The sequence below is a fragment of the Vidua macroura genome, chromosome 4 (assembly GCF_024509145.1).
Source record: "Vidua macroura isolate BioBank_ID:100142 chromosome 4, ASM2450914v1, whole genome shotgun sequence".
In the NCBI taxonomy this organism is placed as follows: domain Eukaryota; kingdom Metazoa; phylum Chordata; class Aves; order Passeriformes; family Viduidae; genus Vidua; species Vidua macroura.
The window spans coordinates 4,112,588-4,324,410 of record NC_071574.1 but is presented as its reverse complement, the minus strand read 5'-3'; the positions used below and the strand labels follow the sequence as shown (position 1 = coordinate 4,324,410).

Below are 211,823 nucleotides of genomic sequence, written 5' to 3'. Positions count from 1 at the left end.
GTCTGTTAGAGGTGGCAGATCCAACCTTTTCTGATTATTCTGTGCTGGGAGTAAAAATAGGGAGTGGGGAGGTGCTTCCAGGGGAGGAGACAAGATGGAGACAAGGTTGGGGGGGAAGAAGGGAAATGTGTAGCTGGACATAGAAGCTGGAGAAAACAGGAAAACTGGAGAAGGATAAAGAGCAATTAGAGCAATTCCCTATCACCTACCACTACAGCAGTGTGAGAATTGTGTTGTCAGAAGCCTTTAGGAACTTGCACGTAGATCTGTTGAACATGTATGGCCTGTCTATACATGGGGGAGGAGGGGAGGCGAGGAGAAGCGACATGAAGAGAAGAGGAAGAGGAAGAGGAAGAGGAAGAGGAAGAGGAAGAGGAAGAGGAAGAGGAAGAGGAAGAGGAAGAGGAAGAGGAAGAGGAAGAGGAAGCGGAGAGAAGAGGAGAGAAGAGAAGAGAAGAGAAAGAGAAGAGAAGAGAAAGAAGAGAAGAGAAGAGAAGAGAAGAGAAGAGAAGAGAAGAGAAGAGAAGAGAAGAGAAGAGAAGAGAAGAGAAGAGAAGAGAAGAGAAGAGAAGAGAAGAGAAGAGAAGAGAAGAGAAGAAGAGAAGAGAAGAAGTAACACATCAAAGCACTACAACAGGTAAGCTTGGAATCATTTCAGAGGCAAAGAAGGACCTATTTTAATCAGTAGATGGCCTTTGGACCTCCTCTAGTCTGTATTTCAAGTCTGTTACGTAGTTTGGACCTTTGTCTTGATTTTGGTTCTGGCAGCAGTGTTTCTTGCTGCCTCTGTGTCTAGGTTTGAAAGCAGCCTGGCACCACAACCACAGTAGCAAACTGCACCCTTCCCCCTCCTCCTCCCAGCCACATCTTTTGTCTCTTAAGTATCGTTATCATCTCTCAGGTAACAAATGGGTGAAAATTCCCTGAGACAAAGAAAAAAGAAAAGGATAAAGCCTAACCTCCAACACTGTGACTGGCTGAAGGCATCACTGGCAGGTTGGTAGGTGGATTTTCCATATTTCACCCCATGGAAAGAAAATTAGTGGAAGCATTTCTGATGATTTCTGTGGTTGTTAAATCTGGCCCTGATGTACTTTCTCCCTGAAGGTAGGTGATGGAGAGCCACCCTTTCTGCAGCTGTGTCAGCTCCAGCCTGTTCACCAACATGATCTGTCCTTTTCGCCTCAACAAACATTGTTGGACTCAGGTCTTGGAACTTTGTACGTGTTTCATCTTATGGTTTTCAATACCATTTCAGCCTTTGCTACCTGCAGGCACTAGGTTGTGTCTTTTTATCATGAGCTAACTTAATAAAATCAACAGGATAGCTTTGGTTGGAAGGAACCTTAAAATTTATCTCGTTCCAGCCCCACTGCCATGTGCCCATACATGTCCACCTTTTTAATATGAAGGGTTATTATGAATCTAATCCACGTCTCAATTATCTTGTGGTCTGGTTATCAACCTCGCTACACTATGGAGAGACAATAAACATGTTCATTATATAGATTTGACTGAACACCACTATAAATGTGCAGCATTTTTGGCCAAATCATGTCTTCAAAGGCATGACAAGGTAAATTTCTTCCTGCTGGCTCTCTCATGAGTATATTCAGCATTTCCTAAATAATTTGAATTATTAGGAGCTGCCAAAACAGGCATGGCCTTCCATCTCTGTTCTTCTACATAGTTTAAATCGGTCACTGGTGTACTTTGAGATCACAGTGGTAAGCGATGACTTTTCCCTTCTTCTGGCAGAAAACTGGTTTTAAAGTCAGTTTACTTTTCACTGCGACTTTATGATTCCCAGAGCTGTGGTCATTCCCTGGGAATCCAGCAATGTTTGTCTAGTCTTTCTCACACCCCAGCCATCTGTGTCTCGGTGGGAAACAATGCAGTGCATCCAGTTGTAACATGAGCATCTGTGTCTTCTTTTTTGTCTGTGCTGGCTCTCCTCTTTGCAAGTGTCGTGTTTTGGGCACAGCTTGTCTTCAGGAGGTTTCCTGTAAAGACTGGGACATGCCCAAGGAGGGCCTCACTTCCACAAGAATGTGTTGAGCTGTAAGCACATTCCAAAATATAAAACCCAAAAGTCCTTTGTAGACACTTAGGGCCAAGTGAAGCTTTAAACATTTTTCTGAAGCAGTGTTTCCATATATGCTTATACAGCAGTGGGATTGGATATACTTGGAAAATGGGGATCTTGCAGCAGCATATTGCATGGAAGTGTTTTTTTACATTTGCACAAAACAGAAGGCACAGCTGGGGGACATGAAGAGCAGTGCAGGAAGATAAAGAAGCATTGGCAAAACTGAAGGACAATGGGTAAGATGGGCTGATGCTTGCAGTGCCAGTTGCAACTAAATTACTTAGTAAATTACTGGGTTTTGGTTTATGGCATTTGTTTGTGGGGTTGCAATAGTATACATGGAAAGAGAACATTTAATTGCAAGTGTAGATGTAACACGACATTCTGTCTTACTAACTTTCCCAAGAGTGTAGGGAAAGGAGCAAGTGTAAACAGCTCAGGAAAAAAAACATGCATTTTACATTGCAATGGGCTGTTAGGAAAGAGCTCTGATGTTTTATTCACGTGTAGCTTATCATCTTTTTGGGGTTCAGGCATGTTATTTATTTATTTTTAAAAAAGCACATTCAAAGCAATTTATGGACTTTCTCCATTATGCTGAAGTCCAGGTGTTCATCCAGAAAGCTGTTGACAATCCCAGCTGCACCAGCTGCACCCAGGATTATAAAAAAAATCAGAATTATCACACTTAAATAAAACCCTGTTAACCTCAAAGTAAAATGCAAAGTTATGAGCTGTTACGAGCTGCCCATGTTATGTTATAGTGAAACTGCTGGTCCAAAACAGTTGAAGTCTGTGGAATCAGAAAGGACCCTGGCTGGAACACTGCCATGGGGGATTTTAGTAATAAACCATTCCCCTGGATGACTTTTGCAAGAGGTAAGAGATTCCTAATACTCTCTGGAAGGGAAAATGTTCCCCAGTGTTTCTGAATTTTCATGTGGAAGTTAAGAACTGGCTCCAGGATGAGGCTACCTCATCCCGTGACATGAAGACTTGTTGGTGAAGCCACAGAAAATCTTGGGCACCTAATTGCAACTCCAGGTGTAGGAGTGTGAGAAAGAAGCCTTAAGGAACTGAGGGAGAGATATGCATATCTCTTACATCCACATCTATTGGGTAGGTACCGTCTGCTGAGCTGGGAGATCTGCTACTGGTGATCACTATGGCTTGGAGATGGATTTCTTGACCAGAAATGAAGAGCCTGAGGATCTCACCTAAGATTTAGGTGCCTAAAGACCTGATCTAAGTAGCCCTTCTAGGCGTGCCATGTCTAGAGGAAAATGGTGAAGTATTTTCTCAGTTTCAGGAGAGCATGAAAAGAGTCTTTAGCTTAACCCTTCTTTGAGGATGCATACCAGGTTTGTCTTTATAGCTAGCAGGTCTTCGAGCAAAACTATTTCCCAGGGCTGCCAGGCTGGCTTTTAACATCCTCTGTTTGATTTAAAATCAGTTTCACCAAAGTGTGACTTTGTCTAATAATGAAGCCAGCTACTCTTCTACAATTTCCTTGAGAGGCTGAATCTATTTTAAGAGTACTGAAGTAAAGCATGGCAAAGATTTCTTGAACAAAGGACTTTTCATTTGTTGATTAAAGAAAAGTCCATTATGCTCTGCTTGTTTGTTTATTTACGTGTTTCTGTTCCCCAAACTTCCTTAGGAGTTGCAAGTCTTCTAGCTGGTGTTCACTGCACTATTTGAATTATTGCGTCTCTTACTTGGAGATATGAAACTATCTCCACATATTTGCTCTGGAAAAAAGCTTCCCCCTTCTCCCCAGCAGCAGCTCTTCCAAAGAACGTAAAGGGTTGGTGGAGCTGTAGTGAAGGAGAATGGGAACATCAGTACACAAGCCATGGAAAATAGCCCTGTAGGACAGTCTTCCTGCTGCTGCAGGATTAGTCTCTACAAAATAGTCTGATTGTTTTGTGTCTTCCTCTAGAAGACATTGCAAGTCTTTTAATTTTATGACAAGCATGTATTGTACTGTTTTCTTCTTATGACTGATGTTAGATGGTGGAAGAGAGCCTTAGATCAGGACACAGAAGACAGTGCAGTGCCTTCAGTGAAATGGAACAAACCATGTGTTTCAGTGTTTATAGTGGGGGGCATGTTTGTCGAAGCAGAATTCGTATCAGGAGATGCTGTGCACTCAACATCCATTAATGTATGCTTATCTGGAGCCCTGTTCTCTTACCTGCTTGGTGAAGCTTCATCAGCCTACAAGGCCAGATTTGTTTGCTTCCTTTAGTGCAACTTGTGTGGCTAGAGAAAAGGTCTTACTGTGGCAAACAGAGTGAAAATGCAGCTAGCAGACAGGCAGGCATGGTGCAAGCCTTGCATGAGCAGCTTCCCATCCTAAAGCAATCCTGATATGCAAAGTTGTGCTTCTGTTTCCAGATCTCTATGAATGTCATTGTAAATTACAGCCACCACAAAGTGTGTGCCCGCAAGGTGAGCATCCAAACTCTTCTCTCTCCTGGCCTGCAGCACATGCACAGCCTAACCTAGGCTCCTCCTGTAACACCCAGCCCTCTTCCCTGAGGCTTTCCCAACCCATTGCTGACACTTTACACATGTTGCATTCAATTATAATCACTTTTCACTGCCAGTCCTTGGCTCTCAGCCCAGCTTCAGACCACAGCCTGGAGATGGCAACCTGCATCCAGTTGGCAACTTCTTACCTTCCTTCCACAGACTGGACATAACCATGGAAGTACTTGTAGTGGGCAAACATGTACAACATACCCCAAAAGGAAGGTAATTCTAAGAAACAAAATATTAATATGGTGGGGGAAGCAGTCAGAAAACTAAAAAATTATGATTGCAGACAGTTAACCACTCTAGTTATGTTTTCTAGTTATATTGCTTTGGAAATTTTTATAGCTACCCATAACTTGGGAAGTTATCTTGGGAAAGAATCATTCAAAAGAGATACATGTATTCTTACACAGTCACTGCAAGAGGCTCTTCATATAAGTTTACAGATAGGGGTGGATGTAGGACTGCCCAAAAATATCCAAAAGCTGCTGTTCTTTCAAAGGGACATCTCAGGAACTGACAGGAATCCTAATCCTCCCCAGTTTCATGATTATCCCAGAAACAGGATAGTGGGTTGGAGCACTGTGGCTTGACCTGGCTCTGTCATTTTGTATTATTACGGCAGTTTGTGCTACAGGGGGAGTGTTTGTTTTGGGAAGAGAATCCTATTTATGTTGTTAATAACCTGCTTTGCATTTATATAGCAGCTTTTATCCAAGGACATGGAAGGAAGCTGTAGTGAAGTTAGCTTTCTGACCTCCCTGAGGGAAGAGTATAAAGTCACCTCCACTTGATTGATAGCAGGGTATGGAGGTCAGCTGTATTTTCCAGGACTAAGCACTGCTTGTTAATTTTGTGGTTTTAAACTCTGTGTGTGTATTACAGAGGACAGCTTTCACTGTGTGCTGGATTAACTCCTGTAAACATACCTATGGGACGCAGCTGAAACATTACTTCAAGGGAAGGTTATCATAATTCTTCATTTCTTACATGTGACAGCACCTGTGTTGCTGGCTAGCAACTGTGATCTTCCCTGATTCAAGTGTCTGTCTATGAGCACGTGCATTATTTCATATCCAATTTGTTGACTTAAGTGGTGCTTAATAAGTGGTGCTTCTTTGGATTTACAGTGGAGATGGGACTGTAAGAAAGCTCCAAACAAAAAAAATTAATTACTGGTTTGGAGCAGAGAGAAAATGGAGAAGTTGTTTAGGAAGGAGAGGAGTGATGGACATGGGCTGGTTATCCTTTCTGCAGCCCACAGACTTCATGCTTCTAAAACATTAGCTGGGAAAGGGTTAATAATAACTGTCACAAGTTCTGCTCTGTGAGAGCTCCTTGGTTTGGAGAGAGAAGGGAAAGCTGTTGGGGCTCTATGAAATGCCATGGGGATTTCAGTGTCACTGAACATTCTTCTAGGAAAGGCTGTGTTAATTACAAGCAGGGGAAAAGATGTCTACAGTCAATAACTTCCTGATAATCCCAACATTTTTGAAAGTTATGTAAAACTTGTCAGTCCAAGACAAAAGCAGAAAGTATTTACCTTGATTGAAAAACATCCTGCAGTCTGCCACTAAGGTTAATGCTGTCATATCCAGTGGGAGTACAGTCAAGCCAGCATTAGGTACTCTTAAAATTTCTCATTTTTGAAATCTCTGATACAAGCTAAATCTAGAGATTTAAAATATTTTCCTGGCATTTAAACTTAGGCAAAGGTCTGGATCCCAGCTGCATGGAACTAAATAGGACAAATAATCCTCAATCAAGTGGCTGTGCAGCAGAGACAGGCAGGAATTCCAGTTCATTGATGTGATGTTAATCACTTATCTCCACACTTGTTGGTATGCAAGTTTTGTGTGTCAGCATTACTGGGACTGCCAGAGGAATTTGGATTACTCTGCTGAGGGCAGCTGCCTTTATGAAGCCACAGATAGCACATTGTAGATTTTCTTATGGCAAGGACCATAACACCTTTATTTGTGGACATCAGTTTTCCCACCAATATATTGTTCGTGTATCTTTTCTCAGTGGTTCTGAATTAATTTCTTTTTGAGGAATTAGGCAAATTTCTGTGTCTAATGAATCATGCTGTCTAACAAGTTGTCTAATGCATAGTATGTCTCATTATTGTTATCCACTGCAACTACAGTCGCAGCAGATGAGATTGTTTGAAATAAATATAACTAATTTTGCACGGGGTCATTAGTTAATCACTGAAGCCCTCTAAAAACTGAAGCTCTTTAGGAAAATAGTCTTCTTAGATAGGATATTCCACCATTATCCACTGCAGACACAGGTTTTCTTTGTCATCTTCATCTGTGGTGTTATCCACAGCCCAAGAACTGACAGCACAGCTTGCTAGATCCAGAACACCTGAATTCCCTAGGTTACAATCTGTTGGATCTCAGACCCCACTTAAGTTTGGGTAATCTGATTGCCTGGTTAATCAGAATTTGAGCAGCAACTTTGAAATGAGCTGAACTTACCCCATTATTATTAAAATAATAGTTGATCCATTTGAAAAGCCATCTGGTTGTTTTGGTTGGTTGGTTACTTGGTTGGTTTTTTAGTAAAAGATGCAAAGAAAAGTTGACTTTTTAAGAGAAAATTTTTGCTTCTCTTCTGGACTGAATTGTTATTCTCTGCCACCATCTTAATGATCTCTTGATTTAGTGTGCATTAAATGTTCTGTCAAATTCTGGAGCTCCAGTGACAGCCAGGGGCATGACCTTGTGCTTCATTCTTAATTTCCCCACCAGCCAAGCAAAATGACCTGCAAGCCAAAATAAGGGCTCACACATGACACAGTTCCTTTGGTTCAGTTGTATCTCTAACACATAATTTTTAATTTATTTTTTTTTAATGGAGGTCATTTTTCTTCAGCTTTTTCCAAAGAAAGACCAATATTAGACAAACTAGTTTCTCCTTACAGAAGTTTAGATTTTATCTTCAAGACTGACGTTCGAGTTGGACTCGATGATTGATCCTTGTGGATCCCTTCCAACTCAGCATTTTCTGTGGTTCATGGGGAAGGGGAAAAATTGTTATTTCATAAATATGTTCCTTATCCTTGTGCCTCATCTGGATCCTAGAACCACACAGCCTTGGGGTACAGCCTAGCCACACTGCAGTGCCCCAGTGGTGTCTCAGTAATCAAACTGCACTGGTGGAGGTCACTGCCCCACTGCTCTGCCTGACATATGGTCATTTCTGTTTAGTGACATTAAGAGCTGTGAGGCTTGGCAGTATTGGGCAGCATCGGAAACAAAAATCTGGTAGCTGCCTTATTTAAGTTGTTTAATGATAACTTATAGTGCTTGATTTTTCCATCTGTCTTGGACTCTTAAAATTCAGTCTCTTGGAAAGAGCAGGGAGAGTTGCAGCTGAGGAGGCTGTAGTATGTTCCTTGCTCTCCATCTGATCTGCTGGAGACCTCTGAGAGCTATTAGATGGAAGGCCAATGCTGTTTTTCCTCTGCTGTCTGGAGCTGATAGTACTTTCCTGTCTTGTAAAAAGTACTTTTTAGAACAGAGGTAGTGCCATGAAAAGAAGAGATTATTTACTGTACAGTGACTAAATATCAAATCACCTACCAAAAACTCCCAAACCAATCACACACTCTCTCTACACTTCTGACCAGCATTATAAGAACACATCTCACATGTAGGTGAATACCTCATTTTACTGATGGCCTCATTGCAGAAGTCTCCCTCTGAATGCTGAAGAGAGGCTATCACAGGGACAAAAGGAAATACATAGCAATTTGCTGTATGCAGCAGAGCTATTGGGAAACGCCCTGTTTGCCTTTTAAGTTCTCTGGGTACCTGGAGTTAATATTATTATTACCTGGAATTAATATTACTATTTTCCTGGCCATGTCATAGCCACCCTGTGTGAGAAGGTCACTGCCTACCTTGTATCCAATCTACCTGGATCCAGAAAGCAGGCACCCACCTGAGCCCACTAAAAACACTTGTATAAGGGGGGAGCCTAGGAAATACCTTCTGTATTCCCTTGTGGAATCAGTGGCACTAAAATACAGCTGGAAATAATAGTGGTGCTGCCCTGTGCATCTCTGATATCGTAGCCTTGTGGCTTGTGACTTTGTTTCCCTTGACCCCAGTGTTGCGGTTTGATACTGGCCAAATGTCAGGCACCCACGAGAGTCATTTGCTCACCCTCTTCTGCTATATTTGGGCAAAGGAGAGGGGGAAAAATAAATTAACAAAGGGTTCATGAGTTGAGATAAGGATTGGGAGAAAGACACACTAAGGGCAAAACAGGATCAAATTTAAAGGTATAAAGTAAATTTATTATTAACAGAGTCAGAGGAGGATAATGAGAAGTAAAATAAGCCTTAAACCAGCTTTTTCCTCACAGCCCCTCCTTCCTTCCCACCAACAGCACAGGGAGATAGGCATGGGAGATTTGGTCAGTTCATCACTCAAGATCTTCTATTTGCTCAGGGAGAGGAGTTTTTTCTCCCCTGTGCTGGGGGATCCCTCCCACAGGCAAACAGTCTTCCCAAAACTGTCTTCAGGATACAGTCTTTTAAGGACAGGCTGCTCTAGTTTGGAAGCAAGGGCTCTCTCTCTGTCTCTGGAAGCAGGGCCCTCTCTCCATTCGGGTCTCCCACTGGATCCCAACTTTCTCTGGCACCCACCCGCTCTGGCCTGAGCACTTTTCCCATGGGCTGCGAGTGGATCTCTGCATCCCCCATGGACTGCATGCACTACAGGGGGACAGTTTGTTCCACCATAGTCCTCACTACTCACAGAGGAATCTCAACTCCAACTCTTGGAGCACCTCCTCCTTGTCTTTTCCACTGACCTTGGTGCCACCACGTTGTTTTCCCTCTCGAGTCCTCACTTCCTTCTCTTCTCTGACTCGAAGAAAAACTGCTGCTTGTAGGTGCCACTGCCAACAAGTTCCACCAATTCAAAGATTCCTGCAGGATCCCAAAGCACTGAGAGGATGATCTCATCCAGGTTCCATGCCATGGAGTTGCTCCTCACGTTTCCGCTGCCGGCCAGGCAGCCCTGCCGCCGTGGTTGGGCAGTGGCGGCCATGGCAGCGCCAGCGCTCTTTTGGGCAGGGGCGGCCAAGCAGGCAAGGCTTGGATGGCCCCAGCAACGGCGCTTTGCCACCCCTGGAAAAAAACTGCACTTGTGATGTTTTGATTTTCTTCCCAAATATGTCCCCACATGGTGTTGTCAACCTCTCTGACTGGGCCAGCAGCAAGGCCATCTTCTGAGCCATTGGCTCTGTTGGCCATGGTGGAAGCTTCCAGCAGCTTCTCACAGAAGCCACTCCTGTGGCCCTCCCCTGCTACCAAAAACGGGCTGTGCCAAATCAACACACTCAAAAAAGCATTTTTCCCATCTGTCTTCTCCTAAGTAATCACAAGCCATGCTCAAGTGACCTCTTAACCTTTCTCTCCATAGAACAGTCAGGGCAGCTCAGCTATCCCTCTGTAAGGCCCATCTACAGGACCCTTTGTATCCAGAAAGACGTCCTGCTCTCCCACAGGTTTGGGACTGGTCAAAGTGGTAGGTGAGCTGTAATGTTTTGTGCAATGGCACTTTTAGCCAGCAATGTGATCCTCATTTTCTGACAGCACAGAGCCATTAAAGTCACACATACAGTCTGGGACCAGGTTTTTCTACTGAGGAACTAAGGCAAGCCAAGGCAGCTTACTGCATCCAAAGCAGGTTTTTTTTTGTTTGTTTTTTTTTTTTAAGACTTGAATGGATAGTGGACAAAACAAACCAATTGAGGGAAATAAGAAGATTAAGACACTGTAGGGCCAAATCATCTTAGTTTGTTCAGTACAGTTAACCAAAGCAAATCACCAAGGCCATGGTATAAGCCTGCCCTCAGCTGTAATGCCATTTGCCCTTGCTACTGCTCGGGCAGCAAGGCTCTGGTTTGAGGGACATGAGTGACTCTGGTTATCCACATGGTCATCCACAGGTGAGCCTGGGGAGCAGAACAAGACAGATGCCAACCAGGTAAGTGAAAACTCTTCAGGAGAGGAATGATCACCGTGGGTTTTGTTACTTGCCTTTTAGTTCCCCTCAGTGAATGGGAAGTAGCAGTGTAACTCCAAATTTACATTTGATGCTGATGGTTTAACAAGAAAGCAGTGCAGCAGGAGTAAGTTAAGGTTTACATAGCTTTTTCTTCCCCCTGTATCAAGTTGTCCAGTTCTAACAGGCTAAATTAAACATGACTGAGGTAGTTACAAAGCATGCTTGATTTGCCTCTGTAAGCTTTTTTTTTTTTTTGGTATTCATCTTCAGGTAGCATTGTTGGTTACTGAGCCAATACCTTTACTCTGAAAACATGGGACAAAGGAGGCTTTCAAAGAACTTTACTCTCAAACATTTTGTATGTTTAAAAAGCCTGTAGAGAAGCTGCTGCCTGTATCACAGTATATGATAGTGCATATTAGTTTGCATGGCCTGGCCTAACAACTTGTAAAAAAACCAATCAATTCAACCAAAGCAATTACTTTTTAATAATGTCTTCCTAGGTCCTGGAATTACTAAAAAATAATTTTAAGGTAGCTAGTTCAGAAACATCCTTCAGATTAGATGAGTAGTGGGACTCCTGTGTCCCTGCTCTTTTCTGTATCAATGACTGGGATTCATTCTGCTCTTTCATTGGAGCATTCTCTTGTTTCCCATCAGTCTATAAAACACTAACCTCTCAAGCAAATCTCAACTGTTTAAAACTAGATTCATGACTGGAAACCAGTTCCTGCATTGTTTCAGTTCATTCTTTCTAGCCTGGAGCATTTCTTGCACAACTTAATCTTCAGCTGACCTGATTCCTTGAATAACTCCTGGTTCTGAGACACTTCACCTTGTACTTCTGATGGCTGCTAAGTGAAATCTGACTTCCATCACTGCTCCAGGGAGGTGGTATTGCCCATTAGCACCTTTCTAAGACAGGACTGGAGGCTCAGAAGAATAAACAGAAGAGCAAACAGAGCACTGAGTGCTCTGCCTGTTGCATTTAGTTCCCAGGAAAAGGTCACAGGTTGGGCTGCTCCCTTTACGTGAACTGGTTATAACACATGCTTGCAGTTCTGGTTTCACAACATTCATCCAAACTCCCATGAACTAATCTGTGTTGGGTTACCCGTGCTGGAAAGCCATGGTAGTTTAAATCAGGTCAGCCGGTCAGATTCTTGCAGAAGCTTCTCTTTGGGCTTGAGTCAGATTGCCAGTGTAAATGCAACTCCAGGTTATATGATCTTTTCTGTGATTTTAACTAAGATTAACTAATACAGGTTATCCATCATAAGGAAGAACATATTTTTCACCTCCTTTCACAATGTCAGTGTCTGTAGAACCCCTTGAGTTTTCAAGATACTTTTCCAAATAATGTCTGCGTTTTTGGTTGGCTGTTTTTAATCCTTCACACTTTCAGGTTAAAAATCAAGGCAGGCAAGCTGAACTTTCTCAGAAGTTGATGATAAGCATTACCACCAAATAGAAACATTAAGATCACTTATATATTGTGATTGTTATATATATTGGGTATATTGGAGCTGATCTGATAACAGAAAAAGAGGATATAAATTTTCAGTGTTTTTTATTTGCCTTCTTTTGTGTTGTTTTGGGGTTTTTTTAACTGGAAGGGTCACATTCTCAAACTTTTTCTTTCTGCTGGGTACAAATGTTGTTTCAGTAGCTGAGGCTTTGAGAACAAATAAGCAAATAATCAAGCCACGTCAATGGGTTGCTAGATAAGGTGGCAGTGCTATTTCGGAAAAAAAAGCAAAGTAATTATTATTTGCTCTAAATTTCATGCTAGTATAGCACAAATGCCTTCAAAATGTGTCTTGTTCCCTGGTGTAAACACAACTATATGAATCAACTTCTTTCAAAGAAAATAATGTCAAGCATTAAAAATTACACTGCAGTTTTAGACTGATGCACAGCAAAAAGAGTTTCTCAGACTTTCCCCTTCTAATCATAGAACAGAACCATTAAGGGAGGAAAAGACCTCCGAGACCCTTGAGTACAACCCTTAACCCAGCACTGCCATGGTCACCACTAAGCCATATGCCCAAGAGCCACATCCACATGCCTTTTGAACACTTCCTGGGATGGTGATCCACCACTTCCCTGGGCAGCCTCTTCCTTGATTCTTAGAGGCATATCAGCAGAGCATAAAATAAATCCATTTACCTCTTAAAGAAATGTAATGATGAGAACATAAGATGTAATATCTGGTAATTTTGTTGCCTGATGTAAAGATTTGCTTTCTTATTTCATGAGGATGTGTCTTTGTTACTGGAAACATTTTTTTACAGCACTTTCAGTCCAGTACTGGTGTATTTGATTTCACAGATTTACTCTCATTCTTGAGGTTTTCAGTTGTGTAGGCGCCTAAATAAGATTCAAATCAAGACACAACATGGCTTTGGGGTAATTTTACAGCTAGTTAGAAGCTCTGATAATAGTATGGTTCCAAGAAGTCAACAAACAAAAGAGAATTGAAAACAAATTAGTTTATCCGAGAGGAAAAAGTAAACTATGCTCTGGTGAGAAAAATTTTAGGACTTCTCAGAAATTAAAGTTGCAGAGCAACCCATTTATCATAAAATAATTGCCATACTTCAGAACCAGTGGGAACCTCCCCAGACCCCAGCCATGCAGCCCACAGCTCTTTCTTACATTGCTGGAAAGGCGGAAAGAAGAGAGACAGCTGCCAGCTGCGAGCAAAATGGAATCACCAGCCATGTTCCCAGCAGTTTCTGTGTGCCAACAGGATGTGTGCACGGGAGAGAGCGCTTCACTGAGCAATAAGGTAAAACAACAGGTGGGAGACTTAGAGTGCTTTTCAGCATTGCAACAAAGGCCTGCCCCGGAAATAAAACAAACTAGCTTTTCAAAATAAGAGTGCAAAATTACGGCCGGGTTTTGTTCCTGAAAAAAGTTCAGCCCTGCCTACTTCTTGCCTGTTTGAAAGCGTGGAAAGAACAAAACCAGCCTTTCTTGCCCCTGTGGATTCAGCTGTTCCTTTATCTTTAGATTTCAGTTGCAGCCTCTTTGGCAGCAAAGCCTTTTTGTTCTGTATTTGTAAAGGGTCTGTGTCCATCACCAGCAGTGCCCCTCAGAAGCAGCTGGTGTGGGACACGCGAGGGAGGAGCAGAGCTTTGTGCTGTCCCTACTCTCGATCTACAGGTTTTGCTGAACATGCATGACGTAGGCTCTGACGGGCAGCGCAACAGCCACAAGCAGTCAGCCTGCAGAAAGGAACTGTCCAGGCTGGTTCAAAGGGTAAAACAACTGACAAAGAGAGAAAGGAATACCTCCCCTCATCGTACTGCCTGGAACGCACTTCCTATAGCTTATAGCCCGGTTTTGAGACTAGGCATAAGATTCTCTCAAGGGACATTTGTTTTTTCATCACCTAACTCACAGAAAGTTTAATGTCATTAGCCTTTACGATCCCATAAGGCTGCTGGAACAAAACCAGTATAATGTTTATTTTGACTTCCTACAGCTGATGTTAAAGTGAGATATTTCATTGCCTTTTATCAAACTTGCTAATTTTAAGGGCTAACGTAAAAAAGGCTTTAAAGAGGTTATTTTACCTTGCCAAATTTTACTTTCTTTGGTGTTAATATTGTTCTTTCTAAAGATTGGAAGAGTAGATATACTGTAATAACAGAAGTTGGATGTTTGTGCTTAGTAACTCTTTAATTGCTGATTTAAGCCTTTTAATTGCAGTTCTTGGTGTAGTATGGATCGACTTCTGACCACACAGTTTCTTTGGTTTTTAGGAGCTGGTACAGAAGTGTTCAAAGTATTGTCACCTTACTGACAGATAAATGTGAAGGAAAACTCTCACAGAGCTGGTCATTTGAAAAATTAAAACCACAAGGGGTAAACATTTTAAGGCCAGATGACACTGAAGTTGTATTTTTTTTTCTGACTTTATTCAGAAGATGCGAATTTCCAGATGGTGATGGACATGCAAAATCCAGCAAAGACTGACAAAAAAAGGAGGCAGGAACAGAGGTTCTGAGCAGTGAAATGTCATGTAATACAGAGACACTGGTGGTGTCTGACCAGACATAAGTCTGCTGTGTTTGGAAAGAGTGGTATTTTATTGCCTCTTGGTGACCGTGCCAAGGAGGCTGGCTCCTCTCTCAGGAGAAGCTGCTGTCGACCAGAACTGCTGTCATGAAAGAGCAGATGGCTGGGGTAGTGAGACCAAAAGCATTTTAAGCATGAAACCAGACTGATCAAATAAGCACTTTTAATGGAATTACACTGCCAGAGCTGCTCAGTTTTTGACTCTGGAAGAGCTGAAAAGAGCTTTGCCAAGGGTAATGCTCAGCCTGTGCAGGGGTGCAACTTCTTTGAAGATCAGTCATAAGTGGCAGGGCAGCATCTTTTATTCTTGAACACCTCCTAGAAGACAGGCTCTGAAGAACAAAGAAGCTCCTCTGGGTGGAAGGGAAAACATACCTGAACTCTCATATATTTCACTGGAAATGTTTATAGGATAAATCAATGCATTGCAATGTATGAGGCTGGCTCGTGTATCAAAATCAGTTTAGCTACAGCAGTGACAGTAGTGGGCCCTGCAGTTTATTAATTTACTTTGCTTTTCAACAATACATTGCAAAGAACAGGGGTCTGTGTGGCACTGGATCATACTCAGCTTTAAATTTATCAGAACTATAAGACAAGTGAAAGAGGAAGAAAATGTGCTTATTCCTTCCATTGTTCCCTCTTTCTGCCTCCTAATTACCATTTGTAATCCATGTCTGGTGTCTTTTCATATGTACTTTGTGTGGCATTTCAGAGGAAGAACAAATAGTCCATTTTATCCAGTTCAGTTTAAGGTCTGGCTGTCCAGAGTCCCTGCTTTGTGGCAGTGTTACCACAGCTGATCCTCGTTTGTCATCCCCGTCCTCTGGGGATGAGCTCATGCATGATGGCAGCAGCAGAGCAGATTCAGAAGGATTAAATACAGTAGTAGACATTGGATTCTTCCCTGAACTGCACCTTCTGCAGCCTTATGTCACCCCCATCAATATTGTATATAAGTCAGGAAAGAATTGGTTCATGATGCTCAGTCCAGTACTCTTATGCTCCTATCAGGCAGGTTGCAGAGCATGCAGGGCCTAGATGTCAGCTCCCTTGAGAAAAATAACCCAAGCAGCTGATGTTGTGAGTGCCATATTTACATGGACATGTTTTAAAAAGAATAAAACCTCTCCAGAGTCCTTCTACTACGCTCCTCCATCTCTCTCTCCAGCCAGAAAAGCCCCACTCACGTCCAACCCTTCCACACTGGACCAGGGTTTGATCCAAGGGCTACTGAAGCAGCCACATTCCCAGGTTGACCACTTCATCCTGGACTGGCTTCTGTCTATCCCATCTATCCTCAGCTCTTTTCTTTAACCCCCCTTGGCACAACTGCCATTTCTTCCCTTGGTCTCTGCAGCCTCACCTGGGCAGCTGGAAGCTCTGCCCTCTTCCCCTTTCCTGCTCCCTCACCCCACAACATGTCCACTTTCTCCTGATGGATGCCAGCTCAGCTTTCAGAGCAGTTGTACCGGGGAAGCTTTGTCTGCTCCTGAGCAGGGGAGGGGGTGCCCTGGATGGGGTCTCGTGTTGCTTGGCAACCTATTTCTCTCTCCTCCAACAGTGATTTTTCCCTTGCAGTGTCTGCTGATGCAGGCACAACAAATGACAGCAATATTACTGAAGCAGTTGTTCCTGTCGCTGTTTACTTGTTATTTATGGTTATTGTCATGAAAGGATTTGTAAACATTTCTTCACTTCCTTCCTGGGTCAAAACAGATATCATTTTATGCTTTTGTAGCATGCCTGCATAATTAATGGACGGTCACTGCATTTCAGTGTATGTGACATACAATTTTATTGGTGCTTTTTTAAAAAGTGGTTCCTAGTTCTGAATGCTTCTATTTTTCAGCCCCAAATTGAGACATGCAAGGTTTTACGTTCAGAAGTGAAAAAGTCCAGTGTAAGCGAGTCTGCCTTGACTACCTCAAATTGTGGTTCTTGTGCTTAGGTGCACATATACCTAAAAAAATCTGCTCTGAATCACTTTCTGTCACCTTCAGGATGACTTTAGGTCTAACACTGAGATTTCAGAACAAAAACGCTTCCATGAACGCAGACAAAGCTGCCAAGGTTTTTCCTGTTTGCCATTTCCTCCTGCACACTCACCACTTCCAGCTTAGTCTTTCTGGTTTGCATTTGTGGGTGCATCAAAAAAGACACACAGCTTCACTTACCCATTTTCTCCAAACGAGCACAGGAAGAAAGTCAGACCACATGTGTTCTGTGATCTTACAGTGAAAATGCTGCTGAGGCCTTTCTTTACTTAACAAACTGTAGTCAGGGCAGATCTGGAGAGCTTCCTGCATGCTGCTGGCTAATTACATGCTGCCAGGTCTTCTGCTGGGCCTTGATTCAGCTCTAGATAGGATTTATTCCATTTGTTAGCTCCAAGCGACTCCCGAGCTTGTGACAAGATCTGGCAGGCAAGGGAAAACTTCGTTTTCTATTGTCGGGGTGCTTTGCAGTGCCGAAGTCAGATGTGCATCTGCCATTGCCCTCTGCTGGGGTATGCCAGAACTACTGGTGTGGCCTTCTGCCACGGGAACTCTCGGAATTTCCTGAGGAGAAGCCTCTCCTTTATTCTACGAAATGACTGCTTTGGGAGCTCAGGATGCCTGGCTGGCAATTTGTGGTTTTGTTCAGCAAGTGACTGTCACACAGAGTCAGTTGGTTACTATACTACTTAGACACTTAGTTTATTTAGTTTATTTATTAGACATTTAGTTATTGTCTGTATATTTATGAACAGTTGGAATTGGATGCAGAGATGCTTTCTGACCACAGCTCTGCAGAATATTGCCTGCACGACATCCACCCACTTATCTTCATACTGAGTAGAGACCTCTGCAAATCTCAGCCTAAAAGCAGTTAGATGGTGATCCTGAATCCATTTCAAGATCTAGACTTCTCACAACCAGCTTTATTGAGGACAGCCTTTTTGGAATTAAGACCTCTGAAAGGCCTTGAAATTAAGTCCTTTACAGAAATGAAGGCTCAGTTCTGAGGCACTACATACCTGCAAGGAAGGGGCATCTTGCATTTCTGTGAGATTGCACCAGTAGAGAAGGAAGAGGAGACTGTGGACCTGCTGTTCCTCAGAGAAAGAAAACAAGCTCCAAATCAGGCACACTTAGCCTAGGCAGGTTGGTTGTTTAGGAGGAAGTTCTCTGAAATCAAACCAGAACAGAAGTGATCTGCAGTAATGACCCACTGTCAGCCATTTCTTTCCTGAATCTTCACCAACAGGAGAAAAGTACATTCTTTATGGGTTTTTTGTTTCTTTTACCCTGCACCCTTTTCTAAGACTGCTCCAGAGCCAGACAGAGATCTGAGAGAGTTTCCAAGTTCCACGTACTCAGCAATGGCTGTGGACATGCTGGATGCTGGTTGTGCTCCATAGCTTGCAAATCAGGAGTTTTGTGAAACTCTGAAAAGAGATTTGAAGAGTGTTTTCAAATCCTTGAATGAGCATAGCCTGGCCAGGGGTAGTTTTCAGTCTTATTCATCTTGAAAATCCTTTTGTGTTTTCTGATGGAAACAGAATTGGAGCAGTATCAGTTCAACACATAACCTGATAAGTTTCATGTGGATGCTCGCAAGAATTAAACCAGGTAACAAGGGAGTGAAATTTCCCTGTCCTCACCTCGGTCCCTGTCTGAAACAGCTAACATATTGTGCTGACTGACTTGCCTTTCTCAACTCAGAGAGAGATGATATTGCAGAGTACAGAAAACTGCTGATAAATTACCAGATTTTAGAGTAAAAGCCATTCCATTTGCAGAAAGGCCTTATTACTCTTTGAACAAGCTAAGTGTTTCTTGATATAGTTAATGTAGCCAGCTCTGAAACAGAGAATATAGAAATAGGTGGCATTGATTTGCTTTTTGTTCCCTTTCTCAGCATAAGAACTACTTTCATCTTCTTCAGAGACAGAGTTATAAGTGTCTTCCACTGAGATCTGGGGCCTCTGAGATGAGGGTGTAGCGCTTCTCCCTGCTGTACATAGCAATCATATTTCCTTCCATTCCATTCTCTCACTCCTCTAACAGAAAAAAAAAAAAAAAAAAAACCCTCATCTTGTAAAATCCATTAGTTATTTTCCTGAGGAGTAAGAGGATGGATGTGGGAAAACTGCACATTATGTGTTGCATCAATATGAAATATAATGTCCCATTTCTGTGTATGCCTAACCAGTCTTCACAGTCCTGGATCTCAGTGGCCTGGTTCTTCTTCATGCAATCAATGGCATGTGTAAGGTGCTCCTGTCCTTGCTCTCCTTTTCTTATTGGTGCTTTCACATTGGAGTCCTTGCCCGTGACACTTCAGACATGACAACACTTTATTTGTCAAGGTGCCTTATAGAAAGGATCAAGCAAGAAAGGATCGAAAGTCTGCCAATGGCAAATTTACTTGCTGCTTTCAAAATATGTGACAGACCCCATAAAGATTCGTAACCCATTTTTCCCCTAAAGAAGGACCAAGGCTCACCTTTTGGTCGATTTTCTCTGATAGGTACTGTTCCTTTAGGAAGCTTTGCTCAGGTAATCTAAAAGAAAAATGACTGGAGAAAATAAATAGAGCAATAAATAAATGAATTGCTGGGGGAATGCCTACCTGACAAAATCTGGAGATGCAGGTAGGGAAGTAGCATTTCCTGTTAACTATCTTAACTTCCAAGTGCATCAACATATAAATTGTGCTTAGTTGCCCTGATGGATAGAGCTATGGGTGCATTACAATCCATGGGCATGACTGAATAAGCAGTGTTATAAAACACTCGTAACCTGAAAATAACCACAGCATGACTGTGGACAGAGACTATCAGAATGTACTTCAAGTTGTACAGTTTCAGCATTATTCATGATTCAGGGATGTTCAAAAGGAAACAAAAGCATTTTAGATCATTTTGGAAATCTGTCCATTTTTAATTTCTTATGGTCATTATGGTGATGTTACTTCTTAATTAAAATTTAATTTTTTTGGCATTTGCTAGTGGTCGCGGTTAGGTTTCTTCAAGGAATTTTCTTCCCATTTGTTGTCATGGAAACGGCAAATGGATGTCGATTAAGAGACAATACCTTGGCATACCCTTCAGATTGTCTTGGGGAGGGGGGCGGGGAAGCAGTGTGGTTTTGGCAGTTTCTTAGCTGGAGGTGGTCCAGTCTTCGCCCGGCTTGGAGAGGCGATGGTTGCGGTGTTTGGTGCTGGACTCCTCCTGCCCAGGGGCTCAGCGCTGCTGTGAAGTCTCCTCTGAGCGCGTATTGGTGTGAAAAACGCCCATCACTTGGTTTCTAAAATTTTTTAAAGTTTAATAATAATAAAATGGTTATAAAAATAGTAATGCAATTAGAGTAATAAAAAATTAGAGTAGGACAATTACAAGACAATAAAAAGCAAAGAATTACGGACGTCCGGATGCTGTTGGGCCAAAACCATGCCTTGTGAACAAAGGAATAACCCTTAAAAGCAATAGCCTGTTGCATATTCATACATCCCATACATGATGCAAAAATTCCTTGCAAATTAAGAACTTTTCTGGTTTTTGTCAACTTCTTCCCCTTAATCCTGGTGGTTCCATAAAGAAAGAGAGAAGGTGGAAGAATGTTTGTCTTTTCCGATAAGGAGGCTGTAACTCTTTATGTGCCCTGTCGCTGTTATCTCTGTGCGAAGAGTTTCTTGATTAGCCTATCCCTTTTCTTGAGCTAGTTAAAAAGTATCTTACATAGCAGAGTTTCTATTTTCACATTGTGTTATAGCCTAGAAATATATTTTAACACACTACTTAAGAAAATTAATACAGCATAACTTTCTTTTAACATAACTTTTTTTTTTAACATAACTTTATATTTAATATTGTTTTATAGTTTTAAATATAGTTTTAAGATATCTTTTACTAGCTCAAGAAAAGGGATAAGCTAATCAAGAAACTCTTTGCACAGGAATAACAGCCACAGGGCACATAAAGAGTTACGGCCTCTTTATCAGAAAAGACAAACATTCTTCCACCTTCTCTCCGTCTTTACGGAACCACCAAGATTAAGGGGAAGGAGTTGACAAAAACTAGAAAAGTTCTTAATTTGCAAGGAATTTTTGCATCATGTATGAGATATATGAATATGCAACAGGCTATTGCTTTTAAGGGTTATTCCTTTGTTCACAAGGGATGGTTTTGGCAGCTCAGTGCCCAAAAACATCGGGACGTCCGTGATTCTTTGCTTTTTATTGTCTTGTAATTGTCCTACTCTAATTTTTTATTACTCTACTTGTATTACTATTTTTATAACAATTTTATTTAATTTAAATATAATAAATTTAACAATTTTATTATTATTAAACTTTTAAAAATTTTAAAAACAAGTGATCAGCTTTTTTCACAGTGTGTATATATGTGCTAGTAAAGAACTGTTATTCCTTTCCCCATATCTTTGCCTGAAAGCCCTGTGATTTCAAGGTTATAATAATTTGGAGGGAGGGGGGTCATCTTTTCCATTACAGGAAGATTACTGCTTTCCTTGGCAGACACGTGTCTTTTAAAACCAGGACAGCTAGCTCAGCATTATTTGAAGATTTTACTTCAGATTTTACTTGTCACTTTAAATCCCACATTTCCCTGAATGAGAGCAGGGAGGGCCCAATTCTTAAATGGGCAAAACAGGATAATATTACAAACATTTGTCTATTTTGAAATTAAACCAATAATTCTACATGGAGAAAAATATTTTAATGTACTTTAAAATGCAAAAATTTAGTTTAAAAATAAATTTAAAATTGGGCTTTCTTGAAATAGTTTTACTGCTAAAAGCACAGTAGTGAAAGTATTAACATCAGTGCTAAAAAAACAGGCATGCTGATAAACATATTTCTTTCTTAAATCTATGCTTTTTGTATTTTTGACTTTGTTCTATTAATTATATAAAAATATCAAGGATGTAGTATTTATGAAAAATTGTGTCTTTCCAGGTTATAAACTTTGAATAAGATAGTTTGTATAGAAAAGATAATGGGATAAATTTTGGTTTATCAACCAAAGTATTGTGGTATCAACACGAGTAATAAATTCATGTCAGATCCACTTTCTTTTAAACTTCATGGACAACTGCTCTGTAAAGGTTTAATGCAGTTTCTTTTCTTTCCCATGATCCAAAACAATGTCAATGTGACAATGTTCAATACTCTTTTTTTTTTTTGAGACCACCTGCCTTCTTTTAAACAGAAATGAACAAGTTAGCATTTTTGGACTGCAGACATGCTGTTGAATATGTGGTGTACTGGAAAAATCCATACATTGATTCTTGTATTTTGTATAGTTGGCAAGGCATTGAATTTAAGACAGCAAATAAATTAATACACCCCATTGCTTTCCCTCTTTCTCTTGCCTGTGGTTGCACATTTCAAGAATGAAGCGAGCAAAAATTGGAATTAAAAAAAATACATGTCTAAAGGAAAAACAAGGTAGTCAACTATAATCCAAATTCAACCATTACCTGAGACAACATGGAATAGTATTATTAGGGTGTTGAGCTGACCCTCCTACACAGCAGTATCTACTCTCTAATTGAAACCAACAATCCCTTCAGGGATCTGACATGGGGCATAAATTTGCCACAGTTGTAGTTTATAAATTAGCATCATTATTACACAGTGATAAGAGAAGAGGGTCACTTGGCCTGCCCCCTCCTATTTGAAAGTGTTTATAATGCACAGACAGGCTCCTTGTTTGATGCTAATGGACAGCATCTCTTTCTGCTAACTGAAATATCCATTGTGGCACCGAAGTAAGTACTTCCCATTGCTCTTTCCAGGCTCAGGTTTTATTTCCTTGCTAATCTGAAGAACTACTCTTGAGTCAAGTGGGGCAGTCTAAGCAAATCCTCTCCTGCTGTAAACCTCTGAGCCTATATTTAACATAGAAATGAATTGAATGGATCAGACAAGGAGCTAGAAGGAACCTGCTGGAGCCTAGGAGAGCCTCATGGAGGCTCCATGTATGCTGTAGGTGTGTTACAAGACTGCTTGTAACATGGAATGGTAGTTCAAATCTGCTCCCCCGCTCCTTGTTTCCAGGAGGAAGGTCACCAGACACTTTGTTTGCCTCTCTTGCACGCTGTCTTCCAAATAACCCACTTGGGGCCCAGGAGGCTGACTGCCAAGTGTTGACACTGCTGCATGGCCATCTCTGAAGCACCATTTGTTCCTGATTTGTGCTCAAACTCGTCCTCAGATGCATAGCTGAAGGGGGAAAAGTGAGGAAATGCTCCTCAGCCCCCAGCTCTGCATGGGGCCAGTCCAGAGCCCCATTCCCTGTGTGCTTCTGCCAGAGTTGCTCCTTTTGTACCATCAAAAGGGAGGTCTCGGGTTCACTGGCATCATTAATATTTACTGGTTTAACTGAAGGGACAGGACTCATGCTTTCTAAAAATCAGCTTGTCCTCCAATGCCCTCTGGTGACAGGAACTAATTAGATGCTACTGCTTTTGCTGAATCCAATTGCAAAACACTTAGGTAATTTTATTCCTATTAAATATTTCAGGCAAATACTGAGATTTAGCACAAACCAAAACCACTAGTTTGAATAAAACCTTCCCCCTGTAATTGCTTTGGCACTTCCTAGGATTTGAAAAATTAGCACCCTCCAGACACACCATAACTTAGGGAATCTCCAAAGCTTATTAGGCTGAGCCCTTAAATACTTTAGTCCTGATCCTTACTGCACAGAAGCACACTTGTGTGTGTGTGTGTGTATATATGTATGGTTGCCTGGCTGCAGAAATGCCTTGTGACCTTCCACAGCTAATCTCCTAGGATGGAAAAGCAGTGACCCCAAAAGTGCTTTAGGAAAGCAGCTGAAATGGGCACAACAACTTGCATGTGCTGGTGTGCAACTTCTGTCCTCTGCCTGTGAGGGCTCGTGTGAGTGAAGGCAAAAAGCAGCCAGGAAGCAAGAGGGAGGCCAGGGGGCAAGGCAGGTCACATTAATTTGGTATTTGAAAGTCTGTCTGCCTCATAAATGTGTGGACACTTTGCAAAAGACTTAATAGGAATGGCAACATGTGACAGATTATCCACTAGCTCTTTTTTTTTTTCCCGTAGCCTGACTTTACTGTTGCACCACTGTGATATTAGGGAAGCAGGTAATAACACTGCAATGCACAGTAACTGGTTGGTGAAAAAATATTGAAAATAAGCAGGTCAGATTTTCATTTTATGAGCCTAGTGACCTTTTGAGTTTATCTTTTTCAATCGTTTCTTCTACTATTTGCAATCTCTGTGCTTCAAAAACAAGCCCCATAGGAATAGCACATGCTTTAAAAACAAAATGCTCCAAGACTGCTGCCATTGAGAGCCTACAGCTTAGTTACTAACCTATGATAAAGACAGTTTGTAATTAAAACTACCAGCAGAGCCTTGATTACTGAGGGGGATGTAGGTTCTAGTATAATTTAATAAGGTCCTTGGGCATGCAGATCTGCAGCCCTGCAGCATGCAGATCTCCAGCAGCACAGAACAGCTGTGCTGTACCTCTACAGCCTCTCGGTGCGTGTAGCCAGAAGCAAGTGCGATTCATGCCTTCTTTTCCCCAGCAGCAAACCATGTGAATGCCACGTGGGATTGCAAAAGCACACCCAGGATTGTGCTCCAGCCTCCACCCTGTGGGACACTGGCAGTGAGTGTGTGAACGTGTGGGAGCTGACTTTCTGCACCCTAATAAGGACATCAGGAGCTCCACAAGTGACACCAACCTTCCTTGCTCATGTTAGCAGAAGGTTCTGCCGAAGACAGGCGCATCAAAGAACGTTTTCCTTACCTGTATCACAGCATGCTCAGAGGAAAGAATGGCCAGAGGAAGCTGTCCTATAGGGTGTGCATAGACTTACCCCTCCTGCATGGTCAGGGTTTGCCATATCCCATATTTGTGCAGTGGCCTTTCTAACAGAACTCTTACCTCCACACCCCAGAACAGCTCCTTCCATGCCAACAGAGCCCTCTTCCTGTTCCAGGGGTTATCAAGCCAGTTGCCTTGCATTTTGTAAATTAAATAGCTTTTTCCTAGTAGCCATGTGTCGGAGTCCAGGACATCCCTCTGGCTGCCCTGGCTGTCTCGAGAGCCTGGCAGGGGGCTCTGGGACCCTGGCACAAAGTCAAAAACACCTGTGGCTTCGATTTTAGCCCATGGAAAAAACTGACAACTTTGTATGAGGAATTACAAGCCACAAGGGTTTGAGTAGTGTGATAGGTCAATTGACACAGGGTGGAAAAGTAGAATTTTGCGGTTCTTAGAATGTGATTAAGGGGTACAAGATGGAGGGATTTGGGCGTGTCCTGACCTTCTCCTTCTCCTTGTCCTCCAAGTCTTGCTGTGATGGTGACACTTTTCTATTGGTTTAAGGTAGAGACACACTGTCCAGCATAGGTGATGGGTATTGGCACGTTATTGTATACATAGCACACGTAGTTTTTAGTGTAAAATGTAAACACCACCCGAGGCGACACACAGAATGCCATGGCCTCCTTGCTAGACAGAGCTCAGCAGGTCAGAGAAAGGATGTTATAGATAAGGAAAAATAAACAACCTTGAGAAGCCGACCCTACACATTCCAACTCCTTCTTTGGCTGCACAGGCTGGGAAACGAGGACTTTTACAATCTTGGGGTCATCCCGACATGCAGAGACACCACAGACCCTGAGAGCCATGCATCTGTGTAACACTGGAACTTCAGAAAAAAGGACAAGAGCTAGGCATTTTACGAGCTTTTTGGAGGAAGGAGATCCATCTTAAAATTGAGCTGGGCATAAGTAAGGAGCATGATATAAACCTGCGCAGATTACCTCACCCATGAGCAACGGAAGTCAATATTTTGGAAAAGATGGGTCCCTGTTTATTACAAGCAATTATGAGCAATGGTCATAATCTTTTTAGGATATACATGGAGAATTACTCAGATCATTTGATGAGTTATACTGCTAGTTTTGCCTGATGCACTGGCCCAGCAGAATTACTAGGGCTGGCCCTAAGCTTTCAGAACGGGAGGGTATTAGGGCAGCATTTGGGTGAGCTCATGGTAGCAAGCAACTAATGGGTTGAGGCAGTCCGAGGTAAAATTGGCAGCATGTGAAAGCTCAGCAGAGGTTTGGAGCTCCCTCAGTGGGCATCTGCCTACACCATCTTTCTGTGCTCTTTTGGTAGGTCTGCAGAAAAAAAAAAGCTGTGAGCTTCTAATATTCTAGCAATACTTCAAATTACATGGCTGAGGAGCTCAATGCTTTACAGATATTAATTTATCTTCAGAGTAGGTATGTGAATGGGATCCCACATCTTCACATCTACAGCACATGTCAGGTATGGAGAGAGAGAGAGAATAATAGTTTTCCAGTCAGTGAGAAGCATGTCAAGCTCAAGACTTTGTTCAGGCTTGCAGGAGTGTTAAGCTCAGGCTTAACAGAAATACTAGAAGTGATTTACTTCTGCACAAGTAGACATCAATGGCAGTTAAGTAGACCTGAATCAGGGCAAAATGTTATGGAAAGCATTGCCTGAAATGCCTTGTAGCTGGCTCTCTAGGGGATCTGTCACACATCCTAGAATATATCCTTCATCAAAGGAGCATTTTGTCTGCCCTCAGGTCCAGTGGTACCACCAACCTGGCATTTCAGAGGAAGAAAGGATTTGCCATCTACATTTTTAATTGAGAGTTAACCCAAATTTTGAGTTATTTTGAGCACTGTCTCTGTGCAGGTGGATGTGTGGATGTCCTTGTTAACAAGATAGAGGTACTCTAAGCAGAGGGCTTATTTTAATGTCTTTTCTTTGCATGCCTCTCTGTGCAAACTTCTCACAATGCAGCCCTTCTGTCAGCACTAGATATGCACATATAAAACATTTAGTGCTAAGTTGGCAGCAGCATCTGGAAGCATCACTATTAGGAACAAAGAAGCGAGTGCTCTCAGCAGGTAGCACTCACAGCTGCTTCACAGCAGTGGCTTTAGTTTTCTGCTGTTGCAGGGCATAGCTGACCTTACATTAACTGTGGGTTTGCACAGTGTCAGGACAGCCCCGACAATGTCAAAACAAGGCGGGAATACTGAAGGAAAAAACTGGCAGGGAAAAGTCTACCCAAGATGGATTGGTGTGAAGTAGTTTGCTCAAAGATCTTGGCTACCTCAAAGTGGGAGCAATGGGAGGACAAAAGCAGTTCCCACTTCCATATGATGCCAAATAAATTGTGTGCTGTTGAGGCCTGTTTTCAACAGCAGCATGGAGAGTTTAAGCAGTGATAATTCTACGTGACTGGTGTGCTGGTGACTAAAACAAACAAATCTAGCTCTTCACATGGGCTCTGCGAACACAGCTGCAGCCAAGCAGTGTGAGGATTCACAGCTGCAATTAGAACCCCCATATGGCAGTGCCTGTGTATACATCAGACTTTCTTGTGCATTTTAACATGGGTTTCTAGACCAAAGATTAAAAGGAAACTTACAGGTTCTTAGTTTCTTCTTGCAGCACCATTTTAAATGCTAGCCATGACTCTACAAATATCTGGAATAAATTACTTTCTTTCTGTTGAGATCTGAACAGCCTGTACATCAATGAATTGAAAGGATTCAATTCATTGAATTGATTAAGAGAGTTTTGCACTATACTGAACCTTGTCCTTCTTTCTCTTTTGTTAGCAAGCCAGACTACCTTCTGTAAAGACTGGTCCTTTTGAAGATCAGTGAAAAGGGAGGAAAATATGTAGAGATAAATAGCTTAAGACTGCACATTTGGATGCTGTGAAACTTAAAATGAAGTAGTGACACAACTGAGTATACAACTTTTATCTATCATCAGCTGTCCTTGAAAGGATAGGGTTATGAAAATTTGATTTTCTGTAGGAATAGATGTTTGGGATGTTTCATGCACACACTTATGGCATATTACTTATATCAATAGAAGATGCAACTACTAAACATCCCCATTTGCTTCTCAACAGAGACAGATTCTTAAAAATCCCTGTGGTAGAGATAAGAGCTTAAAAGAGTAGTATTCAGATGCTTGTACTCATGTACAGATTAACTATGCCAGTTGTTCATCCCGTGTGACATCAGGTTGCCATTCTGTCCCTTGCAGCAGTATCTGCTGACAGATGTGATTCCTTCCATCTCACGCCACTCCACAGCCATGCACATACACAGCCATTGTTTCCATGCCATGGTCTTGCTGTGCCACTGCAAACTTGTCAGCTGGGTCTCCAGAGGGCAAGCACTGTCTGGTGAAAGTGTTAACACAATCTAATCAGACAAGATTTCGTCCCCCACATCAGGTCTTGACTGAGTTTGCCTTTATACATTACACATACATCCTCAGGAAGGAGGAATCTTATTTCTCTCTCCTCTCTCTTTTTCTCCACTGCCCTCACAAACAACTGTGCATTGCCTTGTTTATTTTTACAACTGGTCCATGCAGTGACAGGCCAAGGATGAGAAAAATTCCGTGCACCTGTAGCCTCATGGGCTCTGCATCGTGACACATCTTCTGAGAAACAGCAGGACATTCAGTGCAAGGAGAGAGTTTGTTGGGGCTGTAAGGCAATCACATGTGCTGGCACCTTCAGAGGAGCATCAGTCTCCCCATTCTCATTGGCTGGTCCCAGAAGCACAAATCATTCCTAGAAATGATAATTGGTACCAGTTACTGAATCATGTTTTACTGGAAAGCTACAATTAACTCTGCACATCCCTCAGAGAGACCAGATTGCAAAACTGCAAGCAGACAGGAACTCATCTTGTTGTTAACAGGTGTCAAAGTTTCTAATTTGAATTTAGTCACGCTTTTTACGGTAGGTAAGTCCAGCATTATTTGTGTGGATTAGCTTGGCTTCCTCTCAGGCTGACAAAGATGCTTACACAATTGAAATCAAAACCTCTGAGTAGCACAGGGGGGTCATAGATGAATGAGGTGATAAAAAAATCACACAGCTGTGTGCAGCACACACATGCTAACAAAGGTTTTACAGGAAAACTTCTCATTTATCACAGCTTCTGAAATGTGATCCTTCTAGCAGATAGATCTAGCAGACTTTTAGCTTTAAAAGTCTTCAGTCAGTGCTGAAAATTAATCTTCACTTTCAGATGGGCAAATAAGTATTGGCAAGGGCGTTGTAGAAACAAACAAAAAGCAAGGTCCAAGAGTCTCTTTGGCCTTTTTCCTTTACCAGGGGATTCTTCTAAACTCTTCAGGGATTCTTCCCTGAAGACCTGGGATTAAAGTGTAGCACACTGCATCTGGAGCTGTGCTGCAGCCCTGTAAGCAACTCAGGCCTTGGCTGAGCAACAGGCAGGTGCTGTGCAGAAAAAGGGCCATCCACAAAGCTGGAAGCTGGGAAGAAAGATAAGGTATATGCCTTATTAGTCTTCTTTTAGCCCTCTGCTTTTAAAATGGCTGCAGTAGAAAGAAGGTTTTAAAATTTTTGTGTGATTTTTCCTACCAGGAAGAAGGCCCCAGAGAGGGAAATGAAGTAAGAGTTCTGACTGTCAAGTACTTTTCCATAACCATGTGTCAAAAGCTTGTCTGCCATATGAGCTCTAAGCCACGGCTGTGGGATGTGCATGATCTTTTCTTAAGTGCCAGACACTGACTTGGGTTGGTATAATATTTCCATACATTTATCTCTCTGCTATTTTTTTTCAAATAAGAAATCTCAAGGGACCCTTAAGGTAATAGAGGCCAAACTCACTCACTGATACGCTACCCAATGTCTTTGCAGACACCTGACACTAAACTCAGTGACGTGCACAGTAACACAATAATCTTTCCTAATCCTTAATCTCTCCAGCCACAAGTGGGATTGGCAGTGACCTGAAGGACTCCAGCCAGCTTTCACTGCACTAATGCCCAGAGGCTTGCAAAGGCAAAGACTGCAAGACTGTTCAGGCTTGCAAATGGCACATCATTGGAAGATGAATGCAATGTTATTTTGAGAGAGAAAATACCAAATATCAAACTCCTACTCAGAGAAATTACATGAGAAACCACTGTGTGGAGCCAGCCACTAATTATTTGGCAGATGAGAAAACTGGATTCAAACTAGTTGTTACTTGAATTTCAGGTGCCCTTGCTACCCCACTGGCTTTTGCTTTACCTCTCTCAGAAGTCTAGATGTGATACAATTTGCTGTAAATCAGATGCATAGAACCACCAGCGAACTTAGCAAAGTGATGCTGTGAAGACAAAAAGACACAGACATTCCCTGTAATGGAGAGAGAAGTCTCCACCAGAGTTGCTACACTTCCATCTACCTTATTTCTTATTTTACTCCCATCTAAAGTCTTGTGTCCTGTGAAAAGAGTACTACAAGCTTCCCAGACTAAGCAAGAGAACAGAGTGTAGCTCAAATGTCACTACTGACAACATGCTGTGGGTTGTGGAGTTCATCCAGCAGAGGCAGAGCCTCTTTAGCCATTAGATTAGGATTGAATTTGATTTAGAAAACAGAATAGTTTCTAGGTAATGTGTATATTCAAAAGGCTGGGAAATATGATAAACTTCTTCAATCTCAGGCATGGCAGGCAATTTCAAAAAAAAGAAATGCACACACCAAGCAAACCTTATGTGTTACACAAGACTTTCTCCACTGATTAGCCATGAGAATTTATGGACTAAAAGTTCAAACTATGCTTTGCACTGGAAACCTTTCTCACAGTTTACTCCTGTCTTGGTTTGAAAAGACAGGTGTCTGCTAAGGAAGGCAGAAGCCTCTCTTGAAATGCAAAATGTAAAACCCCTCCCTCTAAATTATTATAATTTTGAAAATTAAGGGGCTCTCAGGCAAAGATATAGGAGTAGGAATAACAGTTCTTTATTAGGAAAAAATAAAAATACAGTTATAAAAAACAACACTGACAGAGTCAGAATACAACCTGACACCCTGTGGGTCAGGGTGTTGGTGGCAGTCCAATTGAAATGGTGGCTGCAGTCCTCCTGCAGTGACAGACGTGGTTCTGTTGAAACACTGAGCCTGCTGACAGGGCGCAGTTTTCCTCTGAAGGTCCAGTGGTGGTGTAGATGGACCTGGTCTTCCTCTGGGAATCCCAGCCATTGCAATAAACATACACTTTCTAACTTTAAACTGTTAGAGAGTTTTTGTCCGTCTCAGTTGGATATCGATATTAGATCGATATTAATATTTTAGTAAATCAGTAGGAACCCTTTCCTTTATCAATAAATATTTGCTGCTTTTGCACTTTATTTTCGTCCAAGAAATCTATCAAAAACAATCCTCCCTGACTGCACTTTTACAACAGGACAGGACAGCATTCCATGATATTATGATGAAAGAACTTGAGAATATATATGTACTTCTTCCCATGGCATTCCTTCTCTGGAATTCTCCATCTAAGCCTATTGACAGGCAAGCAGCCACATAAATCCTTCAAGTTTCTGAGCTCTGGCTGCTCATAGAATTCTGACCTACAAAAAGCATTCACTGCACCTGGCAAAGTACCTCAGGTAGCCAGTAAGGCATGGAGGAGACAGGAGTTGTAAATCATCTGCAGAGAGGCTCAGTCTTCATGAATAAACAGCCCAACCTCCATTAACCTAGCTATGAAGAAGTGTCTTGAAAATTGGGCCTTCAAGCTGAAGCTTTGTCAGTCTTTCAAGTGAAACATTCCCAAGGAAATAGTTCAGTGTTCATTCCAGATAAACAGCTTGGACACATTTGTCTCTTTCAGTCTTGCATTTCCTAGGGTTTGATAACATAGTTTTAATAGTTTAGCCCGTTTCTGGGGTTTTGTGGCATTATTTGGGATAGTTCTGGTCCTCCCACAGCAGAAAAACAGGAAACTTCTGTCCAGCTATCCAGTAAAACCTACTATCCCAAGGTGTTCATACCCAGACAGCCCTGAGGGCCTGACCATCTGCAGCAGCCCTGAATTTGGGAGCCTCCTATCAAAACAGGAGATAAATGGCTGCCTCTACATGTGCTAATATTGCAACTTTAATAATAGCACATCCATGATGCTAGAGACCCTCAGCAGAGACCCAAGCTGTTACAGCCCTGGCCAGAAATATCAATGACTCTGACAATGGAGCAGTATAACCAACTTCAGCAATAAGAATAAAGTCACACTGTTTTAAATGTAAATTGGATTAGTAAATTATATTGCTGCTTTTTTAAAGAGATGAAAAAGTTTTCATGTGTTAGAGGAGCCATTTTTGTGTTACAAATGTCTGAAGGAACAGGTCAGGAATCACCAAAGAACAATCCACTCTGCCTTGATTTAAGCCATCAAGCACTGTCCTTCCAGAAACAGATTATTTTGTAAACAGACTGCAGGTTAAATAAGCAACAGTGTGTGTACAAAGAGTTATTCCTTATTTTAGCATTTCAAGTAGTTTTAGGAAGCAGTCATTCCCTTTTCTGTCTCAATAAAGCTTGTCCTACTTAGAGATGCCAAAAGCCATTTGCTATGAGGTGGCAGGACCTGAGCTCTGGCAGAATGGGCAGCTGAGCCTGGCACACTGGGAAACTGGGAGAGAGCTGGCCAGGCTCAGTGCTGAGGAGAGGGAAAAGGATCAGAAGAGTAAAGAGGGGGAAAACCGTAAGGAAGGGACAGGAAGGCAGATGATGACACATATTGTTTTGTTGATTTAAAACCAGCAACAATCTTCCAAAACCTCAGAGATACCAAATCTCTGGATCCTCTGTTTTTTTCCTAGTTTGATGTTAAACTTTCCCCCATTTCTTAATATCCAACATGAAATGATAAAACAGTGTGTTTACCATCACTTTCATTTAGGGTTGCTCTGCTGTTCTTAGAGCTGCATTTGAAGTTAATGCAAATTACACTTTGAACATGTGAGATGCTGTGTAATGCTAAGAACACTTGACAACTACCCAGCACTTGATATTTACTGGACACTTTAATAGTTTCAGCCCAAGCCTGTTCTCCTGCTGCAGCAGGGTAAGATGCCTAGTGCCATCACTGCTGCAAAAATATGTTATTTAATGTGGGAGGAAGCTGGATGCCATGGAGAGGGAAGCACAGAAGCTCTCACCACTGTCACCCTTGCATGCAGTGGAGGGTAGCAAATAAAATAAGCAAGGCCTGAGGCTTTGTGTGGAATGGTCAGGGCAGAAGGCAGCACTGTAATCATAGAGCAGGGCAGGGACCCTCTGAAAGAAGAGTATGTGGTCATGCAGATAATGGCAGGAGAAGAACTTGTGCACAGAGCTGGGCACATTGCACGCGGAGGGGGATTTCCTGTATTTGGAGAACTTGTAACTTCAGCATTTTTACTATCCAATTCTGGCCAAAAGGTCTCCTTTTAGTCTGAATGCTGCTGCCTCATATCCCCCATGAGTACTCACGACACTACTGTGTTTAAAGGTCCTGTTGGTCTGCACTTTGTGTAAGTCACAGCATGCCCTCTTCCTTGCTTTCTATTGTATTCCCTGAACTCTTGTTATCTTCCAGTAAAAGTGATACCTACTTCAGCTCCAGCCCCTCAGCCTCATCTCTTTTCTGACTACTAGTAATGTTCATAGCTTAAGCACATCACCCTCGATAACTCCAACACTGTGTATGTGCTGATTATGAATTAGTCTCTTTAGGGACTCTCAGAAACAAAACAGGTATTTTGCATAAATATTGTGCTCAATATTTACTCTTTCCTTTTTGGAGGGTTGAGATCAGAATTGTTTCAAGCAGGTGGGCTTTAAACCACAAATTTTCTCTCCTAAACAAAATCTGACTGTTCTTTAATGAAATTTACCACCTATGATACAGAGGCAAGCCCTTCTGTTCTGCTCAAACTTTCTGTAAAAATCAAATCCTCCCCAAAGCTCTCGAGATTAATAAGTCCTCATGTCAATTAGGTCAAATACTAACCTCATTAATCTAGTTCAAAGATTTCCAGACTCTCTTTCTGCAGACATATCGAATTATTTTGTTTTGTTAAGTTGTAGCTGTCCCGTTTTTCCTGGTGGGATGCAGTCCCTGCCTTCAGCAGCACTGCCTGGCAGCATGTGGCTGACTCAGCGTGGACTTACTGAGACCTTCAGGTGGGAAGGGACCACGGGAGGTCCCTGCTACAGCCTGCTGCTTACAGAAAGGGCAGCTCTGAGGTCAGGTCAGGCTGCCTGGGGCTTTAATGGGTAGGTCTTTAAATGCCCCGAAGGATGGAGACTGCAGAACCTCTCTGGACAATCTGCTGCACTGCTTGGCTGTTCTCACAGCGAGCAAATTTCTCTGTATGTCATGTCTTAGGTCATGTTTTCAGCCATGCCCATTGTCTTTTGTCCTTCTTGTGGAGCACTGTGACAAGCCTGTTTTCATGGTAGCACTGCTGTAAGTGCTGGTGGGCTGCTGCAGGGTCCCCCTGAAGCTGTTTCTTCTCTAGGCTGAAGAAGCCTCATTCCATCAGTCTCTCCTCACAGAGCCCTGGCTGTCTAGGTCACCTCCAGTAGGATGGAGACACTTCCTGTGCTCCCAAGACAGCTGTCTGCAAGACCTAGAAACACTCTGCCTTTCCTTTAAGGTGATGCCTGCATATTGTCTAACTGTGGTGCAAAGGAAGGTCCCTGCAGTAGACTGAGACATGGCAGTGACAAAGCACCATCCTTACATCCCCTGGAACTCCAAAACTGCACCCTCTGCTTGGGGCTGTCACCCTGTCTGCAACACTGAGATCCAAGAGTGTGATTCTTTGTGTTTTCTGAATTAAATCCTTCAGCACCATGAGGGGGAAGTCCTGTTTGTCCAACAGGATTTCCCTCCACAACCTAGTTGATCTAGGAAAGCCAGCAGACATAACCCTTTTGGATTTCAGCAAAGCTTTTGATACAGTCTGTCACAGGATACTTCTGGACAAAATGTCCAGCACACAGCTGGATCACCGTGTTATGTGATGGGTGAGCAACTGGCTCACAGGTCGGGCACAAAGGGTTACAGGGAACAGGGTGACATCAGGCTGGGGGTGACAGCAGGCTGGGGGTGACATCAGGCTGGGGGTGACAGCAGGCTGGGGGTGACATCAGGCTGGGGGTGACATCAGGCTGGTGTCCAGTCGCTAGTGGGCTTCTGCCAGGCTCTGCCCTCGGCCCTTGCTCTTCAACTTCTTCATTAATGCAGAACTCAAAGGAGTGCTAAGTAAGTTTGCTGATGATAGTAAACTGGGAGGAGTTGTCAACTCCCTTGAGGGCAGAGAAGCCCTGCAGAGACCTCAACAAATTAGAGCTGTGTGAAAAACGCCGATCGCTTGGTTTTTAAAATTTTTAAAGTTCAATAATAATAAAATGGTTACAAAAATAGTAATACAATTAGAGTAATAAAAATTTAGAGTTAGGACAATTACAAGACAATAAAAAGCAAAGAATTACAGACGTCTGGATGCTCTTGGGCCCTTAAGCCCGATAAGCATCCCTTGTGAACAAAGGAATAACCTTAAAAGCAATAGCCTGTTGCATATTCATACATCCCATACATGATGCATAAATTCCTTGCAAATTAAGAGCTTTTCTGGTTTTTGTCAACTTCTTCCCCTTAATCCTGGTGGTTCCGTAAAGACGGAGAGAAGGTGGAAGAATGTTTGTCTTTTCCGATAAGGAGGCCATAACTCTTTATGGGCCCCATCACTGCCATCTCTGTGCAAGGAATTTCTTGATTATCTCATCTCTTTCTTGAGCTAGTTAAAAAGTATCTTACGTAGTATAGTTTCTATTTTAACATTGTGTTATAACCAAAAAATACATTTAACACACTACTTGAGAGAATTAATACAGCATAACTTTCCAACATTACACGTATAATATTCATTGTAACATTTGTGAAAAGCCAATCATAAAATATGCATTTTTCACAGCTGGGTAATCACCACTTGTAGGAAGTTCAACAAGTGCCAGTGGCAGATTCTGCACGTGGGATGGGGCAGCCCTGGATGTACTGGGGGACAGAGTGGGCAATGAGAGGCTGGAGAGCAGCGCTGTGCAAAGGGCCCTGGGGGTCCTGCTCCATGCAAAGTTGGATGTGAGTCAGCAGTGCCCTGGCAGCCAGGAGGGCAGCTGTGTCCTGGGGGGCATCAGGCACAGCATGGCAGCTGGGCAAGGGAGGGCATTGTCCTGCTCTGCTCTGCTCTGCACAGGGGCCGCCTCAGCTCCAGCGCTGGGGGCAGTTTGGGGTGCCACGATAGAAAAAAGACACGGAGCCATTAGCGAGTGTGCAAAGGAGGGCCACGAGGATGGTGCAGGGCCTTGAGGGGAAGTTGTATGAGGAGTGGCTGAGGTCACTTGGTCTGTTCAGCCCGGAGGAGACTGAGGGGAGACCTCACTGTGGTTATAACTTCATCAGGAGGGGAAACAGCGGCCACCGGGGCCGCGCTCGGGCACGCCCTCAGGGCGGGCCGAGGCCCCTCCGCCGGGAGTGTGCCGGAGGCGGGGCGTGGGGCGCCCGCCCCCGGTACCGCGGCTGCGCCTTGCCCGCGCCCGCCGCCGCCATGGACAGCGACGAGGAGACGTTGGAGGAGATCGTGGAAGGTGCGTGTCCCACGGCTCGGGGAGCGGGGCCCGGCCGGCGCCGGGCGCTGCTGCAGGAGCTATGGGGGCGCGGGGCGGGGGCGGCGGAGGCGGCGGCGGCCGGAGCTGGGCGCCCGGGGTCGGGCGCGGCGCATGACATCAGTGGGCTTATGCAACGGGCGGGCCGGGGCCACGCACGTGGCGGAGTTCGGCCGGGGGGAGCCGGGGCCGCGCTGGCGCCGTTACCGGGCGGGCGCTTCGGGTGCCTTCCGCCGCCGAGCGCTCCGGCCGCAGCGGGAGGCTCCGCGCCCCCGGACGCGGGGATGGCGGCTGCTCGGCTCTTATTGTCAGAAATAAAGTGGCGGCCGTGTGTTTCTGCCGCTGCTGTGCCCCCGTGCGGGCGGTGGCCTGCAGCCCTGGCTCCCTGGGCGCTGCGGCCGGTGCCCGGTCCTTCCCCCGGCGGCTGAGGGACGTGGGGATGCCCATCCTTGGGGAGCGCCCAGGGAGCCGGGGCTGCAGTCACATACGTGCAAATGGAGAAGGGAAAAGAAAGAGCGACTCCAAGAAGACACTGTTGCCATATCCATGGGCAGCAGGGCTGGAGCCGTCCGTATGGGAGTGGGGTGGGCCGCTTTATAGCTGATATACACCCTTTGTGTGCAGTTCGCCTCTCATGTGTGGATAGCTAACCCTCGAAGAGTTCTACACCCAGAGGGCACACGTCCTCTGGAAGTGAATTACTGATGGAAACCTTAACAGGCAGGGATGCAGCTCCCCAGCACGCTGTCATGTCTGGGAGCAGGGAGACAAAGCGTGGCATCTCCCTCGGGGGGAAAGCACCGGCTGCCCAAAGATTCCTGGCAGAGGGACCGTGGTCCTGCCGGGAATGGCAATCCAGGGTGTTCAGCCGCTGGGACAGGGAGCAAGGAGCTGCCGAAGGTGCCGGTGATGCCCATGCTCGCCGTGGGCCTCCTGTGGCAGAAGGATTAGGCCGCAAAGCGAGTTGCTCCAGGGGAGGTGTCTGTCTTGCACGGCAGCTTGGTGTGACAGCAGATGCGAGCTGAGCAGCTGCTGCTCGGAGCTGGATTTACTGTCGAGGTGCGTGGTGTGGGAGCCAGAGAAGCTTTGTTGCGTGGAACATGGGTCTGAGGGAAGCGAGGCTCTGCTATGGATGAGGTGTGCCCTGTTTTCCACTGCCTTTTCCTGCTAACTCCTCAAATCTGTGGGTTGCAGTTGTCTGGGGCAAGGAATCATAGTTTTCATCCTTATATCACAGATGAAGTGTTCTGCTGTATTCTGGATTTGTTTGGCATCTCCGTGGGCTAAGGAAACACATTTTTAAAGCATCCTTTTCTTCAGCAGTGTATGTGTTTTTTTTTGAGTGAGACAGAAGCAGGATGCTTTTTGGGGGGTGAACAGGATTTTGCACTTATCCAAAGGAAGTTAGAAATACAGAAATCAACACTTCTACTTTTGTAGGGGAGAGGGAGTTTGGTTTATTGTTGTGATCCCCCAAACATCCACCTGGCATCTTTGTGGCCAGAATCTTTTACTGATGATGCACGTTATATGTCATCTGTTAAGTAATAGTGATAATGACAGTAAAGGGCTTTTATCTTTGATTTGTATACATCAGTGGTTTCAGTAAGTGACTCCATAGTGAACTAGCCCCTGTGAGCATAATTCCTGTTCTTGAAAAGTTCATTGTCTGAGCTTAAGAGGAAGTTTTAGGAGACCCTTCATGAAACAACAGAAGAGAGGTTATACAAAAATTTAAAAATATGTTTGGACGTTTTGGGTTTCTTTTTTGCAAATGGAGGAGAGTGGTGAGAAAGGAAAGTGGAACGCACTGCTCCCCATGAAATAATGAGGATATTTTCTGGTGACTTAATTTGAAACAGAATTAGAGCCAAAGGCCTCAGCCCATACAGAAAAAAAAGTTGTATTTATGTTATGAAACTTGAAATTGAGTTTTTTTCCCATGTTGTTGACTAAGAGAGACTGTGTTTCTTGTTTTGTTGCAGTGGTGGGGGCATGGTTTTATTTTTTTTTTAATAAGGGGAAGCTTCTAGCACATTAGAATAATTGGATTCTTTGTATTGTGGCTGAGATTAAGACCCTGTATAGAGGCCACTGGATCAAAGCTGACCATTTTAAATCTCCGAGGTATTCTGTATCCTACTGTGCAAAAGGCCTGACATGTGTTCTCTGTACAGGCATGGCAGCTTTTGTGCTGGGCTTTGCATTCCAGCAAAATCTTGACAAAGCTGAATAGTCACAGAGAACAAAGTTGCAAGAGTTTGTTGTTGTTGCATTGGGTATTTTTTTAAAATAGTATAATGTACCAGTATTATCAGGTTTTTTTTATTTTTTTTAATCCAAGTATTTTATAAAATTTTGCCCCTGTAGTGATGGGGAAACTGGTATTCTGTTGTTCAGGGTTTGTTAACTTACACCAGTGTACCCTTCTATATTGATAAAACTTAATTTAAAAGGCTTTTAATTAAAACTATATGTGTTAACATAGTTTTTGGTATAAAAGAGGTGTCCACATCAGAAATGTTACTGACCTTTTAGTTTAATTGGTTATTAGTATTTAATCATTAATAATAATTGGTTAAATTTAGCTTAAAATTGTCCTTTCTACAAAAAGGGGTGTCCTGACAGAATGGGAGGGGTTCTTCTCTTTGGAAAGAACAGTTTCTGTTTAAAGAGTTCCTCTTCAAAGTAATTAAAAGCCTTTTGTGATAGAGCTTTTTTCCTTCCACCTTTTGCTCTCTCTTTTTACTCTCTTATTTCTCTCACTGTGAACTGATAAGCAGCGCCTGATTGGTTTTACTGGCTTCTTAAACTTTTAACTGTTTTCAGTCTAGTTTGGACTAGGGACTTGAAGAGAGAGCACAGTCACGTGCAGGTGCGAGAGAAACTTGGTGGAGCATGCAAGGGAAAGGTGAGGGAGGGAATCCTGGCTCTTGGATGAGTTCAGATTCCTCGCTGCTACTTTTTTCCTGTACACTTTTTTAGGTGCATTTCCATACTCAGTGAAGTCTGCACAGCTTGTTCCCTCTCTGGGCACTGGGCTCAAGGTCTGCTAATACTGAAGTGCCTCTTTTTGCCTGCATTAGCCTGGGCTGTAGATCAGTCCCCTTCACACTGAAGTTTGTTTCTGCCTTTCCATATGTGTGATGAACCTTTCCAGTTTAGGGGAAATTTGGTCAGGGAAGAGCTTGACCCAAAGCCTGCAGAAGTGGATGCATACACTGTCATCTCTAATAGGCTGTGTATGCAGCACCAGGAGACTGGAGGAATCAGAGGTAATGTTTTAGTTAGAAGCATGGAAGAACATAAATATAGGCTAGCTGTTATTTATTTTACATTTTTCATGCAAAATTTATACCTGGTAAAATGACATTGTGGGAGCTGCCGCACCCGTTCAGGTGTGTCCCTGTGCTGAGAGCAGCCCTGCAGCCAGAGCTCACACAGCTAAACCAGGCAATAATCATAGTTTGAAACACTTCTCTGTCATTTTGTTTTGGCTTTGAAGAGGCAGTTAGAGATGCAATAGGAGCCTTATTATGCTTAAACTTGGTAGAGTTGCTCAATAAAACACAAACCATGCAGGTGAGGATCCCAGTGTGTTGTCTCTGCTTTCCCTCTGTGCAACAGCTGTAGTAGGGAAAACTGATATGGCTGGGGCTAGGAACAGGATATAAAGTGAACACATCTGAAAGGCACTGGAGAACAGCATTTAAAATATTAAATACCACGTTGACTGACGTATTGCAGGGGCACAGCATTATGGATATTGCATACTTTTATTTCTTTAAATTCCTGTGAATACAGGTGTACAGTGGCACACCCGCATTATCATAAGGCATGTGTTTATGAAAAGAAAAAAAATTGAACATTTTCTTATCCTGTTCTCACCAATAAATATATGTTTTAAAGAATTTTTATAATTTTAAAGATGTCTATTCATACAAGTTAGAATAATCTAAACCTTGTTTCTTTCAGAAACCAGTTTTGCTTATTACTCTCTTCTCTCTCCTGTCTCTCATCCCTTTTCTTTTATCCTTATCTTTTATTTTTATTTAAAGCTATGTGTTTTACAAGTACAGACTTCAGTTGTACAGAATGTCTGATCACTGTTCCTAACAGCAATGATCTGAATTACTGTTTTGTACTAGGGAGCTACTGCATTTCAAGTAGCTACATAATGAGAGCAGATATAAAATCTTGCATAATAATTAATGTGTTCTGTTGCTCTTTGTTTGGATTTCATTTCAGGGCATCTAGATGACGATGGGCTGCCTCATGGATTCTGTACAGTAACCTATTCATCGACAGACAGATTTGAAGGAAATTTTGTGCATGGAGAAAAGAATGGCCGCGGCAAATTCTTCTTTTTTGATGGAAGGTATACTCTGACTCTTTGATTTTTTTCTTCTGTACTCTTCCTTCTGCTTGTAGTCATGCAAAACTAATCTACATTGATTGTACACTGCTGAGTTTCTGGATAAGATTTCTCATTAAAAATTGTTGCTGAAAAGTTTGCTGCTGCTGTAGCCATTCTTGTGGTGGCTTTGTGTGTAATGAGGTGCCTGTAGTTGTTTCCTGGAGGGACAATGCAGTGGTGTGAGCTCTTTTAGCACTGTATAGTTATGAGCTTATTAGAAATCACAAGAAATAAGAGGTGGTCAAAACTACTGAAAACCATGCTGACAATGACTTGGACAACAAAGTTCATTACTTCAGGTGGACTTCTTTGCCTTATAGAGCTACACAGAAAGTGCAACTGGACCCAGAGCTCCCTGTGCCAGCCCTCACACACAGACACAGGACCTTGACAGAGAGGCTTGCCTTCTGCTTTGTCAAACTGTTTATCAGTTAAAGGACTGAGTTATATACAGGTTTGGTAGCAGCTCTAGTTCATCCTCTGCAAGTTGCTTGTGGCCTGATTTACTTTCAGAAAACCCCCTATCATTTCCATTCTTTTCACTGGGAATTGTGACAGTGAAATAGGGCTAGTCTGTGCCTATGCATGTGTTTTCTTCTCTGATCCTCATTACGAGCACCTTGCAAGTCTTCTCCCCACCACCACTGCAGCATTCCTGTCTGCAGTTGCTCAGAATTTCCTCCAAGGGAGCAGCAAATGTATAAAATGACACGATTCTTCATGGTTTTGCAGCTGTTGGTGACACTCTGAATAGCGGCTGTTAAACTGACAGTCATGCCGGGTCTACTCTCTTCCTGCTCAGCAAAATTCTGAGCAGGAGCAGAGGTATTGTGCTGTGAGTCAGCTCCTTGTCTGTACTTGCCTTTGCACTTGCTTCATACTGGGGATTGTGGGTTTTTTTTTTTCATGAGAAAGATAATATATTTATTCAGTTATGTAGAAAGGGATTAGGCCTCCAAGCTTGGATGAAGAAAAACCCTCACTGTTGTTGGTAATGGCCATATTAAATCTTCTCTGAGTAACTGAAAATGAGGACTGCCCAGCAGCTGAGTTCTCTAAAATAGTTTTAGTTTAAGTTATTAGACAGCATCTCTGTGGACACATGTATTTAATGTTTCTGTGCTGGTGGATGATCTCAGCAGAGTAGTTGCTGATTGTACAGTCAGAGGAACTGACCCACTCTTGTTTGTAGGCCTGCTCTTCCATGTAGTCCAGGGTACAGGCAGCATTTAGTGGGAAGAGTCAGGTTGCTGCTGAGCCTTCTTTGTACTGCTTGAGTGTTGCCAAGTCTTTTCTTTTTTCTTTTTTTTTTTTCTCTCTCAATTTTCATAACCCTTAAAAAACTGGAATAGCTGGCCACTGATGACTTTAGGAAATAGCAGAATGAAAATATGCAAAAATAGTCTGCAATGTGGTACTGGAAAATGGGATATTTTCATTAACTGTTATATATTTTAAGTTAGCTAAAGCAGCCTTAACTGAGCAGTAGCTAATTACCAAATTAGCAGTAGCTAATCATTTATCTAGCTACACCCAGCTAGCAAGACTAAGTTGCTTTCTGAAATGGATGGTTCAGGAATCATGACATGTCGTAAGAATGACCTGGCATAAAACAGGACATGCTGTTTCCATTAAGTGTGCCATGGACAAGGCTGAGTGCTCATGAAGATGAGCAATAAATATCAAAAATGTCTTAAAACAGCCCTCCCTTTGCAGGATCCTGTGCAGTAAAGCTGACTTCAGGACTCGTGGGTGTGTTTCCCTGGCAGGCTGCTGAGTAAAGGCTGACAGCTGTACTGCTGTTCCTCTGTTGTTGGGGAGCAGCTGAGTCCTGTCAAATACAGGACTGGCTGCAGTGTCAGCATTCTCATTTTTTTGAGTATTGGGGAATAGGACTGGCTGCCTGGCTGCCTTGTTTGGTAAAGGAAACTCTTCCCTTTACTGGAATAACTGTCCCTTCCTGTTGATTAGTTAAGGGAATGGAAATCTGGAATGAAATATCAGTTGTTTTTTTTTTCCTTCCCCTTCAAGAAAATGCAACAAATCACAGCATATTCTTTAAGAGAGAGAAGTTTGCCCTCTGGCATACTCCCTGCTTTGGACTGTGGACTTGAACTTTCCTTGGTGCCAGTGGTTCTCGAGTGTACTTTGCAGAACTCTTTGCACTATAAAGGCAGGCATGAGAGCCATGCTTGGCACGGAGCTGGAGCTGCCCTTCTGCCCTAATTGGAAACTCCTGTAAACTGACATCTCCCAGAACACAGTAGAAAACTATTATTTTTAGGGAAAATTTTTCCATGTTTCCATATAGAGGGAGTGAGAGATAAATGGATCAGTCTCTATAGATATTAACTTAATCCCTGGAAGGATATTGGAGTAAGTATTTTCCCCCCCCAGTTCATATCAATGGTTTAATTGTTAGATAAGAAGTATCTTCCATCCCTTCCATTATCCATAGTGGATAATGGGAAGATGGTACATCTGATATATCTTGACTGTGATAGGATTTAAGTTGTTGGAAGTATGATCACCTGAGAGGCAAACCAGAGAAAATACAGGTTAGTTCAGGGTTTGTATTAAAAAGGTTTTGCCTATAGAAGACACAGAAGCTATTTATTCATCTTTGTGCTGGTCAAGTCTTAGTTGCAATTGTTGTGTCTGGCTGCAGACACCATACTTTGAGAACTTAAAGTGAAGTGAGGGGCAGGGTGGAAATAGCTCAGAAACTCTGAACAGCATAAAAGTTTCTGAATCTGACCTTTTAGGTGAGCTTGAAGGACACAGACTTCTTCCTTAAGGTATCTTCCTTTTGATTTCCTTAGATGAGATGGATCTTTTGCTCACTGTTTGGAGCTTAATACAAAGAGAGAAAAGATAAAAGTTTGAGTTAAAGTAGAAGAAAATATATTCTTTCCAGGACTGAAGCACTGTTGTAATTTAGCAGTGTTTTAACTTCAACTAGTGCAATTAAAGGTAACGAGACAGGATTTTTGACTACATAAACTGGGGGTGGCTGCTTCTTTTAAGGAGTAATCCTACATGTGCATACTATGTGTGTTTTCACTACAATGGAATTAAAATCTAGTGATCTGTGATAAGTTAGAGGGGAAAGTGGCATCATTTATAGTTAAATAAGGGCACTGATTTCTGGTGGTTCCCTGTGCTGTAGTGCCATAGCTATCTGTGCAGTTCTGTAGTAACTGGATCGAGAAATCCATTTCACTGAAAAGTAAAATTATTTTCCTGCCCCTTCTTGTTTTGCATCTGGTGTGCACTGAGGCTTTTACTGTAATATATTTTCCCATGGAAACCTCATCTAGCTTGCCAAAGTTACATAAAAACAGAGTATGAAGCTTTAGAAGCGAGAAAGTGAATTCTGAGAAAAACATTCCTTTCACAACTCTTGCAAATCTGTGTGGTAAAACACGTAGAGTCGTGCTCACAGACAATGTTTCAGCTTATACCTTAGATGTCTGCATCTGAAAAAGAATTATGCAGTGAAAATATGTGTATGCTGACAGCTGGCTGTTAGCTAAGTGTGCTAAAGGAAAAGCTAAACAGGTTGTGTTCCCTTGTGCTAATCCTAGCATGAGAAGGAAATATCTGCATAGATCCTCTTTTATGGTGATAGTAAAGGGTTTGCAAGACAAAACCGAAATGAAATGTTTCTTTGTTTAAATCCAAGTGCAGCACTAATTCTGTTCGACAGGCTGTGTTCAATTTTAAGACAAATACATGAAAAATGGCTGCTTTTAGTGGGGCCTGTACGAATAGCAGCTAAGTGTATTGCTGGGGAGCTGACACTGAACTGTGGCAGGTTGCAGTTCATTCCCTGTCACAGTTCACATGTACAGCAGCTCAATTTCATCTCTCCAGAGACATGTCAGTGAAGGTCCACACCTAGCAGGTAGAAAATCCTAATGTGAGAGTAGCCTGCTTGAGCAAGAATTCCTTCTTTGACTGGGAGTGTCCATTCGCTGACTATTCCAGCCTACAGAAAATTCCAGGCATGTGATTGAGATGAGTGATTCTGTGTCTGTGCAGCACACTCTGATTGAAAGGGTGCTGTAAGTTGTTTTCTGCCTTTGGAGCTCCACAGAAAGAAATTTCTGGTTTTCACCTTGGTGCTCCAATGCATTGAGGTTTTGGGTTCACCTCTGAGAGGTGAACATTTTCCACTGCTGTTTTCTTTCTCTTTTCATCAGCACCCTGGAGGGGTACTACGTTGATGACGCCCTGCAAGGCCAGGGAATCTACACCTATGAGGATGGAGTGGTCCTTCATGGCACCTACGTGGATGGAGAGCTGAACGGCCCAGCCCAGGAGTACGACAGTGACGGGCGGCTGATATTCAAAGGGCAGTATAAAGACAACATCCGACATGGAATCTGTTGGATTTATTACCCGGTAAACCTGACCACCTGCTCTCCTTATTGTAGAATTATGTACCTTTCTTTTCTCCCCAGCTGAAAGAAATACCCACCGTGACCCAGCTCTCCAAAAATCAGCACACACAGAGCTGGGTAAAAGATCTGGACCTTCTGATTTTGGGTAATCCATCACAAAGTTAAAGGATTTTGGTGTTGAATGTTTGCCCAGTAGGTGAGATTCAGTCAGGTTGCAAGTTGCCCGTCACCATTTTCATCTTCCAGGAAACCCAGCCCCTTGGAAGTGCATTTATATATGATTTGTGTGTAACATAGAAATAGGATGTCTAATAACTTATGCATTATCTCTTTGGGAAGGCTGGATTTTGCCACTTTGTAATGCTGGCTGCAGGTGAGGAGCATGGGAGCCACGCCAGTTATTGCAACCCGCTGCTCTTATGAAAGTAGGAGGAGAGACTTTGTCTCCGTTTCTGCAGGATATTGTTGGGGTCCATGGTGGTGGTGGACGCAGCCTTCCCCGAGAGTGTCTTGTGCCAAGGGGTAGGAGCCAGGAGAGCACCAGCACAGACAGACAGACAGACAGACACACACACTCAGCAGTGAAGACACACGAGGGTCCAGGCGTGGAGTTCCAACGTGCTTCGTTTCAGGCCACGCTGAAGGGGTCCAGGGGCCAAAGACAAAGGAGGGCCCAGGGTATAAATCCAGGGAAAGAGGGGGTGGAGGAGAGCATCAGGGATCCAATGGTCTGAGGGCTCAGGGGCAGTACAAAGCACAGGAACCAGTAGGGAATTGCCAGGGTGGATGGGCAGGGTTACACACCAGTGGGATTACAGAGAGTGGAGAACTCACTAGAACATGAACATATAAGGGTAAAAGGAGTGGGGAAGGCCAGCAGGCCAAAGGGGAGGACAGAACTGGGACAAATGAACATAGTGCTGCAGAGCACCATGGGGGAAACTTCTTTCCTCACCCTGAGCTGTGAGGAATGCCTGAAGCCTAAGGTGCATCTCTCCAGGGGATCACTGTTGTTCTCCCCGCTGTGGGCTCACAGGCATCCACAGGATATTGTGTGAAGTCTGGCTTTGCCTAACACATCAGATGTAACTAGTGTGAGAGCTATTGCCTCTGACTGGAATTGTGGACAAGTGATTTGCTAGTTAAACAAGACACTATTTTATATTTTTGAATTTTGATGTTCTTTTGTAACCATGCTAGTTAAGGCAGTGACTGTTGTAGAGTTTTTAGGGAGTTTTTGATGCAGATTTTTTAAAAATATAATTCCTATTAAACCTTACATGGTAGAGTTGAATCTTTCAATCTTGTCTTGTGCCAAGGAGGTAATGTCTTCATGTAATTAAGCTGCTGGTCAAAACCCAGTCTAATTCTGTACATATGGCACAAGCTTTAGTTGCAGATTGATTTCTAAATGCTTACCAAGACTGTCTGTTCATTTTATTTACTGGTTTTCACTATTGCCATTAAGCATCAGCAAATGCTTGGTGTATGCTGCCAAAAGTTTTTCAGTCCTAGTGTATAAAATACACACAGCTGACCATTTGCTTCATGTATCTCCTGCTTCATCTTCCAGATGACAAAGTGTTGCTGTACCTTTTGGAAATGTTGATAATTAGAGGTTGTTTATCATTACTGTCTTGCCAGACTAAGGGATACAAGGTGCTCCAAAAAAATCCTTTGCCATGGAACCAGTTTTCTCATGACTCTGTGCAGGATGCTATGTGCACAGTTTTTTTTCCCAGACTTAAGGTTCATTGTTCTCTGTTGCAGCATGCTTGAAACTCTTTCATCCTTGGAGTTGAACAAAATTGTGTCTCTTTGAAATAGAGCCTGTGCTCAGTGGTCTTGATATAAATCAGTTTGTTTCCACAACACACCTGCTGGTCTTGCTCCGGGGTGTTATTTGGAGATGCTTCCTTGTCTTTTTTGAAATAAATACCTGAGGTGGTGTCTAGATTTGAAAGACAGGTGTCTGCTAAGGAAGGCAGGAACCTCCCTTGGAATGGGAAGAAATATGACCCCCTCAGTATCTTTGCCCTTCCAAAGAAAACCCCCATGCCAGGTGAAGAAAGTAACCAGCTACACCCTTCCCCCTCCTCTTCCTCGCAGACACATCTTTTGTTCTCTAAGTATCCATAGTTATTGTTTTGTAGCAACAGATGGGACAAAATAATATGAGAGAAAGAAACAAAAGGAAAAATCTTAACCCACAAGAAGTGGTTAGACCTGTGGTAATATATGCATCTCATTTCTGCAGTTCTGGAAATAGATCTAACCTGAGCTGCAGGCAAATCACAGATGGCAAAGCCCAGGGCTGAAATGTGTAGACTTTGGAGAGGAAAAGTGTTGCTGTTGATGCTTTCCACAAACAGATGTTCTCACTGATTGCCACCTGACATTGGGGGGCACTCTGGGAATCATTTTTCCTTCATTGGCTCAAGACTTTAGAGGTACCATGAATTAGCAAGGTAGCGTTAAATCTTTTTTTCCTCCAGCACAGTATCATAGTAATCAAACTTGGACATCTGTGTGGCTTTGGTCCTTGTTTTGCACACTGCACACATACAGCTTCCACCAAGTGAAATTGAATGTTTGTGTCACATGGAAGGAAAGACCTTGGGTTTTGCCTGTTTGGAACAACGTAGAAAATCAGTATTATCCTAACTGGAATGACTTCATCAAGCTTCTTCATGTGTCTTTTTCTCCCTCATTTTCATAATTTCACATCTGAACTTACTGATGCATTTTTAAAAATTTGGGGAAAACCCTTTTCATTTACTGGATGTTGTCTAGAAAATAGAATAGATCTTCCCAACATTAGAATGAGTATAAAAGCAGACTTTTACTTGAAAGCTGTCAGGTACTCAGTATGGTGAAAACCACACATGGTACATTAAATTCACCATTTTCTAGGGTTTGTTGATTAGTGTAATTATCATGTATTGTCCAGTTAAAAGGTTAGTTGATTAGGTAATAATTCCTCAGGTTCTGTCCCATTGGAAGCAGTCTCCAGGCTTCTTATGTCCCACTTTTGTTTGGTTAAGTCCAGATTCTGGTTGGAAAACAGAATGTTGTTGTAGTTGGTACTCTTCTTGTGGTAAGACTAAAGAATATTTTAGGAATGTGTTTAGAAGGTTAGCATATTGTTCCTAAATGTAGGGGAACAGGATAGGAAAAGTAATAGAAGCTACAGCCACACATTTGCAATCTACAAAACTACAAATACATGAAAAATATAAAAAGCTAAAAATCTTAGGCATCAAGGATAGTAAAATATAATTAAATGTTTTGCCTTTTCTTTCTTGCCTGTGCTCTCAGGATGGAGGCAGCCTTGTGGGAGAAGTGAATGAAGATGGGGAGATGACTGGAGAGAAAATAGCCTATGTGTATCCTGATGGAAAGACTGCATATTCTGGAAGGTTCATAGATGGAGAAATGATAGAAGCAAAATTGGCAACTCTGACAGCTGTTGAGGATGGGAAACCTCAATTTGAAGTAGTTCCAGGCAGTAAGTTCAGCTAACACAAACTTGTATTCCTGCTACCAGCCCTTTGCTGCAGGCAGCTTGGTTCCTGTGATGTTCCTCACTGGAGGCTGGCTGTGATGACGCAGGCTGTTAGTGAGGGGCCCTTTCTCCAAGTCACAGCGTTGGGCAGAGAGGAAGATGGTCTTTGTCATGGAAACAGATGGGAAGTGCCCCCTGTGTGGTCCTGTCCAAGTGCATTTCACAGCCCTTCTCTCACTCCTGTGCTCATGGGCACAGTTCTGCTTGTCACACATCCTGCTACCCTCTGTACCAGATGGAAAACCTGCTCCATTCCCCCTGATAATGGTGGTACATCTACCTCCTCAGCTCTGGTATTTCTTGCAGTGAAATAACTGCAAGAGGAGAGCGAGGCCCTGATTTGGTTGTAGCTCTGTCAGCTGGGTTTGTGCAAGTCAGTGTTTGCAGTGTGAATGTTCTGGCACCTGCATTGCTGGGCTGAGATTGGAATTAGTGAACCAGATTCAGTCATTGTGTAATGGTCTGATTCACCAGCACCCTACCGCGTGTCTGGTCCTGCTGACAGAAAGTGGCTGTGAAGTGCACGGGCATAGGGTGGGGCCTTCTCCACCTAGTGGCTTGAACCTATAGTTCTGGAGTGGGTTTGTTGTTCTGAGGTGTCTGTGATGTTTTGGAGGAGTGTGGGTTAAGCTGCAGTAACAAGCAAGGACTGCTAATGCATTTATTGCTCTGCCAGCAAAAATTGTCTCACTTGATATGAAATAGGCATGTAAAGCTCAGTGAAAAGGTATTGACAAGCAAATGCATGACAGTTCTATTTTCTCTCAGTTGTGATAGCAAGTCAAAATTTAACATAAAACTTACTTTGTTGGAGGGTATGGTTGTGCTATGTAAATAGGATGAAATTCCACTCAGGGGGAAGCTGCCTTTGTCCAGAACAGATCCTGGATACCAGTGGCAAAGGCCTTAAATCAAACTTTGTAGTATTCTGTTCTGTGGGGCTTTTTCCCCATCTTATTTCTACCTTCTTCTTAATCTATGTCCAAGATAGTCCTCTGACATCTGGGAGAAGGATGTAAGAATATAATTAGAGCTGTACCACTAAGTTGCTTATTAATGACAAAAAATGAAGGACTATAGCAAGAGTGCTTTCTGATTGCTAAATGTTATCTTCTGGCTGAAGTCTCTTCAGGATCTGGACTAGAAAATATTTCATATTTGAAGTAATCAAGTTTTTTGGGGATTTTTTAAATGATCTGTTGAATATATCCTTTTAAGTTTTGTTTTGCTTTTAAATTGTATTTAGAGACATTAGGAGGGTCAGTTTTGAAAGAGTATCCAGTCCTCCTCTACAAGCTGGTAATTTGAAGAACATATGTATCATCTTTTTGTGTTAGCACTATTACTCTAGATTTTGAGGGGGAAAAATAATCAAGAAGCAGTGTTTCACTTAAGGCTTTTTACAGTGCAGTTCTGTTTAATACCTTTCTTTGGAAGTGTAACATTTTTTGCAGCCATTAGAATTTAATTTTTGAATGTCTTGATTAAGTTAAGGATTGCATACTCTCAGTACTGCCAATTAGTTTATTTCCTTCATTGATGTCTGATTTTTTTTAGGCCCAGTATACAGTTTTGACAAATCTACTTCATCCTGCATTTCTACAAATGCCCTTCTTCCTGATCCATATGAATCAGAGAGGTAATTTTTTTTTCTTCTCCCCATATTTTTTTACTGTTACCTATTTAGAGCCTATTTTTACAAAAATTTTCTCATCTAAAACTTAAAGGATATGTAAAGGTTTGTAAAATGGAAGCCCTGTGTGGCTTCCTACCTCAACTGTAGGCACTTTCTGATAGTCTGAAATATCTAAAGAAGTGATTAGTAAAATGCTTGCTTTAATTTGCATTGAGTGCATGAAGATGTGGGGCATCACCTTGAGAACTCTTGCTTCTCAGTGCATGTACATACCAGCAACCCCAGCTTGGTGGGGACTTCTGGGGTTCTGATATGTTTTTTGAGGATGTTCCTGAATTGAAGCCATCATTATGGACTAACAGTAGATTGACACTTAAAAAAAAAAAATAAAAGTTTTCCAAGTCAGCCCAAACTTACTACCAAATCTCAGTTTTGACAAAATAGAGAGAACATATGGAAGAGAGGAAGGAAAGGAGTTCCATAAAGAGGTTTTGAATAATAATAATAATAATTTTGTTTTGCTGCTGTTGTTGTTATTAGCTTTATTGTTATACTGAAGTATTGGGCTTTATCCCAGTAGTGTTGTACTTCTTGAAAATTAAAACTGCAGCCAGTCACTGATTCCATGCCCTGTTCCTCTTGTAGGGTGTATGTGGATGTCTCTCTCATTTCCAGTGCTGGAGAAGGATTGTTTTCAAAAATAGCAGCAGAAGCCAGTACGGTGATGTCCTTCTATAACGGAGTGCGAATTACACACCAGGAGGTAAAGAAAAGAAAAAAGTCAGTCTGAATTTTCATTGCTCCTCCTGAACTTTTCTTTTCATAGTAGGATCTAACACCCACTACCTCCCCACCCTTGATTTAACATGATGGAGTTTAATTGAAAGACAGTGCATGCTCACCTATGTATAGATTTTAAAAGTGTGGGTTGTTCTTTTCAATGGCGTACACCCATGAAAAGCTTTATTTGCATATATTTTGAACGTTGGCTTTCAAACTGCTGACAAAGTTGACCCCTCCTACACACAGACATTGGATTTTTGCCTTGCAAACTAGGTAGACAGCAGAGACTGGGCCCTCAATGGAAATACAATATCCCTGGACGATGAAACGGTCATAGACGTGCCAGAGCCCTACAACCACGCTGCCAAGTACTGTGCCTCATTGGGGCACAAGGCCAACCATTCCTTCACTCCTAACTGCACCTATGAGCCGTAAGTACAGCCCTTTGTTTTAGGGTAGAAGCTGCAGCCTGGCTCTCTGGGCTCACACGAGGTCCCTGGGCAGCTGCAAGAGGACCAGTGGTGGGCTGGGAGTAAAGAGTTGAAGCACTGAAGGAGCTGAGTTGGAAATGGGCTAGCATTATGGGTGCTTGATGTCTATTGGGACTTACCATGGAGTACCTTGAAGTTTGCAACTTGTTGGTTTTGTCATGATCTTTGAGTTGCTTCTTGATTGTAAAATGCATCATCACAGTTCTCTAAATCCTAGCTTGGCTAGAACTGCAGTGTATTTGCTGAGCTACCAATGCTTTGATAAATCAATATTTTTGCTCATATTCTCAAATATTTATGAGGTTGACTCAAGTCTGCTAATTCAATATCAGATTATGCAGCATTGCTCTGAAGTGAGTAAATTCTGGAACTGTAAAAGGGGCTGGCAGAGTATGCGACTTGACAGCTGAGCCTAGCAAAGATGTTTTTTTTCCTAGGTTTGTTCATCCTCGTTTTGGGCCCATCAAGTGTATCCGTACCATCAGGGCTGTGGAGAAGGATGAGGAATTGACAGTGGCTTATGGGTATGATCACAACCCTGTGGGGCAGAATGGGCCTGAAGCACCAGAGTGGTACCAGCTGGAACTGAAAGCTTTCCAGGCTGCCCAGCAAAAGTGACGTGGGAGCGCCTTCTCCGTTCAGCAAACTGAAACAGAAACTTGGATCTATGCACTACCTTTATACTGAAAACTGGACAACCAGGGATTGTTCATGCTGTTGCATCATAACCTTGCATTCTGTGTTAAGAGATAAGTTCCTTGGATACTAACTAGGTTTGACTGTGTTACTTATAGCAGATTTAAAAATTAGCTAGCATTGCACCAGTCTTATCTGAAAAAAATTATTTAATATTCTATACAAGATGTGGTATTCTTTGGTAGCTTCTGCTTTTGCACCATATGCAAAGATGCCAAAAGACTAGAAAGAAACTAAAAATGGGTGTATTGTTCACTTTTAGTCGGCAGACTTAGTGTTGCTCTCTACCTGCCTAGGCATTATTGTGCAACTGCATTTTGCATATATGCCACTTGTGATGATAACAGTAATATTTTGATATTCTCTAATAGTAGCATAATTTTGCCTTTTTAAACCTTTGATCTGAATCTTGCAATAGAGCAGTTTATTTACTAGCATATAGGAGGCTGGGTTTTAACTCCCCTTTCCTCTTGTCTGAACATTGTTCTTTCTACAAATCCTCTTTTGCAGGAGAAAATCCTTTCTAACTAGTGGAAAGGCTTGTGTGTGTATGTGAGAGTGCTGTGTGTTGGTCTCTGTGGCTCTCTAAATAGTATAGCAACATGTCTAAACCTAATATTTATCTAGCCTGTACGGCTGGCTTATTTTATTTAATTTATTATTATAACATGCAAATGAAGCTGTTCTTTGCATGAAGATTTTGTGAAAAGGAGAAAACAGACTTGCTGTTGAAAGACTTCCAGAAGTACATGTTCTGGAAGGCAAGCACATTACTTGCATCCGTGTTCATGAGTTGGTTTGTGTATTTCACCTGTTCAAGTGTGAAATGCAGTTCTCAAGGCAAAAGATGCTTGGATCTCCCGTGGATTCTCTGAAAGGAGGTGCACATATTTGGGGGCAGGCTGTAGTCCTTGGTGAAGGAGAGCTGTATCTTTTCACTTGATGCTCACTTGATGGAACAACATAGCCTTATAGCCATCTTTTAGTAGTTCTGGTTTATGACAGAGTGAATTAATATAATATGAGGTATCAAAATAAGACTTTTTTTTTAAAGAAAAGATATTAAAAGATTGTTTTTGAAAGACAAACAATGAATGTAAAAACATCACTCGATGCTCATATTTATAAACAGCAGTCAGTCCATAGCTTTGTTGCAGCCAGCAGTGGGGGCTTGTGAATATTCATCTGCAGGGCTATGTTCTGGGGTTTTTCAGGGTTAGGGAAAATGTGTTGTTTTTTAGATACTGTACTAGGCTTGCCTAATGCTGTGTAAGAGAGAAATCATGTATTGTCTTGGTCTGGATACTGGAGCCTTTCTGAGATTCTGATGTTCTCTTTTGGGTTTAGCAGCTTAGGAAAAACTCAAATGCATTTGCAACGCTTTCTTTAAATGTTTATAGTTTTTAAAAGTTTGTATATATGTAACATAAATGATTTGGGAATCAGACCTACCTTTCTGTTGCAACACATTTCGGTTGCTTGCTTGAACTGTTGGAGGCATCTGGCTGTCTGGGGAGCTGGGCAGGGAGAATGTGTTGGGTACCTGCAGGTAGAAGGGTGAGGCTGCTGTTCTGTGCAGTCTGAGAATCCTTTCTTTGGTATCTGTGGAAAAGTCAGGAATTACTCATCACAACCTGGGCTCTGTTTAGTCCCTGTGGCTGCTCACAAACATTTTCCATCACCTCATCGTTTCAGTTTGCACAGAAGCTGCTCTGTGCACGTGCTGAGGCAGGGGACAGGCAGGCTCAGGGTATTGTGACACTCTTTCAGCAGTGATCTGCACATGAGCTGTGACACCTCCCATCTCCTGGTGCTGGACACTCAGGTCGCAGCTCCGCGCCTCGTCCACGGCAGAGGTGACAGGTCAGGGACTCACCTGAGTGTGCAGAGACACAACCAACCTCACAGGTGATGGAGAGTTGGCAAAGGTCAGTCAGCTGCTCAGCTTCACTAAATGATTCTCAAAAAGAAATGGGCATGACTTCATCTGTCCCTACCTGCCCATGAGTCATTGCTTTAGGTCATCAGCCACTTGCAGGAAAGCCTCTGGTAGGGAGCTCTTACGTGTGTCTTGGGAATTATTGTTCCAGGATCATGAAGTTTGCAAAGTTGAGGCTTGAGTTTGGGTGCAGGAAAGAGCAGAGGGAAGATGTGACTGAGCCCTTCTGGGAATGGATGGTAACTCCTTCCACAATCTCGATAACCTGCTTTGGACTGCTGGCCTCTCTGTGCTCACTGGGCAATTGTGTTTAAAATGTTCTGATCTCTACAGCTCCTTTGCCTTCATTCCTGATCAGTCTCTGATTCCTCTGCTAATCTCCCCTGTGGAGTTGCTTATGTTCTAATAGATTTATCAGTCTTCATATTGCCTGATTTTGAGATAAATAGAATATAGGTGCTCTTTGTGCATCAGGCTTGAAGAATTGTATCCTAAAATAGGGAAATTCTAGGGGAAAAAAGGCACTGAGGTGTCCTTTGTCTTCTCAAAAAATTTGGTGAGAGTCAAGCAGATTCTTTTCTACATGTGTGTAGCCTGGTAGGTAGCATGCCACAGCTGTGGCTATTGTCTCTGTTATCTCTGCTATCCTTCTCAGCTCTATAAAATCTGTTGGTCCTGCTAGAGCTCCCTTCTTCAGCGACCAACCTGCTATAAAAAGTTGTGATTACAGAGCTGCTTTGGCTTGATTCAGGACCAAGCCTTTTAACTCTTCTTTGTTTTCTCTCTCTTCCTGGTCTGTTAGAGTGGAGATGGCTTTTGCCACTGGGTGGTGAAAGAGCTCAGTGTGTCCTTCAGAGGTGTGAGTTGGCATCCCCTGGTTCAAACACAGGTTAGTTACAGAAATCCAAATAATGCCTTAACTTGGTCAGTGTGTTGCAGCTCAGTTTCTGGGGCTCACTGGAGAGCAAGACCAGCTTCACAAAGCTCCTCATTGGTAGTGTGATGACATCCATAGACACAAGACCCACACCCAGCCATGGTTTTCATTTGGGGAAGAGGAAGCATCACCTTGCACAGCAATCTTCTTGGGTCTGTAGGATGCAGCTGACTACTGGTGAATATGCAATAAGTAAAGAAGCTCCACTTCTTAGAATCTGGCCAAAGACCTTTCCTGTTGGTACAGAAGCTGGGAGGAGAGCTGATGCCTGTCAGCTAGACCTGAGTGAGCAGCTGGCTCTTGGGATACCCATTGTGACTAAAGAATAGCCTAGGAAAACCTGGAATTGCTGCATTTTTCAGGTACAGATCAGTTCCCAAAATCTGCCTTTGGTCTGCAGTCCTGCACATGGCTTCTCTGTGATGGGAGGGTTACTTGAGCTCCTTTATGAGAAGCCTGAATCACCCTGTATTAGAGGCTGCTGATTGTCTCTTTAAAAAAAAAAAAAATAGAATCTGAAGAGGATCTTCCTGTGATGGCAGCACAGGGTTTTGTTACCAAGAATACAGAAGCTTTGTTTTCTGGAAGTGGCTACTCTTGGAGATGAGAGCCAGAAAAGTTGCAGCTGAGAGCTGCCTGCTGCTGGGGTCACTCCGCTGGATAAGAAGGAAAAGGGCTTAGGCCATGGAGGGGGTGTCTGAAGTTGAGTCTTGTGCTATAATTTTACTTTTGGGGATCCTGATTTTCTTTTAACAAACCTGAAAAGGCTTTTTATTCCCTTTTTTTAAAAATAGTAATTATAAAATACTTACCCTACATAAATACCTGTAAATCTTGACTGCTGAAAAAGTCAAATTAAATACATGGAAATGGCTTTTCAGCTGTGAGAGTTTTTGGACTTTTTCTACAGTTGCCATGATACCTCCTAGGATGGCCCATGCTTTTAATCAGGTGAAGCTCCTGGGGAGGTTTTGGGAGGTCATGGAGTGAGGCTGCATGTTTTGGGAGTGACTGGGCAGGCTTCTCCTTGGCACAGCTTTTCCAGATGTGGAAGTGTTGCACACAGGTGGCAGTGGGTTTTTTCCAGGGGGTCTTGTAGCACGTTGCTAGAAGCTGAAAGCAACATGCTACAAGAAGCAAGAGCTCTGTCAGGGATTTCTCACCCTCTGTCAGGCACTGGAGGAGCAGAGTAGCCAACATCCCATCTGGTAAGAGAAACTCATAAATTACAGAAATTGACACTTTTTTGTTTCCTTCCCAGCTGTCTGCTCTTCTCCTCCAGTCAAAGCAGTGCTCCCCACTTGGGTTGTGCCAGGGGTGCAGCGGTGTTGCTTCTGTCCCAGAGACCTGTGATTTGTGTCCTTTCACTCAATTTGATGGTCTTTAGGAAAACGCTGCTGTTGTGATGAGGTGACATTACCCAGAGCCGAGTATCTGCTGCTTTGTTCTCCTTGTGGCCCAGCAGAATTGCTGGAGCTGTGGGTGCCTGAGGGCTTCACCTCCAGGCACTTAAAAAAACCAAATTGCTTTGGAAACAATGGTACTGAAGTATCTTCTTACATGCTGGGGTGCTGCCTGTTCCTCACTTCCACTGCACTGCTGTGTGCCAAGGGCATCCAAGCAAAGAAAACGGGTTTGGGAGCAGCTTCATCTGCGAGTGGAAATGGGCTTCACCTGCAGTGAACTTGTTCCTTATGCTTCATGTAATGGAAACAGGAGAACTGTATTTTTGGACAAATAATTTCTAAGCAGTCTTATAAGGGATTTTTTTTTTTCTTTAAGGAAAAAAAAAAGGTGCAAGATTAAGTGCATGTTTACTTGTCCCAGATCAAAGGTTTTGAACACTAAGGTCACTCTGTCTTGAGTGGACCCTCCTCTGTCTTCGGGCAGTAGGACTCCCTGCCCTTTTTCTCTTTACCATTTTACTGTAACTCTTTTATTTCCCCTAGGAGAAATACCTGTACAAAAATTGTAAGCAATTAAATGTTCAAGCCATAAAATCATGAGTGTGGGAAGACCCGCTTCACAAGTTTTAACATTTGTATGTAAAATGATGTTTGTATGAAATATTTTCATGGTAGAAAGAATATTTAAACAAAAAAGTTCCAGTAGGATCTAAACCAGATTTAAAGGGATGTCTTTTTGTAAGATGCAAGTGTAATTGAATACCAGTAAGTAGATAATTTATTTTTTTTTTAGGGGAGATGCAACAAATGATCCTTACAATTACAAATGGTAGTTTCTGCTATTTGGGGAAGTATTTATGCAGCATTACATGCAGCCACCATAAATAATTGCAGTAGCAAGGCTAGTCACATTTTCAAGAGGTACCTCTCAGCTTGTCTCTTCATGATATCGTACAAAGGACCCATCCCTCCTTCCTGTAGCTTCCCTTCTAGAAAACTTTTCCTACTGCAGCTGTAACAAGTTTAACTCTGAGCTAAGAACCAGACTAAAATTGTGTATTACTTAACAGTTTCTGCTGGGCCTTCTGCTATTTTAATACTCTTCAGCCCATAATTACTGGGTGTCTCTGTTCTGAAGAACTAAGTGCTAAAGAATAATCTTTGGGGTAAGCTTACACACGTGTTAACAGTTAACCCCAGAGTATTCAACTTGTGTACAGTACTTGATAGGTGTTTTATGACATTTGTACTCGAACTATGAGCCTTACTGAACATCTGTAAGTTTATTCATGACTTTTAAAAAACGGATAACTCTAAGAAAGATGTTTACATGAATGATGTTTGCCCTTCCTTTCATGTTATGAATGGGGTTTTTATAGTGTGTTTGGGCGTATGTGCAAGGAAGCAAGAGAAGTGTTTCTGGGGAAAAACAGACTTGACAAACATTTGTAATAAGTGAATTTTAAAGATTGCTTTAATTGCGCTATGAAGGCAATGCAAAAATAAAATATTCAACAGAAAACTAGTGTCTCTCCTTGTTATTTGTGTGTCACAGTTTTGGGCATCCTCTGGCCTCTCCCCCTCCCTTGTGTCCTTTGTGATCACAGTTTTTGCTGATGCACGGGAGCAGGATTTCACACAGTTAACACACATCTAGGCCAAGTTATGTAAATAGTGAATGAACATCTGGCACCACTTGTTTTTTTCTGTCACCTCTGCTGCTTTACTTTTTCAATTCACATAACATGGGCTTCAGTTGTATTGTGGTATGGAAGAACATCCCTCCCAAAGTGTCATTGAAGTGTTGTTTTAAAGTGTGGTGTATTTTCCTCTGAGGCAGTGGGAAGGTGCAGCAGGGTGCCTTCCAGCCAGGTAACCTATTCCTCTGTCTCCCAATTCCATATACACATCCTGCTGGGTGAGTGCTGAGGAAGGGGGCAGTGCTTTCAGTGCCTGCCCTCCTCTGTGATCACAACTGGTTGAGGTAACTGAGCCTCTCCTGCCTGTGCTGGGTGTAGGTGTGCAAAGACTGTGCCCTCCCTTCTCTGCAAGGATGCAGAAATGACTTTGCCACTTGAACCTTCACAGTCATAATGGGCTGGGAGGACGATGGGTGTATGTTTGCAAGATGACACTGGGATTGTGGATGGTGCCATGTGCTGGCTTCACCCAGCCTGGCTGTGTTCCAGTTCTGCCCTGCTGTAATAACCCAGTACACTGTGGAGGTGCAGTAGGTTTATGTAAAGAAATTATACCTGACCTGTGAGCTGATTTCTTAAAAATGTTTCAGGGATAGGCAGGTTTTAGTGCTGTGCTTTTTAGGATTTGGCTGGAGGTGCTTGGGGGATTGTTAGAATCATGGAATTGTTGAATCGTCAAGGTTGGAAGAGACATTCAAGGTCATTCAAGGCCATCCATCTCCCACAAGGCCTATCACCCCTAAACCGCATCACCCAGATGCCTCTTGAACACCTCCAGGGATCATGACTCCACTGCCTCCCTGGAAAACCTATTCCAACACCTTACTGCCCTAACAGTGAAAATTTTTTCTAATATCTAATCTGAATTTTCCCTATCTCAGTTTAAGGCCATTTCCTCTGGTCCTGTCTCTGCAGACACAACAGGAGAGACTGACCCCACCTTATTACAGCCTCCCTTGAGGGAGTTGTAGAGCGTGATGAGGTTCTCCCTGAGCCTCCTCTTGATGCTGAACAACCCTAGCTCCCTCAAACATGAGATGTGTTTTATACACCTTTCATGAGCCTTGTTGCCCTTCTCTGGACACAATCCAGCACCTCAAAATCCTTTTTAAAGTGGGCGGCGCCCAGCTGAGCACAGCACTTGAGGTGTGGCCTCACCTGTGCCAGGTAAAGGGGATGGTCACTTCCCTAGGCCTTGGACACTTTCAGCAAGACCTCTGAGCAACCTGTGCCACTTCCCCCAGCTCACAGTACTGCAAATGTATGTCGTGTGAAGCAGCACTTACAGCGGCAGGAGGGAAAAAAAAAAAAAAAAAAGAAAAAGAGGGAAAAAAAGGCTCAGTTGCTGTGGAGAAGGGATGGGCGGAACGCCCCGTCCCGGCAGCCCGAGGGTGCCCGGGGCGGGGCGGCCGCTCCCGGCTGCGGGCGAGGCGGGAGGGGGCGGGCGGAGGAGCCGCGTCCCTGCGCGGGTCCCGGCACGGCACGGCACGGCACAGGATCTCCCGGGCTCGCCGGCTTCTTTTGACACAGGCTCGGAACTCCTTTCCCGGACGCGGAGCGGGAGCTCTCCCGACGCTGCCCGAGCCGCTGCAGGTGAGGGCGCAGCGGGCGCGGCGCTTCCCGGCCGGCGGGATCGCAACGGAACAAGGGGACACGGGAGACACCTGGAGCTGGAGCCGCTCCTGGAGAGGGCGTGCCATGACCGGCAGCAACCACGGCGAGTATCGGGGCTCGGTGCTGGCTGCCCCAAGGGAGCAGCAGGAGAGAACCTGGGCACCCCCTGCGCCTCTGCGGGCGGCAGAAACCCCGAAGGGAAGAAGGTCAGCGGTGGGGTCTGAGGTGACGATCGCTCCAGAAACGTCGGGAATGGTGTCCCAGACGCCTGGCACGCAGCAGCAGCCCCGGGGATTTCCCAAAAGGATTTCCCAAAAGGCCGCTTGATTTGGGACACTGAGGAGTGAGCTCTGTGCTCCTGGTGCCGGTCCTGCGCACCAGCCGATGATCCTGTCCTTCTCTCTCTCCTGCCTAGGAAGAGCCATTCTCCGTCCCTGGAAGGCCGTGGTGCAGCTCGCCAGAATCCGTGTTCAGGGGTTTATGTGGGAATCAGAGCAGAATGGATCGGTATCGATATTTCATCTTTAACCAGAGGAACATGGTCGTTCTGGGGATGTTCCAGATTGCCTTCAGCACCGTCTGTGTCACCAGTGGGTTCATAGATGGCATTTTCAGAACAGAGTCTCAGCTGGGCAAAACCAGAGCTCCAATTTGGGCTGGCATGGTAAACTTCTACTATATTTTCTATGCTTTGTTTTGCAGTGTTGTTTTTTTTTTTTTCCCACTGCTACATACTAGTACTCATATTGGGGGTGGGAGGGAAGGCAAGATTTCTTGCCAGCTTTTCCCTTGTTTCATGCTTTGAACTCAGTTAATAAAAGTTTCTTTATAATGATATAGGCAGAAGAGTGCAAGCAGACTTTCCTCTGAAGGAACTAAATTAAATACATTTCTGCTGGATGATATAGAAAGTGGGACATAGTGACAATTGACAGGGTTTTTTTTTGCAGAACAGTGGCCACAGAGAGGCCACCAAAGATTAGGAGGGGAACACCTCATCCTGTGTTCAGGCAGATGAACATCTGGGTGCTGATCTCTGTCCCACAGCACAGTGCCCCTAATTTTGGTACTGCAGTGAGGAGTGGGCAAGAGGTATCCCTGCTCCCTGGCATTCAGCACCCTGATTTACCCTGCTGAGCCATGCTGCAAGGAAATTACACTGAAGAGCTCTCTCCAGTGCAGAGGCTGCCTATCTCCTTTCATTGGTATCTTTCTTTCCTTCACAAGATGCATATGGACTTGGCAAAGCAATGTGCATTTTTAGCACATTAAATCAGATTTATTGAATCAGTTTCATTATTTTGCCTGACCCATAAAGCTCTGGTCAGCAGTAGCAAGGCTGTGTGGGTAGCAAGTGGGCGAGATGCATGTCACCCATGTTCTGCATCCAGGAGATGCTACAGAGGAAACCAGAAAAATGAGCAATTTCTGATGCTGCAGTTACTCTGATCCAAGCCTTGAAAACACTTTTTATTACTTTTCATTACTCTGTAGCAGTTTGTCTCCCAAGCTACCATCTCCTTTTGTGCTCTGCAGGTGATGGGTGTCCCAGGCGTCCTGGCTTTGTTCTCCTCGCAGAGGAAGAATCCAGTTCTTGTAAGCAAGAGGGGCAGATGGGTGTTTGTGTGTATGGGGCAAGGGCAAAATGTTGGGGCAATCAAAAACAGTTTGAGTAAGGAATGAGCTGACTGGTCCTCCTGCAGAATTAAGAGCTTATTTCTTTGAGTTTTCTTCACAAAAGCTGCTGTCTTTATCACCAAGAGGAGGAAGCAGTGTTACCTTGCTTTCTGCTGCAGCAGACAGGCACTGGGCCTAATAAAAAGCAACACTCTGTACAAACACTTCATTTCAATGCTTTTCTTTTGGTGGTCCTTCATGTCGTTAAGCGCTGTGTACACTAAAATATGAAAGGAGTTAAGAGGTTTGCATTTCCTGGGTAGGTTTCTCCAGCCATGTAAACTCCAAGGGAGGATATTGTATGCAAATTAGAGGTCTTTAAGTAGCACCTCTGATTAATATTCAGGACTCAGCTGTAACTCAGGAACTCAGTATTATGAAAACCTCTACTTCTCTTTGGCTTCTAAGTGACTGTTGCTGCTGGGGATGCTGCAGTGTTATGGTAGGTCAAAGGCTACCTGTAATGCTTGTATTTGCCCAAGGACAGCTTTTATTCCTGCTCCCCTTCTTTTTCTCACTAAAATTCTCTGTCTGTCTAGGTGAATGTACTGATAGTTGCTTCCATAGTCTCTTGTGTTGCCATCTTCATTGTAATAGTTTATAGCTCCTTGACACTGAGCTATGGTGAAGAGGAGGAGCTGAGTTCTGCCCCAGTCCATGTTATCCATACTGTAAGTATTGATGTCATGATTATCACTGGGGAACATGCCACCCTTAATCTGCAAGCAGTGCCAGATGTGGTTTACAAACAGAACCAGACTTCTAGGACAGGTGACACTAGGTCAGGTTGGCTGCTTTTGCTTCTTAGTGCAAAGGGGTGGTGTGGGCTGAGCCATGAAAAAACACTGGTGCTGCTCAGGGAAAAGTGCTGAGAGTATCCCTGGCCTGGTTTGAGAAAGTGGTTGCAAGGCTCAGATCTTTCCAACAAGCACCTCAGGTTACAGCAGTTACAGGGTCACCTGGTTAAACCTGCTGTTAGTTTAGGTGTATCCTCCACAGTAAAGCTGTAGAGAAGGAATGAAGCCCTTTTTGTACCTCCAGTCTACAAGTAATTGCTTGCTGTGGGAGTAAAGGCATTTCAGAGAGATTAAGCTGGTCATTGGTTTATTGCAGGACAAGTCAAAATGTCAGGCTGCTATAAGGTGCAGTGCAGCAAAACAATGTTTCTCATATTCAGTGTGGAGAAGAGCAGCCATTCCTTAGGGTTTTTATTCATTGTCAAAGCTATTTCCAAACCCAAAGCCATTACGTAGCATCTCACATTTAATCAGCAGCCTTATTTCACTGCTTGCTCTGTTTGAGGTTCATACTTGGTTTGTTTTTCAGAACACAGAAAAATCTTAAATAACACTGACTACGAATCAATCTCCTACCATGCAATCACAGCATTCTTGCAGTCGTTAGATTATTTTTTGTTGGAGAGTGTCACTTTTTGAATATGCCTTTACCATCTCATTTTATTTTGGCAGAGGTTCATACTCAGTAAAGTTGTCAAGGGTGCTAACATAGCCATGCTGGCTGTGTCCATCTGCAGTGCCTGTTCCGTGCTGGCCATGGCTTACCTGGGATGCCGGAGCCTTCCCTGCTGCTCCTGCTATGACAGTGTGACTGGGATGGTGAGTGGGGCACAACAAGTTTATTTCTACTGAATGTTCCTGGGAGGGGAAGAAACCAGGGAAAAAAGGTGTGTTTTTCTCCTATAAACCTAGTCTCAGCCCCTACCTCAGTCATGCAGGGTGAATTCTAAGAAATTAAGTGGGATATTAGAAGGGTTTTATATTTCTTATATTTTTTCCTTTAAAGGAAAAAATCTCCCTCTTATTTACAGTGTCATGTAAGAGCCAATATAAGTTATCTCTATTTTCCAAACCATTTGTGCTGAAGCTACTGTGGCTTAAATTTCCATAAATTCCTGCTCTCCTCAAAAACTGTTCCTCTCATCTTTAAGCCACCAGTTGCTTCTGGTGCAGCATTACAAAGACTTACTGGTACTTACTTACATGCTGGAACTTCAGTTTCAGCAGTAAAAGCATCTCCAGTGCTATGTGTGAAGTGTTGGGGTGCTGACATATGTAATTTACTCCTCGTTCATAAGGACTTTCCTCAAGTGATGGGGCCCACGGCATCTCTGCTAAATGAGCTGGGTAAAAAAATAAATACCAACTGCTTCTCTACTAGAGCAGTTCTGATGCTGTGTTATTAAACATGTGCATCCAGCCATTTGGTTTGGTAAGGAATTAAAGGGTACAGGCCACAAGGCAGCTGTTCTGACTAAAAACAGATTAGGTAACATGAAGCTGCTTTAAATTTTCAAACTAAAAGGTGTTAGGAGGCGTGGACTGCACAGACTTCTCAAATAAGTTCAGGTGTATCTTCTTGAACAAATTTCCAGGTGAGGTACTTGATGGTGCTGGTTTTTTTTCATAGGAATGGTTGCAGCCTAGTGAGGACCAAAATCAGGCTGTGGAAATGATTTGTGCTGTACAAAGTGAGTAACTCTTTTGCCTCCACATGTCTGGATGATCACCAGGGATGAGGAAGGAACATTCTGAAGAAGGTTTAAAATCCTGATAACCAAAATCCTGATAATCAAAAGGAACTCGGGATTTTGTGCAAATGTCTATACCACGTTTAATGGTTTTTGCTTTCTTTTCTCCCACAGGCCCTGGGGGGAGAATTTTTAATTTCACAGATCGGTTTCCAGCCCAGGATGTAGATGCAGAAGAAGACACATCCAAACCTCCACCATATATCAGAATGACTTGAAAAAGTGGCCGACCATTGTGTTCAAATGTGGCAAGAGAGATGCAATAAGTTCTTAATCTTTAAAGACGGTTATGCACTTTTCCTTGGCCCTTTGAAAAACACATGCAGAGCAAACTAGCGAATGCCCAGCACTGAGCAGAGATCACAGTGCAGAGGGAAAGATCTGCAGGTGATTTTGAACTTTTTTGTATGGTGAAAATACCTCATTGCTTCTGGAAAGTGAGAGTGTTTTTTCCTCCGGCTTTTGTACTTAAATCATGTCTTGTTTCACTAGAATTCATCATGTAGTTTGTGCAGCAGTACTAGCCTTAGGCATTTCAATTTTAAATACAATTCCTTTTTCTTCAACTGCTATCTCGATTTCTCCCTCTTCCTGCATGAATTATTAGGATGATAATGAAGGATGCCCTTCATCCTTGAGCTTCAGAGTGTTTTCCTTTTCTTCTTGGTAGGAATGGGGGCAAGTAAAGTTTTTGATGTGAAACCTTAATAATGGCATTCAGGTGCCTCAGGTCAAAATGTGTTAGTGCAATTAGTTTTAGCACTGAAGTTTAACTATAGAGTGTGGCAGGAACTGGAGCTGCAGTAGCTCCTTTTATGAAGTAACTTGAATACTCTAAATTCAGTTCAAGTTTTCCTATTTCGACTTTGTAGATTGAAAATTTAAAATAAATCCTTATTTTAGGGCCTATTTTGCTAAAATTTATTACAGATCTAGACAAAGATGTTTTGTTGTATTTTCTCTAGGGGACCTCTTGGTCCTCTACACCAAGGAATTACAGCTTCCAGTCAGGTTCTGTCATCTCCTGAAGTACATAGAATTCCCATATGTACTTTGTGTTTCACTTTTAGGTGGATGTCAAGTGTTTATCTTGCCTGCAGGCCTTGAGCAGGGAGTGGTAGATGACTTAACCCACGATACAGATTAACACAGCATTTGAACAGGGCCTGGAAAATGAGTTCCCATCTTGAGCAAGTGGGTAGTAGGATAAGTCATACCCACCATGAGGCATGGAAGTCCAGCAATTATCTCCTATCAAACTTCTCTAATTGCAGCACGTAAGGTGCCTTTTGTGGTCTCAAGAGAAGAGTTGTTCTTGATTTATTTTTTTCTCTAAAGACTGAAGTTCTTTTCATAATGCTGGCAAAGGGACTCCAATACCTAAATTGCTTTAAACTAAAGAGGGTGGGTTTAGATTAGATATTGGGAAGAAATTCTTTGCTGTAAGGGTGGTGACACACTGGCACAGACTGCCCAGAGAAGCTCAAGGCCATGCTGGATGGGACTCTGAGCAGCCTGGTCTAGTGGAACAGGTGATCTTTAAGGTCACTTCCAAACAATTCTATGATTCTATGAAGATGTTACAGCTTTTTTTTTTTTGTAATCTGGAACAGAGAAATACTCTTAGCCACATATTGAGGAAGTCTGGCACCCCTCTGTGTGTAAGGTGCTTGCCAAGTGTATTTTTGCTGACTTTAACCATTAAAATTATTAATGTCTGGGAATATCTGAGATCAAGAGAGCAGCCCTAACCACCAGGCTCCCTCCACAGCCCTTCTCAGGTCACATGTTGCTTCCTCCACTGCCCAGCTTCAGCCAGGGAAGCTGTCCCCATCTTTGGGTGCTTGGGCCTGCAGGTCCTACTCTGGCAACTTAATTATATGCCACAGTAGCCAAATTCTTCCTGACTTTGGCTCTAAATACCTTCATTACCTTGCCTGCAGAGCCACAGAAGGGTTGAGTTGGAAGGGATGTCTGGGGATCAGCTACTCCAATCCCCTCTATGCCAACCAAAACACAGCTGGTGTCTTGTTCATTTGGAGGTGTTAATGTTTGAATTGCTTTAATATATTAATTCAAACGTCGTGGTTCATAATGGGATGCTGTGCTTTTTCCTCTGAAATAGTGCCTGTCAACAGGCATCAAAGCACCGAGTGTGACTGCTCTCCCTGTCCTCAGATGCTTCTGGCACAGCTCCACACCATCTGCAATGAAATGCTGGGGAGTTTCTTCTTGTTTAACACAAACTGCTGTTCTTGTACATTAAAAGAACAGACAGACACCCTCAGAGGGTATTGGGCTCACTAATAGCTGACAGCAGCGTGGCTCTGGTCAGTCTAAAGCCGACTTTGCATTGCTACAGTGCACTGCTCAGCCTCTGCATCATTTCTGGGAGTTGTGGTCCCATTCAGAAGTGCTGTTCCATAACCAGTCATGATGTACTGAGCATAATTCAACAGCATTTGACTGCTGGTTGAACAGGGCAATTTGCTTTTACTGTGAGCGTGCAGAGCAACACGCCACCAGTCCTTTTCCAAATGCTGTGCTGTTTCCATCGGCTCAGCTCCATAATTCCTGGGATGAGGGTGGCAGTGCCACCATGGCTGCTGCAGGTCAGGTCCTCCTGGCACAGCTCTGGGACGCAATCCAAGTACCCAGCCTGGCTTTGAAAGCCTTTGAGGTGGCATTTATTGGCAGGCGTGGCAGGTTCTCATTTGGCTGTGAAACAGCCTTAGCAGCACATACTGAATTCTTAGAGTGCAAAAGAGGAGTATGCTCTATGCTGCTTCTGAATAAAAACGTATGCAACTGATTTATCAGCAGCTATAAGATGGCTTATTTCTTACACAGTCCTTCCAGTGGTGGAACTATTGCAGATCGCTCACAGACACGTGATTTCAACAGTTCTTTCTACAAAAGTGGGGGTTTTCCAGAAAAATGACAGCTGCAGAATGGAAATTGGTGGAAACTGATTATCAGTTTAATGTTTCTCCTCTTTAACTCTTCTCCTCTTTGGTTAGTGTTGCAGTAAATATATTCCTAACTGCAGTTTCCAGTGCTGTATTTAGCAGCCCATTCCACATGTGAGGTACAGTACCTTCCCAGAGCCTGCCTGCATCTCCAGGGATATTCCACAGCTTGTGTCACCCCCAGCTTTCACTGGTGGGTGTCAGGTGGAGTTATGGACCGCCGTTATGCACCCAAGCACTTTGTGCTCGCCTTGTGCCAGCATTGCTTGTATTAGGTCAAAGACAAGGCATTCACATAAAAAAAAAACTTCTTTACCTCAAGCAGGCTGAGGCAAACATTACCCTATTCCCTGACGCACAGAGCAAGGCACACAACATCCACGGGTGGATAAAGGCAAAGCCTGCCAGCCTCTCCGTTAGCAGTGGCCACAGTTAATCACCCAGTGTAATCAGAAGGTTAATCAGGGAAGCTGATTCTGGAAGTTAATGTTCAACTAAGGGCAAAGAATTTTTTGAAGTCATTTCCCCAACAGAAGGGGCAGGAGGTGCAGAGGAGGAGGGAAAGAGAAGGGATCTTCATCATGGTGAGGATCAGGGAACCCTTTCAGACACTTCTTTGACAACAAGCCTGTCTGGGATTTAAAATAAATTATATATTTTTTTATTTATTTGTATCTTTTATTTTATTTTATTTTTCATAGATATATATTTGGTGCAGTTCCTCCCCTGTGCTGCTGAGCTGCTGGTGCTCAGGGTCAGAGCAGCCTTTGCTGGGAACAAATGTGTTTCCCCTTTGCTGGCAAAAGGCAGTGAGAAAACAGGGGATACAAAGTCACAGTTGTGTGTCTGCATAGCCCACCCTGTTTTTGCATGAAGCAGTTGGAAATTGAAGTAAATCTTCACCGTAGGTAGATGAACTGGCCTAAAATATTTTGAGTGGGGAACATTGAGTGGGTCTTGCTCATTAAACATGCAAGGGAAAGGCAGACTACAGGAGAGAGCCTTAAAAGAGCTGGGAAAGGACAGGAGTGGTACTGATTAATCAAAATACAGATATGTTCTGAAAACAGGAAGTGGAATTTGCCTGCAGCTGAGAGGAGGAATATTCTTTTTTTTTTTTTTTTAATATACTCAGTAGAAACCCCACCTAATATAAGACACCCAATATGCATTTTTTTGGAGTCAGACTGTGTGATTTCTTGTTCCCTAGGATCACAGAACCACAGACTTCTTTATGTTGGAAAGGACCTTTAATACATTGAGTCCAACCACTGATCCTTATCAGTCCCTTCCAAACTGAGATATGATTCCATGATTCTCCAGCACCAACAGTGTGTAAGTATGGGGAAAAGTTGTTGAATTTACCTCTAACTTGAGGAGGGAAGCCCATTAAAGCAAACAGCATTTCCCAGCCTTCCCTAGGTGCTTCTCCATAAAAACAGGAACTGCTTTGTCCTGCACCTCTTCAGGTCTGTCTAACCCAAGCACATTATCAAACTGCACAGTTTCACTTGCACTTTCTGAGCTGCTGCAGTAATGTCTCTTCCTTCCTTCCTTCCTTCCTTCCTTGGTAGTTACAGCTTCAAAGTTGCAGAAATGTGTGTTCTCCTTCATTGACTTGACATTTATGTCATCTTAATTTAAAATTACTTTGTTTCATGGTTCGTGTTTCATCCTCTGCCTTCTGTCCACTACATGTTTTTAACTACACTCATCACTTTCTTCTTTAGTCAGTATTAGTTGTTATTATATGCTGTGTTTATGGCGGAACAGTGCATGCAGATATTGCTCAGCCCTTGCCCCCTGCCCAATAACCATAAGACTGACTCAGGGTGACAGATGGTGTTTTCAGCTTCCAAATTCTTTGCTCTAAGCATACCTTATATAGCAGTTGCCTCTGTGTTTCTAATTTTGTGTGATGCAGGCAGCCTCCCAACCCCAACTGACCCACGTTTTTGCTTCATTCAACAGTTCTTCACCCATAAAGCCTGAGAGCTGGAGCCTTAAAGCAGATGCTAGAGCTGGAATCCCACCAGTGTCAGGTATCACACATCAAAAAGAGCTGGAACTCCACACAGCACTCCCCCAAATGTTGCATTATGATGCAAAAGTATGCATGCCTATGGTGATGTGAATATACATGTTTTCTGGCCATCATTTTAGATATATAGATAGAATAGATCTTATATATCTTTATTTAGCCTCTGCTATCATCATGCATATAAATTAAATGTACCTACTTAATGACAGATGAAAGCATTGAAATCAACTCTTTCAGGTCAGGTGCAATTTGACAAAAGCACTGTGAGCCTTGAAGCAAAAAGACAAGGGCTGCCAGCATTTGTGCTTTTTTAACAGCAGCATCACAGTGACTCAGATATTAGCTCAGAATTGAAGCTAGCACTCCAGGGTAGTCGTGAGGATCCACAGGAACTTGAAAACCCTCTCTGATTAGCACATGCTTTCCTTAATCTACAGCTGAATCTTTGGTTGCTGAAGGCAGAAGCTCTTCACTGTCTCTATTTTGAGTGTGTTAAAAATACCTTGAAGTGAATAGAAAAGCTGTTTCATGTATTTTAGGGTCAGTTTAGTCTTCTCCTCTTTGTCTGCCCTTCCTTAACTGAAGAAAAGTCTGAAGGACAGAGGACTATGAAGGGCAAGGAGCACCTCAAAGCCCCCTGAGCATTTAAAGTGTTTTCCTGTACAGGAGTGGGTGTGAAGGATGTGGGGATGACCAGGCTTTGGAGAGGATAAATGGTTGGCAAATGCAGCTTCTGCTTTATGACTCCTGATTTAGAGGCCCAGTGTGATGTTTTCAGCAGTAAATCACTAGGTATTTTCAGAAAGAGGGAGTTTAGCATATTGCCTCACACCAGTCTTTTTTCTGCCTGTGACCTTTCCAAAGGGGCAGTGCAAACAGTAAACAATAATAACAGAAAAGGAAGTACTGAGCTAAGATCAGGGTCTTATGACTCTTAGTTTTCACATGCTAAGAGTTTCACCCAGCCTGGCCTTGAACACTTCTGGGGATGGGGGATCCACAGGTGCTCTGGGCAACCTGTGCCAGTGCCTCACCAGCCTCAGAGGGAAGAATGTCTTCTTAATAAGAGCAGCATATTTGTTAAATGCAGGCCAGGGAGAGGATTATGCTCTATTTTGGCGTTTTTGGTTTTGGTTTGTTTTTTTTTTTTTTTAATGATCACTGCTATTGCTGGGAAAATTTGTTTTCCATTAATTTCAAATTATTAGCTAAGGATTCAGTAATTCGTGACTCACATGAAGCAGTGATGATTCAGCGAGGCAGAAAACAATATATGTCAATAACATCCCCCCAGGGACTGTGCACCTCAGGGAATGTCCCTAGGTGACCAGTAGCTCTCACTTGCCTTCCTTTGAGCTCTGGAAATAGCTTCCAGACCTACAAGGAGCTGCCTTCAGCACGTGCTTCTATTTGGCAGGTGGGAGGCTGTGCAGAGCCCAGCGAATCCCAGAACACCCCTGGAAAACAGCAGCCATTCTTCCTCTCTCAATGCCTCCTCACAGCCCTCACTGATGATGCCATTCAGCTGGATAAATGAGGCCTCCTTTGGGCACCCTGCATCAACAGAGGAAGGAGAAAAAATCCCACATCCTCAGAGACATCCTCAGAACAGTGGTATTTTTTTGCGAGTCCTAGAATAATGACAACTTCTAATGTTATTTATTACTTTAGATTTAAGATTACGTGTTGGTGTTGTGTTGATTTCCACAGAAAAGTCAGACTGCCATTTAAAAGTAATATTACTATTACTTTTAAATAACATATGGCTCTACATTTATCTGGGAATTGCAATGTTAAGCAACATCAGTCAATGATCTCAAAAGTAGGACTCTGGGGAAAAAAAAAAGAGTATTAGAATTATTCTGGTGAAGTGAAAATACTCACAGAGAGGACAAGAAATATGACTTTCAACAAATTTATAAAAGTTAGAGGTTTTATTTCTGAATAAAATGAGACTAGAAGAAGAGTGATGGAGAAGACTCCTTTAGGGTCTTGATTTACATCCAAGGGTCAGTAATCACTATTTTTGTAACTGTTGTTTCACTTCCCATTCTGCTGGAACCCGAAATAAATACTGAACATGCCTCTGAATCATCAGGTGGGTGCTGCAGATGCCTCAAAATCACCCAGAGTCGTTGCAAGAGAGCACTGAAAGTAGTCCATGTATTGTGACAGTCTGTTTTGTAAAAATTGTCACCCACACAGACAGAAACTAGAAACTCCTTTAACTCCCTCGCAGCATTTTTTTAACCATATGGAATTATATTACCATTTCTATTATAATTATTGAAAACAAGTGGTAACAGTTAGTGGCAAAGCCAGTTTATTAGTTTTTTTGTGCCTTGCCTGCCCCCAGCACATACGAAAGAACACAACTTTACAGTCTGCTGAAGTGAAAACACATGTACAAAGTATTCAGTACTCTGACATCCATCCTGTGGGCAGAACATCACCACTGAAAGCCAGGGAGCAACACTGAATCCTGCATTACTGACCACACTGCCTCCATGGCAGAACCATTAAAACATGCTTTGTGCTGAACATGGAATTACACACTTGAACACCATTTGCACACAATTTTCATGACATGAGGGCCCTTATTTACAAGTTGTGATAACTCAAATAAAACTTAGCAGATGTGCAGGTGTTTCAGATCAAATTTAACAGTAACACTTGCAGCTACATGAATTTCTTACCCCAACCCCCAACCCAACTGACTTTAAAATTCTTAGTTCTAGGGTATTTTTATTAAAAACAAACAAACAAATAAAACAAACAAACAAAACCCCAAACCAACCAACCAAAACAAAACAAAACAAAAAAAACCCATGAAAACTTGCTGACATATTTAGTATACAAATAATTAAGAAGGATCCTTCTCACAAAAAGGATTAAGGACATGAGTGAAAAACAATCTGTCCAGCAGGACTGTAAACCATATTTACTTACCATAGTATAAACATCAATTTAAGATCAATAATTTTCTTAAAAGAAATCATTAAGGACACTAGTGTTAAAAAGATGATTGTTTCTGAAACAACTGTAAATTCTAGTCATGTAAGGTTCAGAGTGAATACAAAAGCTTCCTTTTACAAATGTTTCCTAAGCAAAATTACTGTCACAATTGAAGCAGCTTTATACAGGAAAAAGTACTACCTTTTGTTTAGATTCTTTTTAAACATCTTAATCATATTAGACCAAATTAAATGCTCCTTCAAAATCTAGAAAAAAGCCAATGCATTTTTTTTTCTGTATAAGCTGCAATGAAATTACACCTTAAGAATTGTAATAGTTTACATAACAACAGGAATCTTGTTTCAGTAATTTGTTTCTAAAGCAATCATTAGGGTGGCAGCTTCTGAACTAGCCCTTCCATTGAGTTTCCAGTAAGCAACACGTGCTACACATTGCCAATAAAGCAAAAAAAAAAAATCTTCCTTTATACTTCAAAAACTCAGTCACAAAACACTGTTTGACATGGCACGTGAATGAAGTCATAGATTGCATTCTATGCTTACATTTCACTTTATGCAGCTATGTGCAACTTAGCACCATTTTTGTTAAGAAACTGATCTTCAGATAGAACTGAAAAGAAGCAGTTGCAACTATGAGAACACAGAAAAAGGTGGTCCAAGAGGAAGAATTTCCCTCATCTTACCCCTACTAGCTCACATTAGTAATGCCAAGGATGCCCTACATACAGTCACAACATTATACATGCAGGCTTTCCCTCGAAAATCTGTAACAGATGATGTAGATGGTAGATTTACTCCATATTTCAAGACCCAATTTAGTTTGTGTTTGGAAATATTTTAAGAATGTACCATATTCCTAAGCATTCCCATTCCTGAAATATGTTATCAAGTTGGCTTTTCATGACATCTGAGAAGCACTCATGATCTCTTAAAGCCCTGCAAACCCTGTCTTTGAAAATCAGTATGCTTTTGCCAAATTCACCCAATCTTTTACTTACTCAACTCAAATACACCACATTTCAGAAATATGCCATTTAATTTTAGTAAGATCAGAGAACGCATGGATAGAGCCCCAACTTTACCCCAAATCCTGCGCTACAGTACTTTCCACAATATGGGTTAACATAGTTTGGTATCACATGCTAATTATGAAAAATTAACAAAGTTTTTAAGTATCAAGTAATTGTCTAGAGGTAGGGAGAAGTTAGTCAATTCCATTACCACTGCCATGAAGAAACAGACCAAGTTCATAGTGGAATGACAGGCCAAAACCTAGCAATTTGCACCGACACTGGCAGCCCAAACTTCGACAGACCTGTTTTTTTTTTTTTTTGCTTTTACAATAAAAAGGTACCTGCTTTCTAATTTCCTACTCTTCACCTAATATTCCTTCATATGCCAAAAATCTCCCCGCTTGCTGACCCAAAACCCAAGTTCCCTGGCTGTCACAAAAGGCTCTTTCTCCTACATTATTCCAACACAAGTAGCAACCAAAAGTATTAGTGAACTGGCGCACGAGTTATAATCTTACCACAAGTGATGAGAACAACCTCAGGCAGCAAGAGCTCAACTAGGATTGCTTTGTCAAAACTTGACAAAGTGAGTATGTTCCCATATATTTATAGTGAAATTTTAGTAATTCAGAAAGTACAATTACAAAGTGCAAGAGCATAAGATGGGCACATCTACACCAGGAAAAATTAAAATAAAAAACACATTAAAGTGCCAAAGAGATTTGCTATAGTTGCTACCAAAACCTGTAACTTTGCCAAAGATCAAAATTTTGAAGCACTTGCAAACAAGACTAGGTGTCACAAGCCAGTGACAATGTGACCTAACACCAGCAGGATGTGATAGGTTTTGGTTCAGGCTTTATATGTATTTCATCATGATCTGGGGGTTGACTAAGCATTAATGGCTTGTGACTTTTAAGCTTGTGAGCCAGTGTCATGAATATGGCCTCCACATGGTCATTGTCATTGGGGTTCTTGGCAGAGGTTTCAAACAATGGCATGCTGTGAGTGTCAGCAAACTTCTGGGCCAGGTCCGTGGGCACCTGAATAGCACTTCTCAGGTCACATTTATTTCCAACCAGAATCCGTGGTATGTCATTGGCAAGAAGGTGCTGTTTGCATTCCTCTATCCAGGATGGCAGGCTGTGGAAACTGGCAATGTTTGTCATATCATACACAAACACCACAGCATGGACATTCCTGTAGTAGTGCTGCACCATGCTCTTCCTGAAGCGCTCCTGGCCTGCAGTATCCCATAGCTGTATCTGAAAACAGAAAGAGAAGGAGAGGAAAAAATGTTTTATTACTCATCCTGGAAAATAACACAAATTACCCATAGTGAGAAGAGTTACATGATCACAGAAATCTACTCTTCTGAGTTAATCATACTGACAAGTTGGTGCTGAAGAAAACCGTTGCATTCACACAATTTCAGAAGCTTTGACTTTCAAAGCTTCTCACAAGTGAGGCCAGGAGGAATGATGACACTTGAGGGAAAATACAAATTTCTGAAAGTTTATTGGAGTATTTTTAAAGATTTTTATAAAAATGAATCCTGAAGTCTTAGCAATGGCACTTTCATTGGAAAATTAAATATGCGTTACTTCCCAATACAACTCTCAGCTGACACGATTTTTGTTATTGCCAAAAATAATCTCATCTTCCCCAAAATTTTGTTGTTATCATGATGTTAACTGGCATGTAAAAGTAGGAAGAAATCAAACCATGCTTGATTTCAACATCACCAACAAAAACAGGACAAAGAAATCTTTCTCTGCAGTGTGTTGGAATCAAACCCTCCTGTGATGAACATGTAACTTGTTTATTTAGTGCTTTAACTGGGACCATACTATGGTTTGTAGTATCAAGGCATGCATAAAAGGAAAAAATTAAAAAAAAAAAAAGAAAAAAAAGAGGAAAAGTATAAACCTCCTGTTAACACGTGGTTATTTCCAGGTACACACCATTCTGTCCAAACCAGACTGAACACAGGTGCTATAAGCATAGTCAGAATAGAAAGACATTCAGCAGAACTAAAATTCTTTCTAATTTCTGGGGTCCAGACTGAAACAAAATAAACAGGCTTTGTAGCACCAGCAGATGTAAGCAACAGCTAAGAGAAATCTTAAATACATTGATCATTCTGTGTAATGGAAGCCTGGAATCCTCAGACATGTAGAGAGTGCTCCAGAATTGTGGACGGTAATGTTTACCCAAACTTGCTCTTCAGGAGATAAGAACAGCAATGCACAGCAGTCAGAACCCCTTCACCTACAACACTGCATTACCTGTACACTGTCAGAAATAAACTGGGGTGTGGCTCTATCACACACACCTTAGTGATAGTGGAACATCTGAAAGACATTTGATTTCTTGGGAAAAGCTGAGTCCTAACTTCCTGTCTGCCTTGTACAGCTGATCGCTGATGGCTGAGGCAGTTTGATTAGTACTTCAGCTTTTGAGCAGAAAGGTTTTTGTCCCTGGGAATGAAAGGAGTTTTCCTTGAGACTCAGAACTCAAGGAATACTAAATGTTCTGCAGACAATGACGATAAATTTGAAATTTAATCTGTTCTCATGAAAGTCACAGCCACTATGTAATTGTTGAAATTGTTCTCCCTTTACCATAGCTCTGCATTCCTTTGATCCAAATGTTTCAGTAAAACTTCTTTAGAAATTGCAAGTATCTTGAAAATTGTCTTGTTTACCACTTTAACCAGTGACTTTTTATATTAGAAAAAAGGAAGGCCAAGTGCAAGGGAAATCTGCTAAGAGCAAGAAGATGCATCAGTGACAGAGAGGACTACAGTATCACATAAAGTTGTTTTGAAAGCTACAACAGTGGAAATACGGTGAAACTGAATAGAAGCAGATGCAAAGTCTTGATAGCAGTGACTGACAATAAGGACTTTTTCTTTAAGTAAAGGGTTCATCAGGTTGGAAATTATTAAAATGGATGACAATCCAGATCCACGAGTCAATCACAGGATGTTATGAATCAGTCATGCGACAGACGGAAGAAAAAAGAGTAAAAGTTGTTTCAGATGGTGTGACTTTTTCTGCAACATTATGTTCAGCCCTGGTCATCCATCCCCAAAAAAAAAAAACTCAGACTAGAGCAGGTGGGAATGGCAGCTACTGGTTGCAACAGGGGAACTGAGAACATCGTGAGAACATCAGAGCAGCTTGGCTTTTGTAGCCTAGTCCAGTTCTCTGCAGCTTTTGATCCAGACACTTAGAAAGACCTGTGTCTGTGTGCTGCTTCTGAAAGGGTCACTAACATTGTTAGGAAAGGCAAGGCAAGTTTCCCTGGCTCTGATCCCATGAAATGGTACTCAGTTGCAATCTGTCCCATTTTAGAGTAAACCCCCTCTTTTTGCCAATGGTATTACACTCTATGCACAACTGACAGCATCTCCGTGAATCTACACAATCAGGCTAAACAGGCACCTGTGTTTGGGTAAGATTCAGTCACACACCCAGGTGAGACAAACTTCCAGTTCTGTGCACTTATAAAACATCATAAAGTCAGGAGACTCATAGAAAATGTTCATGAATTTGAGAAATTAGAGGAAAAAGAAGTGCAGGCTGAAGCAATCCTATGTATAGACAATATCATGTTAAGGAATCATACAGATAAATCTTGGAAAATGCTGTATCAAATTAATGTAAAGAGGGAGTTCATTTTCACAGGCAGCTGTGAGCTTACAATTCTCTCCCCATCTTATTCACAGAGCAGAAATTGGTCATGCTTCAATCAAGCAGAGATCTGCAAGTGTACTGCCAGCCTTGGGTAAAGATGGGGAAATTAAATTAAAGGTTTACATAACTTGCAAGTGAAGCTTAAACTACAGCTCTTCCAAAATTTCATTTACATGCAGCATTCAAGCCTGAAGGGCATTATCAACTGAGTCATTTGCACTGAGAGGTAAATCCCTTTCCCAATGTTGAAAACCACACACTTCAGAAGTTTCTTTTTTCCCTTGTTCAAGGTGAACTTGAGGAAATGGATCCATTTCTGCCTCTCACCCCAAGTATTTTCTCTTCTGAAAAACAACACTGAAAATGTTCACATTAATGGGTTTGCACTGATGAAGTAACATTAAGATTACTATTTCATTGTTAGTCCAGTAACACCCATCTTCAGAGGACCACAGTTTTTATAATAACCCTTTAAAATATGCAGTTTGAATGTTTGGTTTAACAGCATAACTCAGCTAATAAAACTGTACAGAATCACTTGGTCACATTCCCTAGGAAAGACAAATGGCATAAAAAAAAATATTAAATACAACTGACTCAGCTATCACACCCCACCTTCTGATTCTGTCTTGTGGTCCAGAAAGGCTCTTTTCTAAACAAGGACTCACTTTGTATGTGTGGTTTATAACACACTGGTAAACACATGATTGGCCTCGATGCTATGTCTCCTTTAAAAAGGGAGAAAATTTGGAATAGTTCAAAGGTACAGAACACGCTGTTCGGACTTTCTTATTTGAATTTCATTTGTGCTTAGCTCTTTTAATGTAGGTCAGTGAAGACTGACATCATTGTTTTCTTCAATTTTCAATGCTTAGATCAATTGAGGAAGAGGAGAATTTAGAAAGCAGCAAACCCATTTGTTGAAAGATTTAATTTACTCGTCACATTTAGGCACCAGTGTTTGATATGAAGCTGTCAGCCTGCTGTACAAGGAATACACTTGTTCCTATGCCTTGGGAAGGCTACACAATGACTGTGTGGGAGAGAGTCAGCAAGAAGAACTGTGCTTGTGTTCCTGCCAATGACACAGCACTTTTCCAGCTGTGAAGGAAACAGTTACTGCTGTAGGAGCACAAGAAAGAACCATCCAGCTGGCTGGGGGAAGGGAGAAGGGAGAAGACACCACTTTATAACCTACTTTGATGCAAGAGGAAAAATTCCCTTCAGGGCACAGCAAGCACTACAATAATTTAGTTCATCAGAGCTTCTCTCTCCTGGTTCAACTGGTGGTGCTGGAGCTGACTGCTACATGTGAGAAAGGTGAAGAGGAGTGAGAGAAGTTGCCAAAACCACCCAAAATCAGTTCAAACTTGACAACACTCCCACGAAGAACTAGGGTCCTGGCCATAAGGATAGAATGTATTCCTTTAATGCTGAAACAGAACTTGCACAAAACAATGTGTCTCAGAAGAGCCTCCTTCACTTCTCCACCTTCCTCAACCAGCACTGGTTTATTTTACAGATAACATTCTCAAAAATGCAGCAAAACAATCTACAGAAACGTTATCTATGAGAATGGCACAATAACCTATGTGAAGCATCTCAGAGCTGTGGATTGTGCTACGTTCTTCACTTCTCTCCAACAAAGGCCAGGCATCATTCAGACGTGATGAAAATGCCAGTGAGTAAGATGGTGGTGACAAGACAAAATCCCTCAGGAGGTCTTTCCTCTGTCCGGACAAAGGAGTACAGAATTTCAGCTGTCAGAGAAATTCTAGTCAATGGTTTTACTAAAAAAAAAAAAAAAAAACACCACAAAAAAACCAACAAAAACTCCTATTCACCTTTCTTTTTCAGTTGAAAAATGATATGAGATAAAAAAATCCCACAAGAGTAGGAAAGCAAATTGGCTCTCCTATTCTTATATATCTTCCATTATTTCTTTAATCAGTAAATAAGCAAGGAAAAACTACAGCTTTCAGCTACATAACTGTAAGCTGTAGTTTTAATGCCTGATGATAGTAAATGCCCAAGTACAAGCTCAAGACTACTGCTAACTTCCTTTTTCTGCACAACTGAGCTTTCCCCATAGAAACAAACTAATACAAAAGCAGACGGGGATTCCGCTTAAAAGAGCTGGTAAACAAACTGCACCTGTAAGCTGTTACAGAGCATTCTGCAAATAATGGCCACAATCATCACACAGCAAACTCAACAGAATCCTGAAAATTAGAAGCTGAAACGCACTGCTCAATCCTGAACACTATTCAATTTCCTAATATGATCATAACAGTGGCACCTACATAGTTCTGTGGTGCTGAAGGTTAAAACAACTGTGGCGATCAACGAACGAAGATGCAGAATTTCTCAGAGGCAAAGCGCTGCTGCTAACAGGGACGAGTCAGACTAAACTACTGCTGAGACATCTCTATACAAGTAAAGTAAAGTGCCAATCAGCATCTGACAAAAGCCGCAGCCAGGTTTGGCCTACAGCAGGAATCGGGTTCACCACCACAGAAACCTGCGCCGCGCCCACCCTTCCCACAGGAGCAAGGCCGAGCGGCGGAACAGCGCCGGGGCAGACACAGCCGCGGCTGCCGGCGACGCGACCCCGCCGAACCGAGCTCCCGGGGCACGGCGGTGACGGAGGCCTGCAACACCCTGCCAGGCCCGGGGCGCGCCGCTCTCCCGGCCGCTGGAGGACGACGCCGGGCGCTGCCGCTCCGCCCGCCGCCCCCTCAGCCCGGGCCGGGCCCCGGGGTACCTTGATGCGCTCGCCGTCGATGGTGACGGCCCTCTCGCGGAAGTCCACGCCGATGGTGGCCTCGGTGCGCTGCGGGAAGCGGCCGGCGCAGAAGCGGTAGGTGAGGCACGTCTTGCCCACGTTGGAGTCGCCGATGACGATGATTTTGAAGATGCGCGAGCGGGCGGGGGGCAGCGCGCCGGGCAGCGCCCCGGAGCCCGTCAGGCTCAGCTCCAGCGAGGACTCCACGTCCCCCGCCGCCATCGCGGGCCCCGCGGCGGAGCCGCCGCCCGCCCCCGGCGCGGGCCGGTCTCGCGAGAGAGCCGCTGCTGCCGGCGGCAGGGGGCGCTGAGGGAGCGGGAGCCGGAGCCGGGAAGGGGGAGCGGGAGCCGGGAGCGGGGAGTGGGAGCTGGGAGCCGGGAGGGGAGAGCGGGAGCCGGAGGCGGGAGGGGAGAGCGGGAGCCGGGAGCGGGGAGCGGGAGCCGGAGCAAGGAGGGGAGAGCGGGAGCCGGGAGCGGGAGGGGGGAGTGGGAGCCGGGAGCCGGGGGGGGGGGGGGGGGAGCGGGAAGGGGAAGCCGGAGCCGGGAGAGGAGAGCGGGAGCCGGGAGCGGGGAGGGGGGAACGGGAGCCGGGAGCCGGAGCCGGGAGGGGAGAGCGGGAGCGGGGAGCGGGGAGTGGGAGCTGGGAGCCGGGAACGGGAGCCGGGAGCGGGAGGGGGGAGCGGGAGCCGGAGCCGTAGCCCGGAGCGGGGAGCGGCTCGGGAATCTCTGAGCAGCGGGCAGGGCCGACCCCGCCGCCGTCCGGGCGGCCCGGATGCCGCGAGGTGTGGAGTGTGAAAGGCGCCTTTTTTTTTTTTTTTTTTTCCGAATTTTTAAAAGTTTAATAGTAATGAAATGGTGATAAAAATAGTGATACGGTTAGAGGAATGAAAATTTAGGGTTAGGACAATTACAAGTGTACAATAAAAAGCGAAGAATTACGGACGCCCGGATGCTCTCGGGCACTTAAGCCACGACAAGCATGCCTTGTGAATAAAGGAATAACCCTTAAAAGTGTACACTGTTGCATATTCATACATACTTCATGCTTATGCATACATTCTATTCAAAACAAGAAACTCTCTCTGGTATATGTCAACTGCTTCTTTTAGTCCCCACGGCGTCTTCGAGTCTGAGCAAGGCCTGAAGAAATTAGCTTCTTCTGATAAGAAAACCATAAATTCCCTTTCTCTGGAAGATTTAGGTGTTCTGTGACTGTTATCTCGAAGCGAGTATCTCATTCCTTTTAAAAAACCCCACATACATAGTTTCTATTTTAACTACTAAAGCTTCATTTTAACTACAAAACTACATTTACCATACTATTAAAATGTTATTACAGCACAACTAATCAATATACCATAATACATACAGTATTCAATTTAATATTTGCGAAAAGCCAATCATAAAATATGCATTTTTCACATGGAGTATGTAAGATTTTCTTACAAATGGTTGCTTCATTTTTGTCTGCCTTCCAGCCTAATCAGTGGGAAGGGAGACTGGGTCTGTGAAACAGAGAGCTGCCAGGAAGATCTAAGTGATGGCCAGGTGCTCCAAAAACAAAATATTTGTTGGTACAAATGCCTTGTTGTGGTTTGGGACTGGACAGGCTTCAATGTTCTCAGACCCGGGGGAGGTTAACAAAGCTTGGGAAGAAGGATGTACCACTGAGGACAAAGTGGATGTCCCATAGTGCACACCAAAAACGCAGAATTTAGGGGCCACAAGGACATGTGGCAGAACTCCCAGGATAAGGAAGAAAGAAACAGAGACAACTCAGTAACTGTGCTGAAGTCGGCTGCCAGTGGGTAACAGGAATTCCGGCAGGGGCAGATCCCGACCGGCTCACAGAGCACCGGCACAAAAACCCACTGGCCACAAAGGAGAGAGACTGAGCAGGGGTTCATTAGAGAGGTGAGAGAACCATTGACCACTAGAAGACAGAAGAACACTGATTAGTATGAGAATCGTGTGACTTGGAGCCAATGAACACCAATCCCTTTGCTAAAATGTATAAATAGTAAAAGTTCTGAGAGTTGGGGTACTTATCTGTTGAATATCACGGGAGCACCAGGTTTGTGCAATCTGAAACAGATCATGTCTCTCTTGAGTAGTTACTGGCTTGTTGGACATGAGGTAACAAATCCGGTTTTTGCAGATGACATGGTGTCAGAGACTGAAGTAGTTCATGCCTCAAACATTGATATAAAGTTTTGCTCATTATAACAAAAACCGTGTAAAGAAGCTACAACCAAAGAAGCCTCCCTGGAGATACCTCACTGGGACTTTGGACTGATAGTCAAACTGCTGAGATTAGATAAAGGGAAAACCCATTCTTCAATCACCTGAAACAAATGAGCCAACAAGGAAAAGAATGTGAGCCAAACGCAGCTGCCATGCTAAGAATCATCCCTGGCTTGCTTCGGGGTGGGGGAGGCCCACAGACCCCTTTGCTGGGAGCAGGTTTGCCCAGATTTGACCCCAACTGATATAGGGGGAGGAGGTTTGGGTGTGTTGGAACCTCTGCTCAGGGGCAGGGAACCCATCCCCCCTTCCACAAACTGGCTGTGGAGCCCCCAGTGGGACATTCCCGTGAGAGGCAGCTGAGGGGGTGCCTTAATCCATGAAAGGCCCCCCCAAAGTGCCCCCCGAGTCATTCCTGAAACCTGGCACCACAGCGCTGCAGGTGATGCAAAAAACCCAGAATCTATTGTAAGGGACAATGACAAACTCCCCCCCCCCAGGCAGGTGCCTGGATTTCCCTACCTGGCCTGAGCAGATATTAACCCATCAGATTCCATGTTTTTTGGGAGGACCTTCACCACCAAGAAGACCAGCTGGAGAGGATCAAGGGAGCATTGTTGGGATCCACAGAGTGGTGACATTTTCCTTATTGTGCCCCTGACCACTTGGGGTTTCTGCCTGCACAAATAATAAATGATCCTGAGATCCTAAAGATCAGCTGTCACATAGTTATAGGAGTGTTTTGAGCAACCCATTATTACTCGTATAAAAACAAGAGACTAGACTAAATTTAAAAATTAAAATATCCAGAGTTCAGAGCAACTTCAGTTACAGTGCCCATCTTAGTTTTTGGCACTCCCTTTCCATCTCTCTTGGACCAATCCCTAAGACTGTAAAGATGCTCCTCCACCCTGTCATCCTCTTCTGAGACAGGGTGATTCCATTTATGATTTCAAATAATTCATTGTGTCAAAGAAGAGGAGTAATTTTATCGAAGGGAGATTAGAGGGTGGGGGGAGGAGGTTGTACCACCCTCGGGTTCCTACTGTCCCTTGCACAGAACTGTTCCTTCTTGCACCCAGAATGCAAAATGTGTTTTGGCTAAGGAGAGGAAGCAGAAGCAAGCCCATCTCTATAAGCCCAATGATCGAAGAATTAGAGAAATGCTAATTGTAGTGGGGGGGTACTCTGATTTGGGCTCTGCCTAAAAAAGGTGAGTTTAAACAGCTGTTCACAGGCCAACAGCTTTGTTCTGGGTTATACCAGGGGGGCCAAAGTGAATCAGAATTAGATCCGAGCTCTTCAACAGCTCTTAGCTTCTTTTATTTCAACAGTCAGGATTTAAATGGCAGAATCAACACCCCACCTAGTGGCTGAGGGCATTCCTAGTCTTTAGTACTCAGCTATTTTTAAATGAGCACCCGAAAATCTTGCCTGTGAATTTGCCTCACGATACTGCCAACAGCCACCATAGTTCCTGTTTTGTTAGCCCTGAGACAGACAGAACCTCCTTCACGGGAAATACAGCTGGCCCCTGAAAAAATAGACTTAGAGTAAATAACCTCATTTAAACCTGAGAGTTTAAATTTTGTCTCAGATGTGGACGCTTTTATGTGAGCTATTTCAGTGTGACACTGGAAATTTCATCACTGCTGCTATACTTGAAGGAATAAAGATGTTGATTAGATCCTTACATTTCATCCAGCACAGACTATTTCTGGATATTCCTTTTCCTTTCTAATATATTTGGAAACCAGCAAAGAGAATTGAATTTATTTATTGTCACAGAATAAATTTAAAATGCTTCTTGCTATAAAAGCTTTTGAAAAAGCTTTTGGTTTTCTTCTTTTGCAAGGACAAGTACTTTTAATGCACTCCTCAGATGTGCTCAGTGAATGAACACATAAGAGCCTAAATTCACAGCTATTTTTATTTAGCAGATGTAGAATTTTCCAAGAAAGGGGATTCTGAAAATAGTTGCAAGTCTCTGGACTTGCTTAGCATTTCAAGAATAGTTATTTCTGCTGTCTCCTGAAGGAATATGTTAGTCCCATGAAAATGCAGAGTGTTCAATATCTTAAAATTGCATCTACTAGGTTCTAAGTCAAGGAACAAATTAGGGGGGAAAAGTGTAAGTCTAAGGCTGTCTCATTTACTTGTTTTTTTCTGATCAAAAAGCTTCCAGGTGATTTAATGACAAGTAGTTTAAAAATGCTTTTAGAGTCTCTTTAAAGCTTTTTTTTTTAAGTTTTCCAGAGATACTGTACCTCTGACTTCTTGTGGGGCTTTGGTGTGACGCTTCACATCCTCCATTTTTGCAGGAAACAGTCCTGTGCTTTTGCAAGGAAAAGTTCTACTATTGCAAGACTTGACTCTGCAAGTTTTAAGGAGAGTTTGAAACCTCTCCCCACACGTTCCTTTATGACAAAATACAGATGGCAGAAATGTTGGAGCAGCTTTTTAAGAGATGGGAATCTATCTTTGCACTGAAATGAAGTTTTGACACAGCTGCTTTACTGCCAGTTACCAGAATGTGCCTTTCATATTCACTTCCACGCCCTTATTCTTGTCAAAACAATAAACCAAAAAGGTTTTCTGAAAATTAAAAGCAACAAAACCTTTCCCATTTCTGGTCTGTGCTTGGATGTCTTCCTCATTGCATGCCTGGAACGAGCTGATGTGACAACTCAGTAATTTCTGCACCAAGAGCTCGGCGCAGCAACCAGGGCTCCTCACACACCCCAGCCCTGTAGCAGCACTGCCTGCATGTCCTGGTGCTGGCCATGCCCTCTGCCCTGGTGGGATGGCTCATCCAAGGGGAATCAGAAAGAGCAGGGAGCACCCTGACAGCAGAGCTGCAGACTGCCAGTGAGCAGCAAAGTGTGTGATCAACCAAAAACTGTTTCCTTGCTTTCTCTATAGCTGTACGTGCTGTGTTAAGGGTTGTCTGCATGACCCAAAGGGTCATCAAATGCCACAAGGCTTCTATATTTACCTGTGTGCACCAATGCCCCAGTAAATCATCCCCAGGCAGCAAACAAACCCAGCTGTATTGTGATTTGCCTTCATGTTGAGACCTTGACTCACAAGACCTTAAAGTAAGGATATATTATGCATTTTATTATCTGGTAACAGGTTTTTCTTCCAACAGTTTAATCTCAGGGTGTGGTTTTGTTACTCATTTCTGCAAGAATAAGCTTTCCATCTTTTCCCAGGCTCACTCTTGTAATGCAGGGCATAGTCCTACTGTGATTTCAACTAAGGCATTGAATAAAAATACATACTGTCACAGTTTCACCCCAGGCAGCCACCAAGTCCCAGAGAGCTGCTCCCAGAGATCCAAAAGGATCAGGGAGAGAATCAGAGCAGTAAAAACCTGAAAACCCGTGGGTTGAGATAAAGACAGTTTAATAGGGAAAGGAAAAGCCACACACACAAGCAAAGCAAAAGAAGGAATGAATTCCCTGCTTTCCCATGGGCAGGCAGCTGTTCAGCTATCTCTGGAGAGCTGAGCAGGTAACTTGGCATGATTTGACATTGGCCCAACACCAGGCACCCGTGAGAGTCGCTCACTCACTCTGCCACAGCCGGGCAGAGGACAGAGAAAAAAGCTAACAAAGGGCTCATGAGTTGAGATAAGTCCTGGGAGAGACACTTCAAGGGCAAAACAGGCTCAAATTAAGGTTGCAAAGTGAATTTCTTACTAACAGAATCAGAGGAGAATAAGGAGAAGTAAAACAAGCCCTTAAAACACCATTTGCCTCCAGCCCCTCCCTGTTTCCCACCGACAGCTCAGGGAGACAGGGCAGTCTCTTGGTCAGTTCATCACTGAGATTTTCCTCCACTGCTCTGGGAGAGGAGTCTTTCCCCTGTGAGACTGTGGGGGAGACAGTTCTCCACAAACTTCTCCAGCATGGCTCCAAATCTCACAAGCAGCAGTCCTCCCAAAACTGCTGCAATGCGAGTCCCTGCCACAGGCACACAGTCCTCCTAAAAATCCTCTCTCCACCAGGTCTCCCAGTGGACCAGAGCCTCCTCCAGGCTCTCCCACTGGTGAGGGCACCTCCCCCATGGGCTGCTGGTGGATCTCTGCATTCCCCATGGATCCCCAGGGGCTGTGGGTGGATCTCTGCATTCCCCATGGATCCCCAGGGGCTGCTGGTGGATCTCTGCATTCCCCATGGATCCCCATGGGCTGTGGGTGGATCTCTGCATTCCCCATGGATCCCCAGGGGCTGTGGGTGGATCTCTGCATTCCCCATGGATGCCCAGGGGCTGTGGGTGGATCTCTGCATTCCCCATGGATCCCCAGGGGCTGCAGGGGCACAGCTGCTTCGCCATGGTCTCACCACAACCTGCAGAGGAATCTCAACTCCAGCACCTGGAGCACCTCCTTCCCTTCCTTCTACTGACCTTGGTGTCTCCATGTTGTTTTCCTTCACATGTTCTCACCTCCTCCTCCTCTTCCCTGACTAGGAGAAAAACCTCATGACTTTGTTTTGATTTTCTTCTTAAATATGTCATCACAGTGGAGTTGCCAACCTCTCTCCTTGGCCCAGTTTTGGCCAGCAGCAGGTCCATCTTCAGAGCCATCAGAGATTGGCTCTGCTGGACATAGTGGGAAGCTTCCAGGAGCTTTCCACAGGAGCCACCTCTGTGGCCCCCCCTGCTACCAAAAACCAGGCTGTGCAAAACCAATACATTTGGGAAGACTCCAAATGTGCCCCCCTTTCCCTCTTCTCCTCACTTTATAGTGAGCATGATGTCACATGGTCTGGAATATCCCTTTGGTCACTTGGGCTCACCTGTCCGGGCTGTGTCTCCTCCCACTCTCCCAAACTCTCCCAGCTTCCTCACCAGTGTGGCAGCAGGAAAAGCAGAAAAGGCCTTGGCTCTGTGTAAGCCCTGCTCAGCAATAACGAAAACATCTCTGTGTTATCAACCCTGTGTTCAGCACAAATCCAAAATATCCCCATAGCAGTACTGGTACACTGCACCCAGGACACTCAGTCTTCAAGGTGTCAGCCACAAATATCTGCTTTTTGAGAGGGTCACAGGTGAGGGAATATTCAAAAGCAAATACTAGGATGTATTCGTGCTATTGAAAGTACTATGATCTCATTAGGAAGAACAATTTATATGTATGTAGAAAAAGAAAAAAAAAAAATCCCCAAAACTGATGGGGCCCATGCATTTGATAATATACATAGGTATGAGACAAAAGCTTATTTTCCTGACGGTTTGCTAAGATGTCCTTTCAGATATCAGATTTATACACTTTTTTTTACTGTATTCAGAGTATAAGCCTTATAAATAAGGATAAATACTGCTTGTTTATTACTTATTCCAGTGGCCTCAGTCTTTTCTTAACATTTGGCAACAGCCAGTGCCTGCAGCCTGGCACTGAGCTCAATTTGCCTCCTCAGCTTCAGCTTAGCTGCAGCACAAGGCTTTTCCTCCATTTAGGTAAATTTAGGTCACCATACGTTTTTCACATAGCTTGTATGCAATTTTTGTACCTGTCAATAATTTAGAAAAGGCAGGATGGTTTCAGTGCCAGCAGGGTCCTGCAGTATTAAACAGAACATAAAGGACATGGTGGATAAGGTGCTCATCAGGTGACAAAACAAGAATTCAGAAGAACAAACAAGTTCACTCTTCAATAAAGCAAAGATTGGATTTTTTTTCCCCCAGCTCAAAGAGTTACATTTCACTAAGACATTTGACTGATACTGCAAGTGAAGTGAGATGCAGAATTGTGAATGTTTGATGAGTCCAGTGAGGAAAAGAAATACTTGAAATGCACGATGTAAACAGTCAGAAGCCAAAATTTTCCTAAAATTTTATAAAAATTCTTGTGGATTATAAAGACAACTGTAAGAAAAAATAGCAAATAATTAATAAAAGCAGCTTAATAGACTATAAGGAATGTCTGATTTACAGCTTCATATTTTTGCAATAAAATCTTACCAAATACATGCAGGGGAACAAAACTGTTCCTACCTTCAGGGACATCTCTGTGGTCCTCTTAGAATGGGGCCTTGGCTCTTGGTTTTGGGAAGTTCAGGAGAAAATACCAGACACTGAAAGAGCCCCCACAAACCCACCACTTGCATTTACCATGGAAATGCCAGTCTTGTTGCACGAGCCACATCACTGCTCCCCATTTACTTCCCTCTAAGAAAAGGCATTTACACATCCCTTGGGTTTGCTCCATGAAAGCAAATTTGGAATAAAGGGCACTTTGCATGCACTTCTGCATTTTGAGGGACAAGAGGGGCCACAGAGAGCTGTTTTCTTTCTGCTACTGCAAACGGGGCCTTCAGAACAGATTGCAGAAGCATAATGACAAGGTAGGAAGATCTTTTATACCTGATGGAGGGGAGGGGTACTGATGGAAAGCCAAAACTGAGGTATTTATGCAGATAAAATAATGCCTAAGCTGCCAGGCTACCTTAGCTCCTCATAGATCTGGGGTTCAAATCATGAGGAGCTGTTCCCAGGAATGGAAGGGGGCAGTTTCAAATGATGGAAAGTTCAAGGCAGGCAGTTTCCCAGCGCAAATGCCCTTTCCCTCCCAAAGAAGAACAATGAAGTTATGAGAACGTGGACAAGGAAGGGATGCTATTTTTCAGGGGTGGTGGTTTTCAGTAGGGCACAATCTGTGCAAAGGAGCCCTTCTTGCAACAAGCTGCCCTTCCCCATCCAAAGGGGTGAATATGAGGATATTGCTGCCATCCCTTCAGGGATCCACAGCCAAGTGCTGCAGCCCTGGCGCTCCCTGCAGACAGGGTTAATCAGAGCTGTTATTCATTACACACAGTAATTAATGAACAGTTTTTTTCTAGGTAATCTGAAATGCCAGGTGCACAACACACTGTAGGTTCCTATATTGCAGTATCACCAGTCTGCTTAGCTACTTTTACTACAATTTGTCAGCATCATCACATTATTTTGCAAGCTAATTGATTAAAATCGCAAGATACTCTGGGACACTGAATCAGGAAAACTTTGGGATCAGGAGGGCTTATGGGTGGGGAAGAGAAGCCTTATTTTATCTAATCCCCAAAAATTGTATCTGAGGAAAACAGCAAATGCTTCTTCATTCAGCTTGCCTCTGGACACCCATTTATCCAAATCCCATATTGGCTCTTAGTAGCCTGAGAGATCGAAGGATGATTTTTTTTTGGTGTACATAGAGTTAGTTTCTGGGCTAGGATAGACAGGTCCTTGCCAAGGTGGTTCTTTTCCAGCCTGACTCCAAAGGGAATCACAGCCTTTTTCTACAGACCTGTTTTTCCTTTTTTGAGAGCTGCACCCCCATCAACAGCCGATCAGTCTGGAAGAAGACAAGGGGAATTAAGGGAACTGGCCAAGGGATCCCTTATTACAAAGCTGTAATCCAAGGAGGACACTGAACCCTACAAGGAAACAGTAGCACTCATTTACAAACAGAACTCAGCATTTTTATTCTTTGATTGACTTCCTGCTAGTTTTGATATTTGCTACCACCAGAGAAGAGCGTAAAAACACAGTACAACATTGTCAACCAGTTAGGAAGGCTGGAAGGGAAAGCAAATCCCAGTACAATTGCAAGTAACTTGGTGGAGTTTATAATAAAGATTTTTTTTTTGAACGGATCAGCAATGAAGCAATAAATATGCTGCTGCACTGAACCAACAACAGGATTTAATCACTAACTTTGTAGTTTATTGCATTACAGTTTAAAACTAAATGTTATCCATCATCATACATTCACCAACCAGGTAAATGACACTTTTTCATAAGTTTTATGCTAAATGGCTAAAATTCTGCAGTAGCCAAACTAGACTAGGACTAGTAGAGGTAGATATTGAATGGGCAGTGCCAGGCAGAAATATTTTGTGAAAGTACTTCTTTGTCTTTCATTATGAACAGTTAGCAGGTTTAACACTTTTAATTAAAACAAACATCTTAGGGAAGCTATTCTAAGATGCTTTAGATTTTGTAGCAACTCTTCTCTTGCAATATTACAAACTCTTTGATATTGTGTCTCATAAAGTGGACAATTTTTGTCCTTCCAGTTTTCTGCCACAATTTGCATGAAGAGTAACATACAAAGCTAGTCTTTGTGAACATACTACTGGTTTTGCTTGTACCACTCCAGAATACACATTTACAGCTTCCTTGGCATGGGAAGACTGCTTTTATAGTATTTACAGCTCCAGTCATCTTCCTAGCAATAAAAAAGCCATTTTATATTTAATCTAAAATGGAATTTCTATTATGCCACCTCCTTATACCTCACTTCAGTCTTCTTTTGGCGAGCTGCTCTATCGGTCGCTCCTTGCCATTCCCACTGCTGGCTGTATGCTCCTGGAAAGTGTCTCTGCCCAACACAGCCATTAAAATTAGTGTTTGTAGACTGCAGCTTTAATTTCCAGGAAATATAATCATGACGGCACGGCCAGAGGTTTTGTAGAAGCCTCACTTCATCCCAGGACAGCTGATAACTGGAAGGCTCCTGGAAGCAAGAGCCTTTCCCCCAAGCTCCGCAACCACTTTCCTCCAACTGGAACTTGACCTTTCATTAATGAGTTTATAGATGGCTCAAATCAATTACTCATACAACCATCTAATTACACTACATTTGCACCATTTTCCTTCACAGGACCCCAAAGCACTGTGTTACCACATGAGCGTAACTCTGACTTCCACATAGTTCAAGCTATTTTACATTACACTTCGGGAAAAATGGCATTTGTAAAGCAAAATTCCTTAGGGGAAAAGATTTCAAAGCTAGCTAGATACTCTGTACAGAACACTTAGAAAAACAGTTAAAGCAATCACAAAAAGGGAAAAAATACAATTTTATCTGGGTCTATTGAGCTGGATTATGGTATCAAGTGGTTTTGTTGGCATTAGTAATACGTGTCCAAAACAGAACTGTGGCAACAACATGTGAATGCTGCAGGAATGATGGCACCAGTGCTCCAACCCCCAAAGGCATCAACATTAGACAGGGACTTTAATTCTTCTTATTTATGTTGCTCACATGATACTGAAATTGTATTTGCACCTCTGGCTCCTCAGGCCTGATCTCCCCCTGCCCTCATGGGTGTTTTCTTTCAGGGAAAACACAATTCAATCTGTGAGTTTCTACACCAACTTCCAGAGTCCACTGTTATGGCTGCAGCACCTCCAGACCTTGCAAATCCAAATGCTAAAGGAAGATTTAACAGGCTGATCATAAACACCTCACCTAGCCCTAGAGAGCTCTCTAGGAAACTTGGAATTTGCTCCCCATGCTAGGGGAAAACCTGGGTGACAAACTTCCCTCTCTGTTCAGGCTGACACAGCATCAGGACAAGCCTTCCCCCATGAACATGCAAATATTAAGAACGCTACCAAAAAAAAAAAAAAAAAAAAAAAAAAAAAAAAAAAAAAAAAAGTCTAATATAGCTTTTAAGGCATTTAATATGCAAAGAAATTAATTACTGAATAGGTAAGTTTGAGGCTATTCTACCTGCTTGTTCACACATGTGCCTGCATGCTTTGGTCTCTACATGGAGGAAGCAAATACCTCACCCACCATCACAGGGAAAACCGCAACTTCCAGTTCCCTACAATTTAAACCCATGAATAACTCTGGCATTGCTTCATGCAACGTGCACTATCTTCTCTTATCCAGGCAAAATTTATTGTCTGAACTTCTTTTGTCCCTAGGAAAGATACCCGTATCATGTGTCATCACCAGTGGCTCCACTGATGGTGACATTCTCCTTCTCCAGTGAAAATCATGAAGAATCAAACTCAATTGTGGCATGCCAATGCTCTAGGTCACTGACCACAGCTGCATTCCCTGCTCGCCTGCTCTGGCAGCCGAGCACCGGTGATTACAATTTTGGATCTCAGCACACAAAGGAAAGCTTCCAGTGCAGCACAGCACTCTGTGCTACCCAAGAAGACTCACTGCACTGGATTTCAACTTCATTTCCAGCTCTTAAAAGCTCTTCCTCAGAAGTCAGCCTTGCATCTAACAGGACAGATGTGAAGATGATGGAATAACAGTTTCTTTGCCAATTATAGAACCTCCATTTTCAGGCAAACTCTTGGCTTAGTTTCCTGTCCTGGGCTTGCAGTCTCTGGAAGGGGATGAGTAACCTCTTTAATCCAGAAGCACCATCTCTGAAGCAGTGTGTATGTCTTTCAGCAAGGTTATGAAGTGTCTTTAGGGAAATCAAAATAGATGCGTAGATGAAGACTTCTGGAAGGCCCACTGAAGCATCCTCTTCCCCATTTGCACAATTAAAGATAATGAGTAACTTCCAGCTTTTAGTTCATCCATTTCAATGCAAAAACAGGCAGCGAAAAAGTAAAGGAAATAATCCCATTTACAGGCAACAACCAAAACCCCCAGTATCTAGAAAAAAGAGAATTTGCTTGATGCAATTCACAATCTGTTACGAGCACTTATCTGCCTCCAGCTTAAGCATCAGCAGCCAAGAAATGGGCAGCAGTACTCAAGAGGCAAGGACAAAAGCCTGCAGCTTGTGTAGGCAAGACTGAACCATCTCCAGGAGTTGCAGAAGACATACAGTCCAAGTATCTCAGGCTGCAGAAACAACTGAGATCAAGACAGCAATACTAGAGTCAGTTAAAGGCTCTGTAGGTATTTTAGTCCCTAAAAGCCCAGCAGGTTAGATATACAAATACAGCAACCCACACTTCTGAGGGGAACTATACTGCAAACATACACCAGGACAGGCTAACCACGAAAAGAAAGTGGAGCTGAAGACACAACAAAGAAAAGCCTGTTGTTCTGACAGATAGAAAACTACAAACCCCCATAAGTCTTCTGGGATCTCTTGACTGTACATGTCAATCACTGAATTCCATTATGTGGAAGAGGAAGGCTGTGTATCCACAAAACAGATACTCTGTAACTGAACTCCTGCAGCAAAGAAGGCACTCACTTTGTAAGCTGTAGTTTATTTCTGCTCTGTTTTATATGATGAGCCTACAAAAGAAAACATTTGAGTACTTATCTATATTATTAACACAGTAGACTTAAGAGACTGAAGCTTGACGTGGAAACAAAATTCATCCTAACACTGGTGGAACTTAAAAGCTGAGTAGCAAAGCATTGTGTTATAGGACGTCCCAGACATTCAGTATTTACATAGAATGCATTTGCACTTTATGCTCAATGACCACCCATCATCAGCAGTGACATTGTTAGCATGACTGGACAGCACAGTAAGCCAGCCCTGAGCTGCACTCCAGCAAACCCATTCACTGTCAAAGTACAACACAGATTGGTTTGAGTATTCACACAGTTGTTTTTCAAAACGTTTTATTGCATTATATTTGGTACCTTATGTTTGACAAAGGAAATTACATCTGTAACTGCAGGAATAAGAAGCTGGTCTGTTATTGAAAAAAAAATCTTGGGCCCCTTAAAAGTTACAAAGTCTTGGGCTTGCCTGAAACAACTGAGCAAGAAATATATTCTTATAAATGTAGGGCTTCAAGTATTACAAACCTGTGACACTGTGGAAAAGTTCCAGAGGTATCTAAACTGCAGCACTTTTTTTTTTTTTTTTCTGCATAACGTGAACAAGGCCTGCTGAGGTTTTAATCTATTAGTCTCTTGATCAGTCAAAATGGTAGTCAGGAGTTTTCCTCTTTGCAACTTCAAGCCATAGTATGTTCTCATTCTGTTTTCACTCTATGTGAAAAATGCATGCCATCTTTCTAATTGGTGCCACATCACAGTGCATAATTTTATTTGGTTCTTGCATTACAGTTTTAAAAAGTTTGGCCAACCTATGCCAATAGGTTTATCTCAAGAACAGCAATGCTGACTCTCCCCTCCCCACCCCAAGTTTAATTCCAAGAGAGACCATTTTAACTGGTTCCTTCAGGTAAAAACTGTGGTGCAAGAACACCAAACTGATCGTGTACAGTGAATTTCAGAGACACAACAAGCTTATTGAACACACTATGTTTCTTAATTCTGGTTGATATCCGTATGTCCAAGCACCCCAACGTAACGAGTACGTTGCAGGCTTCTCTCTGTATTCTGATTCACATTGCATACTTCCTATGGACACAATCATCCCCCGTATCAAAATCAGTCAGATGCTAAAGCCCCATCAACTCTTTGTGCTCAGTGAAAGAATCCAGTGCTAAAACAGCAGTTTTGCTGTCTGAGATAACAGTAATCTCACAAGACAAATTTAAATTTAATATTTCTGCCACACACCTGCTCTGAGGGCTATACACCTCCAGGTCTCATATAAATTAGTTTAAAAACATGGGTGGGTAGGTGAGGAAAAGGATTGTTTATTTTTTCCTTTTTTTCAATTTTAGCAGCTTTTAATTTTTACGAAACCAAACAACCTATAACCAGTAATATGTTAGATATTTTATATATATACTTTGTCAGCAGGATAAAAAAAAAAAGTAAAACTATTTGAAGGCAACGGGGTTTTTTTCCTTCTGTTCTTTGTGTAAGTTAGAACAATTCAGCAGGTGCGTGACAAAAATATTATACACCAGATATGGTCCAACGTCATTTTTTTGCAATAAAGTTGTTCATATTTCATTGGCCAGTTCTTCAGGTTCTGCAGAACTATCTCCATTAACTGTGATCTTCATATCCTCTTCATATCCAGGGGGCATGAAAGCCAAAGCATAAGGGAAAAGCTTATGACAATTTGCTCTGTAAGTTTCAGATGCTTCTTTACAGTCTCCAAGGCTACCGTCACATAAAGCTTCTAATACCTCCATACAAGTCTAATTAAAGAGAAAAATAAAGAAGTGTTATGGTTTCTTAAACGTTCAGCTGAACACTCACAACACAGGTTTCAAACAGCAGTTCTGCTGCCTGAGATAAGAATGATCTTACAAGACAAATTTAAAATAGTATTTCTGACACAGACCTGTCCAAGGCTCACACACCTTTCAACATCAAATGACATTTTAACTAAACACAGCATGAAATACCAGTGTAGTCTGATTTGAAAGAATGCAGTCTAAAAAGGGATCTAAAACACAGCTAGAAATCTTACCTGTAAAATGAACAGTTACTCGTTTCTTATTTTCCTAAAAAAAACCCATTCTTGCTAATTGGCAACCAAGAACCCCACCATTCTTGGGACACACTGACCATTCCAGCAACACATAACATACCTTTCAATCAAATCAAATTACTGATATTACCACATTTTTCAGATACATGCAGTTTCTTGTCCATTTTTGGTCATGATTTAGAAGAGAAAAAGGAGATTTCCTGCGTAATTTTTTTCAGCCTGCATTCCAACCATGAGCAACTAACCTGCTGAGCTCCACTTTTAACACCTGCCCGTGGCTGTGTGCAGGCATTAGCACAGCCAGGCAGGCTTTTCCTGCTCCTCTGACATTCAGTACAGTTTTTATTTCTTCTGTGTACTGGGATTAACTGCTCTGTCCTCCTGCTGCAGGGTTATGGAGCTCTCCTCAACAACCCCTTTTCCTCACATTTGCTCTCTGTAACACTGGCAACCACCAAAGGTCAAATACGTCTGGTTTTATGGCTGCAGCGCGCTCCGAGACAGCTGGTCTTTATTACAATGAAATATAATAACTTTGATCTCCTTGCATACAAAAATGCCTTTCAACAAACACCTTTTAGATCCTCCATTTTTAGGGCACTTTCAATTTGTCATCTAGAAGTTCAGTAGAAGTCCAACTCTTCCTTCATGTTGGCACCAAACATGCTTAAACTCGGCATTTTCAGCTGTACCACAATGCACTGTACAGGATGTTTATGCACTGCTGAGTTGTTAAAAGCTTCTTCTAGTCTTACCAAGTTTGCACCTCCAAACCAACCAAGCATTTTTGGTTACACTTAATCTTCCCCCAGTCCAATTCCCAGAATCCCACTCACAGGCACCAGCAAATAGAAGGCAAATTAATTTTTGTTTTCTAAATCTATTGATAATTTAGATTAAACTCTTTGGAGACCACTCAAACAGTAAGAAAACCCAAATTCAAAAGCCAACACTCAAACAAGACAAGTTTATGAAAAATGCTAAATATGTACTTCGACTATAAAAGACATGAGTTTGTGTTCCATACTGCAACAGCTAGAATAGAGAAAAGATTTGAATCTTTAGCATCCTAAATAAGTCGACAAATCAAGGCAAATTGTCCTTTATTGTCCCTTTTTCCCCCCCTCTGTCTGGTCCAAAAATTCTGCTATGAGCTTAAAATTCTTTACAATTAAAGTTCTATTGAAGCCACTACATTTCCTAAGAGATGTTTCTTGGTAAGCTCCATTTTTTTTGTCCACAAAAGAATAATTTTAAAGTAAATATTTACCAAATTTAGTTGCAGTAGATCTAAAAAATTGAGTGCACAGACTACTGTAAATTGAGAGTCAGAACTGACAAGTCCTCCCAGATGAAGGTGGGGGAATGGGGAAAGGGGCATGGAGGCAGTGTCACAGGGAGATTATTCCATGACCACCAGAATAAAGCAAAGACTCAAAATTTGGTGAGCTTTTCGCCTAACTACATGCTAAGGCAGAACTGTGCATATGCAGCTTTTCTCAAACCTATGGTAATTCCCACAGCTTGCAGGAAGTTGACCATGGAAGGCCTCCCCAGAGTTTGTGCCACTCCTTTTCTTGTGAACAGTTGCCCGTGTGGCAGCCAAAGCTCAGACAAACTACTACCTTTTCTTTTGCCTTGTGAATTCTCTCAAGTTTAATAAGTTCTCCCATTACCTGTAGCAATAATATGGCTTCCACTGCTGCTATTTTCCTATTGTCACAAAACTAAATTAATTTAAATGTGCAAAAAGGATATTAAATATTTCAGTTCAGATGAACCTGACACCCTTTTCTTTCACAACTCAACCTCTGTACGGTAAGGCACAGCAATTATTTCAGCTTCCTCTTGCCTCCAAAATTTGCTTAAAGCTTCCACAGATAAAACAGAAGTTGTCTACAATTTATGAATACATTACCTGAAGATTTCTGTTAATAAGGGATTCATCCAGGGTCATTGCCAGTTCCACTGCCCTTTTCTGACTGGAAGGATCTAAATAGTACATCATTTTGGCAGCTACAGGAGGAAAAGTAACACTTGTTACCCAGTGGATGAGCAAAACCATCTTATATACAAACATAAAATAGAGGTAATATGAGGAAGAGGGGGGACTGAACTCTCCAGCAGTAGTTCAAAATGGAACCAACTTGGAGCATAAAGCTTGACACCTAAGCAGGTAGAAGGGAAGCTCCAAACAAAGCATTAAAACAAACATCCTGCACACATTAGAAACAATAGGGTAGAGGTTTGCATTTCAGCAGCACAAAGAGAAAATGAAAGAAAACCACAGACAACCTGGCAATCATGTTGTCAAAAAAACACAAATAGAGAAGAAAAGCACTCCAGAGGAAAGGAATGATTGTTTTATCACTGGGGCTGATACTGAGATACCACTGCCAGAGAAGCACAGAAAATGCAGAAGTAGGGCAGAACAAGGAAAAAGGCAAAATACCTGATAACCTATGTGGCAGTGAGTCATAGTTCCTTTTAAGGAAAGCTTCATTGAAGTTCTTTGGATTAGTTGCTCCAAAAAGCCGATTCATTTCTTGGTTTAACACTGTTCTAACAGCATCAGGCAGATCCTTACTTTCAGATACTGTTGGAAAAAAGAAGCTGAGGTGAACACAGGTAATCACAATAAAATATGATTTATGTATTTATTTTAGCATTTTTCATGTTTACATTACCAAAGTATCTCAAAAGAAGATGCATGAAATTTGAAAAGGTAAATACTGATTGTGGTTAGAAGAAGCTTAACTGTGGCACTTAACTGATACTCAGAAAAAGTCAGAGCTTTTTTACATTAATATACTCCCCCCCTTACTAATTAAAACCTATTGGGCTCAAAAGGTTAATGTCATAAAAGTCTGTTCTTAAATGTGTCTACTCTGTAGCCCCCATCAGAAAAGGTGACCTTTGGGGCAGGGGAAGGGAGAGATTTCTTCCAACTCTTACCAATATGGACAGAATTCTAAGCCCTCTCCTTGCACGCTGACACAGGCTGTCAGCAGAAAAGCCACATTCCTCACTCAGCAGTTTCCATTTCTTCATTGCCCCTCTCTTTCAGCCTTCACATACTGGTCACAGTCTTAAAAACTCTTAGCAATACTGGAAAGACTCCTAAATCCAGATGCAGTCATAATAACCAGACTTAATTTTAGCATGAATCAGTTGTTTAAAAAGCTTTCTAATACATGCTTTACATATTTTGAATTAATTGTGCTAAAAACCAATGACTGCAGGTTTGGCATGACCTGGCAGTGCCCACAGATGGAGTCCTACCAAACAGATACATACCACTGCTGAAGAGATGAATCATACACTCGTGAAGCCAAGGATGACTAGAATCAATAGCAAAGGCTCTCTTCACAGACTGAAGCATCAGAAGGAACTTCTCTGGAAAAAAAAAAAAACAAGTGTTGACAAGTGTTCCAAAGCCTGTGGTAGGAAATCACTGCATTGTGTTACAGGAGTATTTAGTGTTTGAAATTAGAATGATCAGAAGAATTTACAGCCGAGTGTGCCGCAAAAGCTAATTTTAATAACATGCATCTATTTAACCAGTGAATTAAGTGGATAATCACCAAATGTTCACACTTTGGTTTTCACAGACTGCTCATTGCTGGCGTGTTGGTCCAGTGAAAAGTTCTGTGTCATGGCAGGGATGGGCTCCTCACATCTCATCAATAATTGCTGCATAAGTTCCAATACACACTTTTATGAATCACAAATTGTTGCTTTCATTAAGTGTTCTCACCTACCTTTTCGAAAATAAATCTCAAAGGCAAAAAGATGAGTCTCTATTTTGTTCTTCACTAAATTCTTCAGGGGTGTTAAAAATTTAATGGCTTCTTCCAAAGGTGCTTCAACCTACAGATTCAAGGAAGTGACACACAACTAAGTCAAAGTTCAAACCTAGTAACTACAACAAAAACCAGCTGAGTCACATCAGAGAGTTTCTCTCCTAAGGCAGTGCATAAGATGCTTAGAACCTCTTCTGTTACAAATTTTGCAACTTTCACTCAATGTCTAAACACAGACTATAAAGTCCAAAATATTTGCTTTCTGATGGCTACAAATTACGTTTGGCCATAGAGACACAAATCTTTTCCTTCTATCATACACCAGCAGTGAACACAACTGGAGCTGAACCTGCACTGAAAAGGGCAGTGTGGCTGCTCACACCAACCTACATACATGGGCCTGAGGTGATGGTAAATGACTGATAAAACACCCATGACATTCTGCTCATGTGAACTTCAGACAGGTTCCTAAAAGCTGCCAGGTCATGGTTAAAGTCCCAGCCAAAATACCAACAGCAAGCTGGAAGTAATTAGATATTGAAAAAGGTCTCCTGATCTCAGCTAGTGTAATCCAGTAAATGGATAGCTTTCACACAAATTAATTCTTGCAAGGGTTCTTTACAGAAAAGTATCTTGCACATAGAGGTTTGGGATTACTCAAACAAGAACTGTGAGTTGTCCTTAATTTTTTTTTTTTTTAATTAACAGAAACTACTCTCTAAGAAGCAAATACAAATTTTGTTGTGTGCCAATTCAGCAATTGTTGAAGTGATACATTTTGTTGCATGTAACTTGAGTTGAAGATCGCAATGGACACCTTCCTGCTAAATATAACTACAGCACCTGTCATAAAAACCACTCGCATCACTTCTATGTGCTGCTGATTTTGCATACACATTGTGCACATAACTATTTGGAACCAATAAAACTTCATTTCAAAGCCATGCCTGTAGTGCCAAAGATACATATCCAAACAAGTCCAGGGGCAGCTGTTTCAGGAAAACGATTTGCAAGTGACCAGCTATGTGAAAAATGGTCTTTTGGCACCAACTGCATTTGGAAGTGTCTATATCATGATTGTGATATTGAATTTGGAATTATATTATATTGACATCTGTATATTACAGACATAACTAGATTTGCCAAAGAAATGCATTAAATAGCTGCAATTATTCCTTATAATCTTGGGGACTGGCTAGATTTTTCATGGCTATCCCATGACATCCCTCTACTCCAGAACTCAATTTCAATACATGCTGTTGCATTTCCATCTTGACTAGCATTGCAATTAGTTCTGCTTCTTGCAACCACTGAACAACGGAAATACCAGCAATATTCTTAATAACTAGTCAAGTTTAAGTCATGTTTCCTGACTACGGAGTGAAGTTCACTGACTCAACTTTCAAATATCCCCTCAAAAGCAAATAAAACTCACTTCAGTGTGAACAGTATGAATATAGATTTAGAATACTGGATCTATAAAGACTTGCAATCTATACTACTATTGCTATAAATTAGTTTTTCCAGTCTCTATAATTTTCTTATCTTTCCCTCCCATTTTTTGAGTGTTTTCCTGCTCCTTACAGGTATAACTTCTCCTAAAAGAAGAGTCTTCTGAGTCACCTCCCTTTTATATCTCGCTATACTTCTTAATCCAGATCTCTAAATCCATCTCAATCTAGTCTACTATTTACTACTACAGCTTCTTTATTCCTTCCCCCCCTCCATTCAAAACATATGCAAACAAATCTTGTTAAAGCATTCTGTGATTCAGTGTCTCCTCTTTCACAGACTGACTGTGCGAACAAAAGAGTATCGGGGGCATAAAAGAGTGAACTAGCCCTAGAAAAGAATTCTTTTTAAAATGCTGCCTGTGAAGAAATGCCATGCCAAAAAAAAATAATAAGTTATTTAAATGGTTTTTAAGTTTTATGTGTGCTCACTACAAATTTTCTAGAAATTTCTAAGACTTTATTATTACATTGGTAAGCACCTTTGCCAGTTTCTCAGGGATAAGTTCCTCTTTCGGTCCTCCAATTTCTTCATCATCATCATCTTTCTTCTTTTTCTGATTCCTCTGTTGCTTCTCCTTCTCAGCATTTTTCTTCTCCTCCTCCAGTTGTGCTTTCTTCTGGGCTCTTCTCTGCTTATTTCGTAGCTTCTTTAGCTCCTTGTCAGACATATTTGCTGTACACACACACAGGACAAAACCACACAACGCTGATGTCTCGTATTAACAGCATCAAGCAGTTGTCAGACAACATCACCTTTTTTAAACCATATCTACTAATGAGCAGTGCTGCCATTACCTTTGTAAAAGCTTATTTACTATGGATAGATTGTTTTATAGGCTATGCTGATGCTTCATAATTCACAAATTCCTTAGTGGAATCGAGGGACAGAAATTAAAATAGTATACTGAGATGAAAAATACTAAAACTTGACAAATTCCTCTTAAAGGATCCTCTCATGAAGGATCCTCTATTTGTACCATTTGAGATGCCCCAAGCCATAACTGCTTATGCTGCTCTCGAATCAGAAATTAGAGGGGAAAAAAATTACATGATTTAAACATCATTTTTACATCAGAAGCAAGAGATGATAAAATTTAAGTTGCTACCTAGTGAAATTTCTACCCACTGATAAAATGCTTAAAAAGCTACTACCAAGCACATCTGCATAACTCTCCTATTCCATGGACAAACCACAAGGAGAATTCATGTTTCTGCAGTCATTCCATACCACAAACATTTGTACTTAAGAAACAGAACTCTCACTACAAACCCATCATTGTTCTGTAATAACCACAATAAGAGCATACATTAGTTTAATTTCCAGCAGAACATCTACTTTACCTTGCAGTCCAAGCTGCAATTTGCCAACTTTGAGTTGTGTAGAAATCTGGTTTTGACTACCACAGTTGACAACCATAACGAATGCCAGACCTTCCTAAAATACCCACTAATTAGTGAAAGTGCATGATGAATAAATCCTGAGGGTTGAATACCTGTGTCAGCCTCATGTTCCTTATTTTCATCTGTTAGGGGATTATCATGAAGTTTCAAATAGATCTCTATGGCAATCCGTGCTGCTTTGAAGTAGAAGGGATGTTGTCGAAGCACATCTTCTAGTTTTAACAAATCCACATAAGACCTAAGGGTGATCTTCCTCATACAGTAAGTATGGAAGTCAAACTGGTCATCCGTGATTTCTACAAAATGCTATCACAATGTAACATACCATTAGTTAGTACGTATTAACAATGAGATAATAACCTGGACTTTCAAAAAAATAATTTAGCAAAAGCCTACTGTTTGACCAATACAACCTAACTATTACAAACATCAACAAAACCCTCCAAAAATAAAATCGTGGTGAAAAGAACAGAAGGCATCTTAGCCCAGAACTAAAACATATCAATTTCAGTCTCTTAGAAGTAACTACCTCTAAGAATTTCCAGTTTAACAGACAACGGTTTTACAGCCACTGCATTCAAACATCATTTGAGGATGATTCAATCTTCTATGAACTGCTCTGTTTTTTTTTTTCATTCAAAACTATAATATTGATTCCACTATAATATTGATATTTTGAAATACTATGGCAATGAATCCCACACTTAAATGAGACATGATGTGAGAAAGTATTTTGTTCAAGCTCTGCTTTCCACACCATCTAATGTCCCTTTGTTTTTATTTGAGAAGCAGTGAAAAGTCATTAAGTCATGAAGTCTTTAACTTCTCCAAGTACTTATGATCTCACATAACTTTATCCTAAACTCAGCTTTGTTTGTCAAAGCTCAGGATAGCAGAGTAAGCACACCAAGCTAATTGCAGTCTCTTCCTTTGGAAGTTACCTCACAGCAGGTGTTTTACCAGCACATTTTTAAGAAGGTGTGATACTCAAATGTAAACAGTGTGACAGATTTACATAAAAGAAGAAAAGCAGTACTTCTTGACTTTTAATTCCTCACGTGTCCTTTTGACTGCTGCTCCACATCTGCACAGTTTTTGCAGCATTATATGTAATGGTTTCAGGATTCCTGAGCAGCAATAATTATTGTAAGACCTTTTACTACTTATGCATAGGCAGAGAATTTGTCACTGACTACGCTGCTGAACACTACATTTCATGGGCTGCTTAATTCAGTACTGAGACAGAGCAGGTGTTGGCCTTGCTGTTTTCAGTCTGTTTCTGTGATCATGTATTGATGAAATAATGAAGACTCTATAGAGATGCCTTAGTAATCTCCATCATAAACTACTTTTCTTGCAAAAGCTGTTTATTTGCTCCTACTCTGTTTTTCCAGCCACAAATCAGCTATTAAATCCATGAGATCAACTTCCCTACTTTTTCTGAGACAGTTTAGATCCTTTATGTTGTAAAGCATGAGATAAAAAGTGCTTCTGAAAACCAGAACACATTTTATCAACTAGACTGCCCTCTTCACATAATTGGCCCCTCTAAAAGATTTGGAAGGCATTACTCCTGATGATGGTTTCTGAATTCAACATATTTGCTGATCTTATTGTTGAACTTTACGACACCTTCAATTAATCCAATAAATAAATTAAACATAGTGACTTAAATCCTTAGAATTTTTTTTTTGGTGGCTTAAGTTATCACTTTATTTGCTGACCTCTTCTGTTACCCAAGACAATTTACAAGACTAATAGCTTTTTACACAAAAAAAAAAAATCTACACTAATTTATTTAAAGGATTTATGCAAATAAAATGCAGTCTTGGCAAATCACAAACTGGTGTGGATCACAAGGGACCTTAAAGGTCATCTGTTTCCAACCCTCTGCCATAGGCAGGGACACCTTTCACTAGACCAGGTTACTTTGATAATTTTACATTGCCTTTTTCAAATCAGAGAATATTCCAGAGCTGAGTCCTCCTTGCAGAAGAGCAGCAATGCTGAAATCCCCTAGCACCTCTCTATCTGCAAAGAGGCACAGCTTCCTACTAAGTTCTGCTCTTTCAGCACTTCTTTTACACCCTCAGCTGTCTAGTCTTTTTTCTAGACTTTAATGTGCTTTAAAAAAAGCTTCTTTCTAAAGTTGTGCATCCAAATTCTGTTGTTTACCTCACTATGGATATCTACATTTAATGTGCAAGTATCCCCCCTTTTTAATAAAATTTCTACTTTAAGAAGTCTTTATTTTTGCAATAGCTTCATTTAAATTGTAGGTTTTTTTTTTTTTAAGGAGAAGATAGTTAATATTTTTGGTAATATTTTAAACATGTATTGTGTACCTCCAAAATAGTGCCTTAATAGTAACTGAGATCTGTCCTTTACTTTAAGGATGGGCTTGTCAGCTCATCCACTTATTTTTGGATTTGAAGTGCACATACTCTTCACTTGTATCTAAATACCCATTTCTTATGTACATTGCCAGAATTAAAATTATTTTTGACAGTTTTCTCCTCTCGTCTGGATCTTTAAGTAACTTTATAAGATCTTTTCATAATACACAGTTTACAAAGGAACTTTTAGGAGGAAATGCAACTTGCCAGCAACCAACATGAAATCCCTCCTGAAGCTACATTAAATGCATCCTTACTGCTCAGAAAAGTAACATATTAGCACAGTAAACTTCAACCAGTGTTTTCCAATCTAAGTCATTGAGCTGAATACGTACTCTCTCAATTTCATGGCATTTCTTAAGTGCTTCTCCAAATTTGTTCATTGCCTTGTAGGCTTGTGCACATTCTGTCTGAAACCACATGCACTGCATTTCATTAAGGTTCTCTACTGCCGAGGTTCCTTCCTAAAAGCAAAAACAGCATTATACAAAAAATAAATCTCACTGGATTCATTGGCTGCTATTCCTTTTATCTTGTCCTAATTAAAAGCACAAATAAAGAAAATGAATGTTAAATCTCAGAACTGAAGTCCTGAAAGTTGTTAAAAGTTAAAATTGCTTAGCTTTGTTGATTAATATAAAAATACAAATACAAACATCTTTGTTACACGTATTGGAAGAGTCAGAAAGACACAATGAAGAGCCAGGCAGTGACCATTTCACTGTGACAGTTACTCATCTTCAGATTAGGAGAGACCTTCATTCAGTGTTTTTAATACTGTGTGCACAAAAGTAACACATGGCAGCATGGAAAAATGGCAGAAAAGTTCTAGCCCACAACAAGACCCTGACACCTGCAGGAAATCCTGCAGGATTTTCTTTTTCTCCTCAACCAAAATTGCCATCTGCATCTTTCAGAGAACTGCTGATTGAGTTAAGCATCCTCACAGTAGTAGATGATTATTTCTCATGCAATCAGTACTAGAGAGTAAGGTAAGGGAAAAGGGACACTTAACTTTGACATCTTCTGGTTCAAAAAAGGGGATTACAGTTGTCTTTCAAATCTGATATTTATATATATTCGCACAGATCCACAGAACTTAGCAATGAAAGAGAAAGGCAGTGTTGAAAACAGCCTGATTTAGGCAACTGAAAATGAGGAAAAAGTGCCAGTTCTGCCAGCATTTTCATTATGCTTAATCTAGGACTTCTCTAATTATTGTTTTTTAAGGAAGAAGCCTGTATTTGAGCACTAGATATAAGATCAAATGGAGATAAGTGAGATTCTAAAGAGCAACATCATCAAATTGTTTCAATATTTCTCCATTTCAGTTTTGGGTAACTGGTATGCTTCCTTTTTAACATCATCTTCAAGCTACTTAAGGCATTGAGGGAGGTCAAATTAACCTAAATTCATAGTGGGTTTGCATCAAAACTCAAACATAAAGCTACTGAGCATATATAAAAGAGAACTTCCCCTCCCCTCATGTCGGCCTGCACATAGCCTTCATTTCACAAGATCCTTCAGGTTTCCTTTATGAACAGAACTCTCCCTTCTCTCCATTCTACCTTACATTCCAGGTTTCTCCTGCTCTTTAAGAGAGGAGAAAATGGGACAAACAAACAGGAAAGGCTTTACTTTTGCAGGTAGATCCCAACAGCTTGTTGTCTGTCTCCCATAGACAACACACAAATGACACTGCCAGTATTGCAAAACTTTGGAATTTGACAAATAGTCTGGAGAGACTTCACTGTGCTGCTTTGACTTGCAGTTATGAAAGAATAATATCAAAGTAGGACATTTTAAAAAGTAACTAACCTGTGTGACCATCAAACCTATCAAAATGGGGCTGCTGCAGGGACAAAAAGTGCTGCATGAAATTATGCAATTTCCATAACACAACATTTTTCTTCCAGATAACTGGTCATGTGTAAGAACACGGAAAAATAAAAGAGGTGTAACATGCAGCTTTCCTTCATCACTGATAAACAAGGACTTGGGGATGAAACGTTCATACAAGGAAGACACCTCACAAAGGCTCTCAGCTGTTAGCCACATAAAAAAAATTATTTTCCAAGAGACATCTGAATTCTCTAACTTGCTACCATTAGAAAAAAGAGTCGTGGACAACTTTAAGAGATCTTTCAAGTATCATACAGAATCAACATTAAACCCAAAGATTACTGTGCAAAAAATATTTTCTCAGAAGTTTTCTCTAAAACAGGCATGCTGTATTTTTCCTACCTAGCAAAAATAACCAAATCCAAGCTTTGTAGAGTTTTCACTTATTCCTATGAAATCATGCTTATCCAAGTTTAATTCAAACCCTGCTATGGACTACTATAACTGAAGCAAGCAACTATAGTTGCTCTGAAACAGAATTTAAATATGATAGAGAAGCTGACTGCAAAGTTAAAAACAAAAAGTTATTCCATAAGAGATTAGGCCCACATTATTCCAAAGACTTCTAATTAAGTGCAACAAACCCGTGTAAACTTAGAACACATTTCTTCTGCTTCTTTAATGGAGTTTGCTTTCAACATATATTTTGCACACTTGGAGTTGATAAATCTGTCTGCTGTGTCCAAAGCCTGAGCTTCATCCATCCACCTTGCAGCTTCTTTAATATTTCCAGCATGCTATAAAGATAAAAATTTAAGTCAGATTGAGTAATTATAAAACATGCATGTTTTATCTATCCCACTGCTTGAAATAAGTAGGGGTTTTTTTAGACTTTTTAAAAATAAATAGTCTACTTCAAAAGCAATAGATCTTGAAAGAAAAAAAAAAAAAAGCAGTTAAATAACTTTCCTCATTATGGAATTACTGGTCTTTTAGCACTGAATGTTGTTCCTGAAAATGCTTGAAGAACCAGTTTGGATAATCTCATTCTGATACATTATCCCTAGAGCACCCTGAGAAATTGTCTTAAGCAGCTAAAAAAATACGGGATAAGAACAGATGAAAGACACAATCTGATTTATCAGTGTGGTATTTAAAGTGAGAATTCACATTTTGTTGTACATTTCTCCCTTACTGAGTTAGAAACCTACATAGTGGCTTTTTCATATGCAGCAGAAAACCCCATCTCAAGTATCTAAAAAATACCCTTACCTAGAAACTCACTGGAATTCCTAACAAATGAATAACCTCTGGTCACTAAGAATAAAGCCAAACTTACCTTATAGATTTTTGCCTTCACAAGGAAGAGTTCTATCAAAGTGGGAGTACTTTCTATAGCAGCATTTATATATTCTAGAGCCAGGGATGGCAGTCCAATTTTATCATAATGCTGAGCCAAATAATACTGGACCCAGAGTAAAGTGGTTGGAGGTTCTTCTTTACCGTCATCTGGCAGGAGTAAAATGGAGAGAGGTTGTTTGTTCAGTTTATTACTAAAACAGCACACCAGAAGTAGAATGCTCTAAACACAACCACTGAAGTTAATTCTGCCTCTCTATCAGACCTAGGAGAGCTTTCAAACAACTGGCTCCAGGTACAGAAATGAGCTTTTTTAAATCTATCCAAGACTTAGACATCTACTGCTCCCTTCTCCTTCTGTGGTTTTCAGGAAAAGGGTTATCAAATTTGGGTCAAAGGGAGGTGCACTCTGTTCCAAGTATTTGCTTAGGGCAGTCAGATATGCAAAACCTCCAAGAACATAAGACACAGTCCCCACCAAGAGCTCCAAAACGACACCTCTCCTTGAACATTGTACTATCAGTATATTGCCTTTTGTTTGGCATTTCTGTAGTTATAGATTTGACACCGATTTCAAGCTTCAGTTTCCTCAACAGTGGTAAACTTGAGTCTTGAAAATAGCATACTTGAACTCAAAACTGTGAAGAGATGACTAAATTCATGGATCCAGGAAAAAAATGTAGAACAAGTGACTATATTTTGAATACAGACTTTATATTTGAGCGCTATGATTCAGTTCTGTGTTAGGGGAAAACCAGAAAAAACCCACATCACCTCTGTTTCTTCACTCCCTATTTCCCCACCTCTGAATGGACACACAGTGCTTACAACCAGGCACTACTTCCATGAAGCCCAGCAGTCTCAACACTCACCATTTGGGTTAAATAACCTGCAGCTTCTTAGAGAGGTTTCATAACCTATCACGAGCTCTTCTATGATTGCCACCTACACATGCAAGACGAGACACAGAAAAAATAATCTGTGGGCCAGATAATATTTTATTTCAACTTGAGCTACGTGGTGTTACCCAAACTAGTTATTTTGGTAAGAAAACTCTGCAATATCCTGAATTACATTACATTTGAGAATGTACCCAATCTCACTCTAATTTTAACAAACTATAACCAGGCCTCCCTTGGTGAACACTAATACAGCTTAGAATTACTAAATATTAAGTTTTCTACATTTACCAACTTGACACATGTATGCCCAACGTATGTACTTCTTTTTTCTCTCCACTATTATCAGGTCATCTAAAGCAGTGCTGATGGAGAGAACATTGAAAAAAAATGCTTTCCTTCACCTCTTCAATACACCACAGTTATGAGGTAGAACACGTAAAAACTGGTTAGAGCACTTACCTTCTCCTTGTCTTTATATAATGACCTCAAAGTATTGAAGACTGGTGGGCAACCTTTGCTGAAATTCATCCTTAAGAACTTGTCCAGACATTCCTTAAACTTTTCACCTTGAGAGGAAAAAGACCTGTTGATTTTGTTTTACCAGACATTACTCATCAATTGCAGATTGTTTATACTGTTAAATCAGAATCTAAGAAACACAAGTGTTGATCACTACCTGCTCAGCAAAAAATTCACTTACCAGACAAAAAGTTTAATGGTAATCTTCTTGGAACTAGTCCCCTTGGGTATTTAGTCCAGGCCTCTTCATAGATCTTTAGTCTCTCCATCATATTAGCTGGAAGAGAATTTTAGAGTTTACTTTCCCCTTCCATTCTGGCACGAAGGAAGGGGGGGGCCAGGGGAAGTGATTTATACCTGACTAAAAAAAGAATCAGCATATATAGGAACTATAATGTAATATATATAATGGCTCTATCCTTCCTAAACAACAGAATTTTCCTCCTTATTCTTATTAAAACTAATGAATTGAATGACTCCAAGGTATACAGTGTCTGTTAATTCCTCTTCCAGCACTAGAATACTAACTGCTAATCTCTCATCTTAAAAAGAGCTCCTGCCTTATTGCTGTCTAAAATCTTCAAAGAGGACCATTCAGTTGTATTAGCTACAACATAAGATAAAGATAAGAGAGGCAGTAAAGGAAAAATTCAAAATGAAAACTGTCATCTAAGAAATAATTCTGTTCTTTCAATCACGTGCAAAGACTATTGCATTTTTACGATTCTATGATTTTAGATAAGAAAAGGTAACAACAATGCAAGAAATATTTCCTGTCTTTCTTAAGAAACCCCAACATTATGACGGTATGTAGACACTATGACTAAAAAGCAAAATTTAAATGGGGACTTTCAAAATAATAATTTTAGTATTTAAACCAATGCAAGCTTTTCATACACATCTTGATTTCAAATATGCAGAAAAAGCTTATTTACTACAAGGTATCAAATCATTACCCGGCTTAAGTGCCTTTTCTAAGCCTTTGTAGTAAGCCCAGTTTTCAGGATTTCTTTCTTGCAGTCCCTTGTAGACTTCAACTGCTTCTTCAAGTCTGCCAAGCTGAAGCAGGAGTTCTCCTGTGTGAAAAACAAGATGTTTTAAATCAAGCTAACAAGACACTAAAGCAGTGTAAAATTTATCACTCTACAGTAAAAGACTGGAAAATCCTTAACTCCACGCAGATTCTAATTTCATAGAAAAAATAAGCACTACATACAGCATTACAAACTAGTTGACAGATATGCTTTTACTTTGACAATAGCTGAAATTACAGTAAGATTTTACAACTCAGCCCGTAATTCCTGAAACTTACTTGAAAATTTAATGCAAAATGCAAGTGGTTTGTTATTTTTTTCTCACTTACTGAAGTGACTGGTTACTTTAAGTGCAGTTTTTACTGCAGAAGACACATGGTATTTGATGTATACAGCATCCTGAAAACCAAACAAATTGCAGAGCTGCAAGTAAGAGAATGGTTCTTCAATTTGGTATTTCATGAAACTAACTTCAGTGTTTTTAATCAAGCCATTGATTAGATGAATGAACTGTCAAGATTATGCAAACAAGTTTCCTTTTCATGATACTTCAATACAAATTAAAATTGATAATGTAAAGATTAGGTCTAACAATTGTATAACCATCTTTGTTAATGCTGGAACTGCAACAAGAGTAAATTTCCCGTTTCACAATGGAAAACTATTTTACAAAGCTTTGCTATTGGCTAATGTTAGGCAACACACCAGAGGTGAACAATGTAACTGTAGGCTAAGGCAAGATTTTTTTACCCAGTTTAAGAGGAAAATGCAAATTTACCTTTCTTGTTCCCTATGTCACACAATTAACATGCAATTTTGTCAAGAGATGCTGCTTTCCACAGTTAGAGTAACTTGAGGACTACACACACAATCTAGTGCCCAGGAAAACATCAATAATTTACTCACTGAGAATAACAGAATTGGGAAAATAAACCTTAAATTCTTTCTCTGAGGTGAAAGTTAATTTTTTTTCCTATCTACCAGCAGCAAATGCCAATGCAAGTTTCAGTGGTTTTCAGTTGTACTTCAGCCACAGGGGCTTTTGCATGTGTGCTTAAAATTTGCACACACTCATTTATTACGATGCTTGTCCAGAGAACACACAGCAGCCAAGCCAGTCCAAACAACACAATGGGAGCTGTGCCCAAAAAAATTAATCACTTGTACCCTGTTGAAAGTATGCAGACTGCAAAAAGTATTTCCATCCTTTTGTCTGGTAACTTCCTAGGGGGTTTTGTGGTTAGTCTCAGGTTTATTTCTAATGAAGCCCTATTTGAAAAACCTATTTCACCCCAAACTTTGGACCTTCAAACACTATGTATGTCACATAGCACATCAACACAGAACATAAAGTATGTCAAAAAATCCTTCAGATAAAAAACTAAAGTCACAAAAAAAACCACTCCCACCCACAGAAGTCCCACTACTGTGTTTCAAAAATTATCTGTGATACTGTAGTCTCTATATCCATCTCCTTTTATATGCAAAGCAAGTAAGATATTCAGCTACCGTGGAGAGTCATCTGCAATCAATCTCCTTGAGGAAGCACCACACCTCCCATAATACTGTCACTGCTCAATTCCTAGGTTCCTTTTGCAAGACAGTGAGATTACTATTAGCATAAATAGGGAACTAGCTACAACATCTACATGAACAAACTAGAGTAAAAGGATTTCTTCTCTTTACTTTAAGCAATTATCTAAACATATTCCAGTGTGGGCCAAGAACAAGCAGTACCTCCAATAGATTGGCAGTTTCACAGAAAGACTGTACAAGCATCAAGCAGAAGAAGAACAAAGCATGCTTTAAGAAAGTGCACCTGTTAATAGAGCTGTTACAATGAACTTGTATCACTCTGCAATTCCATCTGTGGAATATAAGCTACACTATTGTACTGATCTGTTATAGTATTGTACACCAGGTTTATAATCATACAACAGAAGCTACGCTAGCCTCACTAAAGAGCCTATTTCTATATACTGCAAGGGTGACTGAGTACATTTAAAAGCCTTCTGCTGTATCAAAGATGATTCTTCCTTTTCAGCACGTGGTATCCTTGTCAGGGCCACTCTATCTCTAACAGCACAGGTCTGGGTACACAACTCAGACAGAACTTCAGGACATCCATTTAGGATCTCCTGTCTGAAACACCTGTTAGCTTAAAAGTTTCAGAACAGCATGTTTGTACCTCACTGATGTCTTATCAACCTGGGACAAGAGCATGACAGGGACTCAATAAGCTGTGAGACAAGCAGTCCTTTACAATAGCAAAATTAAATAAATTAAGCTAAAACCAAATCTGAGTTCCAAAAGATGGGAAAAGCTGACAGTATAGACATCCCATTGTATGCTATGTGTTTAAATGTATCTTCAGAAAGTCAGTGATTACCTTTCGTTTCTTCAACAGCCAGTTTATCACAGATCTGTTTTTCATAGGTACAAAGATGCTCCAAAGCTTCTTTATAAAGCCCTGCTTCCCGGAGGACCTGATTTTGATAAAGCAGCAGTTCACTGTACTCATAGTCCACTTTGTCAGGTGATGTCTACATAGGAAAGCCACACAAAGGACATAGATCAGAATTAGATCATGGAATTAGATTCTAATTCTAAAATTTGGGATCAAAATCATTCGACTAAAGAAACTGCATGAAGTTTTCTCATCAGGAAAGGAATATTTTATTTTTGGCTTAAGCAGCACTCCATATACCAATTTCACGTTCTCCTCTTACCTGCTGTGTCTTCCTAAATTCCTCTAAAATTTTTGCTGCCATTTCGTAGTCTTCCAGCAAGTGGTAAGCAATGGCATAACCAATCCATGATGCTCGCTGCGCAGGTCGGAGCTGAAGCAACTGGTATCTTGTTTCCTGCAAAAAAGTAGCTGCTAATTTTCCTGACTTTACTCTGATACTCTGTAGAATCCATTAGGCAATCAATATTCTGTCTTCAGTATTCTAGTATTTAGGAAGTCACTGTGAAATAGTTTTCTATATGCATTTTATTAACCAGAGAAAGAATAAACTTTGAATTGCAAGGGTGTTCACTGAATAAAAAAAAAATAAGCCTTCGCAAAATAACATGTCCAACCAAATCCTGATGAGTCAGATTCATTTTGTTAATGTATGACACACATGCTTTTCCTGTCTAACCACTTATGAACACAACGTAATTAAGGGTACTTGGTTTGAAATGCAGGAACATTTACCAGTGTTTCAAATTAACCTTGAAAGTACATGTGTATTTTAATAATTGGAAGTGTTCTTAGGCAATACAGGTCACGCAAACACATCCCTATTCTTTGGCAAGAGGATAATTACAGCTGGAAAAGACAACAGATTTGCTTGGTATCATGCAATTTTAATCTGAGGAAAAGCTGGAGCTTGTTTTGTTATAGACTGCTGAAAGGCATTTTCACCCTAACTTTAAGGAAAAAAGTTACTTCCTATTGAAAATGCCTCAACTGTCAAAAGTAGGGATTAACAAAGAACTAAAACCAGTTGCAGCTGTTTTAATAGAATGATGATCACTCAAAATACTTTGAAGTAGGAGAGGCTGGAATTTAAAGCAAAGGGAAAAAAACCAACCAAAACACAATCTTATTCCCAGATTTGAGACCAAATTCACATTCTTCAGAAACCAGCATATGATTAGCCATGAACTACTGACTTCTAAGCATTCAGTAACCATGTGTTACCTGTATGTTCAGAGATCACAAAATTTGTATTCACATTTATCCAGAGGCCAAGAAAATAGAAATTTGCAAACACATTTTGCAAATGTGCGTTTTGGTACCTACATGAAACTTAGTGTTTCAGTTACCTTGTCTCGGCAAGAGGGGAACCAAATTTCTAAATGAAAAAAGTCTAATATGAAAAAATCGGTGATTAAGAATTGTCCTGACTCAGGAATAAGTTCTCTGAGGACCTGTGCTAGCTGATGGCTCCACACAACTCTGAGCACAGAACTTGCTCGTGGGTATACTAATGATACCCTAATTTGAAAAGGAAGTATTACATGAAGAGACCAACTCGTGCCTTTTAAATAACACAACTTCAGAGGTGCAAGGGAAACCTAAAAAGATGAAAACCTGACCAAAAAATGGAGCTGCCACTCACTAATGCCCAAGTTGGCAAGGGACCAAAATATGGTGCTTCATGCAACACACTGCTTGTTTTGTTATTACCTACTGCTAAGAGAAAACGGGGGGCCACTGATGTAAAGGTGGAGGGATATATAGTACAAAGTTACTAAAAAATACAAACTCCTTTGCCTGAATGAAAGTCACATTCTGAACACATTGCCTCTTACCTACAGGAATCCTTTCAAGAAAAGAACAAGACTGGAGATTATCTACAGTTGGGTTATATAGCATCAAAAAAAAAACCACCAATAAGGCAAGCAATTCTGCACTGAGCTGAAAATGCATAATTTAATTTGCCATTAAATCTCTGTATTTTATAGAAATTGCTCAGTAGCATATCTGCTTTTACTTTCATGAAGTGAAAGAGTTGCATATAGTTTTAACCTTCTGGACCTAACTATTTTTTTTTTGAAATGTCATTAATCAATCTGCCACCTTTGCTGCAATTCCTTAAGTGATAATTAAATGCAGCATGAATACTCACCCTGTAACCTTCAAGATCCCTCATTTGAATCTGTAGCAGAGAAAGGTCTCTCAAGATTTGAAGATTGTCTTTGTCCCATTTCAGTGCATTTCTATAGCATTTGATAGCTTCATCATACTTCTTGTCTGACCTCTGAAGAAGGCCATAGACATGCCAACCTGGAAAACTCTATTAAGGCTTCCACTGAATTTGAGCAGGGACAAATGAGCTCCAACATGGCAGTGATAGAACAGCTGGCAACAAGCTTTCAAGCTGTTTTATAAATGGACAGGAACACTACAATTCTTTTTGTAGAAACTTTGCCAGTTATATGTATGCAATCATATAATAAGCTGCAAATGTTACTTTTCACATACTGGGGGAGGAAATAAAGTAACAGGATCTCTGAAAACTCTATTAGGCTTATTTGAACTCTAAGTGTATAACCAGTCTTTTTACAATGTAATGGCAACTACTCATGCTTCCAAAGTAAATCACATGCTTAAATGCCCACCATGAGTTTACAGGTGCAAACTAATGATAAAAAATACACAAATGCATGCCAGAATAACATGTAAGCCCAACTGTGACTGTAAGGAGTGCAAAGCATCTGCCCTTTGGATAGCTTAGACAAAATACTTACTGGAAATGGAAAATTCTGAACTTCCAGTTTGAAGTTTAAACTGGCTTTTATTGCTATTCTATAAATCCAAGTATATGCAGAAATCAACCTTTTCAGATCATCAGCAAAAGCCCTGTTTCAAAAAGGATACAGACATGACTCTTCAAGTCATTCCTTAGGCCTCTGCGCACAAGTTCATAAGCTTCCTCTTTCTTCCCTAGACAGTTCAATGTTAGTCCTTTCATTGCCAAGGTTTCTAAGAAAGAAAAAAAAAATTAAATATGCTATTTAATTTTTTATTCATTTCATGGGTTATTCGTTTTCATGGGTTTTGAGCTTCATATAGCAACCCTAAACATAATATAAATGCAAATTTAGATTCAGTTCTCACTATCAAGATTTCATTCTTTTCTCACGTGGAAAACTCTGCTGTCAGATTATTAGCTTAAATATATCATACACAGCAATAAACCTTTTATATTACTTCCATCAAAATATGAAGCAATGTTTTATTTTTAACCTGTCTGCTCTACCAGCTTTTGGAGGTATTTTTTAACTACTCAAGTATTTATTCACAATTCTGATGTTTCTACACATCCACCCATACCAAAGTAGTTGCAAAAAAGCCACAAAGCATTTCTGAATAGTGCTAAGAGACTTTCATTAAGTATTAAGAGCTGACTAAAAATACAGCTAAGGAATAAACACCTTTTTCTTCTTTTAAAATATGAATATTCCTTCAGAAAAGTAGCGGCCCACAGAGCTGACAGAATACCGAACAATATTCAGCCTCTTCCTTTTGTTTTTCACTTTTATCTGAGTGAATATCAATTTCCTAGGAAAAGTGATTTAATTAATGCATACTTGTACTAGGAACTTGCACCATTAATCTTAGACTTGACTGATAAAGAATGGGAAGCTCTGACTACTGGTAAGATCAGTCTTTAAAAGGACAAATCTTACCAACAGTAAATGCTTAATACACATATTTCTGGATGCTTTTATTGCTTTAGGGGCAAAAAGTTAACAGTGAAGGGGTATAAAACATGAAAATAATTCCTCTACTGTTAAGTACAGTGAAAAAGACAGCACGTGCCATTTGAAAACTTACCTCCATGTTCTGCAAACTTGGGATTGGAAAGGATCTGTTTACAGAACTTCAGCCCATTTCTATACTGCTTATGTTCATAACACCTCTGTAGAAAAAAAAAAAGTTTTATTCAAAAAATTTAGAGAGGAAGTATTTATGCATGCCTGAAATGACACATCAGTACAGCTACAGATTTTAAAAAATGTACTAATATTTTAATGAATCCTGTTTATTGAGCTTCCTGTGTTTAAAAATTCTTTCCATTGACAGAGAAAAAAAAAAAGCATGTTTTTATGAACACCATGAGCTTAAATGTATAAGTGAAGACATATTATCATACAGCAGATTCTCAAGTATGATACAACAAGAAGCTGAAGTGCCTGAAGAGATTCAACTCTCCCTTAACACAAAAGCAAACCTTATGTTGTAACACTGGTTAGCACTGAACCCACTTTGGCCAATTATCCTGAATAGAAACCCACGAGACAACCTCCAACAACCATCCAAGCTGGAAAGACACATAAATCATTGGAACTTGGCTTAAAGTACCTCTGAAAGCAACCTCTTATGATGAGTTTCATTACAACATGTATCTCATACATCCAAACTTTCAAAACTAGTACACAGTAACATTATATCTTGCCATCCTGGAAATTTAAACACTCCTCTGCTGTTTTCTTAGTCCAACTCTTTTGTCTGAGCCTCATTCATAATGTGAGGTGACCACAATGCACAACAGCACACAGCATGAGTTTTAAAAACCAATTTTAGTATTTTATTTATGTAAATATACTTCTTGTGCTCATATTTAAATATAAGCCAAAAGAAATAACATTATAAACACCAATTCATACATTTTAGGTCACTTTGGCAAATGCTTGGAACCTCGTACGTTTCATTTTTTTTTGTAATGAAATAAACATTTATGAGCCCAGGAGCACACACTGACTGAGCACCAACCCAAATCCTATTAATCCTGTTACTAATTACAAAGCCATTCATAACAGGACCTCACTGACTCTGGTTGATTCATTCTGGTGGCAGGATGGCAGACAGGGGTGTAAAAACTGGGTACAGCTCAGAGTTTTCAAGTCCTTCTAAATAAGTTGTTGCTCAGGACTCCATCTTTCCTCACACTGTTCCAAAGTAATTATCCAAGAGCATTCATAAGCACATATGAACACCATGTGTCCTCAAACCACTCACAACAAAAATATTTAGGAAAGGCAGACCCCAGGTCTTCCCTTCAAGCAGAAGGTTCTAAAAATAAAACTTTTAAAAGTTACATGAATGTTAGGGGAAATGCTTAAAAAAGAAAATGGCATATTTACAACTTCTGTGTTTTATGCTGCTCTTCATAATGAAAGATGCTGTTTAGTGTCTGGTTTTCTCTTGGAAATGCCAACAATAAATTTCAAAGGTGTAAAAAAATGGCAAAACACTAAGTGCATGTATTATTTTCTAGTATTAAAGTCATAAAGCTGAAATAATATGACTGAAGACCAAGATGCATCACAAACCACCTATCTTGCTCCCCCTACACGGTCACCACCCTTAGGAGAAAGGGAATTGCTCTCATGGAAAAGGAGGGAGAAGGAAGATGCCCAGAGAGAGCAAGCAAGATGTACTCAAAGTGGAACAGATCAACAAAATTAATTAGAATGGTTTTAACTTGAACAGACCTTCAAAGGCCATCTAGTTCCACCCACCCACTCCCATGGGCAGAAACACCTTTCACTATACCATGTTGTTCACAGCCCCATCCAACCCTGACTTTGAACACTTCCAAAAGACAACTCCCTCTGTTCACCAAGGACAGGAAAAGTCAGCACTGCAAAAGAACGTTTTAAGGGTTAGGTAAGAGGAAATCTGTACAGGCAACTTTTTTTTTTTTTTTCCCCCTATTAAGCTTGACTGGTATTACTTACACCTTCCAGCCATTGTCATTATCAGCTTTCAAGTAGCTGGCTGAGTCATTATAATCAGCACTAGTCAGAGCTGACAGACTTTTTTTTTTTTTTCCTTTTTCTTAAATTGAAACCATCAGTCATAAATGTTACCAGCCAGGTCTCCTCCCTGAAAAGTAGAGCCGCCACTTGCCCCCACCCAGGTAGTTGTGAAAGCAGCAGAACCTGTCACAGAAGTGGTGCAGCCACAGGAACTGAAGAACGTGTCTGCAGTGTAACTAAAGCACTGTCACAAGCAGATGGGGCACTCTGGGGCTTTGAGTACAGCTTGCTCAGATGCTGGCTATGAATGTGACATCTTGTCACTAAATGGTTCCATCTGATGTACTCTAACAACCAGGCTCTCACCTTGAAGTTTAGGCAAAGTCATATGGGATATATGCTAGAGACAGGAAGTATTTGCACACAACATTTTCTAGAGTGATACAGAGCTTATAATGCAAGGTAGTTTGGAACAGAGCAAACTCACTGAGAATTTTAACAAATTCTTCCTTTAGGCTTCATGGAGGAAAAGATATACAAGTTTATGTCCACTTACATCTCATAACAAAGAAAGGTTCTCATAACCCAGAAGCTACTTGGGTAAGGCCAACAAATTATCAGCAAACAATCTGGATATACTTTTATCTCCAGAATACAGCTCTGTATGTTCCCCAGTGAAGCACCAAAGGTCTTCTTTGACAGGTTAGTTCTAGATCAAGACAAGTTGGAATGATTTCCTGTATACAATTTCACCACGTTTTCTAGTTAATACTTTCAAGTTTATTTCATTCTGTTAATGCAAACATTTCAAATTGTGTTATTTTATGAGTTTCCTTATTCTGTATATGTGTTATATGAACACACTGTATCTTCTGATATTGTAAAGAAGGGAACAAATGAAATTGAGGTCACATTTAGTTCTTCAGAAAAGAAGAGACTGTTTCCTCACAGTGGGCCCAACAGCACCACTGAGATTCCCCTGCCTGAAGCTGTGCACATACTTAACTCATCCTCCAGAGAGATTATGGACTAACAAGCTTAAATTAAGGTGTGAATGAGACAGAAGAAAGCCAGGATAGAAGCATATTGCAACCATGGCTGGTACAAACCTCAGTGAACCTATAGTTTCAAGGAACAGACAATTCAAACAAAAATCTTTTAACAAAAAGGAGACAGAAAATATATACACAGTCTAGGAAAGAAGATCCTTAAGCAAGTATGTAGTTTCTAAGTAAGAGAAGAAAAAAGAATGAGCAATTTAAATTTAAAAAAAATCACAGAAGCAGGAATGGTGACATGTCAAGTATTCTTGAGACATAAAGATACAGGCTTTCCAGAAACAGGAATTTTATTCATCTGGGTAGCTTGTTTCCTCCCAGATGAATAGCTTGCAGCAGTCATTCTCAGAGCTCCAACCCTTGCTTTAGGACAGATGTTCTGCAGAAGTAACATATTTCTCTGTTCCAGAGATGGCTAGAAGAGCACAGTTGCCTGCACCAAGCTAAATTCCTGCACATATAAACTTCAAAGCTAGCAGGGGGAGTGTGCTTGTGATGCTTGACAGACAAGTGCTGCAGCTACAACTTGTGACATCATCAATGAGAAAACATAAAAGCTAAACTTGAAAAGAGTAAGGTTAAGAAGGCTAATGCTTCAGAAGAACAGAATCTGACTCTACATCAGTATTGAATTTATTACACATTTCCTGCCCTTCAAAGTTTTTAGTTTAATATGTTACCAGATCTTTTAAGATGCCTAACAAGCTTTTCTATACATGCTGTGGCCAGAACAACAACCTATTCTAAACACACCAAGATTCTTTTTATACCCCTTAACTAATTTTCCATCTTTATAGCAAGGAAATAACACTTGCTTTAATACAATTGTACAAAGCATAAGTAAGATGAGGCAGGCAAAGTATGACTCCTTCAAAATCATGCAAGACTACAGGAGGTAAGTGACAATTTGCATTTGCATGGCTTCCCCCACCACCAAGTATTTATTCAATGGATCAGAACGCACAGCAATTACTAGACAGACTGACATAGAAATTTTAAGAAAGAGATGGCCCATATTCTCTATAATTCAGTCTGAGGTGGAAGGAGGGCTTGTATTTGATGTTCTCTAAATTGTATTAAGGCATCTGTGCAGACTCAATCTCTGGCCAGCAGATGCCTTACACATGCACATGGCTAACTGTGTCAAACGTTAATAAATTCCTCCACATTTCTTCTTCGGTGGATGCCATGAAGAAAGGTGAAAAGACTCCCACTATTTGCAGCTTACCTACACCTAATCACAGCTCATGGCTACATGGAGTTTGTTTCCCCTTGCCCCAGCTTTCCATTTTTAAATCTTCTCCCATCTACTCTCTAAACCTTGCTGCCAAACCTACAGGTAGTGAACATTGACATGGATTCTTGAACATGGTAACCACAAGGTTGTTATACAAGGGCCATGCTACTGAATACAGTAGCACTAAGAGCTGCTTACAATAGCAGAAATTACTTTCATCCAAATTTAATTCAGCACTGTTTTCTTTATATACAGTATAAGCAAATACATTGTGACAAGAGCATTTTAGAGATTTTGTATTTTTGAAATTTACACAGCTAGGCTAATTGTTTACTACTAGGTTAGGTTAACACAATCTGGCTTTTAGGGGTGGCAGAGGCAACTTCTGAAAAAAAAAAAAGGTCCTCAAAACTTCTACTTTGTCCAGCAGAGCCAATTCCTAAAGGCTCTGACAACTGACATACTGGCTGGCCCAATTAGAGAAGTTAGCAACGCTGCTGTTATGACATATTTAAGAAGAAAAAAAGATATGCTACTCCTCTTCTTCTCCTCCTTGGAGGGGTGGTAGAGGGGGCCAGTGGGCTCCTTTCTAGTGTGGTCACCAGGGCTCATCTCAGCGCCAAGACCAAGCAGCCCCGCGGCTGAGGCGCTAGCCGAGATTAGCGCAGCCAGGGCGGCTGCTGCTGTTTCAGCATGCCTTGCAATGAACTTTATTTGCTCAGCTGCTTTTAGCCAGAAGGGCAGAAGTGGTGGCAGCAGCTCTTCCTTTCCAGCACCCCGCATGAGGAGAGGCGCTGAGTGGAGCTGGCGGCCGGCGTGGCTCACATGGTGCCAATGGGGACCATGTGATCAGCAGTGAGAGGCATGGCGAGCGATTTCCCCAATGCAGAGCCCGGACGAGATCAACCTTTCAGCGCTGCAGAACTCTATAAAAACCTTTCAATTGATAGAACCTAAGAACAAACAAACCTACAGACACCAATTCTCTCCCGAGTCAGAGAAAAGGAAAAGGTGAAGACACGCAAGGACAATACGGTGACACTAAGGTCAGTGCAAAAGAGGGAGGGGGAGGAAGAGGTGCTCTGGACATTGGAGCTGAAATTCTTCTGCAAGCCATGATGAGGACTGTAACAGAACAAATTGTTCCCCTATAATTCAATAATTGCACGGAGTGATGCAGAATTCACTGGCAGCCTGTGCAAAAAAGGTGCTTGCACTGGAGCATGTGGATGCTGAAAAGCTGTGATCTGCTGAGAGGCTTGAACAGAGAGAAAGAACCCTTGCTTCTAGAGATAAAGACCCTCACTTTTATACCAGAACAGCTCATCCTTAAAAGAGTGTACCCCATGAACCAAATGGCCCATGGAAAAAGAGTTGTGGGAAGACTGCTTTGCCACTGGGAGGGACTCACATTGCAGCAGGTTTGGGTGGGACTGCTACTTGTGAAAATTAGAACCACATTGGAAGAGTTCACAGGGAACTGTCTCCTGTGGAAAAGGCCCCATGGCATAACAAAAGAGACTACTCTCCCTAAGCAAACTGAAGAAAGATTGTTTAGAAGTGACAAACTGACTAAAACCCCCATGTTTTGTCTCCCTGCACTGTCAGTAGGAAAGAAAGAAGGGCTAGAGGAGGGAAAAGGTGTTCTAAAGTTTTTAGTTCTCATTATACTTTTTAAAGTCTGTTAATAGCTTTTTTAATGTCTACATTTTTAAGTTTTATTATTGTTTTGCCCTTAAAATGCTTCTTCCCACTCCTTACCTCAACTCATGAACTCCATTTTAATTGTTTTTTCTCCTCCTCTGCTCAACTTTAACAGAGGAGAATGAGTGAATGATTTTTTTGTGGTTGCACTGGCATTTGGCCAGCATCAAACCCACAACAGCTATCTGTAAGCAGGCAGTGTATTTTACCTCACAAATAATTCTTCCCTCTCAAACTAAACATTTTAATGGCCAAATACATGTGTTTCCAACAAAAACTAAAGGATATTAGTCAAGTGCAGCATTCTAACACACAGGTATGTCCCTCAGGATCAAATATACAGCACACAGCAGACTGGACTCTGCCATTTATACGTGAAATATTTTGCACATATTCACACCCAGGAGTGCAAATCCTCTTTTATCACAAAGCAGTCTTCACATCCTGCAAACATTTAAAAACTAAGGTAAATAATTTAATAGCCATCCAGATTTAAATGTGCTATTTACAAGACATTTTATATTAACTACACTGCAGACTGAAGGGTGTTATATGTTCAGTAACATCAACAGTTAAGATCAGCTCAACCTCAGCATAACACCAGGTGTTACCATGAGCCTGATTAGAAGCTTCACAGTGAATCTACACTGCCACCAAGTACCACTCAGCCTACACAAAGAATCACCTCAATCACAACATAAAGCAGAAAACTCCCTTTCAAGCAGGGACACTTGAGAATCAATACATAGGTACAACCTAGCTGATTTCAAGAGTGTTTTAAAACTAATTTGCAGCGGTAAAACAAAACAAAAACAAAAACACTCACAGGAGTCTATCCAGCCTGGATTTTGCAGCTGATTAAACAGGTGAGAAGCAGACCCAGAAGTGTTTCATGAGCAAGATGAAGACAGTCACAGAAGACCAACATAAAGGAGAAACCACCTTTGTCATTTCACCTGGAAGCATGCAAGACTAGAGGTTTTTCCTCAAGAGTAATTATCAAAGACAAGACAGTACCATCTACTCCCCAGGCTCACAAGTGGGAGCACTGGGGCATTATTAACTGCTTTCTTTTTATTCTTATTTGAATCAGCACAAGAAAGAGCAGTGTGAGAATCAAATCGATATAGCAGAACCAGGTGGGTGGGATGGGATCACATTACCAATTGCTATGCCCTTTAAAATTGAACAGAAACCAAAAATAGTGTGCAATTTCCATTAAAGAGATAGAATTTTAGAAAAAACAGTATGAAGAAATTTTAACTGTTTTCTCTTCTAAGACTCTGGGTTTTACCAGGTCACACTTTTTACTCCAACCTAACACCCTACATCTGCAATTTAACTGAAGTAAAATGAGTGTAAACTACCTAATGCCCCAATACTTAAAAACAATCAACCCAAACCAACCAAAAAAGCCACACCAAAACCCCCACAGGAAATCACTTCTCACCCAGAAATAATGCTGTAAAAGTAAACATCCTAATTTAGTCAATGCTGTAACAGACCAGCTGAAGAATATGATTTTCTTCACCAAATGAGTGCCAAAATTGGGATTAAGCCCCAAAAGACATCAGAGCTGCAAACTGAATATCTCTGTAGTTGTCTGTACTCAGCCCCTCTCCTTCAGCAAGTGACACAGCCAGTGTTCTTGTCAGAGGAAATATATTGCAGACTATTCCCCATCACATACAAGAGTTACCAGGACAGCTGATCTACACATGGGCACAGGTGAATGTTTTACTTGCAAGTCCCCAGGAGGAAGCACAATGAAGAAGGGGCTGCTCAAACCAAACAACTCGCCAATTTGACACTGCTGTCCTCTTCCCTAGGGTTTTGAGGCTCGAGCCGAACCATGGTGGAGGAGAAGTTGGACTAGATGACCTTCAAAGGTCCCTTCCAACCCAAATTATTCTGTGATTCTACAACAAACCCTTTCAACTACAGCAGTGTGCTCTCAGGGGACACCCCCCCCCCCCCCCCGTTTCTCCCAGTGGCAGTCACAGATGTACACTTGGGGCATCATCCCATGGCAACACTGGGAAGCACGATGCTGTGAGATCTCTGGCAGCAGGAAGCATTGGAATCCCTGGCCTTTGCATTACCTGAGGTGTGCACTTAGAGCGCAGAATATGCACATCTGCCACTCTGATTCTATCTATTTCTTCCAGCATGGTTCAGAGGCAGCACTTAAGAGATAGTAACCCCAGGTGCTCGGCAGCTCAAGGCTGTTTTCCAGCACAATTCCTCTCTCTACAGGTAGACGAGATCAGGTCAAGTCACTAAGGTGCACTAATTCAGGCTAAATGTAGTAAAGAAGATGCTGAAAGCTGGAAGCAGTAGGAGCTACTACTCCCCATGAATTTGTGGGTTCTTTGAGCACTAACCATATCAAACAGCTCAGCAGCTCCAGGCAAAAGATATTCCACACTGATTCAATTTCATGACAAACACAAGATGTATAAACCCAAGGACTGAAGAAACCAAATCTTGCAGCTATGTTAATGCAGAAAAGCTCTGGAATAAACTGGCATCATTTTCTGCTGTCAAACTGAAACAAACTATCCTCTTTCACTGCTCTGAAGTGTTAATTAATTGAACTGTTCAGTGTAACAAACAGCTTCAGCAATTGCTTGGTTCAAGGGATTAATAAATCCTCCTCTGCACAGCATGCTTTACCTTTTGGAACTCACTAATATCTTCCTAACTAGCAGTGTTTGGTAGCATACAACCAGAGGAATAGAAAAAATTGAAATTCAAATTAGTTAGGAAGAATGTAAGAAATATGTGTACCTTTTCATTTAATACTAAGGCAGAAAAATAATCTATGCTATGTCTGTGCTTTTGAATTGGTCTCATTCTTATACTTCAGAAAATTCAGCTGGAAACAGGGGCTGACAAATAGTTAACTACAGCTCTTCTAGAGGACTAGAAATCCTCACTTACTGAAGACAGACTTGCTGAAAAAACCCATTATTCAACATCAGTTCTGTTGGCCTGTACTTGCTTATGTTAATCTCTTCTTGGAGAGAATTACCATGAATTTGGCCCTGTCAACTAAAATATGCTGACTTCTGTTCATGACCCTGGAACCCCTACATTCAGGCTTCACCCCTGAACCCATCAAGAAACTGACTGTGCCTCACAAGAGATCCAGTATGCACAGGATATGTTTGGTTTTTAATGATCATCTGAAACAACAAAGTGTATCAATTCAAATTCCGAGATCTGGCATAAAAAGGTCTAAAGGAGCCTTGGTTGATCTGGACTCAGACCTGACCTGATCCATATATCTCACAAAATCCAAGATACATGGTGAGGCTTCTGGCATTTTCTACCTATGTATTACACCTAGAGTACTCCTCACCCTTAGCACTGAGGTATGCAAGATGAGGTCTGGTAAGACTGAGCATTGAGAAATAGTTAAATGGGTCTATTAAGATAAGAAAGGTTGTTCTTCAACATTACAAGGTTTGCTAACTTAATTCTGTGGTATCACATAAGCAAACAGAAATCCCTGTAACAAGTCTCACTGACCTCACTTTTAAGGGTGGCAATGAATAATAGTTAATTTTATCTAAATTCCCCATCAGCAAAATCAGAAAATGCATTATTCCTTACACCCACTCCCACTGCATTGACACAGTGCTGTTGCAGACGAGATTTAAACCTGAGACATCCAGATAAAGTCCAATTGACAAAATCTCATTAAGAAAACCTTTCAAAAACAGAAATAAACACAGCTTCATCAAAATCTAACCAAAATAAAGGGTAGTAGCATGTAAATAAATAACTCTCTTGCCCCAGTTAAAACCAATTTGGTTTCAATTAAGAGTATCTATAGCCATAACAATGTAAGACTGGTTATAATCTTACTACTGAGGATGTTTCTGTTAATGAGTCTTATTTTCACCAGTGAAACAGGTAAAATCATGCTGCTCCTCAGAAGTTTACAGCAGTGAATCATGTTTCTACAATTTCTGACAGCTCCAGTGACAAAAAATGCCCTAATTTCATGAACGGGATTTACTAACATATATTGCTCAAGTGAATTCTCAATGTCTCAAACAGTAATTAATTTCTTAAGCAGCTCTGAGAAACAGTTCTGAAAAATAAGATCAGCAATTCTGCTTAAAGCAGCAAGTCTATCTTGTACTTCCATTCCATTGTTTCTGCCAAGGTATCATTTCTCTTCCTACTACTACTGACCAAGCAGGGTACTCCTCTTGGCAAAGAAAAACAAAGTAATTGGCATCTCAACAGACAAGCTATTGGAAGAGCTGTGTTAGCAATTCTGTATTTCAACTGAAAGACAGTACATGGGAAAATTCCAGTGGTGTGCATACTTGACTACTGTATAGCCATGCAAATGCAACAATGATTGCAAACAAACTAATTTACCTGTCTACTGATAAAAGTGAAATTCTGGAAATCAAGTCTTTAATCTTGAATTAAGATGACTTAAGAGGAGATTTCCAAGTCTCGTTACCTCAGCAATCTTAAAGTCAGCACTTGAATTTCTATGGACAGAACAATATTTTTAAAGGATTCATGCTGATGAAAGTATTAGTAAAGGAGAAACACTGGTCTGTCTAGTTTCAATGTGCAAGGACAGGGAGCAGATTCTGGAATGAAGAAACAGGAAGATTGCCCAGCATGAGGGACCTGGCATATTTACAGCAGAGGCAGGGAAGAGAGGTTGTTCAATAGGCTTTTTATCACCAGGAAGTTCCTGCATCACTTAGTAGAGGACCTGTCAAATCCAGCATGGAAAGGAAGACCACCAGCTCAAAGACAATGCCCTCAAGTGAAAGTTGCAGTGAAAGGTTAATGTCCCCCTCCGGCAGCAGACACCCTGCTTACTGCAATGCCCCGCTGGAGCACACAGCCGGCCATGCCCAATCAAGCCTGCACAGCACCTAAGGAAACTGATAGAGATGAAAGATGAATAGCTTCCATGTGTCAGAATGGCCATGGCTAATCCCCAGTCCTGAACAGGGAAACTCTGATCTTCCTACAATGCAATATCCACCAGCTCAGACCAGCAGGGCATCTTCTTCCTTAGTACACTACTTCTACAGCACAAAACAGAGTTGTGAGCCAGTGGGACTGCTTAAACAAGGACTGAACACACACAGCTGCACTGCTTGTTTCCAACATAAAATACAACAACGTTTCACTTCTGAAATACTTGGACTTTTTTCCTCTTTGCTCATTAAAGGCTAAGCTCACTACACATTGGTGAAAAATACGCGCACCACTCTAGTCTGCCAGAACTCAGAGAACTTCATCCTGATGTTTCAAGAGACTGAAAAAACTCTTCCACAAAATATATGGCACCCCTAACAGCTCTGTATTTAATTTTTCTTCAATACCTTTTCAATAAATATATTTAACTTCTACATCCAAAAAAAAAAAACTTAATTGAGTATTATCTTTGGGATCTGTGAAATAAAAGTGAACATCATCGATGAACTGTACCTGACCAGATACAGCAGATTAATAATGTGGCAAAATTCCAGGAATGGTTAAGGAATGTTCATCAGTTATATTTAATTAAAAACCAGTCAATCTTACTTCCTACAACAACTAGTTCTGTAGCTGATACTAAGGGGGATGGGGGGAGAAATAAATGGAGTACACTACTTTTTCCATTACTCCATAGTGCACCCAGCCTTCTGTGTACCAAAATCCCAACTTAACCACTACTGTGCTCTGTTTACTATTCTACCCTTTCCCCTGCCTCCACCTGAATTCTTCTCCAGTAATTTCTGGACTGCCTAGAAATTATGTGTGTTTAAAAGAATCATAAGGACTCAATTATTTTAGCTGTTCAAATGTTGAGATCCGCTTTTGCTCTAAATTCCTCAGAATCTCTGAGCAGTAGAACATCTACTTGTAGACCTAATAGCAAATAGTTAAAACTATAAAAACTATATGAGCTACACACTTTTTTTTTTTTAATGGAAGTGCAAGTTTAAGGGAGAACAGTCATTGCTAATCCTGTGGGTGTTTTTTTTTATTCGAGCTAATTATGCAGATCTCTTTCCTGCTGTAGTACAGGAACTCTGAATTGTAAAATGTCTTTCAAATGGAAAAATGTTTCTATTAGAAACTCTACATGCCTGTAAAGTGATAAAAGAGGTTAGTCTAGTTACAGTGTGTTGAACACGCAAAGACAAAGTGTACACACTTCTGAACTCAGAATTTGTCAGGTAAGTGGAAATGCTGGCTTGTGAGCAAACCTATACACATGAGAAAGGTACTGACCATGCAAGATGCTTACTACTGAACAAACAAAAAACCAAACTCTAAAAGCCAATTATTGCCCTTTGCTATGCAAAGCTAGGCAGGTTGGTAATATTTGTGTTACAGGTATAGATCTTAAAAAAAATAGAAATGCAGCCTCATGAATTGAAAACGCACACAAAACAGATTGAAAAAACCCCAACTTTATGCTTCACTTGCAAAAACACAAGGCAGTTATCCACTTAGCTCCTGTGTTTATTATCTCCATGAAATTCAGAATGGGAATGGGTTTATACTTGTGTTAACAGCCTGTGTACCAGTCATTATGTGTCTGTAAGGTATTGCATCCTTTCAGCAACACTTGGGCCACTTCCCAAAGCATCTCTTGAAAAAACCTCATCCAGGCATGCTGAACAGGACACACGGCCAGGCCGGGCCAGGAGGCAGCATGGGTTTACCCAGGACCATCTCATTCCTGGCAGGGGGCTCAGAGCTGCACAGACAGACCCCTCAACTCCTCCTACTGCTGTTCAGCTTCCCACAGAACACTACAAGAGGTGGCAGAGGAAGAAGTGCTACGGTCTTCAGAAAAGACGTGCAGAATGAGGAGAGGCTGCAGGATGAGAGAGGCGTGAAGAGAAGAGTGAAGGCGCAGAAGGGAAGTAATTTTTCTTGTGGCCTGCACTTAGGACTTCCTAAAAGATGCCTCACTAATTCAAGTCAAACACACAACCAAAACTCCACAAAGCAGGGTCATTATCTGTAACAGGGCATACAAGCAGTTCATTAGCATAACTTTCAGTGTGATGAAAACCAGCTTTGAGCCTTTTCTATTCACCACGTGTTATAAAGATACCACATCACAAGGAAGACTACACATCTGTCTCACAGGCTCATCCCTGTGAGACACAGGAAAAGATCACAACGACACAACAGCTTTTAGCCTATCCAGATACCTCAAACACCACGATTTTTATTAAAGATCTTCAGTTTAAAAAAAAGCGTACAGAAATCTGCTTGGACTGGGGCACACCTTTTCTAGTCTGAATCAAGTTATGAACGCAAGGGTGCTGAGCCAGCACTTTCTCCAAAGATACTCTTTTTCCTTATTTGTTCCAGCCCTCCACACAAATACTCAGACGCATCCAAGCAAAGGGAAAAAAAAAAACCCAAAAAAAACCCAGAAATAAAAAACCAACCAAACCCGCTCAGATTTCAACACGGACAAGCTCCTTGATTCAGTGTGCCCTGTAATCACACAAACCATCCTCAATGCAAAGTAGGATGGATCACCGAGCAGCAAGGCTAGATCTTTCCCAGCCCATAACACATGAAAAACTACATACTCAGTACAAGGTCATACCAACTCGGAAGCATGACTGAATCTTTCAAAGCAGAAATCAGATTTATAGTTCATCATATTTACTTTTTAACCCTAACCGAAACTGCATGTCTCATGGCCACATGCCTGTGCATAGGGCTTTCTAGTTCTACATGCTCCATTTTCATAAAATATTTTGGAAACAGAAGTGACAGAAGACTGTACGCATCCCTCACACTTAAGTGGCAGAAGTTTACAGAACCTTAAGAGTGCTGCTGCTCCAAAAGGACAACAGTACTCATCTTACTTCTGATCTTTGGAATGACTCAAAATAGCAGTGTAAATCTCTTTGAAAGACAACATGAGATTTTTAGACAACATCGACTTCTTCTGAGAGAAAATAGCTTGATCTAGATACAGAATCTTCTAAATAAATCCACTGAAGTTGCTCACTAACAAACTTAAGACGCTTCCAATTCAACCCAAGTCCTTAGAAACACAATGTTCCTGCAACACCGCATGAAAGCTGAAACAAGTTCCTTAAGATGTAGCTGAATTGGGCCCACTTTGCTGGTATTTGGACTGTAGACCATCTTAACCTCATTCTGAAAACCAGGCTTCTTGCCTAAATTACACTGAACGTTCTCTCTCATCCATACGCCAGCCGCCACCCAGCAAAATCGATTGACAAATTTCCACGGGAGCTGGCTGCAAATTAAACTTCGGGAAGACTTCAAAACCTTCATCCTTCTCCACTTCCTCCTTCGAAAGCCATCTTCTCACCGACCAACAAACACGGTTATCGCCTACAGCAAAACAATGAGTTATAAAAGAAAAAAAAAAAAAAAAAAAAGAAGCGAACCCGGGGTGGGTGGTTCGGCAGGACAGCGGCTGCAACGGCGAGCGATGAATGAAGCGGCCACGGGGCTACTTCCCGGAGCCCGGGGTGCCTCACCGCGGCCAGCGACGGGACCTGGCGGGCGAGCGGGCCCCAGCGCTGCCCCGGCCGGGCGGGACGCGGTGCGGCTGACGGGCGGCGCCGGGGCCGGCCTGCCCCGGCCGTAAGGAGCCGCGGCCGGGGGGCGGTGGCGCCGGGACTCCGCTCCCCGCCGGCTCGGGCTACGAGCTGGGGCCTCCTCAACCCGCTCCCCGCAGCCGAGCCCGGGCCTCCCGCTCCGCCACTCACCAGGATGCGCTTGAAGAGCGCGTTTTCCTTGGGCGGCAGGCTCACAGACGGCATCCTCCCCGCCGCCGGCTCCGGCGCCGCCGAGGGGTTCCGAGGAGGAGACTGAGTGGGCGGGCGGGCGGGCTACGTCCCGTCCCCGCCGCTCGGCCGCCGCGAGCCTCCCCGCTGGAATCTAGCCGCTCCCGCCGCCTGCCGCCCGCGGGCCCGGCCCTTCCCGGTCCTTCCCGGCCCCTCCGGCCGCCGCGCGCGCCGGGCTCCCCGCGCCAGCCCCGGGCGCGCTCACGTGGTCCCGAGCGGCCGCCGAGCCGCCGCCAAAATGGCAGCGCGGCGCTTCCCCAGCCGGGTCACGGCGGCCCCGCGCATGCGCCGCGGCCCCGCGCCGGCCCCGCCCCGCCGGTGGTGTGGGCTCCGCCGCGGAGCCGGCGCCGGCCGGGGGGTGGTTCCGCGGCGGCGGCGCCACTGCCCGGTGCCGGCGGCGGGCGGGGAAGAGCCGGGAGCCATGGGTTTGCGCAGGGTCCGCCGGGTCTGGCGCGGCGGAGCTCGCCGGGTACGGGTCGTCGGGCACGGGCGGGGCGGGGCGGTCCCACCCCCGCGGGCGGAGCCGGGTCCGGTGGACAAGATGGCGGCGGGCCTGAGGGCGGTGAGGCGCTGGCGGCTGGTGGCGGCAGCGCCCAGCCTTGGTGAGCGGCGGTGGCGGGGCGAGACACCCTTCGGGGCAGGCTGGTGGGCTTTGCCCCGGCCCGGCCCGGCCCGGCCCACGGACCTAGGGCCGCGGGAGCTCTGCTGCCTGGTCAGGCGGCGGCGTCCCCGCCAGGCAGTCCGCCTCCGGGTTTGGAGGAGGCTTCGGTGGTGGCTTCTCTCCTTTTATCTGTTTTTAATCGGAGCCCATCAGTTATTTTTTTTACTCTTTTATTTATCTGTTTTATGTTGGCATTGCTTCCGGGCCGGGGGGAGGGCTCACCGTGTCTCGCCGCGACGGTGGTGCCGGCCCTTAGCAGGAAGGCTGTGGCCTTGATCAGCGGGGGATCGGAGGTGGGGAAGGCCTGGGGCTGGGAGCTTTAGGCAGGGGACAGCGAGAGGCATCCTTATAGAGCAGAAGATGCGGGGAGGAATAGTTATTGTGGCTGGGGAAAGGGCAAAAAGCACTGCTTTTGAGTTGTTGGCAGCCCCCTCCCTCCCCTCGTCCCCTCTCTCGCGGATCAGGGAGCGAATGCTGCGGGGATCCTACGAATGGATCGGCTGTAACAATGTTATGGAGACCATCACTGCATTCATTTGGGGTTTGCGTTGTGGTCTGGTTGTTTTCCCTGATTGCATGAATGTCAGTAAGTACTTGGTCGTCTAACCCCGAGGAATGTTAATATATTTGTAATCCTGTGCCTTTTTAGCTTTTACTCGTTCTGCATTTGTTGTGAGACAACCGAATAATGCCCAACCAAACTGGCTGGGAGTTGGCTTGGCGTTTGGCACCAGTGCTGCCGTGTGGGGTCTTGTAAGTGTTTTCATTTGGTTTTGTTGAACTTAACTATTCCTTAAAAATCATAATAGTGATATGAATGCAGTGACTGCAACCTACTGAGTTTATTGGGGTAATGGATGGTCATAGCAGGTGTCAAATTTGAAGCATGATTATGTTCATTGCTTATGTTTTCCCAGCTGTATGCTGTGCTCTTATTTTAAGAAACGAACAACTTCTTAATCTTCTCTCTGTTGCAAACGCAAACATCCACAACAGAATTAATTCTTCAAGCCCGTTGGATTAATGCTTTGGCATTATTTTCCCCATGGTCTTTCCAAAAAAGAAAGAAGATCTAGGGATGTGCATCAGCCTACCAATGCATTCTCTTCTTACTTTTCAGCCACTTAAAGTGGTTTTAGCTGATTTCAGTAGATTAAGACCCCTTTTTCCTGAGCAAAGTGCAGATGTAAGATATTCTCTGTTTCAGAGAACTCATAGACTTCATGGTGTTAAAGCAAGCAGGGTGTACTAGCTCTCGGGAAGAATCGTGTAAGATCAACAGCACTCCCCATGGTGACAGTGTTTTCAGAGTGGGATGGATCCCCTTTGGGGTTTTCCCCTTTTTTGGGAGTTGTGAATTAATTGGCAGTGGGAGCCCCTTCCCCCATCTGGTCAGGAGAGAATGTTTGTCCTACGAGGCGTTGTTTTCACACCTTTTTCACCTGGTCCCAGTTACATACAGGTTTGCATTCTGATAACAGGTATTTATTTTATATTCTGCAGAACTCTTTTTGTTGTGTGGATCCAGCTGTGAACTGTATATCTGTGTATAATATATTGCTCTTTTGTAGCTTGTCAAGCAGCATAATGAAGATGTAATGGAATATGAAAGAAGAAAACAAGCGAGAGGACATAAGTGTACAGAATGCTCATAGTAAGTATGCACATACAAATGCTTTTGACTTAGCTGAACACAAATTCTGAAGATCTTTGACATCTTCTAGGAATCAAGATACTGAACTGACTTACAGTTTTCTTTTTTTTTTCCTCAGTACTTTGCATTTTGGCTTTTGCTATTCTTTTAAATCATTCCCAGCTTTAAAATGATAAGGTGGCTGATCTGTATTTTCAGATATTCACTTGTGTGTGTATTCCCTCTTAGCTTTCTATCTTTAACATGCAAACTCTTAGAAAATAACACATCTCTTACAGTGTCTACCATAAGTAAAGGTTGTAAATTGAATACCTTATAAATGGCAAGGAAACAAGAGTGACTAATGATAGCTTATCTTTTCATCTTGTTTTTATTTTAACATGTATACGTTGGGGTATGTTTTTTCTCAGTTTCACATCTATATTACACAAAAAGTGATGTAAAGTCAATGCCTGTAAATGTGCACTACAGGGCAAAGTGTATGTGGCCGTTGACCCTTCTCAGTATAAAAAACATAATTTGTGTTTCTGCCAGCTAAGAATTCTTTGGGGTTTGTGGCCTCAGAGCAATTAATATACCACATGAAAAAATACTTACACTATAGAAAAACTTGTGCTGTAGTTATTTTTCCCCATAAACATTCCTCTTCAGATAAAAATGCAGGATGTTATGAGATCACATCTATCACATCTATTTTTCTTATTGCTAAGAATTTTTTCTTTTCTTTCTTAGGCTGACGACATGATCACAAAGAGATGTGCAGTGCAGGGCCAAGTTATGTGATTGTTGTCCTACAAATAAATGAGCGCAGAAGACGTGAAAAGTTATCTGATTTCTTGTATGTTCATACATTTCATGTGCATGATTAAAAATAAATTATAAACTCTAGAAGAAACCTGAAACTACTTTGTTTGCCATTAATCTTTCATTCTGCTGGTCTTGAAGTTGTTTTATGTTTTCATTTCTGTTTTGGTCTTATTTTCAAATCTGTCTTTGCTATTCTGGAAGGTATATTACAAAATTAAATATCAGTTCAGATGAAGTTCAGTAAATACTCCAGAGTAGTCTTGCTCTGCCATCACTTTCACTGCTAAATTTATAAAATAAGCAAATATAAGAATAGGATCTGTATAAATGCTAAAATATGCATTTTCCTGTGAGCATTCTGGGAGCTGGCCATGCCTGAAAGGTGCCCAGAGGGGATGGACTGCACAGCCCATGTCAGTCTGGGGTGTGAGCACTGCCTTCTGAACACTTCTGCCCTCTCTTTGTGCATCAAGGTCAGTCAAGGACAAAGGCTGGAAAAACGGCTTCATGGCATTAGATGATCATTGAGGGCACAAAGAAGCTCAGTATAGAGAAAGGAGGAGAAACAGGGCTACTGCCTAACAGTGTCGGTAGGACAAGGATAGCTGCACGGGTTTGACCCGGAGACGCCCATGACTGACAGTCGACATGATCCCAGAGCAGCCACTCACTTCGAGTGTTCCACTGCCAACACCGAATGCCTTTGGCACGGTGCTAAAGCCGAGTGCCCTTCGCCGTTAATTTAGTTGATTTCTCAATTTTTTTTTTTTTTTCCTCTTGGAGAAATTCCTTTTTAAGGAAAACAGTAGTTCCTCCCTGTCTTCCCTCTCCAATGCCATCCCTGTTACCCCGGCTCTTGTTGCCGTCAGTACCGAACGCCAGTAGGCGTTCACTTGCCACGGGGCAGGTCGGTGTCGGCAGCGCCCGGCCCTGCGCTCCAGAAAGCCGCTTTTCCTCCCGCTGCAGCGGGGGCTCTGCTCGCTCCCCGCCGTCCCCGGGGCACCCCCGGCCGGGAGCGGCGTGCAGGTGTGCGGGGCGGGGCTGCGGCCCGGCCCGCCCCCGCGGCACCCGAGGCGGGACCGGTGTCTGCCGCCGCATCCCCGCCGCGACGGGCGGCCGAGAGTCGGCTTCGTTCCGCTCCGCGCCGCCGCCCGCTGCTCCGGCACCATGTCCCTCTGCAGGGCCGCCTCGCAGGCGCTGGCCTCCCGCCTGAGCAGGGCTCCTGCCGCCGCCAGCCGCCTCAAGCAGCGTGGTACGCGGGGCCGCCGCGGAGCCGGGCCGGGGAGCGGTCCCCGGGATGGCGTGGCGGGGCGCGGGCCGGGCCGGACAGGGTGGCGGCGGCGGAGGGGATGCGCGGAGCTCGGGGCGGGGGCGATGTGGGGCCGGGACAGGTGCGGCGGGGGCGGGCGGCAGCCGGACACGGCTGCTCGGTCATCCAAGCTGCTTCAGACATCCGCCGCGACCCGCTGGGCAGCCGAGCCGGCCCGGGACCCCCTACCCCCGCCCCATGGCAAAACGGTGGCCGCTGCTGCCTTCCCTTCCGTGTAAAATAGCGGGGTACATACCCCCCGGTAGAGCAGCCGGAGCGGCCGTGCCGCTGTCGGTCCCGGTAGGGAACGGGAACAACCCCTGATGCGCCACAACCACGGCTTTTGGCGCATCAGGGGTTGTGTAACCACTGGCAAAAAAAAAAGTCTGCCAGCCGTGCTGGGCGATGGCAGCTTGCTGATCGCTATCCTGGTATAGCTAGCAGGCCCGGGGGAGAGGGTTAAGGACACGCCGCTGCTGAACGAAAATGTAAATGTATGCAAATCCATCAGGATGCCCGGCTATTGGAGAGGAGTCTGAGAATTGTGTCATGAGACAGATGATGCTAAACATAACCTAGGACACAATGTTTTGACATCGCGATTATTTTTGCAGCTGTCAATTGCAATGCTCAGAGCCATTTTATTTTTCATGAGCGCTTTTTCAACGAGACATTTCTCATCTGGGATCAAGTCACAAAATTCCACAGAAAGCTTTGTTGACCAGGAGAATTATGTGTGTTTTTCATGGGTCTCTTTTTGAGGTGTGCAGATGAATCCAAGACTGTAGTAAGAATCAATTTATAACAAATGAATGGGTAGCGCTGCTGTTAGAGTTAATATGTATCCAGTCAGGTAAAAAATTGTGTAATCCTACCTCTCGCCAATTCGTGAGATGAACGGTATGTATCAAAGTGTCAGCAGTCTGAGAATTGAAAGAACATGAATTCAAATGAAAAAGCTTTTTTTAAATTTCCCTGTTATTGCCCTGAAGAGAGAATTCATTACTTCTACTGATCAGAAAGAATAAGGACAGATAATTATTTTACCTACCCTAGTCAGGAACTTTTTCCTTTTTTCCTTTTTTTTTTTTTTTTTAACGTTCATTAGTCTATACAGACTGTGTCCAGTACTTGGAAGCTGATGGCAGACAATGTAGTTCACAGAAAAACACCTCTTAGGAAGAGCTTGGCCATGGAGCACCACACCTTGTGTTACTCAGTCTTAGGATACATCAATATGCATCGACATCTGTTTGATAACCTTTTTGAATCATCCTTTCCCACACAAAGTTCAGATGCCATAATTCTTCTTTTGTGATCGTATTTTAGCAGCACTTTACATCAACTTACCTAATGGTTTTTGTAGCGCCTCCTCGCCAGATGTCATCTGGGAGTGTTCCTGGCTCTTCCAGAGACAGCATGATGATCTATCTCCTTGCTGGTGTTGCTGCTTTTGGTGGTTTATTTTATGTAAGTGTTTGGGGACGTAGCTGTTTGTGCTTTCTGAGCCAGCGTGGTGTAAGGTGTGTTCTGGGTTAAAGAGTATGGTCAAAACGCAAACCATCAATGAATGTAGGTATTGTAGCGTATAGCTAAGTGCAGCCTAACTTAGAAATCAGCTTAATTTAGCGAAGGTGAAAGCCTATTGCTTGCCTGTTTTACTGTTACTTTGATAAGTAGTCACTCTTAGTGGAAAGCATATTTAAAACTATGCGAAATGAATGTGTCCAAAGACTGAGTAAGGCACCTGTCTCTAACCCCTTGCCTTGTCTTGTCAACCAGAAACATTAGCAATGTTTCAAAGTGGGCAAGGCAGATGTGAAATAAGCAATCTGAAGCTGCAAGGGGAAGATACGAACCTTGTTAATTTGAGCAAAAAAAAAGAAGATATCAGCATTAGTTACTTCAAGAAAGCATGTTGAAGTTTTGTAAGCATCTGCTTTTGTTAAGCTTTACAGTAACCATTCTCTTCCCTGCTTCTAAATGTATCTGATTCTGTGCTTCACATCCCTAAATCCTCCATTCTATAGCTTATTTCTAGCCCTCTCCCCCAAGATCTGAGATAGTGCCTAGCACACCCCAGAGAGGTACATATTTCCCTGTCCCACAAAGTAATCCTCTTAAATGGTAAGTAGTTATTTGTTCAAAATATCAAACATGTATGATTGCATTTCTGGATGAGTAACGTATTCTCTTCCTGTCACATTTTTACCGCATTAGAAAAATAGAAATCTTAACATAATTATCTTTTAAAAAAACTGTTTTCAATTCCTGAAACACTGCAGCAGTGCAAAAGCTGCATTTGTTTTCTAACAATGGAGAAATATGAAATACATAAATATATTAGTATAGCAGATTGTTAATTTTTTTTAACCTTGCTTAGGATAAATGGGGAAATATGAAATACATAAATATATTAGTATAGCAGATCATTTCTTTTTTTTAACCTTGCTTAGGATAAATGGAGAAATATGAAATACATAAATATATTAGTATAGCAGATTGTTAATTTTTTTTAACCTTGCTTTTATATGCATTTTAAGATGGGCAGTAGCACTTGCTTAAAATCCCTTCTCTCCCTCTCCCCTTTTTGTTTGGTACATTTGTAGGGATGTAGCTGTAAATTCAGGTATAATTCCCTTTCAGGCCTACAGAGTAGTCAGTTCATCCCGCAGCAAGTTTGTTGAACATTCAGATATTCTTCGTGAGAGAGCCGAGGGGCAGAAAAGCAATCCTTGGTCAAAGAAGGGTGAGTTGAGCTCCTTTCTCTTGTTCCCTGGGTACATGAGGATTTGGAACAGATTTCTGGATTTTCTAATCAGGCTTTGGCACTGTCCACGTCCTTGTCTGAACTGTGTGAGTGGGAGTGAAGACAGAGGTGGTTGTGCAGTATTGTTCTGTTACAAAGCTGCTGCTGCACAAATTTTGGTAGTGGCCTTAATGTTCAGGCAGTGAATCTGGTCTTTGATCCACCTGCGGAGTCTCTTTGGATGGAAAGAGTTGATGTGTGAATTGTATAATGGGTATTTGATTTACTGGAAGCTTAATGAAACTTGACTGAATACATAATGCTGTCAAAATCAATTCTGTTCTTTTGTTTTCAGTGGGGAGGAGAAGATAACATCTTTTCTCAGTCAACAGGTTGGCTTCAGGCCACATGCCATTGGAAATATAGTTCAATAGGGGAAAAAACCTAATTTAAAAAAAAACAAAACCTATTGTAACTTGGATCAATTTTTTTTCCTACAACTTTGATTTTGTCTTTTCTAATTTGGGGTTAAGTGAAAGGCAGGCATTACCTAAATGTATAGCAAATCCTTACTTAGCTCTTCATGCTCGAATAATTAGACCGTGTTAGTTCAAATACTTGTAATGGAATGTTGTCCCTGTCTACATCAATTAGTGTTATAGCATTAATGTCAAAGGTAGAACTTTGGCAAGCATGGCCTTGCTAGGAAAAGCAATTAGGAAAATTTCTTAAGGATCTTTATATATCTTTATTTGGTTGTTATTTAAAAAAATAAATACAGTATTGAAGCCAGAGCACTTGAAGCTCTTCCTTTTTTTAAAAAAGTTGACTTCTAGGGAACTGATTTAATATATTTACATACACACAAAGAATAGATTTGAATAAAGTATCTCACGTTTAAATTTTGTTTTCAGTGTGAGAGCATGGTTTAAATTGTCTGCTTCTATAATTATTTATTTAGAAGTTGTTAGCCTTGACCTTCTACAACACATGCTTTAGTTTCAGAACATTAAAATTACAGATCTTAAGATTTAAAGTAGTAAAATACCTTAATTTCCAAAACAGAAAGCAGCTGAACACAGTATAGTTTTAAAACTCAATTGTTTAAATAAATGCTGAGAATTCAGCCACAATTTGCAATCCTTCTTTGTCCCTAAAATAGAAAATGTAACGAGGACCAAAGTAGATCTCTCCTAGAGACCTGGTGTCCTGCTATTCAGGGCAGAAGTAAGGATTACCCTTATTACATTCTGACTGCCGTAGCTGGGAGAACAGGGAAGCATTAAGCAAACCTTCCAACATATTCCCAGTGATGTCAGCGTAGTCCCTCTTTTCTCCTGAGGTGCACTTCTGCAAGGCACTGAGCTTTGGCCCTGGCCTATCCACATGTTGGAGTGAAATACCCACAGTCCTGAGTGCTCAGCAACTGACCTTGGGTACTCTCCAGACATGCCATCATCTGCTGCTTAATAAGTCACATAAATGTCACAACCAGTGGCAGATGATTGCTGCCTCCCTTTTTATTGGTAGTAAGAAGTCCAAAATGTTTCTAAGGCCATTCAGTGAATACAGTTGAAACTTGTTTCCTGTATTATTTTCAATATTTGACTTCTGAATAAATGTTCAACCCAGAGTTTTTAGTTGGACTTCTGAGTACCTATTTCCAACTCACAGTACAAAACCACCGTTGAATCAGCTCCTTTTTAAAATCCTTCTTCATTCCCAGCTGTGTACACCCAAAAGAACAGGACATTAAGAACGAGCATCAGTTCTGTTCTTACTTTTCCTACAGAATTCTCTGTGTGCATTTTCAAAAGAGTTAACACCCCTCTTCCTCCCCTTTTTTCTCCCATTGTCTGACTCCCTTCAGTCATATCTTTGTGTTTATCTTGTCACAGAGTGTTAGAATAGTATTGCTTTTCCCTGAAGTGTCATTGCAGTTCCATTCCCAGTGCATTCTTTAGAGTCAGTCCTTATACTTTTTCACAGTAAGCATTGCTGATAAAAGCAGTTAAAAATTCTGTTCTCAAAGTATTCTGGTATTTTTTTAGGGGCATATTAAATCAAGCTTAAAATAAACTCTAAAACAGAGCTGGTAACCATATGAAGTGGTGGATAGAAAAGCAGTATGCCAAGCAGCATGTTCATGGCATATTTGCTGCCTATAGTAAAAGAACTTCCTAGGTGGAAGAACTTAATGCTGGAGAGCAGCTGATCAGAGATCCTTTTGATAGGATTTTTGTGATTTCTCATGTGGGGGGAAAATTCTCCCCTTATGCCTGAACACAAAATGTCTATTACAGAGAACTGTATGTAACAAACAAGTCTGTCAAAACAAGAGAACAAATCATTCTAGGGTTCTTTGTTTATTAGAGGGTTGAAATTATATTTAATGCTATTTTAATTAATGATAACAGACATTTAGAAAGAGATCTGATAGCAAATTTTCTGTGGTTCTTTTTAACTGAAAGCTACTCTAAAAATAAGGGGAGGGATTTAAAATGCCCCTGGAAGGTGCCTGACTCAAAGTAGCAGTAGAAAATCTGGGACATCATTTGAGATGTAAAATGATGTTCGGCTTGCAGGATGCTCTCCTTGCTTATTTAGTGAATACTGAGTTTTGTCTTCCATTTGTTGTTCTTGTCCTTTAAGATTGTTCCTGATTTCTTTCTTTTTTTGGCTAAGACTTTTCTTTTTAACTCGTTGCAAGCTGATTCAATCTTTCTAATCTATACTCTGCTTTTACACTTTCCAGACTTTCTAATCTATGCTCTGCTTTTACACTTTCCAGACACAAGGGAAATCTCTTTCCAAACCTGAGGAAGTTAAATACAAACAAAGGACAATCGTTTACCATTGAGTACATTGCAGCCTACCTTGGGATGACTTTGTACCTTCTATTGTAAAGCTCCATTTGTGTGAGACTTTAAAAGAACTACCTATGTTTGCAAGGCCAAACCATATTAAGCTTATTACTGAATCTGCTTTGTAGAAGGCAGTTCTGAGATGGAGAAGCTGGCTGTTCTGAATTAATGCACTCTATATTTGACTGTCCAATAAAGTGCACTGAATGCTGATCTTGGCTGTTAGCCTGTTCTTTGTGTAATGAATTAAGGGGTTTTTTTTAAAAACAGTGTTTTCTTAAAGGGACATGATCAGGTTGCATAATGCAAAGTTTTGGTTTTTACTGAGCAATGAATGCACTTGTCTTGAAACCTGAACACAAAATTATAGGCTTTCGCTGGCATAAGAAGACCAAGAAATGAAACTGATCTCTTTAGTTTTTAAACAGATACAAGAGAATCAAACAAACGCTGACTATGTCTCTTTAAGCACTTTCTAAAAAATTCTCACGTAGTTTACACTGTGCTACAAACTTACGTCCAGTTCTAATTTTTTTTGTCATGGTGAGTTGGTTCTAGTGGTGAACTTGTGATGAACAGTTGGTGTGTAACTTTTCCTTTGTGAACTTGATGTTAGTGCATGTTTGCATGGTGGTTGAGCATCTTTGTTGCTTTGTGCTGTTAGTTTTTCATGATTTGTTGCAGCTGAATTTGAAGTGATGCATGGCTGGGAAACACTGTTTTTCAGGTTCTAAGGAGTTGGACCCAGAGTGGTGTAAACAAGTCTTTAAAAGAGACTTGTGAGTTGTAAAAAGAAAATAGTCAGTCCTAAGTGGTCATATATCTTAAGAAAGTGAGCTCTGACCACTTGAAATTAGGAAGTTATTTTCTTATTTGTATAAGACCAAATGTCTTCTTCCCACGTGGTAATTCCACAGAGTCATGCTCCCTCTGGCACCTGTTTGTGTACCATCACCGGCCCTTTCAGCAGAGGGGTTTGAAGCAACACTTGACAATGTCCTTTGTAATCCTTCCCTGCACCCCCAACACTTGCTTTAAGCCACAGTTTCTTTTCTTATCACACTGAAACATGTTATAAACCTCAGTAATTAAGAATATGGTTTCCTCATCTTATAAACATAGTTTTTTGATGCCACATCAGACAATATGAGGGATTAATTATTGATCTTTTTGTTAATTCTGATCCCAAATCCTAGCTTCCCACTTCAAATTTAAATGAGGATGATGATAAAAAGTAGTTGGTGAATTTTTTGCTGCATGCATGCATTTTACTCTCTTTATTGTATTGAATAAATCCTTAGAAGGTGATGGAGAAGAGGTGGATGAGGTCACTGAAGCGGAGAAGGCCACGGAAGAAGCTGATGCAGCAGCTGCTGCTGAACCTGCGGCACAGGATGAGAGTGCTGGACCCAGAGCACAGGATGAGACTTCTGGGGTATCCCCAGAAGCTGGAGGGGAGAATGACTCACTGGCTCCAGAGGTATCCCATGCTATGGAGGAAGCACAGCAAGAAGCTGCTGCTAATTTGGAACTTGCTGCTAATTCAGAAGCTGCTGCAGTTCAAGGTTAACTTATGAATGTAGTTTTTGAGTGTGTGTGTGTGTGTGTTGTGGGTTCTAAAGCTCTGCCTCTTACAGAACATTAAGAACGAGCATCGGTTTACCTAATGGAGTTTGTCCTGCAGTGAAAACTAATTCAGGCATTAACGCTGACGTATCATGAGCCTAATTAAGTTTATTAAATCAGTGTCTCTGAAAGTGTCCCACCTCTGGCACCAGAGTTACTGTCTAAAACAAGTAGAGTCAAATGTTTGTTTTACTACCCCATCCTATTTCTTAATATCTTAAGCTGAGCTTATAATGTGATCAGTTAAACAGTTGTTTTAGTGATCTAGTTCTCAAGGGTTTGTTAAGGAATCTAAACACTTTAGTTCACTAGCCATTCCAAAGATATTCACACTGAATAATTATATTTGTTCTATCAATGTAACTTAAACGGGATCTTGCACAGCAAAGAAAATGCTGTCATGGTCTCAGTTCTAAGGAGATATTAGATTACATTTTCACAACACAATAAAACATCGAATTGTTGTTAAACACTGAAATTGGTAAGTGGCAAAACATTCAGTATTTTGAGCTGTCAGGGTGTTTGAAATATTTTGGTTTATTGTCCTTTAAAAACAATTGCAATAATACAAATGCAAAACTATCCATAAAATGCACAAGATACAGGATTATAATTTAATTTGGCGGATTTTAAAGTATTTTTTAAAAATTTTCTTGTTACCGCTGGTCTTGAGAGGATATTTCTAAAACACAGATCAAACTGAGATTAAAAGTATTTTGACTGCTAATCTAAGGGTGTTTATCATAGTACCATCAAAGGCATTAGCAGATTCGGAATGATTTTCACTTTTTTCCTTGGGGACTCCAGTGAGGAATGGATGCATCTTAATTGCCTTTTTAACAAATAAACTTGAGAAATAGTGCAGCACTTCTAATTGCTGAGTTTTATGAAAGGTCTAGATATGAATGTGATTTTGATTCAAATGTGAATAGTTCCTGTGCTTGTCTCTGAAACAATCTATTACAAATACCATTTTAAAACAATACTTAGTCTGATCTACTGTAATACAGTTTATAGAAAGTTGAATAACTGGTAATTGTTGGATAAGGTAGGATCTTCTGTATGGTAAATATTTCTGCCATTTTATTGAAGAGGCTCTTCCCTGAGAAAGGGAAGCTAGGATCTCCCCTGAGAAACATGGTGCATAAATTGATTAGATATTAGGAATAAAGTCTTGTGAGGGTGGTGAGGCACAGGAACAGTTTCCCAGAGCAGCTGTGGATGCCCCATTCTTGGAGGTGTTCAAGGCCAGGTTGCATGGGGCTCTGAAGAACTTGGTTTAGTGGAAGGTATCCCTGCCCTTGGCAGATGGTTCAAACGAGATGGTCTTTGAGGTCCCTTCCAACCCAAATCACTCTGTGATGATTCTGTGATTAAGTGTGAGGATCTCATTCTGGACATGCTGACGTCATGTACTTAGTGATCACTATTTGATAAGAAGAAATATGGCTTGTAATTGTTAGTTCCTGCTGGTGTTTTCTGGAAGTGGAGCAGCTCTTTGGAAATTACTGATTTCTAAGATCTAGTATCTCTGGCAGCATAGTTACTGAGGAAACAGCACTGGAACCAGACTTCTGTTATGCTGAAAGTTGTGAGGAAGCCTGGGGGTCATCCCAGGTGCCCCCTACCAATCCTTGTTGCAGTGGTTATTCTTGGCTGGGTGGTAAAGCTAGCAGAAACAAACCTTTGGGATGTAAAATCGTTGAGAAACTGAAGCAAAGGAGTGTTCTCCTTGCCTGATCTCTTGGGTGTTCCTGGGATGTTACAACTTGCTCCTGAGAATAGCTGTCCTGTGCCACTGGTCCCCAGTGCAGATTGCTGTGAACAGCTGCTGCTGACAGGTGTGACCAGGGTGGTGAACCCTGGGGACCTCCCCATGGTTCACATGAGGTTACACCCAGCGTAACCCAAGTCCTGGCCTGGGAGGCTGGACAGGCTTCTGCCCCAGGTCACCTTAGCACTCCCTGCTCCCTTGTCCTGGTGCTGCCTGCAGAAGAAGAGCAGGGCCCCCTGAGCAGTTCTTCCCAGGAGTTCACATGAGGTTCACGTGAGGTTACACCCAGCGTAACCCAAGTCCTGTCCTGGGAGGCTGGACAGGCTTCTGCCCCAGGTCACCTTAGCACTCCCTGCTCCCTTGTCCTGGTGCTGCCTGCAGAAGAAGACCAGGGCCCCCTGAGCAGTTCTTCCCAGGAGTTCCTGACCGTGGCAAGGAAGGCCACCAGCAGCACATGGTGTGACACACAGGCCTGAACCAGCATCCCTTTCCTCTAAGTTACATAAGAGCTAGTTTCCATTGCCATCATGCTCACAAAAAGATGGGGGTTTGTTTCAAAAGTTCTCTGCTTTCTCTGTACCACTTCGTTCGTTGTCTACCTGCAGCTATTGTGTTTAAAAAAAATTCTAATTAAAATCCTTCTGGATATAACTTTCGGTTTTGGATTTAATCATCTTTATCATTCATGTTATCTCCATTTAGAAGAAAAAAATAGCATAGCTCCACTTTTATTGAGGTAGAGAAGGATTTTTCTTTCAGAACTTTGGGGGAAAGTATGTATTTAAGTAACTTTAACTAGTTTTGTTGGCAACTTGGTGTTACTTCTGCAGATGAAGGTGTAAGTATTTTTATTGTTACCAGTGAACCTCTGCTTTTTAAAGTGCCATTGTTTCTTTTAATCGATTAAGCTTTCTCTAATGTTTGGCAGTGCAAGCTCTGAAGGAATGCTTGTCTCCAGCTCTTGTATACAGATAATGTAAATGTATCATTGTACATGGATGTGCAAAAAACCCCCCACCCAAACCAAAACAGATACCAAACAAAGAAACAAAAAAAAACAACCCAGCCTTGGAGGTGGATGCCTAATACTAAATCAGGTTAATTTCCATTTCAGACAGTTAACAATTGTACCTGCCTGGAATGTTCTCCTTGCCTCAAGTTAAGCAATTTACAATCCATAATTCCAATCTAGAATTCTGTAAAATACTGTTACCAAATAAGTGCTGAACTACGTTACTCTGTTCCCAAGGTTTTAACTTCCTCTAAATTCTAATTTTCTCTACCTTTTTATTGCTTGAGCTGTCACTCTTGGTTACTGCCTGATGCTGGTTAAATTCCTGTTCTCCTTCTAGTGTACTCTGTGTCTGGGACCATAAATTAAGTTTTTCTTCAGACAAACCAAATGCTGTAAAATTCACCGATCGGCAAACTGCTATTTGGATTAGGCAAGGTTCTTGCATCTGTGACTTCTGGTGTTTGGGTTGCCACCATAAACTCTTCTCTAACTCTGGTATTGAGACTTGAGGTTTTGGCATTACCTACTGAAATAACAGAAGCAATTAGCCCCAAACTGTGCTTTTCCAGACTTCTTCTTGACTTCTCTAGCACAGGTTTTTTTTTTCTAATCTTTAAAGTATTGAAGGGCATGGTCTCTTCTCTGTTGTGTTATTTCCAAGGCCATTTGACTGAGTGACTGGTTTTGGGGAGGATTAGTGTGTGAATGTGCCAGTGTTTTCCATGCTAAGCTTCAAACACACTGCAATGGCAGCTGTCTGCAGCCTAGAGAAACAAATGGAGGCTGCTCTGGACAGGAGCTGCTGCTTTTGGGACAGGACTTTTGCTGACCCCATCACACAGTGATGCCAAGCAGACAAAAGCACCGGATACAATCAGTGCAGAGTGGCTTGGCTTGCTACGTTACCAAATTCTGGGTGTGCTGACACTGTTAGGACTTAGGAAATTACTGAAGAGCCCTCAGAGTGATTTGCAGTTGCTCATACGTATTCAGAGGCTTTCAGAACGACGTTGCTCAGTAGAACAGACACATCATTGTAGGCATCTGTGTGTGTGAGATGGAGGAATGAGGACTTTTTACTGATTATGATAGACTGATCTAGCTAAATTAGCCCCTAAGAAGTTGAATTATGTAAATATTATCCTATGGGGGAAGTATCTGTATCTGGAACTTCTGCTGGGTATTTCTGTTTCACATTTATCACTTTCTTTTATCTGTCTCTTGGACTGCTGCACTTATCTTATATCTCTCTGATCGCCATACACTGGCCACTATTCTCTTCTTCTTCCTCCTGTTTTTCCTTCATAAATCTGAGTTTTAGATGAGTCATCATAGCATAACTTGAAAATCTCTGTTGGAAGAATGTGGCCAATGTTTAGAAAAAAAATTCCGTAAAAGTTGTGAGCGTGTGAAGACCCCAGCTGGCACATGGAGAGTCTGTTCAGTTTTAATCAGCTTAGCCAAAAAGAATTTTACAGCATGCACTGGGCTGGGAAGGAAGATTTTGGTAAAATGGAAAAAAAGCCTAGAGGTTCCCAGCTGAGTGCAAACAAATAAGTGGGGGGGAACTGCCTAAAATAACCGTCTTCCTATTTGTCTGCTCTAGAACAAGAGGGCAAGTAGCTGCTCAAAAATTGTAGGAGGACATACAGTGAATAAAAATGCCTAAATGAATGTCACTATTAATGAGAAAATGGATGTACTGCTTTTGCTAGTATTAATAGCTCATTGTCAAGACTTAAAAAAACCCTTAAAATAACTGTATGGATTTAAATTGGAAAACAGCAACTCACTTTGTACAACAAAGTCTGTTAGCATTTAATTTACTCTACATAGTATTACCTGTGTTTGAAATTTTCCTGTAAATACAACAACCACAGGAATACTGTTCATCTTCTACTTTAGAGAAAAGATGGCAACAGGCACCCCTTTTTTTCCTGTGGTGGCAGTTCCAACCAGAAGGGGAATGATGGGGATTTTGAAGTTAATTTTTGGGCAATGTTTCCTATAGCAGAGAAAAACATCCTTTTCGAACAACAACTTTGCTCCTTTAAAAACTGTGTAAGTGGATAAAACTTTGTGCATTACTTTGTGTGAGGAATGTTAAACAAAATGTCTTAATTAGAAGGTTTTTTTTAGAGCTCCTGAAGGATTATTAGGGTGTTTTTCATACACACAGTTTATATTAACTTGTGCTAGTTTTCCTTGTGATCCATTCCAATCAGTATCTAAGGATAGTTCCATGTTTACAACAAACAAACAAACAATGTGAGTTGCTTCTCATTGCTACAATTCCATGCTACAGAATATAAAACAATATTCTTGAAATTTTATGAGGTATTAAAATAGGATTTTATAAGGTATTATAATAGGATAGAAATTTTATTAATAGGATTAATGTGACATGCACTGTTATGCTTTTATTGTGACCATTATAGGCATCTCTGAATCTTTTTTTAATCATCAATTGCAGAATAAACTATCTTCAAGGGAATCTTCTGGTCATTAGTATGAACTAATGAGGCTTTTCTTGGGAACTAGTGACCTACATCAGGCACAAACAACCTGTGATGTGCTTGGCTGATTGAACATGTTTCTCTTTCTGTATGGAGTGATGAAAATTTTTATTCTTAATAATGGGCTTCGTAATGCCATGGTTTAGGCTCTCAGCTGGACCTCACGGATTTTTATCTGGATTGCAAAAAGGAAAATATGTCATATTTGTGTAGCGGCAGGTTTATTAGAAATCCCAGCTTTCCTTTGTTCATCAGTTTCCCAAAGACCTTGGGCTCTGAGCCCTTGATTTGTGTTCATCCTATGGAATAGCTGGAATGCCAGAGGGACTAAACTCCTGATGCCTATGGGCTTGAGTGAGGGAGGGCTGAGGTTGAGGCCACCTTCATGTTGTGTCCGAGTAACAGCATGATCAGGCCCGGGTGGTTCCACAAAGAATTCATCAGTTGCCAGCCACTCGTTCCTATCCTGTGCATTCAAGGATAGGAACGATCAGACTGAAAAATAATCAGTGCTTTTCTAAGTAATTGTTCTTTCCTTGACTCTGTTTGGAACTAAAAAGTTTATTTTTTCCTGTGTGGAGCTCAAGTGCTGATTTCACAGTATTGTAGAGAGGCATTAGGTCAACCAGCCGGTACCTTTTTTTTCCCTTTTGAAGCCCAATGTTTAGGTGTAAAGTGTTTTTCCTTTCCAGTCAGTAGGTTGAGTAACTTGCTGCAGCTGGTTGGAATCCTAAATGTTCACTGAATAAAATGCCAGAGAGGAGAGAGAGAACATTTCAGATGGTCCTGAGTGACATTCCTGGTGATGGGATGTTCTTGGTGGACATCTGCAAGCCCGCCAGGCTGAGCTCCCGGGATCTTCCTGGCCAATGGCACCTGAAGCACTTGGTCATGTTACAGGGACAGCTGCACAGCTTTGCCTATTTTGTCCCAAACTGCCTCAGTGATTATTATTTCCCCCTGTTCCTACTGGTGTGGTTTGAGCCCCCATGAAGGTGTGAAACCCAAGCCAGCCATGCTTGGGGTGACAGGTGGCTTCTGGTGACAGCATGTGTCTTGGCTTGAAAGGACAGGTGTCTGCCAAGAAAGGAAGGAGCTCTCCTTGAAATGGAAAATGTAAACCCCCCTCCCTCCAAATTGTCATAAATTTGAAATTAAGGAACTCTCAGGCAAAGATATGGGAATTGGAATAACAGTTCCTTACTAGGAAAATTAAAATACAAATGCAAGAAAACCACTGACAGAGTCAGAATATGACCTGACACCCTGTGGGTCAGGGTGTTGGTGGCAGTCCAATTGAAATGGTGGCTGCAGCCCTCCTGAAGTGATAGATGTGGTTCTGTTGGAGCAGGGATCCTGTAAAAAGGTGGAGTTTTCCTCTGAAAGTCCAGTGGTGTTGTAGATGGGCCTGGTCTTCCTCTGGGAATCCAGTGGAAAAGAAAGCTGCTCCTCTGGGAATCCAGTGGGGAAAGGCTGCCTGTGGTGTTCCAAATCTCCGATTATATCCAGTTGGGAATGCTTGGCTCCTCCCCTGGGTGGAGCATCTCCCAGTGGGATGATGTAATTGTATCAGCCATGCAGTGACACTCACTGGCCCAGTAACAGAAGATATTTCCCAGAGGGAGGATTGGTTGTGGAAGAGATAAAGCAAACTGCCCCACCTGGTTCTAACAGGCGGCCCAATGAACAGAAGGTAACTGCCCCACCTCTAACAGATGGCAATAGCATACACACGTATCTTTCAACCTAGGACAGCATGGAAGGGAACCTTAGCTGTCCTCACCACCTCAGGATTTGGAACAATTTCCCTTTCCATTTTCCCTAAGGCTGATGGAACCAAAATATGTGAAGCTGCTCTTAAAGGGAATCACAGTTTCTTGCTGCTACTGCTGTCTTCTCCCCTGGATTAGATCTGAGTGAGCCAAGTACCCTGCTTTTTGTGCTCTATTTTGCAGGTTTTCTCAAATAAATTCTTGAATTACTTTTCCAACGTATCAGAATTTGACTTTAAAAAGTCATTTCTACTCCACTGCCAGTTTTCCATTAGCAGGTCTTTAAACTATGAAAATGTACCAGGAATATTCTGCTCTGCTTCTCTTAACATTTCAGGGGACATCCTGAGACCTTCAATGGACCTGACTGAGGAAGGTTTCAGTGAACATTCTAATGTAAGATGGTCTCTAAAAGGCTGTAAATAAAATACTGTTTCTAATATCACAATTAAATTTGACTTTCCCCCTCCTCCCCCCCCCCTTTGGAATTAGTGTGTGACATTGGTTATGTTACAGGCTGCTTGAAATATCAAAGCTTTGTTTTGTACTTCAGCTTTGGTTTGCGTGCTCCAGGTGGATTCCATTTGTACGATACCGGCTAACTTGTGTTATTTTAGCTTTATAAAACCAAATTCTTCTGCAAAGAATATTTTTAAAGGAATTGAACCTGGTGTTTGGCATTACAGATACCAGCCTCCTCTTGACTGCCTAGAAAAAAAAATCATATGAAGGATACTGCTTCAAGTAGAGTGATTCACTCAGAAAAGTGTATTTTTAAATATCTTTAAAAATTGCAGGATACCATTGCCTGTTTAAATTTTTTGTTGCTGTTTCTAGCTGGAAAGATCACTTTTAAATGAATCAAAGAATTAGTATTAGAATGAAAATATGCTAGCTTTAAATGTATTGGTAAGGAAATGCAAAACTGAGGGAAGAAATGCAGGCAGTACTCCTGACAAGGCTGGGGTTATCTTGTATGATCTCGTTATAAAACTTCTGTCCTGCTGGAAGGAATCCCCACCTCCCCCAAGCAAGGAGAGGACTGAGTACAGCTTTCATATTAAAATCTGGAACAGCGGTCTTCATCTCTATTGTAAATAAGGAAAACATACTTAGAAAACCTCTTAAAAATGCAAAGTAGAAGTTTAAAATCCCGTAAGATTAAACAATATAATATACAAATTAGGTTGTATCTCTTCCACCTCCTTGCTTCAAGGTCATCTTATATCATGTTTTCTACTAGGTGGTAGGACATGATTTGGCCAGTGTGAGCAGGCCAAATTTTGCACTAGGGCTTTACATCCCAGACAAAACTCCAGGCTGTTTCTGCATAAAAACTGCCTCAGGAAAGTTGGAAAGCTTGTTTTAAAAGCTTGAAGGCTTTTGGAGAAAAGGCTGTGCAAGCAGTGGGATCTGGGTTCTGAAAGTCAATGCACTTGCATGGGGTTTCCTGTATTATTAGCAGGAGAAAGTCAATCTGGGTGTGTTATTTTTTATTATCAGCTGCAGCAAAGATGAGTCAGCCACACAGGGCACACAAGTCCCTGCTTATCTTGCCACTCTGTTCTGCTGAGCTCATGCATATTCACACAATTCAAGCTGACCATCATGAGCATGCAGAATCACCCTGTATTCGAACTGTTTTCTACTGTAAGTGCACAGAAGTGTATAGCTCTGCACCCACTCTCAGGGAAATTGTCTTTAAAGACTGCAGGAATTACTACTTTACATAGGAAGCAGTTTTTGGTGTTTTGGTTTTTTTTTTCCATTGAAATGATAGGGATAGTTTCCTAAAAATGACATTTCTAGGTGAAATGTTGGATATGGTGCTAATAAGAGACTGGAGCTTTCTAAATCTGCTGCTTTATTAAAAAAAAAAAAAAAGAAGAAGCAAACAACTAAACACAAGCTTTCAGAACAAATCCACAATTTTCTTTCGTCTGTAAAATCAATTTCCTGTTCTGTATTTATTCAACTCATGCCAGATGTGTTTCCACAACAGAAATGGTTTGGTATTGCATTAGGTGCATGTGTAATGTTGCCCAGTCATGTTCTGTTCCTGCAAGTGCAATTTGGGAGGATGAATTTCTTCTCCAAATGGTTATATCCCAAAGCAGAGGATCTGAGGACTGCCTGGGAGTGCCTGTAGCTATCCTGGGCAGGAGCAGAAAGTATTTTGGTTGAGATTTCCCTGTTACACATCAGCAATGGATATTGCACAGATGTTATACACTGATGGTTGTGTAGTGCATGTATGTTGTGGCTCTAACTAATCTTGGGGATGCCTGCCCTCAAAATCCCTGGTATGTCCAAATCCTTCTGAGTGCTTTGGCAACAGCTGTTGATGCAATGTGCAGAGCCCCTTGACTTCAGTTAGTAAATGTGATTAGTTTGATTCCTCTAAGGCTTTAAGTTCTTTCATATTGTCTTTTGTTGAAATCACAGGAAAGTTAAGGTCCTAATTCAGACCTGTAAGTGCTCTGGTGTATGTATAAATGCCTGGCAAAACTGAAGAAAGCTAGCCAGCAATACTGGGATACAGCTACTTATCCCAGGAGAAAACTGAAAATTGACAAATAACCAGTGAAAAAGCTTAAGAAAAAAAAATCAGCTTTTCAGAAAAAAAAAAAAATATACACAGAGGCTGAGATTTTTTGCTACCAATATAATACCTTGTATGAAACGGTGAAGTATACCTTCTGTATACTGTAGAGTAATATTCTGTATATTCTGTAGGGTAATATATCCTCCTAGGATGGGGGGAAGCACAGCACACCAAATGAAGCAGGAAAATGGTGAAGCCATTTAACTCCAGTGCTTTTGATGAAGGATATGTGTGTGCAGGGGGAAGTTTCCCCCAGAGAATTAAGAAAGAGCCCAATGAGACCCACTTTTGTGGGTATGAAGGGAAACCAAGTCATTTTTGGCAGGCTTTAAATTGTATGGCTCAGTATGGAATTATCCCTTGAGGGAGATCCATTTGGCAGGAATGCTGCAAGCGGGTGTTTTGGTAAAGATGTCCAGGAGCTGGAGTGGTATTGTTCTGTAAGGATAATAAAGCAGCTGGGCATTCAGTGGAAAGCATAATATTAAATACCATGCGTCCTCATTGCAGAGAAGCAGTTGCACAATTCAGATTATTTAGTTCACTTACAGCCTGTGGAAATTGTAAGAAATCTGGCATAAATAGACAAAATGGATCATAAGCATCACTGCATGAAGAAATGCAGGGACGTTAGGTTTTCAAACTAATCATCATTCAGGAAACAACACAGAACCAAGTGAAGATGCTGTAACTCCTCTACAAATATTTTGAAAAAATAAAGAAGCTTAATATTTTAGTATTTGAACTAACAAAAGTTAGGAGTGATTTCAGTTACATCCATTATTTGCTGAAGAATTCATGACAGGCTTATTAACAATAATTGAACAGACATGAAATCCTTCATCCAAGGATTATGGAAAATGAGTCACCATTGTACCAGGCAGATTAATGTATCTTGTATAAAATAAGGTGTTACTGCAGGATTTTACATGGAGCAATTGCAAGAGATTAAAGTGGATTGAAAAAATATGAAATGCATGTAGATTAAGGAAGAAAAAAAAAAAAAGAGAGAGAGGGTGTGAATAGCACTGGGAAACAGGGAAACACAAAGGAGAAATGCCTAAACTTTGTGCCACCAGCTGGTCAGTAGGGGAGGGTGTGAGGGCCTCGGGCAGTGTGTCTGATGTTCCTCATGCAGAAGGACCTCACGGGATAGTCCCAAACCTGAGACAGGCAGGGGGCTCATTCTCAGCTTGCCAGGGCATCATTCATCTGGCTTTGCCCTGGGATCGCAGCAATTCCCTTGGACACAGCAAAACGTGTTGGCCTTGTGAATGGAATACAGAGAGTTTGTTCCAAGACGTGTCCAAGCCACCAAAAAACAGGCCAGGATTTGTGCTGGTGTCAAATGAATGCTCAGGGTAGCCATCAGGAGGCTGGAGACCGATTCCTAACCCAAAACACTGGAAGGCACTTGGACAGTATGCAATGTGACAAGGAACCAATGCCAAGATGATCTCCATCAGCCACTCTGAGACTTCGCTAGAGACAAGGGCTGAAGGAGAGTGACGCAGAGCAAGCTGCCATGAGCGTATGCATTGGGACCACCAGCTGCTGCCACGTTTCTCTTCTCCAAAAGGCACCTGGAAGGGGGCTCCAGCCACATGTGCTCAAGGAACGGATGGGAAAGCCACGAAAGTACAAGATTTGTGCCCCAACCAAGGGCAATTCTGTATATAAACATCCATTCTACAGACACAGGTTTTCAAAATGCAATGCCTGCCACAAGACCCGTTGTATTTTAGGCACTGACAGCTACTCCACAGAGACGTGGATGAACACCTTGGGAGGAATCCATATTTTTTTTTGCATTAGATTGCCTTTCTGATAGTCATAAGGAATAATTCAGACCAGAGACAATTTTTGCAGTACAAGTGGTTAATGTTTGGTTTTAAGGCAGCTATTAATGTAGATGACAAATAAACACAATTCCCATCCAAAGGAAATAAGGTTTTGTTAAACAGCAGAAAAGAGACCATGGTGCTCCCTCTAGCTGCCTACTGATCTACTCTTCTTAGTGTAAAAGAAATTAAAACACTCACAAGAAAGAAAAAAAAAAAAAAAGAGATTAAATACTATCAGCCAGAGAAAGAACTTTTGGTAATATAAGCTGAATGTTTGATGTTACAAACTGAAACCTAGCAGCTTGTTACCACAGTGAATATATGGCATTACATCAAGTATTGCTTGCTGTAAAATGTCTAAAATTCCAAATTTCAAATGTACTATTGCTATTGCATAGCTTTCCCCTATAAAGGCAAAGTGCCAATTCCTGAGCATTCCTTTTTCTGTTGCTTCTTCAAAATCCACAAAACATTCTGAAAATTAAAGTGAAATAATTGACGTTCAGAATATGCTGTATTTAATTGGCTGTAAGGTGATATTTGGGGAAAGGTATGGGATGCTAGCTCTGTTAAAACTCCTAATTGCTGCATTTATTGAACTCCTAAAGAAGCTGTTCACTTACTGTGTTTAACAGACGTGTAGCTTGGTACAGGATGAAACAAGAAAGAGACAAACCTCCTAATAAGCAGTTGAAGAGTGTGATGATGGGGACCTCTCACAGGAAGGTTAGAAGAACAGGGTACGAGAGAATTTACTGAAGTAAAATTTAACATGCAGCTGCTGGCTGATGTGTTCAGTCTTCCTGCAGAGTGTATCTGTACAGAGACTGCCTATTACTAAATATTACCTGTAACAGGCTTTTTATAGAGACAGATTGCTTTATGCTTAAAGGGGTATTGAAAAATGGCTAGTTGGCCTTTGCAGCCTGAATCTTCAGCCTGATGCTAGAATATTTTTACATTAAAACTACCCATGGTGTCTTTCCAAGGTTATGTGTAGATGTAATGTCCTATGAATTTGACAGAAATCAGAAAACAACAGTATCTGCTATATACATAATATAATATATACATTATAGAATATTTACCAATGCCTAAATACATGAAAATAGCCCCAGTTTATAGGTTTCTGCTCCAGGGTTGGAAAGAGGCAGACTTTCCCTGGAATTCCATTTGCAAAGTTTTATTTGCTTGATAAAACTTAATCATCTGATAGATCCCTTTGTCTTCAGCTACTTCAAGCATTTATGTTGGGCAGGTACTTCATGCTTTGTGAGCCTTGGTTGCTCACCCTCCTTTATGATGGTGAATGGCAAGAGAAGACAATTATCTTTCTAATTTGATTCATAGAAACTGTGAGTAAGGTCTTGAATGTTGCAGCTTCTTCTGCCCATGAGGAAAACTTAGAAAGTGACAAGGAAGGAATAGCCTCAGCAGCTCAAGAGATTTCTGACACAGACTCAAAGAGCCAGGACAAAGGTGCTGAGGAGTTGTGGCAAACTTCAGAGGGTGCAAGAGTCCAGCTGGGTCTGAAATGTTTGTGTCTGTGAAATGCTGGCGGCTGTGTGCACTGAACCAGCTGCAAGGGCATGCAGAACTCAGGTGATGCAGTGTGCCTGCCCATGGTGGCTGTGTTTGGCATCAGTGTCAGCAGAAAATCTAATTTTGAAATTAAGTGTGGTGCAGTAGAAGTAAGTTGCTAAATTTGATCGTGGCAGTGTGGTGAGCTCAGTGCCCTGCTCAGTAAGTGGCTGGATATGAACTTCATTAAGAACAAGAAATTCTCCTTGTGCTGCATATAACACATTTTTTTCAACATCTGTCTTGATTTGAAAGACAGAATTTTCTTAAATTGCATTGGTGTAAAGAAAAATATTAGTGCATGTGGTATGAATAAAGCTTGCAGTGCTTTGGTGCAACTGTAAACAATCTCATATTGCTATTGAAGTTGAATGATGTAATTGAATGCAAAGAAAAATGTGTGTTAAAATCATTACTGTGGAGATTTTAAGCAGGAGTTTAGAAGTTTGGCCTCTAAACTCTTTTATAATTAGAATTAAAAAGCTAAAAGGAAAAATGTCTGCATACCTAATACAGCTTTGTAAGTTCTATCCCTTTAGTCCAAGGATCCTTTGGACTAAGGGAAGCAACTTACTTGACTATTTGTCATTGAATAAATAATTTCCAGTGTTTCTCATTGGTGTTTTGTCTCCATTTGCAGTTTCTGAGGAGGAGAAGACAACTGAAGAAGTTGCTAAAGAGCCCTAAAGGTACACAGTACAGTTGCAGCATATGGTTTTCTGCTTTTCACCCCTCTTTTGTTCTCAGTTAGAGGCAATTGCAGCATGTGGTAAATGCACATGCACTGTTATGGTGAATTTGTATTGCTGCTCTCAACAAAAAAGAACTTTATTGAAGTATTTCTTCTTTTTTGGGGACCACTGCCAGCATCTTAAAGAGGCTAGGGAGCAAATCCTATATAAATTGTCACACTGTGTATTTATTTATTTATAGCTTTATCTTAGTCCCATGCAAACTGGATAAAGATCTGAGAGTTTTAGCTTTCTTCCAAGCAAAAAATGTTCTTTGGATATCTGGTTCCAATTATATGTGGCTACTGGACTTCTGGATTATTGTTCTATACAAAAAAGCAATAGTCGCCTGAACTATATTATTTTAAATAAATTTTTTCATTATTAGTCTCTCTGCACTTTCAATTTGTGCAAAAAAATACTGCATATAATATTCTTTCTATTTTGCTAGTGTCTTTCTCATGTGGCTTTATTTATTTTTTTTATTGTCAGAAAAGTTGCAAGTGTGTGCCTCTCAAGGTTTTTATTTTTACTCAAATTAAAACCTAAGGGTACCAGAGGGTAGCACATCAGAAAACCAAATAACCAAGAAATTCTTTCTGCTCTGGAGCACATAAATGCTGTGGTATAGACGAGGCAATTGAGTTAGGAATCTTTTTTTCTTCCCTTGTAAACATCTGACAACCCTACAAATCGTTGCTATTCCAGATTTTGATTTAGATAACAAATACCCTCTATAGCTGACTCAATTAATGAGGGCAGAGATGGTAACTGAAAAGGGTGGGGGTGGCAGGGAAGGCAAGCTGTAGGAAACATCTTTGATGTAACAAATTGAAAATAGATGAAAAAATAGATTAATCTCTTACTACTGTACAGGTTCACTCAATTCTGCTTAAACTGCTTGGTCTCTTTTTGACAAAAAAAAGTTACTTTTTATGAGTATAGCAATGCAAGTTTACAAAAGGGACTCTTGTTGACTTTCAATTTGATCTTGTTGGCAGGGGGAAAATGATTTATGAAATGTTTTACTATTTGGTGCTGGAAGATTACTGGCTGTCATTTGACCAATTTGCAAGTCTAGAACCACACTGCATTCTGACTTTGCTTTAAAACACATTATACTTTTTAAGGAATTCAAGGCAAAGAAAATTAAATTAAAAGAACGTTAATGTGAGAAACAAATCACTATGTAGCAAACTTTTTTTAAAAATTATTGATTATTTGGCAAAGGGATAGAGGAAATAGTGATGGATTAAATCCTCAGATAAAGCCCTAAGCTAATGCTCAGAGCATGCCTGAGTAAATATGTTCAGCCATTCTGCTGAGTGTGGCTATTAGTTCCATATTGATGCTGCTATGGAACCACTTGTATCAGTAATCTCAGCAAATGCAATTGGTTTACTCTGTGCTTTAAGTTAAGCATGTAACTATTTGTGGAAGTCCAGCATGCAGGGGAATTCACTTATGCCTGAGCAATGTGGATGAACATGAGGGAGTCCTTGAAACTGGGCTTTGGTGATGGCAACAGAGCAAGTTTCCTTAAGCCACCAGATAAGCATGATTTACACATCAGTGCTGTGTATACTCTGTAATTCAATTAACTGGTAACCTGCAGTCAAATTCACAGTGTGCTTTGAATGTTTGCAAAGAAAATGACCTGCTGAGTGGTGTCTGTTGCTAAAAATCTTTTGTCGTTGTTTCCTCTAAATCAGATTTTTTTTTTTCTTTTTCCCCAGTAAGCAGTGTGGACGCCTTTGGAAAGTTTAATGCAAATATTTGTGGCAATCAACCAGCTGACTCCTGTGTGAAACCTCATACTCTTCCTTGAAGACATAAAAGAAACTGTGCAGTTTGTCCTACCACACATTGGCCATTATGGCCAGTATTCAGTGCTGCAAGAGATGATTTGCGTCGCCTAGAGAAACGCTTCTGTGACTAACAACTCTGCTGTAGAGAGTAGCATCCAGCCAAGCCCCTCAGCATGTCCTAAACACATGTGCTAAGAGAAGCAGTAGACTTAACTAAACCATGCCATATGAACTCCTTCTGTGTCTCTGTTGTTCTGTTATGTACACTGATTCCTTACTTTTGGTCCAAACTGTTGCGTGTAAGTTATACCTTTGTAACACTCCATGCTAAAATGTAAGCAAAAGGTTTCAAAATCAAGTCAAAATATTACAAAAGTACCTGTTAGCATTTTAAAATTGGATCACAGAGAAAATAACAACGTGTTTGCTCCTGAGTTTGGATTTGTGATTGTAAGCATAGGACATCTGGCTGCGCATGACCTAATTTTCCCCCTGCATAAACATTTCAGATGCTGCAATTCCTTGCACAGTAACATCCAGGAGTAAACATTTTAAGGCTCCTGCTTTGGGAAGAAAACCTGTTTGCAAGTGGTAGCCATAGGTACTTGATAAGTGGTGGCTGGCTCCTGCCTTGGGTGTGCTGTGCTCTGCTCCTCCCAAATCTCATTCAGCTTGCCGTGGTCTTTCTGGGCTGCTCTGTCTTGGCAGTGGCATATACTGGTAGTGTAACAACATGAAAGTTTGGTAGAAACTTTCAAACTGGTGCAAATCACAAGCCCTTCAGGCCATGGCAAAGCCTGTCTCTAACCAATTGCACAGAGAGAGCAAAACCCCTGTGAAGGGCTATGCAACAGGTGTTCAAATGGACAGGCGTTCTTAGGGACTAAGAAAGAACCAAATAGCTAAATAACCTTGTTTTCACAGTTTTAGCTTCATAAAAAAAATACATTTATTATGAATAACAGGTTTGGATGCCGCTGTGCTCCTAACCCTCACGTGCTACCTGCACGAGCGTGCACCTGAGACCCCACTGCAGCCATCACAGAATGGCAATGATTCTAAACCAGAGGCAAATAATGTATATTATGTACTATTTATATAGGAAGTGTGTTGCATAAGGTGTGTCTGACTCTTCTCTCTTCAAGAAGAAGTCTGGAAAATGTTGAAAGGGAAACGAAAGCATTATGACATTCCTACCCACGGCACAAAGCAACAACACATGCTCCTTCCCCCATCATAAAGCAAATTATAATAAGTTCCAACAAAGATATAGCCTGTTGCTCCTGGACCTACTTAGGAATAACTGGAATAATGCAGAGGCAAAAGCAGGCTCCTAAGCTTCAAGAAGACAAACCACAGCCTTCTGCTTAAAGGATAAAGCCTCTGTGATTAAAAAGCAATTTTTGTAGACCAAGCTACTGGAATAAAAATCTTAGACTGATATTTTGTTGGATAAGAGTCTATATTTGTCTTGTAGATTAAAAATGCTGTGATGGATGTATGCACTTAAATGTTCTATTTCTTCATTTTCACTAATTACTAGTAAAATAAGCTATTTTAACTGCATCTAACAGTAGGGTTTCTGAAATGGTAGGCTTTTCTGAATGGCTCTTTATTTCTGGAACTCCTCTGGTACATGGCAAAACATGTTAGCCCTCTGGAACAGCTGCCTGAATGATTGAATCACAAACTATGGTTTCCAAAACGAAGGTTTTTTTCATCCTTTCAATTTCAAAAAAATTGTGAGAGTCCCAAAACAGCCTGTACATGTGCTTTATGCCAGAGTTCCTCTTTTTTTTCTTTTGTTTTGTTTAGGTTTTCTTAATTTAAAAAAAAAAAAAAAAAGACATGCATCACAGCATGCTCTGCTTCAGCACTTGAGTATCTTAGAGTAACAGCAGTGATATTTTGCAATTCGCAGAGGTCTGGCCGTTGTTGATTCAGTCTTGTTATTATGGAGTCTGAATACCATATAAATTAAAATTTTTCTGTCCTTCACTTTCAAAAAGTGAATTTTTGAGTTGCTGCACTGTGACTGGCAACACAGTCCAGGAGCAGGATGCGGGGGAGCAAGAGCAGTTTCTGATAACAAACTCCGCACTTCTCTCCCCGCCTTTGCTCTCAGAACCAGTCTTAAAAATGCAAAACTTAATATCCAGTATAAACAAAACGTAATATCCAGTATAAACAAAACAGACGATTAAGGATACAAGCATCATAAAGTCATCCCAAAACACAGACTGCAAAAAAAACCTGTCATTGAGGGCTAAAATTCCCATCCAGTGTTTCCAGTCCAACAAGGCAATTTTTGCCAGGAAGTATTTAATCTTTTCCTCCCAATACCCCACTCTTCTCTTGACATGCCCTTTTCTTTCATTTATTTCATAATTGTCATCTGCTACCTTCCATCATCCACTATTAATGAGATTTTAACTCTACGTCTTTGATATGTTTTTGATACAATTTACATGCTAGACTATTAAAATAATTACATTTTCTAATGCGCAAACACTGGATACTGTAATTTCTAGCAGCAACATGGATGTCAGCTATATTGTTAATAAATGACAATGTTTTTCCCCCATAAAATTTGAGTCTTGTTTTTAAAGGCCAATAAAAGACCTAAAAGTGATACCTCTAACCTTATAAAGAGTGGACAACTGAAATTTTTTTTGTTAATATAAACTAGGAGCAAAATCTGTAACTGACAACATCAAAGAGTATGCCTTATTACATATCTGGCAGGCTTAGTGTGTGGTAAAAGCTCAATTTTGCTATGGTATGTGCTTTTCTACAAAGCCACAGCTCATTTATATTTACACCTCAGTAGTGGCCACTTATATAAGAGGCTGCTGGTAGCACCATCTATTGTTAGTAATGCCTGACATGTTTTTGGAAGGAAAGAATCGCTAATGTTTCCATGCTTCAGGGCACAGGACTGGTATTTTTAGGGCTACCTTTAATCTCAGGGAGATGTTTGTGAAATCCTTGAGTAAAATAACTGCCCATGTTATTTTCCTGGAAAACTCAAATTGCGTGTAAAAGTCAGTCAGATTCCAGAGCCTAAAGACCCCTGAAAGGAAATTAAATCCTTAGGAAAGGAAGGTGATGCCCTAAAAATGCAGAGGGAAGAAATATTCAGGTGAAATGTATAAGGAAGAGGAGCCAGAGCAGTATAGCAGTGGGTGGTAACATGCATAAGGCAGAAGCTGAAGACTGGAAATCAGAGTTGGTGAAGCAGGAGATGCACAGAGTGCCGAAGGAGCAGTAGATATAGATAATCAGATGGAAACTGAGGTACAGCAGAGGTACTTTTGCACACAGATGGAGGTGAGGAGCAGCTGTGTGTGACTGAACTGCCCGGGACTGGCTCTTGTCGGAAGGGAGATCCTTAAATCAGACGCTTGCAACGTACAGGCATAGGGGACCCAAGTCAGTCTGAACAAAAGCATCACCCTAGAGCTCCTTACAGCAAGCGGCTTTTCATTGCAGAAAATCCCCTTGGCAATGTAGGGATTTCTTTCTCTCTGTAATGAAAACGTAATGCCTCCTCTCCAGCTAAAAGCCCTTCCGTTTATTTCCGTGAAATGCCAAAGAACGGCATTAATGGTCGAAGCCCAATGTTTGTAAAGGAGAAGACCAATTACGTTCAAAACTTCAGACCAGGCTGGATCAAGGCATACTTGCTTCGTGAGCAGAGTCTGACGGCGCATCTCGTACTGCCAGGGGACAACAAAACCCGGGTTACGAATTTGACTGGTTTCAAACCCATGCGCTCTGTGGGGCCGGCATTTCAGCACTGCGCTGACAGGACACTGCCTGGCGTTGGTCCCGTACGCCCGAGGCTCCGCAGCTGGCCAGACCCGGGCGCAGGGCACCAGAACCGCTGCCGGGACAGCCCCGCGCCGCGGCACCTGCTCCGACACAGCGGAGGGGCAGCGCCACCCTGGCGCGCTCCCGCTTAGCCTCGCTCGCTGCGTGCTGAACACGGGCTCCTCTCGGCTCGGGACGGGGCGGCCGGGAGCAGGGAAGGCACGAGGGGACGCTCCCTCACGGGGACGCTCCGGGCCCTCCCGCGCCCCGCGGAGCTCCCGTGCCCCGGCGAGCGCCGCGCAGGCGCGGAGCGGCCGCGCATGCCCGCAGCGCCCCCGCGCGCCCGGCGGCGGCGGCGGCGGCGGCGGGGCGGGGGGGGGGGCCGGGCCGGGCAGGTCGCGCGCTGCGCCCCCGCCCCTCCCGCGCGGGGCGGCCCCGGCCCGGCCCGGCCCCGGCCCGGCTCTGCCCGGGCGGCGCCGCCGCCGCTTCCTGCTCCCGGCCCGGGCGGGCGACAGACGCGGCCTCCCGGCGCACGGCCACGGTAAGGGCGCGGTGTCGGCTCCTGCCGCCGCGGCGGGCGGGCGCTGACAGGCGGCGGCTGCCCTGCCGAGGGGCCGCGGGGCCGTCTCGGCTCGGGGCGGGGGGGGGGGGCTCGCCGGGGTGTGTGGGACGGCCTCGAGGTGGCGGGGCCGGGGGCCGCTCCGGCGGCACCTCCCACCCACCGCCCTCGGCAGCTGCACTTTCGGTTTCGCGCGGGGCGCGGCGGAGGAGCCGGGGCCGTCCCGCTGCCCGCGGGGTCCGCGCCCGCCGGAGGGGGCGGCGGGGGTGCCCGGCGCTGTCACCGTAAACAGCCCGAGGCAGCGTGGCCTCCCGGGCCGGGCCGTGCCGGGAGCGGGGAGGCGGCTGGGGCAGCGCCAAGGGGCAGCGCCTTGTTTACACAGGGCGTCGGGAGAACATGGCAGCCCGGGCGTGCTGGACACTCGCTGTCATGCGTGATCGCCCCTCCCGCGCCTCGTCCGCGGCATCGCCGTGTGCGCCCCGCGCTGCTTGCGCCGCGCATAAACGGCAGAAGTCTGGCGTACTTTTCATTGTACCGCGACGGTAAAACGTCGTACTGGGTGAGCACAGTTCGTGTTTATCTGTTGCCTTGGATGTGTTCCCTCTTGTCTCTCCCCTCTTGAATAATTCAGTTTTTCATTCTGCCTGCTCCCCCCCCCCCCCCCCGCTTATGGCTGTTCGCTGTTACCTTTCTTGTGACTTTTCTTCTGTCGTTTAACTTCTTTAGCAAAGACAGCACAACCTTAGTGCAAGTTTAAAAACAGGTTCTGGGTCTAGTCCTTATTGCTTTTCCTTCTCCTATCTCTCCATCTCTTACAGTGGACAGGATTAGTTGTTTTCAGAAAGGTGCTGGAAAAAGAATGGTTCTTTTGTGTGGTGCCATCAGTGACATACTCTTCATCTCTCAGGTTTCAGTAGTATCTGGTTCAGAAGGTGCCTGAAGTTTTAGACTGTTACACGCATCTTTATGTTCAATAGTCTCATAAGCAACTCAGGGGCTTTACCTTCATAAAGCTGTCTAACTTAAATCTTACAAGTTTTTGACCTCTAGAATATGCTACCAAAGCTAATTATGGAATTTTTGCACACTGCTTCTTTTTAGAGTGTGTGTTGGGGGTTTGTTTTTTAAACCTGCATCCTCACCGTTTAACTTAACCGTCTCTGCTACTTTATTATGTAAAGGGATGAATAATTCCTCCCTACTCTGGTTTGTGGGGGAGTGGAAATGATTGTTAGGGACCAACAATCAATTCGCTGGAAAGAGAGGTACAGGTTAAGTATGCGAGACTTCTGTCAGAGGGAAGAGAAGGTTACAAGGTATCTTTAAATAGAGAGCAGTGGGAAGAGAGGCTACTAATAGGATGAGATGCAGGAAGGTCCAGAAGGAGCCTGCTGAAGCCACAAAGCTTTTTTGTAGAACCTTAATAGTTTCTAAGTGATTATATGCTTACATGTTTTGGGGCTCATCAGCTTTAGCTATTGAGGTTTCAGAGCAAACTTTGGATGTTCAGCTTGTCAAATTATATATGTATGGAAGGAGGGCTTCTAGTGTTCTACTGGATTTGATGCATCGTTAATTTGATCCAGCGTAATAGTTTCTGTGCATTCAGGAATAAATTTACGGCTTTTTTGGATGAAAACTTATGAAGTATGGTGTGGCTAGGACTACTTCGCCCATCCCTTATTTTGGTCTGTGTTTTATAAATTTTAGTGCTTGGTCTAAATTGCGAGGTAGTGTAAACTGCATGGATCGCACGCTCCCCTGACCTCGTGGATGCAAAGATTTACTTTGTATCCTAATTTTGATATAGCCTGTGCAACAAACTTTAGCAAGAAGCTTAGGAGTTTTTTCTGCTCAGACAGGAAAAAGCTTTTCAGTAACTTAATTTTTCTGTTCTTAAGACTTGTTGAGTTTCAGAAAATGAAAGCAAATTTGCTATTTCTTCTGCACGTGCCAGTGTGAATCAGATAGCCAGAACTGTAAATATGATCTAGGAAAACATCTTTAAAAAGACGTTTCAGTCAACATGAAATGTTTTACAGAGTGTTCTGTGGTTTATATGTATCAGAGTGATAGCAGCATTTACTGCTGTATTTGAGGTTCTGCCTATGAAAGAACATCTTAGTGCCCTTAGTAAGCCTTGTTCCTCTTGATGGGATTCTGCAGTGATCTTGGCTTGGTGTATTTCTGAAAATTTACTAACTTAATTTTCAGGCCAACTTCCTTATTTTTTTTTTTAATAAAACCAAAAGAAAGCTGTTTTGGAAAAAAAAAAAAAAAAAGCTGTGAGTGATGCTACTGCTAGCTGGAGTCTTGCACTTGCAGGTTGCATCTGTGTAGGTATCTGCATAAATCTCTCTCAGGATTTAGGATGTGACCGGAATAAAAGGGGGATGTTGTTCTAAGTACTCTGGTGGTGGTTCTGAGTGCTGTAGGAGCAGCTGCTTCTGGTCACTGCTGCCCACTTCTGTGTGTTTGTCTTGTTTCTTTTTTCAAGCATTGTGTTTTGAGAGTGTTTTTGGCTATAAAATGACTGTGCTAAAGCTAGTTGCAGACTTATATTTAGAGTTTTGCTCTGAAATCAATCCTAAGTAACTTCACTTGAAGTCTGGCCTAGAAGAGATGACCTTCTCTACCATCCTTTCTACACTGTTTTTCAATTGTTATCTTTTAGTCTGCTGAGCTGCATGTTTGTTTCCCTGTTAATTTGATAGGTGGTTATGCACAGGGGAATCAACTTAAGATACTGTTTTTACTGGGATGTGCTCATCACAATTGTGATTTGCTGTGGTTTTAAGCTTTCTGCCAGAAACATACGAGAACAGTTTGGATTTCTTGGAGGCACACACTTGGATACATAATGTAGGTTAGATAAATGTACTCTTCAATATGTGAATGAACTGGTATTTTGCTGCCTTTATTGCAAGTGCCCTGTAGCCTCTGAAGACTTGCTCTAATTGGTTGTTTTGACCAGTGAAAGTTATAGAAAATTCAAGTGTTTGTTGTGTGTTTTGTTGTGGTAAATAGTTAGAAACTTCTTGCTGTTGGGGCAAAGTATTCAAGATGCAGAATTTTTTGTTTGGTTGGGGTTAGGGTTAGGTTGTTTTTTATTATTTGGTGATGGGAGTATGTAGATTTATTTTTGTTTTCCCATGAGATATGTATAAAAATAACAGCAAGGATGTTTTTGTGATTGTAAAGGGTTTTCCAAATGTTTTAGAACTAGTTTTTCTCTGAATTTTCCATTACCGGGAAGAACAGGAGTGGATGTCAGAACTGTAACAACATGATTTGGTAATTTCTTTTGGAAACCTTAAATTAATTTTTTCTCCTCTGATGTTATTCTGTATTTTGCTTTATTGTGAGCATCTATCCAGAGAGAAATTGAATTTGTAGTGTGCATTTTTTTATTTTTAATCTTTCTGCAGGTTGTTCTGTAATTCAAAACTAGTTGTACTTTGAACCAGCTTCTGTGCTTGCTAATTGTATCGCTGGGGACAGCCTAGTCTCTCACAAACCTGAATCATCTCTTACTTTAAGAGTCTGAGTCTAATTGTCTTTTGGCCTTTTTGGCTGACTTAGTCTTGGGAAATGTGAATTTCTGAGCTGATTCCTGGAAGTGACCAGGCAGCATTTTCCTTTTACAGGAATCTAATGAGTTGGGACTTGCTAGAGAGAGGATGGGGAATAGATTCAGTGTCCTGCTGAAATTTGAGGGAAAAGCAAAAAGTCTTCCGTAGAGACATACTCTTTAGGGAAAGGGAAGAAGGGAAATACTGGTTCCTTGAGAAAGGGCTGTGTCTGTGAGAATCTCACATATATGTAGGTGTGTGCTTGTGTTTGAGTGTCTGCTTTAACTTAGAACTTCCAAACCAGACTGAACTGAAACTCTTTCACCTTCTCACTTGCCGATGAGTGGGCTTGTTGTTTTCTCTACCCTGGCAGAGTTTTGAAAACATTGCTGACTGAACGTCAGTATGAAGTTCAAATCCTATTATATAAAGAATGTGAGTACCTTGATGGACTATTCCACGTATTCAGACTGAAGATACCATTTTTTTAAATGACTGCTGAGATTTAGCATCTCACACATTCTTCTGTATACTTTCTTTGCCCTGTAAGGTCCTTACTATGATATCTGCCCCAACTGGAAAATTAGGATTATCATTTATGTTTCTGCATCGCCTTAACTTCATTTTTATAGGAAATCGGGGATTTGCGTAGAGATAGATCAGCATAAAAGTAATTGAAACCTTTTGTAACCTAGGAGACAGAAATAACATGTTTTTGAGGGAACCTTGATCTTGTAAACAGTATTGGGTGTTTTCAATTGCTGAAATTTGCCAGTTACTTGGCCACCTGTGTGGGATTATAGTGCATAAAATATAAATATACAGTAGATGTGGTCTAGTATTTGATTGTTTATTTGCGTTAATATTTATTATTATTGATTGTTTGCATTAATATCCTGCAGGAGAATGAAATTAGCTTTGTGATGTGCTTAAGCAGAGGTACCATATGAAGCACTATACGTTCACGTATGTGAGTTTGAGTTGCAGGAATAATGCTGATGTTTGAAACAGCTTAGAACGTCTGAGTTTCCAAATTAAACTGCAATTTCATTTATTTGGATTTCTATTTTGGGTTATGGCTCATTGGCAGTATTTCTATTCTGTATATAAATGGAAAACTGTAGAAGAAGAAAAGGTTTTGCAATAAAAAGGATTTTTTTTTCTTCCGATAGCTAATTTTCATGTATTCATAAGCAATTGTTTTTCTACTTTACATATTTTTGAATTTAAAGACTCTTGGATACGTAAGGAGTAGTCTTTTTGTTCTAAAAATCTAGAGGGTGGCAGGTGTATATGGTTTCAAGGCTTTTCAGCCTGAGTCTTGTTTGAGGAGCAGAGGAGGTCTTAGGTTTCTTCTTCATCAAAAAGTGGTGCTACCTTTACAAGTGAAACAATGGAAAATAAAGTAGTAACTCTGGGGGGGTTTGTGCTGTTACAAATTAAATATAGTTAGGTATGAGTCATGCGTCACCATGTAAAGTGAACTGCCTATGTGAGCAAAAAAAGACTTTTTTTTTTCTAAATTGTGTGTATTTCTTCTTTCTTTTGAAATGTATCTTGTGCTTATCCCTTGCTTACTTTGCATCTGGCTGGGGAGATCAGCATTTGCATTTTTTGTTAGTGTAACCTTGCCTGTAGGAAGCCCAGTTACCCTGCATGAATCCAAACAAGCGTTTCCCTAAATGTGCAACATTAGTTTAGTTTAAACCAGCTTCCTGCTATTGAAAAGCAGACTCATTGAGCTTGCCCATTGGAGTATTGATGATGATTTCTTTCTTCAATGCATATTAGATGATCCTGTTTTCTTGCAGACCTCAGTGATTGTTGTAGCCTTCTAATGGATGGATTTTATTAAAATGTTCTGTCTTTTGTTATAAAGCACTGATCTCAGTGCTTGCTGATGCCCTATTTTGATGTATGCAAGAGATTTCATAAACATTGGAAGACTTTAGTATAAATTATGCAAATAACTTAAAATTATTTTGTGTTTCAGCAACCTCTGCCTAGCTGTTTAAGAGCAGTGGACTGTGAATTCAAGCCTTTGATATCCTGAGGTTATCAGCATTAGTATCTTCAAGAGAGATAACAGTTCTCAAAGAGTCTTCGAGGGATGCACCATGACATCAGTAGTGATTGACAATGGAGGCCCCGCCCTGGAGTTTGACAGCAATGAAATAAAAAATCAAGAGGTTAGAAAAGTAAATAGCACTTATTTACTATCAAACTTTGAAACCTTTTATCTTAATTTGAAAGAAAATTTGCTGTAAACTTGCTGTGAAAACAAATGAAATGGTTATGAGATTGTTGTGTAAGGAGTAAGAGTGCAGCCATTTTTCAAATACCTTTTAGTGGAAGAATTTGTTGTCACAGCAGTGGAAGCAGGAAGTTTTGAAGTCTGCAGTACAACAGTAGACTGGGTTTACAAAATTATATTCTATACTAAGCTTTCTTTAAAGATCTCAGATGTGAAGTATAGAACAAGTTGAGCAGACCAATCCATAGACCTCTTTTAAAGTCAGCCAGCACAGCATATTTTACTTTATTTTGCATTCTTATCATCAAATAATAAATATATTCTACTCTCCTGTAGCTTTTAATAAAAATAATCTGGCACGGTTCTACTTCTGCAACACTAACTGATTGATTATATATGCTTTTACAGACATTTTGATCCTTAAATAAGTAGAGATGAGCATATAGGCTTTGAAGTAGTCAGTTCTTCTGTAGTAACTTATGCATTTAAACCAAAACATGTGTTCAAAAGACACAGGTCAGATGTAGGTACCTTGCAGTGCATAGTCAAAGCCTTTGTTACCTTTCATCAAGCAGAGGGATGAGAAAGACTTCCCACAGCTGAGTGTCTTCATTAGAAATGGTGCTCTTTTCTAATATCTTAAACTGTCTGGTGCTTTAAATTTTTCTTAAACTCAGGAAAACTTTGAGATTTAGAAAGCCCCCTCTAATGGCTGATAACTATCTGTTATTCTTTTAATCTCTTACTTTGGAAGAAAAATTCCTTTTAAAATATTTAAAATTATTATCACTATTTCATAAAAAATTTGAGAACATAAGAGGAAAACACTGACATAGAGTTCAATAGTGCAGTATTTAGAGCTTTTTTTTTTTCTTTTCTTTCCTTTTTTTTCCTTTCTATAGGAAAATGAGCCTGTCTCTGAATTCCCAGCAGTGGTTGTGGAGCCAGTTCCTAGTGCCAGACTAGAACAGGGTTACGCTGCTCAGGTCCTGGTTTATGATGATGAGACTTACCTGATGCAAGATGTAGCAGAGGAACAAGAAATTGAGACTGAAACTGTGGAAACAGGTAGACTTACTTAATTCTTTTCTTCCATGAGGTTTTTGTACTTTTAGAAATCCCCAAGGAATGTGTCTACCTACGGGATGGAGGTCTTGACATGGGTTCACATCTCTTTCCTCTCAGCTTAGTTTTGCTTAGGCTTCATTGGTGACAGGATTACTTTGGCAGGTAAAAATGTCCCATTACATTCAGGATGCTGCATTGTAACACAGTGTCTCCTCCCTCATGAGCAGGCAGATCTTCAGTTATGTCTTGGCTATGTACTTATGCAGGGACTTTACTAGACAACCAAACTTGGAGTTCTTAAAAATCAGCTGAGCCGGGAAGCTGGTTAGAATTCAGTTTTACACTGTGTGTGAGCCAAACAACTGCAGGACAGCTGGAAACAGGGACTGCAGGGCTCTTAGTTACCCCATCTTCCATCTCTTGCCCCTTCCTGTCTGCCCCTTCCTATCCTGCCTTTTTGGTGCAAGAGTTTATTATTGCTGGTTTGGTTGCAGGAGTGGGTGGCTATGTGGAATGGAGTTGGGCTGTCCCTTTATGGGTAAAAAGCCTAATAGATTGAAATTAACACATCTATCTATAAAGGAACAAGTTAGGAATGAAGAAGGGAATGGAGCTTTGCTGTGAAAGCTGAACTGTTTAGTGATAAGCACAGATCTTTCTGTACACCCTCTCTCTACAGAGCATGACCAGGTTTGCGTTTTCTGAGGGGCACCAAAGTATGTTTAAAGTATCTCTGGCAACAAAAGCGGTGCTGCTATAGCAGCCTAATAACCTCTTAACTGTTGGGCTGTGATTCCTGCTGTCCTTCCCTCTTGCTCTCTTGTGTTGCTTCTCATACTTCTTTATGCTAATTTTGCAAGAAGAAAAATAGCAAGGAAACCCTTAACTGTTTTGTATTTTTGTTGAGTTAAATTTCTGCTGGATTAGCAGAATGTTGGGGTAGGGAGTACGTAGAACTGCAACCAGAGGACAGGTCCTCTTGGGCACTCCATCTGTAACTGGTGAGACCCACTTGACATTGGTAGCTTATGCTCCTGTCCTGCGGCTGCCTAATTTAGAGCTGGAGTTTAAATTCATGATGTCAGGAAAGCAAAATAAAGGTGAGAGACTGTCTCAGCTGCTTAACTTGGCATCCCATTAAGTCTATATGCATTCCCATCAGATTAGGTAAATTTCAGTGCAGATTTCTCAGTAAACAGTGGATGTAATTGCTCATACATCCTTCTCAAGTTGGATGTTATCCTGTAGCTCTGCAGCAAAAATCGCAGGCATCAACTTCACAAGGTGAGCATGAAATAGTAATGCAGGTTTTGGGACAATACTTACAATTCCAGCTTATTGAAATGTGAAAGAAATATGCTAATTAGAAAGTTAAACAAATAAATGTAAAGAGAAGTTATGAAATAATGTATTAAATTTAATTTTTGACTATGGTAACAAAACTTTTAAGAATAAGGTGAGAATTGAGGGTGTTCTTCCCAAACTGAGTTTTACAACTTCAGTTTATATTTGAAAACCTTTAAAGCTTATACTGCAAAGGTTTTTATATTCAAAAGTTGTTTTTAAACATTAAATATGCTGTTTCTAGTAAAAGTTTTGTAGATTAATGGCTAACAGAACAGCTCTTTTAGGATAAAGAGCTGCTGCAAATGAACTCCATATGTTTTTAAGCATAATTTTATGGCCATAATAAGCTGGGGGAAATTACAATTAAAAACTTGTAGCTCTTCTATAGGAATAGTTTTATGTAAGCTGCCAATCAAAGAAAGGGACGTGGGTGCTTTCAAGCCTTAATATTTGAAAGTATTGTCTTAAAATTTATAAGGCAGTTGATCTGATAATTTGGTGTCTATGGCTGGAGATGATAAGAGATATGTCTTGACTGCATGTAGTTTGTTGATGTTTTGTGTGTTGCCTTTTTTTCAGTTTGACATTAATATGTCCTTAAAAATTTAGTATGATAAGATGATATATTTAAATCAGTTAAAATATTTATTTGTTGTAATAGTTTTGATCTGAGAATTAATAAGCAGTGAAAAGCCAATAAACAGTGGAGGAGAAATTAAAATGAATGACGATTTTAAAAACTATGAATGCACACTCGTTCCTACAGTCCATCTTTTAAGTATTATTTGTGTAGCGTATACACCTATTAATCCAAAAGTGTGGTTTTCATGGTGTAATTATACATGAGAATGAGTAGTGGTCCTTGCACAGAGCTAATGTCCAGTGTTGGTGAAAGGAGTGCTTGGTTTAGGCTGCTCAGAGGAAGGCAGTCTTGTGGGGCATGTGTTGTGAGCAACATGTTTTGACACAGCCAGGAGTCTTTCTGGATTATTTCTCATACAGAGAGGTAAGATAGGCAGGAGAGAAAATATGAAATCCCCGAGAAGCATTCATTTTGGTAATGCACCATTATTAGCAATGGATACTGGACAGTGAATCTGAGTGAGCTGTTTTTAAATTTTAATTTTGTAATAGAGATAGTGGGCTGTGGATAGGTAGCAATTTAATGTAGGAGATAGGTGGTAACAATGGTAATTGTTAATGAGAAAGCAGGCTAAGGCAATAAACAAGATACAATGTTTAAAGAGCATTTTAAGGTGCTAATTTTTTGAAGTACATGCCTTTATTATGCTAATGGTCCTAATTTAGAGAGGTGCAACAGTTTGTTTTTTGTACATCTTAGAAAAATCTATTATTGCTAAAGTAATGTGAATAGATCCTACTTCATAAATGACAGAATTAATTGCTACAAAAATTTTCATGTTATTTGAGAAATGTATCATTGTTGCACCAAGAATGAGTATACTTAATACCTTTGGTGGTTCTAGATTCTACAGACAGCATGGTAAATACTAAAACTCATCTTGGCAGTACTTGAAAAGGATCCCTTTTCACATAATACAGCCTTCTTTGTCAGTATATTTCCTGTTGGCCACGGACCTGACTTTTTTCCCTTTCTTGTGACAGTTCACTGGCAATTCCAATGACTACTGATTTATGTGGTTTATAGCATTACAACACACATTCAAATAGCCTCGGGCAACTTTGCAGTTAATCTAAAGCTTCATAATTTATATTAAAAATATAGCATTATTCTAGCCTCCAGTGATAGGGATCAGTACCCTGTGTGGAAAATGGTGTAGGGAAGCTGCTGTGGGAAAATTTACTTAGGACACTAAAAAGGTACTGTTCACTAAATTGTTCTACTTGTGGTTTGCTATTCTACGAATGGATTTGAAACTGTGTGGACTATAAGGACAGTCAGTGCTGAGCCAAGGGCAGAATCAGGGTTTGCAATGTTGTTTTTAATTAAAAAACTTCTCACATTTATGAAAGCATAATTCAAATAAAATATGCTATATGATCATTATAAATACTCACGAATTTTTCTTAGTTCTAGTGGAGTATGGGGGGTTTTGCCCCCCATCAGACTCCTTCCCACTAATCTATCTTGATTCATTAATCAAGGATCATTGTTTATAATTACTCCTTTAACTGTAAAATCAGTCCATTAACTACAGATGTAAAACCCAAGTCTCTTTTAGCAAACAAGAAAGACTTAGTGGTTCATTGTTTTTATTCCAGAGAAATATGCCTATTTGCTTGGAATAGAAAAAGGAGTTTTCTAGAAAAAACAATCTAGAAATTTGGGTAATTTCAGGTGACCTTATGGCATTCTTTGTGGAAGTAGTGAGTACCTTTTGTAATGATTGGAAGGGGAAATAAAATCTTCAGATTGACATAGTATTTTAATTTCTTTCCGTTTTTGTTTGATATTCTTGGGAGTGGTACCTTTAGATCATTGAGAACTGAGTTACAGCCTTAAAATTTTGTTTACTGCAACAGTAAACATGTTTATATCATAAAAGACACATCCTTCTTAACAAGTTTTTAATACTTCTCATAGTCTATTGGCTTTCGTTTCCTGCACAGTTTTTTTCCCCTAAAAGTAATTAGCACTTCTGTTTTAGGATTTATTCAACAAAACATCTGCAACTTAGATTTTATGTCATCTTTATTGGTGTTCTCTTTTCTGAGAAATTAAGGAGAAGAGCTCTACAACTGCTCCATGGACAATAGTATTTTAACATAATGGTAACAGCTGGGTTGTGGCGTCCAGTTCTTTCTAGATTTCAGGTTTCTGCCTTGTAGCATTCAGTGCTCCATTCATACTGAAAGCGTGCTGCAAAACGAACTATTTTGTAATAAAGTCTAATTTAACTACACATTTCAGACATAATTTTTATTTTCTGAGGCTGATGTGAGGCTAATTCAACATTTTGCTAGTGTGGGGCACTTTGGGTTGGACTTCAGATGCATTCTCCTCTAAACTCCCTACTCCAGTTGCAGCTGGGAGTGACAATTTGTAGGTCATTACTGTGAAAACACAGCCACAACATTTTACTAATGTAAGCTGACAAATCTGAGGGTTTTTACCTTGCAATTAGAATGCAATGGGGCATCCAAAGCCATTGTGGTATGAGTGCATAAGAGTTAGTGGTGTTTATTGATCAAAAAGATAGTGAAAAGCTATTGAAAGTAGTAATTTTTAAAGGTGATCTGCATATTAAAAGGGAGATTGTAGTTGACAGCAAACTGTAGGATGAGATGAAGCCGTGTTTGAGCAGGACATTTAGTCCTTAAAAACATTCAGTGGACTTATAGAATAGATGATTGTTATCAGATAAGCCTTAAGGACTTCAAAATGATACATCTGGGACAGAGAAATTGCTCAAGTGTGACATAGTTTATATGCCAACCTGTTACCAGTCTCAAATACTGTTAATTATGTAAAATCATATAGAGCACTATGCAAATACCTGACTTACCATTGTCTAATAGACTACCCTGGAAAGAAGGAATTTCCTTATAAAGCAGGGAAGTGTAAATGTTGATTGTTTGTATGTTGGTAGTTTGGTTTTCTAATTTTTTTTCAAGACAGCTGAATTTTCTTACTCTGCATGCACAAGTAGTAATACTGGAATGAAGACCCTTGCTGTTTTGATTAACTCTTTTTCAGTTTGTCAGAGGTAGTGCCAAATCCTGAGGATACATTTGTTTTTTCTGTTTGGAATCATTAATTGCTGTATGAATAGTGACATCAGGACCCTGAGTTCACTCACAAAGGTGCAGATTGTGACAGACACTTGGCTTTAGTATTGTTAGACTTTGGATGGTGTAGTCAAGAAAAGGAGCTTTGGCGTAGTCATGGACCACTTTCCTCAATATTTCCCTTTGTCTTCCTGGGACACTCTGTGGTTATTTTGTTATTCGGATATCTTCTACTGTCAAATCCACAGTGGATGGTAATGATTATGTTGATGTGCTGATAAAACAGATGGCTGCATCTTCTTATATGTTTTCTGGCATTTAACTGTTAAAAATGCTTCTTTGTATTGTTACCTTTGCAATGCAGAAATAGCTATCAACAGTGATGGCCTGCTGCTGAAGATAGCAGCTACTTCTGTAATTATTAGATGGGAATTCCTTTAGGATCCTGGGCAAAACTGACCTTTCTGTAACTTTAAAATTAGTAGATGATGTAAGCACTTGGGACAGGACATGCCTGGACTTCTGAAGTTACTTGCAGCTTTTTGAAGTGGTTGGCATTTCAGGATTTTTACTCTGTAATCATTTGCAATATCTTATGTAGACTGCAAGTATTGCCCTCAGACTGTGATAGGTTGACACTGGCCAAATGCCAGTACACCCACAAAAATAATTTATTCATTTTCTTCTGCTATATTTAAGCAGAGGAGGGGGAAAGAAAATTCATGGGTTGAGATAAGGATTAGGACAAAAACACTTTAAGGGAAAACAGCCTTAAAATTTTAAAAGGTATAAAGAAAAAATTATTAAGAGAATTAAAAGAGGATAATGAGAACTAAAAATAAACAGTTGAAACACTATCATTCTCCCCTCCCAACCCTTCCTTCCATCCCACTGACAGCACAGGGAGACAAAACATAGGATTTTTAGTCAGTCTAAAAGTCTTTCTTCAGTTCACTTAGGGAGAGGAGTCTCTTGCTATGCTGTGGGGTCTTTCCTACAGGAAACAGTTCTCTGTGAACTTTTCCAACACGGTTTTAATTTTCACGGCAAACAGTCCGCCCGGAACCTGCTTGCAATGTGAAGTCCCTCCTACAAGCAAAGCAGTCTTCCCACAGCTGCTTTTTGTGGCCATTTGGCTTAAGGGGTGCAGTTTTTAAGGATAAGTTGTTCTAGTATAAAAGCGAGGGTCCTCTTCCTCTCTTTCTAAAAGTGAGTGTTTTCCTTCTCTCTGTTCAAGCTTCTCACCCAATCACAGCTTTTCAGCATCCACATGCTCCAACACGAGTGCTTTTTTCTCATGGGCTTTGGGTGAGTGCTTCATGAATTTTAGGGAAGCAGTTTGTTGTATTACAGTCCTCACCACAGCCTGCAGAAGAATTTCAGCTCCAATGTCCAGAGCACCTCCTCCTCCCCCTCCCTCTTTTGCACTGACCTTAGTGTCACCGTATTGTCCTCGCGTGTCTTCACCTTTTCCTTTTCTCTGACTCGGGAGAGAATTGGTGTTCGTAGGTTTGTTTGTTCTTAGGTTCTATCAATTGAAAGGTTTTTATAGAGTTCTGCGGCGCTGAAAGGTTGATCTTGTCCAGGCCCCGCAACTGGGGAATCTCTCACCGTGCTTTTCTCTATATTGGTCATGTGGTCTCTGCCAGCACTGCACAAGCTGCACTGGCTGCCAGCTCCACTCCGTGCCTTTTCTTCATGCAGGACGCCGAAAAAAGAAAAACTGCATCACTGCTTTTGTCTTTCTGTCCGCAGCACGGCTGGTGAAAAGCAGCTAAGTAAATAAAGTCCATTGCGAGCCATGCCGAGACAACTGCAGCCGTGCGGCGCCACCCTGGCTGCTTAGCTGCTCACGGTGCCAGGATGACCCCGGCAGCATGGCCTGGTGGCTGTGCCAGGACAAGGTTCAGTGGCCCCCTCTGGACAGGGGGCCCAGCCAGCCCCCCCAACCCTTTTGAGAGCAGGCAGCAAGACAGCTTCCCGCATTTTTTTTGTTCTTAAATATGTTATCATAGAGGCGTTATCAGCTTTTTTCTAATTGGCTTAGCAGTGTGCTAATTCTCAGAGGTAGCCAGCGAATGGTTTTGCTCTAGCTAGCAGCTCCTCACAGAGAGCCACTTGGGTGGCTGACGTTTTCCCTCTTCACCACAAATCAATTCATGCCAAACCAGCACACAAAGAGATTGCCATCTACCCGCTACTTACTTGAGTTCACTCAAACGGGTCACCTCTGTAAGAATAAGCAAGTGCTTTATGAGAATTGCCTTTTCCCAGGGTAGCTTTGTCTTACTAGAATACAACTGGAATCCTCTGGGGCTAAAAGTAATTAAATGCACACAGTTCTTTCTTTCTGTTAATTATTTGCTGTCAGTGGAAGGAAAAGGTGCCATTGGAAGGCTGCACTTTTAGCATTTCAAGCTACAGTGGTTGTGAAGTAGTTTTCCAAGAGAAACTAGTCTGTTATCAGAGAATGTTTTCATAATACATGTGGGAATTGTAGGAAACACAACTTTGCGTAGGAGACTGTGGGAGTGGAGAATGACAATTCCTCTAGAAGCACTAAATGCTCAATTAGTTTTGAGGACTGTTCAAGGAGATGCTTAAGATAATTGATGATTCTATTCCAATCCAAGTCTGCAAATCTGATGAAGCCCACCAGTTTTTCATATTTTGAATTTACATCTGCTGTTTTGGATGCAATTAGTCACGTACAGCTGCTTTTTTTTGAATTGCCTCTCAGATTTTCAGAAGAACTGGGATGAGTTTTAATTAGCGTATATTGCAGAGAAATGATAAAATTCCTTTATTTTATTTTATTTCCTATTGTGAACAAAGTTGTCCATATCTCTTGACCAGAAAGCATGAGCTGATAGATATTTACGCCTGTGTTCATACAAGAATGGAGATACAATTCACTTGTCTTGAAGTTACTTAAAGCTTATGACAAAACAGGATTGTAGTAACTAGAAGCATAATTTTGAATGGCAACTTTCCAGCTTATTAAACATTTTGACTGGGTTTTTTTCCTGGCAGTTGGAAAATGTAGCATGTAGGTCTACCTGGCTATCCTGACAGCTGAACTTGCATGTAAAAAAATTACAATAATGTTTAGTCTGTGTATAGTAACAATAAAAACAAACAAAAACCCCTCAACAATAAACTAGGATAAATAAACATGTTTCTGTCTGACAAAGACTGATGCTGGTCCAGAATCTGTTCCTCTAAATTTTGGGTTTTTTTTACTTTTTTCATACCAGAGAAATAAAATTTCTGCGATTTCCTGTGGCCCTGTTCCATTACAGTATTTCTTGCTTCAGTGGGCCACCCACTGAGTAGATTTTGTATCCCTCCTTTTTAGCCTAGAAAGGAGGCTTTAAAATAGATTAAAAAGTTAAATGCACATTTACTTTTTTCCTGTTGACTGTTTGTTTTTCCCCTGAAATAATAAGATTTTATTAGCATGACAAATCAATCAGCATTCATATAATACTAGAAATAATATATAATTTAAACAGATGAAACTGCAGGACTTCTGGAGAATGTTGCATTCCTTCTTAAAGACAGTGTTATGCTCTAATACTACTATAGATAAGGTATGCACACCTTATCTATATAAGTGACCTTATGAAGGTCACTTTATAATTTGTTGTGGCTTTTTGCATATTAATCTTGAAAGTGCACAGGCTCAAAATCTTTTCATTTTCAAGTGATCGGAATCCCTTGGGCATCCAGTGATATTCTCTCTTGTGTATGATCAGAGAGAGGGAAGAATCAGAGCACTTCTGTGCAGCTGTTCAAGTCCATTTCATGTGCACTGGCAAACATTGTGCTAAGTCTGTGCTTGCAGTAGTAAATAAGTGCTACTTAAGAAACTGGTATTAAACCAAGAACTTCATGTTTAATACTCTGGTGTTTTTTTTTCATTTTGGACCTATGGAGTTTGTCAAAAGTTACGCAGTGCCGATTACTTGCATGCACTTACTCAAGGAGTCCACACATCTCAGGCAAAACTTTATTGGGTATGTCAGACACTTCAGTTTTGAAATCAGTAAACAATCCTCACTGAATTACACAGCAATCAAAAAAGGAAAAAACTATGAGTGCACCTTTTCCAGAGTATGGTAGTGTGAGCTCCTATTGACATGGGTGTGGATCTTCAAAGGCATTAGCATCTCAGTACAGCTTTTGATCTGGATCTAAACAGATAAACTTCTAAACTGTATTTTGTTGCTTGAAATGTGGGTAAATTATAGTTTTTAACAACAGGAGGTACCACAGGACAAAGTGACAGGACTACATGGTTATTCCAGTACTCTGTACATAAGCTGAAGCTATGGTGTTGCTAAACTACACCACGTAAGGCTTCCATGTCAATCTGAGGATGTTCTAATGAACGACTATTAAATTTTATTGCACATTTAAGTGTGTGCCTACCTAAAATGCCTTTTCTTGTCCTTGAGCTTGTCTTCACTAGGAAAATTTCTGCTGGAGAACACAGCAGAGTCCCCTAGTGGAAATATGCTGATGGGAGGAATTCCTGTTAGTACCGCTGTTCCACCTCTCTGAATAACAAAAGCTGTCAGGAGCACTCTGCTGTTGGCAAAGCTGGATCTGCATGAGAGCTTTTTGCCCTCACAGCTGGCTAGGTGCCTTATTTGTCCGTGCTTCTGGCTGTGGAAGAATCTTGACTGGCAAAATTTTAGCACAGACCTACCAGGCCTCTCTCATGAATGTGAGAGTGAATGATGCTTGCAGGTCTTGCTCTTTATCTGATGAGGCACTGAACAAATTTAACTCCTTACACCCAGGAATAGATGACTGCTATCTACAAAATGCCTGATTTTTTCTTTGTGTATTATAAACATTAAGTATAAATACAGTCATGAAAATGTATTCCTATAATGTCTTGAGAGTTGTAGTGGATGAGTAGGATTTGTCAGGAATTTGAAGCACTAAATTTATCAGCTAGAGTTGATTTTTGCTGGATACTATTTTGTGATTTTGGCGCTGGGGAAAACTGTTTCTAAATTGCTCCTTCTGTTCTGGGTCCTAGGACTACTGAAACTTGAAAGGGGAAGAGATTGTGTATTGCAGCTGGATCCCTTCACCTTCTTTTAATGGAGCTGTGAAGATGATGTGTTCAAGGAAGGTGCTGTAGGCAGCAGGCATTTGCTAGATTCTTGGCTTAACAACGTAGGCCTACTCAGGTGTGTGGTGCTAGTGAAGGAATTCCTCTGTATCATTTCCACGCATAGCTCTGTGTGAGACATACTTGGCTTTTCTTGGTGCAGCTGCTCTTTTCATGCAGCTCTGAAGTTTTACCCTGGGAGTAATTAGCGCAGGGACTGGGTAGGAAGCGTGGAGAGTGAGTTCTCCTGACTGGTGCCTGGCAGGCAATGCTGTGGCCTTACCGAGACAGGTGTACTTCAGGGGAGAGAGGATGCAACCCTAAAAAGTGGTGGTAGTGGTTTGGTTTTTTTTTAATTAAGAGGGCAACGAAACTTTTTTTTCACCCCACAAGTCTTTTCAGAGATGAAGGATGGATGGCTAACTGGAATAAGCCCTGTTACTCTAACGGAGATAAGGTGGATTGCAGGCACGGAGCTTTTCTGGCAAGTTGTTACTAACATAGGTGCCCCAGGGACTTGTCAAGGAGAAATCTTGTTAATGCGTCAGCGGTCGCCTCGGTGAGGACCGTCCGGTTTATAGCGGTAGGCGGTTTGCCCCGGTCACAAAGCGTCACCGGGGCACGGAGGTGCGGACGGCCGAGGGCTGGGAGAGATGGAGCGCAAGGCGTGCGGGGCCGGCCGGGCTGCGCTGCGCCGCGTCCTGGCCCTCGGGCGCCCCCGGAGCCGCGCGGGGAGGCGCTGCGTGCCCCGCGGGGCGGCCGGCGGCTCCCCCCGCGGCCCGCGGGCGGCCCCGCGCTGCGGCGGGAGCCGGCGCGGCACTTCCTGTCTGGGGCGGGCAGCGGAAAGGGCCGCGCGCGCGCGCCGCCCCGCAGGAAGCGCTCCCGCCGCCGCGCGCCGTGGCGGAGAGCGCTCCGCCCGCCCGCGGGAGCGCGCCTCGCCGCCGGCCGCTGCGCGCGCCCGCCCGCCCGTCAATGTGAAGCCGCTCCGGCAGCGTAAACATGGCGGCGTCCGTGCATGAGGGGCCCACGAACCAGCTCGACCTCCTCATTCGGGCCGGTGAGCTGCGCCGCACCGGGCCGACGCCGGGCGGGAGCGGGGACGGGCCGGGGCGGGCGGGGGGCAAGACGCGGCGCACGTCGCGCTCCGGCGGCGAGCGGGAGGCAATGGAGGGCAATCAGGAAGTGATCACCTTGGCAGCGGCCGGCCCGCGGCACTTGCCTCCCGGCGCGGGCGGCACCGCCGGGAGTTGCGGCGGGGCGCGCGGAGGAGTTTAGCGGGGTTTTGGAGGCTGGGGCGAGAACCAGGAAGTGCGCGAGGCTGTTGTCCTCCCGCCTTTCCCGGCCCCTCTCCTCGCTCCGAGCGCTGCCGCCACGCTGTCTGAGCGGGCAGGCCGAGTGCCGCCGCCGCGCACCGCGCGCAGGGCCGCGGCCCGGCCTCCCCAGGCACCGCACCCCCGCGCGCGGCGGCCGCCGCTATTCCCGTGCCTGCCCCCCCGTTGCCCTTTTAAACTCCGCTCCGGCGGCGGGGCGGGAGGAGGCGCCGCCGGCAGGGCCGCGGCCCCACGTGTGCGGCGCGGGGGGGCGGCGGCGCCCCCTCCCCCACGCGCGCCGCGTAGCGGAAGCGGCGCGCTCCCCCGGGGCCCCGCGCGGGGGAGGGGCCGCCGTCGCCGGCGGGTGGGGGGGGGGGGGCGGGGGGGCGCCGGCCGCCAATGGGCGCGCGGCGGGCGCGGGAGTGGCGGCGCGGCGCCGGCGGCGCGCGCGGCACCGGAGGGAAGCCGACTGTAAACACGGAAGTGGCCGCGCCGCCGCCGCACGTGGCCGCACCTGCCTGCGGGCGCCCCCGACGGGCGGGGGAAGGGCGGGAGGTTGCGCCGTCCTGGGCCGAGCCTTCCCTGCGGGCGGCCCCGCAGCCGCGGCGGGGTGAGGAGGAGCGAGGCGGCGGGAATTCCGTTTTGTTCGGTGCTGCGCTTTCTCTGGCCGCTCCTCCGCACCGTCGGATCTTGCAGCCCCCGGGCCGAGCCGCTGCCGGGGCATGGGCCCTTTAGCCCATGCACTTTTTCGGGGTTGTGTTCAAGAGTCCTGCATGGTTTGGTCTCTTTCCGTTTTGTTGTATCTGTCTGCCAATAGGATGCTCCAGTGATCGCAGGACTTGTTTTAAAGTGTGGTAAAGCCCCGGAGAACGAGCAAGGTTACAGCTGACACAAGCCTCAAATGCGGTGTCAAGCATTCAGCTCTCCCCCGAAGTTGTACTAGATCTGATTTTATTTTTGCCTTTACTGCATGAAGCTCAACTTCTAAAAGCAGTCCTTGGAACCATAGACAGTACAGTGTATGGCACTATAGATAATGAATTGTGCAGTAGCTGCACATGAATTTTCAGAGAGAGTCAAGCTTAATACCAGCTTTGCATCGACATGGCAGTGGATTTTTACAGGTCTAAAGATATACTCTTGTCGTTTTTCAGTGTATTAAGATATGCTTTCAGAAAGGGCCAAGTCACATAATCATCATAGTTTATTTTACTTAATGTGGAAAAATACCCAGGATTTTTCAGAGGAGGGTGACCCACACCCCAGCCATGACAAAAATTCCCGCTACAAAGCAGCGAAGAACTGTTTTGCTGCATAACAGAAGGGGAGTGGGTCCTAAGCATTTTGACACTTGGGTCTAGGATGGAGCAGTAGCTTGACTTTGCCAGTAGACAGCTTTCATTTCTGCAGCTCTCACTACTGCAGATTTCAGTGAGTTGTTTTTTTTACTTTTGATTGTCCCTGAATAGAGAACGTTTAAGTAGTTGATCATTGTGTCAACACCTTAAGTCACTGTAACTAGATTGCTTGAGAACAAGCCCTTAGATAAATAATGAATGACCTTTGCATTGCTCTTTTTGATGTCCTTTGTCATTACTGGTCTCATTAGCCCAATCAATTTCATTCCTTTTTTTTCCATATTTGTATTGCAGTGATGCCTACGCATGTCTAGTGTTCCCATCATCGTACTATCAATATACCGTATCTGTTTACTTCCTTTTGTATGCAGATATCACGTGGATTTAAGTGAGGAATTCTTTATCCTGAGGGATTATAATAATTATATGTTGCTTTTTCCCATGGCTGCTGGTTTCAGTGTTGACAAAACTTCAGTGTTTAATAACTGTGGGAAATAAGATGGACCCAAAATTGTTACTGCTTAGTGTTAACTTAATTGCCAGTTGTAAGAGCAACTCCTAAATGACTTTACAAAGATATGTTTTGGCTTTGTAGTTAATATTTCTGTCAATATTGGGCTGATAACATAATGGTTCACAGTGAAACAAGTGTTTTGAGATGGTTGCTCTCATCTTTGTTACTGATTTGCCTTTATGCAGTGGGTTAGGCATCATCCTTAAATTGTGTGCGGCTGAGAGTCTCGAACAGAGGCAGGCTTAGGGAAATACTGAAAAACCCAAGAAACTGGTTTTTGTTCTCTGAAAAAATGTCTGCCATAGAACAAACAGTAAACTGAAGAATGTTTTCTTTTCCAGTCAAGTTTTGCATACAGAAAGATTTCTGGGGATTACCTATAGAGGCAATTCAACTGCTTTTAATTAAGCTGTTGTTTAAGCACTGTTACTAACTTCCACTGCTGTTTTTAAATGCTGAAATAAAACAAGCACGTGAATGCCCGTAAACTTTAATGAGGTTTGTTTGTGTATAGGTAGTCACTCTTTACTGAAGTCCATGCTTGGAATTGTGAAGTCTTCATTAAAATGTTGCTTTGGTTGCCTGATAATATTAAAGGGTGGGCTGTTGCAGGTGCTACAGTTAAGTGTTGGCCTTGTAAAAGCAGACGTTGATAGCACTTCAGGTTAAAGTGGGGGGCTGTAGTGCAGTGCAAAAGTGTACCATTTGGAAAATTTCAGTCCATGTTTTTGGTCTCATAAATTGCTTTCATTAATTTTGTTAGTCTTATGTTAAAAGGGGGGGGACATTGTTACGAAATGAATATGTTGCCTTTTTTTTTTTCTGTAAATCCAAAGTACAGCCCTTTCAGGCTTAATTACCATGGTTAGTGTTTTGTAACAGCTGTTGAGAACCTTGAATAATCTACTATACGCACTATTTGGGTAGAAAGTGGAGTTAGCAAACATTAGGCCAACAGTGAAGATAGACATCAACTAGCCTAGTTATCTATTTACACTTTAGATCTGAATTTGTTTCCTGAGGGTTTTTTTTCCTAAAAATAGATCAAAAATTTTAAATTAAATATTCTAAAATAATGTGCTCAGATTCTTTCATAAAAGCAGTAAGATAAGATTTGATTTTAAAGAATGGAAGATAAGTGGTGGTGTTAGCTCTGATGTGTTTTAGATCAGTAAATGGCAGTTCTCATGTTACTCAGTTACCAAAATGTGGAAAATTTACTTCCATCCACATAAACTACTTTGCTTCATTTGGGCAAGTGACAGTTCTTTCTGAAATGATTGTATAATATAACAGACCTACACCTTGTATTGTTTACTGAAACAGTACCGTCTATTTTAGTTTTGTGGTCTTGCCTATAGTTGATAGCATAAATATAATAGAAATAGAATTGGGCATTTTTAGAGAAATGGGTGATGCACTTCAGTCTTTGGTTAGAAATGTGATACTTGTGTATCAAAGTCTTGGAAATTTGTCTTTTTTAATTGTGGAATCCAACTCCTTTTGTTTTGCTTTCCCTTCCATCTTTTTTTGTGAGAACTGTTGTGATACAAGTGTAATTTAGTTGATGACTCTTGATCTAGTCATTTGCAAGAAGAGCCACTTGTTTTTTTCTTGTCCCATCCCTTCTCTGAGAGAGCCTGTTCCCCCACTTCACCTTTTATGTCTTTTTTTAGCTGTTTTGGGGCATCATGTCTTCTATCTGAGCACTCTGACATGCTGTCTTCTGTTAGACATTTTTTAGCATGTCAGAAAGATATTTTACATAAATTTGTGTTAGGATACAAATTTCTCCCTTTTTCTTCCCACTGTGTTGGTGCAGTAAACATTCCCTGTGAGGAAATGCAAGCTCCTGATGTTCACTGGGTAGACAAATGCCTCTAAGGTGAAAACCATGTACTGGGTAAAGGAGAATTAGTTAGCTGGGAAGACTTGAAACTTGGTAATAGAACTGAATTTAGTAAGTGTTTTCATAGCTGTCCTTTTGGCAATGTTAGTTTACTTTGTTAACTGTCGTGATAGACAGACAGCATGTGTTGTTCAGCCAAAGCCAGAAGTGTTACTATTTTTTGCTTGATTTTTTTTTAGGTGACAGTTTTAGTGGAGTCCCAAGTAGCTCCCATTGGAAAAGCATTTGTGAAGTGTGTCTTTTCAAGTGTCAGAGGCTTTTGTGGAGTAGATAGTATATTTTTATTGGAAATTGAAGGGTTGCTTAGGGGAGAGGTTGAGTGGCTCCTTTGCTCTGCTGTTACAGTTTTGCAGTCTTAGTCCCTAATGCTGGTTGTATTTCCTTTCCCTCAACTTTGGTCTTTCAGCAGAATATCCTAGTACTGGAAAAGTACATAGATGGCTATCTGCTATCTTTCTTGCCTGGTTCTTGCCCTCTGCTAAGTACCTCTTAGTTGTGGTGCAGCATCTAAACTGTTCTCTGTAGGAAAATTTTGTATACTTTTAAGCATTTAGGAGGAAATTTCTCAACTAAGTTTGAATTTCTTTACAAAAGTCCTTTGTATACTGAACCTAATGGCACAGAAGCAGCTATCTGATTGGAGAAGCTTTGCTGACATGCTTTGAATCTTATTGCATGCATTAGAATAATAACATATTAAATACTGATTTGGACTTTCTAATTTCAGTAGTGTTGTAGAATTTATACGTTTTTTATCAACTGTCTGAATATTGTTCCTGCATTCTGATAATCAGTGAAAATTTTTATCAGGTAGATGAGGGAAACTTAGTAATCAAATTCTGTGCAACTGAAGCTTTTATTTAGAAAGAGAAATGTTTAGTCAGAGGGTTTCCTGCTACAAGGAGGGTTGGTCTGTTACAATGCAGGTGGTCAGCCTCTGACTTTGGATATGCCCAAACAGCTGCTTGGGAAGGAAACACTTGGCCGAGCATGGGGAGCATGCAGGGTTTGCAGCTGGGGAAAGGGCTCATGGTGCAGTTTGTGCTGGTTGCCATTGGTTATCCAAGAAACAATGTGAAATAAAGACCCTTTCCTGATTTTCCTGTGCTCTTAGGTAAGCTTCTGTTGTTCACAGCCTGGGGTGAAGCAGTGTTGGAATGTCAGCTTTAACAGGCATCTACTGTTCCAAAAGATAAAGCCCTCTAAATAGCATCCCAGGCCATAGCTAATAGGCTGTGGTGGGAATCCCATCAGCCAGTCAGCAGGTAAGCAGCAGGCTGGTTCAGGAAGAACTTTGTCACCTGTAGTTTTGCATTTATGCATCTTCCACATTTCATCCACTTTCAGCTTCTGGTTGATATGTTTAATCTGCTAGCTAGTAGGTTGTTCAAGTTTTTAATGCCTGCATTTGAAAAAACCTGCAATATGCTGGAAAGCTTCCCCATGTGAGCCTGCAGGGAATCTGTGTGTATCCAGTGTTTCCTTAAGTCAGAAACAACTCTGGCATTATGTTTCCCTGCTTTTCACTAAACAAACCTTGAGTTCTTTCTGTTTTCAGTAACAGCATACGTGCCTTGAAGTTTTTGTAGAGAATTATTCCCAAATCCTCTTTAGTTCTGTGATACTAGAGATAGGTGACTCTGCTTAGGCTAAAGATAGATCTCCTGGTTGCTGGCTGCCTTGCTGGAGTGGTTCAGCTTAGAGCAGATGGCCATAAATGGAAAGAGCAACTGAAGAGAGACAGCTACCTTGGCCAGAGTGTGGATAATGGGCAACAGGTGTTTCTGCAGTCACCACTTTCCAAAACCTTTACAAGGGTGAGGAGTATGGAGTTAGCTGTGCATAGAATTGTAGTTCTACATGGTACACTGGGTTTTTTCGGTGTTGCTGCTGTGTTCAGGGTGCTGTGATCTGCACTGTATCAAACTTAACTGTGCTCTCTTGAAGTTGCATTATTTTTGATTAATTAGTTTTCCTAAGCTTTCAGAACTTGAAAAAAGAACTATTTTTACCTTCTTCCCTTAGTTTTTGCATAAAGCACATCCTTAATACTGTTTGTTGTGCTTTGTGGTTTTTTTAAACAACCAACCTGCTAAAAGGAACTCAAAATTATTTTTAATGTCAGACATCAAAACAGGATGTATGTTTTGGAAACTAGTCTTGTTTATGTATATATATGTATATACACAGACATGTATATGTATATATTTATCCAATAGACTGAAAATTTGAAGAGGTGACCTTTAGATTTTAATGGGATAATAGTTGGATATGGTACTACTTCTCCGTTCCGCTGCGGTAATTTGTAATCATCCTCATTACAATCTGTTTTTTTTCTGGTTAATTTGAAGGCAGAAGACAAATCTCAGTCTCTTTCTGTAAGCTCTTGAACTCCTCATGGAAATGAGTAGCTTTCTTGTGAACCAGAAATCTAATCTAGGAAGTGACAGTGTCAGTTCTGCTTGTCTTATGTCTTCCCTAAACATTTCTGTTGACAGGCAGGTATAAAAGGTGTGAAGACATCAGATAATCTTGTGTTTTTCATGTTAAAGATTGAGAAGTGTAGTTGTACAGGGATACATGTGGACTTCTATAAGTAACCTGTTCTCATAATTTTTTTTGTATCCTTCTGCAGTAGAAGCATCAGTTCATGGCAGTAATGTGCACTGCAGAGATAAGACAATTGAAGCTGCAGAGGCCTTGCTTCATATGGAGTCTCCTACCTGCCTGAGAGATGCCAGGAGTCCTGGTATGTCAGCCACAGTCTCTACTCTGGGAGCCATTTCTCCTTCTACTAATCAGTAAAACAAGCAAAGTGGGAAACCTGTTTCTGTGGAGAGCTATATGCTGTTTAAAACATTTGCCTGCATATTTAAAAACTACTGATTTGTTGGAGTTTTACATGATTTCTCCACCCTGCAACAAGTACACTTACAGATTAAATCATTTATCTGAGAGGGGTTGTTGGGAAGAGATAGCTGAGTAATGACATATTTAAAATTAATTTTTCCCCCTAAACATCATGGAATACTTCCTCACAGTGCAGGTGACAGAGCTCTGGCACAGATTGACCAGAGAGGCCATGGAGACTCCATCCTTGGAGATATTAAAATGTACAGGATCCTGGGCAACCAGCTCTAGGTGGCACAGCTTGAGCAAGGAGTTGGACCAGGTCCCCTTCCAACCCCAGCCATTCTGAGTTCTGTGAATCTGACATTTTAAATTGCTGAAATAAAGAGTTATTTTAAGGGAAAAGTATTTCTATTCATCTTTCTATTTTAGAAAGAATACCCAAAAGCAGTGTGTTGCAAAGTGTTACCAGTCTGAAAAACCAAACATTAATGTTGATGGTTACTTTAACTGATGTCCCTTCTGAAGTTACCTAATATATGTTGGATGAAATAATGGTCAAACTGAAATGCAAAAGCTACAAAATAGGAAGTAGAGATCAGAATAATGATCAAAGATGAAGGTCTGATTTGTTTAAATTAAAGTTGAGTTTAGTTCTGAAGAATATTGATGGCGGTACTTGTTTTTGCCTATAGCTACTGACAAGCGTGCATGTTTTAGAGAGTTGGATTGATTTTCAAGGTGACAGGATTTTGGAGCAGAACCTTACTACACTGTTGTATATGCTTTCTTTATAATAATTTTATGTAAGATACATTAAAATAATCAGGTAGAAGCTTAATCAGATATTCTTTTTTTCTTCTCTTGTAGTGGAAGTTTTTGTCCCTCCTTGTGTCTCCACCCCAGAATTTATCCATGCAGCCATGAGACCTGATGTGATCACAGAAACTGTGGTGGAAGTATCAACAGAGGAATCTGAACAAATGGATGTATCTCCTGTTCCAACTTCCCCTGATATCCATGAACCAATGAAAAAGAAAAAGGGTACATATGGCTTTTCATAGGAGCAATCTCAAATTTTTACTTCTGTTGTCCACTGCCGTGGATGGTGCAGTTGATACAGGGGAGGATGGATTGGATGGTCTGATCTCTTTGCTCATACAAACAGATTGATGGGAGACTGAAATGTGAGTTCTTAGAAACATGGATCTGCATCAAGAAAAAAGAGGGAGCAAGAGAATGGGCTTTGACAAGCCATTCTGTGTTGTGTATTTTAGCATAAAGTGGAGGAAGGATAGAGTATTCAGAGGACTTCTGTGGTAGGTAGCCACTGCTGTCTGAAATGTGGGTGTATTTGGTGAGAGGGTAGACTTGGGGTGCATGCAATGAAGCAACAGGGTAAATACTAACTTAAAAAAATATAAATCAGTTTACAAAATAATTATAAGATCTTATTTGTGAAATTTTTGTCTTTCCTATCTAATTGGCATGTCTTGGAGGAGAAACAATTCAGAAGAGTGTTTGATTTCTAAGCGTTTTGCTATCACATGAGAGGTTGGCACCTGGTAAGGTTGCTCTCTCTGGTCTAGGAGTTTTCTTAGAGGCATCAATACAGTTTAGGAACATTGATTGAATAGAGCTTCCAGATACGCTGAGATGGAATATTTACTTGTAATTTAGAGGGAAACAAATGCAATGTAGTGATAAAATGATACAAATCCAAGATCTGTGAGTCTTAGAATTAATAAAAATGCACATTAACTTGTCTGCAATTGAGTTAAACCTGCCTATTAAGTAAGCAACCAAATGATAATTACACTGGATGTGCAGTAGTAATCTAAGAATTAGATTATTATTAGTTTATCCATACCTGTAGCAAGGAAACAGCAGGGGAGGAAATATACAAACTGCTTTTTTCAGCAAAGACAAACCATTAAATTTTACTCTGCATATGATTAATACTTCTTTTTCCCCATGTATTATGTGCAGCTGGCCGTAAACCCAAGACCCAGCAATCAGCTTTATCTGATGGGTCTCCAGATCTAGGTATAAAGAAGAAACCTAGAGAAGGCAAAGGTATATTTTTCCATTCATTGAGTCTTTAAAAATAAGCAGTGTATCTGCATAGTATTTATCACAGGAGATGTCCATATCTTTAAAAATGTGATTGATGAGATTGTATTGACTTTATTGAAGTTTTATTCAATGTCTTTAAATTTGTTTGTACAAGATCTAGCACAGGGATGTATGCTCTAGGAGTCTCCTCTAGTACTCTCCACAGTTAATAGGCTTTCTCATTTTTTATTTGCTTTACTTTGTTGTTATTGACTTGTGATGTCTTTTGTGTTGTGTATCAACTTAGTGCTACACACATAATTTATTAAGCTACTGCTGTAAGACTTGCTTTCGAGTAGAGGCAGCATTTGAGCATTTAGAAAGGTTGCAAATATGATTTCTTAGTTAATTGACAAACTTCAGTGGGAATATATTCCTTGACTAATAGGTTCAGTTTAGTTTAAGGAGAAAAACAAATGATGTGTTGATGTGTTTCTATATTGGTTGAGTGGAGAATTAGTGCAGAAGAGTTCTGGTTTCCTAATGTTTCTCCTGATAAATAGAGGTTCATTTCTTGGACTCCAAGCCCCTTCTATTCATTCAGCAAGAAGACAGACTGGGACATTTGCTCACAGGTTACCTTTGGGGTGGTGTGCAGTGTATCAGCTCTTCCCTGGCTACAGGTGAAAAACCTGGATCTTGCCTCCACTTGGTGCACTGAAAGTTGTTCTATAGCTGGGATGTTGCTGTAGCTGGGAGTAACAAAGGTTGGTGACTTGGAGTAGCAGCATGCTGGCTGAAAGTGTGCACTGGTCAGCTCCACTATTATTTTGACATTTGTTTGAAAGCAAGGTCTCTGCTGTTTACGTAATTCCTTATCTGGCTACAGCTCCTGAGTCATCATGTTTGTCAATAGGGCAAGGAAGAATGGGACTGACTTCATGGAGATGTTTGCTCATGGAAACCAGTGCAAACATTAATTCCCTGCAGTGCCCACAGTTGTTTTAGATTTGGTGTAGCAATGGACTTCAGTGGAGATGACAGATTTTGTATCTGCTGTATTTAAAACTACATCTTGTTTAATAATTTCCTTTTTCTGTAGTCTTCTTGAATCCTTACCTTTCTTTCTATTTCAGATTTTAGCTTTCTATTACCTATTACAGCTTTCTCTTACCTGAACAGTACTTTCCAGTTGTCCCAGGTCCTTGTTTCCTGGACAGATAATTTGAAAAAGAAGGCCTGAATTTCTTTCTGTTCTCCTTTTTATGAATTCAGCTCTATAGTTTCTTGTTTTATAAAGTGGGAGATGGTATTGCTCTGTGGTTTTCAGGAGATTTTTTAGCTTTCTTTTAAATTAATTTTATTTCTATGGCCCTTTCTAATGACCTACATATGTCTCTTGTTCTCATGAAGTATCTCGTTCCATAGTTTATACTACAACTGGAATAAATTAATTTTTTTTCTTATGTCCTGCAAAATATTTTGTTGACTGGATTTAACTTTTGTTACTTATTTTAAAAAATCACTTGCAGAGGCAGACTATTCTACAGTTTAGTACTATCAGAGTTAGGTCATGGAGAAGGAGAGATGATTGTACACGTTTGGAAAGGGGATCCATTGTTGGCATTCCTTCCTTTGTGCATTCTGGGCACTTTCTGGTGCAAAGTGAGGCAGCTGTAAATCTGATTTAATTGGGTCCTACAGTTTATTTCTTTTCTTGAAGTTCCTGTTTGCTTTCTAATCATGAAGCCCACTTATATTTTTGCAAAAACTCTGTTGCAGGCCTACAGCATTTGGTGGTCGACCTAGACATTCTCTTTCTAAGGAGTAAAACCCCAGGGATTAATTCCCTAAAATTGAGGATGATTTAAAGATTCCTGAGTTCTCTTGTTGACTTTTTCCTCATATAAGTCTTATTCAAATGTCTCTGAAATCTAGTTGAATTTTGGTAGCTCTTGAGTAGGTACTTGCTGCTGTTTGGAGCACATTGTAAAGTACAATTTTTCTCTATGAGGTGCTTTTCAATGGAACCTGTGATCTTTTTTACCCTTTGAGGTTTTCAAAGATAGCTGACTTCTCAAAATCTGCAACAGTGGTCTCTAATATGCCTTAATTTATTTTAATTATCTTTGCATGGCATAACAAGTGCTATGCTAGGCCATTAAATCTCAAGAATTAATGACCTTTTTTCACACACATGCAAAAATATAATTTGGTCCATGTCCTTGGAGGTAGAGAATTGTTATTAATGTTCTGAGGTTATTCTTTTTGTGGCTCTGTCTTAGTTCACCCATCTCAGAAACTTGAGGAGTCTTTTCCAACTGTAAAATTGGAATGTGATCTGTCTGCTTTTTTCCTTGGGTTCTCTTCCCCTCTTCCAAGATGCACACGGTCTGGTCAGAGTGCAGACAGACCCTGTGTGACATTCTGTGGTGTCCTGATAGTCGCTGTCACAAACCCCTTCCTGGGGCTTCTCCAGTGAAGATGGCGCCCCTCTGGAATACCTGACAAGTGCATTAAATTCTTTAGCCTGATTTCATTTTATATCCCTCTAATTACAGAAAGGTACATGGGATTTCTGCCCTGTGAATACTTGCTTTTAAGTAGTTGGACTGGGTTTGCACCCAGAAGGATGTTGGTCAGGGTTAGAACATGGGGCTGCCACCAGTTAGTGTAAGAGCCCCAGATCCCAGACAAATTTAACTGCAGTTGAGATTGTTTGTTGCTGCAGGTTGTATGCCTTTTAAAAATTACTTATTTATATCCTCCTTTTCTGCAGTGTCAAAAAATATACTGGCATTTTCATGCCCTGTTTAATCAAATATGAGAAGAAAATTCTGGTGCTCGTCCTGCTGAATAGATGAGTACTGACTTGGAACATCCTCCCATACTTCTTCTTTTCAAGAACTGAGAATGGGTGTTGGATTGAACAGGCAGGCTCCTGTGCTGTATAGCAGATCACTTGGATTAGCTCCTTTCAGAATGTAAATATTTATGGAAACTTCATTAAACTTAACAGAGTGAACGAATATGTGCAGGTTACATCCTCTCTGTAACATTGCTTGTAACACAGGTCATATGGAGAAGTTTCTGTTGTCTTTAAAATGGTTTTCTAACACAAAAATGCTTTCTGATGATAGGAAATACAACGTACTTATGGGAATTCCTGTTGGCCCTTCTTCAGGACAAAAATACATGTCCTCGATATATTAAATGGACTCAGAGAGAGAAAGGAATCTTTAAACTTGTGGATTCAAAAGCTGTCTCCAAACTCTGGGGAAAACACAAAAACAAACCTGACATGAACTATGAGACGATGGGAAGAGCTCTGAGGTAAAAACTCTTGGATCCTTAAGTTATCTACTACAATTTAAAATCTGATTCTTATTTTTGCCTGTAGAAATGTAAAGGTTCTGAAATATTAAAAACTTTGCCCGTTTGCAGATTTAGCCTCCAGTCTTGCAGTCCTTGTAACTTTTTATGATACCAGTAATTTTGCAATTTTAATTCCTGAAGTATGTATTTGAAAGGTAAGGTTTTTTTCAGGTAGATCCTTCAGATAATTTGCCAGTGTGTTCTAACAGCTTCTTTCCATACCTTCTTACATTGTAGATTTTACTGTGATTACTTCAGGTTTTCTAGTTACCACAGAATGAGGTTTTCTAAAATCTATGACTGTGTTGCTTACTAGTAAATTGTACTTTCCTTGCAGATACTACTATCAAAGAGGAATTCTGGCAAAAGTTGAGGGACAGAGGCTTGTGTATCAGTTCAAGGAGATGCCAAAAAATATAGTTGTCATAGATGATGACAAAAGTGAGTCGTGCAATGAAGATTTGTCAATGCCTACAGATGAAAAGTCCCTGGAAAGAGTGTCTTTATCTGCAGAAAACCTTTTAAAAGCAGCAACCTCTGCACGTGGAGGAAAAAATTCCTCTCAGTTAAGCTGTACCAGAACAGAAAAAGCAGTCACCAGAGTTGTGAATATTGCCTCACCAGCTCATGACACATCCTCATCTCATCCTTCTACTACCACTGCTACTGTCCCAGCAACAACAGCTCCCAGGTTGGTGTTAATGGGGCTGTTAAATTTCCAAAATCCTATTGCTAGATGTGCAAAAGGTTTGGGGTTGGGTTTTTTACTTGCTGGTTTGGCTTTTTCATTTTTTTGTTATGTTATGGTTTGGTTTGGGTTTTTTGAAGAACCAGTTAAAAACCTTTCTCTCTTAGAACTGTCTGTCCTTGTTGTTGTCTGTAATGGTGCCCTGTGTTTTGGCCTAAACACACACGTTTATTTTGCAGGACTGTTCGTGTGGCGATGCAAGTGCCCGTTGTCATGACCTCTCTGGGACAGAAAATCTCGACTGTGGCAGTGCAGTCAGTAAATGCCGGGTCACCGTTAATAACCAACACAAGTCCAACCACAGCAACGACTCCAAAGGTAGTAATCCAGACAATCCCTACTGTGATGCCAACCTCTGCTGAAAATGGAGACAAAATCACAATGCAGCCTACCAAAATCATCACGATCCCTGCCACGCAACTCACGCAGTGTCAGCTGCAAACAAAAACGGGCCTGTCTGGGTCAGGAAGTATCAACATCGTGGGAGCCCCATTGGCTGTTAGAGCACTAACCCCAGTGTCCATAGCTCATGGGACACCAGTAATGAGACTGTCGGTTCCTGCTCAGCAGGCCTCTGGCCAGACTCCTCCCAGGGTGATTAGTGCAGTTCTCAAAGGTCCAGAAGTTAAATCAGACACAGCCGCTTTGAAACAGGAATGTGAAGTGAAAACACTGCAGCTGGTAAAAGAGGAGAAGCCAGCGGATGGAGGCAAGACTGTAACCCACGTAGTGGTAGTTAGTACACCCTCAGCTATTGCCCTTCCTGTAACAGTGAAAACAGAAGGAATCATCACGTGTGAAAAATGAAGAAAAGGTTTCTTCCAGCATGGACTTCTAACTGTTACGGTTTTGAATATACTGACATAATTGGGGGAGGGATGTAAATGCCACCACCAAGTCATAAAGGAGAGTCTTGGAATGTTAATAAACATGCATATGTTGAAAACTTACTGGAAAAAAAATTATTTTCCCATGTTTCAGTGGGAATTAAACCACAGTGATACGCTGATAAAAACTGCCTCTTCCAGTTGGGAAACAGCTGAACCTATGGAGAAGGAAGGAGAGGGGGACTGAAAAGGGACCAAACAATTTCACTACGCTACCGGTTACCAAGTTACACTAAGACCTGAAACACTAAGAGAGAGCTGTGTGAGACGTTTGCCTTGGTTTTTAGTTTTCAGGGGGAGAGGAAAGTCTCATTGTTACACAAATGGCAAATCTGATGCATTTTATGTGCATACCAGCGATTACTACTGTGTGCCCACAGTACTCAACTGGTGCTATGTGAAAAACTATGCTACTAGGTATTGTAGGAAGTGAAATAAAGGAAATTAAAGAGCTTCTAAAAGAAGACAGAGGCCTAGAGGGATTTTTGTATCATACAGCTTAAGCAGATTCAAATTGAAAGCCTTAGACTGATTTTCAGTTATCTTTCTTGAAATAAGCTAATGGCTTGTTTGTGTAAAGCTTTTTTATTAAAACAAATTTTTTAAAAACCTTGTACCTAGCACAGTATTGTTATAGAATAACATGTAACATATTTTGTATGGTAGTTAAAAGTCTGTCTAAATTTCTTAATCGTGGACAAAGTCGCAGCAGGTTTTCTGCCTTCTGCTGTACCATGCCTGTTTCTCTCACCTAGCCTTGACATCTGTGCATACATTTCAGTTTCAGCTCTACTCTCACTTCAAAGGTCACACCCAGCATGAGCTTTTGTCAGGTAGTTCTAAACCTGTAAATTTTTTTAGTTGAAGTTAAGAGGGAAGTACCAGTGTTCAGAACGAACTATAATAGTTTGTATATTCAACATTTGAAGTATATTCTATTTTGTTGTACTCTTGTTTCAAAGTGTATTCAAGTAGGTTTTAATGAAATACAGAAAGAAAATTTAATGGTGTTTGGTGTGCTGTTTATTTTTTCCTTCTTCCTTTCTGCTAACCTGTTAACCTTCTTTTCCTATTTGAAATCTTCCAGGCATTCATCGTAATACAGACGATACAGTGTGAAATTTTGGGACTCCTCCCTGCTTCAAAGGGTTGACCAGCTCTCTCACTCATTTCTTTAAATACCTGTGAAGCTTGCTGTAGCTGGTGAGGTAACTTCTGGCAGGGGTCTAGTTCTTAGACATTTTCAGGATGGTGAGCGTGCACATGAGCTCTGTGAACTACCTAGCTGCTCCTCCAGCTACACCAGATGTTGGCTCCATATTTCCAGTCCGTGTGCGTGGCTTGAAATGTAGCTTAGGCTGATTTCAGGGGCACCACACTGGCACATCAGGCTGTGGGTGGTCAGGTGCCCAAGGGACCCCCAGTTCCTAGTGCTATGCCCTGAAAAGTCTTCAGGGCAGGAACTTGGGTAATCTTGAAGTTTAATTAAAGTCTAAATAATCATCTAACTTAATGCCCGGAGGAGCAGTTTTAACAGCTGTCTGGAACTGAGGTCTTCTGTAATGCTGAAAGACACCACAATTAAATAGTTTACATGCTGAGGACCAGGTTACTTGTAGAGTCCTAACAGCAAGGCCCATTCTTCCTTTCAACTGGTAAGAAGAGTGGAAATAGTCAGCCAGGCCAGCACTGGGGGGACTATGAAAAGCTTCTGGAAAAACTGTTCTTTTTCATCCTCTTGAGCAGGGAAGTGGAGTTTAAGAACAAAATGAAGCTGAAGCAGATTAAAAAGATTGCTGCTTGTATAAGGCAGCAATCCAAAGAATCAGAAGTTCTTATACGTGAACTGTGTTTCTGGCATGGGGTACAGGACTAAGACCCCTCACACAAGGAAATGGAGAGAGAAGACGACGTTTCTAAGAAAGAGGTAGGAAAAGGAGGTAGGGGAAGCTGGGCAATCACTCGATTAATTTGGCAGTCTGAGAGGCACTAACGTTCTGTGTAAAAGGAAATGGAGCAGTGTAAAGAGAGGCAGGTGGTACAAATCCGAGCCAAAAGCCAAGAAGAGAGAAGCAAGTGTTTTTAAACCTGCTGTTGTAAGTCTAGTCTGTAAGAAACCCTATTCTAAGTGGCTGTTACTTGATTGTATCTGAAAGGAATGCTGTATCTCAGAGCATGAAATATCTATGTTGAGTATTTGTAATTAAGACCTTTCCAACACCTAATTTAGATACACTGGAAGTCAAATGGGGACAAACTTATCTTCCTGGAAATAGATAAGGATCTCCAGCTGATGACCTCCTTGTAATGCCAAGACTTCATTATGTAATGGCAAAAACTAGAGGAATGAATGCAGCCAGCTCCACTGCTGGTGGGGTAGTCAGCTCTGAGACACTGCCAGTGCTGCGTCTTGCCACGGAACCGGCGATGGTCCTTTGGCTCTCTCCCCTGGCCACCAGTGAGTGGCACATGATACTGGCTGCCAGAGGATACTCTCACCTGAAGTTCATGAAGTGCTGTGAGAATCTCAGTCTGTGTGAGGATGCGCTGATGTAACTGAAATGGAAAGAGGACTTAACCTGATTCTGTAAATAAGTATGTTTTTACTGGTGGTATTGGAGGATGTGACCTCAGGATGAGGGAGCTTTGGTCAGGTTTGTAACATCTGAAACAGATGGAAGGAACACTAGAATATATAAAAGGTTAGTATCTAGCTATACTCCCAGGCTTTGGAAATCCCATTGGAAAACCTTTTGTTTTGTACATGTGTGAAAGCGGGATTCCCTTTTACATCTGAATCTGGTGGTTCATGTAGAAGGGTCCAGGCTTAACTCATCCTTGGCAAGCAGTAACTCGTAGATGTGTGGGTAGAATGAAACTTGTGTGAAGTGAGTATGCTTTATACAGAAGGCATTGAGACATACACAGACTTGGTACCACTGATTTTGCAGATAAAAAATATTTTTATTTTTCAAACCCACTGTTTTAACTTACAGAATGAAAAGGGTGATGCTGTGTAATCCACAGGGGGAAAAAACATCTCAGCTGTGAGTTGCAACTCAGGATAAATGTCTGAGTATCAAAAATAAGAAAAGTCGAATGGGGAATTCCAGAGACAACTGTTTTTTGTTAGCTTTCTCTTGCGCATCTTTCCCAGTGAAGGGGTCTGGCCCTTGACACATCTCAAGTTGTCTGGATAAAGTGTGCTGAAAGGAAGGCTGAGCTCTTGGGATCCTCTGCTAATTGCTTTCATCAACTTTAGGGTTTTGGAGAGTCACATCTGAGGTGATCAGGGATGAGTGAGCCAGGGGCAGTCAGAAGTTGAGGAGAAAATGGAGAGGTGCTTGAAGCCTCAAGCTGGTCCTCAGCACGACATGTGCAGCAGGGATCTCAGCTACATGTGATGATTGTTACTGCCAGAACAAGCTAAGTGCAATTCTGCCTTGTAGAGACAGTTCAAATAGCATGTGTTAAGCTTATTAGGAAGATCCAAATGACACTATGCATTTGGAATCTAATTGTTCTCCAGGAGAGAGAGTGTTTTAATAAGCTTGCAACAGCTTCTGCCTCTCAGCAAATTAAACAAGTGGGTCATTTCTTCCTGCAGCTTGCTTGAGAGTGAGGAAAAAGTGTCACTACTAAAGCTAAGACACGCTTTATTCAAGATGAAAGCAAGGGATCTCTGTAGCCTTTTTTTAGCCTTGGTGTGCTTGTAAGGCATACATTCATAAGAAGAGCTTGGAAGACATTTTTTATTGTTAAGAGTCATACTGCTACACAGGAAAAAAAATCCTTTCTGCTTCTTCTGAGCAATATTTAGTGCCCTGATATTTATAGCTGGCAGAAGTATTTCAGTGCTGCAGGCTTGCCTCTTGCTGCATAAAACAAAGCAAGAGCAATAATCCATTTAAGTTTTCCAAAAGAGTCTGTCTGCAAAATAAATTATGGCATGTACTGGAATAAAAGGGTAAAGCTGCCTGGGAACTTAGCAGTTAATTTCTGCAGCCTGTCTACTTTTTTATTAAAATCTAGCAGAAAGGGTTCAACATTGTGCTGTAGCAGGGATTTTCTGAGTAGGACAGTATTAAGGATTGCCTTGAGATGGGAAGAATCCCCAGCCCTTTCAGTTATTTCACCCCCCCTTGCCTTCAAAATTACCCTTTAAGGAGTTGAAGCAGCAAGCATCTACTGTAACACGTCCAGGATGAAAGAAGAATCCCAGCCCTTTCCACTTCAGAAGAGGTTCTGCAGTGATGGCATTATCTGGCAGTGATTGGCAGTACAAATCATGCTCTTTCTCAACAGTTTGATTTCTTGTTCAGGAGAATTGGTGTTGCAAGCAAGGGTATGAATTAAAATGCCTTAAGAATCATACAGATACCATATGCTCCACTGTGAGAGTGGGAATTCTGCAGCTGTGATAGTTCAGTTCTTGCTGGTAAAAAGCCTTCCACAATCAGGTCTGTGGCTATGTGCCCTGGCAGTGGGAATGGTGCCACACTGATGGACATCTTCACTGGCCTGAGGAAAATGGAGCTGCTCATACAAAAGTGAAATGAAATCCTGGAGTGATTTCATTTTTGTTGGGAGTGGTTATGGTTTAGTTTGTTTTTAAATACAGACCTGATCTTTGCTCTCATGTCAGGGCTTTCTACACACAAGTAAAGTTTCTTCCAGAGAAAGAAAACTGCCAAAAGGAGTCTGGATGGAAGCTCCAGCTTCTGGTGTGAGTTTTTTGTGGTAGATGAGCAAGGGTTTGACCTACTAAACATACTGTCTTACAGGTCTACATTGTGGTGTTGATTTTAGAAGTGTTTAGCTGCAGATAACTACAGATGTTAATTAACAGGTACTTGTATCATTGCTCCTCCCTGCAAGACCATCTGAGGGAAGGTCCTAACTAAGAGAAAATGTAAAGGAGAAGCACTGCATCTCACTCCCTCTGCAATGCTGAGGGCAGCCAGCACCATAAAAAGGAAGCTGTCAGTGTCTACTTGGTATGAAACATGGCAGCAACGCTCAAAGGTCTGTCTCTTTGTGGGGCATTGGGAGTGTTGCATCTCTTGCCCAAAATCTCCCCCAAAAGCGCCACCCTTCTGGCTTCCAGGGACACAATTTGCTCTTTCTGAAATTCTAGCCAAAGGAGGTGCTGGCATGTTGCACGTGCCTGGTAAGTGTATTCACCAAGTCCACGTCTCCTTGGTTGTAAAATCCTTTCCTTTGGGCAAAGTCAAATCCACACAAATCCCAGGCTGGCTAAAGGAGCCTCTGCACCATTGCCCTCATCCTGCAAGCATCAGGAACATGTGCAGAGCATGTTACAGCTGCACAACAGCACTTCATTTGTTTACCTGATGAGGAGTGTGTTTGTGTGGGAATTTGGGACTTCCAGTCACCAGACTCTGTATTTCCCTTCTCAGCAATGCAAGTATAGTAATTTATGGGCTGTGTAAAGCTCACACCTGTGGCACTTCTCTTCACATGAGGTTTTAGAAGAAAGTGGCAGATACAGCTGCATCTTGTAAGGGGCCAGCCTTCCCTTGCACATTTAGCAGCCCTCAAGGAGGAATTCTTGCACCTCCCTTTTGCAGATTTGTAGCTCCACACAACTGTTGGAAAGGGAAATATTTACAGTAATACAGCGTAGGTTTCCTCTCTAACTAGAAGAGTGAGCAGCTTAACAGCTAAACACAACTCCCTTCCCTTCTGACTTGTGAAATTTGGCCATTCCAAGCTGGAGAAAGAGTGTGTGCTGTGAAGGCAAAGCAGCCGCGCCACTCTGAGATTAGGGTTAGGGGTGGGGAAAAAGAGGTCTGGAAGGGGAAGCATCAGCAGCAACTTGAAGCTCAAACTAGTTGAGACAGGTCATCTCCTTGGCAACAGGAACTTGGGACAGCGAAGTGAGAAAGCAGCTGAGCTATTACTTTTTTCCAAAGAGTTTTATTAATAAACACCTGGAACATTTAAGAGATACTATGCACCCTACTTCACATGGAAATACTGCTTTATTTGCCATGCCATATCTTCCTCAACTATCTAAATGTCAGCACAACTCCATCTGTTGTCCCTCTTACCCCGTCTCTTCCTATGCCATTTTATGGCATAATGGCATGTTTGCAACCCATATATGCAATTCCTATGTCACCAGTGAGCAATCACAGGAGTTACTATACTAACACACTATACTAACACACCTCTGTTGTAGCCCAGATGCCTTGCCAGAGTTTCCCTGGGTCACAGGAAGAGGCTCCTGAACACTGTCACTCTAAGATTTCCAATCAGATTTATTTATTCTCTCAATAAATAAATTTTATCTTATAACAGGTTCCAGTGTAGCTTTAGATTCTGAAGATAAATAAAAGAAAGTCTTTCAATATTAAGACTGGCCCTTTACTGAAACAGAAAGATTGACAAGACTACAAATTTAAACAATTTAGAAAAGTAATACTCAAAGCAGGGGAAGAAATAATCCCCAGTTAGCTGTGTCCTCCAGAGGGAAGCACAGAAGAGATGAAGGAACAGTCACTGTACAGCCTGCAGGCTTTATGTGTGTGACAAATACATGCACGTTGTTCTGGAAAAGTGAGGGTATTACTCCAGGTTATAGCCAGCCTCTCTTTCCTCACCTGCTCTTACTGGAGGGGTCCTTCCTCACACTACTAATGAATTTGTCATCTCAGGTCATGGTAAAATGACAAGACCACACTATTATGAGCTTAGCTTTTTGTCTGAACTGCATTAAACTTCCTTCATATTGCAACAGAAAAAGATTTAAGATAATCTCACTGGGTAGTCGAACCTCACTCCCTTCGGTACTTGCAGAAGCTTAACATGAAATAAATAAAATCAGCATGCTGTCAGGGCAAGATGCTTTACAAACACAAGTGTTTTGATTTAAATACTAAGGCCTCCACATTCATTAGAGGATTGAATCCTTAAAACAGTGGGCTTAGTGAAAGAATAAAGCCATTTGCCTTGTCGTTTTCAAACCCTGACGCAGCAGGAAGAGCATGACGAGAACACCGGCTTCCTTCTTCCTCCCGTGAAGGCTGCACATTAATGAGGGCTGAACAGCAAGTGTAGCTCCAAACAAGTGCCTGAAATAATGGTTAGTCAACAGTATCTCCTCACCTTTCAACACCATCTAGCTTCAAAGGTTTTCTCTAGAAGACCGGGGAGTTCAAACACTGCAATACCAGGTGGCACTCCAAGACATTACAGCAGCCTGTCAGGGTCCTGATTAAAACTAAAGTCACACACAAGGGACAGGTGATCGGAAGGGTAATTGAATGAGGGCAGCCTGTTGGGCCCAATTTGCTCTTCAGTCAGCAAGCCCAGGGCTGAGTTCACATTCAAGGCATGCTGGGAATACCAGATATAATCCAGCGTGTGCCGGCACTCTCCAGAGGGCCGGATCTTCCAGGTGGTGTAGGGGGGCTCCGACTGTCCATCGGGGCTCAGCAGCTTGTATGCACTGTTTAAATTGAGGCTGGAGTTCGAAAACTCCCTGTAGACCTCCTCGGTTGGCTCCGCGTTGAAGTCTCCGCAGACGATCAGCGGGATCTTTGCTCCCTGGGTGATGTTCTTCAGGTTCTGGAGGAGGTCGCAGCCCTGAGCAGAGCGGAACCTCTCCCAGCCCGTGCGGGCTTTCAGGTGGGTGACGGCGATGCAGAAGAGCCTGCCGGTTTCGTGGCACTTCAGCGTCTGAGCGATGGCCACCTGGTTGGTCTTCAGCTTCATGGCGGTCAGGCGGATGTTGGCACTGCTGACGAGCTCAAAGCGTTCCTTGAGGAAGAACATGGCGCAGCCATCCGGCCCGTTGTTGTGCTCCACGTCCAGGCACGGTGACCACGGCTTCGGGAAGAAAGTGCACTGGTAGCCCAGGCGGCTGAGGAGTGGCTCGAAGGTGTCGAAGTAGTGGTCGACTTCCTGAAGGCACAAGATGTCGGGCTTGTATGCAAGGATTTCCTCCAGGATGAGGCACTTCCTCTCCTCCCATTTCAGAGCTTCCATGGGGCACTGAACAAAGTTGTCTTTGCCTTCCCCGAGAGCTGGAATTAGCAGGGAGGGTAAACAAAAAACCCAAAAGTTACCGACAGCCGAAACATCCTCCAGGTTTTATCAGTTTACATGTGGTGACTTTAAGGGTACCAGATTTTCCAGCAGGTGTGAGAACCCCTTCTCAAGTCACTGGAATCACTCAAAAAAAATTAAGTTCCTTTTACAGATAAAAGATATATTAAGACTTTCTCCCCCTCTGCTCACTACACAAGGGCAAGTACTTCCACATGTGGCTGCTGCAGCTTAAGCCAAAATAAAGTAGGTTAAAAGTGACTTAACTGCAGAAGGTTAAGGCAGTCCCTTATGAGGGAAATTTCCCACTCCAAAAGATTTTAAGATGAGGCTGCTGCACTCGTCAACTTACATCCTTGATTCAAAACTAGCGGTTAAAATTATTTTTAAGCATTAAGAATTCCCCTAGCAGATCTGAATTTATGGACGGTTCACCAATAAGGTAATCAGAAACTGAAGAGAAACTTTACAAATAAAACTTAGGAAAAGGATGAGTTTTCTCTGGGGTTAACAACCATCTAAAACTGATGGATCACAGCTTTTAGAATACACTATGTTCAGTTAGGACAGGAATTCAGGGCTACCTTTGGCATCAGAGTTGCAAGGAGAGACCTTTTTTTTCATGTCCTATGGGACAGAAGGAGAGCCACTATTTCAAGTGCTCAAGATATTCCCCCTGGCCCTCAGTCAGTTGTATCTCACATAGTTAACTCCTCTCCCTCTGCTCTGCCAGGGTTTTCATCGCTGCGTTTGATCTCAAGCTCATAGCTTGAGCTCACAAGCCTCTCCTACCTTGGGCGAGGATGTTCCACTGCATGACCCGGATGGGGCGGTGGTTACTGGCGGTATTTTTCTTCAGGCTCACGAAGTTCCTCTGAAACCGGGGTGGCCGCTTCTGCAGAACAATCTGACATTCCTCCAGCAAATCCTTGGGGTCTATAGGATCCAGCTGTGCTGAGTCCAGCTGCTCCAGGCAGTCCTGGTGCTGGGCTACAGCACCACTGCTCAGCGTCTTGGCAAGCACGCTGTAGAGCCGGCTGGTGCTGTTTCCCATGGAACACGCTGCAAGGGAAGAACTGGTGTTAGAGATGGTCCACCACTACTCTGCTCCTCACTTGGGTACCTCGTTGCAGTGCCAGCCATCGGTGGTCTGTGCAGGAGGAGCCTGTTCCCGAGTCTGAGACAAAGTAAGGATGCAGAGATAGGGTTAGTCCTGTGCAGTCTCATGTTCTGCCTGTCACCAGGGGCTGCAGCCTGCAAACAGCCTGGTTTAAGACACCATGCTGCTGTCTTCTAAGGCATTAAAGAAGTCTTTCAACCAGAATTAGCGGGGCTGAGATTAACTCTGCATATATTGTAGAAAACACAGTAGAGCACACGTTTTCCCTGTTCACAGAGGAGAGAGCCCAGCAGGTGGACAAATGCTGCCTGCTCCTTATTTCATGTGCAGCATTTGCTTCTGCAAATGCTGGAGACAGCACTCTGTATGGCCTGGCACCCTGTGCCCATCTGGGATGCCTCCAGGCTGCAGACTCCAGTGAACCTGACAAACCCTCAGGTTAGTATTTAACAGGAATCTCTGATCAGTGTCATTTATCCCCAAAGCAGTAATGTTGTCATGAGCATGAAGCAGCCAGATGCTCCTGCTGGCTTAGACCTCAGGATGTGGAGTCAGAAGGTGGTGTCTCCCAGCTCCACATCCCTATGTTCCTTCCCCCCACCCTCCTTTCTCCCTTTATCTCCTCACTCTTTTGTGCTATGCCCCACCTGCTCAGCAGTTTCCAGCACTCCCTGCAGTCCTCCCCGGGCCCCAGCCACCTCCTGTTCCTTTGGCCATCTTACCCACACGACCTGCCCACAGGCTGCTGTCTCCAGCTCTCCCTGCTAATGCAGCTGGCCCTCACCCAGCCCTCTGTCTCCTACAGGGAGGTCCCCCCATCCCACATGGGCTTACAGCTGCCACGGAACGAGGGTGCACGCGTGTCCCTGCTCTGTTCTGCCCTTTGGCTTACGCACGTTTTGTGGTATTTCTACACCGTGTGTGCAAGAGCTCTCCAACCCGATCTCAGGGAGGGAGGGCTTTGCTCCTTCAAACACAGGCAGGAAGGGCAGTGCTTGCACCACAGCAACTTGCATAAGAGGCAACGCTGACTGAGTTTTGTTGTTGCCTCAACTTACTTATTTACTCTGAATGCCTTTTGCAAAGGGAATATTAAGCAAAAGAACTTCAGCGTTGCACTGCTGTTGGCCCACGGTGGTTTTTAAGTAGGCTTATTTGTACATTTGAGTTGCTTAAAAAAGGAAGAGGATGAAATTGTCATCTTGTGCTCACATCTTGTGGCAGATTTGGCTGCATGCTCAGACTGAACTACAGCACTACCAATTTTAAGAGCTGGTGACAGACATACAATAATGACAGGCTAGAGGGACAGGCAGTAAGATGGACACCCTTACAGTTCAATAAAAATACTCAGGAGGAGAAGAAAGACTCTCCAGTATAAGCCTCACATCCTTGCATTCAGGAAAATGGGTACTTTTAAAAGATACCAAAAACTACTTGCTTTAATGTGTGTGTGTAAGCCTATGGAACAGTTCCAAGAAAGTTGTGAAATGGGAATTTAGATTAGATACAGGATGTTTCTCCTCATCTCCGTACTTTTAGTTAAAGTAATAGGAGTTCCTCAAACTGAGATGCGATCTTGAGCTCACACACACGTCTTTCCAGGGAAGCTACGTGTAGTGTTTCAGTTTCTGCAGTCTTTCTCAGTTTACAATTCTTCTCAAGAAGCCAAGTACTGCTGAAGTAGAAGAAGTGGCGTTTAATAGTGAGGGAAAACACAAAATCCCTAAGCAGGACCCTGACACAGCTGTGAAGGGAATGGGAGCAGGAATGAAAGCACGCTCTGTGCTGCATACAGAAGGGTACAGTTTACACACAACCAGGGCTGCCAGGCAGCCATGTAGAAACCCAAAGAAATCAGTAGAGCTTTTAATAGATGCTCCACAGGGAGCCACTCACCTATTTTTAGGACAGGTACAACCCATGGCTAAGTGCTGCAACTGGAGATAAGCACAGTGTTTTCTGCTGCATCAGCTGAGTACAGCCCCTGCCATGCCATGGATGAGCATGTGGGACTCTCCAAAGGAACACTGGGAAATAATAACCCTCCAAGAAGCCATTAGCAAGCTCTTAGGCTGCCTGTGGCTTGACCCGAGTCAGAGGGATGATGTTGAAAGGGACAAGGTAGGTGCAACACAGCTGGAGTCAAAGGTCTGCCGGCAAAGCCCTGAGCAGCTTACAGCTGTTGCAGCAGGATCAAGGCTAAGCTCAGCCTCCACCTGCCAAGCTGCAAACAAATCCAGAGTATTGTCTAGGTCTCATCATCCCTGGGATCGTGGTGTATCCAGCTCTTTATGGGGTGTAAAGCACAGACTAACCTGTTCTACGGCCCAGAACTGATCTGACAGCTTTTAAAGTCAGTCATGTCCCAGGAAGGAAAAAGAGCTTCAGTCTTCTTTTGAGGACCCAGAGATGATTGTGTGAAAGAGGGTCTGGATGGTAAATTAAGCACTTTCAGTCCTGGTATAGGTGGCTTGAAAGCTCTTGGCTGAAGGAGGGGTCTCCTTGGGAAGATTCCAGTTTAAGATGACTGCTTGTTTGCACAAGTTCTTTGTACCCAAAGTGCTGAAATCATGGTGACACAGACTGAGGTCTTCTGCAAAACAGGGGCCAGACCAACAACCTGAACATGAAAACTCCAAATGCAGAATCCATTTTGTTATTTCTGCAATGCTGAACCATGTCCACAGCAGTCCAGCTGTACAATACAAGTACAAGGTCAGCACCCTGAAATCCTACAGTGCAAGTTAAGTGACCTGTAACTTGCTGGGATAATGTGTGCTGCCAGAGCTTTGACACTGTGGTGCTGGTGGGGGCAGAGGCACAAGCAGACCTCTGAGCTTGCACTGTAGCATGTGGATAGCAAACATGAAAGTGATTCTCTTGGTGTTATGTAACAGGGAATGCCAACTCAGCAATTACTATTCAAGGTGCTCCAAATCAAAAAGTTCCTTCCCCTCAGCAAGGGTGGTACTTCAGCATAGTAAAGGCAAGGGAAGAATTCAAACTGTGAATTAAATGTGAGAACAGGGTATAAAGTTGGAAGGTTTCTTGCATCATCCAGCACAGAAGAGATGAACTTGTAGGATCTCAGGCAACAAACCACCAGAGACAAGACTTTAAGGACTTTGTTTCAGAGATGAGGGCTGCAGAAGGGTATTGGGCCCTGACCTTTTGGGTAAGGTGAACAACATTCTCATTGCCCTTCCTTTCAGGTCATACCTCGCAGCACCACTTTCAGCCAGCAGCCCTACCCTGTTTACCACAAGGCTTTCCCTGCCAGGTGAACAACTCCACACACCTGCAGTGTGGAGCTGCATCAGCCTCCACAGCCCCAGAGGCTGGCAGCAGCTAAAAATGCCCTCCTTGGAACCCCAGTTCTAGGAACAACTTGACAGGCACCACCCCCATGTGACAAAATCTAAGCTACCAAGGTATCATACTACATGTACAACCTTGTCTGGGATAGCAACGAGAGTCCGTCAGAGCAAGGCAGAAGCTGCCTGCTCGCAACAGACAACACCAGAAAGAAGAGGGAACCTCAAATCCTGCCTCCAGTAATATAGGGAATCAGTACTTGGCACAAGCTCTGGAAACCTTTATCTTCATGAGTGCTTTATTAATCATGAGCTCGATTCTGCCAGCTCTCAGACGCACATGCTCCTCTTCCCTGTAGTGCCATGAAGCTTCAATCCTGCCACATGGCATCCTGGCCTAGCTTCAGCAGGAGGAACGGAAGCACCCTGCCCCAGCCTGGCTTTTACACTCCTCCTGTAACAGCAGCAACGGGGAACGAACTCACTTTAACCCGAGCCCAGCTGAAGGCAGTAGGGAAAAGTGGATCTTCCTGCATGCCACACATGTAATACAGCCTCAACCATATTGCCCAGAGAAGTTGTAGCTCTTTCTGTCACTGGAAGTGTCCGAGCCCAGCTTGAACAGGGCTTTAAGCGACCTGGTCTAGCGAGAGGTGTCCCTGCCCATTGAGGGAGGGCTGGAACCAGATGACCTTTAAGGTCTCCTCCAACCCAAGCCATTCAATGATAAAGAGTTGGGCACAGCAACAGTCTGGAGCATGGTGGCTGCTGCCCCAGGTCTCAGCAGCAGTGGTTCCGGGCGGGCATTCTGAGCCACAGCCAGAGTCAGCAGAGGTGGCTCAAGGCTGGATCCGACCACAGGGATGCGGTGGGAACATCACACCAAGGTGGTGTCCGCACAGGCACGCGAGGGCACCTGGGCGCTTTCCAAGCCTCGTGTGGGGAATGAAGAACAGGATGTAATTATTTAACAGCACAGGCACATAGGGACCTGATGGCTGCTGCTGCCAGCCAGAGGGTAACCTGGGCTGTTCCCACGCATGGTCTGGAGTGAAAAGACCCCACTGTGAGTCAAGCTCATCCTACACAAAGTGCAGCGCTAAAGAGGGCAGCTCAGCTATCCGAGAACAGGTTCCTGACAGCGGCATGTGGACGCTGACCCTCTGGCTCACCGGACAGGTCAGCCCACCGATACCTGGGTTTACTCCAAGCACCCAGCCCACGTGTGGGCGCAGAGGGTGCCCTATCTGCTCACATGGAGCCAGAAACGCCTGAAGCTCCGGCGGGCTGTCCGGCAGCGCCTGCCGCGATGCTGCGGGATGTCGCCCGCTCACAGCGGCTGGGCGAACGCCACGGCCGCTGCCTTAGAGCCCAAGGGCCGGTGCAGTCCCGGAGGGGCGGCTGGCGAGGGCACAAGGAACACGCTGACGTGGGCAGGGCAGCCCAGGTCCTGCTCCGACAGCAGCAGCCCGGCACCGGCCGCCCGGCCGTGACCCCGCGCGGTTCCCGGGGCGGCTACGCGCCCTCCTCGGCCAGTACCCACCTGTGCGGGGCGGCGTCCCCGGGGCGGGCGGGCCGCCCGCTGCTGCCCGCGGGACGGCGGGGCCGGGGGCCGGCGGGTGCGAGCGGGGCCGCGGCAGCGGCAGGCGGGAGGCCGAGGCGGCGGCGGCGGGAGCGCAGCAGAGGGCGGGAAGGGCCGAGCAGAGGCAACGCGCGGAGCTCTGGTACATGCTCCCGGCGGGACGGAGCGGCACCGGCGGGGATCGGGCGGGACCAGCGGCGCGGCTGCTGCCGTGCCCGCCCCGCGGCCGCGCTTATAGAGGCGGCGGCGCCCGGCGCGGCGCGCACATCGGGCACTACCACCCTCGCTCCAGAGGGGGAGCGACAAGGCACGGACAAACCCTCCCGGCGCCGCCGCCCGCACGCCGAGCCCGCACGCCAAGACCAGCGAGCCCGCTTTAAGTGACCCGTCCCGCGGCTGCCGCTGCCGCTGGCGGAGGACGCTGCGGTGGGAAGAAGGCGCCCCGTGGCCGCTCCCGCCTCCCCTACCCGCCGTAGAGTGGTGCGGGCCGGAGGAGGTTTCCCGGCGGTGATGGCAGCAAGCGGCGCCCTCTGCTCCGCGCACGTCACGGCTCGGCGGCCGCCCCGCCCGGCCCGGCCGGGAGCGGCGGGGCTCGGCACACGTGGGAGCCCGAACGGGGCCGCTGCAGGTTTCTGCGGCGCTAGGGAGAGGCACCGGGACGCCACGGGCATCGCTCTCTCCGCGCCCGCCGCGTCCCCAGGACGGCGTGGAGAGCGGGACTCTCGCCCAGAGCAGCGTCCCGCGTGTGCCGTCCCCCAGCGAGGCGCTGGGTTGGGGGTGTGAAAAACGCCAATCGCTTGTTTTTAGAAATTTTAGAAGTTTAATAATGAAACGGTTACAAAAAATAGTAATACAGTTAGAGTAATAAACATGTAGAGTTAGGACAATTACAAGACAATAAAAACCAAAGAATTACGGACGTCCGGATGCTCTCGGGCACTTAAGCCACGACAAGCATGCCTTGTGAATAAAGGAATAACCCTTAAAACTATACACTGCTGCATATTCATACATACTTCATGGTTATGGATACATTCTATTTCAAACAAGAAACTCTCTTATTTTTCAACTGCTTCCTTTAATCCCCACAGTGTCTTTGAGTCTGAGCAAGGCCTGAAGAAATTAGCTTCTTCTGATAAGAAAACCATAAATTCCCTTTCTCTGGAAGATTTAGGCGTTCTGTGACTGTTATCTCGAAGCGAGTATCTCATTCCTTAAAAAAAAAACAAACACATACATAGTTTCTATTTTAACTACTAAAGCTTCATTTTAACTACAGAACTACATTTACCATACTATTAAAATGTGAATACACCACTTTTAATCAATATAACATAATACATACAGTAACTATCTGTGTAGAGCCATATAATATGCATTTTTCACAGGGGGAAAATAGGGGAGCAACCCCCGATAAGGGGGGTAGGGAGCTGGAGGTGCCTCTGCTGGGTGCTCTTGTTGCTTGTTCCCCTCTGCTTCCCGTGTCCTCTTTGCTCCAGCGCCCTGTGTCAGGCCAAGAGCAGCCCGAAATTCCTGTGCTGAAATTAGGGCAGTGCCCGCAGCTAGTCTGAACAGGCTTCCTTCTGAAAATGTGACTTTTTTTTTTTTTTTTTTTTTAATCCCCAGAAATACTTCATTCTTTATGTGTTTGATAAACTACCAAGAGGGCCTGGGGGAGGCAGATGCTTTCTGTGAGGGATGCTGCTGCAGGAGCTAGGACAAGCTGGCAGCATGGCATTAGACCTGGGTCTGCTTAAGCACTCCTGGCTCATCCCTCTTTTTCTCGGGCTTTCTCTTGCCAGGAAGATGGCATTAGAGCACAGCAGCTGATCCTTGTGTTCCCTGTGTTTTGGTGTTCCAGTGCCTGCCCTCAAGGTTTTTTTTCTCCAGCTTGCTGCCTGCTGGGCTTAGGGTGGTTATAGCCATCCTCTGGAGACAAGAGAGAATAGTAGAATCATTTAGGTGGGGAAAAGACCTCGAGGATCATCAGAGTGGAAGGTTTTGTTTGGCTGCTGGGGCATTCTTCTCCTGGTGGGCTCCCAAGGCCCAGCAGCCCACTGCACCAACTGTGCAACAGGATGGGGGACACCCAGAAAAAGGGGCACTGGGGAGGCTGAGGATGCTTCTAGTCCTGCCACATTAACCAGATGGAGCCAACAACCCACCTCTGCAACTGCCAGACGGTTCAGGAACTGATCAATGTGAATGAATGGGGATCCTCAGAAGTATTTGTGCAAGCATTAAAAAACACTGTTCCAGAGCAACCTCAGAAGAGTTGTCTCAGTTCGGCAGCAGCACAGGCTGGGCTCCACTGCCAAGCAGAAGTCAAGTTTTGGAGAGGATCTTAGCTCTGTTCTTTGTGCTGTCAGGAGGAGTTACCTGCAGGCTGCCTCTGTGGGTGACGTGTGACCTTGTTCTAAGCTGCAAGCAAAGGGGATTTCATAACCTCGCTGAGCTTCCAGAAAACTCTTGTTGGTTTTGGGCACATATGTAAGCATGCCTTTGGATACAGGGAAAAGGGAGTTCTGACCTTTCCAGGGACTAAATTGGCCTCCAGGGCTGGAATTGAATGCAAGGTGACATCAGAAAGATGGGACTTGTCTTTTCCACTGGCATGTTGTAAGATCTCTGACTTTCTAGGTGCTTTTCTTTCCTAAGCATAACAGCTGATCCTGCTTTCCCCAAGTGCAGGAAGAGCAAATTGGTTTGGGCAATACTGGTTGATCCCTGTCATTGTTCTAGCAGTATTTTAATCTTGCAGTCTGCTTTTCATGGGCCTGGTCTTTATTTTTCCCCTATCCAAAAAAAAAAAAAAAAAAGAGCTTCTTTTACATTATGTCATATAAATCTTTTTTTATTGCTGTCTCCTTAAGACTCTCCTTGCCCCAGCTCTTCACCACTGTCTCCTGCATACAGCCACCACAAATTTGCTTGTCTTTCTTTGTGTTACTCTCCATTCCAGCCACGTTTGTCATTGTCAGGTCGTTCTTTATGAATTTTCATAGTGCAAGGAACTTTCCTTCCCCTCTGAAGGCAGGTGCATTGCTTGTCTTTCTTTCATCACCTGGTACCACTCTTCTTGCCTGGATTTTGGAAGACTACTTGTTAGGGGTTCAGAGACAACTTGGGAGAATATCTTGAGTCTTCTGGGATCATGGAGTTAGCTTTTCTTTCTGCCCATCCTCTACTTGATTTG

The 211,823-nt window shown here is 42.2% G+C and overlaps 9 protein-coding genes across 18 annotated transcripts; 5 read left to right on the top strand and 4 right to left on the bottom strand.

Annotated features, from left to right (window-relative positions):
- Positions 1–2,655: 2,655 nt before the first annotated feature.
- On the bottom strand, positions 2,656–13,386 carry MGST2 (microsomal glutathione S-transferase 2). Its single transcript, XM_053975578.1, is given in 4 exon segments — positions 2,656–2,797; positions 4,774–4,929; positions 7,304–7,403; positions 13,326–13,386. Coding segments are annotated over 4 exon segments (459 nt in total).
- Positions 13,387–36,191: 22,805 nt separating this feature from the next.
- On the top strand, positions 36,192–58,079 carry SETD7 (SET domain containing 7, histone lysine methyltransferase). 3 transcript variants are annotated; one of them, XM_053975844.1, is made up of 8 exons: positions 36,192–36,263; positions 40,530–40,659; positions 44,904–45,105; positions 48,423–48,612; positions 50,227–50,308; positions 50,951–51,068; positions 51,362–51,519; positions 52,017–58,079. In XM_053975844.1, exons 1-8 carry the CDS (start codon positions 36,224–36,226, stop codon positions 52,195–52,197), a joined length of 1,101 nt encoding a protein of 366 aa, XP_053831819.1. In that variant the 5' UTR covers positions 36,192–36,223; the 3' UTR covers positions 52,198–58,079. The 3 variants fall into 3 exon arrangements, with proteins under 3 accessions (XP_053831819.1, XP_053831820.1, XP_053831821.1); XM_053975845.1 differs by lacking the exon at positions 52,017–58,079 and having other exon boundaries at positions 51,366–51,510; XM_053975846.1 differs by lacking the exon at positions 52,017–58,079 and having other exon boundaries at positions 50,951–51,085; positions 51,362–51,406.
- A 1,707-nt stretch (positions 58,080–59,786) lies between these two features.
- LOC128806394 (uncharacterized) lies at positions 59,787–76,919 on the top strand. Of its 2 annotated transcripts, XR_008436801.1 has the most exons (11): positions 59,787–59,850; positions 60,287–60,535; positions 61,408–61,467; positions 62,088–62,219; positions 63,018–63,164; positions 63,976–64,036; positions 64,211–64,483; positions 68,276–68,400; positions 69,037–69,107; positions 70,524–70,720; positions 76,828–76,919. XR_008436801.1 is itself a non-coding variant. In XM_053975908.1 (7 exons), exons 2-7 carry the CDS (start codon positions 60,371–60,373, stop codon positions 64,312–64,314), a joined length of 669 nt encoding a protein of 222 aa, XP_053831883.1. In that variant the 5' UTR covers positions 59,787–59,850; positions 60,287–60,370; the 3' UTR covers positions 64,315–64,803. The 2 variants fall into 2 exon arrangements, 1 of the variants encoding a protein (XP_053831883.1); XM_053975908.1 differs by lacking the exons at positions 68,276–68,400; positions 69,037–69,107; positions 70,524–70,720; positions 76,828–76,919 and having other exon boundaries at positions 64,211–64,803.
- On the bottom strand, positions 71,407–79,832 carry RAB33B (RAB33B, member RAS oncogene family). Its single transcript, XM_053975907.1, has 2 exons — positions 79,560–79,832; positions 71,407–74,359 (listed from the first exon to the last, which is right to left on the bottom strand). Exons 1-2 carry the CDS (start codon positions 79,800–79,802, stop codon positions 73,916–73,918), a joined length of 687 nt encoding a protein of 228 aa, XP_053831882.1. The 5' UTR covers positions 79,803–79,832; the 3' UTR covers positions 71,407–73,915.
- Positions 79,833–93,141: 13,309 nt separating this feature from the next.
- NAA15 (N-alpha-acetyltransferase 15, NatA auxiliary subunit) lies at positions 93,142–130,929 on the bottom strand. The gene is made up of 20 exons (XM_053976088.1): positions 130,684–130,929; positions 116,004–116,088; positions 115,044–115,148; positions 114,292–114,449; positions 112,399–112,533; positions 112,059–112,212; positions 109,592–109,711; positions 108,817–108,912; positions 108,576–108,682; positions 108,087–108,159; positions 107,195–107,364; positions 106,500–106,652; positions 104,349–104,477; positions 101,710–101,923; positions 100,696–100,889; positions 98,661–98,769; positions 98,197–98,295; positions 97,352–97,495; positions 96,818–96,915; positions 93,142–94,603 (listed from the first exon to the last, which is right to left on the bottom strand). The coding sequence occupies exons 1-20, from the start codon at positions 130,735–130,737 to the stop codon at positions 94,403–94,405; spliced, it is 2,598 nt and encodes an 865-aa protein (XP_053832063.1). The 5' UTR covers positions 130,738–130,929; the 3' UTR covers positions 93,142–94,402.
- Positions 130,930–131,134: 205 nt separating this feature from the next.
- Positions 131,135–133,978, top strand: NDUFC1 (NADH:ubiquinone oxidoreductase subunit C1). 2 transcript variants are annotated; one of them, XM_053976800.1, is made up of 4 exons: positions 131,168–131,363; positions 132,072–132,175; positions 132,994–133,076; positions 133,809–133,978. In XM_053976800.1, coding segments are annotated over exons 1-4 (369 nt in total). In that variant the 5' UTR covers positions 131,168–131,182; the 3' UTR covers positions 133,810–133,978. The 2 variants fall into 2 exon arrangements, with proteins under 2 accessions (XP_053832776.1, XP_053832775.1); XM_053976801.1 differs by lacking the exon at positions 133,809–133,978 and having other exon boundaries at positions 131,135–131,363; positions 132,994–133,077.
- Positions 133,979–134,887: 909 nt separating this feature from the next.
- On the top strand, positions 134,888–159,520 carry MGARP (mitochondria localized glutamic acid rich protein). The gene is made up of 6 exons (XM_053976482.1): positions 134,888–135,135; positions 136,559–136,662; positions 137,839–137,941; positions 142,107–142,370; positions 156,179–156,227; positions 158,006–159,520. Exons 1-5 carry the CDS (start codon positions 135,051–135,053, stop codon positions 156,223–156,225), a joined length of 603 nt encoding a protein of 200 aa, XP_053832457.1. The 5' UTR covers positions 134,888–135,050; the 3' UTR covers positions 156,226–156,227; positions 158,006–159,520.
- A 2,811-nt stretch (positions 159,521–162,331) lies between these two features.
- ELF2 (E74 like ETS transcription factor 2) lies at positions 162,332–195,540 on the top strand. Of its 6 annotated transcripts, none has more exons than XM_053974977.1 (9): positions 162,332–162,431; positions 168,015–168,210; positions 169,178–169,343; positions 187,256–187,369; positions 188,341–188,514; positions 189,460–189,546; positions 192,666–192,858; positions 193,238–193,591; positions 193,828–195,540. In XM_053974977.1, the coding sequence occupies exons 2-9, from the start codon at positions 168,139–168,141 to the stop codon at positions 194,453–194,455; spliced, it is 1,788 nt and encodes a 595-aa protein (XP_053830952.1). In that variant the 5' UTR covers positions 162,332–162,431; positions 168,015–168,138; the 3' UTR covers positions 194,456–195,540. The 6 variants fall into 6 exon arrangements, with proteins under 6 accessions (XP_053830952.1, XP_053830950.1, XP_053830954.1 ...); XM_053974975.1 differs by having other exon boundaries at positions 168,015–168,219; XM_053974976.1 differs by lacking the exon at positions 162,332–162,431 and adding an exon at positions 162,916–163,008 and having other exon boundaries at positions 168,015–168,219.
- A 2,634-nt stretch (positions 195,541–198,174) lies between these two features.
- Positions 198,175–208,790, bottom strand: NOCT (nocturnin). Its single transcript, XM_053974981.1, has 3 exons — positions 208,589–208,790; positions 203,401–203,670; positions 198,175–202,586 (listed from the first exon to the last, which is right to left on the bottom strand). Exons 1-3 carry the CDS (start codon positions 208,773–208,775, stop codon positions 201,751–201,753), a joined length of 1,293 nt encoding a protein of 430 aa, XP_053830956.1. The 5' UTR covers positions 208,776–208,790; the 3' UTR covers positions 198,175–201,750.
- Positions 208,791–211,823: the final 3,033 nt, after the last annotated feature.

Excerpts from the sequence above, each read along its gene's own strand:
- SETD7 (XM_053975844.1), top strand. The coding sequence starts at position 36,224 with ATGGACAGCGACGAGGAGACGTTGGAGGAGATCGTGGAAG. Across the intron at positions 51,069-51,361 it reads TGCGAATTACACACCAGGAG|GTAGACAGCAGAGACTGGGC; the intron begins GTAAAGAAAAGA and ends CTTGCAAACTAG. Across the intron at positions 51,520-52,016 it reads CCTAACTGCACCTATGAGCC|GTTTGTTCATCCTCGTTTTG; the intron begins GTAAGTACAGCC and ends TTTTTTTCCTAG.
- LOC128806394 (XM_053975908.1), top strand. The coding sequence starts at position 60,371 with ATGGATCGGTATCGATATTTCATCTTTAACCAGAGGAACATGGTCGTT. Across the intron at positions 61,468-62,087 it reads AGAGGAAGAATCCAGTTCTT|GTGAATGTACTGATAGTTGC; the intron begins GTAAGCAAGAGG and ends CTGTCTGTCTAG. Across the intron at positions 63,165-63,975 it reads ATGACAGTGTGACTGGGATG|GAATGGTTGCAGCCTAGTGA; the intron begins GTGAGTGGGGCA and ends TTTTTTTCATAG.
- RAB33B (XM_053975907.1), bottom strand. The coding sequence starts at position 79,802 with ATGGCGGCGGGGGACGTGGAGTCCTCGCTGGAGCTGAGCCTGACGGGC. Across the intron at positions 74,360-79,559 it reads TCGACGGCGAGCGCATCAAG|ATACAGCTATGGGATACTGC; the intron begins GTACCCCGGGGC and ends TTCTGTTTTCAG.
- NAA15 (XM_053976088.1), bottom strand. The coding sequence starts at position 130,737 with ATGCCGTCTGTGAGCCTGCCGCCCAAGGAAAACGCGCTCTTCAAGCGC. Across the intron at positions 104,478-106,499 it reads TGTGTTCTAAGTTTACACGG|GAAGGAACCTCGGCAGTAGA; the intron begins GTTTGTTGCACT and ends TTTTGCTTTTAG. Across the intron at positions 97,496-98,196 it reads GATTCATCTCTTCAGCAGTG|TATCTGAAAGTAAGGATCTG; the intron begins GTATGTATCTGT and ends TTTTTCCAACAG.
- NDUFC1 (XM_053976800.1), top strand. The coding sequence starts at position 131,183 with ATGGGTTTGCGCAGGGTCCGCCGGGTCTGGCGCGGCGGAGCTCGCCGG. Across the intron at positions 131,364-132,071 it reads GGCGGCAGCGCCCAGCCTTG|CTTTTACTCGTTCTGCATTT; the intron begins GTGAGCGGCGGT and ends GTGCCTTTTTAG. Across the intron at positions 132,176-132,993 it reads GTGCTGCCGTGTGGGGTCTT|CTTGTCAAGCAGCATAATGA; the intron begins GTAAGTGTTTTC and ends GCTCTTTTGTAG.
- MGARP (XM_053976482.1), top strand. The coding sequence starts at position 135,051 with ATGTCCCTCTGCAGGGCCGCCTCGCAGGCGCTGGCCTCCCGCCTGAGC. Across the intron at positions 137,942-142,106 it reads CAATCCTTGGTCAAAGAAGG|AAGGTGATGGAGAAGAGGTG; the intron begins GTGAGTTGAGCT and ends ATAAATCCTTAG. Across the intron at positions 142,371-156,178 it reads AGAAGCTGCTGCAGTTCAAG|TTTCTGAGGAGGAGAAGACA; the intron begins GTTAACTTATGA and ends CTCCATTTGCAG.
- ELF2 (XM_053974975.1), top strand. The coding sequence starts at position 168,139 with ATGACATCAGTAGTGATTGACAATGGAGGCCCCGCCCTGGAGTTTGAC. Across the intron at positions 169,344-187,255 it reads GACTGAAACTGTGGAAACAG|TAGAAGCATCAGTTCATGGC; the intron begins GTAGACTTACTT and ends ATCCTTCTGCAG. Across the intron at positions 187,370-188,340 it reads GAGAGATGCCAGGAGTCCTG|TGGAAGTTTTTGTCCCTCCT; the intron begins GTATGTCAGCCA and ends CTTCTCTTGTAG.
- NOCT (XM_053974981.1), bottom strand. The coding sequence starts at position 208,775 with ATGTACCAGAGCTCCGCGCGTTGCCTCTGCTCGGCCCTTCCCGCCCTC. Across the intron at positions 203,671-208,588 it reads GGGGACGCCGCCCCGCACAG|CGTGTTCCATGGGAAACAGC; the intron begins GTGGGTACTGGC and ends CTTCCCTTGCAG. Across the intron at positions 202,587-203,400 it reads GTGGAACATCCTCGCCCAAG|CTCTCGGGGAAGGCAAAGAC; the intron begins GTAGGAGAGGCT and ends TGCTAATTCCAG.